The sequence below is a fragment of the Anastrepha obliqua genome, chromosome 3 (genome assembly GCF_027943255.1).
Source record: "Anastrepha obliqua isolate idAnaObli1 chromosome 3, idAnaObli1_1.0, whole genome shotgun sequence".
Classification (NCBI taxonomy): Eukaryota; Metazoa; Arthropoda; class Insecta; order Diptera; family Tephritidae; genus Anastrepha; species Anastrepha obliqua.
Genome location: NC_072894.1, coordinates 87,026,667 through 87,259,749, shown reverse-complemented (window position 1 = coordinate 87,259,749; position 233,083 = coordinate 87,026,667). Strand labels below are relative to the sequence as shown.

Here is a 233,083-nt window from a genome sequence, read left to right as displayed (position 1 = left end):
AGAGATATTCAAATACCAATTATAAATGATGGATAGCAGAGAAATTATTTAAAAAATTAGACCCGCCCGAACCCTCACGCATACAATCGGCATATCCCGTCTACAACAAAAAGAACGCGTCTTGGATATACGTACACAAACACGATTACAAATAGGAAATCGCCCATCAACTTGGCAGAACACTCACTCAACTAAGACAACTAGAGCTTATTATATTCCATTTACGAAAAACTTGTGCTGGAGGATTACAGGGAGGAAGACATTGATATCTGGCTGTTCCAAGAACCCTGATCTCGATAGCCTAAGATTAGGGATCGAGAGCAGACACTGCGATCTTTTTTATGCCCAGTCAGAAGGTGGGCCTAGGGCTTGTATCCTCGTTAGGAATACTATTAAAGTCCTTTTTGATTTCTCAATTCAGCTCACCAGACGTGGTAGTGGTCCAAGTACAATCGTTTAGTGGCCGTTATTACTATTTGGTTTCTGCATACATGCCCTACGAAAATACAACACCTCCTAAGGAAGTGGGTTGTTTATTGGACTCATTTATATCTAAGGAAGACAACATTTTCATCGGATAGATTTCAGTAGAAAGAATAGAGACAGGAAAGATAAAATGTGGGTAGTAACACGGATAAATTAGTTTGAGGTCACTCTTCTACAAATCTCTTGGAATCGTTGATGAATCTTAAGAGATCCGGAAGAGGAAGAGTATGAACTTTATCCAGACTCAGTATATTGCAACCCAATATCCTAAGTCTGATTCTATAAAACGCCGGACAGCTACAGAGAAAATGCTCTGCAGTGTCGCAATCCTCAAGACAGGATGGGCATATCTGGCTGTCGACGACCCCCATGGCAGTCATATGTTGACCACAGGCGGTGTGGCCTGTGATTACACCCACCAGTACTCTGTGTCAGACATACCATTTGGGAAAGCAGCGAGATAAATGATAGGGGTCAATCTCACTTTGATTTTATTAGTCGTAATCTTCTTATTTGGAGCAAGGGCAACACCCTCACGTATGGGGTATTCCCAGCATCGGAAACGTCAAACATTTGGGAGGAGGTTCTTGATATCACTCTTGGTTGGACTCCCTGCCATTAAATTTCCAAACTTGTAGCTGCGGTTACTGGTCATTGGACGATCGGCACTCACGCAGAAAAGCTGGGTTTACCATTTAATCCCTACTGCAGAAGCTGTGGGAAACTTTCTGAGAAGAAGACTATTGAGTACTTTTTCTGTAAATGTCGGGGTTTGGCAACCAGACGATTAAGGTCACTGCGTGCTCCTTTATTCGACAGCCTGTGACGCAGTTCCAACCTAAATCCTGTCAACCTTATTCATTACATCAACAACTCTGGTTGGTTATACATAGGTATTTCCCTGTTGGAGGTCTCATGAAGGTTTCAAAACGGTTACTTCAACCCATTCACTTACCTACCACAGCCGTGGGATCTTACCTGAGCAATTTTCAGCAAAAAGTTCACAATCGATGGAGCTGTCAAAATTCTCGAATCGTGAAAGAACTTGCTATTTCGTCATTAGCGTTACATGTAACGTGGAAATTAAACGATGTAATTTTATATAAGTATATGTGTGCGATCCAATTTTTCAACTACATTTGGAAACTTGCACGTTCTTTGCCACACAATTTTCGGCAAATTCCTTTCCCGTTTGGTTTGCGGAAACTTTATCCAATTGGTTGATTTGCTTAGTATTAAGCGATAAAATTGGTTGATTTGCTTAGTATTAAGCGATAAATTAACCAATTCGTATTAACTAACGAAGTGCATTATTGGTCCATATTTCGCAAAACAGGTTTGCATTTTTTGCACATTTGGTAAGGCACCGGTTATTGTTTTATCATTTTCTGCGAGCCGATGTTGGATCCAAATTGTCTATTTTTGAAAGCCTTTTTCCTATTTTCAAGATTCATGAACATCACCATGGTATGTTATAAAATAGATTTAAAATTTGAATAACAAACACTTAGGTTTTTTAAGTTATTATGCATTTCAATTCCAAGCATATACTATTTCGAAGTTGAAGACCCCTAAGAGTCCGCAAATGTTTTAACACATTGTGTGCGGGACACGTAAAAATACGTTTTTCGCAAACTGTGGGTAGAGCGCGGGTCACGTAGTTATACGTTTTTATAGATGGGTGGTAGAATAAGGGAAATAAAGATATACGGGTTATTAATGTTTGTTGTTACCCTTTCTCATACCTAGTATTACGATGTACAAACATATACAAATCAAAATAATAACGGTAAATTGAGTTTAACAGTAAACATCATACGAGCAAATTTAAAATTCGCGCACATTTTTCAATAAATTACCCGCTCCAGCCGTAATGCACTGGCACAAGACGCCCGACCACAATGTGTTAACTACGTCACCAGAGGTACTACAGGTAATATACATGACAACAAAAGAAATAAGGATTTAGTGCTGCAAAACCATATAAAAAAATATCCGAAGACGAGTTTAAAATTCCGATTCATTTACTCCTTAGCATAATCCTTGTAGGTTCAGCGGAGAAACTTTTTCCGAACTTAGCGGCATTGTTTTCTATATTCTTCTATATTTATCCTGTTTCTCAAGCCGATCGAACAACTCTTCTCTATAACTATAATAAATTATTATTCGAAATGGGTACTATTTGCTGTTACACAAGTATTTAAACGATTAGGCTATTCAGCTATTGCAGTACGAATGATTTCCAGGGACATTGACGTCGCTGCTTAAAGATTGCTTGAGTCTCCAAATTTATGTGGGGCCTTCGATAGGCTATGGTCTCAAATTTTGTGTAGTCGAATGGATTCACATCTGGACTTCCAGATGGCCATTCTTCTGCGGCTATGAGCCTAGGAATATTTTTTTAAACACTGTTGGGTGGTTTTTGCCTTATGAGCTGGAGCAGAATCTTGCTGGAAGATTCAACGCTCTCCATTGCAGAAAGTACTGCTGAACTGGTTCACCATGCCTTCTAAGACATCCTTCTGGTACACTTTTGCCCCGGTCTTAACCTCTTTTTCTCAAAAATGAAAAGGTGTAATGCCTTTACAAGACACTCCTCAATGCATTATATTATATTAAATATATAATTTGTGGAAATGTTGAATTTTTATTGTCCTATTTTCATATGAAATACGAAATATTTTCACATAGTGTATGACAATATTTTCGTAAAAGAGGCCGAAGAAATCGCTATTAACTATCCAAACAAACAAAAATTTACCCAATTTTTCTGTTGACGACTTTGTTTTTCGGTGCGGCCTTCGTTTTTTTAAAAGGCCATTTCTTTAATAGTCATTTTACGCTTTAGCATGTTACGTTGTAAAAGTTTTTCGTTTTTAATTATAAAATCACTTAACTTTTAAACATCTGAAAATTATGTATGGTATTATAATATGCGAATTTTTGAACTCGTCAGAGTAGGTTACATCTCGATAGCCAAGTTTCTGTTTTTCGATTTTCGGCGAATTTTAATTGATGCCCTCCTTTTGGTGGATTATTGGCTTCCTGAAATTATAAATTAAATATTTAAATTCAAAATTATTTCTGCATTTATAAGATGGTTACCAATCGTTTTTCCATTTTTGCTTTAATATCGCTGGCCAATGTTAGAAAAGCTTCTTCCACATTGATACTGGCTTTAGCAGATGTCTCCATGAATTTTATCCCATATTCTACGGCTAATTGCTCTCCTCGCTCCCGAGAAACCTTTATTGAAGAGATATAGAACCGATTGGCTAATTTAATACAATTGTATATTTCAGATTGCTAGCAGGTCATAACCAAAGTCAGTGAAGTTTCTCAACGAATCACCGCCTTTTACTTTATTTATATAAATACGCCAATACTATAATATTTATATGTATAGTAAGCATCACGGTGGACAGAATACAGAAGTTTGCACCTTCTGAAAATAGCTCTTTATTTTTCCGACAACCGAAGACGTCAAAACAAACAGAAGGAGGAGAAGTTATTTATTTGTAAATATTTAGTGACTGGCTTGATAATATTGTGACTTTTATATTGAAGACACTAATACAAATAAAGGGCCGCATCTTAAACTGCGAAAGCACGTAATATAAGAATGCCCCCAAATGCAGTTTTTGTGTTTCTTGCTGATTAGTGATTATTCAGTGAATGGCCTAGTAATATTCTGATTTTTATATTATAAACGAAACTAACAAAAAATGAAGCGCATTATAACCATACCTCCAAATACAGTTTTTTGCCGATAACGCAGTGGTAAGGAAGTGTGTGTGTGTATGGTTTTATGTATAGTCTCTAATTTAAAAATGAATACAAAGATGTCATCAAAACCAGTGGCAACGGACGGTGGCGTGAACATTGAAGCAGCGACGGCGGCAGTGACAGAGAAGTAGTAGAGAGGACAGCAGCAACTGTGATAGTGGACAGCCGGAATGACTCGGAGTTTTCCCGACTAAGGCCTGCCGCCCTACAGGGTCCGGCACTCGAAGTGTAACTAACTTCAGACCGCTCTTACCAGCTGTCTGTTAGTTGGCTAAATGACAGCGCAGAGTATTGTTTACAAGCGCGCGGAAGTATTTTTCCGAGAGTAAACGCGAAAAAAGAAAATCAGTATTTGATTTTAAACTTAATACTGTGATTGCATTATATTTGGCTGGGAAATCACAATGAGCGATTGCTCGTGAGCTCGAGCACCTTAAAGTCAATAAAGATTTTGTTTATCGCACCATTACTCATTACAATGATACTGGTAACATCGCAAAACATCATGGAGGCGGTCATCAAAAGACTGCAACGTCACGTGAAATGGTTCAAAAAGTGAAGAAACGATTTGAGCGAAATCCTCGACGAAGTGTTAATTAAATGTCAAAAGAACTGACAATATCTGACAGTATCATACGCCGCATACTGAAAAATTATCTCAAAGTCCGAAATGCACATAATCTCAAACCAAAGCAGCAACAAGTCAGACTTGAGAGAGCGAAGGAGTTGCTTCGCTTGGTCAATTTCTGAACATTATGTTTTCTGACGACGAGAAAATTTTTCAAATTGAGCAATTCGTAAACTACCAAAACGATAGGGGTTATTTGACTGACCGTTCATACGAGAATTTGAGTCATCGATTGGCCAACAGGAGGCAGAACCCGCCACAGGTAAAAGGTTGGGCCACTGTAACCGGAGAAGGGCGCTCCCCAATCGTTTTCATTGAGCTTGGCGTCAGGGTAAATGCGAAATATTATCGGGAAAGTATTCTGGAGGTTGCTTTAAACCTGATCCAAGAATGGCTAAAAAATAACGTTTCGAACTTCATATCGTTCACACAATGGCTCTCAAATTCACCAGACGCGAGTCCGTTAGATTATTCTTTTTGGGCCATTTTGGAAAGCAAGGTCCGAACTAAAAGATTCACCAGTTCGAGGCGCCATTGTCCGCGAGTGGGCCAAAATACCTGCAAGTCACATTCGGGCAGCTTGCGGTTCGCTTCTGGACCGTCTCAAGGCAAAAGGTGGTCATATCGAGCAACAGTAATTCTTATTTTCACACATTTTTTACTTTGAATTGAATAAACACTAAATTTATGGCCGTTTTAATTGGTTACACTTCGAGGGACGGACCCTGTAGTAAACTAGCCCTGTCTAGTGTACCGTACTTAATCCCTTATTTATCGTCTCAGAAGCAATCCTACGCAGCAAGTTTGCTCCAAATACTTCTTGTTGCTGTTGTAGCAGATTAAACATTCCCCATGCATATACAAGAAATGCTGCTGAAGTGACAGTCCTTGGCCGGATATAAATCCGGGTCGTTCCGGTTATGGATTGTCGTGGGAACGCTCCAAATACTTCTCTTAAGAGCTGGTATCGACCCTGGAACAAAGGTATTCTACTGCTGCATCTGCTACAAACGGTCCTGCAAACTGCCGCCACAAATCAAACCTTAACGGTTAGGAAGCTCATCGGTGCAACACCACTCTCAACTCGGACCCCACAACCCTCTTGCTTTAACCCAAGTGCGGGGACAAACCAGCAGCTCTTGGTCCCCCTCTATGTCTGCTCCGTATGTCAGACCAGGGTTCCTCGGAACCTGACAAGTGCAATTTAGCAATGGTTGGTGCCACTTTTGAAGGTGCTCTGGCTTGCGCACCACAAGTGAGTGGACACATGACTACGTTGCCCTCTGCTGCAGAGCCCTGCATCCGCAGCCTACCCACTACAATCAGGCCAATGCAACTACTGCGCAACGCACAGCAAGCCCAATGGAGATAACCTCACGCGTCCCTCACTCCCGGTGTTACGACAATACTCCCGAGGAGCTTCAAGCTCCTCCAACTGAACTGCAACGGACTCATGACCAAAATTCGTACCAAAACTGCTCAATTTTGACCAAAAGCAGCATCGCATGAACATTGCTAATGAGATGTTGGACTCTGTCCGCGACGACCCAAATTTGCTCCAGAGGGCCTTAACTGGTGACGAATCGTGGACGAAGCTGCCGCACGAACCAAGACCAAAAAAGCGCGCCAAGTTTGGTCGAATGTAAAAGTTTCATCATGAGTTCTTGCCACAGGGTAAAACGGCAAATAAGGAATATTACCTGCAAGTTATGCGCAATTCGCGCGAAGAAATCGGACAGAAACGCCCGACTTTGTGGAAGAACAAAAATTAGCTCTTGCAGCCGATAACGCCCCTGCTCTCACATCGTTGCTTGTGCACGACTTTTTGGCCAAATATTCGCTATTAAGAAAAACAACTTTTTCTTAATTTTGGTGTTTCACCGAGATTCGACCTATGTTCTTTCCTTTCACGGCCGGCTACGGAGGCCGCATTTAGAAACAACTTTTTTATTTCTATCATTTGATGTTTGATGCACGGAGATTCGAGCCTGTGCATTTCCGAGTGGCAGTCGCACACCCACCCATTCGGCTAACTCGAAGCCAGATCGATCAGGTTTTGAGGATGTTGTGAGAGATACGCTTCTAGTGCTTTAGATGTACGTACGATCCGAGGACCCAACATCGACTCCGATCATTATCTTGCTGCACCCAAACTACGCACACGCCTCTGTGCAGCAAAATCTAGTAGGTAGATATACGCAAAGAATGTTCGACAACAAAAAGTTGCAATCCCAACAGACATGCGAAGATTCGCGACTCGAATCTCATTCTTGCTCTCAGAGAGTGCTGTCCAACAATCCATCATGCACGAGCAATGAAGCAACATTTCTCGCTCTCTACGTACCGCCGCCGATGAAGAAATCGGATTCCGGCGAGCCAGTTGGTACGACGAGAAATGCCATGCTGCCGTAGAAAGAACAGATGCGATGGGGCGCAACGCGAGCGATATGAGATCGCTACCGGGAGCTAAAAAAGGAAGAGAGACGTATTATCAGACAGAAAAGACGAGAGGGCGAAATACGTGAGTGCGTGGAGCTTGAGATGCTGGTGAATAGGAAGAATGTCCGAAAATTGTACCAGAATGTTCGGCGGCTTACAGAAGATTTTAATACCGGGTCGTTTTCCTGTAAGAACAAAGACAGTGATCTGGTGACTGACTCCAGAGCGTACTTAAATTATGGAAGAGACACTTCTCGAACCTGTTAAAAAGTGACAATTGAGCATGTTACAGAGAATGTGAAGATCGCGATATCCCGATCGTTAACGACGGAACTGTCGTTCCGCTACCCGACCGTGATGAGGTGAGAATAGCGATAACGCGGCTAAAGAACAAAGAATTCCTGCCGATTGCTACTAGATGATATTTATCAGTCGAGACTCCCGTCAGGGCTGAAGAGGTGGTCTGCCAACTATCTGAGCGGTCGTCACTCATCAGTGATTTATAGTGACCATTCATCTAAATAGAGGAAAATCCTCACCGACCTTTCTAGCTTTTTCACTGCGAGGAATCATCAACTTTCCCCCACTAAGTACACGTCGAAAAGGAGGTCCAATTGCCCCTCAAGGTAAAAGTCGATGACACACCAATTCCGACTGTAAACAATCCCAACATTTTGGGTGTAACCTTCGACAGTTTGCTCTCCTTCTCTGCACACACAACCGCAATTGCCACTAAAATCCAAAATCGCAACAAGGTCCTCAAATCGCTTGCCGGCAGCACTTGGGGCAGAGACAAAGAATTGTTGCTATCGAGATTTAAGGTAATTGGCCGGCAGGTTCTAACCCATGCTGCGCCTGTCTGGTCGCCTGGAACCAGTGACACGCAGTGGATAAAGCTCCAGACATGAAAAAACACTGCCATTCGGACAGCGACGGGTTGCCTCCTGATGTCCCCAATACAACACCTTCACGACGAGGCCAATACGCTACCTGTTAAGGAGCATAACTAACTGCTCAGCAAGCAGTTCCTGTTAGGGTGCTACCGTACTGAACATTTATTGAGTGAAGTTCTACATGTTGAAAAAATAGTTGAGAGAAACCCAAGTTATGTCTATTTACTGTCTTGTTAACATTTGATTTAGGTGATTTAGAATATTTGCTTGTCTTTTTGCTGTACTTGAACTCGCCAATGATACCTTTTTAAGGTATTTATTACATCGATTTCGTTTTTGGGGTTACTCTCTCAGCGTTATGGAAGTTGGACTATGTTTGTTCTACAACTATACAGCTAACTCCTTTATTAAAATATGAATTTTCAATTAAAGATTTAAACATTTTTGTAGCAATCACAGCAAATATGAATTATGTACAGCATAAAGTCAAAATTATTGTTAGTTAAGAGATTTTTTTGTAATAAAGGGTGTTTCAAACGCGACGGTTAGATGTCAGTAGTGAATAATTCCTAGAAGGATTTTTTATGTCATCTGTGACAATAGAACAACAGAGTAAAATTATTGAAACTTATTATGAAAATGGAATTTGGAGGAGCATTTTGAAAGAAGCTTTGACGCACCCCGCGTTGTAACGCTATGAAAGAAGAAGAAGATTATGAAAATGGAAGGTTTTTAAGAACAAAATCTCGCAAAATTCGAGATTTGTTTGAAGGAAATAATCGTCCGAATGAGTCGACAATTCAAAGGTTGGTGAACAAATTTTGAGAAACTGGATCTATCGAGAATACTATGCCGTTTTCACGGCAGTCGGTTCTACGTTACCGAAACGACCCAGATTTATATCCGGCCAAGGATTGCCACTCCAGCAGCATTCCTCCTTATGTATGAATGGGGAATGTTTATGCTGATATAACAACAACAAGAATACAACAAGCACTGGTAGACCAAAAATTGGATGTTTTATTGAGAATGTTGTATCTGTAGCGTAAAGTATTGCTGAACAACCTTCAACATTGTTCTCAAATGTTAGGCCTTCATGAATAGACTGTTTGGTGGATTTTACCTAGAGACGTGCGCATGGTGGACATTTAAATGATGCCAATTTTCACATATTATTGTTAGGAGCCGTATTTTTAATAAATATAGTGAAATCTCAATTTAAATTTTTACATGCTTAAAAAAAACATATTTAGGCACGTCTTTTAAAAGATCCTTTATATAATATTGTATTTTCTCCTAACTTTAGCTGTTGGGCTGAAAATTTTTTTTTATGAATTCGTAAGGTTTAAGGATAAACGTTGGAGAATTTTAAAGTTTTTATAACAATTTAAAAAATGCAAAATTAATGTACATACATATATACATAAATGAGTAGGAGTAATACACACCTGACGCTTATCATTGAGTTCACATTTATTACCCAATAGCATCTTTTCTACGTCTGCGGATGCATTTTCTTCTATATTCCGTATCCAATTTTTAATATTTTCGAAAGATTTTTCTTGTGTAATATCGTAAACTAACATGATACCCATAGCTCCTCTGTAATAAGCAGTGGTTATTGTCCGAAAGCGTTCTTGGCCCGCAGTATCCCTAAAAAAAAGCTTTATAGTTGAAAGTTTCTATATACCGTATATATTACCATATTTGAAGCTTAATTTTTCTTCCGTCTAATTCAATTGTTCTAATTTTAAAGTCGATACCTATAACGGAAGAATAGTTATTAAAAATTAGTATATAAGGAACGTAAACTTGTAAATATAATGTAATCAAGAATTTAAAATTGAAATATTAACATATTGCATTTAAAGCAATGTCGTTGCTTATGTAAATATCTCGCTTCTAAGCATGAACGTCAAAATCGATGTTTTTCAACTTATGATCTGGAGGCTGATTTTACATATTTCAAGTCTCATTCTTGAATTATTAAAATAAGTTAGTCGTGTTGTCTAAAACTATAATCCTTTCATAATATTTCATAAAATAGTATCCAATAAAAATTGTTCATAAAAATTATTTAAAAATAAATAGAAAATAATTTCAAGTGCTAAATGTGTGTTTGACAATATTGAGTAATAGAAATTTGGGCAAAAGTATGCTCTTGGTAGGACAAGGCATTAAACTGATACACCTAAAAATAAAGGCGGCTCTAACTATTTTCCATTACCCTTATTAAAGTTGACTCTAACTCAAATCGATATTTTCGCCCCATAGAGTTTATGTTTCTATTTTTGTGTGTTTGGTTGGAATAAACACAATGTACATATGTACTTAGTCTTCACGACGTAGAGAATAATGAGATGACGCCTATAGTGGTTCCGTTAATTTACTCTCAGCGAGTTTTACAATTTCAGTGACGTCCTCCTAGCCCAATTGGATATCAATGTGACCAGGTTACCATTTTAGAATAACAAATAGAACGAGATAAAACTAAAATACAAGTTGACAAAACATATTGTATAGCGAATTAAACGATGAGAGAAGAAAATTGATTTTTAGTTATTGTAAAATCTAACGATATAGAATTCGAGATCTCCGGAATAAGAAATTTAATGCGTTACTAAACAAATTCACAATGATTGTCACCTTGAATTCAATTAAACACAAAAGAAACCGATAGAATCGTCCTTCTGCGCTCAAGCGACTTTAATCCATTTAATAACAAGCGTATAACAAGGCAGACAATTTTAGAGAGCTTAATAGTACGAGATCCGCCTGCGTGATTTATACGTTCATATGTTTGATTAATAAAATATAATTTTTATCGATATTTATAACTAAGCCAATGCAAATCCGCAAAGGTGGCCATCCAAATTTGGCCGCAATTAATTTTTATTAAAATGTAATTAATTATTTATTTTTGAACAATTACGTCGACTTGTAATTGTTAAAAAATATATTTCATCAGAAAGAAATATACCTGAGTTACCGAAAAAGTTCAATCCATCCCTCACTTGGCCGTAACCTAATGTCAGCCAGGTATAAACAGGTACATATTATCATATTATACATACCAAATTGAAGATGAATGTTTTCTCTACGTGATGAGATATATGTAGGTATATATACATATATATATATATAATTGGCGCGTACACTCTTTTTGGGTGTTTGGCCGAGCTCCTCCTCCTATTTGTGGTGTGCCACTTGATGTTGTTCGACAAATGGAGGGACCTACAGTTTCAAGCCGACTCCGAACGGCAGATATTTTTATGAGGAGCTTTTTCATGGCAGAAATCGGAGGTTTTCCATTGCCTGCCGAGGGGCGACCGCTATTGGAAAAATATTTTTCTTAATTTTGGTATTTCGCCGAGATTCCAACCGACGTTCTCTCTGTGAATTCCGAATGGTAGTCACGGACCAACCCATTCGGCTACGGCGGCCGCCGATGAGATATAGGTGCCTACGCAAAAATGTCCGCAAATAGTGGTTGCCAACGATTAAAGATAAATAAAGGGTGCTCAACTAGTAGCTCTGTTATTTGCTTGGAGTGGTGGCCTTTCCAATTTCTTATGGCCCATATTGAACCATATGGACCTAGACGACATATGGTTCCAGCAGGACAGCGCTACGTGCCACATAGCAAACGTCATTTTATTCCATTTCAACATCTACCCGCCCTTATTGAAAAACCCTTTATTTGTGGTGTGCGTTTTGATGTTGTTTCAAACGGCAAATATTATATTTTTATGAGGAGCTTTTTCATGGCAGAAATACATTCGGAGGTTTGTCATTGCCTGCCGAGGAATGACTCGGATTTTCTCGACTGTTGCCCCAAATAAACTAGCCCTGTTAGACGGAACAGTTCAAACTTCTCTGACCCGTACACAATGAAATTACTGTTTTCCGCGTCTGTTTGATCAACGTTGGAATATGCTTCATTTATTTTGAGACCTTATCACCAATTTGCTATCACAAGAATAGAAAGGGTACAAAAGATCTTTCTTAAATATGCCCTTAGATCTCTATAATTGTCTGTTTCATATTCCCCTTGTTGTTGTTGTAGCAGTAGTACAAGCCCCGTCAGTGTAGGGTATATCACCGGTCGTCTTCGACTAGCTCATCTAAAGGGAGGTCCAGGAAACAAGCGGTTTCGACAGGTTGGATCCAGAGGGAGAGCGGTGTGAGATGAGTAGGTTTTCAGGGGTATGTGAAAAAGTGATTAGCGTCGTGTGGGGTGCCTTCACATGTCGGGCATATGTTTAGTATGGCGAGGTCAATTTTGGATAAGTAGGAGTTTAACCTGCTTCAACATCCAGAACGTAATTGTGCCAGTGTCACGCGGGTCTCACGGGGAAGCTGAAGCTCTTCATCTGTTGTAGGTGGTGGTTGGACTCCGATTACGGCATTCGGTGGCTGGTGGTCGGAAGCTTAAGAAGATGGTAACGGTATCCCGATGAATGTTGTTTAATGTCTGTTTGGCCCAGTAAATGTCAATTGCTTTATTGAAGCGAGCCGCAGCAGCTGTGAGCACCTTTCGTTCGCCTGCGCGTACATCAGTGGGGATGGGAAGAGCGACGAAGGTGTCCTCAGTGTATTCCAAGAAACCGGCCCTATTAGCTTTGTTAAAGTTAATATGGGATCGGTGGTTCGCGAAACAAAGTCGGCAGATCTCTCAATCGAAACGATAATGGGCAAGTGGTCTGATGCAAGCGAATCTAAGTTAAGCTGTTTATCAGACCAGCGCTAGCAATTGTTATATCAGGCGAGCTGCTGCAATTGCCCACTACCCAGGAGGGGGGCGTCGTCGATCACAATGCTGAATTTCGAAACGTCCATCTACTGTGCATTGAAGTCACCTACAACCAATCGGTTTTCACCTCTGATGAGCGCACCTATATCAGGGTAATATCCTGACGGGCAGCGGGTGACAGGGGGTATGTATATATTAAAGATTTCGAGCTCGGCATCGCCTGACCGGACAGCAATAACTTGACATTCTAAGGTGCTGTCCCTGCGGTCAATGCCTTCATCAATGAGACGATACTGCACCGTGTGGTGGACTATGAACGTTAGGCCACCACCGTTGTCTCGCTCGCGATCATGTCTGTGCACGTTATAGCCATCCCTAGTTATCAGAGAAAAGCTAGCGTGTAGCTTGGTTTCTTGGACTCAGCTATTGAGATTCCGTGTCGGAATCGGGTGGCCCAAGGACCCTCGTCTGACACACGGGACAGACTGTGCGGGTGACCAAGAACTGCTTGATTGTCCCCACACTGGGGTTGGAGCAGAAGGAAAGGGCTGTGTTGGGGGAATTGTGTTGCGCCGATAGGCTCCTTACCGTGGTGGTATCGGTTGTGGTGGCGGTTGGAAGAGCCGGCTTATCAGGGCGTAGTAACCGTTGAGGCATCGGACGCCTGCTGGCGGGAGCAACACGTGACCACATACCGTGTGGACCACTCCCTGTGTGACTTAAGGCCTGAACAGGCCTTAAGGTGGCTCCACCCGATGCCCTTATTGCACCTAACCAAGGTGGTGTTCCGGTGGAGCCGTTTATGGCATGAACAGCAATAGAATGGCTCAGGGTTGGATTCGATACCAGCCCTGAGAAGAAGTATTTGGAAAAAGATTGCTGCAAGCAGTTGCTCCTGTGACGTAAGAAGTGGGGTGATAAAGGGTTCACTAGACAGGGCTAGTTTACTGGGGCAGCCCTTGGTCGGGAAAAACCCGAGTCATTCTGGTAACGTAAATCGTCTGCCATGGGAATGCCCACGACGGACAATTCTATCGCTTTCTTTTGTGTCGAATTGAATTCAAGGTGACATTGATTGTGCGTTTCTTTTGCAACGCACTAACTTTCTTATTCCGTCGAGAACTTTACGATACTCTTACTCTTTTTATCTCAAGATATTCAAAACGAATTTTGAGTCCAATGCAGGTATTGTTCGCACTCTGTGCGAATTTAACTAGAGCGCGAATTCCATATCTTTGCTTTTACAATAACTAAAAATCAATTCTCTTCTTTATTACATTATTTAATTCGCTAATATCATCGTATTCTTGTTAATTAAGTTTATTTTAGTTTTATATTATCTTACTTGTCATTCTATTAATATTGCTTATATATATTAGCACTAAGGCAATAGTCAGCGTATATGGTAGCACAAATAAGTAAAAAAAAAAAGGTTTCTGAGCGGGCACAAATTAAAACTTTTGTTTTCCGAAATAGAGACCAATTTGGTAAGTTGAAAAGTTCTGATAAACTCATCAGGGCAGGGTCTGCAGCAGATTTTCACGGTCCAGAACTATATTGTGGTGTCAAATGGGCAGAAGCTAAATGCTGGGTAAATAGTTGTGAAAATACTCAAGGAATTCCCCAATGGGAGTTCATAAAATAAGTCCTTCAAGCTAAAAGTCTTATTCGATCTTTTGCATACATTAGGGATCTGCATAACAAGCATAAAGTAGGCATAAGGTATTTGGTTTTCTGTTAGGCCACTATTACATAAATTATCATCTCTTATGAATAAATTTTGGAAATGAGACAGACTGTAGACTGTCTCGAGGATGATGATGTCTATTGCCTACTGCTTTGGTAAAAACAACATGTACATCTTTCATCAAGATCAAATGGATCCGAATGTAATCAAAAATGTTCTTGTTGCTATTTGTTTACAAGGTGGAAAATGTAATGAAAGAATTGGCTTTCAACCAATTCCCAATCTGAGTCAGGGAACATCTTGGTTCAATAAAACCTGATATAATACATTTAAGGGAGTAGCGCCAGTCAATAGGTATAGTATTAACTACTTCTAAAACATGTAGTACGATACAAAATATCTTTTAGGTCGAAGTGTCGGCTAAGCGGCACACTACAGATACAAAATTATTATTTTTACATACATAAATTTTACTATAAAACCGTGTTCCATTCATATTATAAAGTATAAAATCTTAGTTAAATTCTAACTGGGTTAACAATTGTGTTATGCATTTCTCTTTAATGATATTTCAACGCACAAGTAAACAGAGTCGAAAAAATCGTAGTTTTTTACGTTTTCTCTGGATTCATTAGGGTCCTATTTGAATTCTATTAGACTTGCTTTTTCCAATCTGGTTGGTGGGTGGCGCCACGCCCTCTCCCGCTCTGTTCACAACCAAAAACATTGTAGTAGTAATGAAAAGTAGAGGCACACTTATTTTCGGATTTTCCCAAGAGAAAATGCTAATTCCAAACAGAGATTTATTAATAAATTGGTGTGCAGGTATTTCGAAAATTTGGTTTCAAATCAAATTTTTGATGCTTGAATATAAGCAAGTTTTCAATTTTTCTGAATGGGGTCATTTAATATTAATATACCATAATATGAATAATCCGAAATCATCGAGCCAATGATTAGCCCGTATGCGGGAAAATTTTTATTCTTTTAGTTATTATTACGGCTACGATCAACTATCAATTAACATTAAAAATGCAAACGTCTTTTAAAATGTTGCTACAAATTTTATATAAAAAGAAAGAAAACTTACCTATTGTTGAGATAAAGGTCGTGTTAAATGCATCTTCTGAAAAACGAAATAAAATGCAAGTTTTCCCTACGCCGGAATCACCAATTAGGAGCAGCTTAAACAGATAATCGTATGTTTTTGCCATAGCTTTGGTAGCTTTTAAATAATTTTATAAGTATGTCCAGCGAATTTGCATGTACCTCGGTATGGTATTCTGACACAACAGCTTAAACGCGCATTAATTGTACAAATATACATTAGGCAAAACTTGCATTAGATATTTTACTGATAGAGGTAGCAGGAATAAAATCACAACATTTGACAAATTTTAATTCTGCAAAGGCGGCGGAGGTTTGCTTTATACCGTACAAATAATACATATATATATTTGATTATTTAGTTAGATCCATATACATACAAAAATAACTTTGGCATGAGATTCACAATGATAATCGATGGTCGATAATCATCGATATTTAGCTACCATAAGCCATAGCATTAACCATAGGGATATTTATGCACCAGTTATTGGTGCAATAGCCATAAGCAGCTGATATTTACATATAATATCGCATATTTGTGCATTTCAAAGTGCAGAAACTGAAGAAAAGATAATAACAACACAATGCAAAAATTACAAAGCAACAAAATACTATACAACACAGTGCAACTGGGTATGGTTACAACGAAAACCAAAATATAAGCCCAGAGTAGAGGTGACATAATCATAACGCCATAAATTTGTTGATCGAACCAGTATATGGGCGACATTGTAATCGATTATAATTCCGTTGTCATAACCATAACCAAATTCATCGTTGATCTTATTACTCATTAGCTGGGTATGTTGCCTCACAAGTACATACATATATGTATATAGTTGCTCACAATAATTTATCTATGTCTGTTTCCCAATGACTTTGGGCATTGCAGGAGAGACACCCCTCCTGAATGCGAAACCACCCGAAAGCTTTAAATCGGTTCCAAAGATGGTCATTGAGGATGAATGAACCGTAATTTCTCGTATAACAGACTGATAAGCCAACAAGAACATCTGTTCTGTTTGCTTAAATACGTTGGCACTTTCCAATTACCTTTTAGAGGTGCTCCTCCAGAATGCGGTTGAATCTTTCAACTATTCCATGCGATTGCTGCTGCAAGGGTGTTGTACGTGTTTTCTTAATTCCCAACAAGCAACACAGCTCTCTTCTGACCACTTACTGAAATAATCCAAAACAACGAGCACATACATACATATATATTGCCGGAGTCACTAGTTAGTAACGGACCCGACGCATCCATGTCCAATCGCTCAAATGTTGAACCCACGTTCTATTGCAGTAATGTTCCACGACTTCCCTTCTTTGGATCTTTTGTTGTCAAACACAATACCCAATTTCGAATACATTCGGTAACTGATTCTCTGCAACTTACCCAGTAAGCCTCTGCTTTCTTCCCATTGTGGAATTTCTCTAATTCGGATATAATTATGGAACTATGATTAGATTATGGGAATGATTTCCGTCTTAGCTTTACCATACGCGATGTAGAACTCTATCAACTATTTTAAGGCTATTCCATTGCACCCAACATGCTTCTAGCCACATAACTTTCTATCCTAATTTCAGCTTGAGATTCATGATCTTTGCAGGTGAGCATTATTCTCTCGGATCTATAGACTTTTCTCAATGCTTACACTCTATAGCACAAGGTCGCCGAGGTAGTGCATCAGCATTTCCGTGTTCTCTTTTACGATGCTAAACCTCGAAGTCGTAGTTTCCGATCCATTGTGCAATTTGTCTTTCTGGATGCTTAAACTGTGTTCCCCTCCTGCTGCGGCAGGCACCGTGATCTTAAACTCGATCCAGGCAATGGGTATTGTCATTTGGGCGATGGCTCACCCTGAAGTATGGTACGGCGTGAGAACGATGACCAAGAGCTGCCATCTCCTAATCCAAGGTGTTACGCGTCACCGCCCATTGGGTGATTTGCAGCGAGGAAGTTAATTCGGCTGTTGTATAAAGGCGCTCCTAAAAATTTGGCAAAAATCATATCGCGGGGCTGTCAAAGGCGGAAGTGTCCCCGTTTGAAGAACATGTTCGCGAATCAGTCCTCAAAGCTGTAAAAAGCGAGAAGATCCTCGTAGAGCAGCAACAGCTGCTAGAGGACGCGTTAGGTATCGATCTAGCGGTTCTAATCAGCAATCACCACCGCCGTTCCTGCCAAGCACAAGATCTGATTCTGATCGGACTGGTAACCGATCGGAGGTACTCCAGCTGAGACAGCGGGTGCCATCTCCAGTAAAAAGGGGTTACAAACCTATTCGGACGCTGTCAAAGGCATTCGTTTGGCAGTGCTTCACAAGAACTATCCTGTGGAGACCCTAGGCCAAGAAGATCTTACTGTGCCCTAAGCGCCATAATGGATGAGATTTTCAAAGGGTGGCCTCACCCGCTAGCCTTTTGCGGGGTTTATTTTAAGACGGGTTTTCTACTTGTAGACTGCAAGGACGAGAATACCGCGGAGTGGTTTACAGGCGTGGTGCCCAAGTAGTGGCATCGGCAAACTTTGCATAAGGTAACAACAGCGTTCTTCACACGAGGTACAGAGCCTGGTTAACTACAGCAGCAAAAGAAGGCTACAACTCTTAATTAGATGTGCTGTCAATGCTTAAAACATGGGGAAATAGCAGCAAGACATGGGGAAATAGCAGCTCTAACAAGATAGGTGAGTTTTTATTGGAATTTATTATTAATGATGGTTTATATATGTATTATATACTGAATATTGGGTATACTCGTACACGGACAAGGGAATCCGAGGAAGAGCTTGAGGAAAACTGACTGGGACGCGTTTAGGTGTCTGCTAGGTATAAATCTATCTACCATAGGTACTGTTGCCTTTACGTGTAGTTGTTCCGAGACCAAACCAAAAGACAAAGCCAGTTCGTCGTGGTGGTCGAATAAATTCTCAGCGATTCGCCGAAGGCGGTGCGAAGGAAACTTAATGAAGACAAACGCACCGGATGCTAAGGAAATTAGAAAAGCAAAACGGGTAGCTGTAGAAAATTCCGTGAGGAAGTCACCTCAGCCCCAATTGCAGTTAGGCTCCGCAAAGCTATGTCTAAGGAGACCCAAACTCCGAAGTCGTGTACGGTGTTTTCAAGACCGACCCAATCGGACTAGAAAGTGGCTAAACTGTTGTTTACCCAGCAATGTATACGATGGGCGGTTAGCTCCTTTTATTCGTACAAGACCCTGAGACTAATGGAATCCGCGCGGCTGTACTCTAGTATGGCGCCGAGTTAGTTATACCACATCTCATTGGAATAATGCGAGACGGCTTTTCGCTGGTATACATACCAACAGTGTGAAGAAGAGTACTAGTGGTTTTCATAAAATAAATAAATAATTGGCGCGTACACTTCTGTTAGGTGTTTGGCCGAGCTCCTCCTCCTATTTGTGGTGTGCGTCTTGATGTTGTTCCACAAATGGAGGAACCTACAGTTTCAAGCCGACTCCGAACGGCAGATATTTTTATGAGGAGCTTTTTCATGGCAGAAATACACTCGGAGGTTTGCCATTGCCTGCCGAGGGGCGACCGCAATTAGAAAAATGTTGGTATTAATTTTGCTTTCACCGAGATTCGAACCAACGACCTCTCTGTGAATTCCGAATGGTTATCACGCACCAACCCATTCGGCTACGGCGGCCAAAAATAAAAAAAAGGACTACTCATTAGCTAAGTCCTTCAGACTGATTCAACTCACCTCATTTGTATTGAAAGCAATGGCGAATATTATTGATGATGAAGGTCTACAGACATTACGCTAAATCAGCTATATACAGAGATTCAGAGTGCTTTTTACTGGGAGGAATCAGTTCTCTGTGCCTCCCTTGATATCGAAGGAGCTTTTCACAACGCCTCTCACACGGGGGTATGCGCACTATGCGGACAGTAGTATCCAACTACAAACAAATAGAGAGTAGAGGCTAGCTTCATTTGCTGACAAACAACGGTATCCGCTGTCAAGGGTAGGCGGAAGACGTTGTAATTCTAGCAAGAGGCAAGTTCGAGAACACTCTTTGCGACATAGTGCACCAAACCTGACGAAGAGATGGTGTACTGTGCTGGTTCTGGATGTAAACTCGTCCAAAACGGAGGCGATGTGAACCTGGCTAGCTACAATGGAGGTGTCCAGCTATTCTTGGATGATATTACTAAAGTTATGAAATTTAAGAAAAAAGTTCAAAATTGAACTTGACGATAAGATAAACTGTGATACATCAGTATTGAAAGGAATATTATAGAGTGTAGCCGGTACTGGTACATATATGGCTCGAATACACCAAAAGGCATAGGCGTTGGAATATATGGCTCCAAAGTCAAGCGTTCTGCGCTGATGGATAGTTTTCCGAACGGAGGTTTGTGGCAGCTGTCTAATAACAGAAAACAATTTAGACAGGAATCTGAAAGACAGTCAGCAGGCACTCAAGGCATTATTATCATGTGAGGGTATTTAGAAACTGAATTTATTAGGAACGCACAATCGCTTCCGGCAAATTTGGGTCCCAGGACAGAGGGGTATAGGTTTGGTTAGCCATTTGCTTGTCTAAGACAAGGCTCTCGGTGACCCTAAGGCCCATTATGATACTAGCATTTCATTTTCATCCCCTAACTAAGCTGCTCAAACTACTTAGATCTTTTTAAGAAGGTGACTAGTCCTTCCAGTGAGACATTTTGCAAATTTTCCAGGTATTCAAAAAAATAATCGCCAAGCCGATGACATTTCTATTAAGAAGGAAATCAAGGAAAAAAGAAAATTGAGAAAGGGATGGCAAATAACCAGATCTTCTGCAGACAAACAGAGGTTAAACTTAGCTACAAAAAATTTGAAGGCTTGTTTATGTGACATAAAAAATAAGGAAATTGAAAAATATCTAAAAAATTTTACTCCTACACATCACACAAATTATTCCTTGTGGAAATGTACAAAAAAACTTAAAAACCAGATAAAGCATCAGCCCCCACTAAGAAAAGATGACAACACATGGGCTTTTACAAATGATGAAAAAGCAGCGACATTGGGAAATTATTTTGATAATGTCCTGTCGAACGATGAACATAAACAAATTGACACGATTAGTAATGTTAACACTGATACCATCACAAAAATAAGAAAAAGAAGCACACAAGAAGTGATATTATGCATCAAAACTGGAATTAAACATAAAAAAGCACCCGGATATGATATGCTGACAGGCAAAGCACTTACGGAGGTACATACTAATTGAGGCTTACCTATTCCTTAGAAACGTATTTAATGCAATGTTTCGCTTCCCAAAAGTATGGAAAGTCGCAGAAATCATTGCGCTACCAAAACCGGGTAAAAACCCAACAGCTTTAACTTCATATCGACCTATAAACCTACTTCCGACTATACACTCTCACAACTTGAAAGAAGAACTTTACGACGTCTGAAAAGAAACCGACAAATTGACCTACTAAATTAAATATTAATTCTCGTATGCTAAAATAACTGTTCTATATGAAATGAAATTGTTTTCCTAAAATGTAATCGCTGTATTGGTGTTGGCACTGGCCATAGTGAAATATAGTTAATAATTTTCCTAACTAATTATTAAAAAATGTACTAGATGTCACTATGACAGATGTATGATTAATGTGGGAAATGAAAACAAAAAAAAAAATAAATAAAAAATATGCTGAATCCAAGCAGACATTTTGTTCTTTTAAAATTCAATTTGGCCAGAGCACTTTGGAAAACATGCAGTTAGGGGTCAGAGATTATGCTGAAGCCGATTGCAGTGTACAGTTCGTATAGAGGAAGGCTTATGTCCTTTATCACTTGCTGAAGGTCAAGCTCAAAGCCTTTCCTTGCACACTCATGTAGTCTTCCATTTCCCTCCACTCCCGAGTGGTCATGGATCCAACAAAGTGTGGTGTTGTGTGGTTGGATGAGCGAAAGCGATCTGCTGCATTCTTGATCGCATCGAATGGATGCACGCTGAGGCTGTGCCTTGATCACTGCTTTACTATCAACAAAAATGGTAAGGTATGCTGAAGGTAAGTTTATTAGTTCCATCCTTTTTCCTGTTTTGTCTATAGCATAGATCTTAGCTTGGAAGACGCTATACCGGTCTGGGAGTCGAAATAAGTAATTTAAGGATAATTGATTCGAGTACACTCTTGATCTAACGCCTTTGTTCATCTTTGAGCCGTTAGAATAAATATGGTGACCACCATCATCTTATATGACTCTGGTGTGACAATCCCTTCTGTCGGTTATTCGTACTTTATAGTCTTTGTTCAAATGTGAACCAGATAGCCTGTTTTCGATGCGTCTTGCAAGTGTTCCATAGATAGTAACTGATACATCACCGTGCGTGTTTTCTTTTAGGATACCTGCTGCTTTAACCTTAGAAGTAGATTTGGCCACTATTCCTTTAACATATTGTTAAGAATTTGTTACGTTAAAATTAAAATAAATCTCTCATTAGATCGATCAGTACATTGTCAAATAAAAGTCACAAATTTGCTTGCTTTAGTGAATGACTATATTACTTTTTGTTTACTAGCTTACATGTTTAACTAACGACTGAGTCGCCTATGCACATGCACCTGTGCTTATATAAAGTATATGTGTTTATTAACAATTGTAATTTCGAGATCTGGCAGCTCGTATCTTCTGATGAGGTCTGTCCCGCCATCTGCTGTCGCCATTAAGACGAATTTGTTGTTTTGTTTTAGCATCTCATTAGCTCGCTATTGTTCCCAGTCGGTTCGTAATGTTTTCCGTTCACAACACTGCCCGCCGCTCAAGTCTTATCGTCTCGATTATACATCAAATCCTTCGATCGAAATGGGGCCGATCTCTCCAGGTGATCTACTTTGATTTTCTCCTGTCTAGTTTTGATGACAAACTACCGTAATGACAAACTACATCGTTAAATATATTAAGCTCCCTATATGAACCTTTCCACGACGCAGTTTTGGAGAAATCCCTTTCATCCTTTGTGGATTGTAAAGAACTACTTAATGACTACCTTTTAGATTTAGATTTGCTTGCCACAATATCGTTGAGACTCTCCAATTACTTTTCTTAATTCCTAACAAGCAACACATCTCTTTAAACACTGCGGAGTCGAAATTGCTTCCTTGATATGAATGCAACTCAATTTGGTACTCAAACCTAGTCACCCAATCCTGTACAAAAACCTTTGGTCTCTTGCTGTGGTAGAGCGCACACTTCTGGCCAATTACTGCAGTAGTTTATAACAACCAACAAACAAATTATGTCGCATCGCCTGTAATTCCCGCAGCTACGCTGCCTTGGACCCCTCAGTGTACTACTCCATTCACTCCAATTGCATCTTTCTTACCACCAAAAACAAAAAATTATAATTGTGTTCCAACTTTGATGAGACATCCACTAAAAAGACTACAACGACAATAACAACACGAAGACAATATATAATTACCGCAATATCAACAGCCACAACAAAAACCGTGTATACTACCACAACAGCGATCACCTCCAAGATTGTATCACTGGCAACAAACACGCAAGTACTACATGCAGATAATTTAAAAAGCAGCTTACACAAAAGAGAAAACGTGAATCTCAATCGACAAACAAACAAACAGAAAAGCTTAAGAGCAGTAAAAAACATATGTAGTTGAAAGATATTTGCCGCATGTGATAAAAACTATGCCATCTGCGTAAGCAATTACTTAAAAGCCCCGACCATCGAGTATCAAAAGCAGATCGTTAACGGCCAGGTACTACACAAGGGTAGAAATAACACCTCCTTGGAGAGTTCTTTTGAACACTGTACGAGCTGTGCAAGAAGTTCGTAATTTGGAAATTATTTTCCGCTAATTATTGTAGTAGGTTACGTAATAATAGTCTAATTGACACATGAACTCCCACCGCACAAATTATATTATTAAAAGATATTATTAAACGCACCTTCAATGTTTAGGAAGGTTGCTAAAAAATATTTTTTAACCGAGAAAGATTTCTCAATAATACCCACAAGTGAGTAACAGTTGAAATAACGATGATAAATTGATTGGTCTAAAGTCTTTCAGAAGGAATTGCGAAATATCCCCTGCTTTGAGAATAAAAACCACATTGATTTCTCTCCACTTATCAGGAATATATGACAGCCTGAGGATACGACGAAGAGGTCTGAAATTATTAATCGCCCATCGAATCTTAGCTTTAGAAACAATGTCGTTAAAGGGTCTATTATAATGTTCATTGTTGTACTCTTCGTTATGATACAACACTGGGGTAACAGATTCAGCTGGGATGTCTGAACCACCAGGAGAGTAAGTATCTAATAAAAGATCCACAGATTCCTTACTAGATATAGTGCACGAACCGTCTCGATTTGACATTGATTAACTGTTAAGTAGGTGTTTTGTAGGGATCTCATCACGATAGCGATATTGTTGGTCCTCTTCTTTTTGCCATGGTTCCTCTTGTTTCTAAATGTAAACTCTCAAAGTGGAGCACGGATTTGTTTTCGTTGTTCGTGCAGTAGTTAGCGTTGTAGTTCTCTCGCGCGGTGGAGTGCGCTCCGCTGGCATATTAATTTTGCTTGTTTTAATTTTGTCTATTTCGTTTTTTATTGACGTGATAACGTCTTATAATTCGATGCAGCCAGCTGCACGCACCAAAAAATGAAGCGTTATCTTGCTCATGCGTCGTTTTCTTGCTCATGCGTCGTTTTCTTGCTCATGCGTCGTTATCTTGCTCATGCGGCGTTACCTTGCTTGATCTGCAAGCAGAACGCGGAACGAACGACAAAGAGCGCAATCAGCCCCCGCGTTCGGCAACGTTCGACATCTGGCTCTTTCCTACTTGAGTGAGCATATATATGTATGTATGTAAGTTAAACTCTTTACTCTGGGAAAGAGTAAAAAAATATAATTTTTTGGGGAGCTATGCTCCTTTATTGAGTTGCTATTAACAAACTGAACTTTTTAATTATTTCTACCCTGCTTATATCTAAATGTAGCCGCTGCCGCTCGATACTCTGATGCCTTTGCCGTTCCCACAGGTGGAGTTGTTTACTTTAACGTGACCGAATATTTCAGAATGTGGCAATTGCACTTTTAGCTGCAATACGTTAGCTTTGCGTAAGGGTGTCTTATGTCCAGACGTATCGTCAGCAGTTTTTGCGAATGCGCGATCAATATGGTAGTATTTGATACTTAGGTCTGCACGCGCTGCGATTTTGTTTGTTTGTTTGGTTAGCGTGTAGATTTGTATAGTATGTTATGCTAACAAGTATGTATATGCGCATATGTATTATATATAAATTCACATATTTGTATTTGCATATGCCTTCTTCCTGTGTGCATGGTAATGAACCATTTCTCTGTTGAGAATAGGACGATGATGAAATCGATGATGATGCCTCTTAGTGTTGTTGACTTATTAACGTCTGACGCAAAATCGGAAGTGAACATATCTTTCATGAATTTGATAAATGTTTCGTCATTTTTCACGTTTGTGTAAATGTAACTTGATCAATTCCATTGCGATTCCATTTACCTCCTTCTCTATATCCATACAAAATATCTATCAAACAAATAAAATTAAAATTTTCTTTTGAAAAATGCAACTATTCCATCAGTATTTTCTTATGACGTTGTCACGTTAAACTATCGTCAGTAAACCGACTTTAAAGACAACCTCTTTTTTTTATATATTGTTTATTTACTTTTTTTTAACAATAATACTGAGTGATGTTCAGCACGTTAAAATGTCTTTTTCGCTAAGTAAATTTTAAGATATTTTATAAATAATGTTTATCACTTTGAAGAGGTTGTACTCGAAGCGGGATGTTAGCACGTGCGAACAAGAAGGTTAACCTTTAATGATTGAATCATGACACAATACTATAATTTCCGTCCGATTTAAAAGGCATCACCAAAACTTTTAATGAATATGAACATTCTTTTTTATTTACGAATATTTTTGAACTAGTGTTTTGAAGCATATTTTTGAACTAACGGCGCCTTAATGCGTAAGGGTTTCTCAAATCGCTAACCAATCTTAATATACAGCCGTTAAAAAATACTTAAGAATGTTGCGTATTACTTTAGTTGCACCCTAGCTCTTCGAAAAGCAATCAGAGAGTTGCAAAAGAACGGATTATCTTACAGTACTATTCCAACACAATTAAACTTTAAAAAACGGTATTTTTTAGTGCTTTGAAAAATTTTCATAAGTATAAAACAGTAAAAAACCTTCCCAGACAAAATAAAGCGCGAAAGACTACTAGTCAGATTGAAAGGATTATCTTTGGATTGTCAAAATAGGATCCCAGGATAGGATCCATCGAAACATTTTTGTCCACCTAGAAAAGCCAATAACGAAAAGAGCAGTTGCGTTTCGATTGGCAGAAGCACGGCTTCACGGTCCACTGGCACAGAAGAAACTATTGGTAGCAGCATCGCAATGACAACGCCGAATCGAGACTACATTTCCTCATTTTTACTCTCGTTTCCTATTCATATTCATAACAAATGTGATCCAATGTCAAACGAAACAGTTGGAAATTAACGGTTATCTACAACTGAGAAAATATTTGTCGTTGTAAGTGTCAAGAAATGTTAAATACACGAGTATATATATAAAATGCTTCGGGATCGCTGTTGGGAGTGAGACATTAATATTTATTCCGATAGTCAAGCTGCGATCAAGGGCCTGTCGTCGCCGTATTGCAGCTCTCTCCTGATGAACTCCGGTAAGGAGGAACTCAAACGTCTCGAACGTGCAGGAAACATTTCCCTTATATGGGTTCCTAGGCACAGGAATATAGAGGGAAATGAGATTGCCAATCAGCTTGCCAGGAAGGGGTCGGCAGAACCGGTTCCAGCTGTCCCCTTCTCAGATATCGGTGCCCCCTTGGCCGTCGTTAAAGGAAAACTACACAATTTCTTTCTAAAAAAAGGCAAGACAGATGGAGATCTGCCTCACCGCGTGCTATTTCGAAAACACTATGGCCGCAATACGATAGAAACAGAACGCTTAAGGTAATGGGAATCCCCTGCCATTCAATTTCCAAACTCATTTCGGTGTTCACTGGTCACTGCGCGATCGGTACTCATGCGGAGAAGCTTGGAATTCCGTACAATCCCTATTGCAGAAGCTGTAGGGATCCTGCAGAAAAAGAGACTGTGGAACACTTTCTCTGCAAATGTCCGGCTCTGGCGGCTAGGCGTTTGAGATTCCTAAGCGTGCCCTTTGGGGATGACTTGAAGAAATTCTCCAGCCTAGATCTCTCCTCCACTACATCAACAGCACTGGATGGCTGTAGACGGTTTTTCTCTTAATCTTTTCACAGGTAGTGGTCCACATTATGGTATCAAAACGGCACGTAAGTGCTACTTGAAGTGTACCTGGGGTACTCTTGCCATCTTACCTACCTACCTAGGTTTTGGGGCACAAATAAAGGAAAACTTCAGACAAGTCTAAATTTTTAAAATTTAAACTGCACCGGAAATTCCATTCGCTAAACAAAAAAAGGCGACATTTTACCTATCAGATCCTAAACTAGGTGCGACTTAACGAACACTAAAATGATAATTTCTCAGACTTTACAGACAAAGCAAACCAAGCAAGAATTAAGTTGGTACATACATACTTGTGTGTGTCTATATGCACGTTTTTGATTTTCGTAATTCTTTATCTCTCCATCTTCCCGCTTGGATACTGTTTTCACGTTCTGCTTGCGCAATGCTGCGGTCAATATGAAAATTAAATCTTCCCACACAAATATTTCACTATTGACTAATTTCATTTGACATACATACATAAATATATTACTCTACTATATAAATATTGCGTATTAGGCAAGCTAAGACCCGTTTTTCAGAATATTAGTATGTACATATATAACCCAATGGTTACAAATTTGGCGCTTTTTTATATCCTTGTTCACTCCGCTCGGGAGCATAGGACCTTGGCAAGACTCTTCCTTCGTACACGGTTCTGGGTGTTTGTTTTCTAAGAGTGTGACCTATTCATTGCCCCTTTCTGCGTTTGATTTGCCATATTTGATTGATCTCCACAACACGGCGTTACAGATGGTGTTAGGCCAGAAAGGTTTTAGCCTCTGTGTAATGGTGTTGGAGGCCAGCTGTGTTTCACTTCCGTACAACAATAAAGACTTTCGGCAGGAGTTGAATAATCGCAGTTTAGTCCGCCTGGATATTTGCTAACTCCCACATACTGTATGCATTCGCCCGAACACCGCCCTTGCTTTGTTGAAAAATGTATCTGCTCCGCCGTTTGCCGTGATGGCGCAGCCGAGATAGCAGAAGCTTTCGACAAATTCCACCGGACACCCGTCAACCATTATAGGCCTTGCTTTATTGTGGTTGACTCTCATAGCCGTGGTCTTGGCGATGTTGACTTTCAGTCCGACAGTGTGTGCCAGCGTGACTAATCTGTCCGCCTTCCCTTACATTTTAGTGAGTTTGGAAGAGAGGAGGCAGATGTCAACGGCGAATTCGAGGTCCTCAAGATGTTTGGTGAAACTCCCTACGATGGCGAAGAGAAAGGGCGACAGGGACATCCTTGCCTTACGCCTGCCTTGGTGGTGAATGGGTCGCTGATGTTGCCGTTGTGGAGAGCTGCCAGTTCGGAGTTCTCGTAAAGTGCTCTGATGTGCGGTTATATAAAGCAATTATACGTAAAACTGGTATAATTCAATATTTTACAAACAAATGTAATTTTAAGAAAATCGAAAAGCGAATAAAAAATCTCATTAAGACGGAAAGAAATGACATCAAATACATTTATAACATTTATGTATATATGGGCCAAGTTCCTATTCAAAAATGTCGGCCTCTCAAAAAACTGAAAACAAAAATTAGACTAAGTTCAGGCTACAATATTATTGTATGTACCCAAAATATGCTTCCAATCTCTAGAATACATATCAAAGCACCTACTTCATATGTACATATGTATGCTGGAATGTTTATGGTGGGATACAATTTACCGGAAGTATAAAACAAAATGTCTATCAAATATTTTATAGTAGTAAGTACAAATTTTAAACTCAAAGTAGATAGTCCTCCTAAGCTTTTCTTACTTTTGGTCTCGGTTTAAAACATTCTGGATCAAAGCTTCTGTACTAAAATATGATGATATAATGACTAAAGGATTTAGTTTGTTTATTATTTAATGAATATTATTCATAAAAGTCTTCGTCGTTTTAATTAAATAAATTAATTAAACATATACTTGTTAGCTCGGTGGTTGAAACTATGTTTATAACTAGCCCAATATGCATTCATTCAAACATACTACACAAATGAAACTACAAGCTTTATTCCACGTTATCGTAAAATTAAGCAAAAAATATGCATTCACATGACCATTCTTTATCAAAACGTACTAAATTGTATGTTCCTCATGAAATACACTGCGTATCGCACACACATACGAGGTGTGTTCAAAAAATAAGGTGACGGTTTCAAATTTCGTGGGCTACGTACATTCGACTTTCGATGTTCACGGTTTCAGCAATATAGCAAGTTTAGTTTGTTTGTGGCATAAATAAAGACAAGTGTTTTGCGTGTTCGGCGATTTACTGCTATCAAAAAAAATGGATCAAAGAAGTTGCATCACATTTTGTGTAAAAAATGGAATTAAGAGCTCAAAAACACTTGAAATGTTGATAGTGGCATATGGTGAGAGAACTCTGAGTTAAAAAAATTTTTACAAGTGGTAATAGCTTTTCACAGAAGGTCGAGAAGATGTGAATACCGACGCTCGCTTTCGGAAATTTTGTGCATGAAACATGTGGCAGCGAACTTCGTTTCAAAATTGCTGAATTGTGACCAAAACAACATCACATAGGCATCGCTCAGAATTCGCTGAATGGCGTCAACGGTGATCCACATTTGTTTAAAATAGTCATAACTGGTACGAATCAAGGGTATGTGGTTATGACATCGAAACCAAAGCTCAATCGTCCCAATGGAAGAGTCCAGGAGAGCTAAGAGTCGGTAGCAGAAAATCGCCGAACACGCAAAACTTGCTTTATTTATGCCTCTCAGAAATAAACTAAACATGCTATATTGCTGAAACTGTGAATATATCTGCTAGACGAGTGTAGCAATAAAAAAATAATAATAATCGGAAGCCGAAGGTATGTACTCCGTGATATTTGAAACCACCACTTTATTTTTTGAACACACCTCGTATATACATAACTAATAATGCACATATAGCTATACTTGTGGGTATAAATATGTTTCAAATGTGTCAACTTTTTACATATAAAAAACATTAATGCACGTTTTACTTACACAGTTTAATCAAGAACGTCTTAAGTGTCGGACGCGTTCGCTTGAAGAACTAATCGGATTTGAATTGCTTCATAATTATAACTTTCTTTCATGTGCTGCTAGCAGTTTTCAAAATGCGTCAGACGTATTTATTAATTATTCCATTGATCTGCATCTATGGCACAATTTCTACTAACACGATAGACACGAACAGTTGCCCCATAGATTGTAGCTGTTTCGCCCGTACTGTTCGCTGTGTACACGCAAATTTGGATTACATCCCACGAAACCTAAGCAACGATACCCAGTTAATGTAAGTAAACATATTTTTTTTTCAATACAAAAATATTTATTATTAAGAACTCAAAGAATTACTGTATTTTTTGACAGAATACTTGTTTTCATAGTTATAATATATGTAACAAAATACCATACGAATTGCAGATTATTCAAATCTTTTGTCGGTTATCGAAGTTTGAAGGATGCATATGCTAAGTAAATAATAACGAATTATAGGTAACAAGCACTGTGCCCAAGTTTCTTTTATAAAATACGATTTACAAAAGGTCTCACCGAATTTTTGTTGTATGCCCTACAGTACATTGATTAAAGAAATATAGGCTAGTTCTGCATTCCGACTGGATTTGAAAAGCACAACTTTACACAATCCGACCAGTGATGATTGTACCTACAACGGTACTTTTTTCAGTATAATTAATTTTAAAATAATACAGAAATAAAATTTGACAACTTTCGGTAAAATTTAGACATTAAAAAATTTTTCTCAAAAAGACAGCGAAAAATTGTAGAAGAAAAAATTGAGAACTTGTCAATAACTTATTTTCGGCACGAAACACGAGTGTGTTTCTGCAATGAAAAAGCTGCTCATAAATTTTTTTTTCTTTAAATGCTCATAACTTAGTCAAAACTGAACCGATTTGAATAATTTTGGGTTCAAAATGATCGCCATTACTTACACGAGCGATTTCATGTAGAAACAGTTGCAAACAAGAGGTTGAATTTTTTTTTTATTTTGCAAAAAACAAAAAGTGCGAAACAGGTTTTTTACTCAAAAATTCATTACTCAAAAACAACTCATTTTAGCTACTAGGCATTCAGCTCAATTAAAGTTTGAGATGTCCTTTTGATTTGGAAAAAGTTATAAAAAAAAAATACACTTTTTGAAATATTGAATTTCGAAAAAATTTCAATTTTTTTCTTTTTTGCTAAATAAAAAGTGTTCAACTACTTTTATGCAATTGTTTCTACATGAAGTTGCTCGTGTAAGTAATTACGAGCATTTTGAACCCAGAATTATTAAAATCAGTTCATTTTTGACTAAGTTCTGGGCATTTCAAAAAAATTTTTCTTATATAATTAAAAAAAAAACGAGTTTGAACCGACAAAAAAAATGGCCGATAACTCTTGAAAAAAAATTTTTTCAGGCGAAAAAAAAATACGTGCCTCATTATTTTGACCAGAGAGCAATATATTTCAGTTACATCGAAATCGAAGAACATGACCCGAATAGCCCGGTTGAATTGAAATGGAAAGCATCTGCTGTCATTTCCTGTCACCATTCTGACCATTGACGACGCTTGAAATGGTCAAGAGGCTTTAGTTCTTGAGTCAATTGCACCTTGCAAGCGTGTAAATACAAGTCTTAATGCATAAAGTTCATTAAAGACGAGCGTGAGAGATGCAATTGTTGGGCACGACGAGGAGTTGATGTGGACGGCTCTTCAACCACACTATCGCGAACAGCAGCAATATTTTCTGCAGTACGAGTTGTACGAGCATGCACTGGTGCTTTCACATCTCCTACAGGCCCAGGTTGCTCAAACTTTTTGCACAATTTTTCCGATTGTACGCACATTTGGACGATTAAATTGACCGAATAAATCACGAAGTGCGTAATAAGCTTCAATAACTTTAACGCGTTGCTCGATTGTGTATCTTTTCATCGTTCAAATTAAGTTGGTCTGACATTCAAAAATGTCAAATGAAATGCAGAAAGAAACTTGACGTTTAGGTGTGGTTCACATTCAACATCGGCCCTTAAAATTGAACCATCCTTTATATAGCATCCTTTGTTGGGTGTTTGACCAAGTTTCTTCTCCAATTCGGATCTTAATGTTGTTCTACAGGTTCAAATCACTTTCTCAATGTGAATAGGTTTAAAAATTTTACAGTTGGTTATATAAATTCAATATAATTTTATAAAATTAGAATGCTTTTTTTTTCGAAAAATTTCTAGTACATCAGCTATCATATTCTCAGTTGAAACGTATTTTAATTCTATATCCCCATTATTAACAACCGAAGTGTTGTCTGATGTCAATGTGCTTTGATCTAGCATGCTATACTAGATTTTTAGCTAGGCTCTGGTTGCTGAGATTGTCATCATTAGGACAATTGGACAATTACACAACCAATCTCAATCTCAAATGCAATGGTTCCTTCGCAGTTGATGACACTGCCATATACTCAGCCTCCGTGGTACTCAAGGCCACGGATCCCTGTTTCTCGAACTTCCACGAAATTGGTCCACCGACCAAGAAAAACATATATCCGGTGTATGGTCTGCGATTACTTATATAACTGCCAAAGTTCGCATCTACCTTCCTTCAAGCGCCTGGGCGCATGCACCATAATTCTGCTTCAGATCTATTGTAGCTGCTAGCTGCTGAAGCATTACATGCTTCACACCTGCAACATGTTCACTATGTGGGTTCTTGCTCCTCAGTGCCACCTTCACCAATGATAAATATCTGGTCTTGAAGTTAAAGTTTGCCACATTAACTGGCCGATCGCTGATTGATATGCCGTTAGATCTTCTACGACGCATCTTTCGCTGACACATGTTACTTGATACTCTGTGTCTAATGGCGTTGCTGTGACCCTACATTGTTGCATGCTGTGACGCTGTAGCATATTTTTGATATAAAGTGACTTGCTCAGTGATATGTCGCTTACTTTGCCATCGCGCTAGAGTATCACACACAATTTTATTGCATGAACTCGAATAGATCGGTTTCCAATCTGTTTTTTGACTTGGCTAAAATCTTATCGTTCGAACAGATTGCTATTTGTTGAAATAGAAAATTTCAAGCCGTTATATTTTATTGCGTCTATATAAAGTTCATTCAAAACTCGAGTATGACTCTATTATGTGGAATCCGATTTACAATTTCCATGCTACTAGAATATAAAGAGTAGCCTACGAGGGTGCAACATAAGTTCAATCGCTTTGCACTCTAACTAATAAAATTTGAGGGTGAGAGATGTTAATTAGTTTGAAGACAGCAAAATAATAATCCAGTCTCTTGTGTTTGTTTACCACGTAATCAGTGGTTCTACTGACAGTTCTGATTAGTTTTAATACACCCATCAAAGGTCTTCGTGTTCAAAATCCATATCCATGTGTTAACACCTAATAGTTTTGTGCGCCAATAACCAGAGCACTTTTGGAGTATAATGAAAGCTCAAAAAATAAAAAAAATATTGATTTTTCATCTCGGAGGTCTGCTTTTAAATCCTCCATTGGCGCTCTGTACTGTTAGTTTATATTACTCTTCTATGGAAGATGTTATTAGCTTTTAAATTAGTTGCAAGTAAAATTCTATACCTCTAGTATGTAAGATATACCGGTCATGTCTTACTCTAAACCAATCGAATTGGAAATTAAACGTAGTCTTATCTGTAAGTATTACCTTCATTTAGTGCTCCTGGTCGGTATGATTCTGAAACGGGTTGGTGTCGAAATTCTGTATGTACAAAATTCTAAAAACAAAATTCTGCTTTTTAAAAGTCTGCTTTTTAAAATTCTGCTTTTTTAAAATTCTGCTTTCTAAAATTCTGTATTACAAAATTCTGTATTAAAATAGAATGTTAACAATGGTAAAGAGGTAATGTAATTATTTAATTTATTATTATTATTATTTTTTATTATTATTCGAGATATTAAATAAAAAATAATAATACAATAATAATTTTTTTCTTCAGTTTCGATACAATCCACAGTATTTTTGCGTAGAACTTCTTTTCGCGTGGGCGGCCTTCGGCCGCGCTTCACAAAAATAACCCTCTTCAGTCCAACTCCGGCTACGCAATCCACCGTATTTTTGCGTAGAACTCCTTTTCGAGTGGGCGCCCTTCGACCGCGCTTCAAAAAAATAACCCTCATCAGTCCAACTCCGGCTACGCAATCCACAGTATTTTTGCGTGGAACCCCTTTCCGTGTTAAAATCATTGAGGCCTTCCAGCCTTTTTTTTTATTCAATATCTCGAAAACTAAGCGAGATATCAAAAAATTTTACTCGTTCATTTCGTTTTCTTTTGTCGATTTCTATAAGAATCCGCCATAAGATTGCGGCGCCACGGAAACAGCAGAATCCCCTCGTACATATGTATGTACATACCTACATTAATTATAGTTGATAACAGTTATATATTGGTATGTACATATGTTTGCAATCAAATATTACCTGGATATGAGAACTTTGACTCTCTTCTTGTATGACGAAAATCACAAAACTTGAATAAAGCAGAATTTTTCGCATTAAACATGCAGAATTTTAGAAAGCAGAATTTTAAAAAGCAGAATTTTAAAAAAGCAGAATTTTAAAAAGCAGAATTTTTTTGCAATTTACAGAATTTTGCACCCAGAATTTTGTAATACAGAATAATGACACGCTCCCTTCTGAAACCATAAGCTTAATAAAAAATTAAATGAAATGAATCAACCGAGAGAATTTCAATGCAATTGCCAGACAGTTTCAATCAATTGTAATGAATGAAATCATTTGTCATCATTTATTATAATTTTTATTAATTCACTGCAAAATATAGCGAGGTTAGAAGTAAGTTAATAGAGTTTGAAAAGACCTCTACTGAAATTTGCCGGGAAACTTTCTTTGGAACATTTTAGCTCTCCATCGACCCTACAAATTTCATATTTTTTAGACTTAAAAAAATAAGAGTTAAAAGGAATCACACGGGTAAAAAGTAGAGAGCAATTTTTTATTATGAACGATATAAGTGGCTAATTCCAAATATTTTGGAATAACTGCAGATCTGAGTCCGGGCCTTAGCTCTTTTGTTGAGAAACTGTTTATGCCTAGCTGAACCGCTTACTTTAACATTTTTATTAATTTTTTGCCTACGGTACCTTTGTGGAAGGTTACATACTCTAGTAGCTCCTATTTTTAAAAGTGTAAATATACTTGATTTCCATTAATCAACATGGCTTTGTCGTCTTTCTACCAAATTCCTAAAAAAATAAAAATAATAAAAATTACCACATACAATTCTGTTAGGATTTTGGCCAAGAGCCTCCTTTCTCCTATTTGTGTGTGTCTTGATGTTGTTCCACAAAGGGAGGGACCTTCAGTTTTAAGTCGATTCCGGACGGAATATGGTTTTTATGAGGAGCTTTTTCATGGCAGAAATACATTCGGAGGTTCGCCATTGCCTGCCGAGGGGCGACCGCTATTAAAAAAAAATTCGAAAAGATTCGAACTTACGCATTTCCGAAAGGTAGTCACGCATCCACTCATTCGGTTACGGCGGCCGTCTCAAATTGCTAAAAGGCTCTATAATTTTTGATAACTGACACTCCTTAATTTAAAATTGAGATTTGTACGTATTAAGAAAGAGGAAGAATGTGATATCCCAGGAATGCGTATTATTAATTCCTTCCGTTGCCTATTACAATGGAGCTCAGGCATGTTCTTCTCTAGTGCAGCTTATATTTTTGCTGTTTTCTCCGCTCAGATTTTGAAGAGGATACGGACTTTATTTATGTTTGTCACTTCAATATAAATTCCTCAGTCAATCTTGGTTCGTTAACCTTCATACTTTCTGTTGCTGAAGGTGGAATTCATTCAACAAAAGCTTATGTAGACGAAGATAGCCCTCGTATCATTTTCAAAATTGCTCTGCAATTCTTTATCCAGTATTCAAAAGTTGCAATAAGAACAGTATTACTCTTATTATGAATTAATATTTATTAGTATTTTATACTCTATTTTACACTTATTCTTAATTCTATTATTTTAGCTTAAATAAATTTACCTTATACAGATTTGACACTGTGATTTAAAAGTTTTTAATATAGTCTATGCAATTTCTTCTGAATACGAGTATATTCATATTATATTATTTCTTTATATTCTCTGGGAGGGTGTTAAATAGCTGAAGTCCCTTATAAAAGAGCGAGTTTTGTGTCGCTGTGGTAGTCTTGAATTTTATTCTGAAATTATTCGGGTATAGGAAGGTATTTTTGAATATATTTGTATATAATATATAATATATTTATGTGTTATATTATATTTTACCATTTCAGCATTTCAAGCATTATTTTGACGGTGTTTCATTTTAATATGCATTTCAGGATGTATAGGTATATAGGATGGTTGAACAGTATTCAAAATGTGGCTTAATATTATAAATATTTTTGAAGTTATTGTGCCGACTTTACTTCGTATCCTTTTAAGCCAACTACTCTTGTTTCCAACTTGTTTGCACATATATACGAGGTGCGTTCAAAAAGTATAGCGAATTTTGTGTTTTTTCAAAAATTATCTATTTATTCATTCATATCTATTTTGTCCCCTTCGAGGTAATCCCCATGAGATATTATGCACTTGTGCCAACGTTTTCTCCAATCTTCGAAGCACTTCAAAAAATAATTTTTTTATCTTGTTCAGCTCCTCCTTCGATGCCGTCTTTATCTCGCCAATCGTAGCGTAGCGTCATCCTTTCATGAGCCTCTTCAGTTTCGGCAACAAGAAAAAGTCACAGGGGGCCAGATCTGGGGAATACGGTGACTGTGGCATCATTAGTGTGTTGTTTTTGGCCAAAAAGTCGCGTGCAAGCAACGGTGTGTGAGCAGGAGCGTTATCGTGATGCAAGAGCCACTTTTTGTTCTTCTACAAAGTCGGGCGTTTCTGGCGGATTGCTTTGCGCAAATTGCGCATAACTTGCAGGTAATATTCCTTATTGACCGTTTTACCCTGTGGCAAGAACTCTTGATGCACAACGTACCTGCAATCGAAGAAAATGATAAGCAAAACTTTTACATTCGACCGAACTTGGCGCGATTTTTTCGGTCTTGGTTCTGGCGGCAGATTCCATTGAGATGATTGAGCTTTGGTTTCCACGTCATAACCATAAATCCACGATTCGTCACCAGTTATGACCCTCTGGAGCAAATTTGGGTCATCGCGGACAGAGTCCAACATCTCATTAGCAATGTTCATGCGATGCTGCTTTTGGTCGAAATTGAGCAGTTTTGGTACGAATTTTGCGGCGACCCGTCTCATGGCCAAATCATTGAAAAAAATTGAATAGCACGAGCCAATTGATATGTCTAGGGCCTCAGCAACTTCTCTAACGGTGATTCGACGATTGGCCAATACCATTTTATTCACTTCATCAATTTTCCGGGCGTCCGGCACGCTTTTCGTCGTTCATATCTTCTCGGCCTACTGAGAAGATTTTGTACCACCGATAAACGTTGCTTTGGTCCAAAGTAGCTTCTCCGTATGACACAGTTAACATTCGGAATGCATCCGTGCACTTAATTTCGTTTTTCTCACAAAATTTGATACAGGTTCTTTGATTCATATTTTTAAATAGGTAAAAATCGAAGACGAGCCGAAAGACGTGCAAGCAAAACAGGTGTCAACAATTAACTGAACATTCAAAATGGCCAATTTTTTCTTTACATGAATTTATTTCCATAAATTTTGTTTTCTGTTCGTTTATTATTATTAACTATATTTATTAGTATTATTAATTTTAGTTTATCACCTTTTTATTGTGATAATAAAACCCATTGGATCCTGTTTTAATTTCCTGTTTTATGCTGATGATATTAAAATTTTCACATTCGTTAAAAACTTAGCAGAATCTGCTTTCACGTAACTTTCGCGAAACATATAAACTATTTGCATATATTGTACCGTATTCCTGGAAATGTAGAACATGCGCTAAATGGAAAATATTATATCAAGGTGAAACTTCCACTTTATTGTACTAGAAGTCAATGAGCTTTAAAAGTAGCCAGAATTTTATCTGAAGGTTCTGAGTTAGGTTAGGTTAGGTTGTAATGGTTGCCTAGAGAGTGGGCCCACTTGGGGGGAAGAAGTTTGGTTCATTCTTTGTGATACCATTGCAGGAGGAAAAAGAGGAGGAAAAAGAGGTGAAGGGAAAAATGACGGGAAAAGGAGCGGGGTGGGGAGTGTTGAGTATTTGTGGACTATGAACGGTGACTAATTTGCGGTTGTGTTAGCCGTTTTATGCTGTTGATGAAGTTCATCAGATTTTTGATATCAAGACCTGTTATATCAGCAGGCACAGAAAAGTGAGAACCAAGATGCTTAAATTTTAGTCTCACGAGAGCGGGGCAGCTAAGGAGCAGGTGCTGAGATGATTCCACCTCATCCTCCATACAGCTGACGCAAAAAGGACTCGAAGTAATTCCGAGTCTCACGGCATGTATACCCCACGGATAGTGCCCTGTGAGGATGACCAAAAATTTTGAGAGTTGAGATTTTGTCGTCCTTAGTATATCTCTCGAACGCCTTCTATCCGAACGTGGTCAGAAGGACTTCGCAACCTTACACGTTCGTGTACTTGCCCAGCGCTCGCTGAGTTGGTGCAAAGCCCATTCTTCAAGATAATTCGGATCCTCTCCTTTGGCCAGGCATTCCCTGACCAGTTTCGAGTACATCATAATAGAACCTAGGACCCTAATTGCCGCTTGGGTATCGGAGTAAATATTTACCTTCTTAACAGTTAGTACGCAAGTAAAAAACCAGTCAGCTGCTTCTTTGATTGCCGCCACCTCTGCTTGGAACACACTGCAGTGATCCGGTAACCTGAATTTGAGTTTGATGCGGAGCTCTTTGCAGAATACTTCTCCTTCAACCCTACCGTGCAACTTCTAGCCATCCGTGAACAGGTTAACCAGGTCCCCAGGTGTTGCCCCCGGTCCACTCCTCCCTTGATGGAATGTGGGTGGAGAAAGTTTCGCTTGGAATAAGCGAGGGTACACACTGATCCGTCGACGTGGAGATGAACTCAAAGATTCTGAGGGCGCTTGAGTGCCCATATGTGAGATTGAGCCTATAGTCCAAACCCCTCAGTCTGATTGCGGTACGTCCAGCAGTAATTCTGCCTGCCATGTCTATAGGTACCACATTTAACGTTACATTAAGCGTTAGAGTAGGAGTAGTTCGAAGCGCCCCACTCATTCCAATGAGTGCAGACCTTTGAACTCTCTCTAGCCTTTTAACTGAAGTCAGTCATCCTCTCCAATGAGTTCCACCAGACAACGACTCCATATAACAAGATTGGCTTTATTATGGTATTATAGAGCCAAAATACAACTCTAGGCGAGAGGACCCATCTTTTGCCAATTGCGGCGTTGCATCCATACAAGGCGATTGTTACCTTCCTTACACCTCAATGTTAGGCTTCCACGTTAGTTTACTGTCAAGGATTAGACCTAGGTACTTCACCTTGTCAGAAAGCTCCAACGGAGCACTCCCCATTGAAGGGAGTTGAGCTCTGGGTATTTTATATTTCCTCGTGAAAAGGATGAGCTACACCGTAAGAGGATTCACCGAGAAGCCGCGGTCCGCTGCCTGTCGAACAACTGAGTTAAAAGTTGGAAATTTTGATGAAAATTTGCCAAATTTTTATATATTTTTGAAACTTATCTTTATATGGTGTTTGTTGTAGTATGAACTTTAATTTTTAAAAAATACCTACTTGAAATTAATAAATGACGCTGACAGTACATATCATTATCGGTGCCTGCTATTTAAATGAATACCATTGAAAAAAGAAGATCTCTTTTAACGTGCTCATTTGTTGTTAAACTTATAAATGGGTCGATTTATTATCCTTTCCTTTTAAATGAAATTGCACTTCATGTCACTTATAAAACCCTTTGGCTTTTTAAATTCTTTAACTTAGATTTCTTCAGAACCATTTATGGTGCTCCTATCTTTCCTACTAGTGCAGAATTAAATCTGGTTCTCCATGCCGCCTTCAGGCCTACATTAAAGTTTTAGAATTATGTGTAATATGTATATATGCAAGTATACGTATTTAAGTATATAATAGCTGACCTTTGAGAAAAAGATTCTGCGCAAGATTTTTGACCCTTGCACGTTAACAACGGAGAGTATCGCTGGCGATGGAACGATGAGCTGTATAGCTTCGGCGTTCCATAGTATCAGGACAGCGAATAAAGATCTAGCGGCTACGGGTCATGTTGTCCGAATGGATACAAACGCTCCGGCTCTGAAAGTATTCGATGCGGTACCAGCTGGTGGTAGCAGGGGAAGAGGAAGGACCTGATCTTTCCTACACAAAAGAAGTCCTTCGCTTGATGTGTCCAACTGGCGCCGGTTAGCACGAGAAGGAAACGACTGGCGCGCTATGTTAAACTCGGCCAAAATCGCATAAGCGGTTATCGCGCCAATTAAGAACAAGAAGAATAGTTGACCTTCCCCCATTTCCAACTGAAAACATTGAAGAATACTTAAGACATTGCAACACATTCCGCTTTAACACAGCTTTTATAAAAGGAAACTCCTTTTCGAGCTCTTTGTCGAAATGTCGCTTTCCTTTTGGAATCATTTTTTTTTTATTAAAATAGTAATTAAAAATTAGGAGGTAAACATGTCAGTTTTATTTACTTATACGGGTAGTACTTTCCAAGCAACGTTTTTCTTATATCATATTTAATATTTATTCCTAATATTGCTTTTGTTTTCATTCCTTCGTGAAACTGTTCATATATCATATTATTTTACAGAGATTTGCGCTATAACCACATCGAAGAAATACTGGCGGGCGAACTTTTTGGATTAACTCACATTTCAACGCTATTTCTTAACTACAATAACATAAGAGTAATAGATGAAAATGCATTTTCTGGACTCATTAATCTAAAACTAATGTATTTGGGCAATAATCAAATTGAAGACTTCCCAGTGAATTTAATTCAACCACTTAAAAACCTCAAAGCAATGTAAGTATCAAACCATACTACAAACCTTTCCTTCCACAAAATTGTAATTTTCAGAAATGTAAAAAGCGCGACATTTTACTAATTAATGTGAAGTAATTAATATAAAGAATAAATGCGATTACCTAAAAGTAACCATATACTACTTGCCGGTTTGCGTCAACCTTTAAAAATTTCACCAACAGCCCTTTATCATAGCAACTAAGCTTGGTACCCGTACGATATATAATATATGAAAATTATGGGTCAACCACAAACAAAATAGTGAAGGTAAAAATTAAATAAGTCTAATTAATTAATTAAAACACAAAATGCGAATTGCACCTTCACATACAGTCACTCGCACCTTATTTGATACATATACGATTTTTTGTAAAGTGTCCTATATTTCATAACGTGAAAATGGAAAAAGAGAGTATACAGATATTTTATTTATTTTGCTTTATTTAATTTCTCAACATAAATTATAAAAAAGTGTTCACTCATTCCATTGTAATGCAAAGATTAAACAAAAACATGCAAAGCATTCACGGCGCGGTTTAAATTAAACAGTTGCCTAAGCACGAAGCAACGAAGCGCCGGCTTGCCAGTTTGCCAATTTGATCGGTACCAAAAAATGAAAAAAGAGCATTGCTAAACTAACAGAAATAAGCCGAAAAGCAAACTAAATAAACTATTCTACTGAACTTCTACTACTAACTTAATAATAAAACCCTGGTCAATTTTTATTTCAATATAGTTTTTTTTTAACTTATTTTCCGTAATACAAAGTACAGGTATATATATGTATGTACAATTTATAATATATTTCGATATTTGATAATAATTTCGATATTTATAAGCGATATTTAATAATGAACGACCCAGAACTGAAACTATAACTTGACGAGCAGTCGTTGCTACAACTTAACAAAAGGGACGTGACGACGACAGAGGACAGTTTTTATAAGTTTTTTATAATAGCGATCGCCCCTCGGCAAGCACTGGTAACGCTCCGAGTGTATTTCTGCCATGAAAAAAACTCCTCATAAAATATATGAAACTGTTGCCCCTTCCATTTGTGGAACAACTTTTAAACGCACTCCACAAATAGGAGGAGGATCTCATCCAAACACCCAAAAAGAGTGTTCCCGCCAATTATATATATAAATGGTGATCAGATTGGAGGTAGTTTTTCCGATAGGGATTTTTTTTACAGATCGCGCATGGCTGCTGTCAAACTAAATTTATAATTTTTTCAGTATTTATTGACATTTCATCATGAAAAGACTAACGCCTCAACCACGCTTCCAAATCGTACAATTGTATTAAGAAAATCGACACTCTGTGAAAAGTGTACTCGTACATCGCGCGCTCAGGTCAACTTATGGTGTACATAACTATCTTACCGAACGTATTACTCGGCAAATCATCGGCAAAATTGAGAATAATTTTACATTACTGTACGAGTATGATAATCGACTGATTAGACTACGTACAGCCCGAAGTGAATAGATTAATACGGCTGTAAATGAGAGTTTTGATCTCAAAATCTTGGCCTATCTTATGGAACTACTTGGACGATTCCCCGAAGATCCGAATGATTTCGGGCTAAAGAACAACTATTACATCCATTGAAATCAACTGTTTGGTGCGACCTATGAGCTGGAGGAATCATCGGCCCATATTTCTGCAAAGAACAAGCTGGCCCCAGTGTAGCAGTGAATGGCGAACGTTATTGCGCCATGATAAACATCTTTTTGATGACAGAAATTGAATCCCGTGATTTAGTTTCGACAACACGGCGCTTCTTGCCAACAGCCCGTGAAACAATAGATTAATTGCGTCCTCGTTTCGGTGAGCAATCTACCTCTCGTCCCGGAATCGTGGATTGGTCACCAAGATTGTCTGATATCATACCTTTGGACTTTTATTTTTGGAGATATGTTACATTACTAAAGGAGTTATTCAAAATTGTTGTTTACAGATGGCGAATTATGAGTTGCTGCCAATATTTGAAAGGGCTCATCTTTGAATTTTTGTTGTTTAGTTTCAATTTAAAATCCGATAACTGTAAATTGATCACCCTTTATATATATCATGTTTTAAGGGTAGAATGAATTCGGATCAGCTGAAATTGCTATAAATCACAATATCAAAGTACCTAAAGTCATTCACTATCTCAATGCTAAAACAATTTGTACTGCATTTGTTTCTGGAATTGTAAGTAACTTTATATATATATATATATATATATATATATATATAATTGACGCGTACACCCTTTGCGGGAGTTTGGCCGAGCTCCTCCTCCTATTTGTGGTGCTCGTCTTGATCTACAGTTTTAAGCCGACTCCGAACGGCAGATATTTTTATGAGGAGCTTTTTCATGGCAAAAATACACTCGGAGGTTTGCCATTGCCTGCCGATTTTCTATATATATATACCATGGCACCCATTTGTTTATAAACGTCTTCAATTTCTTCAAGTATTTTGCTTCAGATACTCTTAACAGTTTGGACCTATAGGGTATGTACACAGTAACCCTGCTTCAAATTGTTTTTTATGTGTGGAACTCATTTTCTAAAAACAACATTCGTTATCTAAATTTCCAACAAAACAAACCAAACAACGTGTACTGCAAAAGGACTTTTTTCAGCGGAATCACAAGTTTGAATTTGAAGTTCAAGCTTTTGTTTGTATGTACCTGAAGTATATGGCTGTTCATCAGATTATTTCAATATTACTGGTATCTGATGCATCACGAATATTACTATTTCAGTCATTTAATTGTTATTTAGGCGCAATACTCTGAAAAGTAATGAAATACATAACAGCGACATTGAGCGACAAGGAGCAGCAGGACGCTTGTATTTTGATTGTAGTACAAAGGATCAAACCATTTTGCATACTTTCAAGAAAAGTTAATCATTTCGAAATTATAATTAGCGCGTACACCCCTTTTGGGTGTTACGCCGAGCTCCTCCTCCTATTTGTGGTGTGCGTCTTGATGCTGTTCCACCAAGGCAGTGACCTACAGTTTCAAACCGACTCCGAACGACAAATATTTTTTATGAGAAGCTTTTTCATGGCAGAAATACGCTCAGAGGTTTGCCATTGCCTGCCGAGGCAAAAACTTTTTTCGAATGGTAGTCACGTACGAACTCATCCGGCTGCCGTAGCCACTATTCTACAAGAGATTAATTAGGTTCAGCAAGAGTGGCAGCGTAATCGTGGCCTATGTTAATGTGCGAGGGGCAAAGCAACGAGAGCGGCAACTGCTAGCAGGCGTTGTTAAAAGTCAAAAACCTAAGGGAAACTGTTTGGTACAATGCCACATACCACGCGTCGTATATTCGCTGCATTAAGTCAAAGTATCGACAAGATGCGCTTAGAGCATGCAGCGCATTTAAAACAGTCTAAGACGATGCAGCATCACTTCTGGCCGGAATGTATCCAATCGATATATTAGCAGAAGAGGCAGCAAGCCTTTTCGGGAGTAAAATCGTATGCGCTGCGGCAAGAGAAGCCAGCATGCAAATCTGACAAAAAAGAAACAATTCGACAAACGACCGTTGGACATACATATCTTTGCATTCCGGACTTAAAGTACAGGCGGAAGAGAACGCATAGTGATGTGAATTTCTACTTAGCCCAGTTCTTAGCTGGGTGCGGATGCTTTAAGTCCTATCTGCAACGTCATTGAAGATGTGCACCAAGTGCTCTTCGAATGTACTCGATTTGATAGCACAAGACAAAGACTTCGCTGCATATTCGGAGAAAACTACATACTAGAATCACTCGTTTGAAGCATGCTGGAATGTATGTAGTGTAAACAATGCAGTTTAGAGATCGCCTTTGCTGGATATTTTCCGCTCATTATATACCCTCTGTTCAACTAGTGGTTGAGAAATATTCATCACTGTACTGGTCTTAAAACAAACGGTGACCTTGTGCACAAAAGTCGAAACCACGAACAATTTTCTGAAATAGTTCGCAATATTACATAATTTTGTAACGTAGATATGTAAAAGCGTATGTATTATTGCAATGAATTGTATTGAATTTAATTTAATGTATTTGCGTATAATCAATAACCCCATGTGGATATTCAATAAAGACGGTGTTCGTAGCCAAAATGGTCTACAAATTTACTTCTATTATGTTTTTAACGGGGAAAATGTGCCCGTTGTAGCATAACACGTGAACAGTTCCATATCAGTCATGTCTGCATAATACCTGCACTACGCTTCGGATCCATATCTTGATAGAATCTAAAGTCCTCCCAAATGTCCAGTTTTTCAGTACTTTCAATCAAATAAGGATTCAGAATTATGAGGTACTGAAATTTGTCCATAGTATGGCTGAATAAATTGCAAGTTCCTAACCCCCTCTGCGGAAGTACAGAGCCGTGTACCGCCGTGTTCGGCTGTGGTTATCAAAGTTTTATTTATTGACCCATAACGGTCATACAACGCGAGCCATGTGGGATCGCTACCGGAGCTCAGAAAGGAAAAGAGACGTATTATCAGAAAGATAAAACAAGAGGCCGAAACAGGTGCAAGGAGCTTGAGATGCTGGCCAATAAGAACAACGCCCAAAAATTCTACCAGAAGGTTTTGAGACCGGACGTGTTCCTGTAAGAATAAAGACGTCGATCTGGTGACTGGCATTCAGAGTGTACTTAAATTATGAAGGGGGCACTTTTCGAACCTGTTAAATAGTGACAGTTGCGCATGTCACAGAGAATGTGAAGAAGTACTGGCTGAGCTATTCAAACATGGCGGCGAGGAGCTGATAAGGTGCATGCATCAGCTTTTATGCAAAATATGGTGGGATAAAAGAATGACTGGAATTCAAGTGTGCTCTGTCCAATCCAAAAGAAGGGTGATGCTGCAATCTGTCAATTATAGCGGGATTAGTCTTCTAAATATCGCGTATAGGGTTCTAGTCATCAACAAACTGATTGGACCTTATCAGTGTGGCTTTAGACCTGGAAAGTTCACCATAGACCAGATATTCACAATACGACAAGCCTTGGAAAAGGTCCATGAAAGGAAAATTGACACACATCATCTTTTCGTCAACTTTAAAGCTGCATTTGACAGTACGAAAAGGAGTTACCTATATGTCACGATATTTGAATTTGGTATCCCCGCAAAACTAATACGGTTATGCAAGACGACGTTGCTCAATACCAGCTGCGTCGTCAGAATTGGGTAGGACCTCTCCAAGCCATTTGATACCAAAAGAAGTTTCAGACAGGATGACTCGGTAGGGTGTGACTTCTTTAACCTGAAGATCGTGCGAGCCGCAGAACTTAATTGCTCAGGCACTATTTTTTATAAAAGCGTACAATTGTTGGCGTATGCCGATGATATTGACATCATCGGTCTTAACAACCGCGCTGTTAGTTCTGCCTTTTAGAAACTGGATAAATAAGCAAAGCGAATGGGGACAAAATGAATACCTCTTGTAATCAAACTACCAGTCGGCACGCTCGCGTATCGCCACTAACTTCACTATTGAGAGTTATGATTTCGAGGTTGTAGAAGACTTCGTTTATTTAGGAACCAGAATTAACACCGATAACAATATCAGCCATGAAATTAAACGTAGAATCTCCCTTATCATTAAGTTTTACTTTGGACTAAGTAGGCAGTTGAGTAGTCAAATCCTCTCTCTGCGAGGCTCTCGTCATGCCCGTCCTAACGTATGGCACAGAAGGATGACAATATCAGATGAGGCACCGCTTGGAGTCTTTGAGAGAAAGATTCTGCGGAACATTTGCAGGCTTTTGCATGTTGACGATGGCGAATATCGACATAGACATAGCGCAGCGAATAAAGATCCAGCGGCTACGTTCGCTGGGACATGTCGTCCGAATGGAAACAAATGCTCCTACTCTGGAAGTATTCAATGCGGTAGCAGCTGGTGGTAGCAGCGGAAGAGGAAGACCTTCTCTGCGTTGGAAAGATCTGGTGGGGAAGGACTTGGTGTGTCCAACTGGCGCCCTGATATTAAGATTTATTTTTAAAATGACTGATAATAAGTTTTCGCTGATGAACTGTCGTAGTCCAACTGTGGTCCAATTTCGAAAAAATAATTTTTCTGCACTCTATTCCAATGCATAACGAATATAATGGCTAAAGCACAAAAACGGAAACAATATGAGATAGGCTGATACATTATTTTTGGTTGCGTTTTACTTTTTAACGATACATGATTATTTGAAACTATAAGTATTCAAATGTGTTTGAAAAATTTTTATTTCTTTCCGAATTCCGTTTTTATAGATGGTTAAAACTTTTGATAGATCCTGGTCGAAATATGCTATTTTTAAACTAATTTTGTAATTAGTTTACTATATAACGGAGGGCATTTATTGATTGCCCTGAATTATTTTCCTTCCCTTTACTGAGCAAACATTAATTTTAAAAGCACTGTGGACTACTTTTCGCTGTTTAAATAGTTATAAATCATTGAATACTAAGAATAAGAGCTAAATAATCGACGGAAATTACTGTGAAATTACTTAAATTTATTGTCAAGAAGAAATTACGCCTAAAGAGCAAACCTTATGTATGCATGCATCAGATTATCAAAGCGTATTATTATAAGAAATACATCAACTTTATATTAAAATATACCCCTATTTTTATATTTACAGATACTTGGAAAACAATGGTATTAAGGAAATTCGCAAGGGTACATTCGAAAATTTATTGCATCTTAGCTATATGTAAGTTGAAGTCCAAATCTATATTTATTTACAAACCTACATTTATATATATTTATATAAAGAACATATACCTATACAAATAAAATTGGCACTTAAATCCTTTGTTGGGTATTTAGCCGAGCTCCTCCTCTTACTTGTGGTGTACGTGTACGAGGAACCTACAGTTTTAAGCCAACTCCGAATGGCAGATATTTTTATGAGGAGCTTTTTCATGGCAGAAATACACTCGGAGGTTTGCCATTGCCTGCCGAGGGGCGACCGCTATTAGAAACATGTTTTTCTTAATTTTGGTGTTTCACCGAGATTTGAACCTACGTTCTCTCTGTGAATTCCGAATGGTAGTTACGCACCAACCCATTCGGCTACGGCGGCCGCCTTAGATTATTAGAATATTCTTCGTAAATTTAAGGAAAAATTTATAACTTATTATTATTTCTTTTTTTTAGATCTTTGTATAACAATAAACTTACCACTATTCCATCGGATGAGTTTTCTTTCTTACCAAGTTTAAAAAACTTACGGCTTGATAACAATCCTTTAAGTTGTGATTGTGCAGTTCATTCACTTTGGTGGCATCACAAAGAAGGAATCGGAATTTCAAACAACATTCGACACAATCATACCCAAGTCACGCTCACTTGTGAGTCTTCAAAATCTGTACACCACGAGTTTACAAAACTTCAAGTAGAGGATTTTAAATGCAGTAAGTGTGAGAAAAATGTTAACTTAAAACATATAAATATATGTACGTATGTAATATATATGTATGTAATCTATTATCATTATTATTATTATTATTATTATCCCACGCCACTCTCCCTCCTGCATACCGCGTGAGGCGGCGGCAATTTTTACCGAGCACAATGGCAGTTTCGGCCTGCAAGTCGTGTCGGTACTTTTATAAAGGGTTTTTCAATTGGCGCGGGTCGATTTTGGCGCCCTGTGGCAGCCATTTTGTTTTGGTGACATCTGTCAAATCTTTTGTTTATTATTCAGTTGTTTATGCCAAATCATTATGGCAAGTTACACGATTGAACAGCACGTTCAAATGATAAAGCTTTATTATCAAAATGAGTGTTCATTAAAGCAAACGTTGCGCGCATTGCGCCCATTTTTCGGTAGACGTGGTGGCCCTTCCAATTTCTTATGGCCCATATTGAACCATATGGACCTAGACGACATGTGGTTCCAGCAGGACGGCGCTACGTGCCACACAGCAAACTCCATTTTATTCCATTTCAACATCTACCCGCCCTTATTGAAAAACCCTATATAAATATTTTGTTAGTTTTGGTTTAAAAATTTTCGAGTTATCCGTGTCATTTGCATGATTATCGCTCTTTGAATTGTATGGTGGATTTTTTTTTGTTCTATTGTTTTTATGTGGCGGTTAAGCCAGTTGCAGATATTATTATTGGTACTTTTTTTATTTCAATTGCGATTGGAGCATATTTAGAAATTTTTTCTTGCTCTTTTTGGATTAAATTATTACCATTAGGGACTGCAACATCAATCAGATACATTTCTTTTTATTTTTTTTTTGATAAGTGTCCCAGTGTTCGCTCTGTCTCAGTAAAGCTTTACTTCTTCGTTTTCCACTACGGTTTGAGGTACATATTTGTAATAAGGTTCATTGGTGTTGTTTGTTAACGTATATTTAAAAGCCAGTTGTTTTTGGACAATTTTGGCTGCTATTTTGTGTCTCTCAGTGTAATCGGTTCCTGCAAGTATTGAGCATCCACTTATGATATGTTCTATTGTCTCTTTTTGCTGATAACATTTTCTGCGAAGATCGGAATCTAAACTCTCTTTGAGGATATATTTTCAGCAGTTATTCGTTGCAATTATCCAGTCTCGAATTGCTAGCAGAAACCCTTCAGTTTCCGGAAACAGACGGCGTTGCGTTAACCATTTGTAAAATAGTTCTGTGTTTATTCTATTGTTAAGCATTATGTTGATATGTTTTCCATGTATTGGTTTTTGTTTCCACGTTTGTTTCTTTGACTCAGTTGTTATTATTTGTGTGGTGATGTTTTCCTGTTTTAAGTTTAGTGGGGTGAAATCATCATCTGCCTTGGCTATTGATTTGTGTAGTTGTGTTTGTTGGTTGCCAAAGTATTCCCTTGGATTTTTTATTTGTGTACTGTTTTATTATTGTTGTTGTTATTATTATTATTATTATTTGCATGAGAACTAATTTTAAATAATTAATCCACTAAAGATAAGCGCTTTCTACTAGAGCCTTCGGCTCATGTTACTGTTGTACAAATTTAAAGATAAATATGTAAGGTGTTACTACAAACTATCTTACATCTACATAGTTTATTTTTGTATGCTGATAAATGTATTTACATATACCTATGTCTAAGATATTACACAGTTTTAAGAATTTGATAATTACACTGATGTTAGCATGTTCGGTGTCTTACTTTAAGGTCTTGACTAGAGCCAACTGGTGTGTAATTTGGCTTCATACCGGTGGAATTCTGCTCTTTATAGTGATAGTGGTAGTTTGTCCACTCTTTTTCATTAAGTTGCGTATGTCTGTTTTAGTGAAGTGCGGATATAATATTTTTAGTTCCCTTCCTGCTTCTTTAGCGCGTGCATCTGCAAGTTGCCTTTTATCTATAAAATATCAGAATCATATAAAGTAATATTATATTCCGAAGTTTCAAGTTATTATATAAAGTGTGATTTTTTAAGAGCTATAGGAAAGTTTTTCAAAAAAGCACTCGTAAAATTCAGAAAAATGCATGCAATTTTTATTTAAATCGATAGTACAGTCGATATAATTTAATGTTTGAAGATTATTTCATGCAAATGTTGACCGCGACTGCGCTTCAAATGGTCCATCCGCATAGTCCAATTTTGGCATACTCTTTCCAATGTTTCGGCCGGTATCTCACATATAAACGCTTTAATGTTGCACGTGGTAGCGGCAGGCTAATCACCTACTCTATCAGAAATCATATAGATTAACGAAACCAACGCAAGACGAATCTTGTCGAGCCCTATGCTCACGAGAAGAGTGAACAAGTAAAAAAAAAGCAACGGTAAATGATAGTCATCTTTGATTCTCTTCAGCAAATATTTTTATCTTCCTCAAGAAAAATTCGCTTATGGACAGCTCAGGCGCGTTAGGAAAGATGTCGCGGGCTCGATGTATAAATGAACGAGTCTTGCTTTGAAAAATATTTGTTTGAGTTTATGATCGAATTGTACATCTCTATTGCCCAAAATATAATAATTTAATCATTCTAGCTGAATGTAGAGTGGGCGTTGAATATGCATGGGGAAACAAAGGTAAATTTATAATTTGCTCATGTTAAAATTTGTTCGCAAAACTGATATCCACAAAGCCATTCAGAAAGAGAGACAGACATAAGCTTGATTTAGTACACGCAAGACTTCACTACTACAGATCACATCCAAAAATATTGGCAGCTTTGAAATATTCTTCACTCAATTTAAGAAAGGATGGAGTATTTTTGATTAACAATTAGCTGTATAATCTTAATAACTATATTGTAATGTATTATTGTATAAAAATGGTTTCAAATAAAATAAATAAATATATATCCATCAAATATTATACCTGAGACTAATTACAGAGAATTCTGCCGATAAGAGTCAGTTGATAGAATTCGAAAAAAAGTTTTAACTTAGTCCTTACAATTGCATAATTCATAATTTTTTTTCATTCTGATTATAGATCTCCCTATGATTATACTGGCGCCCCAGGACCAATTGATAATTCCTGGAACATCTTTCACTTTAGAATGTGATGCAGATGGAGACCCTGCACCTGATATTTTATGGTACTTTAACGAACACCCATTAGAACAAGACGGCCGTATAACATTAGATAATGAAAACACCGAGCTAAATATAAATAATGCTAAAGAAGAAGACACAGGTAAGTTGATCTGTTATTTCACAGAGAAATTCCCATACTAGCATACTTATATATTAATTCATAAATTTAACCCCTTTTCTTGAAAAAGTTTGCCAAGTAATCCATTGTGTAATACGTTGTGGATGGAATATTAAAGCGACAGTTAACCAAAAGAAGATGCTATTTATTGGAAAAACAAATCGCATTCGTTTATATATTTAAATATCCTTTAAATAATAAATTATCTAATTATTTTGAAGACAAAATTAGAGCGAAAATTGTTTCTAATAAGTAGCCGTTGCTCCTTCAAAGTCAGTAGCAAAAACTCTGCTATGAAAAAGCTTTTCATAAAACTATCTTCAACATACAAGTATAACTGTAAGAACAACTTCAAGACGCACACAACCAATAGCGATTTAAATTCTGTCAAAGACCTAATAGAAAATGTACAACACTCTACAAATGATAACACATCAATAACATAAGTTCACGCGTTTTCACATTTTTTCTTTTTTTTGCACATTCTCAAGTTATTTTATAAAAACATAATTCATTTGAAACTTTATTCAAAATACTAGAAAAATGTTCCTTTCAAGAGACTGACGGTGTAAAAAATATAAAGAAAGTATCGCATAAATTGTTTTTACATCCATATTAATATAAACGTTCGCCTTATTCGACACGATATGTCATTTATTATTCGTGATAAAAGGTGCATATACCTCGATGCCTTCTTCACGGCATTTTAAAATTTAAACGACTGTCAATCACCACTTATCAGTTTTTGACTTTACAGTTTCAGTCACTAAATTTGTCTACATAAATTTAATGCCTCTCTGTCTCAGTTTTGTGCTCAGCTAATTCAAGGTCCATCGACGTTAACCATGCCTTGATTCTGCTACTGATTCGTTAGCAACCATCTAATTTTCTTGGAAGTGTTTTGCTTGCACCGCGATATCACCTGCAACTAATCTTTGGGAAACCACTGGGGACACGTTGTACTCCTCATTGCTTAGCCCCTTCTAATCATGGGCTTACGGTATATTTTATATACCCAATTATATTCCCAATTCTAATAATGTAGATTTTTAGTATAAGCTGGCAGATACTTGTGTTAAAAGTGTTTTTAATGCCCAGAGTTACCATGCCTTCCTAGTCATTGAAGCTGTAATAATATCTCTCCCGATAAAATACTCTTGGCTTTTAGTGAGGTTGGATTTGATATGCCAATTAAACAACTAGTAAATACGTAACCTGCTGGTTAGTCGGAAAATAACTTCCAATTTAGGTCTATCTTGCACCGCTCGCACAGTCTGTAGATGAACTCCTGAAGGAGGTGATCTTTTTCCTCTTCTGTGGAGCCTGGCCGTCAACGATATGCTTTTGATGCTCGATTGTCGGGGCTATAAAGTAATTACTTATGCAGATGACATAGTTGTTGCCAGTTTGAATGTGAATCCTCAGAAAGCAGATGGTGCTTTCTTCGATGAAATACACAATTCCACAATTTGTGAAGCCAATATTAAATGGGTAAAGGCTAGATATTTAGGTGTAATTTTCAACAAGAAACTAAATTGGAGCATAAATATAGTAAAGAAAGTCCCTGTATTCCTATTCTCATGCAAAAAGGCAATAGGACACAAGTGGGGTCTTTCTCCGAAGACCACTCACTGTATATGATTGTTATCAGACCCATCGTCCTCTACAGAATTATAATCTGATGCACAGATCTCGACAAGGCAACGATTAGAAACATGTTTCAGAGGGTCCAACGTATGGCGCTTATACGTATCAGCGGTGCTCTAGAACTCCATCCTCTGAAGCTCTGAAAACTCTTTTCTTCTTACCTCCCCTAGATTTAGTTGGTAAGCAGAGTACATGAGTGGGTTGACAATATACCTGGTCGGAAAAACTGACAATAAAGTAGGCTTTGGTGTCTACTGTAAGAAGCCAAAAGTAAGCGTTTCGGCTCGTGTTCCTAGTCACTGGAGCGTATTTCAGGTTGAAATTTTAGCCATTAATCAGGTAGCTATCTGGTTAGGCAAAAATGAGACTACCTTCAGAGCAATCTATATTTACTCCGATAGCCTAGCGGTGATTAAATCCCTTGGTGGGGTTGTCACTAATCACATTATTGTTCGCAAATGCCAGGAGTCTCTTAACGAGATGATGAAATATATGGATGCCAGGGCATAGGAACATACCAGATAATTGTGAGGCAGACAAATTATCGAGAGAGGGCACTACCGCTCGCTTCTCTCGTGATAGAGGTATAGCGCTCTATGCTACTGCGTGGTACAAGTAGCATTGTCTCCTCACCCAACACGAGATGGGTTGATAGTCTGGCATGTAATGCTATAAAAAGAATTTAACCAAAATGGGACGCTAGTCACTCAAAGGCGCTACTTATTCGGTCAAGGAAAAACATTTCTATGTTAGTAGCACTAATCACAGGCCACTGTCTCATAGGTCGACATGCTCAAAGGTTAAACTATTGCAGAAGTTAAAAGAATTAGGAGGGGGAAGAGTACATTAAACACTTTCTCTGTTACTGTCCCGCGTGGCATTCGACTAGGTTGAGATAGTTTGGCTCATAGTGGTTATAAGTGCCTTCAGGGTTATAGTGCCTTAGGGTTATAGTGTCTTAGGGTTATAAGTGCCAGACAGAGCAATGGGCTTGCACTTAAAACAAAATGGTTTAACGAAGGGTAGCAGATAAACTGCAACTGTGGTTTCACAAGAGATCGGCAACCGTCTAAGCGAGTTGGTTTAGAGACCGACTGCCACTTCGACCTAACTTTCCTACTCCCAAGTGAATGGCAATCAGTGACTATGTCCACTTGCGTGGACTTCTACACACGAAACCATCCTTTTGTTGCCCTTGGTAAAAACGCAAGGGTTTGCAACTTCCACATCTTTGGAAAAGTGTGTTCGTTAAGAGAGATTTGGTATGTCGCTAAAAATATGTCTGGACGTTTGGTAATCACGGCTTTCCGGGCCTTATTTGGTATATCGTCTGAGCCTGGAATTTTTTAGGACTGAATTTTACTTCACGCCGCATCATCTACAACTCTGAAATTACTTATTTTTCTTTTAGCTTCAGAAAAGCAGCATTATTATCTCAAGAAGATAGATACATCTTCCTTTAGAAAACTGTCATCGATCTGCAGTTGGGATAGAAATTGCTTGCTCTTCTCCAATACGATATCATCCAGTGTTTTGTCTACAAAAAAAGTTAAATAAAAAAATAAAAAACAAAATCAACAAAAGATTTAAAAGTATTAGGAAAAGTTAATTTAACTTACCAAACAGCTTTTGAGTCAGTTCGGTAGTCATCTCTTACAAAACCTTTGTCTAATTCTGCCTTATAAAATATTAACAAAGCTTGAAGGTCTGTCTCGGTGACACGTTTTTTTATGAAATGAAGAGATGATTTTTGAACATCGAAATATCTGGGCTACTAGTAATTTGCTTAATCTTGGTTTCAAAGACAGTTTTTAGGACCATGATGACGATAAGTGAAAAGCCGCAATTCTCTTCCTAAAATTTGCACCAAAATAGCACAAGCTCCACTGAAACGGCCAGTATAAGTAGCTGGTGTGTCGCAGCACATTATTTGCATTTTATCATGAAGGTTCCAGTCAAAGAGAGCTGTTGAGACGGCCTTAGCTTGATGTCTAGTTTTGGCACTGCAAGAAGCTGTTCTCCATCACCAAACGAATCAACAAGTGGCAAGCATTCTTCTTTTGAACTTCGTACATCCAACCCGGATAATAGTTTTCCATCCCAATGGACTGTGACTACTCCAGGTACATTATTTAGAAAATCAGATTTTATTGCTTCTGCCCTTGATTTTCTAGTTTCAGTACGAATCCGCTGAATCGCGCATTTGTTTATAGGGAAATCATCGGTACTTAGTCCAAGCGCTTCTACCACCGCATTAGGAATGTAAACATAGTCTCTAATGCTTAACTGGCATCGATCTTTCTACCTCTTTTTGAACTTTGTTAATGCCAGGTAACATCCTGCAGGCTGACTTCAGAATTCAAGATCTGTCCTTCGTCTGAATCTTCTACACTTTCTAAGTTATTTGTGGTGGAAGTAGATGAAACAGCCAGAGATTTTCTTTGTCTTATAACCCTTTCCTCTTCTTCCAGTCGTCGTCGTCTAGATCTTTCTTTTTTTTCCGCCAATTTTTCGTCTACACCACCTAAGCATCCCGGGCGGCCTGGCACCCTCTGTTTCAGTAAAAAGAATTTGTTCTTCTCTATTTTCATTCTCTCAAAAGCATCAGCATGTGCAACGTCAAACAAATTATCAAGACCAATTTTGAAATCGTTCCAACAACTCTTGAACGTAATCCGAGTTTTCATACAATTTTTTTGTAACTCCCTCCAAGCATGATATAAATCAACAAATTTCTCTACGAAGTTAGGAAATGCTTGCTTTTCTCCAATAATAATGCACTCCCTAATCACAATATTTGCACTTTCACTAACAGTCAGTTTAACCTGACAAGAATTGTAAAATAGGACTGAGAGAACTCGTTGATTAGATGGTAATTTTGCACAATTTCTATTGCTTGATAGCTGTCAATCCGATAAGGAAATTATTTTGTTTGTCACTCCGTAATTCTACCAAATTGTTTACGCACTAAACAATGGAGCACTAATATCTAAAAAATCACGCATGAAATGACAAATAAAACATGCAGATGCTTTCCATTTCAATTAAACCGGCTATTCGGGTCATGTTCTTCGATTTCGATGTAACTCAAATATGTTGCTCTTTGGTCAAAATAATGAGACACGTATTTTTTTGTTCGCCCGAAAAAAATTTTTTTCAAGAGTTATCGGGAATTTTGTTTTTCGGCCCAAAATCGATTTTTTTTAATTATATAAGAAATTTTTTTTTGAAATGCCCATAACTTGGTCAAAAATGAACCGATTTTAATAATTCTGGATTCAAAATGATCGTCATTACTTACACAAGCGGCTTCATGTAGGAACAATTGCAAAAAAGTAGTTGAAAATTTTTTATTTAGCAAAAAAGAAAAAAAATTGAAATTTTTTCGAAATTCAATATTTCAAAAAGTGTATTTTTTTTTTTTATAACTTTTTCCAAATCAAGAGGACACCTCAAACTTCAATTGAGCTGAATGCCCAGTAGCTAAAATGAGTTGGTTTTGAGTAATGAATTTTTGAGTAAAAAACCTGTTTTGCACTTTTTGTTTTTTGCAAAATAAAAAATCTTGAACTACTTTTTGCAATTATTTCTACATGAAGTCGCTCGTGCAAGTAATGACGATCATTTTGAACCAGGAATCATTCAAATCGGTTTATTTTTGACAAAATTGCCGATAAATCTTGAAAAAAAATTTTTTCGGGCGAACAAAAAAATACGTGTCTCATTATTTTGACCAGAGAGCAACATAATTGAGTTACATCGAAATCGAAGAACCTGACCCGAATAGCCCGGTTGAATTGAAATGGAAAGCACCTGCAGTTATAAGTCACAGCGCATTACTCATACAACTTGTATCGCAAGTCGGCACGGGTTATCGTTTATAAATTGAGCTAATATTTTTTTCTAGACAATATAGGGTTATTACGAAGCTTTTAAGAAGGTAAGCGTAAAAAAGTATTGAACTTAAAATTTAAGGTTCACCCCAATATGTATGTTTTAAAACCGATATGTTATTGAATCGCCAAACGGTTCCACTTCTTTCTGATTTTTTTAATAAATTTTTTTACAAAACTTTAAACTATAATGTAGACATACAGTTGGTAATAACATTGGTGTCATTACTACAGTATGATATGAGGTAAAGCGAATGAGTTTAATCTGTTTAGAGTTTGTTCCACATTTTCTCCAGAATTTTGATGTAAGCTACCGTGAAGCCAAACGTAGCCAACACAGAAGTTCGGTCGATCTTTAAACATTAAAATGTCTATATTTGCAAAACAAATTACAACTTTACTGATTTATAGTTTAAAGTTCAAAATTTGTAAATTAGTCTACATTTTAATATACTTGGCGAACTTATATTAAATCACGTTAAATATCGCGCCACAACTTACAAATTGGAGTATATGTATTTGTAGAAACGATGTTCCAAACACTTAATTGGAAAACTAAATGAAAAGGTGTAGAATTTTTATAAAATATAAGAATTTTTATAAATTTCTGATTGGAACTTACATGTATGAAAGTTCACAAATGGATGGTTCTCTGCAGAGGAAGACAGCTTTTAATTATAGAATTAATATACATACAATCGACCTTAATAATGAAAAGCGTTACTACGTTAATATAATATTTACTCGAATATTTGCAAACAAATCTTTGATATTCAACAAGTAATAACAATAGTGTTTAAATAATAGTGTTGCCGACCATATAATTAGCATCAAAAGTTTGGTTTTTACTCAAATTTTTTATAAGATATGTACTTATATTTGTAAAGAAGCAACTTAGAGAGTCGATTTGTCAAGAGGGAGTGAGAAAGTGGCTTACTTAACTAATCTTACTGCTGAATTTTACCTTTAAATTATGCTACCGTCTATATGTATTTTTATCATGGACAGCACTGCCAATTTTACCACATAGAAAATAATTTTTGTTCGAGATGGCGACTCTATGTTATTACTTACTCAATTAATTTAAGTATTACAAGAATTCTTTTTTTTCAACAAGTAATTTTAATTAGTTAACCCTATTTAAAAAAAAATCCGCTTTATACCAAGTACTGGAAGTTTTAATTATGCCCGATTATGCCTGAAATGAGTGATATTATACAAAAAAAATTCATAACTTTTTATTCACAACATATAATATATTGAACTGTATTTGCATACTTAAAAGTTATAGTTTTTAACCTTTGGTTCATTGTAAATTGTAGGTATATATACATGTACAGCTCAAAATATAAATGGTAAGGCGTCAGTACGAGCCAACGTTACAGTAGCAGATGACGAACCAGTGCCGCGATTAAGTATCGAACCTTATGACTTAGACGTAATCATTGGAACTATATTTGAAATACCTTGCAAAGCAGAGGATAATACCAACATACAGGTAAATTGTAATAATTAATACTGCAACTATGATTATTTCCAATATGAATAAATATACTAAAAAATAAATATTTTTCATTGTTGCACACCTTCGCAACATACGAATGTGCTTCGTTAACTCGCCTTTAGTCACCTTGGCAAAACAATCTTTACTAATTTTACAGCCCTATCTCTGTAATCCGGTCAACCAGAATCCTGAGGCCATGTGGATTACTGGATACCTTGATTAAAGGTGATGAATAACTGTACGAAAATTAACAACATAACTTAAGAATTCAATTTGATAGGAAAAATTTAGCATTCATAAAATAAAATAAAAATTAAAAGCCAAGTTAATTCATTTAGGTACAGCTTTTTTTTAAGATGCATGTGTAATACACATTGTGTATACATAGGTACAAAGATTTAATATTTCTCCTATTAAACCACTCTGTAATGCGATGCGAATAGTAATTGGGATACGAAAGAAAATTGTATTACAACACAATTTGTTGTTTGTATTCGAGCAGAAACGTTGACAATGTAATTAAATTTCCTTTAAACTATATTTCTATAAAAGATATACGTAAACTATTGGGTTTGGGAATAAGTTCATAGCGTTTTGACCGAAGACTTTTATTTAAAGAAAAGACAATAATTGTACCAATAAGATAATCAATTTTATATTCGCCGATCGATTTGTTGATGCCGTTCCGCCAAAAATCGCATGGTCTGATGTCAAAGAAGTTGTTGTGCCACTTTTTAAGGACGTCTTTGTTATCGAAGGTAACGCCCTCCATTTGGTTTGACAGGGGGTGAAAAAGATGGTAATCGGTCGGTGCATGGTCCGGAAAATACGGCGGATGCTGAAAGGCCTTCGATTCGAGTTCTTGAAGTGTGGCTTTGATGACTTGCGCAAAATGGGGCCTGGCGTTGTCGTGAAAGATGATGGTTTGATCATGACGATCAGGTATTTTCAGTGGAATAGCCTCATTCACGCCGGGTAGCTGAGCAATGTAGAGCTCCTTGTTGACCATGGCATTCTTTTTGAGTATTTCCCAGTGCACCACGCCTTCCCAGTTCCAACAAACGCATACATATATATATATATATATATATATATATATATAATTGGCGCGTACACACTTTTTGCGCGTTTGGCCGAGCTCCTCGCTTTATTTGTGGTGTGCGTCTTGATGTTGTTCCACAAATGGAGGGGAGCTTTTCCATGGCAGAAATACACTCGGAGGTTTGCCATTGCCTGCCGATGGGCGACCGCTATTAGAAAAATGTTTTTCTTAATTTTTGGTGTTTCACTGAGATTCGAACCAACGTTCTCTCTGTGAATTCCGAACGGTAATCACGCACCTACCCATTCGGCTACGGCGGCCGCCTACATATCACGATCTTATTTGGACGAATATCCGGCTAGACTCTTGGCTTTGGCATATCTCCTGGAGGCACTTACTCCTCTCTTTGCTTCATATTGATGTATAGGGACCATTTCTCATCCCCCGTGACGATTCGGGACAAAAAGCGCTGTTTATGACAGCGCGTGTTGCTCGATGGCGGGCGAGATGTTGAGAAGCAATTTGAAGATGACTTTCTTTGCTTTTTCGTTGAGCTTCATTAAATGAAGGTGATTGAGAATTGTTTTATGATCGCAGTTCATTCCGCATTTTTTCCGCCAACTCACGACTGGTTTGGCTATCGTTCTCCTTGAAAAGTGATTTGTGACGTTCTTCATCGAATTCAGAAGGCCTTCTGCTGCGGGATGTATCATTGACGTCAAAACCACCATTTTTGAAATTTGTAAACCACTTTAGTGCTGTTGACTCGCCTATTACACGTTCTCCGAACACGTCGCAAATGTCCCGGGCTGCTTCGGCAACTTTTTTACCTCGATGAAAAGCAAAGAAGAGCAGGTGTCGAAAATGTTGATTTTTGCATTCTGAGTATTTCATTTATAAGCGACAAAACTAATAAAAAATTAAATAACTCAAAAATTCAATTCATTATAATTTTGTAAAGCAGAAAAAATTCTATCGAATAAATACTTACATTTTGCTAAACAACAAACAAATAGTTGTAAAATAAAAGAAAATATAAAAACGATATGAACTTACTCCCAAACCCAATATAAAGGGTGTTTTTTTTAGAGGTTAGGTTTTCAAGATGAAATAAAATGTATATAATTTAATGTTATGGCCAAGAATTTAGCTTTATTATGGTATAAAGATAAGGATTTGCCATTATGTTTTAAAAATGATTTCGGGCAAGTGGCCGCCGCGGCTGGCTCGAATAAATTCCAGCCGAGAGGCCCAATTTTCGACCACTTTTTGCACCAATTGGGGCCGTATGTCAGCAATAACGCGCCGAATATTCACTTCCAAGACGTCAATCGTCTCGGGCTTATCTGCGTAGACAAGCGACTTCACATAGCCCCACAAGAAATAGTCCAGCGGTGTTATATCGCACGATCTTGGAGGCCACGCCACAGGTCCACGGCGCGAGATAATGCGCTCACCAAAAGTTTCCTTCAATAAATCGATTGTTGCGTTGGCTGTATGGCATGTAGCGCCGTCTTGTTGGAACCAAAGGTCGTCCACATCAACATCGTCCAATTCAGGCACGAAAAAGTCATTAATCATGGCTCTATAGCGCTCTCCATTGACTGTAACATTATGGCCGGCTTCATTTTTAAAGAAATATGGACCAATGATTCCCTCTGCCCATAGAGCACAGCAAACAGTGACTTTTTGAGGATGTAACGGCGTCTCAGCAATGGCTTGTGGATTATGTTCACTCCAAATGCGACAATTTTGCTTATTGACATACCCATTCAACCAAAAGTGAGCTTCATCGCTGAACAAAATTTTCTTCGATGCGTCGCGCGAACCGAACCATTATTTTCGTAATAAATTTGCACGATTTGCAAACGTTGTTCAGGGGTAAGTCTATTCATTATGAAATGACAAACCAAACTGAGCATAAATCAAGTGACAGCTGTCAAAAAGACCATCTACGAAAAAAGTAGTGTCAACTTGAAAACCTAACCTCTAAAAAAAACACCCTTTATAATATACAAAGTACAAAATATACTTCTTTACTTTTACTGTGTAGACTCGCTGGCTGTGTAGAGTATTGCACTGCTTCACCCCGCCTTCTAAGCGGTCTTAATCGCTTTTTCGCAGAAATGAAGAGCTGTAACGCCTTTACAAGACACTCCCCACCAAACCATTACGGAGGCTGGATGGCGGCCACGCTGAACCCTTGGGACAAAATTTTTTGTGTCTTTGAAATTTTAGCAATCTATGCTATGTTATCTTTTATGGTTGATGGCTTTTATGGTTGCACTGTTTCGCACCACGAACCATATTAAAAATTCCGCTTGAAAAAGCCATTTATTTATGACACACACACTTTCTTGCCTGACGCAAGATACAAATGGAAAAGCTTCAATCCGGTCATGTGGTCGTCAACCTACATACGTAGAATGCGTGGTTCAAAAATCTATCTATATATATATATATATTCAAATTCATATAATATATATATATATATATATATAATTCAAATATATATCTATATACAGCTGCTTCATACCGCAAGTGCACCTTGATCCTTGACCATCATTTGAGGTGATCATTCGATTTCCACGCCTGGGCCATAGAATGGCACTTACAGCAAACTAGTCCAAAGGGTAGATTGATCCAGGAAAATTTCTCATGTATAGAAGTAGCTTTGCTTAATATCGGAGAATAATACACCTCCAATGCTAAACCCAAAGCAATTACACGGTAATCGTTTGTGACATACACTTAAAGAATACTTCGTAAAAAACAATCAAGCCAGAAGCACCGTGGATGGCGAACTGACACTTTGAACGTTGACGTGTGCAATGAAATGTTGCGACCAGCCTTTTCCAAAGGATCTGCGTATGCAATGGCCTCTAAGCTAATGTTTAACTTTCCAGCATCTTATGTACGACAGTGTCGTCTGCTTCCAGATACCCAAGGGAACCAAAATAATCGCCACATCTGACGCATACAAAAATACAAAAGAAAACCAACATTGGATAAATTTCGCAAAGAATGCCGTCTCGGTTTTGCAAGGGACCACATGGCTTGGAGTTCTGTTACAAATAACGATACCGGTGAATGGAAAAAACAGTATTGAGTGACGAAAAGAAGTTCAATCTGGATAGGCCGTTTACTCAATAAAAGAGGAAAGGCATTTGAATTGGATCTTCAACAGGTGCATTACCTGTACAAACTTGAAGTGTGGTCAAAGCTTGGATTGCGTCCCAAACCGTTGAAACTTTAGTATGGCCCCCAGATCTTAACGTTTTTGAAATTCAATGGGGATGGCTTGCTCGTAAGGTTTACGAGAAAGGGCAACAATTTCAAGACACAAATATTTTAATTCGAATTAATAAAACGATCTGGTCTGAAATTTCATTAGGCTGTCTGGAGAATTTATACAAATCCATTCAACAGCGTATTTTCTAAGTAATTTATAAACAAAGTGGCAGCACAAAATATTAACCTTTAAGTAATAAATATTCAAAACACAAAATTTCCTATATATTATAATTATAATTTTTTCTTATTTGGTTAGTGCCTCTATTCAAGTGAACCAATAAATATCAAGCTCAGTATTACAGCTGCCAAAGTTTTACTGCTGCGAAATACCGTTTGATGGAATGATATTTTAATTTATGTTTATTTTCGAGCGAAGTACATGTTTCACTTGAGTAATCAGAAATACGGTTGCTTTCATAACCACTTTATTCAATAAAAATTATTGTCTCTAATCAAGTGAACCGGACTGTATTTACATACTATATACACATGATTAATTACAAGTAGAAACCGAAGAGAAGAAGTTTTGTGAATTTTTTTAAAATAAATGACCTTAATTCACTTCATTTTACTTAATTTTATTATACAATTTGTTTATTTGTCCAACGTGTTTATAAGGAGAGTTTAACGGAAATGTGATCGCAATATTACTGTCTCAACAAATAAGTCTCCTTTAATATTTTGTACTATTTTCCTTAGTTCGAGATAATTTCAAAATATTTCTGAGTTTCTTGTAAACTGGTCATTATTATTACATAAACAAAAGATTTGGAAATGTATGCCTGTTTACCTGTTTTGACTATTAAAGAGGTAATTCCCCAATTAAGCCACATTAATTAACAAATTTTAAGCACATCATTGTCTGAGAGTGAAAAGTTACTAACTCCAGCTTTTGAAATGTTACTGAAAATAATAAAAATCTCTCAAAGTCATTTTCTTCAAGTATTTATTTTACAACAACAAAACACAATTTTATGGTTTGAAAGACACTTCATTGTTCAGTATGATTCCATCAGTCAAGTAAGAATCTGGAAGGGCTGCTTCATGCCCTTGCTTAGCTGTTATGACCTCATCAATTAATGAAAAATGCTTTCCACGCATACATTTTTTAGGTATGGAAACAGAGGAAAGTCGCTAGAGGCCAAATATGGCGAAAACGGTGGATGCTTCAATAATTTGATCTTTAATTCATGGCTTTTAGCCTTTGCCAAAATGGTCTTTTGACACGGTGCATTGTTCTGATGAAAAATAATTTATTTCTTTTTTACGAATTTTTTCTCTCAGCTAGTTTAAAAAATTATAACAATATTCAGAATTTATTGATTTATCAGTTTGCAAGTAATCCACGCACAAAATTCCTTTTGCATCCCAAAAAACTGATGCTAACAGCTTCTTGGCCGATTTCTAGACAAGAAATCGTTTCGGAGCCGAAGAACCAGGTTCACACCACTCTTTAGCCTCTTGATTTGATGTAGAACCACAGTTATGAATCGACGCACAAATCGAACCACTTTATCCTTTCGCTCTGTTTTTGTTCCATTGTTAGCGAATGCGGCACCCATTGGGCAGACAGCTGTCTGAAACTCAATACTTCAGTCAAATTATTGATTACACTGCCCATTGAGATGTCTAGGGCTACTACTACATTTCTTTCAGTCACTCTACGATTTTCCAATACGATATCTTGTATTTTACCTACGATTTTTGGTGTTGTTGCTATTTTTGGACGTCCTTGACGTGGCTCGTCTTCAAGTCTTGTTTGACCAAATTTAAATTCAGCAACCCATCTTTTTACTGTACTAATTAATGGAGAAAATTCCCTATAGACTTTCAACATTCGTTCATAAATTTCCTTTGCTTTTAAACCTTCCAAAAACGAAAATTTCATCACTGCCCAATACTTGATTTTTTTTATTGTAGAAAATGCTATGACATGTCGATACGAAATGGCTTGTAAACAAAGAATGAATTGACAGATTGAAATGAAGTGTACCAACATAACAAAAAAAAAAAAAAAAAAAAAAAAAAACACTTTAAGCTAGTAGCAACGCCCTCTTATCGTTCCACAAAACTTATCAGGTCAGTCCATAAGTTCGTGCGTATTTTAGCCATAGTTTCACTTTTGTACGATTTTTGCATACAAAAAATTATTCGCATGATATAACGGAACTATTAATATTTTCTTTGATATATTGTGTATTCAACAAGTGATTTTAATCACGGATAGAAGCACGTGTTGTTAAAAAATAAAATGGAATCTTCGAACGCATATAAAAGGCATATTTTGTATTTTTTTATAAAAGTGGTAAAAATGCAACAATTGCTGCTGCAGAAATAAAAACTGTTCACGGAGAGGAGACCGTGAGTGTAAGGACTGCGCAAAAGTGGTTTTAAAAATTCAGAAGTGGTAACTGCGACGTGGAGGATGCCGCGCGCGCTGGTCGTCCTGAAGTCTTTAACTCCGACGCCTTGCTCGAACTCGTGGATGCTGAGCCATATTTGACAGTTGATATGATAGCTCAGAGGTTAAATTCATCGCATGGAATAGTTCACAGGCACCTGGTTCAGTTGGGAAAGGCTTCCAAGCTGGGAAAATGGGTTCCGCATAGACTTTCCGTCGCCAACCTTCAGAGAGAGAACGGCTTGAAAATGAAAGTTTTTTTAACCGTATCGTTACTGGTGATGAAAAATGGGTCCTTTACAATAATCCTGTTCGCAAACGTCAATGGTTAGATAAAGATCAAACACCAGAACCGGCCCCTAGAGATGGCCTTCACCCCAAGAAGATTCTCCTGACTATTTGGTGGGATATGACCGGTATTGTTTATTATGAACTTCTGCAACCAAACCAGACTATAACTGCTGATTATTATTTCCATCAGCTATCAAACCTGAATGAGGCACTTAAAAAAAAATCGACCGTCTTAGTGAATAGACGCAAAGTTTTGTTTCACCACGACAACGCAAAACCTCATACCGCAAGGCAAACATTAGCAAGCTGAACGAGCTCGGATGGGACCTAATGCCGCATCCACCATACTCACCGGATATTGCACCTTGTGAAAAAAAGAAGAAGAACGAACAATTTTTTGAGCAGGGAATTAAAAATTTGCCTAAGGTTGGGAAGACATTGTAAATAATGAGGGAAAATATATTATTGATTAATAAATTCTTTAAACATCTTTACATCTTTTTTATTAATTTTAAAACTACCTTTAAACACGCACGAACTTATGGACTGACCTGATAGATGTTCTTGGAAATGTGAACTTAGCAACTTTTCACTCTAAGCTAACGATATAAAAATATATTTTTGCTCAAATTTGATATGAGGTAGCCAATTATGTGGATTTCGCTTATACTAAATAACTTATATTAAAAAATAAAAACTAACAATAAAAATGGACTTTAAAGATTTTACAGCCTATGTTTTTACAACGCTATTAAAAATATTGTGAAATTCTAAGTGCAACTTAAAAAATGTAATTTACACAAAGAGAAGCAATTACGAACGCAGATAACAAGACCTTTGCATGTGAAGACCATTCAGGTCCTGGCCTTTTAGATATACAATCCGATTACAAGTTCAAAACACTCAAATGGCTTAATTAAAAACTCTTATTAAATGGTAAAATTAGTTAAAATCTTATGAAGCGACGCAATTTAATACATGAAATTCGTATGAAGAAAGTCGATAACGTTTTAACCACAAACGCACGACGTGACCATATTGTCCATAATGTTTAAATACCTATATGAATTTAAATTTGTCAGTATATGAGCTATATTAAGACTAATCGCTTATACTTACAGTTTTTCAAGCGACTTTATACGGAAATAGGTCCTGAACTTGAAAAATAACTTTTTTGCATTTATTGGAAGGTCTACTTCTTGCCTGTGGCATAATAATTTCTCGGGGAAGTTGATAGAGCCAGGAATTATTTCACCATTAAGCACTTGAAATATGATGGGGTAGCTTTTTCTGCAAATTGCACAGCCCAACTAAGATACTTTTGATTCTCAAATAAATTGTATTTTACAGATTTCCTTTATTTTTTACAAAAACTTTAACGGAAAATTGGAAAAAAATGTGGCAAGCAAATAAGATTTTAAAGATAATAGCATCATAAATGTATGGAAAAACCTACAAGCAGCATATGTCCAACGAATAAAGGAAATATTGTAAAATGTAAGGCAGCCGAAATGTCAGAAAAAACACAGAAAGTTGCTTTATTACTTCACCTTTTATTATTCCGCCATGGGTTTATCATTTGACACCTATTAAGTTTTCTTGGCGCCACGAGATCTACTCAGATTTCTTTGGAGGTCGAGTAGATTTAAAGAAAATTAAAAAAGACTTGCTACCCTGTCCCGACAAAAAGAAGAAGAAGAAAAGAAGTTTTCTATTCTTAGAAAGCGTTTTTCACAAACTATAATAAATTTGAGTTCAACTTGACTGACTAACCGACTGTTTATTCCAAAGATTACGTCTTCCAATTGTTTATTTAAAACTAGTTTCATAACGACGCGTTGATATTTAATCAAGAAACAGATTGATGAAATATCAATGTGTCGGAAAAAATACGTCAATTACAAAATCTCAATTAAATTGATTGTTTACATTTTGCGAAAGACACATATTGATTTCAAAGTTCTAGTAAACATGCCTCTATTTGTATGTCTACTAGTGTGGCGTCGCTTATTAATGTTACAATTTGCAATTACAATTTTAACACTGGGTGAATGCATATTTGCGCATGCGCATACGTATCACAACCAACAGCGGGACATACCTATGTCCTTCTTCTTTCTTATTTATTTGTTGTACCATACACAATTTTTAAATAGTAGAACCAATTGCTATGTAGACGAAATGAAATGTCCTTGACCTTAATTATTATGTATTATTGTTGTATCATTTTTCTTCAAAGCTTATATGGAGACACGATGGGAGGATTATAGCTCCAAACGATAAATATCACGTCAGTAAGTCTGGTAGTCTTTTTGTGAAAAATGTTACTACTTCTGATGCAGGTCGTTATGAGTGTACTGTGAAAAATCAATACGGACGGGTCACCGCTTCAGCTCTTGTAAAAATCAAGTAAGTTTCTCAATTAAACAATTACATATATTTATATGTAATCATTATTTAGAAGCACATGCTTCGAATTATATCTGTACAGCTTCGTATCCAATATTAAACTACCAACAGGTCCCAACATTTACCTTTATAAATTCGATTGCCTTCCTGCTGTTTATTAGAACCACATCAGTTTTGTGCTCAGTTAATTCCTGATTCATGGATGTCAACCGAGCCTTGCTCCTACTTGCAGATTCGCTGTCGATCTTCTCAATATAATAATAACTAGGCGTCCCTACTGTTATGAGGGCTTCTACTATACACTGCCAGCTAATTGTGTTAAAAGAGTTTTTAACAAACAGAGTTACCACCGCTCAGTATTATTTTTTTCTCGCCACACCATCTCTTGCTCTCAATGGTTTTTCCCATTGCATCTAGTAGGCATATCGGTAGGCTTTTTGTCACCCTTCGGTGAAAGCGCAAGGGTGTGCATCTTTCACTTCTTTGGGAAAGTACCTTCGCTAAGATAGGTTTGGAATGTGTCCAAAAATATGTCTGCACGCTTGGTAAGCGCAGCTTTCAGGGCTTTAGTGGGTATGCCATCCGGGCCAAAAGCTTTCTAAAATTTTTATTACGCGCCGCTGGGAGTTCTCGTTCGGTAAAACAAGGGATTTTACCTATTTCGTGTTAAATGCAGTGTGTCGCACCAATTTTCGTAAGTAATTTGGGTAAGTAATTTGAAGAGTTTGGCGCTTTTTGTTTTGGATAATACCGGTGGGCAGTGCCCCAGGAGGTTGATATCAGCTTCTTCCCAACGTTTCTTGGAACTTTCTTGTCTGGGGTCTCCCTCTTCTGCGCTTCACCTTGCGCCTAGCGCGGAGGCAGTTTCATGTCAATATTTTGATGTTTTCGTTCCACCAGTAGCACTGAGATATATATAGTAGTATGCTTACGCATTACTTGCCTGGTTATGGAAGCGTCGCAAGTTTCTTGTAGTCCTTTTACCTAGAGTTTCGTTATATTCTCGGTGAAATCAACTTTGGGTTGAAATTGCTCAATTATGTATTAAAGGATTTCGCTATCAAGCTTCTTGTCGTTCCAATTTGGAACTGTTAGTTTGGGCGCAACTGTGTACCTCCTTTCGGTAACGACCATTACGTTGACCTACTAATTACAATAGTATTGTGGAGGTGAACTAATGCTTCAACAAGTATATCTCTTCCCGCTATAATTAAACGTAATTTTCCAGTACAATATCTTGAACAAGCCGTTTTTACTATTCAATAGCTAAACTGGATCTTGCGTATCAACTGACAGAGTTTATTCCATTTACTTAGGATTGCAACAACCCTTCCCCAATGTTGTAAAGTCCAATTCGTTTTATTCAAAGAGTTAAAGCGGTTACTCGGAGTAAATCATCTCAAAACCACGCGTTACAATGCAAAAGCTAATTGGCATCATTTGCTGAAGGCTGCTTTAAAAGTAAAATTACAAGACTGCGATTGGGCGTCGAAGTTGTCAAAAGCGATCTCAATGAATCTATAGCCGAACTTGTTTTTGGAAAAACGCGTACACTATCAAGGCAGTTTTTCAACGATCCTATCATAAAAATGAGCGAGAACGACTTTATAACTTCATTAAAACAAACGTAAAATAAAGCGAAGCTTCGTGAGATATCTTTTCAGGATTCGCCGTCAGTTTTATATGTCCAGAACTGCCGAAAGCAAGGCTTTTTTCGAATGAATTGGCGGTCTCAAAACACCATTACAAGCACCATATAACAACAGCCCATTTAAAGTTTTAGAACAAGAAACTTTAAGCTAAATATCAACTACGAACTTAACATTATATCGATTGATCGCCTTAAGCCTGCATTAGTTGAGAACTTAATCAATGACTCAGATAATCGATTAGTAAATTCTAACCCTATTGCAATCGAATCACAGTCAATTAAAACTACAAGGTCGGGTCGTCGGATCAACTCCCAGTAAGCATTCATTAGAACAAACTTCAATTGGCAACTCCCAACAAGTGGTTAACGTGACAATTGCTTCATCTGTTTTTTACGAACGTCAACGATTATCTTTCTTGCTTACGTTTTTCTTGGTACGCCAGGTTTTTCGCATTGAAATTAAATCGAAGCTCATCTATTACATAAATTATATACATTACATAAAATACCTTGTTATAATTTTCTGACCAAACCTCTAACACGGATGTACTAGATGTGTTCTAAAAGTATCGCGAATTTTACATATTTACGTATTTACGTATTTATATTCGAATTTCGATTTTTTTGTGGCGATTTTTTTGTGTCTCTCACTCATGCCAACGAGTTCGGCCATTTTGAATGTTCAGTTAATTGTTGACAGCTGCTTTGCTTGCACGTGTTTCGGCTCGTCTTCGATTTTTACCTATTCAAAAATATGGATCAAGAACCTGTATAAAATTTTGTGTGAATAACGAAATTAAGTGCGCGGATGCATTCCGAATGTTGACTTTGTTATACGGAGAAGCTGTTTTGGACCAAAGCAACGTTTATATCGGTGGTACAAAATGTTCTCAGAAGGCCGGGAAGATGTGAACGACGAAAAACGTACCGGACGCCCGAACACTTCAATAACAGATGGCAAAATTGATGAAGTGAAAAAAATGGTATTGGCTAATCATCGAATCACCGTTAGAGAAGTTGCTGAGGACTTAGACATATCGATTTTTTTTAATGATTTGGGCTTGAGACAGGCCGCCAAATTTGCTCCAGAGGGTCATAACTGGTGACGAATCGTGGTTTTATGGTTATGACGTGGAAACCAAAGCTCAATCATCTCAATGGAATCTGCCGCCAGAACCAAGACCGAACAAATCTCGCCAAGTTCGATCGAATGTAAAAGTTGTTGCTTGCGCACGACTTTTTGGCCAAAAACAACACACTAATGATGCCACAATCACCGTATTCCCCAGATCTGGCCCCCTGTGACTTTTTCTTGCTGTCGAAAGTGAAGAGGCTCATGAAAGGACGACGCTACGCTATGATTGGCGAAATAAAGACGGCATCGAAGGAGGAGCTGAACAAGATAAAAAAATATTTTTTGAAGTGCTTCGAAGATTGGCAAAAACGTTGGCACAAGTGCATAATATCTCATGGGGATTACTTTGAAGGGGACAAAATAGATATGAATGAACAAATAAATAATTTTTGAAAAAACACAAAATTCACTATACTTTTTGAACACACCTCATATATCAGAACTCCTTCAATAATTTAAGGTTATTCCACTGCATCCAATATGCCTTAGCCTCGGACTTTTTTCCATTTTTTGCCATTTCAGATTTAGAAGATCTCTCCCCAGCGTCTTTAGCTTTCATGACATTTTCCAGGTCAGCATAATTCAATTGATTTATTCTTGACATTAATCTGATGTTAACTACCGCCTCGGAGCTCTCAACTTTGAAACAATGCTTACATTCTATAGCACAAGATCGCCGAGATAGTGGTTCAGCATTTCCATGTTGTTCTTTTTTACTAGGTTGATCTCGAAGTTGTAATATTGGAGCATTTCGATCCACCTTACAATTTGCCCTTCTAGATGCTTTAACTAGAAATACCATCTCAGTCGTTTGGTCTTAAATGGAATCATTGTTCATACTGATAACATATTTGTAGATATGTTTTACACACTTTGTTATTATTGTTTAGCTGCTTAGAAAATTATTTCGCATATTTCATAAAGGAAATTTTCTTATTAAATTTATACCTAAGATATATTGCGATATTGACTATTTTGAAGGGGTCGTCAGTGGTTTCTTGAATTTTAGATTTGATGTTTTTGTCATCGTCGAGAAAAATTGGGATATGGACATATCAGGTGCGTGAGGGCATATGTAATGTGCTCGTTTTATGAATTAAAGTACTCCTAGAAATATGAAGGAAATTGTTGTTATAATATATAATATAATATTTCAGACTTTTCGGCGTCTTAGATTGTACACCTATATATTATATATATATTTTTTGTTGTTTTTAGTTGTGGGCAACATAGGCATGCAGACGCATAGTAATTACGTATGTTGGCCCTAAGTAGGTAACCCAAACATGCCACATAAATTTATTACCTCTGTTTCATTTGCTTTAAATATGTACATATTTTTTATAATAATGCACTATTTAATTAAAAATTTCGTTTCATATTCCAGGAACAGTGCAAATACAGCGCCAGGTGATGATTTCGTGCGAATAGCATTTAATGAGGCTGCGAACGAAATTGATTTGGCTATTAATAATACCATTGATGCTCTTTTTATGAAAAGAAATCCCAGTTCAGACGGGAAACTCAACTATGCTGACCTTTTGCGAGCATTCCGATTTCCTAATGGTGAAGCGCGTCAACTTGCTCGAGCTGCTGAGATCTATGAGCGAACTCTTGTAAATATAAGGAAGCACATTGCAAAAGGGGACAACCTTACTTTATCAAGCCGAAAATATGAGTTTCGAGAACTTCTTTCACGAGAACATCTGAATTTGGTGGCTAAACTTTCCGGTTGTGTCGAGCACCGTGAGATGCCCAATTGCACAGAAATGTGCTATCACTCAAAATATCGCAGTATAGATGGTACATGTAACAATTTAAGAAAGCCTTGGTGGGGTGCATCACTTACAGCGTTTAGACGTATTGTAAAACCTATTTATGAAAATGGTTTCAGCACACCTATTGGCTGGACAAAAAATCTCTTGTACCGGGGATTTTTAAAGCCAAGTTCACGTTTGATTTCGACAACTATTATTTCAACCAAACAAATTACTCCAGATGAAAGAATCACTCATATGGTAATGCAATGGGGCCAATTTTTAGATCATGATTTGGATCATGCACTGCCATCAGTTAGTTCGGAGAGTTGGGACGGCATAGATTGTAAAAAAACTTGTGATTTTGCCCCACCTTGCTTTCCAATCGAAGTACCGCCAGAAGATCCGCGTATAAGAAATCGTCGTTGTATTGATGTGGTTCGTACGAGCTCTGTTTGTGGTTCCGGCATGACATCAGTATTTTTTGAAGATATACAACACAGGGAACAAATAAATCAACTAACTTCCTACATTGATGCCTCTCAGGTTTATGGTTATAGCTATGAATTCTCTGTAGAACTTCGAAATCTCTCAACAGATGATGGACTTTTAAGAACAGGTGTCCAGTTTCCTGGCCAAAAAGATATGTTACCGTTTGCTGCGCCTCAAGATGGTATGGATTGTCGGCGAAATCTCGACGAAAACACAATGAACTGCTTTGTTGCTGGTGATATACGTGTAAACGAACAAATAGGTTTATTGGCCATGCACACCGTATGGATGCGCGCGCATAATCGCATTGCCACAAAGCTTCGTGATATAAACCCACATTGGGATGGGGACACTATATATCAAGAAACACGAAAAATAGTAGGCGCTCAAATGCAACATATTACTTTTAAGCACTGGCTACCAATAATTATAGGAGAAAGTGGTATGCAATTATTGGGAGAATATCGTGGTTATGATCCCAATATAAATCCATCAATTGCTAATGTATTTGCCACAGCTGCATTACGTTTTGGTCATACCATAATAAATCCAGTACTTCACCGACTTAATTCTACTTTCCAGCCCATAGCACAGGGTCATTTGCCTTTGCACAAGGCATTCTTTGCTCCTTGGCGGATGGCATATGAAGGTGGAGTAGATCCTCTTATTCGTGGAATGTTTTCGATTCCAGCAAAGTTAAAGACTCCTCACGAAAACCTCAATATTGAACTTACGGAAAAACTATTTCAAACCTCACATGCAGTAGCTTTAGATTTAGCAGCTATTAATATTCAGCGTGGCAGAGATCATGGACTACCAGGATACAATACTTACCGACAATTTTGTAATCTCAGCACAGCAGTAACCTTCGAAGATTTACAACACGATATCAAGAACGCAGAGGTTCGTAAAAAACTTCAAGAGCTCTATGGGCATCCGGATAACATTGATGTATGGGTAGGTGGTATTTTGGAAGATCAAGTTGAGGGTGGTAAAGTAGGTCCATTATTCCAATGCCTTCTGGTAGAACAATTTCGTAGACTTCGTGATGGAGATAGATTTTATTACGAAAACGAAGGAGTATTCATCCCACAACAGCTGAATCAAATAAAGCAAACAAGTCTAGGACGTATACTCTGTGAAAATGGTGATGACTTGAAAGAAGTAACGTCCAATGTGTTTTTACTACCTAAAGTACAAGGCGGTTATAAAAAATGTGATGACGTACCGGAAATAAACTTGTATTTTTGGCAGGATTGCGGCTCATGCCAGTCTTTACCACAACTTTTGCAAACACAAGCATCGGAATTATTATTTGATGGTCATAATGTAAAGAAAAGATCGTCTCATCATCCTGAAAATGAACATTCCCATTTATACAATTCTAAAGAAGCTAATGAGCTGCGAATAAGAAGTTTGGAGGAAAACATCTATAGAGTCCAGAAAGAGTTCGAAGAATACAAAGCAAGAGTTCGTAGTCTTGAAGATGAAGTTTTGTAATTACGAAAAACGTTGTTTAAAATAATATGAATTAATAAAGCACAGTTTTAAAGAAAAAAAGTTTGTAAAATTTCGATTAATTGTAGGCCTTGTTACGACCGTATTTGTTTTTTTTTTTTTTTTGGTTCCTTGATATTTTCCATTGTAGTATATAGGTATACTTGCGAATTTTGGAAGAATTACATGATACTTCACGAAGGTTAGGTTCTAGCGGTTATGACACACTCAAGCTCAAAGCTCATAGGCCATTGCGATGCCAGTGGCACAGAAAGTGCAAAATCGTTCTTTCTATTCTTCATCTAGACAACCTCCGCAGAAATCATATATTTGAGAGCCTAGCCTTTGGACGTATCTGTCTATTAGACAGGGCGTTGTTATATTAGAAGGCAGTGTGCTAATACTTGCTTGTTTTGGCTCAGCACGAATTTGGTACGTTTAGTATTGATAGTCGGCTGCAATTGTCAGGCGATTACATAGATTTATTTGCGGGATCACTTAGAAGTAAAATTTAACCAAAAGCAAGTTTCTATTCTTTCTGTTTTTAATTACGTCACCATCGGTACGTGAAGATCTCTATGTATTTTTGTGCTTCTGATATACCATGACGCTTCTGGTATCGCTTTTAGTATCTGGGATTGTACCCATTGTATGATATCGACGTTAGTAGAACAAGCGTTATAAAGGAATTGTTTAATAACACTGCAGCCTAGTTTTAATGTAAATTTCCGGTTCATTAACCAATGTAAGTTTGAAGCTTTCAATTTTATTTAAGTATTTCAATATTATTACTGGGGAATTTTCATTGTGAACTATACGACGAGTTATGCTGTCTCCTTTGCAAAGACAACGGAAAACGCGTCTGCATTAATAATTCTAGAGCTTATTCAACATTAATTGTCCCATTGTCACCCTATTTTATGAGTTGAGGATTGTTTGGATAAATTGATACGAGTAACACTTGACGGAGTCTGCTGGTTTCTCGGAGACGTTCTTATGCCAAACCTAAATCATCGCTGGCGGTTTTAGTGCATTCTTCAGACATGGTTCCATATACTCTCCTGGGATTTGATTTATCAGTATACCACAATAGAGGTTTTGGTTTCCCCTTTCTTGCCCTTGGAGGGTAAGCTTCTTTTGCTGCTAACGGAAACATTGAGGTCAGCTCCTCAAAGGTTTAATCGAGCCGTCCTTCTGCATAAAGAATATCAGTTGCCACTTACATACATAAGTTCATACTATAGTATAAGTAATAAGTAATTTATACAAAATAATTATAATTCTTTATTATGTTTGCAATATAATGTATTTTTTTGATTTTATTTAACACCATGCCAAATTGTTAACAATTCAGTTGTGGTCAAGTGATAACGTAAATAATAAAAATTATTCCAATTTATTACAAATTGTAGCAAATGCACAAAGGAGTCGTTATTTTAAGCTTATATTGATTGATCAATATTGTACTTATTCACTTGAATTAGCAGGGCTTCCTCCAATTTTAGAGCCTTGCAATCATTGATGCGTATGTATTTGGGGAATTTTGTGGTTATTAACAAGTCCTAATGGTGCTGTTATAGATCGAGTTTATCAATCTCTTGGGGCTTGCGTTTCTTCCTTACCTGAACGAGATGAGCATATTTCTTTATAGTTGCTCGTTGGTTTAATGTCACTTTCCAACAATTGAATGATGATCGATATCCTCGCGGTCAAAACTCGTGCCAATAAAACCTCAGAATTCGGCATAGGTGAGGGAAAAATAAATGGCTAAAATAATATAACGTCTTTTGTCACCACGAACATCCAGCAAAGATACGTAAACCAAGAAGAAGATGATTAAGAAGTCTTTTAGCAAATTCTGTTTTTTTTTGCTACTCATCGTAAGTGTTTGTGGGACCATGACCAACTGCTTAAATGTGGATTTTAGGGTACTCTTTATCCCCTTATTTGCCGCTTTAGCCGAATGGGTTGGTGCGTGACTACCATTTAGAAGCTCGTATGTTCGAATCTCCGTGCATGAAACACCAAAATGATAGAAAAACGTTATGTTTCCTAATAGCGGTCGCCTCTCGGCAAGCAATGGCAACGCTCCGAATGTATTTCTGCCATGAAAAAGCTCCTCATAAAAAATATATTCTGAATCGACTTAAAACTGTAGGTCTCTCCATTTGTGAAACAACATCAAGACGCACACCACAAATAGGAGGAGGAGCTCGGCCAAACTCTAATAAGGGTATAAGCCCCAACAATATATATCCGCGTATATCATCTGCTTTGCTTTCTTAATTTTTAAACGCCTATTAAGATTTCGCACTCGGAAATTAATTCGGCATTTAAAAAATAATTTTTGTACACTTTCCGAAAATTTGACGTTCGCGCTTCTGTCCACCAATCGCTAATGTATATGTTTGGAACGCGCTATTTCTAATCCATTCAGGTTGTGGAAAATGGTTTCTAATATTTTTACGCTAGCCAAAAAATGTGGTGACAGCTTGTTGAGGAATCACATTGATACCTGGTCTACCCATGTGATCGAGTTTTCCGTACTTATTTCATCCACAAGATTGAGCTGTTTAATCATATAGCCCGAAATATGCTCTAAGGCGTTCTGATGCAGACCATTGCTTTCGTCTAGGTGGGAAGTACTTGTATCCAAGTATTTAATATTGTGTGAACAATGGATCGTGAATAAGATTATCGCATAATTTGACAATTGACCAAAAATGTACTCGTGTCGATTGGTATAAAGAAATATTCAAGAAATTGAGTTCAAAACAAGTCTTTGACTTCATAACAAGTGACGAGTCTTGGATCTATGCATATGAGCAGAAACAAAACAGCAGTCGGCAATATGGCTGTTCCAAGACGAGTTTAATCCAACAAAAGTTGTTCGCGGAAGAAGCAACTCAAAGCAAATGGTCACCTGTTTTTTCGGAAAATCTGGTCATGTCACAACTATACCACTAGAGGAACTAAAAACAGTCAATTCTGGGTGGTGCAAAACCATTCTTTTGCCTGAAGTTTTCGGCCCTGATTTGTCACCCCATAATGATTTCTTTTCGTTCATGGACATCAAAAATAAAATACGAGGTTAACGTTTTTCAACATCTGAAGAAGCTGTTAAGGTCTTTAAGTAGCTCGTTTTGGAGGTATCCACTTTTGAGGGCCAAAAGTGCTTTGAAAATTGGATCGAACCAATGCAGAAGTATATTGGCTTCCAAGAAAAATATTTTGAAAAACAATAAAGCAATTTGCTATGTTTTCATTACTGGGAAGAGGTAATCCTCGTAATAATGTTCCGATGCTGAATCAAACAATTTTTCAACACGCAAAGACTACTAAATATGGCTTGAAATGTATAAGAGGGAAATGCTTTCTCAAAGTCTTTTTGATGCTGTTAAGAAAACTAGGTAAATATTTGACTTTATTGACAGTTCAACTGATGAATCTTTTGACATATGAATAGCTAGATATTCATTACTTTAAATTTATTTTTCGCTCTATATCAGATACTTCTCAACGGAAAGTTACTCTCTTTCCTGCCTGTATCAGATATCATAATTTTTATAAATTACTTCTGTGCGTCCTTCTTTTTTTTAATATATATTAATAATTCTAAATCAAAGACATTTCTTACAGATTTGATGGAAGGCGTATAAAATTGTGTAAAATAAAAACAAAAAAATTTTAATATTGCATTCGCTCGAAATTAAGAATGTAAACACATGGATTTTATGTAGTTACGGTATTTACATCACATCTCCACATCACCGAATTGCTTTTACAATGTCTGCTATATCATTTAAAAGTATTGAATTTTTTTTATTTTGTAGCACCGAATTATTATATATGTATAGGAATATAACCAAAACCAGCATGGATGCTATTTATGCAAATCGATGCAGAAGAATGTTAATGCTATTAAATGTTTAAGCAACGTAAAACGGGAAAGCAATAAAAATTTTCTAATAAATAATATGAATCCTACAATCCTAACGGTTCCCTATATATGGTCATACATCGGCGCAATACATCACACAAAGAATCCCCAGCGAAATGCCTAATAAATATCGATAAAAGTCTAAATATTCTGCTAAAAAATAATGCTAGATGCTTCGGTCGAAACCCGCCTTGGATGGGAACACAGGAAAGTGGCACTTCAATGGATTTATCAAAATTTAACTAAGAGGAAACTTCACCAGCAATATTTCAGCAGCACTTTCATACTTACGGAATAAATGTTACAGTTGGAATACCTTTTGGGCTGATGGTTCCAGATGCGAAAATATAACAGCCATTAGCATTGTTGATAATACTTCACATACTTTAATAACTAAAACACTATTCACCATCATTTGCCCCAGTCTTCTGTGTGGAACACAGATCAATTGCTCGCTTGGAAAATAGCATAAATAAGTAAATATTTGATATTCAGTGAATTCTTATCAACTTGTATAAAGTGTAATAAATATAATGTATAATAATAAAAATAATATATACGCCATAATTAACATTTTAAGAAATATAGTTAGTTCGATACTGGGAAAACAAAAATCACCATTATTGGCGCTTTAACCCGCGCCATTACGTTCCAATTTTGCGCATCAGAAGATCTCACAATTAAACACATTTTAAATTTATGTCCAACGTTACAATCAATCAGATAAGCAAAACTTCAATGTTTCAATAAAGGACCTTCTTATCGAAGCTAATGGCCCCAAAATTAAAATATTATATCTCTTGGAATCAAAAATATCCCCTGCTCACCAAATTCTTCCAAAAACTTTGCAAATATTTTGTTCCACCTTGATTTGACTATTTGAAGCATATCTTCGTCTTCTTCAATATAAAAATGAATGTTTGTTTGTATATCCGCGAGTAGTAGCAACTTCTGCCCCGTTCAACCGATTTTTTCGAAATAAACAAATCAGTAATGAATTGAATATTTGTGTACTGATTTTTCTTTAAAGTTATTTTACTTAAATTTATTTTAGTTGTAGGCGTAGCAACGCGCGCCGGGTACAGCTAGTTTATCATAACATGCAGCATCTTTAACGTATTCATGCTTATTTATCGACGATGCATCATAACGTTAAAATAAATATTTCGAAAAACCAATAAAGATTTCGGTCAATTCAAATCACAATACATTACTTTTGAGCAGTATATATTTCAGAATAAATTGTAACGAATTTTTAAATCAATAATAATAGAGTGATCTAATTATTTTGGATATTATCGCCAAGTCTTCTAAAATTGGTTTACTTGTAGGTTTGAGTATAAATGGTAAACTGATTAAATTTGGAAATTTATGCAATGTTTAAAAATTAGTACTGTGTTTTAAAGTGAAAAAACACATATTTTTTAGTTGCAAATGTTTGAAAAAACCCCTTTCAGATTTGTTTCTTTTTTTTATTATATTTATGAGACTATGTTCAGTAATCCGTGGAAATGTATTAATGGGATCCCCATACTTTTCAAGTTATATTCAAATACATACATATCTACGAGTATGTACATCAAAGCAGTGCGACGCTTCGATATACGAAAATATATGGGGTATGACAATCCTCAAAACACCATTGAAGGGTTAAGGGTGCGCCATCTTTTATGTCGGTATGTAAACGCTGAATAACTTTGTCATTTACCAACCGATCGACTTCAACATACATGTTTTCGATACGTCAATTCAGCACAATTTCAACCATGGATCGCTTATACATCGAAAATAGTTCTATTGTTGTAACTCAACGCGCATATCGCAAAAAGTATCGCGACAAACAGACACCGTCTGACAATACTATTCGTCGTTTGGTGTCGAATTTTTGAAGTGAAAACTTCTTTAGAATCGTTGGGAGTGATTTGAGAAAAAGTGAAACGAAAAAAGCGACACTCTTGGCTACGAAGCGTTATATTATATGTTGATATATTATAAACGTAGCGACGAACTAAATAACTTTTAGGCCAGCGCCGACAGCATGGCGCGGTAGCCGAGCGACTAGCAATGTGAGCTTCCGATCCAAAATCCTTGGTTCGAATCACAAGAAAAAAAATTTTTGTATACAGTTATTTTATTTTATTTTATGATATGTTTATGAGGAGCTTTTTTTCATGGCAGAAATACACTCGGTGTTTTGCCATTGCCTGCTGAGGGGTGAGCGCTATTAGAAAAATAGTTTTCCTTAATTTTGGTGTTTTCACCGAAATTCGAACTGACGTTCTCTCTGTGAATTCTGAATAGTAGTCACGCACCAACCCATTCGGCTACGGCGTTTGTTTAATTTTACTGATGCAAAAATGAGGGAAAATATTTGAATAAAGTTTGCTTACTGTTTACACATTTTCCAAAGGTGACGGAGAACCAAAAAAAAAAAGTCGATTTTCAAACAAATACGAGTGCATATGTGTAATTGTGTTAGAGTTTCGGTCACGCCCCAGCAAAACCTGCGTGCATATGTGTTTGTAACATTCAAAAAAATGTAATTCTGTTAGAGTTTCGGTCACGCAGGTTTTGCTGGGGACGCTCATAATAGCAACCGCGTGTATATTTTTATATTCGTAAATATTTTCATTTTTAAATATTTACCGCAAATATGCCGAAAAATAATGCAGAAAAGTGTCGTGAATATCGACAGAAAAAAAATCAATAAATAGCATCACGGAATTCATTCACGAAAATTTAATAAAGTATCGCGGATACTTAGAAAAGATTACGATAAAGTTCCAATGATTTTAAGTGGCGATTTTAACGTAAATTTTGCATTGGACACAGCGGTTCCTTCAATTGACTTTCTCAATACAACATTCACTTTAAAAATGTGTAACAATCGCACTGAATCGACAACACGATCAAAAACAACAATTGACGCGGTATTTCAAAGATATGTTGACAACATCGGAACCAAAGCATTTGTATCATATTTTAGCTATCATAAGCCACTCGTATCATTTGTTGAAATTGAAAACATTGAGGATGAATAATAATAAAATGAAGAAAATAAAATATGAACTTTATAGCAATATTATAATGAACCTATAATTATCCCGCCCCTAATGCTGCTTTCGTCTCATTCTCTCTCAGTTTGTTTTACGGAAGGTTTCACTTCTATCGCGTCTAACCGTTAGACTGGTATTTTTTTTGAGCACGGGACAGTTGGAGATCGTCAACATGCCGTTCATCAACGACCAAGATGTTAAAATGAACTTTTTGAAGCAGTGAGGCAGAGCGTTGCCCAGGAGATAACAGAGTCGTATCGTCGTCGCACTCAGCATTTTGGCGTCAGTGATTTCAGCATTTTAAAGGATGATTTAAATTTGTTTCTGTATAAAGTGCAATTGACACAAAGAATATTGCTGTCAGACCATTCACGTCGCTTGGAATACGACCAAACAGTCGTTCGAATGGTTGACACTGAACCCAATTTTTGGAAGCAAATTATAATGACTGACACGACACATTTTAACCTCTCTGGGAGCGTGAATAAACAAAATTGCCGCATTTGGGGAACTGAGAATCCACACGAGATCCATGAAACGCCATTGCATGACCGGAAAGTAACTGTTTAGGCCGGCATTTGCGCCAAAACCATCATTGGGCCATATTTTTACCGAGAAAACGAAACGGTCGATGGAAACCGATATTGATGGATGTTGGCTCATAATGTCTGCCCGCAAATGCGTGCGAAAGGTTTAGACGGTTACTGGTTTCAACAGGATGCGCTATGCCACACTGCGAATGCAACAATTGAATTTCTGCAACGAAAATTCTCGGGATATTTAGTGTCAAAAGATCATCATCCCAGATCACATGACTTAACCCCCGCACTTCTTTTTGTGGGGTTATCTAAAAAGTAAGGTTTACGCCAACAAGCCGCAGACTATTGACTAGCTTAGGGCAAACATTCGTGTCGAAATGGACGCTATAAAACCCGAAATGCTTGACAAGGTGATGGCAAACGCAGAAGAAAGATCGCAGTTTGTGATTGCTAATAAAGGTGGCCACTTGATTAATATTGTATTCAAAAAATAGTTTTAATAAATTGTAAATACCCAAACCAAATAAAAATACCTCACTTATACAGATCAGTTTTTTTTTTTTTCAAAGTTATTCAATGTTTTCATACCGACATAAAAGATGGCTCACCCTGTATATGTATATGTTCTTCACTAATGCGCACCAAAAATCTAAAAATTGGTATGATGGTGAAAATTATATTGAAATGTACAGTTCTTCGTTATTGGCTTTGTAATATAAATATAATTAATTTGAAAAGGTGTTGCATGATCATTCAATCCACTTCCAGCTTTCTAAAACTTCCTACAACTCCCACATCAACATCACTTATTCCATTATTTGATGATATATTTGGGTATTTGGTAATTTCAATGCACATGTCGTCAAGGGATAGGATCGCTTCTCGCTTTTGTAGCAATTTTAATTTAAATTGCTTAATAATATCAGCCATAGGAATCGTTCCACCATACTCTTGGGGAAGTATTGCAGGGTTTATTTTTTCTTTCAAAGCATCAAGTGACTTGTGAACCTGCATTAAACAAATAAATATAATTTCAAGAAGTACGCTTTTAAGTTCATTCAATAAGCTTACAGTTATACGATTTTTTAATTTTTCACTAAGTAATGACACCCCCAATTCGATAATACGGTTTGCGAAATGCGGTATATTCATGAAATGTGTTTCTTTGTGCCTCATTGGAGTGGAATTCTACAAAGAGATGTTAATTATCTTTCAAAATAGCCAAACATTTCTACTTACTTGTATACATTTAATCATGTTTCTTAAATCGGAAAGAGACCAAAGGCTTGCAAACCCCATATTTATTCCACTCTCATCATTGATATACACATAACCAGCCACTTGTGACTGCTCGTCATCTAGCAAGCCTTCGCAAATCAATGAGTGCACGCGTGCCATCTGGACAGAAGTATATTTATAAGGATCAAAGTTCCTCGCTACCGAAAGTATTATTTGTCTGCCATTTTCATCCCTTTGAGGAAGTGGTACTATGTATCCATTGTCAAAAATCTCACTGATTACTGGTTCTGTAATATCCAATTTCGAGAACCATTGCGGAAATAATTGACGTATCGTTAAATAGCGTTCAAGCATTTCACATGCTTCGGGAACGGAAAACTTCTTTGTGCGTAAAAAACGCAGCAGGAACACAGAATCGGTGCGGCACTTCTTGATAGATGGGTGTTTAGATATCCATTCACGGAACTGATTTAATGCTTGCTGGCGTACATTATCGTCTTCGTGTAACTCTTCTTTGGCAAGAATTTTCATTTCAGAACTTAGTGAACAAACATAAGAGTCAAAGTCTTTGGTTGTTTCATATTCAGATGTGCTTCGCTGATGCATTGCTTCGGTCTCCAACACTTAAATAAAACAAAAAGAAAACAAATCAGTTTACTGCAAAATGGATTCGTTAATTTTTATATGTATATACGGTGGTAGTTTAAATATTATAACCGTTACTTTGGTGAGTGCTTAATCTTCCAAAGAATAATAGGGGTATTTGGAATCCGATGTATATGGTCGGATAAAATTATGGAGTGGAATATATAATATATGCTATGGATTATGAGTGACTTTTATTAAGTAGCCGTTACAAAACTAGCAACAACATTTTTTGCTCAGTTTTTTTCTTTTTATTTGCCATTTTATTATTTTTGTTTTTGATCTTGACACATTTCCTGCTATGAAATGTGTAATGCGTATTACAAATATAATGATAATGGAATAACAACAAAACGAACACCACAAATAGGAGGAGGATCTCGGCCAAACTTCCAAAAGGGGGGTAAGCGCCAATTATATATGTATGTATATGTATATATATACTTATATTATATGTTGCAATGATAATGTGCTATGTAAACTTGCAATATCAGATTGCGAGTATCCCTAATGTAAAGGATTTTCCAAGAGGAGTTGTTATTTTGTTATTCAAAGAAAAATGCCCTTTTTTAATATAAATGATTAAATATTTATTTCATTATAAAGAGGAAGGTATGCCGTTAATAGTGAAAAATATAATAACATCAGGCAAATGACCACCACGACCACGCTTACAGGACAATATCCTTTTTATGAAATTTTCCATAACCGAATTGCAAAGTGGCAGCCCTATGTGCTCGATAGCCTCACGAACTCCATCTTTGAGGTCTTGAATCGACCATGGGCTATTGGCATAGACCCTCTCTTCCACGTGCCCCCCCAAAAAAAAGACTCAGGGTGTTAAGTCACAAGATCTCGGTGGCCAATTATGATCACCTTTTCGAGAGATATCACGGTTCGGAAACTTTTCCCGTAAAAAATCAATGGTTTTGTTACTTGTATGGCACGTAGCGCCGTCTTATTGAAAATAAACGTTGTCCAAATCAATACCATCCAATACCGGCCATAAAAAATCCTTAATCATCTCTCGATAACGCAATCCATTCACCTGTAACACCTGTTTTTGGAAAACCCTTTATTTTAGTAAATACCTGCAATGAGCCAGAAGAAAAGGTCACAGTTTGGTGCGGTTTATGGGCTGGAGGTATCATTGGACCGTACTTCTTCAAAGATGCTGCGAATCGTAACGTAACTGGGAATGGTGAGCGCTACCGTGAAATGATATCCAATTTTTTTTTGCCCAAAATGCAAGAGCTTGACTTGCATGACATGTGGTTTCAGAAAGACGGTGCCACATGCCACACAGCACGCGTAACAACGGACTTGTTCAGAGACGAGTTCGGTGACCATTTTATTTCACGTTCGGGGCCTGTAAATTGACCACCCACATCGTGCGATATAACGCCTTTAGATTATTTTTTGTGGGGCTATGTTACAGCTCATGTCTATTCAGACATTGGACTAAGCGGATGGACCATTTGAAGCGCAGTCGCGGTCAACATTTGCATGAAATAATCTTCAAAAATTAAATTCTATGGACTCTACTATCGATTAAAATAAAAATTTCATGCATTTTTCTGAATTTTAGGTGTGTTTTTTGAAAAACTTTCCTATAGCTCTTAAAAAATCACCCTTTATTATTTAATTTCTTTAAAATAATAATTTCAAGAACTTGCCTTAAAAATATAATTATTTACAGGAATCACTAGGTATACAATTATTTTGGAAAATTTGTTCAATATTAATTAGAAACTAAGTGAAACTAAAGTTTTGTTTTGTTTGCTAATCAACCCCATGTAATAATTATATTTGAATTATATAAACGTATTAACTTATAATAATATTAAACAAAGAACACAAAGTGGTCTTATTCGTTTTCACGAACAACAAAGTCATTTCATTAATTTTGAAAGTGGTTTAAGCCCATTTTAGGTTCTGAAACACAGCTTATTTTTCTAGTAAAGTTTGCAAAATGTATTACGTAATATATTCTAACATGTTTAAGGTCACAAAGCCATAAAAACAACTTAATACCAGTTAACAATATTTTTGAAACAATTCAAACGCAAACCTTTAAATATCTCAATTTAAGAAAAAATTTACTTAAACCACTTTCAAAATAAACGGCTCATATATTGAACATATGTATATATCTTATTAATGATGTGGTGGTAAATTCATTTTACTATTGCGCCAAGGTATTGTGAAATATTGTGCGTCAGGGAGTGTTATTTCTAACGTGAATTGTTTAGCAACGACTACGCAAAAGTCAACGAATTACAACTGTATGCAACTAAGTTAAAAGGAAACCAAAATGTTTAATTTAAAGCGTCAGTTCCACTTTCGATGCATTTTTTTTATTCATTTTCCGAAAATATTTTCCAATTTTTATATTCGCGAGACTTGTTCAAAAAGATATTACATTAAGTTCCCATAATCGTTGTATTAAGGCGCACTCATTAAAGGTGGTGGCACTAGACAACTAAACAACAATGTTTTGTACGTTTGATTGAAAAAGCGAAGTACTGGCAAAGTGGAAAAAAGAGATTGTATTCGCTTTGTTTCGTTCTGGGCTGACAGCCACAAGGACACGGGGAAAGAAAAAAGGAAACAAATCAGATGATTTACCGATACCACATTTAATAGATTCGTCTTGGGTTGTATAAAGCCACATAAAGGCGGATTGAGTATCATACGCGGCGCCTTGCCAAAACAGTTACTTTATTTTTCGCGGTTTTGACAAGTCTGACGTTAGCTCCCTTTCTAATACAAAACAAACTGAAGTTACATGCTTGTGAAAATGCAGCGAATGACTTGGTAATATTGGGAATTATGAGAATTAAACTAAGCCAACCAATGAAAACGAAGTGCCCCGTGTTAAGTTGAAAGTATGTGTGTGCGCGTAGAATTTCTTGTGTTTGGTTGTTTGCATTGCTTTTGTCTACTCTTCCTTTTCACAAACAAGTTGTTGTTGTAGCAGCATAAACATTCCCCATATTTACATACGGGGAATGCTGCTGGAGTTACAGGCCTTGGCCGGATATAAATCCGGGTCGTTTCGATAACGTAGAACCGACTGCCGTGAAAACATTCACAAACAAGTAGTTCTCCTTCCTTTTGTTTGTTTATTCATGGGCTCTTACGACGCAACGACTTCGGAAGACGCAGTCTCTTATTCAATCATTCTTGTAGCCATATATGTAAAATAAACCAAATAGGTATAAGCATATAGTTTGGGAAAAACTAAATCCATTATTTTTGCGTAAAATTTTTGCACAAATGGTTTAAAACTGTTGGATCTTTAGTTCCTGGTGATGCTACGACTACTAACATGCCAGTCAACTTCGATTATTTCTGTGATTTTATCGACATTTTTCTTTAACATCAAAAATGCCTGAATGGAATCGACAACTCCAAAATTGGACGTAATTAGCTGTTCCAGTATTGGCGCCCTATACACCATTCACAATTTCAGTGCCCTGACTTGCATTTTTGACTTCATCAAAAGAAAACTGTAAAATGTACCGAATTTCGAAGGGAATGAACAGCAAAAGAATTTTGTAATGTGAAATGTCACCTTGACAACGAGCATAAACTTTATACTGTTTGATGGATACTTTACGAGATATCTGTCACTACAGCCATCTGCCGAGAAAATAGTGCATTTATTTTTCTTTAAACTAATATATAAGTGATATATGATATGCACTAATTTGTTGTTTTAATTGTATGCTCTGTTTCCACTATATTTTCTCTCTTAAGAGTTAGGAGTTCGACTCGGTGCTTCAAGCAAAGCTTAACTCGGTCTGCATTTTAAAAAAATTAAATATTATTATGTACATAATATTGTAAGAATTTAATTAATAAATAACCCCGTGTATAAAAAGTTATTTATATACCAAAGTTTCAGAATGATGATGCCCGTGCGTATGATAACTCGAGCAAAAATTAATATATAATATTTCCCTTAAACACATACTATTCATTGCACAAGGTAGATGGTATTGAAAATGGGCGAATTCGGTGAATAACCAAGACCCCCGCCCATATAACGATACTTTTCTAAAAGAAAAAAACGTAACGTCAGATTTGGTACAAATGATGAATCCAAAAAATATATGCTTTTCAAGCAAAATTTTAAAAATCGTCTCCATAACGAATTTCTCTTCACCTCATTTATAAATATATGCGATATAAATATTATCGAGATCGAATAAAAGCCTACGTCCACTTAATGTGTGTTGAGACTAAATTTCCGTTCATTTATGAGTTTGTTTGATTTACAAAATTAACAGCCACGCCAAATAAAATTGTATTAAGAAGTGCGCGGGTATATAAATTTTGGCACGGCCCGAATTGAGCATTTTCCTACTTGCTTTGTTTGAATACGATCACTTTCACTGCAGGCTAAAAAGTGTGTCATTCATTATTCTACATGAAATTGTGGTTTCTTACTGCATAAATAAACGAAATTGTGCGTACATGCTTACAAATAAATTTATAAATGGATTTATTTTTACCCAGTTTAAATTCAAGTAAGATCTCCTCAAACGATGAATAAAAGAGTACTCTCTTTGGCATGATTTTGGAGCGATAGAAGAGATTTTTTCGTTATTTTGTCTTTTCAATTGAGCAACAGAAAAACAACTTCGTTTATTATAAAAAAGATTATTGACAATTTTTGTCTGAATTAAATGAAACCTCAAAAAGCATTCTAGTCTTATTTCACCCAAATAGATCATTTTGCTGCTTTGCTAAAGTAATTCTTATTGCTTATGAGTAATCTATAGTTGCTCGCTTGAGAGGAATATGAAATTGGTAACAAAAACTCCCTCATGGTTTTTTGGGAGTTGAAAGGGAGTTTTCCCGTTACTCGCCCTCATAGGACAAACAATCTAAGAAGCGAATATACAAAATAGCATGCTTATGCAAAGAAGTATAGGGAGTAAAGGAGAGTACTGCCGTACTCTCAAGGGGTTACTCATGCGGTGATCCTTAATTCTACTGGGTAATTGATACCTACTATGTAGCTATGCAATCGTATGTTAATAATTGCAATGATCTGATATACATGATATATATGTATACTCGTACAAGCAACAAAAAATCTGTAGCCTTGAGGGCTAATTCTCAATTCGATATCCCGCAACGTCTTCCAATGTATGTCAAACCTTTAACAAATTAATTTGGTACATTTTATTCCTTCAGAATTTTATAATCAGTTCTTTCACAACCGGATAAACCTAGTTAGGCAAATGAAATACCTATTATGTTGATAAGACATCCAGGCACTGTATTACATATACATAATTTGAATTGGAAATATCAAAATCATTTCTCATTATATTTGTCAGAGATATTTCAATTTAAGTAGCTAATTGTTTCTGAACGTGGTATAGTATACCAACTATTGGTTTAAAACATACTGCGGACATAAATCATCGAAACATCCTAAAAAGTTGTTCCAATAATGGTTGCCCTTGGACGACAAAGAAAAGCCTTCTTATGTTCGGAAGGTAAGCAACTCCATTGCTGTTATTATATGTAGATATATTGAAATCCAAGTATGTATCCATGTTTACTACTCTGTAGGTATATGTGTATAAGTATACGAGCAGTTAATTACTTGCAAATGTCAAATCGAAGGAGCTGTTTGTGAAATACTTAGATATTTATCCTTATTTTGTGCAACAAAACTCACTTATTAAGTTTAGGTACTATTAGTACTTCTGATCAGTAATTGTAATTAAAATGCACTTTATCTATTTGTTCACTCGAAAAAAACACTGTTGTTTTAATAGCAAACCGAAGAAAACTAAGTTACCTCTTAAGTTTAATATGTTGAAATTTAATTTATACACATATACATACATTTATAAAGTTTTTTTTATTGATAAGCATGTATTCAATCACACACACGCGTTTACATGTGCATATGCGCGAATATGGGTGTAAGTACATATACGTTACATTTACAATATTTTATATATGTACGAGTGCATATGGGCATACATACATGAAATGTATGTATAAAAAAATTATGTAACCCTATGCCTTTGAGACTTCCAAAGCATATGCTTTCACTTACACTAATAACGAATATGGAGTAGTATTGCAGGGTAATAAATAGCGCGTAAACAAGTATTTCTCACTTTAGTTACAGAAACCCGAACATAACGCTTAAGTCGTTACGTCTCCGTGTGAAAGCCATCAAAGTGTTTTATATAAATCAAAATTATTGGCAATTATGTACAAGTATAGGTATAGTGGTGATATCAGAGAAATTATTATCTGTCGTTATTGCCCATTAGGATTTCTTGCCTTTGAAGGAGTTGATCCCAGTCTACCATATTTCATCAGGCATGCCAGCATTCCATTTCCGGAGCTAATTATTTAAGGTCCTTCTAGGTCAGGCAGATGCGAGAGTACCTTTTCAGTTAGTGGTTGAATCAGTTTGAGGTTATCAAAGCCTTCTAATTTTATAAAAATAATTCCATCGATATCCAATGATAATCCAGTCTGGTTTGAGGAGATCAAATATTTGCACGGCTGCGCAATGACTGATGATGTGAGGATTAAATTAAACTTGATTGACTCAATGTTATGTACTATCCCCATATAATAATAACAATATATTTTGCGTATTAAACCTACATCATTATGGAATAAGTTGAATCAATTTGATTCTTGTAATTATAGTAAAAAAGTACATCAAAATATTGTTATGTTAAATTATTATAATTGAAAATGAAGCTTTATTGTGATGAGTGTCATTTGAAGTCAGTAAACGTGTGCTTAAATAGGTTTGGATTGCATTTCGCAAGTTACTTTTGTTCTGGCTATGGGGGGAAAATAACCTGCTTATCTGCCTTGCGTGTTACTTGTGAAGCCCGCGCTGGTTTCCATCAACCGGCATATGTTTTTGTTACCTCGACCGACTACATCGATTACTCTGCTCATCTCAACCAGTTCCCTTCTTTTCTTTAAATCCTTCATAAATAAAAGCAAAATTTCCATTCCACAAATGTAGATAATAAAAATTATAACATAAATACAACCAAACATAGTATAAATCTTAAGAACAAACCGTTTTACATAAAAATTACATAAAAATTACTAGTGCACAAATAGGGTCTGATTTTTTTCTATTAATTAAATTAACATCGTTATTCTCTTGTCCCGTTGTTGTTGTTGTTAGTGTAGCAGCATAAACACGGCTGGGTCTTACCTGGCTGTTGCACTTTCTCTCTACTGCTTCGCCGTAATTGATCGGTTCACTCGATAGCCAGATTAGCTAGCCTTTGGTAATCCAATTGACATAATTTCAGATCTTGTACGCCAATTCGAAAACTCCTGCCTTCAACAACTTTTACAATGAGTTGGCGTTATGCATCTGCACACAACTACTTACTACCTACAAAACAACGGCATGGTCAAGCGATGGCATTGGGCTCTAAGGTCAACAATATTATGCCACAACTTCGAACAATGGACAAACTTTTTACCACTTATTTTTTTTTTTTTAAGATTTCGGTGTTTCTTTAAGATTGACAATGGCGCATCCCCGGCTGAAATCGTTTTTGGAACAACTTTATGTTTACTATCGAAGTTCTTTATAGATTGCTGTCGACCGGCCAGTGAAACGGACATGTAATGAGAAATATTCGCCCAGTTGATACTGCTTGACACACAAAACAAAAATCCTTTATGTACACTGATCTTACGATATGCGATCAAGTTTTTATTCGAGATCTTTCTGTTCGACCATCATTATCGCCATCTTACAAAGGACCGCACAAGGTGTTAGAAAGGCATCCTAAATTATAAATATAATAAATATTTTACTGTCAGCCGACAACAAGGTGAACGTCTCCATTGACCGGTTGAAGCCAGCGTTCATTGCCCCGCTCTGTATCTAGGAGGGGAGTAATGTAGAGGCACCACAACCAGATTAACTTATTATATTCTTAATATCGTATTTTAAAATGCAACCATGTGTGACTTTTCTTTTGCTTTTAACTCCTCATTCGTTTTTACTTTGTATTTTTGAGCTAATACAAAAAAAAACTTCAGTCTCGTTCTTTTTTTTCACTACGGCACATACATATTCATCTATCTATCTATATATATAAAATTCAAATTATGTATGTATCTATAGATCGACTTGCGTCCTAAACGCATAAACTGATCGTAACCAAATTTGAAACACGAACTGGATACCTTACCGGGATGGTCATAGGCTAAAAAATATTTTGATATATATAGGGGGCGTGGCACCTCCCATACAAATGGAGTTTTTAACAGTCCGTATTTCTGAAAGTATTTACGTTAGGCCACTGAAATTTGGTAAGGGGTTATATGACATTAATCCTTACCACATCCACAAAAACTGTGTATAACGAAAAAGGGGGTGTGGCACCTCCCATACAACTGGAATTTTTAACAGTCCGTATTTCTGGAAGTATTTACGTTAGACTACTGAAATTTGGTAAGGGGTTATATGACATTAATCCTTACCACATCCAGAAAAACTGCGTACAACGAAAAAGGGGGCGTGGCAACTCCCATACAACTGGAATTTTTTATATAGATCGACTTGCGTCCATCATTTACATATGTACTCAATATATGTTTTTAGTTTTGCCTTATCTTCTTTTCATTAGAAAAAGAAAAGGAACGTATGGCACACTAAATACAAAAGAGTCAGAACTAGAAACCGGAAAATTTCAGCAAAGGCTGAAATCAAAATAATGTAAAAGTATATTTAGTCGAATTAAGATCATTAATAAAGAAAGTCCGCCTTGCATGAAACATTAATCTTAAAACAAATTAGTATTATAACTATAATAGGTATATTAGATATAAACTATGAATTCATACACAAAAAACCAAGGTTGAAAATCCTGAGTTGTGACTCTTTGTAACTGTTACGTACAAAATCGACCAAAATTCTCTCTCCCAATAAGAATCCAACAGCGAATTTGTGCTCCTTTTCATGGTAGCTGTAGTAGACGTCGCAAGGTCCAATGCTCTTCTTTAATTTTTACGTGGCGGGTCCCAAGCACCGTACACAACCAGACATCCTGGGTTGCTTCGCCTTCTCACATTAGCTCCTCTCCAACGGATGTACGGAAGGTACCAAGAGGATACTTGGGTGAAACCCGGAAGTTGTGTTATTTTTAAGAAACAGATTTTGATAAAAATAGTAAAACCTGCAAGAATCTAAATTTTTCATATTTTATTTTAAAACAATATTTAGGCGCGTCTTTAGAAAAACCTTTTTTAAATCCATATGTCGAAAACCAGTGCAAGGTTCTTATAAAATGTTAATAATTGCTTTTTAATTATTATTTTATTTAATTTTTTATATTAATTAATTTACTTTCCCTTATTTTATGGTAGTTTAATTATCTTTTAAGTATTTTTTTTCATAGTTATTCATTAAGATTTTCTTACCTCATCTTAAAATTAAAAAAAAAAAAAAAACCACCGACAAATACTATAGCGACAACGGAAAATGTGTTAACAAACGCCGTTGTCAATTATACATAATATATATATATATAATTGGCGCGTACACCCTTTTTGGGTGTTTGGCCGAGCTCCCCCTCCTATTTGGGGTGTGCGTCTTGATCTTGTTCCACAAATGGAGGGACCTACAGCTTTAAGAAATACACTCGGAGGTTTGCCATTGCCTGCCGAGGGGCGACCGCTATTAGAAAAATGTTTTTCTTAATTTTGGTGTTTTCACCGACATTCGAACCGACGTTCTCTGTGTGTATTCCGAATGGTAGTCACGCACCAACCCATTCGGCTACGGCGGCCGCCGTTGTCAATTAAAAGTATTAAATTAATCATACTTTCCTACCGTGCAAGTTATCAGCATAATAACAACTACAAATACAAGGTGGCACAAAATTAGTCATCAAACTTTGGTTTTAAATAACTTTTTTACTTGGTAGGTAGGTGGGGTGGCTGTCGCAATGATACACTTAGACTTTTCATAGGTCCATTATGATACCACTGGAACTTATTCTTACCCGGGTCGTTTCGGTAACGTAGAACCGACTGTCGTGGAAACGGGTTCCTTTTCAAACCATCCGGTAGCTTTAACAAACGAGCAAAGCTTCGTTAGTTTTAGATGCGCTGTGTCCGCTACATCAATTAAAAATGCCATGTCAAGAGTGCGGAGCCTCCTTGTCGCTAAGCTTTCACACTCACATGAAAGGTGCCATACTGTTTCCTTTTCTTCTGTATTTAGACAGCTTCTACAGAAATCGAAGTACCGGAGTCTCGGATGTTGAGAGGTTTTGCCAACTTGTATTTACCGTATTAATGGTTTCCCTATCTATCAGTAGCTTACAAAATGGATAAGGGCATGGGTATCAGCGTCTTATCCGCTTGGAGGTCGAGCATTGTACCAATTCGAGCAAGTTCATCTGCCTTGCAGTTCCCTGCTATATTTCTGTGGCCTGGCACCCAAATAAGGTGTATTTTGTAGTATTTTGATACGTCCTTTAGAAGTTTAAACCATTCTATGATTGTTTTTGACGAGTGTGTTTTAGATTCTAGCGCTTTTATTGCTGCTTGACTGGCTGAGTATATGAAAGCTTCGTTTATGGATAATACTCTCGTTTTCATTATAGTAAGTCCCTCTTTTATGGCAGTGACTTCCGCCTGAAATACACTGCAATGATCAGGTAGGCGAAATGAATGGCTAACTCCGAGTTTATCGGAGTAAACCCCTCCGCCTACTCTTTTATCTAGTTTTGAAACATCTGTAGAGACGTATATATCATTTTCCTTAACAATAATCCAATTATCCCATTCCTCTTTGAAATCTTCCAATAGGGTAATTAATTTTGCACTGCCTTGTACAACAACGAATACGCATTTGCATTTATCAGGCCAGTGGTAAACTGGTTTGTCCATTTTGTTGATACATATTCTTATTGCAATATGTTAATATTTTATTATTATATGTTTTGTAATATTTTTGATTACACGCTTTAGAAAGATGAATATCCTTAATCCAAAAGCTTGTAGTTTGGCAAACAATTGTGAATACCAAAACCATACTGATATAAAATACAACTTAGTGTTCCAACTGTGTAATCGCCCCTCAGACAGTATTTGACTGACATTGGATTTCAATTTATCCAGTTTCACAAGATGAAACACCCGACAAGCAGTACATGAAGTAAATAGAAATTCTTTTAAATATAACTACACTTTTTGAACAAAAACGCGTAGAAGCGTCAACCCCAGGATGGGCCGTCTCGAGCTTATTCCAGCAATGCAAAATTTTGGCAGGCATCGGAAGATCATCACTAGACAACTTCACCTTCTTCCAATATGTCTCGATTCTTAAATACGTTGCCAAATTTTTCGCCTGGTTTCAATGAAGTGCCGCGCCATGAACAAATTTAACGACTTCTTTTGCCCACGTTCTGTGAGAGAACAAAACCAGTATCATCTACTAACTTGTTTGGCAAAAGCTTTCATTTCTATGCTTTTGAGTACTTTTTCTTTAGAATTGACTCTGAAATAAAAAGTAGCTCTTCCAAGAGGGCATCACGGATTTATTAAATAACTCAAGATGGCCGAGACAGGGTGAAAATTACACATCTTGCACCACCTTTGCTTCATGGTGTTATTCCGTTTGTTAAAATGAAAAAAAATTTACTGACGTTAATCACGAGATTTCAGGATACATATGACAATTTAGATTGGGGCACATAATATAAACTGGGGCAGATTCGTCACCTTTTCTTCAACGTTCTACGATTCAGAAACTTGATTTTAAACTTTTCAAACATTTACTATTGGTGTATGAAATGTAATTTTTTAAATGTTTTCCTGCTGATTGTGCCCTATTACTCTATACTCTATAAAATAGATGTTCAAAAACAATAATATTCTTTTGTTTATAATATTTTCAGACAAAAATATATTAGAAAAATTGAAAATTATAAAAGAACATACTAATAGCTCTTCAATAAATAAGGATGACTAAAATAAAGCAGGCACGGAAGCATTGTTTCGGCTGCTCGAAAATATAGTATGAAAAGGCGGACATTGCAATCTCACTTAAAGAAATTAAATCATAAAGATAATAGCGCCTCCTCTGAAGATCAAAGTCAAAATATTCTTATCAAATATCAGGAAGACCAGCTGATGGAATACGTGCAAACATGTGCTTATACCAGTTCGCTTTATCATACCATACTTTTAGAAGGTTTGTATACGAATCCGCAACTATGAATAAAGTTCTTTTTCCGGACAAATGGAGCACTTGCAAAGAAGCCAGCGAAGATTGGCTATATGGTTTCATGCAAATATATCCCACAATTTCTCTTCGCAAGTGTGAAAAGCAAAGTATGGCCAGGCTGACAGGATTTCCTAAATCTGCTGTTGAAGCTTTAAATTTAAATATGTATAATAATTGAAAAACTCTTCCAGCTTAATAACTTTTATATTTTGAATGAAAGTGGCATAACTATAGTTTTAGAACCATCAGATATTCTCATTTGCAATTATTATTTTCACTCTGATGTATATTTAATGTTGACCACCTCATTCATTTTAATCACCTTGTATGGATCTTCCCAGGACGCTTGCACTTGTGGAGAAATTCCTTTCTTTCTTTCGGATTATAAAGAAGTTCTAAGTTACCTTCGCTAAATCCTTCGGAATTCGCGACACGCTCAAATCCATCCTTCCCCTTGTTACTCATTAGCTGGTTATGTTGCCTCACATGATAGTGCAATTCATCCATGTCACCCAGCAGGGTTTTCTAATGGCTTCCAACGTCTATTGCAGCAGCTGTAATCTTCCAAGTGCTGTCTCGAAGTTTCTTCCTTGGTCTGAATACAACCCAATAGGTATTCCAAATCTAGTCACCTAATTCTGCACAAAAACCTCAGCAATGGTTTTGGGTTCTTAGTTTGGTGGAGCATACATTTCTGGCCACTTACTGAAGTACCCCTTGAAAATTGTGGTTGTTTTTTATTTTTTCATTAACGATTCTTATTCTTGCTTTGGAAGCGTTGTACGAGTTTAATTTGTTTTAAGAACCATTTTACAATATAATCGCCATTCGCTCTCCAAAAGATCTGCTACCGCTGTGCGTTTTAAACGTCTTCAAGAAGAATTCAGCCCAAGTATGCTAGATGCTGCATCGCTGACATGTTTTTTAGTCACTGTTTGTGAGCTGTGGTTCTATATGTAGAAGTCCACTCAATTGGGAAATTTACTGATCGCCATTCACTTGGGGGTGGTCAGGACAATTCTTCTACATATGGTTGAAGCAGCTCACAACTTCGGGGATTAGCCCAAGTATTCTCTGGGTAGCTTCCGAACACCCGTTCGTGACCGACCCAACGTGAGAAGCCGAAGTATCCCAGAATAGCTGGTTGTGCGCTGGGTTTGCGACCCGCCACGTAAAAATCCCCCCCAATGAAACCAGCAACAAAACCTCCGATGAGAACTTCCTTTACTGATGACGACCCCTGCAAATGAACTAAGGACTACGATTTGAGAGCATGCACCTAGAATGTTCGGTCCCTGAATGGGGAAGGTGCCACTGCCTGGCTGGTTGATGTCCTCGTGAGAGTAAAGGCTGACATCACTGCCATTCAAGAGATGCGATGGACGGGACAAGGCAAGAAAAGCCTAGGACCTTGTGACGTCCACTACAGCTGCTAAAGGAGCTCAAATTCGATGTTGAATTTGTTGTAGGAGAGAGACTTCGTCGCCAAGTACTGTCGTTCACTCCGGTGGACGAGCGTCTCGCAATAATCCGCATCAAAGCGCAATTCTTCAACATCTCGCTCGTTTGCGCCCACGCCCCGATGAAGAGAAAGACGATGCGACCAAAGATTCTTTCCATGAACGCTTGGAACGTTCCTATGAGCGCTGCCCCGTCACGATAAAAAAAAATCGATTTTAACGCCAGGGTGGGCAAGGAGGGAATTTTTGGTCACACAGTCGGAAAATTCAGCCTGCACAACGAAACATCCGGTAACGGACAGAGGCTGAGCGACTTCGCCGGTACTCGAAACATGGTAGTCTGCCGTACCAGATTCCAGCATAAGAAAATACAACAAGCTAGGTGGCTATCTCCTGATCGAAAAACGCGAAACCAAATTGATCATGTTGTGATACATGGAAGACACGTTTAGTCCGAGCTTCTGGAGCGTAAATTGAGGAAAACGCTCTCATATTACTCTCCTTCATCGAGGTAGGTTCTTCACAATTAACCCGGTTTATGGAGCAGCCTGCAGTACTTCGGCGGCGGAACCCTTAAATTAGACAACAAATGCAGCAAATTTATTTCCAGTATTCCAGCGATTCGTTGTTGGTATTGTTTCGAACTGGAGCTTAAAAATTGGGAATGGTATGCCATCGAGGGACGGAACTTTTACTTTGAGCTCACTGCTTAGCGTATTCCGAAGATTCAATTGTAGTTCACAGAGGCGAGTTTTCACTACCCCTAGCTCCGCCTCAGTCGTTTACAGTTGCGACATTTTATGTGTCTTCTCTGCATTTAATTTGGAAATATGTGTATCCTGTTTTTCCAGCTGGCGCATTTATCTGCGAAGACAACTCGTCTGACATTTGTTATGACATATGCAATATCTGCGATGACATTTCCGATATTGCAGCCATAATTACATTCATGTCTATACCTACTAATGGTCCCCGATGTTTTGAACTCTCTTCCACTTTAGTCGACAATTCCTCCGCTTCCAGCTGGAACACATATCCTCCTACCTTGACGTCTCTTACCTCTCTCCGTGCTTGCAACTCTGCTTTGTTTCTAGAAGTTGACAAGCCACGCTGTTCCAACTCCTTCTTAAGTTGCGGAATTTTAAGTTTACTAAACTTTGCCTTTTTCGTTTTTAGGAACCTGTTCTGTGGGACTTCATTTAACAATCCCACTACTGACAGAAATTATAACGTTTGTCTCCAATAAAACGTATCTGAATAATTCCTTTTAGTTTGATCACTGGATTGCTAAATAAAAGCCTTAAACTAATGGCAACACAACTAGTTATATTTAATTTCAAACACTTGTTCGCTTTACTTTACGTTCACACGTTCATACGCTTAACTAGCGATTGATTACTTTGTGCGCATGCTCTTCTGCTTATATACATGTGCTTAACAACTATGGTAATTTCTGAATGTGACAACTGGTACTTCTGGCAACTTTTATCCCATCTTGTTCTGCCTGTCATCTAGTATTACGGCGAATTCATGTTTTTGTTAAGTATTCTTTATTGAGCAAATATTCGAGATTCGTTACATTATCTCAAATATTCATTCAAATATTTGGTATCACATTTTCACGGGTTTCAGCAAGGCAAATCTATTAAAGGTGGTGTCACTTGATCAACAACAACGTTTTGTACATTAGAATTTCACGCCAAAAAAAAGTATAGAAATTTATCGAAATGAGCAGTCAAAATAATAAATGCAAACAAGAAAAAAGTAAATAAATTCATAAAAAATTTTAAATATCAAACGAAATACCAACAGAAGCGACGTAGGTTAATGATGTGTAACCAACTTTCAGGATTCTGAAAATAATAAAGATATACCATATTTCTATGAAATAAAACTCTGCGTATTCTTGTAAAAACACTTATATTATTACTGAAGAATCTTTATAGATACAGTATATCTCAGGAACGGAATCACACCTACTAGGAGCGAGGCTGCCAAATTTCTTTCAGGCGAGCATATTTTCCGAAATTGTCGTAAGTATCATTGTATCCAAAAATGAATACGAAAAAGCGTGAATCTTACTATTAGGGAAAAGTGTTAATTTAAAGAACTAGAATTACGAATAGGACGTTCGTACAGTGTTTTAAGCAGTAGTAATTGGGTGAGTGAACCCCGTATTTGGGGGAGTGCGTGGGAACACATTATAACGCGAAAATAGATTTTTATTTTCTGACTGGTTAATGCTTATCCTGATTATCGATATACCGATAAAAATCCAATTTCATTAAAGTTTCTTTTTCATATTTATATTACCCGTGGGTATTATTTCGGTGTCGTACAGAACAGATTAAATAAAAAGACTTGATTTAATAATGTCAATAGAAGAGGAAAAGTTTGATGGATTGTTATTAGCTATAGCAGAGAAACATAAGGACGGCGTACCCCAGGTAGGTCAATCAAATCGAAGCTAAATTCGTATAATAAAATCCAATGTTTTTCTTTAGTTTCTAAATACGATTGCTAGCTTCCTTCGTCGGAAAACTGATTTCTTTACTGGGGCTTCTCAGTCACAATGGGAAAGCTTGCTTCTAAACGTTTTTCATAAGCAATCAGATTTAGCAGTGAAAATGTGCTCTGCGCAGAAAGAAGGACATATTGATAAGGATACAGACGTCGTCAAGAACTCTAATAACATTCCTAAAAAGCAGAACAGGTACTTTAAAGGACTCCATTAACGCATTGTGGTTAAATATTAGATAAAACTTAATGAGAGAATTGTATATCAATACCCCGCGCTTTGGAAAAAAAAGTTGTAAAAGGGATTAGAGAAGGTCACGTTTTGGAAGTGGAAACCCCTCCCTCAGGAAATATTGGTCTTCAGGGTAATTATCTAGTTTACAGCCCGGGTGCCAAATTTGCTTTGAAATAGCCTATACGGCAACGACGTGTTTTGGTCCCAGTATTAATATTCGAAATACGGAGCGTAGTTCTTTCGAACCGTTTAAAAGTTATTTACAAAAAATTATATAAAATTGTTGTTTCTGTTGTTGTAGTATAAACATTAATTTATGCTAGAATGACAATCTTTAACCGGATATAGAAGAAGGTCGTATCGGTAACGTGAAACCGACTGTCGTGGGAATCCTAAAAAGAGTGTTTTGTATCACTAGTTACTGATTCAGTACCTTACGTGAAGACGTATTTTTAGATAGCTCTTGCATTGTGGAAAATGTGTCAAATTGTTTTTCAAGAAACGGTACTTTATTAGTGCCATTGGAAGTGCTGTCAACTGAAGTCAGCGCCATGAAAAGCGCCAAGATTATTCATTGCCATAAAAGAGTTACAAGAGGATGATTACAAATTTCAGACATTTTCCAGAATGTCTAAAAATGATTTTAAGGAGCTTGTAAAAAAAATCAAAAGCAAACTACTAGCTTACAGGATATTTGACGTCTCTGCTGTACGATAAGCGTTATGCTGCATGCTTGCTGTGACGATTACGAATAGCTAATTACGCGTGTGTGGTTTGTCATTTGAACACAAGTGTGCGTTACGACCCGTGTGCAAAGGTACATTGCTGCTAATTTCGTTGGTAAAACAGTGGAAGGAAAAGTAAACAAACATCGTCGTACCCGATCTTGTATCGTTAGGACTAATGATTGTGGTGAACTTGATGTAGCAACTCGTTTTAGGTGGTTACATCTGTCTTCTTTTGGCGCAACAATCACTGCTGATAACATAATTGATTCTGTTGTTAGAAATTAGTAGCATGCTACACACTTATAAAAACACTAAGACTAAGTATATTCCATTTAAATAAGTAATTAGTCACTTAGCACTGCGAATGAGACTTATTACTCTAGCATATAAGATTTGGAAACTTATTGTTAGTTTCTTATATAAGAAAGATTCAATAAATAAAGAAAATGATTTTCTTGTAAATTGTCCATGCTTTGATTACCAGTTTGATTTCTGGTTAAGATTCTACCCACCTTCCTCTCTCCACGTGTTGTTGTAGTAATTTACATTTACTAATTCTGAATTATATTCTTATATCTGTTGAAAATTGTTCTGTGATCTTAAGGAGGTTCTTTAACTGGGCTTGTGTTGCCGGATATAGTTTAATGTCATCCATATATAATAAATGGTTTAATTCTATAGTCTGTAGCTTTTTCGTACTAAATCCATATGTTGTGTTGTTAAGTGTGTTAGACAAGGGATTTAGGCTAAGACAATACCATAGGGCGCTTAAAGAGTCCCGCTGAAATATTCCTGTTATTATTATATTTAATGGTGTTGTTAAGTCTATGCTCGTTTTCCTTTTAAACATGGTAGTTGTTAAAACTGTGTGTAAGTTATGGGTGTGTTTTATTATTTGTAACACCGTTAGAAGCCACTGGGGCATTGAATCGATAGCTTTTTGATAGTCTATGAGCAGGTGTGTAGATTGCGCATTTGGGTAGTGGTTTGTTTTATTACTACTGTATCTATTATTAATTGCTCTTTACCTCCTCTACTGTAGCAGCCCTTCATTCGTTAAAATGTTATAGCATGAAAGATGTGTATATATTTTGTTACTAATTGTAGGGGGTAGGAAGGCATTTGTGTAGGGTAGGAAGGCATATTATGGGTCTGTAGTTCGACGGGATGGTTGTTTCTGTGTTTTTTGGTTTTATTCATGTTTTGCCAATAGTAAGCAAAGGAGATAGTTTTACGATTGATTTATTATGTCGTTTATTACTCCGGCTATGTGTTGATGTGCAGTGGGTAACTTTTGAATATTGTGTACTACGTGATATTTCCAGGTGTGTGTTTTATTGATTATTTCAGTTAGATCTTCTATTGATATTTCTATGGCATTTTGTTGTGTAGATCTTTCTGCCTCTTTTCTTCCTCATGTATCTAATGTGCTGTATTGTCATGCTGTGTTGGTGTTGGAAATATTTCCTTCCAATAAAGAGCGAATGGTATTGAAAATTTCTTCTATTGGTTTCTTGTGTTCTTGTTTGAAGATTTTTAAATTTTTAATGATATTTGATCCTTATATTGTGTCAACCTTCCCAAATATTTTCTCAATCCGGATTAGCCATTTTGGTTTGCGCATAAAGTGTAGCTGTTTGTTTTGTGGTAGAGGTTGCTATTTATTAATAATTATTGCCTTCTATTGTTGAATTATTATGTAAATAAGTTGGTAATTTAATTTTTTATAATTTCAATTAAATTTGTAGTGTAAGTTTTGGAATTCGATAACGTAAAGGTGGATCTATGCCTTCCTATTTTAATTTGTTTGTTTGTATTGTATCGTTTCCAGCGTTGGGATTTGTGATAAGCTGGTTTCTATTCGAGCTAAGTACAGCGTTATTGTTTTCATCGGAATGATTGTCTGTTTGTGGATCTATATTTTGAGTGTTATTGCGTTCTTCCATACGCTTCTGCTTTCAATATTACAATATTTCCCAGTTCTTTTGCAACTTGTTTTATATTTTCAATTTCTATGCTAGTTAAAAGATTATTTGTTACTATTGCTTTTCTTTTGATAGGCTAATCTTTGCGTTGTTTTTTTTTCCAAATTGTGGGGATATTTGCTTGAAAATTCTAGAAAAGTCTGTGCGGATATAAATCCGGGTCGTTTCGGTAACGTAGAACCGACTGTCGTGGAAACCTTCGTTGTTGCTGGTTGTCCAGTCAAAACATCTTTTGCTTATTATGTTTTCGGTCTAGGTCTAGGGTTCTTGATTCCCGCGCCGATCCCGACTGTTTCGACGTTCGTCCGAGGCGCGGGTATTTCTAGGAACCGTTTTATACACTGGTGGCGATTAGTATTCACGCGGTTGTCAGACCGTATCCTCATAGGGTATCCTTGTGATTGGTTGGCAGTTTTCCTTCTAGGTTCACTGCTTTCCCTCAGACACATAGTTTACTAGCCAGTACCTATGTGAGGTATTTGGCATTGTTTTCGTGTCTTTGCCTGTAACTAGGGTCTCCCAAGTCTGTTAAGCCCGTCATCTCCCTAAAGAGTATGCCCTTGTCTATTATTGTTATATCTGTGTCTATTGCAAATTATTGTCTTATCAGTGTATATGGTTCTGTCCCAGTATAGTTTGAGATTTTCGTTCTCCCCCGAAACTATACTGGGTGTATATTGGTAATACGGTTTTGTGTTATTTGTTAGGTTGAAAATAATTATGGCTACTGTTTCTTTGCGTGCATTTTGTCCCCGCGGTCATTGGGCAGCCTGATGTTATGTGATATACCAATGATGAATCCCTCTGTTTCCCCGTGTAGATCTCCTTTTCTTAGCCACGTATATGTGTTTTGCTGATCGATATTAACATTGTTAACTATTTGTATGTGATGTTTTCCGTGTATTTGTTTTTGTTTCCATGCTGCTAGGGTGAATGTCGTTTAATGTCTGTTTAAACACTGTCTGGCTCAGTAGATTTCTCTCAGTTTTGTCCTGGGTATCATCGACGTGTAGTAGGTGTCTACTGACGTGCCTAGGAGGCAGCTCTGGCTCTGAATCCTACGGTAGCACCCTAACAGGAACTGCTTACTGAGCAGTTTGTTACGTTCCATTACAGGGAATATCTGTGCCTCATTGTGAAGGGGTTGAAGGGGGACATCAGGAGGCAACCGGTCGCTGTCCGAATGGCAGTATTTTGGCATGTCTGTAGATTTATCCACTGCGTGTCACTGGTTCCAGGCGACCAGACAGGCGCAGCATAGTTTAGAACCGGCCGGCCTATCGCCTTAAATGTAGATAGCAACAGTTCTTTGTCTTTCCCCAAGGGCTGACGGCAAGCGATTTGAGGACCTTGTTGCAATTTTGGACTTTAGTGGCAATAGCTGTTGTGTGCGCTGAGAAGGAGAGCAAACTGTCGAAGGTCACACCCAAAACTTTGGGGTTGCTTACTGTCGGGATTGGTGTGTCATCGACTTTTGCATTGAGAGGCAGTTCGACTTCCTTTGTAAGGTGGTAAAGAGGGTCGCCGTGGACTTAGTGGGGGAAAGTTGTAGATTCCTCGCAGTGAAAAAGCGAGGAGGGTCGGTCAGGTAGTTGTTCACTTTGGAGCACAGGTCATCGATGTCATTGCCCGACGCCATTATCGTGCAGTCGTCGGCGTAGGAGACTAGGGAGACTCCACCTGGTGGTTTGGGGAGTTTCGAGATGTAGATGTTGAACAGCAAGGGTGAAAGGACACCGCCCTGTGGTACACCTTGCTTAATCTTCCTCTGCTTTGATGTTTGGTCTAGAAAAATCACTGACGAGTGACGACTGCTCAGGTAGTTGGCGGACCACCTCTTCAGTCCTGGCGGGAGTGTCGACTGATAAATATCATCTAGTAGCGTGGAATGGCTGACAGTGTCGAAAGCCTTGTTCAGGTCCAACACTACTAGGACAATCCTCTCGCAGGGGTGGTTTTGGTTAAGCCCGCGGTTTATCTGGGCATTTATGGCAGTGAGTGCAGTGGTGGTGCTTTGCACTCGTCGGAAACCATACTGATGTGGGGCTGGGGCCAAATGTTTCGTGAAGAGTGGGAGTAGGAGAGCTTCAACTGTCTTCACTACTGGTTGGCAGGTTTCCCAGGTTTCAGTAGTGGGACCACTTTCCCTGCTTTCCACTTGTCAGGGATGATGAGAGTGGCCAAGGACAGATTGAAGACCCTTGTGAGAAATCCTACCCCAATGGTCTCAGGGGCTTCATCATCAGCTCGTTCAGTCCGTCAGGGTCATTGGCTTTTGAAGATTTTGATTTGTTGATAGCACCCTGAACCTCATCACTGGAGAAAGTAAGTGGCGCACTGTCGTTCGTCAGTTTGTGCAGCCGTCTGGCGGCACGACGCTTGGTTCTGTCGGCCGGAGGATGCAGTGTAAAAAGTCGGTTAAAATAGCTCTCGCATCTCTTCGGGTCTGACGAAGCGCAACCGTTGAAGGGGATAGCCACCTTGTCGTTGTGCTTCGTCGGGTTCGACAGGTACCTAACGGTGGACCAGAGCTTACTCACACCAGTGGTGAAATTGCAGGTCTTCAGATGCTCAATCCATTTGGGCCGCTTATGTTGATCTACCAGTTGCCGGATCTCCAAATTGAGACCCCTTATGCGGGCGAAGGTGGTCACGCTCGTTTGCTAAGTTGGCTGCTTCGGCTGGGAAATGAGGACGAATGTCCTTGAGCCTTCCAGCAGGAATGAAACGAGCCGCAGCAGCTGTGAGCACCTTGCGGAAGGCGCGTTCGCCTGCGCATGGGAAGAGCGGCGAAGGTGTTGTCAATGAATTCCGCGAAGCCGGCTCATCAATGAGACGACACTGCACTCTGTGGTGGACTACGAACGCTAGGCCACCACCATTGTCTCGCTTGCGATCATGTCTGTGCACGTTATAGCCATCCCTGGTGATCAGAGATGATGCAGCGTGCAGCTTGGTTTCTTGGACCGCAGCTATTGGGATACTGTGTCACTCATAAAGTCAATTATCTCGTCGACTTTACTCGTGAGTCCGTTGCAGTTGAAGAAGCTTAAAGCTTCTAGGTAAGGTTGTGGTAACACGGGGGGTGCATTCCGCTGTAGCTGTTGCGGCCTGATGGTGGTGGGTGGCTACGCCACGGGGGGCGGTTGCGGGTGCAGAGCTCTGCAGCAGGGGGCAACAGTTGTCCACTCACGGGTGGTGCGCAGGCCGGAAGATCTCCGAAAGTCACACCAGCCATTGCAAAAATTGCATTTGACTGATGCCAGGTTCCGAGGTATTGTGGTCTGACACATGAAACAGACTGTGCGGGGGACCAAGAGCAGCTGGTTTGTCCTCGCACTGAGGTTGGAGCATGAGGGAAGGGGATGGGCTAAGTGGGGGAAGTTGTGTTGCTCCGATAGGCTCCTTACCGTGGAGGTATGGGTTGTGGTGGCGGTTGGAGGTGCCGGGCTCTCAGGGGGGGTAGTAGCCGTTGAGCCATTAGACGCCTGCTGGCGGAAGCAACACGTGGCCACATACCGTGTGGACCACGCCCTATGTGTCTTAAGGCCGGAACAGGTTTTAAGGTGGCTCCACCCGTTGCACTTATTGTACCTAACCGAGGTGGAGTTCGGGTGGAGCCGTTTATGGCATACGCAGCAATAGAATACCTCTAGCCCAAGGTTGGATTCAATACCAGCCCTGAGGAGAAGTATTTGGAGCAAGATTGCTGCGAAGAGTTGCTATTGTGACGCAAGGGGTGGGGTGATACACTGTTCAATAGACAGCACTAGTGGAGCGGCAGCCCTTGATCGGGAAAAACCTGAGTCATTCCGGTAACGTAGAACTGGCTGCCATGGGAATGCAGTATTATTGCTTTATGAAGTGCTGTGTTTTGGTTGCATAAGTATAAGTTCTTGAGTTATTTATTTAGTTGTTGTGTAGATGGCGGATATCAATAAGTCCCTTTTCTCCATTTTTCTTGGGGATTGTTATACACTCTTTACATAAATGTGGATTATTATTATTATTATGCTTATTTGATTATTGTTAATGAAAACGTTTTATCGTAAATCATATAAAATAATATTTCTTCTTTTTAAAACTAGTGATGAAGAAAGTATCCATGAAGCTGAACCGTCTAAACCTATTAATGATATAGAGGACGATTCTGAAAAAGATGAAATCGGAAAGCTTAAACCAAACGCTGGCAATGGTTGCACTCTGGATAAGTACTCATGGACACAAACTTTACAAGATGTTGAGGTATATATTACACAATCATACTCAAACATGTATAGATTATTACGTTAAAAACATTTTTTTTGTGGTGGTTGATTCAACAGAAGTCACTAAAAAAGCGTTGCATTGTATGTAAAAAAACTTTTGTCTCGAAGAAAGTGCTTGTGACATATTTCGAGTAGTTTAGATGCTGTAACATTTTAAAAGAAAAAACCATAAATTACTTTTTGTATCTAATTAAACTGCAATGTCGTTTTTTGCCGCCCTTATCTGATTATCTAACGACTTTAAGAAAAACTAAGTTCAAATCACTATAGAACACAGAAACATTAAGTCGCATGGAAAAAATAATAATTCCATGATTTCGAACAGTATCTTGTTTTCAGAAAAATTGTATCTATAGATATATACCATAGATAAATGTGCCTTAATAGAGCCTTATTCAACCGCTTTTGTAACGTCGTACTTTTTAAATACTTGATAAAGGCCAAATATATTCCAATAATTTTTGTGTTTTTGTATTCTAAGAAAAGTTAATGTGAAAAATATCCTCTTCTTTCGATGGTACTTGCAAGTAAATCGCACTTGTTTAGGCATGTTCGTGTAATAATTTTCGGTTCACGTTTTGGTTGTAAACAGATATTTATTTTATTTAATAATGCATAAGGCCACCATTTAAAAATGCAGTTTAGTATAGAGTCATTTAAGGAAATTTAAAGAAAGTCTACTTTAATCTCATGAATTAATAAAATTTTATCTTTAGATTGTTTTTCATTCCATGAGAAGAGTTGCTAAAATAGTTCAATGTCATTGAAAACTGTTCTGTGATATTTGATAATGAGCTTCCAAGCTTAAGGTTTCAGAAATCGTAAGCCGGGCTCTTTTAAATTATTTATTTATTAATCAAACATACAACCATAAGTTATTTGACAGTGTTTGAGCTTATTTCTAAAATATTAAAAATAGAAGTGTTTTAGTTTGCTACTACCTCATGTAGTAATAAATTAAAAATTTCGTGAATAGTGAGTCGCCTTGTTTTACACCTGATGAAACGCTGAACTCGTTGGTAACATCTCCATTTATCATAACCCTCGCATTGATGTTTGATAGCGTCATCTGGCTTAGTTTTATAATTTTTAGCGGTATACCTTGCTTAAACATTATGTCGTTCAGACGGTTCCTATTAATACTGTCGAAAGGTTGCTTAAAATCAATGAACAGACAATTCAAATTCAGTTTGAACTCTATGTGTTTCTCTAGTATTTGGACTAGTGTGAAATATTGGCCACTGAGGTATGATTTTATTAAATGTAATGCTGTCGATAAGAAGTTAAACACGCTGTTAAGTTTCAAAGCTAGAAGCTCGTGATTGACAGTGTCGAAGGCTTTAGAATGCTCCAGAAGTGTTCATAATGTTACGCGATCATTGTCAATATTTAGTCTGATATAATCTGATGCTCTAATTAGCGCCGTTATACAGCTTCGGTTGGATCTAAATCCAGAATTTATCTGAGCATGCATTATGCGCTCAAGTACCTTGGACAAAAAAGGTGGTATTGCGATGGGTCTGTTTAAGACATAAGTTGCATAAGGTAAAATTTTAGACGCATACCACAAAAACGGTCAAAACGTTCTCAGAACAACTGCCAGGGAACGGTCTACGACAACAGATTTGAGTTTTATCACTTCGCATTGCTTGACATTTGTAAAAGGTATGCCGTCTTGAGTTATTCTACCTCTGCATGTGTTTTCGATTGACATTTTTGCAGTTATCGAATTTCCAACAACGAGTTTGTATTAAATTTTGAGTTCAAAATGGACTCAATAGTGCGAAAACCTTAGAAATGTTGGAAATAGATTCGGAAATGATACTCTAAAGAAATCAGCGCTGCTGGCACTCTGTATTTTGCTTTGTTTTTTTAATGCAGTTCACTTTAGCTCAAATTCTAACCCACTTTTTCACAGACACTGTTTTATTGATTTGCTGTTTTTAATTTTGTGTGTTTCATTATAGAATAATAAAAATATTCAAATGCCACCATAGCGCGTCTTCCACAAAAATTGTAAATTGTATCAGTTAAGAAAATTGGAATAATTGAGACCTTTCTATCGTCCTGAACCTCCAATTTCCGGACTAATATATAATTAAAATTAATAATATAGTAATAAAAATTTCCACACTTCAGTCATTCGTTTTTCTTCTTACAGGTTAAAGTTCCACTCAAGGCCTCATTTACTGTAAAAGCTAGAGATATTTCCGTCACGATAGGAAAATCTTCAATTTTCGTCGCCTTAAAAAACCAGGAGCCTATAATCAATGGAACACTCTGTGCAGAAGTTAAGCAAGAAGATTCACTGTGGCAGCTGGTAGACAACAAAACTGTGGTCATTACGCTTGAAAAGGTAAATAATAACATTAAATTTTATAGGTTGTCCAAAATGTTGCCAATCTTTAAAATAAGGGAATAAAGCTCTTCAAAGCCAAACCTAGCTTTTTTTCAAAACCAAAGCTACTTCTCTGAAAACTGCGTACATATACATATGTATGTACATGCATGTATAGGGTGGACCATGTAAAATTTGCTTTTTGAATCGGCTATAAAAAAAAACGAATCAATATTCTTTAACTTTTTTTTATTTTGAAGATTGAACATTGTCATTTTTGAATGAAAAATAATATCGCTCTTAAGTAGGCCATTCGATCAATTCAATTTGTAAGCACATTTTCGATTGTTTGGGCTCCGATTTCATGAATAGCACTTCGATTTCGTGTTTTAAAGCATCAATCGTCTCTGGATGGTTCGCATAGCATTTATCCTTAATGGCTCCCCACAAAAAATGATTATTCGGTTTTCAAAAACGGTAGCCAAAAGTTCGAGTGTAACTTTGGCAGTGTGACAAGTTGCACCGTCCTGTTGAAACCAAATGTCGTCCATGTCATGCTCTTCAATTTTTGGAAACAAAAACTCGTTGAGCATGTAACGGTAACCCTCGCCATTTACTGTAACCGCGGCTCCTCGCTCATTTTCGAAAAAAAATGGCCGATGATGCCGCCAGACCAAAAAACGCACCAAACAGTGACTCGTTGTGGATGCATTTGCTTCTCTACAGTAACGTGTGGATTTTCTGAGCCCCAAATCCGACAATTTTGCTTATTGACGTAGCCACCGATGTGAAAATGACCTTCATCAGAAAAGATGATTTTTCGTTAAAAATGCTCACCTTCGGTCAAACGATAGGTTTTCAATATTTCCCAATTTTGTTCAAGCGTATAGCGCCCCATTTTGTAAATGTCAAAGCTTTAAGTAAATTATGAACACATTTGACATGTCATTTGTGTTACCATTCTCAAAAAATAGGTGGTTCAAAAAGCAAACGCTATATGGCCCACACTGTATATACTTACTCGGAAAATATGTGCTTTTCTTTTTATGGCCTTTGGTTTAGTGACATTTGTAATTTTATTATGATGAAAATGTATGTTATGGTGCCTAAGTGAATTAGTTCTGCAAATCGAATAAACTTTTTCGGCAGTAAATTAAAAAAGACACACGATAGATAGAGATAGGCCCTCTTCCAAACAGGGCAAAGATTAGTTCAAAACAAGAACATTACTATTATATATTATCATCTATATGACGTTTGCTGAAAAGTATAGGTTTGAGAATCAAAACTTAAACGATGAAAAACAATTGAATTTAAATGATAGGGATAGCAGACTCACATAAGCAGAATTAATGGTGGCAGCTCGTTACTGACTTGGGGCTGTAAATGCTATAAAATTTTCACTTTTTTATGCCTCGCAAAACAAAGTCCTTGGATTGCTAGATAAACGCACAGCATGTCCTCACATCAATCCATATATGTAATAAATTTAATCGTGGTTTCCGTAGTTAAATCTCAAAAATTTCCGTAGCTCAGCCATATATTGATCTTCTTCGAATGTAAACTCTAAACTATTATTACCACGCGCACCACGTAGTTTATAACTTAGTATTTAGTTGAATCAAAGGCAGTATATGTGCCCATAATTATGCAAGTGGTCTTAGTCATATATTTCTTCTTTTAAAATATTTAATGAATTGCATTTGAATAAATTAAAAAATATTTTTACATTATACGACCATTTTATTTAGAATTTTATTAGTCTTGAAATTTATTACGCATATGAAATTTTGTGTGAATTTCATACGAAAATGTTGTTTTTAAAGTTGGAATTGACTTAGCCCATTTTCGAAATTAACTGAAAGCCCTATAAATGACTTGAAAAGGCGAGAGTTTTCAACATCTCGCTCATTTGCGCCCACGCCCCGCATGAAGAGAAGGACGATGCGACCAAAGACTCCTTCTATGAGTGCCTGGAATGTTTCCATGCGACATAAAAATCGTGCTTGGCGTCTTCAATGCCAGAATGGGCAAAGAGGGTATTTTTAGTGCCACAGCCGGGGGAATTCAGCCTGCACAACGACACATCCGGTAATGGACAGATGCTGATCGACTTCGCCGGGGCGCGAAACATAGTAGCCTGTAGCACTAGATTCTGTCATAAAAAAATACACCAAGCTACGTGGCTGTCTCCTGATCGAAAAACGCAAAACCAGATCGATCATGTTGTGATAGATGGGAGACACGCTTCTAGTGTTTTAGATGTATCCGAGGACGCAACATCAACTCGGATCATTACCTTTTTGCAGCCAAACTACGCACACGCCTCTGTGCAACAAAAACGCACAACTAAGTACACAAAGAATGTTCGAAATCGGAAAGCTGCAATTACAACCGACAACCAGAAGATTCGCCACTCGGCTCTCACTCGTGACCGCTGTTAGAAAAAAATGTTTCCATCATTTGGCGTTTCATAGTGTGCACCCATAAAGTGCAACGCTATTGCGTTTGCTTGCTTTTCGCCTTATTAAAACTCGCTGAGCTTGCGCCAAGTGGAGTTCTCGTCCGGTATTGCTTCGAACAATACCTTGCTTCAGATTTTAAGTGATATATTTGACTGGAAAAATTAAAGACCGCAGAAATAAAAATCGAATTTTAACTTTATTATTGACCCAAAAAAATAACAGTAAGATTCGAACTGTTTTTTTTACTGAAACTATATTAATTGAAAAAAAAAAAATATTATTTATTGACCCGTTTAAAAAAAAGCATAGTGTAAGCAAAGTGCAAACAAAAGAAAGTTAACAAACAAATGTCAAATTAAACTCTTAACTTTGTAAAGATCGCAATGAGAACACTTGACAGTTCTTCAATAATACAAAACCTTAAATTCGTGTTCAAGGCACAGCGCGAGTGCATTTCAAGAAAGACAAAACGAAGAAAATTTTAACTTATTGTTGTTGTATCAGTTATCAAACCCTGTACAGTGAAGTCATACGTCATCCTCAGCTGAAACTCTCCGTCCACGATTGGTGGTTGAACTCGGATAGCGACATTTCGGTGAGCGAGAGTTCATGCAGATATTGTGAATGGCGTTAATACTCTGTCTGTATAGTACATAGTTGTTGTTTTTACGGCAGTAGCATTTTTGGAGAATGTTGACTACTTGACAGTCTTTGACTGAATTTAAACCTAGGTTGTTCCGGTAACGTAGAACCAATGTTGAGTGAACAGTCGGTCTTCTGAGGTAGTTCCGGCGGTCCTGAGTGTAGTATATAAATATTTTTGAGTTAAAAACCTTGTTGCGGTTTCAAATCTTAGTGGGGATCACGGTTGTATGGCTGAGAAGGAGATCAAACTATCGATAGTTACAACCAGTAACTTCAGGTTTTTTACCTTCGGGATTGGTGTGTCATCGGCTTATTGATTCTATGTAGTAATAGTTTGATCTCCTTCGTCCAGGTTGTAAATAAGGTCGCCGTGGATTAAGTAGTGGAGAGTTGTAAGTTGCTTACAGTGAAGGAGCGAGAAATATTGAGTAGATAACCATTAATTTGTGAGCACAGCTCATTTGCTGATACGTGTTTGGTTAAGACCGTGGATACGTGTTTGAGAGTCCTTTGAGTCAGAGGAAGAGTTGAGTTCGGATTGTGTCTTATGTGGCAAACGCAGCAGAAATCTACTTCGGGTTCAGGGTTAGGTTCGATACCAGCCTGGATCAAAAATATTTGGAGCAATTTAGCTGCTAATAGGAAAGTAAAACGGTTCTTTTGGCTCCAAACTGTACACCTTGCTTGCTTTATTTAACATATGTGATTGTAAATTACCAGTTAGATTAACGTCAGATTTTTTGGGTGTAAACTAAAAAAATGTGAGTTTGTTTTTTGCTTAATGTACGCATAATAATGTGCGTTGATGAGCATATACAGTGGCTCAATAAAGAACTCGGACAAACCTTAGTTAAAACTTTGTATAAAAAACACTGCTAAAATAAAGGCAATTTGAAACAATATTTTTCGATTTCTAAAGGCTTTATATATATAATTTAAGAAATAACAAAAACATAAGATAAGTCGTGTGCACTTCTTTTACAATAAGAAAAAACTTTCAAAATGAGGAGAATTCACGCCAAAAAAGAACTCGGACATCTGGCATCACTTCGTAATTTCTGACAGTTTAAATGGGGGAATCCCATTTTTTAAATTATATATAGTTAATTGAGGAACGATCGACAGTTTTGGAAATAAATTGTGTCAAGAAAATTGTGTCAAGTACGCAGTTTGTTTTTTTTTTTTTTTTGTAAAATGAGTCGACAACGTGGCCAAACTTCGATGAAAGTGCGAAAAATATTATTGAGCAACATAAAAATGGAAAAACCATGCGTGAAATCGGCAAACTTGTAAATTGACCGCGATCAACTGTATGTGACACCATAAAACGCTTTAAAGAAACAAAATCTGTAGAAAACAAAGTGAAAACAGGACGGCCAAAGCTTTTTACGGACGCTAACGAGCGGTGGATAGTAAACCAAGTCAGAGCAAATCCTCATTTAAGTACTCCAAAACTTACAACACAAGTTAAAGAACATCTTGAAATTGACTGCAATCTAGAAACTTTGCGATTAGTTCTAAGAAAAAACAACCTCAATGGCAGAGTCGCAAGAAAAAACCCTACATTAGTAAGGAAAATAAAAACAAACGAATTAATTTTGCAAAAACCTATAAAAATAAGGACATTGAATTCTGGAAAGATGAGATATTTTGCGACGAAAGCAAATACAACATATTCAGATCAGATGGGCAGTCGTATGTATGGAGGAAGCCAAATGAGGAGCTGAAAGAGAAAAACCTGCGTGCCACTGTTAAACACGGTGGCGGTTCAGTGATGGTTTGGGGATGTATGTCCGCCTCCGGACCCGGAAATCTTTGTTTTGTTGATGGCATAATGGATCACAAGCAATATCTTTCAATTTTAAAAAGAAATTTAATTCAAAGTGCTGAAAAATGGGGTATAAAGGAACAATTTTATTTTTACCATGACAATGACCCCAAGCATAGGCGCTTGATGTTCGCTTGTGGTTGATGTATAACTGCCCGAAAGTGCTCGAAACTCCACCACAGTCCCCTGATAAAAACATCATTGAGCATTTATGGGCGCATTTAGAGAATAAACTCAAAAATCACAAAATTTCAAGCAAAAAGGACCTCGAAGCTACTCTTAAGGACGAATGAGCTAAAATTGATCCTTCCGTTTGCAGAAATTTGGTGGAGTCAATGCCGAAACGACTAAATGCTGTTATTAAATCCAAAGGGTTTCCCAAAAAATATTAATTTTTATTTTTATTGGCTTTTAAAGTAAAATTAATTTCCATGTCCGAGTTCTTTTTTGGCGTAAATTCTCCTCATTTTGAAAGTTTTTTGTTATTGTAAAAGAAGTGCACACGACTTATCTTATGTTTTTGTTATTTCTTAAATTATATAAATAAAGCATTTAGAAATCGAAAAATATTGTTTCAAATTGCCTTTATTTTAGCAGTGTTTTTTATACAAAGTTTTAACTAAGGTTTGTCCGAGTTATTTATTGAGCCACTGTATACCGGGTGTTTTTTAGTTGTATGGGAACTATCGATATCGATAACTGTGGTTTGGCAGCTGAGAATGGCACACTGTGTTTACACTTCTGTTCAGTAAGGTTTGGCAAGTCATCATGAATCTTTTAACGCCAGAACAACGCTTCCAAATTGTGAAAATTTACTTTGAAAAAAAAAAAGAAAAACAATCTGTTCGATTGGAAAAATTGGACTGATTGAAGGGACCATGTAACTCGTATCCGCGGCAAACATATGCCGAATATCATATTTAAAAAAATGCCATGAAATAATAATCTGGTAGTATAGTAAAAAAATTAATTCCAACAATATTTCTGTTTTGTATTATCATTTCAAGTTCAAGTTCTCGTGGTTTAACTCAGTTTTTCTTTCCTCGTTTTACTCACCACTATATGCTTGGCACGTAAAGTTATGCTATCCAAAAAAATAATAATAATTAAAGATTAGAAAAACTTCACAACAAAATTTTTTATTTTATATACATCTAATTATAAAATCATAAATAATTTTGAACAATTGTTATTAACGCTTTCCTGCGCCTTCTTTCCCATTATATTTCTTTTAGGTCAATAAAATGAATTGGTGGGACCGTTTGATAACCACGGATCTGCCAATTTCTACACGCAAAATTAACCCTGAGCCGTCGAAGCTTTCTGATTTGGATGGGGAAACTCGAAGCTTGGTTGAAAAAATGATGTATGATCAACGTCAGAAAGAACTCGGTCTACCAACAAGTGAAGATAAAAAGAAGATGGACATATTAGAGAAGTACGAGTAAATGTGATTAACAATAATTTCTATAACTAAATAATATGGTATATTTTAGGTTTAAAACGCAACACCCTGAAATGGACTTCTCAAATTGCAAATTCAATTAAAATCATTTATTTTCATAATATTTATACTTTAATAAAATGAGTTTATGCCTTATAACACAACTTATGGTTTTTGTATTGGTTTAAAGGCTATTGGCCTTTGCGGTTAGGTGCGATTTTGCAATTTCGAGGAGAATGAAATGTCCGATCCAAGTGTCGTTCCCATATCCATATATTATTCAGCCATAATGAGTGTAACCGCATCACCACCTCATTATAAGATCCACAGCCTTGGCCGCAAATCGTGAGCGTTGGCATTATCTTCTGGCCTGATTGCACTACACTTGCATGCTTTGCACTTGCGTTATGGTGTGCATATATAATTGGCGCTTAAACCCTTTTTAAATGTTTGGCCGATCGATCTCACTGGCTCCTCTGGTTGTAGAGCAAGTATATGGAGGTCGGTGATGAACTTCAACTAAATTGTGAGCAAGACAAACTACTATCATCATCATCATCATCATCATCATCATCTAGCAGGATTATTAATTAATAGTTGTAATTTGTTTATTGAAAGCGTTATCCGGGCAACCAGCTCTTGTTATGATATACGCATATTATGATATTAGGCATATGATGAAGATGTATTTAGCTTAAAGCCAAGTGCTTTAACAATTTCTTCGTACTTAATATTGTACCTTTCAGTAGAACACGAGAAACATCGTCCATGCTGTATAAATAGTAAGATAAGACTATTTCTGCAATGGCATCAATGATAATTGGTGTCGCATGCTCGCCATGTCACGCAGACTACGGGTATATTCAGAAACGCATTTTAATGCGCAACATACGTTTGCAGAATGAACATAGCGTTCATAAACGCAAATATGGCAGCACTGCAAATGCAACACGTTCTTAAAAAGTAGCGCAATATTTGCAGGAAAAATTTTAAGACTGCCATTTAACGATGTCTGATGAAAAGTAAGTATAATAGTAATTTTTTTGGCTATTTATGAAAAAATATATTGAAAACACGATAGTTAAGCTATATTTCATTATATTTTTCTTTGTTTTAGCGATTATTTTAGTACTTCCGAATTGAAATTTCTGCTCAGACTAATACCGAGCATGGAAAGCGACCTCTTCTCGCGAAGGAGGAATAAGGTTGTGGAACAAAATAAAAAAAGTTAATAAAGACATGGAGATCGACAGGAACATCGCCAAGCGAAAGTTTTCAAGTTTTTCTTAAATTTAATAAAAAATTATCAGTTTTTGACTGACTTAAATGCAGTAAATTTATTTGCAAAACGTCAGCAAATCTATCAGTTGCATGAATTATCACATTGGCAGTGCTGCCAACACTGCAATTACTGCGCATTATAATGCGATCTGAATATACCCTACATACATAATTTCAACGTTGATCAGTTCATTAAGGTCATGCCACGGAGGGTCAAAGAGTCACAGAATACTTACGTTAGTGATCTACTTAGTTATAAGTTTCGAAAGCGTAAACGAATTCAATGATGTCGCCTTTATAGCAGCAAGATACAAGGTTTTTCATTAAGTTTTCCGGCTCAATATGAGGGCGTTGCTACTCCTTTATTCTTTGTTATGTTATTACACTCTTCATATGAACGTATGTGAAGCTTCATTTCAATCTGTAAATTCATTCATTATTTACAAGCCATTTAGTATCGACTTGTCATAGCATTTTCTGCAATGGAAAAAATTAAGGTTTAAAAGCAAAAGTACTTTGTGAGCGAATGTTGAAAGTGTATAAGGACTTTTCGCCACAAATTGGTATAATAGAAAGATGGGTTGCTGAATTTAAACAGGGAGACGATCCACGTCAAGGACGTCCAAAAACAGAAACAACACCAAAAATCGTAGAAAAACTACAGGATATCGGATTGGATAATCGTCGAGTAACTGAAAGAGATTTAGTATTAGCCTTAGATTTAATAGAAAACGTGCTATATTGCTAAAACCGTTAACATATTTTCGAACGAGCGCTTCCGCAAAATTTTGTTGCCACATCCTCCTAAAAAAAACTAATAATCGAAAGTCGTAGACAGCGAAATTTGTAAATTCGCCTTATTTTTTTAACACACCTCGTACATGTGTTTAACAAGTTTTACCGATGCAATCGATTTATAAATAATATTTTAAATGATTGTTAATTTGTATTGAATGTGCTAACTACCGCCTTATATGCGTGACAATTTTTACAAAGGCTACACTCAATTTTTAAACTGAAAAATATTTACATTAGAAAATAACTCTGAACTACATATTTTGAATATTTTTATTAATTTAATGCACCTAGTTGATTCTTTTTTACAATTTTTTTTCAACCTCGTCACTCGCTGGAGAAGTGATGTCGGGATGCCGTTAACCTCGCGAAAGATATTTGGTTTTCTTGCTGAGATGGTCACTTGGTTTGTTTTATATACCTACTTTATTTTTGAGGTACCCCCACAGAAAAAAGTCCGTAAGGGTAAGATCGAGTAACCTGGGTGGCTTGTATATGCCACCGAAATGGCTTATCAGTTTGTAAGGGAGGAAATCACGCAGTATCGCCATGGTCTCTTTGGCGTGTGCGGCATGGCGTTACCTGATTCAAACTATGTGTGTGCACCGAAGGAAGGAAATAAATTGTTAGTGCAACGATAAAAAATACTATCCACAGAAATTGCTTGCGTTTGACGATTTTCAAAACAATATGGTCCAATAATTCCACTGCTTGACAATGTACACCGAACCATCACTCTGGGACTGTGAAGTGGCTGATGTGGTTTTAATAGAGGGTTCTGCCCTTTAGGTGGCCAATAACGGCAATTTACTTATTTACACTTCCATTGAAATGAAAATATGTTTCATCTTTCCAAAATATAGTATTTACCATACGAAATCGCTCCAACACTGCCTCACGGAAATATTTACACAAATTATAATAGTTAGGCCTAAGTGCTTACGCCATTTGAGTTTTGAAGGAGTAAAGTCTAAGATCCTTCCTCAATATTTCATGCACAATAATTTTTGAAAATCCTAAAAAAATTCGCCGGCTTTTATGTATGTACTTAGCGTTCTTGAATAAGGAAGTCGGAACTTTGCTAGGTCTCACCTTCATGTTGCGATTTCTGCTGAAAGAATTTACCAACCAGGAGGCGGAAAGGATTTTTTTCATTAATGACCCAATCAATATTTTCCAGCTTTGCTACCTATGTATTAAATATTTACTCTGCTCTAAATGGATAAAAATCGGCATGACGGAAGAGGAAATATTATATTAGAGGCTGAATGGGTTTCCCGGTGTAATTTTTTTGTGGATACGTGTAAAAATAGTTGGATTACATTTTTGTATATACATTTTTTAACATAAATTTTAAAGATTTCGACTACTGAAACCTTATACAATAGACTAATTTAATGATTACGTATGAAGTATGTCGAATAGAAGCGTCATATCCATAACTTGTAAACTGTTTCCAAACAACTAGTTTCTAACAAATTGTATTGTATGGGATTATAATATTGATTATACGCAATATATTCAATAAAATCTATAGTCACCATCATTAGCTATAATGGCTTTACATATTGGAGTCATACTTTGAGTTAATTTCTGCGCAAGTTGTGGAGGTAGTTGGCTACACAACGGTAAACACAAATGAACGGAGAAGCAGCCCCAAACGTGAACCTTAACTATATGCTGCGTTGAAGTTGTCGATTATCATCAGTGCACCAGGACAATGTATGCAACTACGCCCAAAAAGAAGATTCATTCATGAATATGATGTTTGGCCAATTCCGTTCTGAATTTTCCGTACTTACGAGAAAGTTTTTTAATGAGTGATAAAGTGGTCCGGAAATTCAGGTCTTCTGCTCGAAACTTCCTCGAATAATGTATTTGGATACATTATTAACACCACTTTAAAACTGATTCAGCGTCACTCAACTAAATTCGGCTATGTCACAAACAAATCAGTGAGCTTCTGTTTTTGCTTTGGAGATGTATTTTGTTTGGACCTCGTCCGGTGAAGTCATCAACGTTTTTAACTTTACAGAACTCAATTTGTAAGAACAACGTACGCTTTCTAAATTCCTCACAAAATTAATAATTTGCACAACACGTATTCTGAAGTATATTCTTCTTCTTTTTATCAGCATTTAAATCTAAGTTTAAATTTTGCCGGACATGCTTCCATTAGACAGACTGTATATTATTAAAGAGCTCATCAACAATAAATTACAAGTTTCATACAAGTATATTTTACATAAAAACGAATTTATAATGACAATTCGCATATAGGTACATATATGTATGCACATACGATGACATATGCATATGCATTCTGTTTTTGTGTTGCTCTAATTTCTAATTATAATAATAGTATGCCTCAAAGTAGTATATTAAAACTCCTTATTGCTTGTTTGTTGTTCCATGTGTAGTCTACGAGGGTTTCTAAATTTTTAGAAAACGTTTCGGCAAATGGGGCATGTCGATTTACTGCTCGTAGTAAACCACTTGTACTGAAAAGAGAGAAAAAAATAGAAATTATGTTAACTACAACTACATATTAATGTATTTATACATAAATAATTCAACGACTACAACTACATATTAATATATTTATACATAAATAATTCAACGACTACAACTACATATTAATATATTTATACATAAATAATTCAACGACATATCTAAATGAATGCGGCAAGTAGCTTGTTTCGTCGGGTCAGTTGTGGAACTGATGGGTGCGTACTTTATTTTTTAATAATAAGAGGGTTAGGAAGTTGGATATAATTCTTTTAGGGAGACCCTCATTAAACACAAATCTAACTTACGAAAAAATAATTATTATTAAGGAAGTAAATAAATAAAAACCTCCCCGCATATCTTATATATACATGGGCTAAATTATATTTCCAAGATGTAAAGATATTTTGCACTCGAAAAAAGATTTCTTGATGCTAGGAAGAAAATTAATCAAATTTGAAACTTGTTGAATGCAGCGAAAAATGGAACTAATCCAAGTTTTAGTGGGGTCACTCCGACGCACTCGGTTTAAGGGTATACTAGAGTACTCAGGCCACACTCCTGCTAGGAGTTGCGACGAGTTATATACCTTGATCAAAAAGTTTCCAGAATATATTCAGAAAATTCAAGTTGGTTTCTCGAAATTAATATTTTCGTCTTCAAAGTAGAATACAAACAAATACAACAAACAAAAAGAAGAGAAAAAGTAAGCGAAAGTGACTGTAAATCCAAAAATATGGAATAAATCATGCGCACACACATCCGTACATGTATACATTTGCACGCAAAGGTTTATTTATTTTCTGTACTGGCGACACACAATTGTCAAATTCCACATAAATAAAGTAACGGTTTCGGAAGGCATCACGTTCACATTAATAATTTCTGATATTGCACTTACTAAACAAGATCCATGAAATTTCTTTTTGCACGTCTTACAGGTGAGTTTTGGCAGCTGACAAGTGTCCTGGTGAATTACAGTGTAGCATACATAGCATTCTTCAACTCCTTCAAATTTCTTATCCAGGCTGTTTTTCCATAGCGCTAGCCCATCAAGTATTGTTCCATTCTAAAAGCAAATGATGTAATTATCGATTAGCTGTTTGAATGCCTCTAAAATATTTATATATGCTTCAAAAAATTTTAAGATTAAGAACGATATGCTTCTCCGTTTTGGCATATTTATTTGAAATGTGCATGTATAAGTGTATAAGTATAAGGGCGTGTACTTATCTGCATTTACACATAAATATTAAAAACAATATATTTTACATCTTACTTAGAAAACTAATCATCAAATGCAGTCCGTCTATTCTTTGCGTTTTAAAAACAACAAGGAAACGAGGGAAAATAACAGAGTTAGCTTAAATAAGGTGTATGCGTATGCCTCTCTGTTTACATACTTAATTGTTAAAATGGTTTCCAATATGTACTATATGTTCAGCATTGAAAGCTGAAGTTGAAGAAAATCCCACTCGAGCTTCGTTTCTCATTTTCCGTGGTAATTGCTAGTATTACTAAAATTGTTAGAAATATGTTACACCCGTATAGAACTTTATTATGAAATCTTAAATAAGAAATTCTTTTAAAGTTTTTTTTTAATCTATTTCATCCAATGCGATCTTATCTCTCCAGTTTTTAAAATTCATGTTCATCACATTTTTTTCGATTGTTTAAAATAAATTGGAAAAGTAACAATCATTGACTCTTATTGAACATTTATTGAATTGGATAACTCGATTTCCACTAGATTTTTGGTTACAAATGTTGTTAACTAACAAATTATTTGCATTTTTAACAATATCTGATTTTTCATATCAATAATTAACTTTTAATTCTTTCTTTGTTATAAGTTTACAGCTCTTTGTTATTATACAATGGAAGCAGAGTTTTAATTGTTTGAAATGTTTATTTTCTTCAGATCGCATTATTGCATCTTCATACGCAAAATGTTCTTTTATTTTTGATATATTTTATTTTTATTTGGTATTAGTACACTTTTTCAAGTATCAAATAATTATTCTTAAAGGTTGCTGTACTACTTGCAAATATTTTAATGTGTTAAAATCAATATTATATTTCGCAATTTCGTGATTTGTTGGAATATTAGGGTTAACAACACCATATTTTGCTGAAACAAAGTTATCCTATCCTGCATTTGTTCTATCATATTTTACTTTTTAACAATTTAATTTTTATCATTTGCTCTAAATACATACAGTCTGTCTAATGTAAACTATTTAAGCACTTCAATTCTAACAAACTGTATTGTATATATATGGGGCATTCTTCGCCAACCGGACACCCCCATCTGCCCAGAACAGTTTTTATAAAAAAAATGTTTCCCTATGCCGAAATAAAAGCTTATGTCATGTACTTTAATTTGTCATGTGGCACTTTTTAAATATTCAAGATGGACCTACTTTTCTAAAGGGATTAATGGATCGATCTCTTCTCGATTTTCCCGACATTTTTTAGGCGATAATAGTTCTAGTTTAGTTTTAGTTTAATAGTTTATTCGTTTAGAATTTTCTATAATTTGTTCAAATTATTTCTGTACCGTTTGACATGTGAAATACATCAAGAACTACTGCTGTTAATGAAACAGTCGAACGTTGCACCAGAATCTCTCTTTCTCTACTTTTCTTAACAAACTACTTCATTTTTTTTGGTGTTTTCCAACATATTTGTCAATATTCGTCGTCCATCTTGAATATTTAAAAAGTGCCACATGACAAATTAAAGTACATGACATAAGCTTTTATTTCGGCATAGGGAAAAATTTTTTTATAAAAACTGTTCTGGGCAGATGGGGGTGTCCGGTTGGCGAAGAATGCCCCATATATATATATAATTGGCGCTTACACCCTTTTTAGGTATTTGGCCGAGCTCCTACTCCTATTTGTGGTGTGCGTCTTGATGGAGGGAGCTACAGATTCAAGCCGACTCCGAATGGCAGATATTTTTATGCGGAGCTTTTTAACGGCAGAAATACACTCGGGGCCTGCCATTGCCTGCTGAGAGGCGACCGCTATTAGAAAAAACTGTTTCTTCATTTTGGTCTTTCAACGAGATTCGAACCTACGTTCTCTCTGTGAACTCCGAATGGTAGTCACGCTCCAACCCATTCGGCTACGGCGGCCGTATTGTATGGGATTATAATATTGATTATACGCAATATAATCAAATAAATTTTTTGCCACCATCATTAGCTATAATGACTTTACATATTGGAGTCATAGTTTGAGTTAATTTCAGCGTAAGTTGTGGAGGTAGTCGACTCCAAATCAGGCGAAATTTGCTTCAATAACTGTTTGGCCGTCCATATTTGTTTCCCTTTGTGCTTTTGTTGAACTATTTATTGCCCAAACATTTTCAATATGATTGGAATCAGGTGATAGCGAAGGCTAATCCAACATACACAATCCCATTTTTCTGTTTCCACTCTACACAACTCTACACCACATCGATGCTTGGGATCGTTGCCTTCTTGTAAAACTCAAAGTTGGCTAGTTCTTCTAAACATCTTCGCAGCTGACGGTAATAATACTTTTTGGTAAATTTTATTCATCAAAAATACATTTAAATTGGCAGTAAACACAAATAAATGGAGAAGCAGCCCCAAACATAAACTTAACTGCATGTTTAGTAATGCGTTGTAGTTGTCGATTATCAGCAGTACACCAGTACCGACGTATGCAAATATTCGCCCAAATGAAAGATTCATCCGTAAATATTATGCTTGCCCAATTCCGTTCGGAATTTACCTTATCCATGTCCATGCTAATTTTTTCCAATGGGTGATAATAAGAGCAACGTGCTCCGGAATTTGAGGTCTTCTGCCCGTAAACATTCTCGAATGGTATATTTAGATTCGTTAACATCACTTTTCGTTAAAACTGCTGCAGTGTCACTCAATGATTTTGGAGAGAAATTTTTTTGGGCCTCGTTCTGCGAAGCGTCAACGGTTTTAACTTCACTACACTATTGCATTCATCTATGGAACAGCATCAAGACGCACGCCACAAGTAGGATAGGAGCTAGCCAAACATCCGAAAAGGATTTAACCGCCATTGCGCCCAGTTATTTATGAACTTGTTCGGCTTCTTTAAATATTTTACTGCAGATGCACGTGACATTTTTAGGCCTGTGTGTTAGAGTATGTACAGGGTTGGCCATATTAAACTGACCCATGTGATTATTAAGAAAATATGGAAAAAGAAACATTTTTTTGTGTTTCATTGTGAAAAACATTTAATTTAGTTCAAGGAGATTCGTTTACATCACTTTTTGAATATGATATCGCGCAAGTGGTCGCCCTTAGCTCGTATAGCGTAATGTGCCCGTTTTTCGGCGTTTTCCATAGTTTTGGCCAGCGTCTCGGCCGATATGGCGGCTATTTCCCGTCGGATATTGGCCTTAAGTGCGCCTAGTGTCTTTGGCTTGTTGACGTAAACCTTAGATTTCAAATTACAGTAAAAAGTTATAGGGTTACTCAATGGGTCAGTTTAATATGGCCAACCCTGTACATAGGAAGACTGCTTGAAATCGTTTTTCATATGCGGAATTCATTTTGTAAAAACAACGTACGCTTTCTAAAAGGATACGCCTATTTAGCAGAATTAAAATTTAAACGGAAAGTTTTAATTTCGCCGGTCACACTTCTCATAAACAGACTAAAAGAAGCAGAGAAGCAGGTTGCTGATGGGTTTCTCATAACCTGATCTCTCAAAAGCTCAATACAAAAATACAAATCAAAATGGTTTCATTGGCCACTGGATCTATGGCAGTGCTCATTGCGGAACCTTGTTACCGACATTACATTATAAGAAAGGCAAACGCATATAGTCTTGTGCTTCAACAGTCTTCGTATAGAACACACATTAAACAAATGCAAATCAGGGAATTGTCCGCAATGTAAATCCATGCTTCACATGCATGAAGGTAAATAATCTACATCGCTTCGTTTTGTCAGGTTGGAATACCCTCAACGCTTTCGTTAAAAGTGAATAAGTAACTGCTACTGAATCTGCAGAAAACTTCGGTTTACTGTCAATAGCAATCATATTTATCAAAAATCGTACAAGCTGTTGCGTTCCTTGTCGCGCACTACTCAACTTCACCTCTCTAGTGAACTTCCTTACATGGCACCTGTTAAATAAATTAAAAATGGAAACGAGAAAGATAAGCACGTTAAAATCTAATATTGGTGAATCTAAATTTCTTCACTGAAAGAGATTTTGACATCACTGCAAGGCACATATTGTTACTATACTTTCTCGTTCGAAGCTATCACCGACCACCCGCCGAACCTCGACCTTAACATCGACGCGTGAACATTCCGGCGAATACCAAACTCGCAAAACCACGTTTTTATGAATCGACACGCAACACTTTGATGCCCCTGTAAACCCCAGCTCCCATTGCTTTTGAATTACATGCACTTCTGTATGTACATAAGTGTCATACATCATTGCCGCAACAGTAAAGAAGTAAAAACTTTTTTTAGCAATTGGTATTTCATGAACGGTGATTCGACCTGTGCACTAGAGTTCAACCGAAGCTGAGTATGTGGCGATGTGTATGGGCGCTAAGGAGATAGTTTTCTATCATCAACTGTTACAAGAGCTTGGTTTAGTACCTACTGTAAAATAGTAACAGTCATTAACTGTGATAACCAAGGAGCCGAATTCCTAAAGCGTATGTAAACAAATTGATATTAAATATCGTTATTTAAGAGAAAAATAGAAATGGAATGATATAAATGTTAAGTATGTGACTTTGGTCAATAATGTCTCGACGATATGTATGCTAAAATAAAACATATGAATTATTCTAAATTACTAAACCTGAATTCGTTACTTGAAATATAATTATTTTTGTTTATTATGCTACATTTGAGATACGCAGAAAGTTAATAGAACATAGTTACCATCACAGTCTATTAAAATGCAACTTCATAACTGTTCTTATCCAAACATATATTCTCTACTAGTATTGCTATTGTCAATTAATACATTTCATTTGCTTAAAACTGTATTACATTTGCTGAAACCAGGCGGGCGTGTGCTTTATTCTCCCTTTTTGGGAGAATATAAATAAGTTTTAAAATTAGGCCAAAGACATTCCAAATAATAATGATAAAGAAAAATAAGTTTTAAACTCCTAGATAAATACAAATGTATGTTAGGATAATGCTAAATAATCTAATTTTATCATAACTTTGTAAACTCCTATGTTAAAATGATTTTGGGCAATAAATGAAATGAATGAATGAAATTCTTTAAACACTCTATTTCTCTTGTTCTTGTGGTCATAAGTTTGATCAATGTGAACCAAAAGTTCAGCACCCGAAGCGCGACGAACTGTTTCATATGTTTAAAGTTAAAACTATTAAAAGCTGATAAGTTTTTATTGCAAAGTTTGCGCGACTGTGCACCGAAACTCTATCCGTACGTGCAGACCAGGTAGGTAAAAGCACCTTTTATAATGTCATACTCTTTTAAAGAAAGATTCCACGGACAATATCTTAAAACTAGATAATTAGTTGAAATTTAAACGACAAATGTATCCGTGCGCTCTTTCCGTTTTTTTTTCAATGGAAGGAAAGTCTATGTCTGTGAAAATGAAATCAAAGTGCCATACGTATCAGTATCTATTTTCAAAAAGTTTCTGGTGTGAGAAATAAATCAAACATTGAGTTTTTAATGCGGGAACTAGAGCTACCAATCTAAAATAAATGTTTATCCCAATCGATATATGTATATAAGTATAGTACGATGATTTGACGGTACAAATCGCCTGGTAGTCCCTTACAAATCGAGTGATTCGAACGCCCAAACTCAAATGTTATTTGCGTTTCTTGATATGGTACATGAGTCGTACACAAAATATCGTACACGAAAATGTATTGGATCGTTCGTAGAAAATAAGTAATTACCTGATGAGTCAAAAATAAAGCCAACTGCATGCTGATATTGCGAGATGATAAGCGCCCACCCACAATTTTTCTGCAATCAACTTTAACGGGGCCCAAAGGATAATTTAATGGAAGTGTGATTGTAAGTTCCATTTGAACTTCATCCATAAAATATACTGCTAAAACTTCTCTGGTCGATAAATGTACGGTCACCTATAATTCTTAATCTTAGTAACGAATATTTAAGATTAGTTTTATTATTTGCATCTTACTTGCATATTTTCATGCTTCTCTTTATTTGCCCCTATGGATTTTAGTTCTTCATCGCAGATTAAAGATGATACAAAATTGGTTGTAAGTTTGTCCACAAACGCTTTTTGACGCGATGAAGAAATATTCCACCACTTACGAACTACAGCTGGTAGTTTTTTCAACACTTCGGTGTATAAATGGCAAGCATACCTTTCAAGACTTAAATTTTCATCTAAAAAATCGATCAAATGTCAGTAAAATAAAAATATTTCTTTCATTCTTAAAACTAGTTATCTTCATCGTAAATTAAAAATGTATTCGGCATTTGAAAAAATTCCAAGTACAATAGAAATTAAAATTGAACCCCCCAACAAACTAACAGTATCGAAAAAATTAGAGGCTGCAAAAAGTTTGCTTCACCAGCGGAAAACACAATGTTCTTCAATCAAACAACAACACAAAAAGACCAAGCGAGCACCACTTTTATACGGATACAAATTTTTTTGCATTTGCCCGAAATATAATCCACAATATGCATGTAAGCATACAGGCAACGTAATAATTGATCGCGATGTGCTTACTAAAGAAGAACATCTGTGTTTCTTATCAACTCCACGGGAAAATCTAGCCGCTTCAAGAAAAAGGTCTAGATATTATCAGAAAAAAATTAGTAGGCCAAATTGCACAACACGCATAGATCAGTTAGCATTACCTGATTTGAAACGAGTTCGTGGGACACTAGAAGAATATAAGAATGCATTAAGAAAACGACAAATAAACTCGTTAAAACAACAATTGGACAAGAGGTCTAACGTTGTATCTTACAATATAAAAACTGCCCTTTCATATATCGAAGAAGAAAGACGTTTAAAAAAAGTCGCTACACTTTTAAGGAAGCAAGAATGTCGCAAACTAAAAAAGTATATTCTTCGAAAGCAACAACGGCAAATAAGAAGAATTATTTGTGCTCTATTCGAGGAAATGAGGGACTTTTTACTTAATGACCAGTTTTTAATAGATCAGCAGTCAACTCTTTGTGCAATTATTTTGGAGCAAATTCGAAACTTTACCGGTATGTTTACTGATACTTTATTTTAAACATTTCTAACTAATGTTACTTAAAACAAATTTGTTAACATTTTGGATTCTTATTTCCAGATAGCGAGTTTTATACCACATCCAACTTACGAGAATATCAACAAGTTCTTGCAAATAATCTAACAGTATGGATTAATAAGTTTATTTCCAATCTTAATATACATATATCACCACCTCCGGTTCCAACAGAACACATAGAACCAGAAACTTTCCTGCCGGTATCAGATTATATATCATGTTCCGAATCGATTGATAACGAAGAATGCCAAATAGAACAAAGTAACTTTTATTTTGATGAAATGAATGAAGAAGAAAATGACTACTTTCTCTACACTGAAGACACAATAACAAATACAAACCATTAATTTGTACCCCTGAAAGACTGTTGAAAATTTCACTTGTTGGAAGTTTGATGTCATGATTTTTCAAAATTTCAGTCGGCATCGCGCGTATTAGAAAATGCAAAAATTTCTGAAAAAAAAAACAACGATAAAATATAATGTATGTAAATTTCTGTAAAATCACATTTAAAATTTAATGTTTTTAGAGGAATAATATATACATATACTTTATAAATATATTATGGTATAATAGATATATACGTCTCCTTATCTAAATAAAATTCCGATTTAACTATTGAATTTGTATTTTATTGTTTTTATTCGCTTATGCGCAGTTTATTAGGTTTACCCCTTTTTTGTATTCCCTTGTCATTACCACACCCAACTTCCACCATGGGGTGTTATACCATGCACAGAATTTAAAAAATCCGATAGTGCAGTGCTTAGCAGAGGTAGGTACGGCTCAGTTCGTGCAGGCTCAGGCTTACATGGGCCTCCCCTACAATTCCACATAAAACACTCACAAGAAATAACGAAAGAGCCCTATAATTTCGAAAAAATTATTTGGACTTAAAATGAAATATACATTTATTGTTTCATTTCGTTAAGAGCGTAAAATTATACGGGAATATTTATTTGTCCTTAGCATTAACAATGGAATATTCCACGATTAACAACCCGTTCAAACTTTTAAAATATATAAACAAATTGTGTGCTCTGTTCCCCAAATGTATAACAAACGATAACCAATTTCAACAATTTCTATTTGAATGTACTTGGGTTATTCCATATAATAAAAAAATATTAAATCATTTAATTTTACCAAATATGTACCCAAGCTTATTTCGCATAGTCTGACTCGTTTAGGGAAACATTAGCGAATTTCAAAATATTTTTAATCGTAAAATAAAAAACAAAAAGTTTAACGCAACAGCTAAAATTAAGTTTCCGAGGTACTATCAAGAACAAATCATCTTCACAAGAATAGTGCAGAAAATTGTTACCCCTGTCTTTGGCGTGTATATACTAGGGTTAAGAATTATTTTGGATGCCAAGTGGTACTGATAGCAAGGTGACGGAATTTTCCAAATTCTGAAGATTCTAAAGTTATTTGGAGCTATTGGAGTTACTCGCAAAAGATTAACTAAAGTTTTCATAAAGTAAGTTATGTTTGTACTGTATGTAGACTTTTGCCAAAGCTAATTTTGCGGCTTTTCCCCATAACTTTTTTATTTTATTTTAAAGAATGGATTTGTATTAGTTTACAATGATTAGGAAAAGATTTCAAACAAAACTGAAAAATATTTCAAAAACAACATAATTTTCAATAAACATTTTGCATTTCAAATCAACGAAAATATATGTATGTATGTAGATTTTTATTTATAACTTATATTGTTGTTCAATGATAAATTTTTGCGCAGGAGGACGTTTGGGAATTGCCATAACATTTAATGACTGAGGAGTTTGGGTTTGAAGCCCCAGCTAAACCCACCATCTGAAATGTAAATCTAAGCACATAAAACAACAACATTACATTGTGAAAAGCTTTTTAGACCACTTACGCATAAACTTTGTTGAACATAATTTCTAGCACGGACAATAATGTACAACAAAAAGATGTATGTTTAGCGTGCCACTTTCATTCATTTGTTTTAATTATACTGCATAACCGGCGTAATCTTGGAGCTTGTAATTTGTAACGGTGCAATAAGTTTTAATATCTAAAGTAAGTTTTAATGTCTAAAGTAATCCGTACATATCCTCCTTTCTTGTGCTGTAAATTCGATACAACTTTCTCTGCTCCACACTAACCGTGCTTCTACCAATTTGGATACTTGAAAAGCGTGCTCTTTTTGCCCTCCATTCTTTTCGCCCACAAAACACATTGAGCATTTTTGTTTTACTTTGAATAATACTTCACTCCTTTCCTGTTCATTGTTTGTTTGAATTTAATTTAAATGGCTGGATCTATTCTACTGATTACTGCAGATTCGCTTTGTTTGATATTAAATAGTTTTTTTATTCTGCTTTAATTCTACCTCAGTTTTCACAAAATATTTAAAAAAATTAAAATAAAGACACACTGGCTGGCTGGCAGTTTGATCCTTTGCATCCTGATAAAGTTTAAAGCACCTCCGACACAGTATGCTCCGCGTGCTACAAAAACTTCTAATTCAATGATAAGTTTGACTGTTCTCGACAAAGTTTATTTATTTTTTATTAGATAATTCAACCAAAAATAAAATAAATTTATAATTTGCTTGTTTCATTGTAATGAGTGGAAGAAAATGTAACATTTCTTATAATTTACAGAGCAGAATATTAGAGCATACTTAGAATTTAGTTAAACAATTCATTTAGTAACAATTTGAAGTGGGACTTTGTTGAAGAAAAATCTAGGCCAATATGATTTGAAAGCGAATTAAATTCTCTCGAAGTTCTAGAAATCGGAGCATTGGAAGCATAATTAACTCTAACTATCCCTAATCGTTATGATTTCCCTAACATATTATAATTTCCCTAAAATATTATGATTTCATAACTCTAACTGAGGAGTATTGAAATTAATTTTCTCGAGTAGCGATGGGGAGTCAATCGCCCCAATTATCAAATCGAAAAATATAATATCTAGTATTTTTAGATTAATTAGCAAGCACCGACTTGTATAGGATGGAATAGGATCAAGAAATTCAAAGAACACAAAGCATAACATATAAAAGCTTTCTGGGCACGTTCAAGCCTACTAATATGTACGAGTAATTTCTGCATAAAAAAGGGCATTTAAAAAAGGGTTATAGCGTAAAAATAAATTATTAAATAAGATAATTGCAAATGACGCCACAAAACCGGACTGCACAGTGGAAGAATTAAAGGCTTACTCACATTATCAGCTACGCGTATGCAGCACTACGCAATATACTCAGAATCCTTTAAATACTACATACGAGTTAGGAAAACCAAGAAAACCCTAGTGCTGATGCTTTATGCCGGTTGTCTACTTTAGACACGTGTGCAGCAAATGCGGAAGCTGACATGTAGTTTATCCAAAATTTACCAATTAAAATCGGAAGCCATGAAACACAGAAGCTACCTCGAACCAAATGACAAATTCTGCATAACACAATCTGAATATACTTTACAAAAAGGAGGCATTCGCGTATAAGTATCTAAAAGGATACGTGACAGGATTTTGAAATAGCTTCGTACCAGTATGGCAAAAATTCAAATTTTAGCACGCACCTATTGCTGTTGGCAAGGTATAGACGATGGGATCGAAAACCTAATTTCTAACTGTGCAGTTTTCTAAAGTATGAGACCAATTTCTAGGATAGTTCCAGCCATATGTCATAACCCGTATTATGGTTAGCGATCAGGGAAAATAGTTCACTGCTGAAATATTTCAACATTTCTTGAAGTCGAATGGAATTGTACACAGAGAAGGGACTCCTTACCATCCTGTTACTAACAGGCACGCAGAAAGATTCGTTCAAGCAATAAAAAGCAAGGTAAAGAAAAGTTCTGCTATGATGATGTTCGGGCAACAAATTTCATGTTGCAGGGATCTCTTGTTATCAGAAAAAAAATGTTGATGTAAACACACGAAATAGTATTTCGGCCAATCAATTTAAGGTGGGTGAGAGAATAGAGAGAAAATCTATATAAGAACAACAACAAGCCTGAGTGCTGGTAAAATAAAAAAACAGAGATGGAAGACGTTCAAGTCGTACACAAATATTACCGTGTATCAACATGTTATCACTAAAATCAGCTTACTATATATCATGATTCATTGAATCATGAGCTCATTATTATACATACAACACACTTTCATAATAAATTAAAAAAAAAACATATATGACAATATCGAAAAGCAATTAAAAAATGTATTTCTAAATAATCAAATTATTAATACGTCCACTTTCTGATTTTTTTTTGCATGTGAGCGAATTGAACTTAGTCTAGGAAAAGAAGTTATTACCATTCGAATAAAAAGTTGCTTGAGGAAAAATGAAGCATACCTACTAAAGTGGTGCATAAGTCGACATATATGTGCTTTCAAGTCATTTGCTAAATTCACACAACAATGCAGTGTTTTGTTCTCAACTAACAGTAACAGGCAATAGCAGCTAGAGAGAAAACCAAATCATGCTTTTGTATGACTTGTTTCTCTCTCAGCATTATCACAACACACATATTTCGGCAAGATAGCAAGAAAAGCAATGACACTGAAAGGCAATGAAAAACAATTCAATTCAAACAAGTGAATTGTGTCAAATGTGGATTATTTATATTACTTACATGAATTCCTGATATTTTAAAATCAAATAGGCAGTTAATGTTTGGTATGATGGTTTTGTCGAATAAAAATTAAATTCTGATTAATATTTGAATGTAACTTACACTTTGCCTGCAAATATTCTTCTGCGCACTTTATTGGATTTTAAGTTTACTAAAAGCTGTCTTATTTCATAACTTCAATAGCTTTAAAAATTATTCATCGAAAGTTTACCGTTATTTATTAATATTCTCCCCTTAATACGCAAAAGTGCGCGGGGAACGAAGAAATGTGTATGTTTGCAATTTTCATACATCTCGAAGGTGTGCTAATAGACACTACGTATATTACATACATACATATGACACCAATTCACACATTGTACTTGATGTCTTTCGGCAAAGCTTGTATGAGAATGTTTTTCTACCATTGCCATGCAAGCATATAAGCAGCGTCGTGCAATTCGTGCACTGTCGATAGAGCCGAAGTAGTATTGCTTGTTGAAGACAGTTTTTCTTCGTTGCTGTTCAAGTTGTGTGCCTACATTGCTTTTTGTCTTCACAAACAGTGTCACATGCAATGTGTGACTTGTTGCTTTGTAATAAGCAAGTCATTTGTGCACCACTTTAATACCTACACATGAAAAGAAAATTGATTTGGCCCATATGAATTCCTATTCAAAATATGTTTTAATTTAAATTAAAAAAACTGGAACTTAAAGACTCTGTATATTAAACTATTTCTTCCCACAAACCTTTGGATGAAACATGTTTTTTGCATGACTTGTTATGGTCTTTTTGCACTCAGCTTAATAATGGAATTGGATGGTATTGATCTGGACAACGTTTATTTTCAACAAGACGGCGCTACGTGCCACACAAGTAACGAAACCATTGAGCTTTTACGGGAAAAGTTTCCGGACCGTGAGAGAGAAATCTCGAAGAAGTGATCACAATTGGCCACCGAGATCTTGTGATTTAACACCTTGTGACTTTTTTTTTTTGGGCCATGTGGAATTGAAGGTTTACGCCAACAGCCGAGGGTGATTCAAGACCTCAAAGATGGAATTCGTGAGGCTATCGAAGACATAGGGCAGCCACTTTGCAATTCGGTGGTCATTTGCCTGATGATATTTTCCACTATTAACGGCATACCTTCCTCTTTATAATGAAATAAACATCCGATCATTTATATTAAAAAAGCGTATTTTTTTTTGAATATCAAAATAACACCTCTTAATAAACAACCCTTTACATTTAGCTTAAAATTAAAAAAATTATAAAAGCAATTATTGTGAAAAATTTCCTCCTCGCCTGAAAATAGAAGCAGATTCCGCGTTTGTTTATCATTTCATGTACATCACTCAAAGAGCTTTTGAAATGGAAACTGAAAGCAAACACTGTTGTATACAGTCATGCAATACACAAACGCATTGTATCAAGAAGCTCTTCCCAATTAGAGTGACTCGTTTCAAGAGTCACCGAACCGAAATACCCAGTAGAGTTATCAAAAGGTGATAAAAAACACACCACATTGGTGTGCGCTAACAAACCTCATGGACTAATAAGCTCAAAAACCTCAATCAAGAGCTGAGTAGACACTTTCACTAACCTCATTCCCTCCAAGCTATTCAAAGATGATGCAACTTTAAATTTATTTAGGGGTCAAACCAAAGAAAAGAAAAAAGTTGTGGGATAAAAATATGTTATTTGAAGGCATATTTTAAGCATTTCTTCTAAGATAGGTATTTATTACCCGACCTAAAACAAGGTTATAATTAAACTAGAGTTGTCTCCGATTTATGGTCAACAATGATATAAAATTGGCAAATGTTGTTTAGATTTTGCACAGCGACTCTAGTCATTATACCATATTTGCTGATAATTTAGCTACTTAATTCATAATAAGGTTTTTAATTTTTAACTTGTAGTAATATTGTTGAATATTGGAGGCGAAAAATAATATATTTATGTATACATATAATTATATATAGATTAAAAAGGATACAAAATACTTTACAGATATAGAAAAAAGTTGCGTGATTAAGATTATTTCAAGGCGAAAGATTTAAATATTATTAATTGATGTAATGTTAATTTAATTACCTCTAGATATCTATTTTCATACAACCAGGAAGTATATATTGTGCGTACAAAAAGTGGCGATTTGACACACGCATGCAATATGCAGTCCCACATTAGCAGGTAACTGAACCCTCTTTCGTTTTCAATTGCATCGAACTCATCTATTTCGGAAGCCTTAAAACTATACAAATATTTATTCAAAACAGGAATTAATATTATATGTCAAGATGTATATGTGTGCATTTGTACCTGAATTGCGTTATATACTTTTCAATAAAAGAATCTTTAGATGTTATGAGAGCTTCGAATTGCTTTAAATAATGATGCTGTTTATGCAAGTTCCTGTCAAGGGTTTGATAACATTTGATATCGTCCACAACATAGAATTGAGTTAGTTCTCGCAAAATGAAATAGCACGTTCGCTGAACCAAGAGGTTAGAGTTAGAGAAGTTTCCCAATAAAAGGTTGAAAACGTCTTTGAAGTTTATATCAGGTGAATTTTTACAAAACTATAGATAGAGAGTAAATTATGTAAAAATGTGAATAAAATGTTATAAAGAAACTCACAATATAAATTACATCAAAATCTGCATGTGTTAATGCTAGTCTTATTTTGTTGAACACAAGGGAAAAGTATTCAGCTGTAGCCAATTCTGAAAAAATATTAAAAAAATATATATAAATATATATATTATATCAATATTAATTACTAAATATTACTATTCTAGGGGGTCTTCACACCGAGCTCGTTGCTTCGTTACTTCACAGTTTTACGTATATTTTTTTTGCAAATCTAACAAAAGCACCTAAGCGTCGAGTAAGCACCTAAGCATTAACAAGCTTGATAAATTGATTGGTAATTGGCAAAATAACAATCAGTTCTTTGAAAATTGGCATTTAATGGAGAAACGCGAAGTTTAAGTTTAAAATATCAAAAATTAAAGGAAAGAAAAGTAAGTAAGTGTTTTTTGCAGTCAGTGTATATGAGTTTTATACAATTAATTGATATTTACAAATTTATTTACCTTCAATCAAAGTAACTTGCTCCGTAGAGTTTACATATTCTTGCTATATTTGGGCATTTTTAGTTCTTTGTCCATACTTGCATATAATGAAATTACAATAAATCAACTAGAGCATTACCAAACTAACAGAAATACATCATAAGTCACACACAGCAACAACCAAACCGAACTACCAACTAACAAACCGCCAAAGTAAAGAAATAGGTGTGAGTACCCCTACTATGTATATGCATGATTGTAAGTTCCCATTTACGACTTTCCTTGACGGCCGAAATCATTTGAAATATACTTGGGTGTACGTTTACGTTACGAGTTTGAAATGTTTCAAAATTTGAAACAGCGCAAATCTCTATTTGACGCTTTCTCGGCAATTAATAATTAAATTTCTATTTAAGAAAACACCACATGAAATATGTTAAATACATTTGAAAAACTTTTAATGAATACAGCAGCAGTAGGCTCCCGCACAAATTAACACAGTGCATATTACGAAAAAACGTGCTTTGACACAAACCTCTCAACGGCTTACATACGTATAGAGCTCGGCTTTCAGCTTTAAGAAAATATAACTGCTATGGACTGGCAAGTTCATTGTATCCATATTATTTAAATGAAATTGCAAAATTTAAGCATGGCAAAACAAAAAGTACAATTAAGCACGACGCGAATTTATAAACACTTAGATTACTCAAAAGAAGAATCATACTTTATATAAGATACGCGGCTAGCTGACATTTCAACAATATTAAAGCAATATGTGGATTGCTAATGCAATAGCCTATGGAAATGCGGTGAAAATTTGCACCCTATGAGAAGCTAAACGACGCTGAACGTTAACTGGTTTCATATACTCAGCCTTCTACTATAGAGAATTTCTTATAGCAGAGTTCAATTATTAATTTATTTAAGGGTTGAGACAGACAACATTCTTATTTATTTCATTATTAATTTTTTTATATTACATGAATTAATGTATGACTTAAATCAATTGGAAACCCTGACTTTTATAAATTAAATAAAGAATTACTACTACTACACACCTGCATGATCTTAGCCGGATACTTGAAAACGTGTACCTGGCCAACATTAGGGTATCTTTAGAGAAAACTAAATTCTTAAAAAGTAAACTTTATGTTCTTGGATTCTTCGTCTCGAAAAATTTTATTCAAACATCGAAAGTTAAAGAAAACACATAATCAACTAAGAATATCCGCAAATACTGCGTGCCGTGCGCACATTACTAGCGTTCTCTGGCTATTACAGACGCTTTATTAAGGAATATGCCTTAACTGCGAGATCTCTCACAAAATATTCAAGTGGCGAAGATGGAACAATTAGCCCAAATATTTCCAAAAATTAATATATTACCCTTGATGATGAAGCTTATAAAACTTTCTGGAACAATAAAAATATTTTGTCCTCAGGAGATATACTCCTTTTCTATCCATACTATGATAATCCTGTTGATGTAACGACGAATATACATCGTTTCATGACTTAGGCGTTCTTCTTCCACACTGAGGTAGGCTCATCACTATAATATGGGGAACCTTATCCCAAATAGAAGAAAACTGAGGAATTACCTCTTGGCGTAAACAATGCATGCATTTTTACTGATCACCAACAAACACCCGAAACCAAGTTAAAACTTTGGAAAGCCTTGTTGAAAGAATTTTCTTCTGAGTTTCACGATAAGCTAGCAAGGAAAAATTTGAGGCAAACGCATTATCGAAACCCAGACTCTAAAGTTGTGTCTCCACTCAGACTATGAAACTCTTCAAAGGTATTCAACAGGATTTATTACTACAGCTCGAACCCCATCAATTATTTTATAAACCAGATAATCCTTAAGGGGTTAGGGGTAGTCAGAGGCCCGAAAAAATGATGATTTTCACGAATTTGTTTTTGCTACTTAATTAATTAATTTAACAAAAATAAAAACATAGCATAAAAACATCATGTTTTAACTTGACTTCACCAAAATTTCAAAAAAAAAAATTAATAATTGCAAAAGTTATCGCTGTTTGTGTGAAGCCCGTTTCTCCAGAAGTCCCTTGCGGTGAACATCACAAGTCCTTGCAGATTCATCTAAAACCAATCGGACAAGAAAAATTAGTTTTATTAATAGATAATCTTGTGCCTGATCGAAGCTTTTTTTTTCAAAATGAACAAAATGGCGGCCTCAGAAAATTTTTTCCAGATTTTAGAGCAAAAAACCAACAGTTAATTGTTAGAAAAAAATCGAAATTTTTGAAAAAAAAAAAAAAATCCTTCGATCAGGCACAAGTTTTTTATGTTTTTCAAAAGCTGTATAAATTTTATTGAAATCTACGAAGCGGTTTTTAAGTTACAGTGTTCACCAGTTTGAAAAACATAGTTTTGAGAAAAACGCATTTAAAGTTTTGCTATCGGCTCCGGAGCGGCCGAGCGCCCTTTGTTAATTGTTGAATAACTTGAAAAGTATTTGTCGGATTCACTTCAAATTTTTACACAATATTTTTAAAACATTATACTTTAAGAAAATGCAAAAAACAAAAATCAATTTTTTGAAAATTCTGACTACCCCTAACCCCTTAAAAAAAAACTATAATATTTAGCTTGAGTCAAAAATTAGGAACCATATAATTTTTCAGAGCATAGATACTATTTTTAAAACCAATATCACTAACTTCTATGTAGTTTGTCAGTTATGAAAAATCAAAAACAAAATCAAAAGTATTTTTCCGACCGTGCAGTTCGTTCACACAGATGATTTAGTCACGTATAGCTTAATAATTAATATTATAATTGAACTTGCTTAATACTTGCTAATCAAAAGTTTATTCATTTTATAAATAGAGATAAATTTAGATTACAGTTCTTTTTATACTTCTTCCTACGCTAAAAACTCTTATTCTAAACGCTTATTTGTATGTAAGTATGTAAAGTGATGAACAAAAGTATTGGCACAGCAAGATACTTCCACTTTAAAATAATTTTTTGCCTCCTAAAGAAATGATTTTTAATCACAAAATTATCAATTATATCAGCAAAATTATCAATTATCTGCGTACATTAGACAATGTGGTGTTACGAAAACGTTCGGAATACCATTGTCAAATATCAAGAAGAGTAACGGTCTCAGGCGGCTGTCATGAGGTATAGGTACAGAAGTGACTTTAATCGCATCAATTCCAATATTATTTATGCGATTTATTTTATCAGCAAGATAAAACGCAAACAATCAAAATGAGTGAAACTTTTTAAAGTATTTTATGACTAACCTTATCAAAAAATTTCGAAATGCCACTGGACATGGCATCACATTGTTGACAGATTTCAAATTGTTTTAAAATACAATTTAACTATTCCAGTTTTTCGAAAAAGTTTGGATATACTTAAGATTTTGGAGATTGGGCGATAAATTTGGATGTCTGATTTACTCCAATACTTATGAATGGATATAATGAGCGAGTTTTTCCAAATTTTCTGAATTTTCTTTATTATATGCATCGAAATTCGGTGAAACAGTCAGAGAGATGCTTTTGGAGTTGGTAGCCTTACGTGGGGGTGATGACAGCGACATCAAAATCAGAGAGTTGCGAACAGCTTGTTCTTCTATTTGCAGATCATCAACTTTTCTAATCAATAATTTATTTTCTGTTAGCAAAGAGCTAATTATTGAGATCGTTTTTTCGTGAGCAGATTTTAGTTATCGAGTTCAATGGGAATAGTTTGCAGAGTTATCTCTTTATTACCGCAATCATTTTTAATATCGGCTTCCGCGGCGACCAGCAGCATACAGTGGAGAGTTATTTGCGGTTGCTTAACTTGTAGAGCTGTTTGTAGATGAGACATATTCTTTCGACTCTAGTGTGCAGTTTTAAAATAATATTGCCTGTTAGATTTCTGTATGTGATCAATGTCAGCGGATACGAAATTTTCGGGGGAATATTCAGTATAATGCCGTACACTTTGAAAGGATGTGAAGGGGAGGTATAGGATATAGATATCCCGATCCTAAAATTGAAAACCTAATTTATTGTTAAAATTGTGTGTTTTTACCGAAAGGTTAGTTTTGTCAGGCACCTCATAAACTAAGGAAGCTCATATGCAGGTAGAATTTTACAGAGTCTTCTTTAGCAGACGCAGCTTACAGGGCCCGGCACTCGAAGTGTAACCAACTTCAGTCCGCTCGCGAAGCTGATTACGGGCATCAGCTGTCTGTTATTTGGCTAAATGACAGTTCGGAGTATTGCTTACAAGCGCGCGGAAGCACTTTGCCGAGAGTAAACGCGAAATTAAGTAAATTAGTAATGGATTTCAAACGTAATAGTGTGATTGTATTATATTTGGCTGAAAAATCATAACCAGCGATTATTCGTGAGCTCGAGCACCTTAAAGTAAATAAAGTTTTTGTTTATCGCACCATTACTCGTTACAATGACACTGGTAGCATCGCGAAACGTCAGCAAAAGACTGTAACGTCACGTGAAATGTCTGACCGTAGCATTCACCGAATACTGAAAAATGATCTCAAAGTCTAGCCTTATAAGATCCAGAAGGCGCATGATCTAACACCAAAGAGCAAACAAATCAGACTTGAGAGAGCGAAGGAGTTGTTTCTCTTGGCCGAAAGCGATCAATTTCCGAAAATTGTGTTTTCTGACAAGAAAATTTTTCAAATTGAGCAATTCGTAAACTCCCAAAACGATAGGGTGGATTTATTTGACCGACCGTTCATACGAGAATTCGAGTCATCGATTGGCCACCAGGAGGCAGCATCCGCCACAGGTAATTGTTTGGACCGCAGTAACGAAAAACAACCGATGGGCAAATTTCTGTGGGTCTCAAGCCACTGAAAACAGCCATTGTCCGGGAGTGGGCCAAAATACCTGCAAGTCACATTCGGGCAGCTTGCGATTCGTTTCTGGACCGTGTCAAGGTCAAGGCAAAAGGAGGTCATATCGAGCAAAAAGAAATGGATTTTTAATTTTCTACTATTTTCACACATTTTTTACTTTGAATTTAATAAAAGTAAATTTCCAAACTAAATTTATGGCCTTTTTAATTGGTTACAGTCGAGTGCCGGACCCTGTAAATTCGATGTCAGGCCTGATCTAAGTATTTGGGGTAATCTAGCTGCACAGGGATACTTCCGTGACGAGAGACAAGGGGTGAAATACTATACATTACACTAAATAGAGTTAATTTATTTGGGCGAAAGACCTTTGACGGCTGTCTTGAGAATGAGTATTCGAAGCAGGCTTAATTTTTTTGTATGCGTTTAAGACAATTTTCGGAGCACTTTTTCATCTCTGATTGAGGCAATTCCAAAACATATGAATGCTTAAAAATTTAAGTATTTGTTGGAGCTTCTATTATCGTGGTGGAGATTCGCCTTCTGCTGGAATGGCATGGCATGTGGCCCCATGTCCAATTCTAATTACCATATCCAGTTCTAACTTCCGAACGTCGTCCTGTATCGAAGTGCGAACACAATAAAATTCCTACAACCAACGAAGCACAGCAGTCGTATGACAAACTTCACTAAATATGACTGTCATTAAATATGTTTATCAGAATTGAAGATGATGATTGTCCTTGGAATGGTGTTCAGAAACTTGAATTTTTTAAGAATTATATTTCTTTATATTAATATTTTGAAGAACAGTAACTTTTAGAAAATCTGTTTCTAAAGTTGAAACAAACACGCATATGTGGAATTTAGCAAATAAAGTCTTCATAATTATGGCGAGGTGGCAGCTCCCGCTATCCACGCTCAGAATTTCAACCCATAAAATCTGTCTATTTTTACTACATAATTTCTGTAATATTAAATTTTATTTTAAGATTTGTGATGCAAAAATTTTGAATTAGTGAAACTTTTGTAAACCAAATTATTTTCGCAAGATTTTATAAACTTACTGTATATTACATTTTGTATTACCTTGATATTGCAGTAGTCCGTAAAATGATTTAAATATTGTGCAATTTACTTCTTTTGCAAATAAAGACTCCCATTCATCAATGGTTTTTTTTACCAATGCAGTTGAACTAGTATTATTTTCCGCTGTTATAAATTCTTCGAAAACAACAAATAGGCTGCAAACATTTATAATGAATAATGATACCTAAAAGCAGAAAATTATGATAAGTGGTTATTTTTATATGTATGTTTAAAACTAACCTTTGGATCTGTGTACTTTTCGATTGATTTTAGAACGCTTGGTACCCAGGAACTTAGCCCAATGATAATGCTATCCCAGTCTTTGGAACTTAAAGACCAAGGCATATTTTTTAGTATTTCGGTTAGAAGTCGAATGTATTCCACTAGTTCGACTACGACAGCAAGTTCATGGTCATCTATTTTGCTACACATGTTTTTTCAAATAATAATTTTGTTTTAAGTCTCAATAAATAATATATGACTTACACATTAAATAACGCTCGTTTCTCTGTGTACAATTTTTCACTGATTTCTCGAACTATTCCTAATATTTGAACAAGTATAGTTTTATCTCCAGCTTCCATTACATTAGATTTAAAAAAATTGATTACGAAACAGCGCAATATTGCGCATTTTATCCACACGCTGGTTGACTTTGCACAAAGGGAAATATTTTGTACGCATATACTCCTGTGACCAAGACGTGGTAATTGATACTAAAAAGAATGTAAAACTTTTGATTAGCTTTATATTAGGTTGAATGATATGCTTTAAAATATGCTTTTATTTCATTCATCTCTTTTTCAGTTTGTACTAACCGTAAAAATACTAATGTTAAAATTTCATGATATTATATTCATTAGTGCGTGAGTTCTTCTGCTAAGAGTGACGCTACTTTTGTTATTTTCAAAACAATGGATAAAATAGAATTTCGAGTTTTAATTTTACACTGTTTCTTGATTGGAAGAAATACCTTCAAGCGAAGAAATGGCTTTAAAAGTATTATGGGGGCTCCGCCCCATCAGAAAAAACAATAAAACGATGGTTTACTGACTTCAAACATGGTCGTAGAGACACCGATGATGCACAACGCAGTGGGCGTCCAAATGACGCGGTTACGCCAGAAAATAAAAAAAAAATCCACAAAATCGTTTTGAATGATCGAAAAGTGAAGTTGCGTGAGTTACCTGACATCGTAAAGATATCAAAGAACGTATTGGTTTTATGTTGCGTGAGCATTTGATTATGAGAAGCTCTGTTCAAAAAGGGTGCCGCATTTTAACGTCCCAAATCAATCAAAACAATGGCAAAACTATATGAATTGAACTTCGAATTGCTCCCACATCCACCGCATTCGCCAGATTCGGCTCCCAGTGACTACTGGCTGTTCGCAGATCTAAAAACATGCTCGCCATCAAGAAATTTCGCTCGAATGAAGAGGATATCGCTGAAACTGAGACTTATTTAGAGGCAATAGATAAACCGTTCAATAAATGTGGTATTGAGATGTTGAAGCGGTGCTGAAATGATTGCGTTGCTCTTGATGGAAATCACGTGATGAATATAGCTAATTTTGAACAAAAAAAAGAACCTGATTATTTTGTTAGGCCCGGAACTTTTCCACCCATGTGTTGATGTTTCATTCGCTCGGTATTGCCACAATTATAAGTCGGTTCGCCAACATAGGCATTTTGTGACAATACTTATTGAGATTCTGTAAGTTCGTAGCAACAAGTTGAAAAATGTTATTACTACTTGAAAACTTTGGCTGGCAATACCATAAGTGCGTACAAACAAATATGAAAATGTCGCTGCTATTTCAAATTTCAAATACAAATTGATAGATGAAATTGAAAAAAGACAGTCATTATACCAAAAAAATCTATCCAGAATGAAGCGTGTTGAATTTTCCGGTTACTAATCGATCATTGTAGTGCCACGCTCCTCATAAAAAACTATTTGCCATTCGGAGTCGGCTTGAAACTGTAGGTCCCTCCATTTGTGGAACAATATCAAGACGCACGGCACAAATAGGAGGAGAAGTTCGGCCAAACACCTAACAGAAGTGTACGCGCCAATTATTTATTTTTTATTTTAATCAATCGCCATAGACGGGATGGACCCAATAATTTTTCCCATTTTTTTTCTTTTTCTTCCAATAAGCAATAATGACACGTTTGGGCAACATTTTGTCGATCAACTGGCAAAATATTAGATGCGGTTTTGGGTGCGCCTTATGTGAATGCAGAAATTAATCATATAACTTGTACGAATAAAACCCTGCGAACGCAATTGCCCAGTTATTTAGTTGGCAGAGGTTGTTCATTTATTTAATTTGGTCGATTATTTAGTGTGCGCCTCTACAGACCAACCCAATCAAATAGTTGGCCAACTAAAGAGTCTCTAGTGTACGGTGTCTCAATGTGGGGTCTCATCACACATACTCAACATACTACAATATTTATTTCCTTATGTACAGTCCAATTGAAGATGGAACAACATAACTCAGAAACTATTTGACCAATTAGATTCTAACAGAGTGCATTGTATGGATTTATAATATTTATTATACGCAATATATTCAATAAAAGGAATAGTCACCATTATTAGTTATAATGATTTCATAATTTCGAGTCATACTTTGTGTTAATTTCTGCTCAAGTTGTGGTAATCGGCTCCAAATCAGCCGAATTTGCTTTGATAACTGTTTGACCATCCATATTTGTTTTTCTTTGAGTTTTTGCTTAACTATTGCCCAAACATAGTTGGCATCAGCCAATTTTGAAGTCCAATCCAATATTACAAACACACTTTACTGTTTCCTCTCTACACACCTTCGACTTCGTTGCTTGGGATCATTGTTTTCTTGTAAAATCTAGTAAATACAAATTAGCGGTCACTCCTTTTTCGGAGAAGCCGTAGCCCATACAAAACTTTTTTAATGAGTGATAATGAGAACAGGGGATTTTTCCAAAAGGTCTTCTCCACGTAAACGTACAATTCTCCTTAAAACTATTTCAGCTTTACGCAACAATAAGTTCGGATTTGTCACAAACAAATTAATGATCTTCTGATCTTGCTTTGAAGACGTATTTTTTATTGCCTCATCCGGGGAAGTCGTCAACGTTTTAACTTCGGTATGCCGTAGCACCAATCTATTTATGAACGGTTCGACCTTTTCAAATACATATATTGCTGCAGGTGCTCGTACTTTTTTGGATCTTTAGAGTGTGCACGTAGGAACACTGCATCAAATCGTTTTTCAAATGCGGAACTCATTTTGCTTTCTAAATTTCTATCAAAACTAACAAATTGTACAACGCGTATTGCGAAAAGGATACGCCCATTAAGCAGTATTTAATTTTTGTATAACAAACTCAACTTCCGACATAGTACATGCATAATTATTATTTGATTTAATGAACCTCTTGTGGATGCATAAGTATGTAATAAGAAAGATAAATACCTGCAAAAAGTTGATATAAGGAGTTAAGGCATCTTGATCCAAAAAGTATTTCGCAATTTCTTCGTTAAAGACGATTGGAGCATTTTCTTCAAATTGCACATATCGGTGACTGAAAACCAAAAGTGATAATGATCGACAATACGAAATGTCGCTTGACATTGTTGCGTAGTGGAGCAGCTTTTCTTGTATTACTTCTGTCAGAATGGCCTCATTATATATCAGAGATTTAATTTGCTCTTGAAGTTCTGTAATACAAATCTTAAGAGAGGCGTCTTCCTGAAAATACAGTAGCAACAATTAAAAAAAATAACAATTTTCAGATGTACATATTTAAAGAATGTGAAAAACCTAGCTTTAAGCAATATTTTTTGGCGCAAGAAAACGGCCAAATAATTCATGACTAATAAAGTTTCGACTCAATTAACATTATTCCATTTACCACACATACCTACCTGTTCACTATTGTTTGATTGGTAAGTTATCCAGTTGGTTTGGTTACAAAATGCAAAATTCACAAATAGGATGAGGGAATTCATCTCTTCTATTGTACAAACTACAATGTTCAGTTCAGGGACATAAAAACAAGAAATTAACTATTTTATTCTACTTAATATTTATGTATATTCAGCGTTATCACCATCAAGCATCTGCTTTCAATTTAAGGAAATAATTGGTAGACTAGACATGAGTGTAAGTAGAAGAATTTAAATTTTAGTGAACTCTGTCATATTGTTTCTAAAAGTATCGTTTATGTTATCAATATGCAACAAAAAGTATTGTAATTAAGGATTACTAACGAAAGCTGATGTAATATATGTATATTGCATCTAACAGAAGCTTGGCCACCACAACTTAGAAAGTGTTTGACCAATTCGATTCCAAATAACTGCATTGTATGGGCTTATAATATTTATTATACGCAATATATTCGGCCGCCGTAGCCGAATGGTTTGGTGCGTGACTACCATTTGGAGTACGTAGGTTTGCGCCTCCGGGCATCAAACACCAAAATGAAGAAAAAGTTTTTTCCAACAGCGGTCGCTCCTCGGCAGACAATGGCTAGCCTCCGTAATCTACCGTTCAAAGTCGGCTTTAAACTGTATGCCCCTCCATTTGTGGAAGAACAACAATACGCACACCACACATTGGAGGAGTTCCAATAAACACCCAAAAAGAGTGTAAGCACCAATTATATAAATATATACCCTATGATCAGAAAGTACCAGGAATGTTTAATTTAAATAAAACAAAACAGAGTTAAATTTCAGGCAAATTTATTTTATCTCATTCAAAATATGACCCGTCTGAAGCAACACACATGTGCCAAAGTTTAACCCAGTCCTCCATACACCCTTGGTAGGCCGACGAAGGGATGGCCCTCAGCTACTTCGTCGCATTCTTTTTGATCTCCTCTATCGAAATATAGAATATCTGAAATCTCCATCCACGAAGTGGTAACTTCAACTTGGGAAACAAAAAGATGTCGCACGGGGCCATATCAGGTGAATACGGTCCAGCACAATTTGGGCTCGATGCGTTGGCGCCTGCTGTACAGCGACATCACAGTCGTGAAGGTAGTGTTATGGTATGAGGAGCAATATCGTACTATGGCGCGTTCGAATTAAAAATTGTAGACTACAAAATGTCGGGAATCAGCTATAAAGCTCTGTTCCAAAAATCTTTTCTCGAGATTCGTGAAGCATTTGGACCTATTAATTGGATCTTTCAAAAGGTACAAACTTCAAGTGAGGTAATATAAAAACTTGGATTGCTTTGAAACTTTAGCGTGGCCACCGTATTCCCCAGATCTGAACATTAATGAAAATCTATGGGTATGGCTTGTTCATAAGGTTTATGAGAATAGCCAACAATTTAAAGGCACAAATGCTCTAATTAGAATCATTAAAACGGCTGGTCTAAAATTGTATTAGGCTATTTGGAGAATTTGTACAAATCCACTCACCAACGTATTTACGAAGTAATTTATAAACTAGGTAGTTTGCAAACAGCTTTAAATATTAAATGTGAAAAAACTAAATTTCCTATATATGTTATTATTTTTTCTCATTTGGTTTGTGCCTCTTTTCAATCAGTAGTATTACAACTGCTTATGTTTTACTGCTAAGAAATACCGTTAAACGGAATAGTATTTTTACACATGTTTATTTTCGAGTAAAGTAAAGTCATCACTTGGAGGATGGTTCCATGTGTAGAAGGGAGGATGGTTCCATGTGTAGAAGTCCACGCAAGTGGGGAAAGTTACTGATCGCCATTCACTTGGGAATGGCCAGGACGATTCTTCTGCATATGGTTCAAGCAGCTCACAACGGCCGGGATTAGCCCACGTATCCTCTGGGTAGCTTCCGAACATCCGTTCGGGAGTGAGCTAACGTGAGAAGGCGAAACATTCCAGGATAGCTGGTTGTGCGTTGGGTTTGGGACCCGCCACTTAAAAATCGCCCCCAATGAAAAGTTTTAAAAAGCCTCGGATGAGACCTCCCTATACTGATGACGACCCCTGCAAACGAACTAAGGATTATGATTTGAGGGCATGCACCTGGAATGTCCGGTCCCTTAATGGGGAAGGTGCCTCTGCCCGGCTGGTTGATGTCCTCGTGAGAGTAAAGGCTGACATCACTGCCATCCAAGAGATGCGATGGACGGGGCAAGGAAAGAAAACCATGGGACCTTGCGACGTCTACTACAGCTGCCATGTAAAGGAGCGCAAATTCGGTGTCGGATTTGTTGTGGGAGAGAGACTTCGTCGCCAAGTACTGTCGTTCACTCCGGTGGACGAGCGTCTCGCAACAATCCGCATCAAAGCCCGTTTCTTCAACATATCGCTAATTTGCGCCCACGCCCCGACGGAAGAGAAGGACGATGCGACCAAAGATTCCTTCTATGAGCGCCTGGAACGTTCCTATGAGCGCTGCCCCCGCCACGACATAAAAATCGTGCTTGGCGACTTCAACGCCAGGGTGGGCAAGGAGGGAATTTTTGGTCCCACAGTCGGAAAATTCAGCCTGCACAACGAAACATCCGGTAACGGACAGAGGCTGATCGACTTCGCCGGGGCCCGAAACATGGTAGTCTGCAGCACCAGATTCCAGCATAAGAAGATTCACCAAGCCACCTGGCTGTCTCCTGATCGAAAAACGCGAAACCAGATCGATCATGTTGTGATAGATGGAAGACACGCTTCTAGTGTATTAGATGTACGTACGATCCGAGGACCCAACATCGACTCGGATCATTACCTTGTTGCAGCCAAACTGCGCACCCGCCTCTGTGCAGCAAAAAACGTACATCTACCTACGCAAAGAATGTTCGACATCGAAAAGCTGCAATCACAACAGACAGCCAGAAGATTCGCCACTCGACTCTCACTCCTGCTCTCGGAGAGCACTGCCCAACAACCCGGCATGCGCGAGCAATGGAGCAACATTTCTCGTTCCCTACGTACCGCCGCCGAAGAAGAAATCGGATTCCGGCGAGCCCGAAAAAACAATTGGTACGACGAGGAATGTCATGCTGCCGCAGAAAGAAAGGATGCCGCCTATAGAGCCACGCTGCGATCGGGCGCAACGCGAGCCATGTGGGATCGCTACAGAGAGCTGAAAAAGGAAGAGAGACGTATTATCCGAAAGAAGAAACGAGAGGCCGAAATACGTGAGTGCGAAGAGCTTGAGATGCTGGCCAACAGGAACAACGCCCGAAAATTCTACCAGAAAGTTCGGCGGCTTACAGAAGGTTTCAAGACCGGGGCGTTTTCCTGTAAGAACAAAGACGGCGAACTGGTGACTGACGTACAGAGCAATCTTAGATTATGGAGGGAACACTTCTCGAACCTATTAAACAGTGACAGCTGCGCATGTCACCGAGAAAGTGAAGATCCCGATACCCCAATCGTTGACGACGGAATTGTCGTTCCGCTACCCGATCATGACGAGGTGAGAATAGCGATAACGCGGCTAAAGAACAACAAAGCCGCGGGCGCCGACGGACTGCCGGCTGAGCTATTCAAACATGGCGGCGAGGAGCTGGTAAGGTGCATGCATCAGCTCCTATGCAAAATATGGTCGGATGAAAGCATGCCTGCCGATTGGAATTTAAGTGTGCTCTGCCCAATCCATAAGAAGGGCGATCCTGCAATTTGTGCCAATTACCGCGGGATTAGTCTTCTAAATATCGCCTATAAGGTTCTAGCGAGCGTATTGTGTGAAAGGCTGAAGCCCACCGTCAACCAACTGATTGGACCTTATCAGTGTGGCTTCAGACCTGGAAAGTCTACCATCGACCAAATATTCACAATACGCCAAATCTTGGAAAAGACCCATGAAAGAAGAATCGACACGCACCATCTTTTCGTCGACTTCAAAGCTGCATTCGACAGTACGGAAAGGAGTTACCTGTATGCCGCGATGTCTGAATTTGGTATCCCCGCAAAACTAATACGGCTATGTAGGATGACGTTGCTCAACACCAGCAGCGCCGTCAGAATTGGGAAGGACCTCTCCGAGCCGTTTGATACCAAACGAGGTTTCAGACAGGGTGACTCGCTGTCGTGTGACTTCTTTAACCTGATGTTGGAGAGCATCGTACGAGCCGCAGAACTTAATCGCTCAGGCACAATTTTTTATAAGAGCGTACAATTGTTGGCGTATGCCGATGATATTGACATCATCGGCCTTAACAACCGCGCTGTTAGTTCTGCCTTCTCCAAACTGGATAAAGAGGCAAAGCGAATGGGTTTGGTGGTGAACGAGGACAAAACGAAGTACCTCCTGTCTTCAAACAAACAGTCGGCGCACTCGCGTATCGGCACCCACGTCACTGTAGACAGTTATAATTTCGAGGTTGTAAAAGACTTCGTCTATTTAGGAACCAGCATTAACACCGATAACAATGTCAGCCTTGAAATCCAACGTAGAATCTCTCTTGCCAACAAGTGCTACTTTGGACTAAGTAGGCAACTGAGCAGTAAAGTCCTCTCTCGTCGAACAAAACTAACACTCTACAAGACTCTCATCATGCCCGTCCTTACGTATGGCGCAGAAGCTTGGACGATGACAACATCCGATGAAGCGACGCTTGGAGTGTTTGAGAGAAAGATTCTGCGCAAGATTTTTGGACCTTTGCACGTTGGCAACGGCGAATATCGCAGACGATGGAACGATGAGCTGTATGAGCTTTACGACGACATAGACATAGCACAGCGAATAAAGATCCAGCGGCTACGTTGGCTGGGTCATGTCGTCCGAATGGATACAAACGCTCCGGCACTGAAAGTATTCGATGCGGTACCAGCTGGTGGTAGTAGAGGAAGAGGAAGGCCTCCTCTGCGTTGGAAAGATCAGGTGGAGAAGGACTTGGCTTCACTTGGTGTGTCCAATTGGCGCCGGTTAGCACGAGAAAGAAACGACTGGCGCGCTTTGTTAAACTCGGCCAAAATCGCGTAAGCGGTTATAGCGCCAATTAAGAAGAGAAGAAAGTCATCACTTGAATTATAAGAAACTTTTGACCATTTTCTTCCATAAAAATTATTGCTTCTAATCAAGTGAACCGAATTTTACAAAATTGTATCAATTTATTAATAATATATTAAGAAAATCTGTCTTACCTTTGCTTTAATTCCAAGTACGCTTTCTCCAGCATAAGTCAGAGTTATGCAATTCAGCAACTCAGGGCACAAATTACTGTACAAAGTCCTCAGATTTTTGGAAGACAAGTTGTTTTTCAATGGCTCCAACTCTTTACATATTTGTTTAATTACATATAAATTTAGAAGTGATCGTTGTATAATGATGTTTATATCTTGATAATCTAAACTTTTATAACGTATTTTCTCATTTGTGGAAACAAAACCATTCAGAGCTTCTAAAAATACACAGTAATCTTTCAACTGTCTTTGCAATTCAGCACTGTCCGTTGAGGTTAGAAACCTAGCAATTAACTTATTTAATTCTGGTATGCCCTCTTCATTCTGCATATTTCTTCTGACAGTACCCATGATAAAACGGCTTATTAAATCAGCACATTTCATTGCACTTTTTATTATAGATTTGTTCACAAAACGCATATTTCTAACAATTTGTGTGCAATGTAATATAATCTCTTCAGTAACTATATTTTGATTGGATAGTACATTTTCCCAACAAGAAGTAAGTTTAAAGAGGGTTTTCTCCGTTAAAACATTGTCTGTTGAGTTTATCATTAAACATTTAAACAGTTTTAAGAACATTTTGGATTTCGTTTCATGGAATGCGTTCTCTTTAGTAAATACTATTGGCATAAATTGTGAAACAATATTCCCACATAAATCGACAATCTCATCACTATTTCCAGTTTCAAGTGGCTCGAATATTTTGTGTAGCAATGCATCAACTGTGGCTGCACCAACCAAGAAATCACCATGGTCATTTCGTAGGAATAATATTTGCGCCCAATTAATTGTATCTATTTGTTTTTCAATCAAAGCAATTCGTGTAATATCTATTATTAAGGCTTTAACCACGGGCCCAGACAGCAATATTTCTCTACGTTTTCCCATTTTCAAATGATCCAACAATAAACGCTCCAGTATCAAAATTTGCATTTCTCTCGAACGTATCTGAAAATTTTATTTGTATTGATTTAAATAGTAACAAGAAGTTTATCAATCTTACAGAAAGAAGGCGAGTTTCGACGAAAATAAACTGTTGATCAGCATTAAGGAACCTCAGCATCTTGAAAATAATCTGTGCAATATCCAAGTAAACCTCCTTCCCCACTACAGATATTAAGTCAACAAAAATGTTGATTGATTCATTAACATCACCTTTGTTTGCAATGTTTTTATAGAACTCAATGTCAGGAAACATGTCAATTAATGATTGCACATGTTTAAGACACCTTTGACACTCGTTACCATCAATTCTCTTTAGGCAATATTGAATCAACTGCAAGGCAATGCCTCTTAGCCGGTCTTCATTTGTCTGGTTCGTAAAATAAGCAGGGTCTCCAGATATAAAGCAACTACTCAGCTTGGTATTTACATTTTCTTCATTTAGGCGTAACAGATTTGGGATTAATTCAATAATTAGTTCCGGATAGTGTTCATTTTCGTAAATTAATGTTGTAATTAATTGAAATATAGATGTCCAAAACTCTCTCAATATATATATATACAAGAAATCATTATCTTTAATTTGGTTTTCTTTCTGGCAATCTAAGAACATTTTAACAGTTATCGAAAAGAAACTGTTAGCTCCTAAATTTTTTTTAGCCGTCAGGAACCATTCAGTGGGTTGTATTATGTTTGTATGCAACAGTTTTAACATATATATATTTTTTTGTTCTTCTTCTTTTTCTGTATTGTTCAATTTATTTAAAATAAACTTCCAACAGTCATAATAAGCATCAAAAATAGCGTTAAAATCTGCTGCGTTGGCTCTGAGCGTTTCCGAACAAAACACACTTTTTAAATCCATCAGAAGTTTTTCCAAAAATATATGCCAGTCAAATTCATGGGAATAAGAGTTTACTACCGCCGAATAAAATGGAAGCATATTCGGACATATAATTTCGAAGTTATTAAAGAATTTATTATGAAGCAGACAAGACAGCTTAGGTTGAATGACCTTTATAAAGGACACATGTTTATACCTGCAAGTATACAGTAATATTTTATATTAAACTTAGCAAGGCAATGACTACTTTATCAATTATTAAAGGAGATAAAATTGAATAATAATAATAGGTGATTCGCAAGGTGTCGTAAGTGTCGTATTATTTAAAAAAAACGCGTGCGAGGTAAGGCCTCACTTGCCTTTGTATTAAGTTTTATAAATATAATAGTATTTTTGGCAACGCATCACATCACACACTTTAAAATAAATGTTAAATGCATGTTAAATGTGTATCTCCTATTTTCGTTGGTTTGAAAGTGCAAAAACCCTATTGAAAAATGAGTTGATACAGTTTTATTTCTTATCCTTTACAATAAACAAAACACATTCATGGGCACAGCATTGGTATCAGCATTGCTATCCAAAAAATGGCATACAAATTTGTGTAAAAAATGGAATTAAATGCTCAAAAACACTTGAAATTTTGACAGAGGCATATGTTGAGAGTACTCTGAGTTAAAAAAATGTTTACAAGTGGTGCAAGCTTTTCACAGAAGAAGTGAATGACGAGAAGATGTGAATGACGACGCTCGCTCTGGACGCCCCAGCACATCAACAACCGAAGAAGAAAATTGTTATGGAGAATCGTCGAATCGATATGGTTATATGCCATCTTTTCGAAAATTTTGGGCATGAAGCGTATGGAGCGAAGTTCGTTCCAAAATTGCTGAATTCTGACCAAAAACAATATCGCGAGAGCATCGCCCAGGAATTGTTGCTTAAAAGAGTCATAACTCGTGACGAATGATGGGTATATGGTTATGACATCGAAACCAAAGCCCAATCTAATTTATACTAATAGTTAAGGAATAGTTTCTTAAGTTCTAAAGGTCAATAAATGTAGTACTTATTGCAAAACGACAACTTACTCTTATTATTTCATATTTATATTATACTTATATAATATATTAGAACAGGAATTGAATCTGATCAGACAAACGAACTTGAGTTTTTGGGGATATTACAAGAGATTTAATATGGACACAGTTCACAATTATGATCAATAAACTATAATAACTACATAATATAATAAAAGAAAGCTTTCAGATTCACATAGGGTTTTTATAACAGGATTAATTTCTTGCTTGAATATTTTAATGGATCTAGCTCCCAACACACTAACTTAAGCCCAAGAAAGGCTAGAAGCCAAGTGTATAAAAATAGAAATTCTAATAATTCGAAACAAAATAAGTATAATTGGCATTCGAATAATTTACGTTTTATTCAACGTCCCTTTCAACAAAGCAATAGTTATAGAAATTTTGAATTCCAAAAAAACAGAACCGATTTTAGACAGCAAACTAATCCACAACCCGGGCAGAATACCTATAAACCATTCTTCCAACCTAATAATTAGGCATTGCAAGTGCGAATGCTAAGAAGAAGTCAGCCCTAAGTGAAACAACAAAGGATTAACAATGTATACGTTTTTTTACCTTACCTTACCTATTCAGGCAAATGCGAGACACATGAAAAAATTAAAAGTGGTAATACCATAGATAGGAGCGACGAATTGCTACTGTAAACAAAAAATTTGACTCAATGGACAACAATTAGAAATTGAAAAACGTATGATAATGATAAATGAGTATACAACTACTCATTGTTATAATGCGCATATTACGCGTCTTACGCGATTTTATGAAATTAACAATTTCAAAGCGTCATGAATTTGATAAGCAAATCAAAAATACCGTTGAATTTTGAAAACAATATACTCGTAACTAGTAATTATAAAGACAAATTTTATACACTTGAAGAAATGGAGTTAAGACATTTACGGTAAGGTACAAAAAATTATTTAAAATGAACATGGGGATATATGTCTACTAGTATATATAGTTGGCAAAACTAACTATGAAAAGGTTGGATTGCAAATACCATTTCTCCCAAATTCGTAACGGGAGTTCATTCGGAATTAACCTATTTCTTCAAACCTTTCGAGTTTTCATACTATGTCACACCCGACACCTTTTAAATAGTTTTTTTTTCCTTTTTTTTTTGCATCAAAAATTCTTATAATTCGCCGCCGCAGCGAATATTTAATTTTTTTTTCTTAGATATTGATTATAATCTTTATCATCCCAAATTACAACCCAAGAATTCAATGTACAATATATATTCTACTTACCAATCTTCATATCTCGATTGTAAAAGTAATATGCATTTCCATATATGAGAAGATAATGTGCGATCACACTCATCTATTCCGTTAAATGACACTGCAACTATATCCGATTTCCATTCCAAAAGTATATCACTGACGGATGAGCTTTGAATAAGGTTGTAGATGACTTTGAACCAAGCTGTCCTGTATAAATTAAATTTTTTATCAAACAATCTTGAACAGTAAGGTGCAGAATAAATTGAAATAATCCATAATTTTGCAGAAAATCGCCGATTGCGCAAAACACTTGCCTTATTTATGCTTCCAACAAACAAACTAAACTTGCTATATTGCCAAAACCGTGAACATTTCTTTGAAACGAGTGTACCAACATAAAAAAAATGATAATCGAGAGTCGAATATACAGGGTTGGCCATCTTAAACTGACCCATGTGATTATTAAAAAAATATGGAAAAAGAAACATTTTTTTGTGTTTCATTGTGAAAAACATTTAATTTAGTTCAAGGAGATTCGTTTACATCACTTTTTAATATGATATCGCGCAAGTGGTCGCCCTTAGCACGTATTTGGATATGTACAGGGTTGGCCATATTAAACTGACCCATGTGATTATTAAAAAAATATGGAAAAAGAAACATTTTTTTGTGTTTCATTGTGAAAAACATTTAATTTAGTTCAAAGAGATTCGTTTACATCACTTTTTGAATATGATATCGCGCAAGTGGTCGCCCTTAGCTCGTATAGCGTAATGTGCCCGTTTTTCGGCGTTTTCCATAGTTTTGGCCAGCGTCTCGGCCGATATGGCGGCTATTTCCCGTCGGATATTGGCCTTAAGTGCGCCTAGTGTCTTTGGCTTGTTGACGTAAACCTTAGATTTCAAATTACAGTAAAAAGTTATAGGGTTACTCAATGGGTCAGTTTAATATGGCCAACCCTGTACATATCCTGCGAAATTTGAAACCTTCACCTTATTTTTTGAGCACTCCTCGTACAAGTTTAAAAAATATCTTACAGAAACGCATTCACAAAGTCTACGTAAGAGATTAGATCAAGTGCTGTCTGTTTCAGAACTTGCAGTCCCTCCGAGTTATATCGTTCTCTTTTGCTTTCAGCACGTTCAAATTTAAAAGCAGATCTCAGTTGGGCGCAGTGCACTAAGCATTTCACTATCAATATTAATTTAATGGTAGTGGAATCAAGACGAACAAGCTCACACCGCGGAAAAGTAGTGGAACATTTATTAAAAATGACTTCTATCATGCCTATTCTCATTGTTACGTGTAAAGTAAGTTTTGTTATTTATTTTTAACACTCGAAACTGATTTCGGTATTCTAGGAAAATAGGACAATTGGACATTTTTTTTTATTATTTAACATTTCAAAAAGCAAAACAAAAAAAGCAATAGTTAAGGCAGCAAAAAATAAGTAAGTTTTGTTTATTTTTTTATAAATTTGAACTTACTTAACTTTCTTTTCGGAAAATTCACGAAATACAACGGGTACGTGCAAAGGATAAAGTGGAAAAAGGTAAATATTGTATTGGGTTATACTCGTATTTACTTTTTAAATAGATAGAGAATAAAGATTTTTTAAATTTTCTCTCTCTTTGAGCAACTGGAAGAAGCTGCACGTAGGTAAAATACGAGCAAAAACAGCTGGTTACTTTTTACCATTTCGTATGTAATAAAATTTGCCAAATAACAACGATCGTAGAATACAAAAATAGAAGGCCAAGGATTTTTGTTACTAGTGTAAATTTTATTACTACTCTAGAATAGACCTGTGTGAAAGTTTTGCAAAGTTGTGCATGGAAGTTGGTTCTATGAAACAGACTATGGAAAATAGATCGGTAAAAGTGTCTAGATTAATTAGTAGGAATCGTTCGCGCACTAGATCAAATTTTCGAGGTTTGCCATTGACTGCCAAGGGGCGACCACTTAAAACAAAAAACTTTTTTTATCAATTGGTGTTTCATGCCCGGAGTTTCGAAACCGGATACTACCGAATGATAGACACTCACAAACCCATTCGGCTCCGACGGCCGGGATAATAATTGGAGCAGATTCGTTGGCACAACATGGTGTTTTGTTGAATTTGTAAAATAAATTTTTGTAGAAAAATATTTCTGTAAGTGCAATATCAGGTTTTTTGAAAATATGCTTGCGAAAATTATTCCTTGTAAAAGGTAAATATACAAGTAGCAAAAACTGAGTTCGAGTTTTTAGTGAAATTTTGCATTTGTCGCCCTTCTAATTCACATTTGCTTATCCGTTACATTTAATCCCCAAAAAGGAGCCAAATGATTGATGTCCATATACTGATTACGGAAGATTGAATTTTATTATAATACCTGAATGGTATCCACTACCTCACATACACTATTTAAATATAAACTTGCTTTCGAAACATATTTTTTCAAAAATAGATTTATTACATTCCTACCACCAAATACTAATGGCAGTAGAAGACATACTTATTACATTGGGTCTTTTTGAATTTGTAATAATAACTTTCGGTCCTAGGCTTTGTTTTTGTATACTTTTATGACATTCTTATAGCAAGCAACAGTGAAGATGAGCATTTGCAATACCTACAGACAGTATTTAAATCTTTAGATGATTTTGAGCCACAAAAATGAATTTTTGGTGCATCCCAAATAGATTTGTTAGGTTAATATATATCTAACGAAAGCTTTAAGTTAATGAAATGTAAACAAATGCAAAAGTTCATAGGTATGGTAAATTACTTCCATAGATATGTACCAAGGCGAGCGGAACGAAAGAGCCATAATTTTATTCCCATGGCAGCCGGTTCTATGTCACCGGAATGGCTCAGGGTTTTCCCGACCCCAGTAAACTAGCCCTGTCTAGTGAACCGCATATCATATCTTTCTGGGTATCTTATAATTAAAATTCGATTCGTTTTTGTACGTGTCGACAGCAGTAAAGTGGGATTAAAAACCTACATATGAAGGACCATATAAAGTCATTGAAAAACACCCAAAATATTTCACATACAGATACACAACACATTTAAGAATATATCAGTTGACAGAATTAACTAAGTATTTATAAGGAATGATTTCAAGAACATTCCGAAAAAGCGAGTTACTTTCTGTTTAGTTTAAATATTATATATAAATTTTTTTGTTATTGAACTAAACTATTAGGTTGGGGAATAAGTTCGTAGCGTTTTTATATTTTCTTTTATTTTACAACGATTTTTTGCTGTTTGGCAAAGGGTAAATATTCATTCTATAGAACTCTTTCTAGACTACAAAACTATAATTGTAATATATTTTTGATTTATTTAGTTTTTTATTAGTTTTGAGGCTTAGAAATGGAATACCCAGGAAGGCAAAATCAACATTTTCGACACCTGCTTACTGCTTACCGATTACCGCTCCCGGTCAAACCATATGAACGGTATTAATTTTGATAACAAAGAGGTCCTTAAAAACTAGCTCAATATCTTCTTTGACACCAGACCAGGCGATTTTTGGCGGAACGCCATCAAGAAATTGGTCGAGAGGTGGGGCGAGGCTGTAAACAGCAACGGCGATATAATTATTGTTGTTTGTTTAAATAAGTCTTTGGTAAAAACACTACGAACTTATTCCCCGACCCAATAATTATTGTTGAATTTATTCGTATAATCAAAACGTAAATGAAGGAATTATGTAATAATGATGGAAATTTTTGCTGGATGACCTAGTAAAACAGTTATTTTTGCTCAAATCTATTCTTTTATTTCTGTATTATCACAAAAAAAACCATAACAAATAACAATTCAATATCTACTTATACAGTTATAAGGAATTCGAAAAATGGGAATTTATCACATTTTGAACTGGGCACTAATCGATCTGGAAGAAAAACAGAAATTAGTTATTTCAAATTGATTAAATGGAATGGAATTAGAGGAATATGGCTCCATCATATTTTTGAGAATATTAAGATAACCAAACTTATCCATATTGCCATTTATTTACCAACTCCGTTCCAAGAGAATGGTCCCACAACTTTGAAATTTCCCTTTACGGCTTTTGTTGCATATCGGGGATTGAACTCTTGGTTTTGTCATGATGAACTAAAGACTTTCTATCCGAATCAATCATATTAATTGTAGTTTTCTAGAATTTCACGTTTTTACTTCCATGGGCAGTTGCGAAAAACCAACATGCCTTAATATTTGTTCATACAGTAAGGTTTTTTTCTGCTGACACGCCCATACATTAATAATTGTCCAACGCAATAATATGCATTTCGTGTGAAACATGGCAAAAGAAACTTTAAAAAAGTTAACAGGACTTATTGTCCGACATTAGATAAGTGATTCACAGCATAACAGTAGCAGAAAATATAAGTATATACGAATATCAGTTAATCTTTTAAAAAATAACAAGTCGTATAGAAGAGACTAGTGCATTTTTTCTAAATATATTTCTCCAGAGCTGCATATATGGGATGTTTTTTTAATAGCTTGAAAACTTAAAATGATAATACAAAACAGAAATATTGTTTGAAATTAGATTTTTTTTATTACAATCAATACTTCAAGAGTTGTTGGTTTGTCGGCATAAACCAATGACTTAACATAGCCCCATAAACAATAATCCAGAAACATTAGATCGCACGAACGAGAGAGCCAGTGAACATTACCACTTCTGGAAAGAAAGTTGTCACCAACTTAATTTTGCAATAAATCGATTGTCTGGCGAATGTTTAGCTCATTAATTTTTGGAAACAAAAATTCAGTCAAAAAGGCTTGATAGCGTTCGCCATTCGCCGTAACGGCAGCGCCTTTCTGATTTCGAAGGAAATAAGAACCGATGTTGCCGTTGTTGGGTGTAATGGTGACTAGTTAACGGCTTGAGGATTGTCTTTGCTCCATATACGCCAATTTTGCTTATCGACCAATTTTGCTTATAGCCATTTAGCCAGAAATGAGCTTCATCACTAAACGCAATTCTTCGATAAAAATGGTCATCTTTGGTCAGTTTCAAATGAGCCAATCAGCAAAAATGCAAGGCAAACGGTGGTCAATTGGCTTCAGTTCTTGCACGAGCAGTATTTCATACGCACGTAAGTCAAGATCCTTACGTAAAATTTTCCACTTAGTCGAAGCACAAAGGCCACCAAGTTAAGAACGACGACGAATCCACATTTCGACGTCTTCTTCAACACTATATGCTGCAGCAGCAATATTCTCTTCGGTACGCACATTTCTTTGCCTTGTTGATGGAATTGTAACCCACTAGGCCTATTATGTTGGTCGTAAAATGGACGAAATGCTCAATGAACTTCGCGAACAGATTTGGAAGCGTTGTTTTGGCGATAGTTCTCATGCAGCTAAAAAACACCCGATATATATTCTACACTTCACGGGATTCGAACTTGGGAGCTACATAATGGTAGTCACGCATAATATATTCACACAAACTATCACTGAAGGTTTAAGTCGATGACACGATGACTGTTAGTAACCTCAATTTGAGGTGATTTTCGAAATGAATGCAATATGCTCCTCCTTCAATTTGGAGCTTTAGACAAAAGAACAATATTTTCAGCCTGGGTTTTAGACCTAAACACATTTATTTATTTAACATGTTTTTAAATTTGTTGTTAAGTAAAGGTCGTCCTTAAAAATGTAAAAAATATAAAAAAATTATATAAGTTTCTTACCTACCTTATTATTTTAGGGCCACGCTTTCCACAGCTCCAAAAATTTGAATGCCCGAGAATAGAACGAATTATAATATACGATTGTGAAGATAACTTTACAGTCTTGGTGTGTTCAGTAAAAAAGGAAAGCATCTCAAGGTTCCCGAAAATTTTGGCAATACTGCTATCTTCCGTTTTTTCGCCTTCCGATATCTTTGACGATTTCGAAAGATTATTATATACATGTTCCAAAATCTCTAACTGACAATGCACGCACACTTCTTGAATGCGATTTAATTTCACATTGAAAATATCATTGAAGCTTGATCGAGCAATAATAGCAGCAGGAGCATGATTGTCAAATTGAGAAAATAGCCAAACTGGCACCAACTGTTTCAGATAAGGAGCCATTGTGCGTTTACATTTCGATGCCAGAATTTTCTGTACCTCCTGTGTTAACTCACGCACATTATGTGTAGGATCGTTGGCAAGACTCGGGTAAATTTTAGACCAAGATGGTAAAATTTGTACCACATCTTCGAGACTTGCACAATTTATATCTTTTATCAATTCTTCTAATCCCTTTTTTTTGGTAATAGGGTCCTTTTTATTAAGTTTACGAATCACAATGAGGAGATTTACTCTGTTTCCGCCCTCATTCGGAGAGGTATCGCTGAATTCCGTTATTTTAAAAGACCCGAGTTTTTTTTGAATTTGTGTTGGAAAGCAAAACGACTCTTGACTACTCAGCAACTCCGCACTACGGCTACTGCTTGATGGCTGAAATAATATAAACTATTTATTTATTTATATGTAAGAGTAATAATTATATTTAGATTTAACTTTAGATGCCAAAGTAATGATGAGGAAGAAAAACCATTCCCATGGCAGCCGGTTCTACGTTACCGGAACAACTCGGGTTTTTCCCGACCAACGGCTGCCGCCCCAGTAAACTAGCCCTGTCTAGAGTACCCTACCTTAAGAAGAAAAACCAACCCTCTTCACTGCAGATTTATTCGAGAAGGTCTTCAACTTCGCAGAAAGTCGTTTTGTTATTAATGACCCCAATTCTTAACGAGTCTTTAAATTACAACGTGAGCTGCAGAACTGCAAGAATGGATATTGAGTTATATAAAAACTTAATAGAATTATCATCGCAAAGTTTAATTATTGATTACATTGTCAGAAAAGAAAGAGCTACACAGAACGAGAATGAAGTTTGTGAAAATCCATAGTCTTTACCGCAAATATTTCTTGCAGAGAGAGACTCTTTTGATAACGAAGGTGATTTATATGAATTTATTTCAAACATTCGAAGTAAATTATTAAGCAGCCTATTTTTTTATTTCTGCAAACTTTTTTATGCGGTTTTAAGTTAATTTTAATTCGGTGTTTCGGTTTTATGCGATTTTTTTTCTACAAGGCAGTAAAATATTTTTTTTAGTATTTTTTAATGCACATTTTCTATTTGCGCTTTTCTGTGAAACGTATCCCCGCATGAAACGAGACCTTACAGTATTTAGTTAACACTTGAAATTTTAGGAAAACGTTAATATTATCTGAGTTAGCTAATTTCAGATGATCACAGGGGTTGCTGTTGCCAAGAACAGTACGGATTTGGCTTAGTCCAAGGCATCCGTCCAGGAGATGTTGCACTGATAAATCTGGTCTATATTATTTAATTTGTAGTAGTGCTAATAGAGGGCCGAAATCATGCGTGAATTTGCCGGCTAAGTAATTTGACGCATACATCAGTGCTTTATTCTCACGCTCATCAGCGACTTGGTTGCCTTTGGATCCAGCATGACCAGGAACCTCCATAATTTTTATTGCATCTTTTTTTTTGTAAATAATATTGTTACAATCGCGAACCAACTGGCAAAAATAGTGAACGAGAGGCAAAAACAAAAACATGAATTAGCCTTGATGGCGACAGCAGATAGCGAGACAGTGCACGCTTACGAAATAAAGTAAAGTAAGTGTGTTGCAATCAAATTTTTGTGTTTTATTCAACAATCCAGTGATCGAACTGGTGTAAGCAGTATTCAACAATTGGTGTCAGAAGTGGGATTGAATTAAGTCCAAAGATCAGGATCATGAAAATGTCAAAGATGAGCGAACTAAAAATTCGCAGGAGTCACAGATGTCAGCCGAGTTATCGTTGAAGTTGATGCGCAATTGGAAAAACAGGATACACGTATATCCAAGTTAAGAGCTGAGAAGGCACAGGGTTGATGCGCTAAAACTCACAATGGCGCTCCCGATACACAGCAGGCGTTAAACTAAAACGAACCAGTTATAAGGGGCAAAAACTGGTTCCCACAACTAAATGACCCGTAATCTCTATCTCGCAAATTGGACGGAAAAGCAACAACTTGATGATAAGGGGAACTGTAAATGGTCGATTCCTGGTGCTTACTCTAGACACAGGTGCAACGAACTCGATCATCCGGTCAAATTTGGTAAAGGGTAATGTGGAACCACTGATTGGCTACAAGCTCCAGACAGCTACAGGAGAACTAACTACGATTTCCAGAAAGGTAGTTTGCGAAGTGGAGCTGTGTCAGAAGTTCACATATTTTTATTTGCTGAAATCACGGATGAAGTAATAATTGACGTAGCTTTCATGCAGTTGCACGGTTTTACGTTGGACTTGGGTAAAAGTGTTCTATAGTGTCAACGGATTCCACCAAAATCTGAAGGAATTCCACAATGGGTCAAATAGTGGTCATCCGGCTTTCACTAAAACGCTGGAGAAGCGGTTTTACTGAGTAAATTGCAGAGAATCAGTAGCCGAATGGATTCGAGTGTATGGCAGCGAAAGCTCCAAAAGAGAGAATTCGTGGAAGATTACAGCAACACAACGCAGGATCACCATTTGAATTAGTGGGCATGTAACAAATATGTGCTCCTTGCTATGGAATACTTTAGTAAGTAGCCAGAAATGTACGCTCCATCAAACCAAGAGGCCAAGCCCATTACTGAGGTTTTGGTGAAGAATGGAGGCACTAGGTTTGGAGTACCTATTGAGTTGCATTCAGACCAAGGAAGAAACTTCGAGTCACCATTTAAGAAAACAAAGCAGTATTTAAGGAGATGTGTTGCTGGTTTGGAATTGAGAAAATACATACAATATCCTTGCACCCGAAATGGGATGGAATGGTCGAAAAATCAACCCGACTCAGAATAAGCACTTGTACAAAAAAGGTAGTTGGAAAGTGGTAACGAAATTAGGAAAAACAAGTCAGATAAAGGACCTATTTGATCGTGTTGTGAGCTCCGAAGTATTTGGTAGTTCTTTATAATCCGCAAAGAAAGAAAGGGGCTTCTGCAAAACTGCAAGCATTCTGAGATGGTCCGTATAAAGTGATTAAAAGGTTAATATAAAATAATATAGCTCATCTAACGTTAGACCCAGAAAACTTGCTGTTTCGACAGGTTTGTTCCAGAGGTAAGTAGATTTGTCGGGTTATGTGAAAATGTGGTTAATATTGTGCGGTGTACCTTCACATGCTGGACATATATTGGGTTTGTCGGGTTCGATTCTGGATAAGTAGGAGTTTAGCCTGCTACAGTACCGCGGAACTCGCGGGCAGCTAAAGCTCTTCGTTTGCAATAGGTGGTGGTTAGATTCCAATGACGGCATTCAGAGGTCCGGAGCTTAGGAAGGTTGTAAGTGTCTCCCGAAGAATGTCGTTTAGTGTTTGTCTGTATACTGTCCGGTCCAGTAGTAGTAAATGTTGTGTTTGTAGCAGCAATACTAAATCCTGTCATTGTAGTGTAAATCACCGGTCATCTTCATCTAACTCATCTAAAGGTAGGCCCAAGAAACTTGCTGTTTCGACAGCTTGCGTCCAGAGGGAGTGAGGTGTTAGATGAGTGGGTTTGGTGGCGCATGTGAAAAGGTGATTAGTGTCGTGCGGGGTGCCTTTACAAGCAGGGCATATGTTTGGTATGTCGGGGTCAATTCTGGATAAGTAGGAGTTTAACCTGCTACAATATTCAGAACGTAATTGTGCCAAGGTAACGCGGGTCTCTCGGGGGGAAACTGGAGCTCTTCATCTGCTGCAGTGATCGGAAGCTTAAGAAGGTGGTAAGGGCATCCCGATGAATGTTGTTTATTGTGTGCCTAAACTCTGCCTGGTCCAGTAGTTGTCTGTTCGTTTTGTCCGGAATCTCGTCGGGCGTAATTGAGGAGGTGCATCCTGACGTGCCTGGGAGGCGGCTCTGAGTCAAGCAGGTGTCTACATGGGTGAAACCTGCCGTAACACCCTAGCAGAAACTTTTTGCAGAGTAGTTTGTTGTGCTCCTTTACAGGTAGCATCTGTGCCTCGAAGGTGTTAAAGAGGGGGCATCAGGAGATTACTCGTCGCTGTCCGAATCGCAGTGTATTGGCAAGTCTGGAGCTTTCCACTGCGTGTCACTACTTCTAGACGACCAGACAGGCGCCGCGTAGTTTAGAACCAGCCGGTCAAATGCCTTAAATGTCAATAGCAACATTTCTTTGCCTTTGCCCCAAGTGCTGTCGGCTAGCGATTTGAGGACCTTGTTGCGATTCTTGATTTTAGTGGCAATTGCGGTTGTGTGCGCTGAGAAGGAAAGCAAACTGTCGAAGGTTACACCCAAAATTTTGGGGTTCTTTGCCGTTGGAATTGGTGTGTCGTCGACTTTTACCTTAAAGGACAGTTTGACCTCCTTTGTCCAGGTGATAAAGAGGTTCACCGTGGACTTTGTGGGGGAAAGTTGTAGATTCGTCGCAGTGAAAGGGCGGAAAAGATTGGTGAGGTAATCGTTCACTTTGGCGCACAAGCCATCGATGCCACTGCCCGACGCCATTTTCGTACAATCGTCAGCGTAGAAAACCAGGGAGACGCCCTCTGGTGGTTGGGGGAGCTTCGATATATAGAAGTTGAACAGCAAGGGTGAAGGGATCACAAAGGCAACCACTTTCTGGACAACCATTATAGCCTAATCTAACCTAACCTATTCCTCCATTTGTGGAACAACATCAAGACGCACACCACAAATAGGAGGAGGAGATCGGCCAAACACCCAGAAAGAGTGTATGCGCCAATTATATATATACATATAGTATACATATAACTTAAGGGTGCAAGGACACCACCCTGTGGAACACCTTGCTTAATCTTCTCTGTTTGGATGTTTGGTCTCTAAAAATCATTGACGAGTGGCGAGCGCGCAGATAGTTACCGGACCAGCTCTTCAGCCCTGCGGGACTGTGAAATGTCATCTAGTAGCGTGGATTGCTTGACAGTATCCAAAGCCTTCTTCAAGTCCAACCCTACTAGGACAGACCTCTCACAGGGGCGGTTTTGGTTAAGCCCGCGATACTGTGAACTCGTTGGAAGCCATGCTGATGTGGGGCTGGGGCCAGGTGTTTCATGTAGAGTGGGAGTAGAAGGGCTTCAAGTGTCTTCACTACTGGGGAAGAGTTATCGGCCGATAAGATTCCCCTTGGTTGGCGGGATCCCCAGGTTTCAGAAGTGGGACCACTCGTTTGCAGAACGGCTGCCTCAGATGGGAAAATTGGAATGTATGCCCCGGGTCCCTCCAGCAGGGATGAAACGAGTCGCAGTAGCTGTGAGCACCTTACGGAATGCGCGTTCGCCTACGCGCACATCAGTGGGGATGGGAAGGGCGACGAAGATGTCCTCGGTAAATTCCGCGAAGTCGGCCCAATTAGCTTTGTTGAAGTTAACATTTCACCGGTGGGTAGGTCTTTCAATCGAGACAATAATTGGCAAGTAGTCTAATACAAGCGATAGCATAGGTCTCCAGGTTATGCTATTTATCAGACCAGCGCTAGCTATTTTTATGCCAGGCAAGCTGCTGCAATTGTCCACTTCCTTGGAGGGGGCGTCGTTGTTGTTGTAACAGCATAAACATTGGAGGGGGCGTCGTCGTTCACAGTGCTGAATGTCGGATAGTCTATCTGCTCTGCCAAGTTATGTCCGCTACGATCGTTTGGCAAGCTTGAATGCCAAAGATCGTGATGAGCATTAAAGACACTTACTACCAATCAGTTTTCATATATATACGTATATATATTATATATTAAAAATTTCGAGCTCGGCATCGCCTGACCTATACCTTGGTATTCTAAGGTGCTACCCGTGCGGTCGGTGCCTTCGTCGATCAGATCACACTACACTGTGTGGTGGACTATAAATTCTAGGCCATCACCATTATCTCACCTGGTTATCAGGGAAGAGCTAGCGTGCAGCTTGGTTTCTTGGACCGCATCTATTGGGATTCCGTGCCGGCTCATGAAGTCGACGATTTCATAGTAGTAAATGTATTTTGTCCTGGATCTCGTCAGAGTAGTTGAATTGATGCCTTCTGACGTGCCTGGGAAGTGGCTCGTTGTTCTAGCAAGAGTGATACCTCGGGTAGTTTTTCCCGACCAAAGTCCGCCGCAATAAACTAGCCCTGTCTGTTGAACCGTTACTACAAAGTATAATGTTGCGATGTATTGTATACAGCAATGCAAAACTCTAATCGGGACAATCAGACTTAGGCGGAAGGCAGTGTAATAAACCACAAATTTCGCAAAGAAGACACGAGTCGCCACGTCCACAAATTACGATAATTATTAAGCACATGTACACGTATATGAGCTGAGGTGCATGTGCACAAAGTAATCACAAAAACTTAGAAATGCTCGGAACCTTTTTCGGTAAAGTGGCATGAACGCTACAGAAAAGATTGTGATTTCGTAGAGAATGACGAACGTAGTAGCAGACCATCGATAACGAAAACTTATGAAAACATCAATAAAGTGAAACGTTGATCAATAACCACAAATTAACCATCAGATAGCCGGCACATTGTATTTAAAGACTTGGGTTTGCGTCGTGTTGCTGCAAAATTGGTCCCAAAGGACCTGAATTGCATGCAAAAAAAAAGGAATCCCAATATTCACCAAACGCTCTCTTTCTGGAGGAGAGAGGTACGTTTATGAGTACGACACGCAATCCAGACATCGGGCGAGTGTACGGAGAGCTCCAAATGAACCAAGACCAAAAAACCACGACGTTTTCAGTCAAAAGAGTCGCATGGATTAGAACGGTATTTAACACCACGAATTTTTTCCAGGTCAGACAGTTAATAAGTATGATACCATTACGTTGTTTACGTGAAGTAATTCACCAAAAAAGAATTTGTGGGAAAACAACTTATTGGCTTTAATTAACACAACGTACGTCCCACCATTGTCCGTACATTTTTTACAAAGAACGGAACGAATACCATCCAAGAGGCATTGAATGTACCTGATACGTCTACCTGCCATTACTTACTCTTGGAACGAGCCAAAAAACTACTACGGGGAACGCGTTATAATAGCCGAAAGTAATGGAAAAAACGATGACATTCTTATGGCCATACTGAAAATAGAGTTACAGAAATGTTTCAATAGCTGTTGTTTGGCCAAGCTAATACTCCTTTTTTTGTTGAGCTTCTTGTTGTTTTCCACTAATGGAACAACCAAGAGTTTTATGCCGAGTCCAAAAGCCAGAGTTTTTTATAAGCTTTTTTATATGAGAAACGCTCTGGAACGTTTGCTGCCATGGGGACAAACGCTATTAGAAAACGTTGCCCATTATTTATTGTTTCGAACTCGGGTCTACCAAATGATAGTCACGCACCAACGATTCGGATACAGCGGCTGCTCCATAGATAATTAAAAAGTTAGCGCAAATGTGGTTTTAAATTAAAGTTTGTGCTCTGGAACAGGTCAACCATTTTAGCCTGAACTCATTGGATTATTTACTGAACCGCACACCTAAGATAACATGAGAATATAATCAAAACAAACAACTTAATAATACAAGTTAATACTCCTAATATCACTAGTCCTTATTAATGTTCATAGATGGGCACTATTATCACTTACTTTTGCATTATTTTTAATGCGAAAGCCGTTCTTCGCTTTGCTATCCATTATCGAATTACACTTAATCCCTTTTGCGAAATATAAACTATTAACCGATAATTTTAAACTCGATATCAAGCAACGAGAATCGATTGAAGATTGTTTAAGCTATTCGCACACGTAGCTCAATATCTCGACACTCAATTGTTCATTTTATAACAACTGTCAAATTTGATTGAAATTAACCATTGAAATTAATCAAAAATTCAGTATCGAGATACCTAGTAAGGTAATACCAGCGAAATGATGGGTAGAAGGCTAGCGTCAGCCACAAAATAATATAAGATGATAATACATCTTCCAAAAATCGTTGATTATAATGCCTGGAATGTTAAAACGAACTAAATTGGCAGCAGACGGGAATCACCACGAGCACATTTTTGACCATCAATTAACAGAAGAAACTCAACCGTTTAAACTTAACAGAAGTTGACTGTTCTTCCCTTCTTGCTCGGAGCGATAATCGTTTCTGCGATTTTAGCCGTGTTTAACAAAGCGCGCCAAACGTTTCTTTCTCATGCTAATCGGTGCCAGTTGAAAACATCAAGTGAGGCCAAGTCCTTCTCCACCTGATCTTTCCAACGCAGAAGAGACCTTCTCTTCCTCTGCTACCACCGGCTTCTACCGCGTCTAGTACTTTGAAAGTCGGCGCGTTTGCTTCCATTCGGACGACATTTCAACGAAGCCGCTTGATCTTTATTCGTAAAGCTCATACAGCCCGTTGTAAAGCCCACAAAAGCTTGAGTGTCATTAAAGAGTAATTAGAAAAAAATAGAAAATGATAACGCTGTACTCCAGCTAAAGGTACGTTACAGTTGCTTTTTCACGATTAATAGTGCGACGAATCACGAATGCTCGCGAAACAACTGACAATACCGAGCGATGCCAAAAGAAAAAGATTAATGCCAAGACGGAAGCTACCAGAAGAGACGAACTGAAATTAGCATAGTTTTAAGCACATGTACATACATATATGAGCAGAAGTGTATGCACAAAAAGTGTCAGTAATAAGTTGAGCGTGCGAACGTGTAAATATGAAGTTAAGTGATTAGAATAGAATTTCAATAAAGAAGGGAAGCTGTGTTGTTATTAGTTTTTGAATTTTATTTAGCAATACAGTAATCGAACTGAGCAGAATTGTTGGAAAACCTTTTATTGAATAAAAACCTAAGAACAGTATATTTAATTTTTTTGTATGTATTTTTCACATCATTTACCAATTTCCCTTAATTTAGCATTTCGTCACTTATTCAATAAAATTTAAAAAATATCATGAAGAACTAATTCAATAGGCTCAATAAACATCCCTGCTAACAGGACAGATGTGCTAAACTGGCTATCTTGTCTTGGTTTCGATCAAGAATGATAAGGCCTCTTTTTTTCGCTAAGACTTAGCAAGTGGCGAATAGATGAAGCAAAGGAACATACATATGTATGTCGGCAACGCGGGAAGAGAACTGCATTAAGTTGCATGTGCTGGTAAGGCAGTGCGGCTACAGCCATACTCGCTAGCGGCGAGTCTTACTCAATAACTTTGTTGTTGCTTTCGCCTTCAAATTTTTCGTCAAGTTAATCGAGCATAGAGATAGCGAGCGGGGAAATGGCGAATAGAAGAGGCCTATGAATACTCGGTTGCGCCTTTCGAGTTCACCATGTCGTAAGAGCCCATGAATAAACAAGTAAAAGGAAATAGAATTACTTGTTGGTGAAGAAGAAGAGTAGACGAAAGGAATGGAAACAAACAAACACAAGAAATTATACACATACACACACATACTTTCTTGCCACGGCGTCTTTCGCATAAAAACGCAAAAAAACTGTAACAACTTAACACACGCCCTTCGTTTTCATTAAACTTCACAAATCACCACATTACCCAGCCATTCCCTGAATTTTCATGTTTTTTCTCCTACTTTTTTTCGTTTGTTTTGTATTGCGAATTGAGCTGACGTCAAACTTGTTAAAATCGCGTAAAATAAAGTAACTGTTTTTTAATGGCGCCACCTTAGATACTCAAATCGGCTTGGGTTTCGATGGAGTTCCACGGTCAGAAAAAAATAACTTACCGGTTTTTGTTTTTTTGTGAGCTGCATGAGAACTATCAATATTTTACAGGTATGAGTTTAAAACTATGTTGTCCTTCGACTACGTGGAAAATTTTACGATTTTTTTCTTATAAGGATGTTGGCTTATGTAACTTGTAGCTACGGTGCACATATCTCAGATATCTTATTCAAAAAAATAAATACCATGCTCCTCGGGGCAAATTGAACTTCTAAAATACTAAGGCTAAAAAGTCCATTGTATTCAAAGCTCTGGAAGATAAAACAATTGATAGAGAAAATGCGCAGTTCTATCCGAGTCCTCTAAGCAAGGCAGGCAAATCGGGACTTCAATAATCCCAATAGTGGTCATACGCTGTTCCCATGGGTTGTGTTCTGTAGTAATATCGACCATCAGTCGATCGTCTTTTTTACCAGGTTTTAGAAGAAAGTTCGACAGTTTTCTTTTCGGGCTTGTCATAAAACATTTTGCAGTTCTGCAGCGTTCTAAACTGAAACATTCAACGACATGCGATAAACTCAGTCCACCTTGGTTCCAAGAATTTGAAGTCTTTTTTTATTAATTCCCTTGAAATTTAAATATGAATCCGTATAGAAAAGAAGTCAAAGATAAATAAAGGGTGCTAGTTTTTGCTACTGAAGCCGAAAATATTGTTTTATTGTATTATATATATCAAAAGTCATCTCTGACAAACTGGATATATGTTTGCATATGATATTTTAAGTATCTAATTAAATTATAATTGTATTGATATTAAGTGTATTATCAAAAATATTTGAAAACAGTTAAAGTAATTTGTCCAAACATGTTGATTAAAAATAAAAAGTAAACTGTGTAAACCATTTATTTACTTTAAGGATTAGTATTGAACCATTGAGTGAGTAACTAATAACATAGAGTCAAAATCTCGAACAAAAATTATTTTGTATGTGGGCTGTCCTCCTGGTATTTATTCAAATACATTGTTTGTATGAAAAGAAGAGGATACGCATATCACAGAGTCGATTTATGAAGGCGGCCAATGATGGCTTTGCTCGCATACACAAAAATAAACGACGCAGAGTGCTGGGGCTCTCGTTTGTAAAAATGGGTCAATTGATGAATTTTGCTAAAAATTGTTTCTAGGTTGGCGGGACTACGCTAACTCCCTGCTATCCGTTTATTCATTATTATTATTTTGTTTTTTTTTTTGTTTTTCAAAACTTTTATATTTTCCATGAAATTAAGGCTAAAATGATGACACAATTTTTCTTTTTGTGCGACGCAGCCAAGGAAATGCCGTGTCGGCCGTGCAGAAATGATTTCATTCGTTGGTATAAGCAAAACGTATATGTAAATATAGATGCACTACAGCACCAAAAAAGCAGCAGTCTTATTTCAAAGTGAATTTCTAGTTTCACGGCTATAATACTTATACCTTTGCTTCGGAGTTCACAGCGCGGTTAAATGAATCCTTCATCTTGTTACTCATTATCTGGGTACGTTGCTGCTTATATGCAGGTATAATTCATACATCCTGCAGTGTTTCCCAAAGACTACCTTCGTCTATGGCAGGACCAGCACCTCTTCCAAACGCCAAGTTCCCTGAAAGGATTAAATCGCTTCCAAAGGTGGTCCTTCCGGGTGATTGGCCAGTAGCTTCATGTACAGCTAAGTGATAGGTCAACAGGAACATTTGGGTGTGTTTCTCCCAATTTCGTTCGCACTTTCCAAATACCTTTCGGAGGTGCTCTTTCAGAGCACGGTTGATCTTTCGACCATTTCATCTGATTGCTGGTGTAAGGGTATTGTACGTATTTTCTTAATTCTTATCAAGCAACACATCTCTTTGAATGCAACTCATTAAGTACTCCAAACCGAGTGATCAAATTCTGCACAAAAGCCTTAGTAATGGCTTTGGCCTCTTGATTTGGTATATAACATACCAAACATAACAACGAGTACATATTTGTTGTCCGACTTGTTGGAAACGGATGTTCAACCTAGAACCTTCTATTGCCATTTCAGTTTTAGATGGTCTCTTTCCAGAGTCCTTCGCTGCCATGATCTTTCCTAGGTCAACATCAAGGCGAATCTATTAAAGGTGGTATCGGTAAATCAGCTGATTTTTTTTTCTTTCGCAGTGTTCATGTGGCTGTCAGCGCAGAATTAAAAAAGCCAAGTTCTTTTTTTTGTTATCTACTTTGCTTTGACAATCTTACGTACAAAATATTGTTGTTGGTCTAGTGCCACCATCGTTAATGAATCAAGGCGCATTGAGTATCATTTAACTGATTTTTTCTTATTGCACTCGGTTCCCATTCATCATCGTGTGGCAAATGCATTAGTCTGATATCAACTATCCCTTCAGATCTCTCAACTTTGGAACAATGCTTATACTCTATGGCACAAGGTCGCCGAGATAGTCCATCATCATGTTGTTCCCCTTTTCGATGCTGGATCTCAAAGTCATCGATTTACGCCCTTTCAATCCACCGTGCAATTTGTCCTTCTGGATGCTTGAATTCTGAATGCTACGTGGTCTGTTCTTAATTTGAATCATTGACCGTACAAGTATTTGTGGAAATGTTTTATGCACTCAACCACAGCTAACGGTTCTCGCCTGGCCACGCTGTTATTTATCTCCGGCTATCCGAGCACTCTGCTATAGTATGCGGTCATTCTTTCTTGCCCATTGATGATCTGTGACAGTACTCCATCTATTTCGTATGTGCTAGTGTACGTATCCACAGCGAACTTTTCTCCCGCGATCGCAGTAGAAAGAAATTCCAATAGCTGGAACGCTTTCTCCTATTTCTTGTGCAACACAAATGATATAGAGATTGTGCCTGTGAGATCGGGCAACATTTGCGAATCCTGGAACAAGACGACGGTAATACGTCCACAGTCCTAGGCAACTTCGCATTTCGTGCACATTTCTTGGTCGTGGCCAATCTTTTACTAATCTTTTACTACTAAACTAAGAGACGTAACTTCTGTTTTAAACAAGGCACACTTCTTCGGATTCAATCGTATTCCCACGGAAGCAATGCACTGAAGGACTTCTTCCAAATATTTCAGATGTTAGCTAAAATTTTTACCCATGAATGTGATGCCATCCTGGTAGACTAAACACGTTTTCCAGTGGAGCCCCTTCAGCACATCTCCATCAGGCGCTCAAAGAAACGCATCACAGAAACTACCACAACCCATCTTCTATACTGAAGACTGTCTTCTTACGATCGCAATCTTAAATTTCCACCTGCCAATTTTTCAATCAAGCGCCGGATAAAGTGGTAATGGGAAGCTGTCCTTTTTCGGGACTTTATTCGCCTCCCTAGCAGCTTCTATGACCCACACTTCGCCTGTCCCTTAGCCTTCTTCTACATTAACCCATATGACTGCTTCAGATTTTGGCGGAATCCGTTGAATGAATCGAACCATTTTTTACATGTCCTTATATGTCCTTTTTAGGAATTTTGATTAGGTTAGGTTAGGATAGGTTTTTTTTTTTAAGTAAAGCTGATAAGTGTTGCCCTTTGTACTTATCAAACATACGTGTCAACTAATCTAAAAATGAGTACAGAATCTTGGAAGTACTGATAATTTTTGAATCAAACTGTTGGAATATTTTTTTTAGCGAAAGTAGGCAGTTAATGTTAATATGCTGAGATTAATCGACGCTATTCTCCGCCAACCTCTATTTTGACTTGAAATGGCACTGATTTTCACCTATTCACTGTGACGAATAGCAGGTGTCGTTTAGCTGAACTCAAACCCTCTTATCCAAGAGCAATCTGTATATAGCAAAGGGATAGCGTTTGGTCTCATCTATACTTGAATGAATATAGTTTGAAATTTAATAAAATCCGGCATAAGTCAATCCAACTCTCATTCGAATTGGGTTCGATATAGCAACTTTTTTTCAGTTAAGCAGTCATCTCGGTCAAAGTTATTACTTTTGTGTCAGACAAGAGCACTGGAGTTCGTTTTTGCTTCCCCTACCTCTTGTTAAATAGTATTTATCTCATAAAAATAATAAACAACTAAGCTAAAATGCGACTATCAGACTTGAGAAAAAATAAATAAATAATACTGTGCGTTTGCCAAGTGGCACAATCGTTCAAGTCACATGCATATATCATACTTCTATCTGTGGACAAGTAACAAAGCAAGTGTAAATTACAGATTTACAGTTAGTAACTGAACTATCACCAAAATGAAGAAAACATTTTTTTCTTAATAACTGAACTATCATAATAAGAGGAGCTCCGCAAAACACCCCAAAGGGTGTAAGCGCCAATTATATAAGTATATATATAACAAAACGAAGAGAAATTCCTTATTGGTAAATAACAGTAACTGGCTTCTAATATTGCGATTTTTGACTTTTAAATTAAACAAGCTAGAGAAAAAATGGTGCGTGTTTCATTTTGAATGTATGAGTTATAAAAATCCCTCCAAATGCATTTCTTTTCGTTTTTATGTCAACGACCCTGACAGAAATTATGTGTATAATTTCTAATGTTTGACACTTTATATTGCTTTTGCTTACTCTACCTCTTAATAAACAAATAATTTTGTTGTAATCTTAATTCTATCATCTTTGCAATAAATGTAAACACAGCTTGTGTAATGTATTTTGTTCTTGCCTTAGCTCCCTAGAATCCAAGAACTGTGCAAGATTGCGCCTTCCGAATTTGCTGTAGCGTCATGCTCTGAGAATATGCAAACAAAAACAGAGGAAATATTTGTATGTTAAGAGGCGAAAGCAAGAGAAACTACTAAACGCAAGCGGGATCGGGACCGGAACGTCCCGTATTGATATCCTTCTATGGGGAGTATATATGCCAAAGCAACTACAGCGATAACAACCAAACACAAGAAATTTAACGCACACAGCACTATTTCTTTCCACAGCGTCCTCCGCATAAAAACGTAAAGAAACTGGTTTAGGAATCTTCTTATTTGCTTTCACAATTTAACACGCGGCACTCTCTTCGCATTAGTTTGTTTAGTAAAATCACAATATTACGAAGCTATTCATTGAATTCTTACAAGCGTGTAATTTCTCTTTCGTTTGTTGGTTTTGTATTTGGAAGGGAGCTGACGTCCGACTTGTCAAAATCGCGAAAAGTAAAGTAACAGTTTTTTAATGGCGCCACCTAAGGTACTCAATTCGCTTTGGTTGTAACCCAAGAATGATAGAATACAAGATTGTGCTTTCTGAATTCGCCGTGTCGTAAGAGTCTTAGAATAAACAAACAAATGGAAGGAGAGTTACTTATTTGCGAAGAGCAAGGGTACACACATACCGTTTTGCCTAGGTGTTATCCGTATAAAAGACTTTTTCGGTATGTTTATAGTTCGTGTTTTCACAATTTAACACGCGGGACTTAGTTTCCATAAGTTTGTTTAGTTTAAACCTTTAAATCACAATAATAGCAAGCTATTTATTGAATTTTCACAAACATGTGATTTCTCCGCCTTTTGTTTATTTTATATAATTAGGGTGCCTGATTTGTCAAAATCGTGAAAATAAAGCACGGCTTTTAGAAGACGCCACCTTCTGGATTCAATTCGTCTTGCCAAGTTCTTTCGTTTTTCGAAAGAAATGTGTGTACCTTAGTAGAACATGTACCTTTGAGTTCCGGTATTCGATAGGAGTTTATTTATATCGACTTTTGATGTATGCGGTTTATTTATGGGATCCAATAGCGATGGAACTGTATTAAATATGTTGGGCTATTAATGTGCAATTGATTGTTTCCCCGTTTTGTTCATTCGATTGTGTGAAATCAGGGATTCTAGTCGTGATAAGTATGTATCTTAGCAAGAGTAGATAAACGATTTCCTTCTGTTATATGGAATTAGCGTTAAAATGTTTCTTTCGCTTATTGCTTTCTTTAACTTCATGGGCATGCGTGTCAACTGCGTGGTACACATTTATTTTATGCAATTATTATTTGCGATAAGTTATTGATCGCGCATTTGTAAAAAGCTATGCTATCTGTTCCAGGTGCTCCTAAATCGAGTTGAAAAGTAATAAGTGATTGGTAAATATACACCAAAGAAATGAGTATCACCAATGATTACGGATTGGTTACCACCGAAGTGAATTCTGTCTTGGGAGCTAAAAATGATTTCAAAATTAGTGAGAAAGAATGTGATGGAGTGAACAAAACCGGGCTGAATTCTAAAGAAATGTCATGGCAAGCTCCTAGTGCGCAAGGATTGTACGACCCTCGTAATGAACATGAAGCATGCGGGGTCGGCTTTATCGTTTCTATTGACGGGACACAGTCACACAAGGTAAAAACTTAAGATTTTTTTTTTTAATTTTTCTTTCGTGTACTAGGATTTATGGGATTTATTCCTCATAAATATTTAGGTACGCTGATGGAGTGGTAGTCTTTAGCTTTAACGTAGAACCGACTGTCGTGGGAGTGGGGTAGAGAATACTGGTGTTATGCACATTCTAAAGACAATTGGTTGAGATTAAACTAAAGAACTGCCAAATATGCAAAATATATAAAGTGTAAAAAATGTATAAAAAAAGTTCTATCAAATATGTGTCTGTCAGTAAAATGAAGAATAAAGCCCAAAATAGAGGTGCCATACCCATAACGCCACGAATTTGCTGATCTAATCAACATATGGGCAACACTGTAATCGCTTAGAGGTGACATGCCATAATTACGTAGTCATAACCATAACCGTAGAGACCAATTCAATTTTGGTTTTTCACCATAAGCATCACTAATTGGATAGCGCTGCATTGTGATTTGCTGAATTGTGGTATACATGTTATTCTCTTTTCTTTAGTTTCTGCACTACGAAATGCACAAATATGATAGTGAATATCTGCTGGTTATGGCTAGGACACCAATAAGGTTAAGGTTATGACTTTATCGTATGATACCTCTACTTTGAGCTTAAGGAAGGAGAAGGGGGGAATATTCGGTATAATGCCGCAATATTTGAAAAAAAGGATGTAAAGGGGGATAGAGGGATTTATCCCCATCCTAAATCTGGAAACTGGGTTCTACAAAGCCTTATAGTTTGTAAGTACTTTAGTGTCAAAATTGTATAATTCAGCGAAAAGTGAGTGCTGCCAGATATCTCAAAACAATAATGCAGATATAGAATCTTAGAATTTTACAGAGACGTTAACTAGAGAGTGTTTTTAAATTTGTAGAATTTTTGCGTTCCCACGACGGGACTGAAACGACTCGGATTTATAGCCGGTCAAGTACTGTCACTTCAACAGCATTCCCCGTACATGTATGGAGAATGTGTATGCTGCTACAGCAAGAGGTTGTTTGTAAATTTTTATAATTTTTTCTTAGAATCCTTTCCACGGAGGCGGCCTTTAGCTGCCTTTCATGGAAGCAATGCTCATCAGTCCAATTCCAGCTACATTATCCATAGTATTTTTGCGTCAAATTCCTTTTTGGGTAGGCGGCCGGCCTAAACAAAAAACTCTCAAATTAAAACGTCATATACAAGTGTATAATACGGAGGCACGATAGCCACCATTCCCATCTTCTATACTAAACTCAAATACTTTATTCTTGTTCTTAATTTTATTTTAATGTGTGCATCCGGCAACACAATATTTTTTTCAATTACAATGAATTGTAACTCTTTAAGATTGGAAAGTGATGATGTTACAACAACAACAACATCCCCTCCAAGTTTAATTAAATAAATCAATACATATATATAAATATATGTCTATTTTTGCATGTTTGGCCGAGCACCTCCTCCTATTTGTGGCGTGCGTCTTGATGTTGTTCCACAAATGGAGGGACCTACAGTTTCAAGACGGCTCCGAACGTCGGATATTTTTTATGAGGAGCTTTTTCAAGGCAGAAATACACTCGGAAATCGTTATATTATATACTTATACTTATAAACCCAGAACAAGACTCCAATACCGCCCATTATTCAAACAGATGGTAATTATATAGCCTCGGTACCAAAATCAATATAGATAACAATATTACGTTTTGATCCTAATATTAATATTCCAGAAACAAAGTTTAATTCTTTTAAGGGGTTAGGGGTAGTCAGAGGCCCAAAAAAATGATGATTTTCAATAATTTGTTTTTTGCTAGTCAATTTCTATATTTTACAAAAATAAAAACGTAGCATTAATACATAGCAACTTCGGCTGTCACGCCACCGGTACCCGACGATAACACAATTGCCATTCCTCCCATTGCGTAATGATACTTATTACTATCGTTTAAGTAGCATCCGGCTTCAGAACCTATTTCATTCTTGAAACCATCAGTAAAGAAAATATCCGTCAAACCTCTTTGAATGCACTATGGGTTATTCCATTGCTCACGCTTCCAAATGAAACTATTTACTATAAGGTCGTCCGTAGGTGTCAAATACAGAGGTTACTGCTCAGATACCATCTTTCTCTGTGTCCCGAAGTTCCCTCTTCGTGCCAGAAATCGTGCTTTTATTGCTTCCTGTTGTATCTTCGTGCTTTTATTGCTTCCTGTTGTATCTTAAGATCCATGGGAATAAATGAATCACCCGTAATGCCTAAACATACACTTATTTGCAGCCTGTATAGTTCATGAAGTGTGGACTTAACCATAGTCCGTCGCCACCAAACCACAGAGGCATAAATGATGATTGGTCTGATAAGTACTGTGTATATCCACCAGACCACAGCAGGTTTCAGATTACTTCTAAATATTTAACTTTCTCAGAGAAACTGAGTGCCATATCTTTCAGTGCTGGAAGACTAAGACCATCCAATTTCCGTTTTCTTGTGAACAAGACTAAGGTAGTTCTTTTTGGATTGACGGAAAGACCTTGCCTCGTGCACTAGTCGTCGATTTTATCTAGAATTCTCTGCACTTTCATGCAAAGCCTTCTTAGGGATTTATCCGATGTTAGCGCGCAGGCATCGTTCGCATATGCTTGGTCATGAAATTCGAGTTATTGCATCACCGTTAGGAAAGAGTCTACGACGACGCACCACAACAGCGGAGAATGAACACCGTTTTAGGCATATTCTTGCCTGGCCCTGACGGTAATAGTTCGTCACTGTTCTCATCAGTGGTTAGCAGCCACTCAGAGAGCATGGAATGTATCCATTTTACAATGGTTTGATTAATTCCATGTCGTTCGGCAAAGGAACATTGAGTTAAAAGTGGAATTATCAAAAGCCCCCTCTATGATCACGAACTAGCCCATTTTGTACTCGTTAGCTTCCAGCCCGGATTCAATCTTGACAAGCATGTTGATTTCTACTTAGTGGACTTCTCGGCAATACCCCCACTCGAATGTGTTTCTCTACCACTCGTTCTAGACTAGAAAAGAACGATGGCAAACTGATTGGTCTAAAACTTTTAGCTAGGGAATAGTCATCTTTTCCTGGTTTTGGAATAAATACTTTTGCGCGTCGCCATTGGGATGGTACGTGACCAAGTGCAAGATAGGCTATGAAGATCCTTTTCAGTGCCTCAGTTAGCCTGTTTCCTCCTTTCTTTAGTATTGCTGGATATATTCCATCAGGCCCAGACTTAAAGTTTTCAAATGAAGATAAGGAAAAGCTTATTGATTCCTCTGTGACTGGCAATATACCAACTATGCGTAATGTCAAGAGATAGAGAAAATAGATTTCAGGTAGAGCATTAAAGGTTTCTGATTTGGAAATCAGGCTTACGAATGGAATCCAGCCTTCCAGCGGTCTAGCTGTTTCCTTCCTTTCTTCGGCTGTACTACAGAAATTTCTTAAGATTCAAGTTCGGCTTACATCACTTTTTTATATTTTCTCTGAGTAAGTCGATGATTGGTGCAGTCTACTTCTGTTTGGGCTTGGAAGGCCGAAAATTCAGCGTTCCACCAAAGGACCGCTTTCCCCTGTCTGCTTTGCCTAAGTGAGCACAGTTCCTCAAAGCAATTGTTTAATGTTCCTTCTAATTTCTCAGTAGTATCTTTCTATTGATTTATGTTTTTTCAGGTTTGGTATCCTCTCTTTTACAAGCTTACCATACCTGTCCCAGTCCACATTTCGAGGATTCCCACCAGAAAGTATTTATATATGTAGTATCAAGTCCAGGTGGAATTCGATAAGACGATGATCTGAAAGAGTGTGTTACCAATTAACCTATTGGTAAATATTAAATCAATCACCCCTTGTCTTCTTTGGGGAACAAAAGTTGGTTTAATTGGTTGGTTGGTCGGTAGAATAAACTCCAGTAACTTGAGACTCCTGGGGTTAAATTTACTGCTTCCCCATACTATGTTTTGAGAGTTTGCATCATAGTCCACTATAAGCCCCAGATTACTGGATTCTGCATACTGGACTACTTCCAGGTAGGTAAGCCGAAACTGCGATAGCTTCGACACTATTCCCACTATTCTAGTACTTGATTTTTGCAACAACAATATCTCTGGAACATAGCCCTTTTAGCATCGTGTGTTCGATCAACCTTGACAATGGTCTCACATTCCCTCCGAGGATGCAGGCATTTCCTACTTCAGTCTCGCGACTTTCCTCTTTACCTTTCCCCTCTTCTCGGTCGTTGGCACATATCCCGTTTCGTCTCTAGAAGATTACAACATTACAGAGGAATCATCTATTCTGTCGCGCTTTCCCGTTTACATTACAAGTGTCGAGTAACTTCAGCTTTTTCACCGGTACTCTTCAGGTTCGCACCAGGTTTAACCGCTGTGAGAGACTTACTCGGTACTAGAGATGCGTCTGAGTCTATTGACAGATTTTCCGCCATCTCCACATCCTCCAAAGATTGTTTAGTTGCCTCAGTTGGTTTAGACATCGGTATACCGCTCTCACTCAATCTGCTCATCGTTCACATAGTTAATGTGCCATTTTTCACCGCGAATGGCGTGTTTCCTCCGAAAACCTGATTTTCAGTTCCGGACATAAGGGGATGTGGGGTTCGGCCCTTAACATCCGATGCTCGAGCAACCGATTGCTCGACGGGAGGATATCACAAAGGAGGATTACCTCGTGCAGATAAATCCTTGTTTATCCTCCACATTTGACTAAGAGAAATTAAAAAAGTGTCAAGTAAAGTAATAGTGGGGACAAGGAAAGGACATGATAAGATGCCGGTGTAGGGAATAACAGGGGAATGTTGATACGGTCATCTTAACATGGTGATAGAATGGTTACCAATTCCGCCGTTCCGCGGTTAGGTGGTTAGCCAATCCCCATATGGAGCTTCACTCTTAGATCGTGGTGAGTTAGCCCCCATGAGATTTGGATTAAACCACCACTTAAACCTCATCCCCGCGGCAAGGAGACCAACCTGGTGAGGCTTTTGTGTTTAAGTAACTAAGTTTAACTATGGCCTCAGCAAGCTTTTCACAAATGAAACAATTCTGGACATAGATGTGTTTAGTATGATCATGATAATTAGCGTTGTTAGAGTTTTTTTGATACTGTAAATGGTCGGCGTATTTGGGATGTTGATGGTATTTATTTTGAAAAATAATTATGTTGAGGCAACTGAATGTAATATGGAAAAGCAATGGATGCTTGCGGGTTCGTTTTCGTTAACTCCGAATGTTTATATATAGTCCTACGAAGAAGTTGTCCCCATTGTCAACTTAAATATTATTCACCAATCGCTTTCAAACATACTTGATTTACGTTGAGTGTTATATTGTTTTCAAAGAGTTGGTAGCAATTGGCTAATGATATTAGATAACATCTCATCCCACTGCAACCATAGAACTTCATTGCCAAGAGCCACACTTCGGCTTAGCCATCTGTCAAGGGTGAATTATTACTTTTAGCCTCTTGTAAATTGTTAGTTGTTCGTTGGACTCTACATATGTATATCTTAAAATTTTAAAGGAAATTACATTTTAAAATACAACGAAAACTATAAATAAAGAATGCTATTTTCTAATAGCCCAAAAATACACAAGAAAATTGACGAGCCTCTAATTATGTACCGCATCTGTGAAACATTTCCATTTTTTGTGAATGACTGATACTATTATATAATTATTAATTTTGGTCTCTTATTTATAAAGTTATGAAAAAAATGTTAGAAATAATACATTTTATTAAAAAAAAAATTATTTTAATAGATTTTGCGAGATGCACAGATTTTATCTGAACGGATGAATCATCGTGGTGCATGTGCATGCGATAATGATACTGGTGATGGAGCAGGAGTGAAGACGTCAATACCGCATAATTTGTATGCCAAGGAACTGTAAGTTCATTTTGAATAAATTTTTGAAAAGTAGATTTAGATCATTTAAACAAAAGCTTTTTCATGCCTATAATTTACAAATGCCATTATACCAGATCATTCGTACTTATAGTAAACTGCGCTAATATCGAGAACGAAGGTTAGTTTTTATTGAAAATCCATACAATTCATTTATTCAAATATCACTATTCATTCATTACGAGCCACTAATTTCATTAGTCTTTCCGTCAATTCTCAGTGTTCTCTCCGCAAAAAACCGTTTTTTGATGTAATCTATGAATTGATAAATTTTGAATATTTCCGAAAGAACGGAAAGGATAGGATGTCCAGCAAAATTCCTTCCGCATGGTTAAGAACAACAAGTAAGCGTGTGGCGTTGTGTCCGCTGAATATTTTTTCCAATTTATTACATCTTTCGACACTTAGTAATTTTTATTTCGAATTATGTCCAATTATGGAAATTTAAGCGAAACATTAAATCATTATTTAAAGTACATTTCTTTTTACCGCATAAATAATGCATAATGCATATAAGAATTATATGACATAGGACGGATAAATACACATATGAGTTATATGACATAAAACGAAGAAGAGGTTGAAATTTATTTTAGTGAGAAGTATCTGCTAGGGCTGTCGGGGTTATTCGTTTAAGTCTTCGTTTTTGCAGTTCTGAAGTGAAAAATTTACCATTTCTTCGTTTGTGTGTGTCTGTGAGTATGATTTGTGCTGCATTCTCGAATGACGTCTTCCATAAATTTAATTTTCAGGTCCCTGTGTATATCGTAATTGGTTATGTACCAGCCTGCGTTTATGATAGTCCTTAGGATTTTGAATTGTAGTCGTTGCATTATTTTATTTGCTTGCTTTCCCCCATAGTTCGATGCCATATTTCCAGATTGGAGTTATAAGAGTTTTGTAGATTAAATAAAGGGTTTTCCAATAAGAGTTGTTATTTTGATAAAAGATCAATGGTTTCGTTGTTTGTGTGGCACGTAGCGCCGTCTTTTTGAAAATAAACGTTGTCCAGATCAATACCGTCCAATTCCGGCCATTAAAAATCGTTAATCATCTCTCAATAGCGCAATCCATTCACCGTAACTGTTGCTCCAGCCTCATTTTCGAAAAAGTAAGGTCCAATGACTCCGCCGGACCATAAACCGCACCAAACAGTCACACGTTGAGGATAGAGAGGCTTTTTAACAATAACTCTTGGATTTTCTGATCCCACATCCGACAATTTTGCTTGTTGACGAAGCTACCGAGGGAGAAATGGGTCTGATCACTCAAGATGATTTTTCGAAAAGAAAATATAATATTATATATCGCAAATAATTATTTTGCTTGATTTGGAGCAGAGAGTTCGTGATGAGAAAACGTAAGATAACGATTTTTAGTAAACTTTATCCTATTTTGAATTTGTTAATAGTGCTGAGACGCGCTCTTCGCGATGCCCAAAATCCACGAACGATGAGGTTTCTTTAGAGGTTTTTGAGGAACCTGAAGTACATGTTAGTTCCCTTACAAATATTTCAAGTCGTGATATTTTGAACATTCCAAAAAGACAACTTTTGCAAATAGTGGACGATGCTTTTACCAATAACAATAAATTATAAAATTTATTCATATTCATTTATTTTTTTCCATTCTTTTTTAACAAAAACGTTTGTTGATAAGCTACATTTGTTTAAAACTATTGTTTAAAGGTGATTCAATTATACCAAAATATTTAAGTTTGAAATAAAAATACTTCAAATAAGCTTTTTTTCTTTGGTAAGAAATATAATTCATAAATATTATTTATACATAAATGGCTCCCAGACAAAGTGGTCCAGTATTCTCTTACAATTTTTTTGCAAAATTGTTTTTCGCTAATTGTTTAAGTTATTATATTCGTTGACACCCCCTTAATAAACTACCAATAACCCCACAAGACAGCTAACTACCATATAAGCACTCATATTACATCATCGCTCTGCTCATTAAACAACACATTTTCGTTCAATCCATAGGAAAGTTCTAATAGTTTCCCCTTGTCGGTATGATATTCTAACTCTCTTTTACCAATAGCAGTTTATTATAACCTAGAAATATATCTACTATGCTCTAAAAGGCAAGACAACTAATCATTTTTATTCTTACAATGTAATAACTGCTGACAACTAAACTCTTCATAGTCGTCATCACAAACTTCTCAGCACTAATAATCAAAACTCTCATTTTTGTTATCAAAAAGAATTCAGGACTGATGGGCCAAACTACTCATTTTCGTTTGTTTTATTTAGAAATATACAAAATTAATATTTTTTGTATTCATTAGAAAACTCTTACATATCAACTCGGTGATTCATCCACGGAGATTCGAACTCACGAATTTTCAAATGCTAGCCGAGTATCTACTCATTCGGCTATGGCGACCATACAACAAACATAACAAAATTTCCCACTAGTACTTTTTTCAGAGCAGCCAATTTATAAGCATACAAATGTAGATATATTTTTCACTTATATGAAATTGCTGTTAGTAAGAGAGATAGAATTAACACCGACAAGGGGAATGAATTATTTGATTTCCCCATTAGAAAATCTTGTATATGCCATTCTGATAATGCGCATGTATTAGAGACTAATAAAATACTTGTAAATGTGTTGGAATTTTTGTCGAAAGTACTCAGCACTGTCTTGTAGGGTTTCGACAAAAATTCCAACACATTTACAAGCATTTTATTAGTCTCTAATACATGCGCATTATCAGAGTGGCTTATATAACATTTTTTGATGGGAAAATGAAATATTTAATTTGATATTTCTTTCCCCTTGCCGATGTGAATTCTCTTTCACCAATAGCAATTTCATATAAGTGATATGATAACGAAAATGAAGAGTTTTGTCATCAGTGCTGATTACTTTTTAACGAATTAAACGAAAATGAGTAGTTTTTGTCATCAGTGCTGATTACTTTTTGATGACGAAAATGAGTATTTTGGCCCATCAGTGCTGATTACTTTTTGATAACAAAAATGAGAGATTTGATTATTAGTACTGAGAAGTTTATGATGACGACAATGAAGAGTTTAGTTGTCAGCAGTTATTACATTCTAAAAATGATTAGTTGTCTTGCCTTTTTGAGCATAGTAGATATATTTCTAGGTTATAAGATTATTGCTATTGGTAAAAGAGAAACTATCAGAACTTTCCCATGGCTAGAACGAAAATTTGTAGTTTAATGAGGATAGTGATGATAATAATATGAGTGCTTATATGATAATCAGCTGTCTTGTAGGGAACATGCGCACACACCCATAAACAACTTTCTTCACGTTAAATCTAATTCGTAACTATAAAAATCTGGAAAACTGTTTTTGAAAATATCACAAAAGCTATGACAGTTTTTCAAATAAATACAGAAAAATAATTTTAATTTAATTTACGTAATAAAAGAAAGTTAGAATAAAATGTGAATTAAAAAATTAAAAAACAGACAGTTTAATTTAACAACTTAAAAATCAAGTCGCAAACACAAAGAGACTTGACATTGACTTGTATAAAAGTAGAGTTCATTTACAACAATATACATATCAATCCTAGTTTAAAACTTTGTGTAAGTTAAAAAACATCTCATATTTTCATAAAATTCTTCAATTTTTTAAACATAATTTTTATAAATCTTTCGGTTATATAGAATTTTATAGCCACGCAACTATACACGCACTTGCACGCATGCAACGGACCTCTTTCTCCATTTTTTCACACACAAATTGGGAGTGAAAAGAAAATTTTCATATAAAAACATTTTGACGTTCGACGAGAATCGACCCCCAGGTTTCGTTAATACCGAGGAAGTGAAATTTTAGTCTGTTAAATTCATTTATTGTGTTTACTAATTCACCTCACTCGTACAAACTTCGTACATTTTATGTCACTATATTTAAGTTCCTTGAGTGCTACATAATATTTTTAGTACTGTGATTTGTGTGCTGTTTGTATGTAATTGTCATCGGACAGTAATTCAGTGGTTTCCTGTTGCTTTCAATATTTAGAAAAGTGTAGTTTAGTTGTGCAGTGTAGTTTACGCGATGTTCGTGATCCATTTGAAAAATTTTTATACGCATTTCGATCACCCACCGTTTCCTTACCCTTTAATTTTTTGTCATATTTAACCCACTGAACGAAACTTCTGATTTTTAATGCGCACATCGCGGTATGTATTAAAAAACAACTCCGAAGGAGTTATAGTAAAAACATTATGGTACTACATAAAAATACATAGTTCGAAAGTAGCTTGAAATGAATTGACTTTTAAATGTGTCAGAAAATCTAATTTTTTTCATACTTATTTATATTTATAAATTTTATTTTAATATGATTAAAAGAAACTATTTTTGTGAGAAAACCCGTGCACTGTTTCTCCCTATTGCGGATGTCGTAGGAAAAATGTAAAGTCCAAAAATGGATTCCTCATATCAAAAGATCCTTTGTCACGTTTTTATAAAAAATTTAAACACTTATGTTCGATTTTTTTACAAAACTATATGAAATAGGGCGCCACTAGGGAAAAATAAATATTTTAGCAAGCACGAAATTCATTTTAGACCCGTATTTTCTCCAGAAAATAATCTTAGAATTTTGGGTGAAACACTATTTGTACTACTAACACACTGAAGAATCAAAACAATAGAAAAAAAAAATGTTTTTTGCAGATATAATTTTTGTTCAATTGTACATAGGTATGTTTAAAATATTTAAATTATCATACAATTTTTTATTTTTTTAGGGCTTCCGAAGGTATAATATTGCCCGATTTTGGGGAATATGCAACAGGAATAATTTACTGTGATCAAAGAACTCATTCTGATGTTGAAGAGGAATTTGCTCAATTAGCACAAGAGCTGAACTTAAAAGTGCTGGCGTGGCGCACTGTTCCAACAAATGAAGAAGCTATTGGAGGTGTCGCGCGAAAATCCGAACCACTTTCCCGCCAAGTTTTTGTTGGGCGTTCATCACATCTTGACCCACAGGCATTTAACCGTCAAATATATGTATTGCGAAAACGTGCCAGCCATGAATTAACTAAAGAAGGGCGGCGTTTTTATATTTGTTCGCTATGCTCGAAAACTGTTGTTTATAAAGGATTGTTCACATCTGAGCAGCTATGGGAGTATTATACTGATCTCAAAAATGCAGATTTCGAAACATATTTGGCTTTGGTACATACACGATTTTCAACTAATACATTCCCGTCTTGGGAACGTGCTCATCCATTACGTGTAATAGCACACAACGGCGAAATCAACACTTTACGCGGAAATGTCAATTTGATGAAAGCTCGTGAAGGAGTTATGCAAAGTGAACTTTTTGGAGAAGACTTAACAAAACTATATCCGGTCGTAGAACCCAATTTATCTGATTCAGGATCATTTGATTGTGTTCTTGAATTTCTTACGATGGCTAGTGAACGATCGTTACCAGAAGCTGTGATGACTATGGTTCCCGAGGCGTGGCAAAATGATAAAACTATGCCCCAAGAAAAACGTGACTTTTATCAGTGGGCATCATGCGTAATGGAGCCTTGGGATGGGCCAGCTTTAATTTCATTTACAGACGGACGATATATTGGCGCTGTCCTTGACCGTAATGGATTGCGGCCATCCCGTTTTTATGTAACAAGTGAAAATGTCCTTATCATGGCCTCAGAAGTAGGAGTTTATGACATTGATCCATCGAAAATAGTTTTAAAAAGCCGTTTAAAACCTGGTCGAATGCTATTAGTTGACACCAAAGAGAGGAAACTCATCCAGGATGTTGAAATAAAAACTCATATTACTAGATTGCGCCCTCATTCGGATTGGCTCCAACAAAAGGTAATTTTTTTAATACATATCTTGCCCCAGATGTATTTCACTTATTTCCTTATTATCAAGTACAGAAGCGCTTAATTGTAATTTCTTACTAATTTTTTACAAGTAATTTCTTATAAATAGAAATATCCAATCATAGACACAAACTGAGATCTCGCCATAGTAAATCGAGGGAACTATATATTTCATCAAACTCAATAAATGTTCTAGCAATGTGGCTAAACTAAAAGTAATTAGATTTAAGTACGACAGTATGAAAATGATATAGAAACGTAACATCCTATTTGGTACATTGAAGCTTATCTGGTCAAGAACAGTAATAACAACGTACCTATATGAGCACTAAAGATCGGGTCCGCCTGAGGGAGTCACAAATAAGTAGGATTTAGTGCTCTCAATTTCTACAAATGAAGGTCTATTGGAGAGATACTTAATAATGAGTGGAAACACAAATACATATTTAAGCTTTAATAATGAAATATTGTGTGTATCTACCAGTAACCGCTCTTAAATGATGAGATTCAGATTGCCAAATTGGAAACGTTGAAAAACAAAAGTATGTTGATGTTTTGAAAAAAATACTTAGTCCGTCAAGGTCACTTTTTCAGGGAATATTCTGGGGAAGACATGCCATTAATGGCATCTAATTGCGTCACTTACATCACTCCGAAGTCTATGAATTGTGTTCTGGAAGCAAAAGTTGGCATGCCACCGCTTACACAATCAGAATACAGAATCAAATTCATTAAACTTCTCCATAAGCTTGATATACTTTACTTTAAAAGTGATGCTACAGGGTCCGGCACTCGAAGGTTTTACGTTGTTTTTTTCGTCTGCTCAGTTTCAGTATAACAGGGTAGCTTATGCAATCGCACAGGGGGTAAAAAAAGATTACTGTCTAAAACTTTAAAAATATTAAGTAAAAAAGCTCCGTAGAATCCGCAGACATTTTTTAATGAAAATACCCATTTCAATCTATTCTTGATATGATTGAATTTAAAACGTCAAAATTTGCATATCGAAAATTAAAAAGACGGGAACTATTATTACAGGTGGAAATCACTTAAAATGCAGAAATAACCATATCCATTCTTGTCATACAAATAAAACAAGTTATCGAATTGAGCTGCGAATAAGGACTAGGTTTCGAAGATACTAATACAGAGTTTTTTAAGTAGAAAGGCTTTCTCCATAAGCTGAAAAACTGAAGAATAAAGGGACAGCTGGAAATGGAAGTGTAAATAAGTAAAATTGCCGTTTTGGTTACCTAAAGGACAGAACCCACTATAAACACCAATTCATAGTCCCAACGTGACGGTTTGGAGTGCATTGTCAAGCAGTGGAATAATTCAAACTTATTTTTTTTGTAAATCGTCTTCAAGCAACGGTGGCTTTTATTAGAGCACGCTGCCAATAAATAGAGAACATCCGTCCTTTAGTACACACATAGTTTTAGCAAGGGGGTGCCACGTCCTAGAGAGACCATGACGATACTGAGCGATTTCTTCTCTCACCAACTGATAAGGCATTTCGGTGGCCAAGATATGTACCATCCAGGATTAATGGCATCCTGACATCACTACTCATGCGATCGGCATGGTGTACATGGGCCAAATTCCAAGAATGTATCCGACGTAACGGTAAATATTTAGAGGAAATAATAAAAAAAATTGATCCGCGATTGCCTTCTTGCCTTCTTTGTAATAGTTATTGAAATAAACTTTTATCATTAGCAATTGTTTTTTAATCGAGCTTCCTAATTTTGCCACCGGAAACCATGTATACAAAATATTTTTAAAACCTATGATAGTATCATATAAATGTCTTAAAGGAAGAATTTTAAGATTTCCAAAAAAATCAATGGAATTCTCGAGAAGTTAAAGACAATATTTAATATATTACCTCTTTAATACTTTCCTCGTGACACTCTTCTGCAATGTTAAAAGCGGTGGTAATTTGTATACGCACCTCCTCAGCAGCTAATACCATGTGGTAGTCTGAAATGACAAGAAGCGTAACATGGAGAACACTTCTGAAGTCAAAAAGTGGTGAATTTGGCGATTCCTTATTCGTCAAACTAAAAAACATAATCTTTTATTTGCCACTAATTAACAGTTTATGTTCTTTAAACCAAGTCCTCAATAGGTGGACATGATTCATCCCAACTACCAGCTGTAACTTTTTCCACGCAGGATGAGAAGAAAATGGAATTTATATATATTAAAAATAGTATAGAACCAGGGACTGAGCCTCGTCGGACACCTAGTTGAATTGCCAGAGATTTTGACTTTTTGAGTTTTATTATATAAATAAGATTTGAACTAACTGTAAATAAATTCCCGAAATCCCAAGGAGATATGGCAGCTTATCTGCAAGAATGTATCTATCAATCTTATCAATTGCCTTTTCGATATCAACAAATACGCCCCACATTTTTTCTTACTATCCAAACCCTTATAAATAAAGGAATTAAAGTATGAAAGAGCATGCTCAGTTGAGCGACAAGATGAGATCGAAATCCAAACTGCAAAGGACTAAAGGAATTTAATTTCTCCAAATATGATAAAATTCTGCCTTTCCATATTAGCTTCTGCCCTTCATTCTTTCTACTCGCGGTAATAAAAGTGAGATTCTTAAACCTCTTACATTAATGTCCGTCCGTGCTACCCCAACAAGTGTGGTGGGAATTCGTGTCGGTACCAATGATGATACCACTTTTCCTTCATTCGGAATCAGTTAATCGGCTTTCCTTAACAACATTAGAGGTAGCTCCAACTCTGGCATTTTCCGGTGGGGTCCACTGAGCATCGCTGAAATTTATCAAATGAATGTTTTTAGTTCTTTTCTGATGAGTATGTACGATTCTAGGTTTACCTGCACGGCTGTATATCATTAGTATCAGGTCAGTCCATAAGTTCGTGCGTATTTTACCCATAATTTCACTTTTGTACGATTTTTGCATACACAAAATTATTCGCGGAATAAAACGGAACTATTTATATTTTCTTTGATATATTGTGCACTCAACAAGTGATTTTAATCGCGGATAGAAGCACGTGTTGTTAAAAAATAAAATGGAATCTGCGAACGCATATAAAAGGCATATTTTGTATTTTTTTTTATAAAATTGGTAAAAATGCAACAACTGCTGTTGCAGAAATAACCACTGTTCACGGAGAGGATACCATGAGTGTAAGGACTGCGCAAAAGTGGTTTTCAAAATTCCGAAGTGGTAACTGCGACGTGGAGGATGCCCCGCGTGCTGGTCGTCCTGAAGTCTTTAACTCGACGCCTTGCTCGAACACGTGGAAGCTCAGCCAAATTTGACAGTTGATAGATCGCTCAGAGGTTAAATTCATAGCATGGAACAGTTCACAGGCACCTGGTTTAGTTGGGAAAGGTTTCAAAGCTGGTAAAATGGATTCCCCACAGACTTTTCGTCGCCAACCTTCAGCAGAGAGTGAATGTGTGTTCTCAGCTGCTGCAACGGCTTGAAAATGAAAGTTTATTGAACCATATCGTTACTGGTGATGAAAAATGGGTCCTTTACAATAATCTTGTTCGCAAACGCCAATGGTTAGATAAAGATGAAACATCAGAACCGACCCCTAGAGATGGCCTTCACCCCAAGAAGATTCTCCTGTCTGTTTGGTGGGAGATGGCCGGTATTGTTTATTATGAACTCCTGGAACCAAACCAGACGATAACTGCTGATTACACTGGTTTACAGCCAAAATGCACCAGAGACGCCGTTATGAAATTCCTATGTAAAATCACCGTCTGATTCCGAAAATCAAGGTTATTTTTTATTCTATGGTAACGTTTTTGAGATATTTACGAATTACCGTTATTTCAATAAAACAAAAAATTGGGCCCACTTAATCATATATATCTCGAAAACGAATTGAGCGATTTCAAAACCGTTTAAAGCTTTTAAAAGGTAATAAAATTTCTTATAAACTGTGTGTAAAACACTTTTTGCTAGGTCCTGCAGATTCAAAGATAACGAACTATCATAACGGATTTTTTAAATTTTTTTTGTAAAAATATAAAAAAATGTGTACTTTGAGAGAAAGGATCTCGAAAACTGTTTACTTTTTCGTGTATTTTTTGTTTTCACTCTAAGCTCTGTTTTATTACAAAAAAAATAAACTTTGGTTAAACAAAATCGATGAACTAATACAAAAGTTACAAGCATTCAAGTAAATATATCCATATAGTAAAACTTAAGTACCCTACAAATAATAGCATATGTACATATGATTCTTAAACTATCTATTTAGGCGACATTTACACCAATGAAGTGGAGGGAACCAACTTGCCATTCAACGGACTGCTATATTTATATTTGAGGTTGGAAAGTCTAGAAAAGTAACCTATGCGAGCATATCTACAGTGTCATTACCAGAACTAAATTCAACGGAAGCTACATTGCCAGAATCAAATTTAACTTTAGTTTCGGCTCCAGTTTCATTGTCAACAGCAGTATCTGATTACGCAGCATCATGTTGTACTGAATTGCAAACGGAAAACGAAAGAAACCCTTTGTCACAAGCACAACTCACTGATTGGATAAGGGATTTGGAATTGTCAAAAGAAAATGCCGAACTACACGCCCCCCGTATGCAACAATTTAAATTTGTTTCATCCGATGTTAAGGTAACATATTATAGGACTCGTCACGAACAATTCTCCCAGCACTATACGAAGAAGGACAGTGTTTGTTATTGCAAAAACATTGCTGGTCTATTTAAACAGTTTGGTGAATCATATGATTCAAAAGAGTGGCGATTGTTCATAGACGGCAATTAAGGCCGTATTATTGCATATTGGCAACCAAAAGCCATCTATCCCGATCGCGCATGCAGTAAATACGAAGGAAACATATGAGACAATGCAAAAATTGCTTAAATTCATTAAATACGAAGAACATGATTGGAAAATATGTGACGATCTAGAAGTCGTTGGAAAGCTATGTGGTCTACAATCTGGATATACAAAATACTGTTGCTTTCTATGCAAATGGGATAGCCGAGCACGTCAAGAACACTACATCATAAAGGATTGGCCAGAACGAATCGAGTTTCAAGTTGGGGTGGATAACATAAAATACTCACCACTTATAAAAAAGGAAAAAATAATTCTACCTCCGCTCCACATCAATCTCAGCCTTATCAAAAACTTTGTCAAGGCTTTGGGCAAAGAAGGCGAAGCTTTTCATTATTTGAAAACAATCTTTCCACAGATTTCAGAAGCAAAAATATAGGAAGGGATTTTTGTGGGGCCGCAAATAAGGAAAATAATGGCCAATACCCATTTCAAAGAACTATTGTCACCAGTGGAGGCAGCGGCGTGGGACTCTTTTGAAAAGGTCGTTACTTCTTTTTTAGGCAAATACAAAAGTCCTAACTTCGAGATGATAGTGAACGATTTAATCAAAAACTATGCAGAAATGAGTAAATAAAAAACACATATAAGACCGTTTTCTCAGTTAACTTTAAAACTAAACAAAAAATTTGGAAGCAAATTTTTAAATTTACATGAGAATATATAGCCCTTAATCTGAATTTATTGCCCTGCTCCGAACAAACAAGAACGACCAAAATTTGTTCTGAATTGGAAGATTAATGTGTCACTTATGTATTTATCTAATTCCCTTTTTAATTTTCTTTCAGGAGTAAATATGTCTTTAAAAATTCATTTCCTCCACTCCCATTTAAATTTTTTCCCGCAAAATCTTAGCGACGAGCACGGCGAAAGGTTTCACCAGTAAATGAAAATGATTGAAAGTCGGTATCAAGGATTCTGGGATGTCGCTATGATGGGTGACTACTGTTGGTTTCTCATAAGAGAAACCGATCCTTATATAAATTTGCGTCAAAACAAGACACATAACTTTTTCAATTATAAAATAAGATCATAGAGTTAAGACAGAGTCATATGTACATATGCTATTATTTGTAGGGTACTTAAGTTTTACTATATGGATATATTTACTTGAATGCTTGTAACTTTTGTATTAGTTCATCGATTTTGTTTAACCAAAGTTTATTTTTTTTGTAATAAAACAGAGCTTAGAGTGAAAACAAAAAATACACGAAAAAGTAAACAGTTTTCGAGATCCTTTCTCTCAAAGTACACATTTTTTTATATTTTTACAAAAAAAATTTAAAAAATCCGTTATGATAGTTCGTTATCTTTGAATCTGCAGGACCTAGCAAAAAGTGTTTTACACACAGTTTATAAGAAATTTTATTACCTTTTAAAAGCTTTAAACGGTTTTGAAATCGCTCAATTCGTTTTCGAGATATATATGATTAAGTGGGCCCAATTTTTTGTTTTATTGAAATAACGGTAATTCGTAAATATCTCAAAAACGTTACCATAGAATAAAAAATAACCTTGATTTTCGGAATCAGACGGTGATTTTACATAGGAATTTCATATCGGCGTCTCTGGTGCAGAAAAAAAGTTGAAATTTGTGATCCAGTGTTATTATTCCCCTCAGCTATCAAACCTGAATGAGGCACTTAAAAAAAATCGACCGTCTTTAGTGAATAGACGCAAAGTTTTGTTTCACCACGACAACGCAAGACCTCATACCGCAAGGCAAACATGAGGCAAGCTGAACGAGCTCGGATGAGAGCTAATGCCACATCCACCATACTCTCCGGATATTGCACCTTGTGATTATCACCCTTTAGGTGGACTTCAATCCCATATGAGTAACAAGAAATACTCCTCAAAAGAATCTATAAAAAGGGATATCGCGCAGGAACTTATGAACGGACCTGATACATAGTTTTGGTCGTGATTTTAGAAATACGTTTACTGTTCAGCCACGGCTCCTGTATCAGGACTATGTCGGCTCCACTATACTCAAGGTGGGGTAGTAAATTGACGGACGCTATCTTAGAATGCTGAAGATTTATCTGAATAATATTATCATCGATAATCCTCTCCAACACTTCCAGGTAATCGCCTTCACTATCCGAGGGCAGAAGCGTCTCCTCATTCGCCCTGTCGAACAGGTACCCGATACTGAAGACAGACTTCATATTGTCTTGACTTATTCAACGTTCGTTCCTACGGGAGTTTCCTCTACCATGAGCCTAATTTTCCTGCTAAAGGAAAGATCTTAGCTAAATAACGAAATGGTTTTCACTTCTGTTTAAGAACATTTGGTACCAAAAGACTAATTGTCTTGGGTTACATTGTTTTTATTTATTTAGCAGCAGAATATGGTCACAATAAGCTCTTGATCTCATGTTAAGTTTGCATTTTTGAGTTGCATTTTTTTCAAAAAACCACTTGGTCTTAAAAAAATTCAAAGCTGACAACAGTCGAATTCAAATAACTATAAGATTTACAGAAGACTTTCAGAAGAAATACTTGACCGATATTTTTCAGGAATCGGAACTTATTTTGTCATCGAAATGTCATTGTGTCGAAATTGTGTAGTAAAAGTCCCTTACTCCATACCTCCCGAGATGGGAAGAGAGTCGCAAAATTCCTGTTGAATGTCACTGTTGGGGTGATGTAATCAGTCCTCTCCGGAGTGAACTGAGTTCGTCGCAATAATAGACTGGCATAACCATAAGTTTTTCCCTCCAGCGACCCGCTTCAGTTAACCTAAATGCACTCATGGTAGCCATCTTCTTGATATGTAGATCTACCGGAATAACATATGTATGTCAATGCGCACTAAGGGCTTCTCTAGGACATGATCTAAATGCACCGACCGCAATTGCACAGGTTGATCGTTGTATTCTGCTAAGTACAATAGTTTGATATTTTAATCTCTTCCAAGATCTTTTCACAAAACTACCGATCCGTATGATAAAATTGGTCGTAATAACCGCCTTATACAGCCAATCATACGTTTGCAGGCATGCAGAGCAATTTCTGATTTCCCATTTTTCAGTGTTCATTTTCTATCTAAGTTTGGAGACCAAGATTATTTCTAACTACTTTGCATTGGATGAAATGGGGAGAGTTTATCCATTAATTAGTGGTAGGGCAAAATTGGGTACCTTGTATTTAAGGTAAAAATCATAAATTCTGTTTTACATGTGTTCAAACTTAAGCCTCAGCCCGTAGCTGAAAAGTTGAGCTCATCTAGCGTCCTTTGAATGATTCCACTGATCGCTTTAGGACACAGTCCTGGTGCCATTACCACCAGATCATCAGCATACCACAGATAAAGCCGTATTTCAGAAGTGTTTAATTTGGGAACTCACCTTGTATGAATATTGGGTAGAAAATAAAAGTTAAGCTGTTCTGCGATCTATAAATGTAGGTTATGATCAGGGAAGGGGGACATTTGTCCACAATGCATTGTTTTATATTGCAGCACTTTGCGAATTAAACACTTTTTCCCCTCATGTTTATTCTAAATTGGTTGATCTATTAATATTTATTAACTTCTTTGAAATTTTTTTATTTACTGCCATGCCAAAACATAATGGAACAAAAGTTGGTAAGTTTGCAATATTACAGATGTCTGCGGAAAATATGTTGTCGTAAATAAAGCAAATTAGGTGGCAAATTAAATTAAATTAAAAAAAATGCATAACATTCATAAACATTCATATTTAATCTTGTCTAAGTTCCAAATGAATAGAAATTTTGTGTGTTTTTTTATTTAATTGCTACGCTATAAAAGCTATGAGGTTTATTACCTGCTTGACGTAAAAAGCATCTGTGGCCATCTTGTAACAAAAAATCACTTACGACAGCAGCTATTACATGAAATACGAAGGGAATAGCCACAGCAAAATTCTGGCTTTTTCTTAGGAACTGTCGCTATGATGTCGAATGATGCGAATCGTGCGCTAAAAGCCGTATTGGTCTAATCAGAATGTAACTCGAATAGAAATGACATTTTTGTAAAGCTAACGAAGACGTGACGGTCCTTAACATCAACACTAGTGATGGGGAAGGGCACAGTAAAATTATAGAGTTCTACTTAGTGCATAGCGCAGACTTTATACATGAAAATTCATCTTTATTTTAGGCTTGAGTCGTGGAATCAAAACTTCTCGTAGATTTTTTGCATGACACAGTGTTCTTCATGTAGCATTTATATAAAGGGTCTTTCAGAAGACGCGCCTCTATTTTGTTTTAAAGTAAAACGTGTAAAAATTCTTTCAGGTTTTACTATTTATATTCAAAGTACGGCTCTTAACAATTATATATAACAAATTACATAATTTGAATGGCCACCATGGGCTCGTCAACAGATAAAATCCGCCGAACAGTCAGTCGATTCTTAACTGTCCAGATATTGATGTTGAAGGTTGTTCAGCAACACATTGGGCCCAGTTTTAGGTCTTCCAGTCCTTTTTCGATCCTCGGGAGAACAAGTGTCTTGAACATTTTTCATCAACCTTTGAATTGTGGGGTCATTCGGACGACTATTTCCACCAAAAAAATTTCGAACTTTGCGATGTATTGATCGTATAATCGACCTTTTCATAAGTTTCGAGAATTTTAACGCGTGTAAATTGATTACGTAAAAAAAGGTACTGTCTAGGCACTTTTGAAAGAGCCTTTATAAATGCCTGGGTATAGTGAGACCAATAGAGATGTCCTTAAAACCCAAACTAAAGTTGTAATTTCTTTTTACCTTATTTTTAAGACGTTGGATGAATCGTTCCCAGATGTCGATATCATCTTAAAACGCATGAAAGTTTTCAGATTGTCGATTATCCAGGGATATTATATTGCGTACAGGGGTATGTGGTCCGAATTCAGAGGAGAGACCCTTTTCTATAATTTTTAATTTTTCAGTATGGTTGGCACTTTTTAGTGGGCAGCCAGTTAGCTTCATCGGCGGTCGAACTACCTGCGAAAGTGCATGGGATAAGTTGTGGCTTCCGGATAGGTTTGTGTCAAAATTGTGTCTGCCAGATGTGGATCGACTTCTGTATCTTTTGCCAATTAATTTAGTGTACGAATAGCTAGAAAAAGGACGAAATTAACGCCAATCGCGACTGTTTTTAATGTACTCGTATATTCGCATATTTAACTACCAGCCGATCTGTCCGGAAAAAAATGCTTTGTCTTTATATACGATATTTCGTACATATTTTTAATGAGGATCATGAGAATAAAATGTTAACTCTGTATATAGAACGACGTTTAAAGGGTTGTCTGAGGTTGAAGTCTAATAATAATATTAAAACTATTTTATAGCTTGCTAGCACGTTTATTAATTGCAGAAGAATAAGTTTGTGCTTTTATTCTTTGTCAAATATGAGGAATTTAAGGTTAGTGAACAATATTTGTTTGAGTTTTGGAATAATCTTCGGCTTATTCCCGTAATTTTAAAGTTGAATATTTGATTGAATCGGTTTTTTGTCTTAGATGAAATGAATGATCGTTGAACCTCTGAGTTAGAAAAGATCTCTTTGATATCCGATAGGGACGACTGTTGTGGGCAATAAAATTTTGTTTTCATTTTCTGAATGAAGAGCTTGCATTTCTGTTACTTCTTTTACTTTACGGTTGTTGTTGGTCTGTGAGCATTTGAATTGTTTTGGATAATTTTTTGTAAATTTGTCATATGAAGCATGGAATGATGCCTTTTATTACAGTAAACTCAATTGAATTTGCACTTAAAACTTTATTCATGTAAGAAGTTGACAAATAGTTTATGGACAACTTATTTTGTCTAAGTTTAGTGGCAAGATTTTAATTTATGACGTCCGCTCACGGTCACGTGACAAATACCATATTTGTTTCATTCCGGAATGAGCGATCGAGCTCTATTCAAGCTTGTGTTATGTAAATTACTAAGTTGTGTTTTGCTTTTGTGTTTGCATTTTTCTCGGCTTCGATGCAATTTTGACTCGGTAGTGAGAAAATCTTGCATCTATTATCACGTCGGACATGATTTTGCGGCTCATATATTTACATCAATGAGGTTGAGGGTTGTTATTTATATTTCTGAGCTAATAATGGAAAAATTAGCATTGGTGGTTGAAAATAGTGTCATTGGATTTCAAAATATTCTCCATGACGAACAATACAAATTTGCATTCATTTGAACCAATTTCCGAAGCACTTCGTCTATTGGCATTTCCAAGGCGTTTTTCAAATTACATATGATCCAACGCGAACACACCTTTTTTACCTTAAGGTGATCATGTTCGTCTTACTAATGGCCAAGAATGTCTTCATCTCACGGTATGTGGCATGACGATCTTCCTTAATCGTTTCGCGCACAACATCCGAAATTTGCAGCACAACAACTGATTTTGGACGACCTTTCGGGAATTCGTCGGTGAGCGAACAGTTCCACCAAGAAAATGCATTGTACAAATTTTTTAAGCTACGGCTAAAATTGTAAAAAATAATCGCACGAAAATGTTCACGGTTTAATTCAATTCTTGTCCCGAGCAGCTGTAAGCTGATAGAAACATGAAAACGTTCTGAGTGCGTTTATAGTAAATTAGGTATATCAAACATTCCAATGAAAACATTAGATGTCGCCTCACAACACTAGAAGTTCCTAAGGCCAGAAATAGAAATAACAACCATCGTATTTGCTTTGATAAAACTGCTAGACATTTTGTTATAGTGGACTGTAATCTAAAAAAGTTTATTAAAATTAATTTCATTGTTGGCCAATATTATTTCGTTTTCTTATTTAGTGCCTCCCAAGCCAGATTGAAATTATAGTCAAGTACAAACTGCTGAACGATAGTAATTGCTTGGCTGTTTTTTGGTGCATATGGTAAAACAGTTCTTGTGCTTGGAGTAGTTTCGAATGGTGTATGCACTTATAGTATATGTCCTGGAAGAACAGCCTTTGTTCATATCCCCCTGGAAGTATTTTTATATCACACGCTGAGGTCTGCATATATGTATGTATGTATATGCTTAGCTTTCTTCTTACGTTTGTGTTATCTATCCCTTCTGGAGTACAGTATGCGTACTCATTGGTTTAAATAGCTTAAGTTCATGGGAAATCAGAAGCTTTGAGATTATCAGGTAAATCGGAATTATCAGTGTCACGTATATCATCGTTTGCCGCTACGGCTAACGTGACCAAAATTTTAAATTGTCGCCGACAAAAGCGTTGTGTCCTTTATTGCAGCTTTCCTTGCGCGAGTAGCTTCTGCAGGTGTTCGTGACATTTATGCTCATCAACCTCTGGTGTCTAAACTAACCATGTTTTCATGTTTTTCCAAATATTCTTTTAAATCGTTTTTTTAATATTCCTATTATTTATTTCTTATTTATTTATTAATTTTCTGGAACACTTCATGGACAGTCGCTAGCATCAGGTGTCGTTATCGTCCAATTCTGCGCCATACAGTAGGACGGGGATAATCAGAGACTTATAAAATGTGATATTTGTTCACCAAGAGAGGACTTTACTACTCAATTCTCTACTTAGTCCAAAATAGCAGTTGTTGGCAAGAAAGATTCTCCATCGCGTTTCAAGGCTGAGGTTTTTATTGTTGTTGATGTTGGTTCCCAAGTAGACGAAGTCCTCTACTTTCCAAATTTATAACTGCCAACGGTGATTAACTATCAAATGCGTGGTAGCTTAGCAACGAAAGTCATTGACTGCAAGATATGGTGTGGCAGTAAAAAATAATATTGCTCTGTTGTAACTTTGGGCATTAAAAACGCGTTTAAACCAGCTAGCTGGCCCCCTCAAGGATCAATTTTAGGCCCACTACTATGGAACCTAATGTGTAGTACATCGGTTCAGCTGTTCTAAGACTGGATGCTTCCTAAAACCAAAGTCATTATAGTCGATGATATCGCCATGGTAATGGTGATAAAACACATCCAGGGAATCGGAAGCGAATTAGTAAGTAAGATCGAGGTTTGGTTGAACCGTCCATGAACCTGGAATTAGCTGAACACAAAACTGATGTTGTCCTAATAAGCAGCAAGAAGGCAGTAGAATTTATGAATGTTAATGTATACTCGTAGACTGTAACTATCAATTCAAAATCCGATATTAAATTCCTAGAGGTGATGATTGATAGAATTTTAAATTTTAAAATTCACCTAAACTATGCCGTGATCTGGCACGAATAATGCCAAACAAGCGTGGCCCTAGCTAGCAAAAGAATCCTTTATAGTAGGGTGGTCAGCTCCGTCCTTTTGTACACCACACTAATACGCAAGGAAACGTGCTTCCTGTAAAGGAGCACAACAAACTGTCCAGCAAACAGTTTCTACTAGGGTGCTACTACAGATTTCACCCATGTAGACACCTGCTTGAACTAGAGCCGCCTCCGAGGCACGTCAGGAGGCACCATATCAACTCCTTCGATGAGATCCAGGACAAAACAAATCGACAACTACTGGACCGGGCAGTGTTTAGACAGACAACGACATTCATCGGGAGACACTTGCCACCTTCTTAAGCTCCCGACCCCCGAATGCCGTGATCGGAATCCGACTACCACCCACAGCAGATGAGAGAGACCCGCGTAACCTTGGCACAATTACGTGCTGGATACTGTAGCAGGTTAAACTATTTCTATTCTCCTATTTATCCAGAATTGACCCCGACATACCAAACATATGAGGCACCCCGCACGATACTAACCACCTTTTCACATGCCCCATCAAACTCACTCATCTAACATCCCTCTCCCTCTGGAGCCAACTTGTCGAAATAACAAGTTTCAAGGGCCTACCGTTAGATGAGGTATACGAAGACGACATGTAATCTACAACGTACTGATTTGGTTTAGAAAAACTAATCAGGCTAATTATGATGACCCTACGAAACACTGAATTCAAAATTATGATACAGGATAATAAATGTGAAGCCTTTCACATACAGAGTGGTGTAAGACAGGGCGACACACTTTCATCAACAATTTTTAACCTAATGCTGTGCTGTGTAATAGATGAGGTAAACGATGCCAAAAGAACTGGACATATAATGAATAGAACAACTCAATTAATTATATGCATACGCTGATGATATAGCCATAGTCAGTAAAAGCAAGAGTGCACTAGTATCAACCTTCTCCGAAATTGAAGCAGCGACGTCAAAAATTGGACCAAAGATAAATAACTAAACAAGAATTTGAAGTAGTAAGCACGTTCACATATCTAGGCTGCAAACTGACTGACAGATAATTTAATGAGTCTTACCATAGAAGAACGAATTCAAGCACCTAAGTATGCATTCCTTACAAAACTTTTTAAATCAAAACTCCTTAATAGACTCTGCAAGCTGACACTACATATATTAAATCGTAATTCGACCGGTGCTGTACTATGGAGCTGAAACATGGACGTTGAGTGAAAAATAGATACAAAAAAAACTGCAAACATTTGAAAGGAAAGTTCTCAGAAATATATTTGGTACAGTCAGAATTGCACAAGACGAATGGCGCATATAACGGAATGACGAACTGGATGAACTTACTAATGGCGAAAATGTAGTACGTTGGATCAAAGCGCACGAATACGATGGCTAGGCCACGTTATGAGAATGGACAGTTCAAGAGCCCAAAGGGAAATTCTTGAAGCGAACGCATACAGAAATAAATCAAAAGGAAGACAGATCGAGGTGAATAGATGAAGTAAAAGAAGACTTGGAAAAGCTTAATCTAAAGAATTGGAAGGAAACGGAACGGGTAGATCAGCATGGAGGTTACTGTTCAGAAGACCAAATCTCACAAGAAGCTGTACCGTCGAACGATGATGATGACTGATAGGGTTTAGTATGCTGACAACCAGAAAATATGTATCCGATACTCTTTGGTGTTAATAAATGCTGAATGTCTTCGGTTCAAACGGCGCTCTAACTCACGTCGATATTACGTATTATTTGAAGTGCTATTTAGGAGAAAGTAAAAATAAAAAAATTAATATCTTATGTTTGATTAATAGCTGTATTTAGAGAATATGCCGCTTTCAATAATTTATTAGGTAATGTTGTTTTTTTATTATAATGTATTGCAGATAACCATTGATGAAATACGCAATGCGAATATGCATGATGAAAAAGCTGTCGATGGATCCAAGCTGACCATAGATCCTTTAAGGAACCACACTTTCGACCCTAGGCTCCTACTATTCGGGTACACAACCGAAACTATTAACATGCTTCTTGTGCCAATGTTCAAAGACAAGTAAGTACAGTTCATTAGCTGACCATATTTTAATTAATATTATTCATATTATATTGTATATAAAGCCGATATTATTTTTAAAAAATATCAAGATATAACCGAAATCGGGCGCGTAGAGTAATATTATATAATATAGATAATATAATATTAAATCGTATTCTTATGTGAAATAATATAGCAAAGACCAGGAATAGAGATATCCGAAGATCTGCTCTGGCTTTAAGACACGGGAGTGTACAGGTGAACGATTCGGCGGATTTCTTTCCATCTAATTTCGCATCTGATGATGATATGCCCGATGATGATATTGGTGATATTAAACTGAACTTTTCTTCTATCATATCTTCTGCCATTGATTTCAGCTCTTTTGTTCTCGTAGATGATAACATAATTGAAGGGATAAATAAGATTAAAATCTTATAGCATACTGATGCTGGGCCTCTTGGCAACTTTGTTTAAGAATTGTGTTTCATTTGTCCTAGCTCTAGAGCTAAATGGTCAACTTTCGGTAACACTACCGTTAATGATAAGCTCAAACACCAAACATTTGTTCTAATCAACATGATTTTGTCGCAGAAAAATATACGCTAATTGAGTTGTCCATCACCGAAGATTGTTATGGAGCATTTTGTTAATTATTATTATTATGAGGTCTTGAGGTAGAATTGGTTTTCCTTGTCTACTTGAGGGGTTGCAGTTTTATACTCCGAGTAGAAGCTTCCGTATGTTTGAGGTATTTCGAATTGGCTTTCACAATAGCGCTAATACTCTTATTAATAGAGCTCTACGGGAGTTTAACTTTCTCGCGAATTCTTTGGACCTAGATTTATATAACCTAGATCTGTACTTAAAGCAAAACTCAACGTCTATTTTATTTGCAATTATTTGGCATAATATTTAGTATGTTACTTGACATATTTAGTTCTCCAATTGATAAAGAGTGCACAAAAACATTTGTATATACCATAGCCGCTTCTGTGAACTGTACAGCGCTGTTCATAACAACAGGGACCAAAGTCGCAAATCGTTAAACTAAAATTTTTCAGTCAATATGTACTTTTTATTTCTAAAATTTATTACATATTTTTCTTTATGAACATTAAAATTTACATACCGAATAATAATGCACTACTTCTATAGTAAAAACCTAAAAAGTTGTTTAAATAAATTATGAAACAATTTTGTTTACGCTTCATAATTGATCATTTTTGGCACAATGCTGTGCGCTAGATTTCCTAAAAAAATTTAGCGAATCGTAATGTTTTTACTATGGCAAGTGCACGCAGCCGCATATGTTTATAATTTCACATATTTGGATTTGCTTAAGCCATCTTCTTGTGTGCCTGGTAATGAAGCAATTCTCTATGAAGAAATTGGATTTGGTTGAAGAAATTTCAACCACGACGCTGTACTTCGATCTGAGTCATGCTATATACATTATATAGTCTTTATAAAAATAAGTATCTAAGAGCGCAAAGTTCAAGATTTAAAAAAAAAATTGTTTATACAGTTCAAGAGTACGCCTGGAGTTAAGCAAATGCTTAGAAAGACTGGAAAATATACTCTCGTGTGCCAGAATTTGAGGTAAATCGGAGAAAAATTGAGAGAGTAATATCGCCTTAGACCAGATGAATTAATCGGGACCGTCGATATCACTTGTTTTGATCGGATAACATATTCTTCATGGTTTTAAAAATTATTTGAATCTACATTTTTTAATTTAATCCAAAACTGATGTTTGGCAATATCTCAAAAACTGCAAAAAAAAAAAAAATTGTGGTTTCTCGGGTTCAGCGATTAAAAAATTTACTAATAATTTATAAACCGTATAATCAGATCAGTCAGGGGATTTCGTAAACCTTTCAAGGTGCTAGTATCCAGTGCTTAGGAAAGATTTCGGTGGTTTACCAGATGTTTTTCTCACTCGCTCTAGTGAGTGGACCATTTGTTCCTTCTTTATTATGCTGGCAAAATATCTGGGATGTTTGTTTTTGTTTTTTCTACCTTCAAGTCAATGCGTCTGAAATTTGTTTTTTTTTATTTTTTTGATTTCGTTCTCATTTTTGTAAATCGATTTTTATTTATACATAAGTATGCCATCATGTTGAACTACAATCTAGTCAATCTAACTATCAACTTACATATTTCCGTTTTTGTCGACTTGTCATCACAGTCTTTAGCGTAGAAATATTTGTTTTCTGCAACAATTGGCGGAGTAGCTTTGTACTTGCTTTCGAAAAGGCGTAGGCCTCTACAAACGAATATATCTATTTTCATTTCATCATAAGAATTTATTTTAGCGTATTTACTTTTGATTGCAATTTTTCTCTGTCCACGATTTGTTGAGTCTTGAAATTACCTGTTCCACCGAAACCCAAGTCCCTGGCAAACACAAATTATATTCAGTTAAACTGACTTATTTGTAATCGATTTTGAGTTGTAGCGGTAATTCCTAATGTACCCACACTGCGCGTAAAATTTCGGAACACCGTCTCCTTGTCATTGTTTGTTCAAAAATTTGCGTTAAGAATTTTATAAAAGTAAAAAAGTTTTATGCAAGAAATAAGTTTTTATGTATCAAGAAAGAACACGATTTATATAATTTGGTTATTTACAACAATTATTATTAATGTTTCGTGGTTTTAATAAGTAATTTTCTAACTCGAAACTTTTCTCTTTACAGAAAAGAAGCTCTTGGCTCAATGGGAAATGACGCACCGCTTGCATGTTTGTCTTCTTTCCAACCACTACCATATGAATACTTTAAACAGTTGTTTGCACAAGTAACTAATCCCCCCATTGATCCATTTCGTGAAAAGGTTGTAATGTCTATGCAATGTCCATTGGGACCAGAAGCTAATTTACTTCAACCTTCAAATAAACAAGTACATCGTATTTGGTTAACGAATCCAATTTTAAGTATTCCTGATATAAATTTATTGAAAAGGAACACCCACAGAGGATGGAAAACTAAAGTGCTAGACATAACCTTTGAATTTGAAAAAGGGGTTAAGGGTTACCTTGATTGTATTGACGATATTTGCCGCCAAGGTTTTAATGCTGCCAGCTCTGGTTATCAGCTATTGGTTATTTCTGATCGAAATGCTGGGTGTGGGAAAGTACCTGTATCGGCTTTGCTTGCACTGGGTGCATTACATCATCATTTAATAGAAACCCTGCAGCGGATGAAGGTTGGAATTATAGTAGAAACAGCTGAGGCTCGTGAAGTTCATCAGATATGTGTACTGCTTGGCTATGGCGCCGATGCCATTTGTCCCTACTTGGCTTTCGAGTTAGCACAGGCACTTCGAGATGATTGTGTCATTAGCGCAAATGTCAGTGATAAGCAAATTTATATGGCTTATGCCAAGGCTATAGAAACGGGTGTAGCAAAAGTAATGGCTAAAATGGGCATAAGCACACTCCAATCTTACAAGAGTGCTCAAATTTTTGAAGCTGTAGGAATAGGAGAAAAATTAATTAATAAATGCTTTCGTGGGACAGCGAGTCGGATTGGAGGTATTACTTTAGAAACTGTTGCAAAAGAAGCTCTTGAGAGATATAATATGGCATTTGGTGATGGATTATATGACACCCGTATTTTGAGAAATCCTGGTAACTATCATTGGCGTAATGGAGGAGAAGCTCATATAAATGAGCCTGCTGCTATCGCAAATCTGCAAGAAGCTTCGATAAATAAAAACTGGAACTCGTTCGAAGCCTATAAAGCAGCAACCTTAGAAAGCGTACGAAAGTGTGCACTCAGAGGACAACTTGAGCTCGTAAATGATCGAACTAAAATAAATATATCCGAAGTGGAACCAGCGTCAGAAATTGTAAAAAGGTTTGTTACCGGCGCCATGAGTTTTGGGAGCATTTCTCTGGAAGCACATCAGACATTGGCTATTACCATGAATCGTATTGGAGGAAAAAGTAATACCGGCGAAGGAGGTGAAAATTCGGAGCGATACTTAGGTGAGTATATTTTTTAACTAACCTCTATCTATAATTTCGGAATATCAGTTTTTGAATTTGCAAATATATGTCTAAATATACAATATATATATATATTATCTTTATATATATATTTCTTATGTTCGTGTGTTTGTCACTGAACTCCTCCTAAACGACTGAACCGATTTTGATGAAATTTTTTGTGTGTGTTCAATGGGATTCGAGAATGGTTTAGATTCACAATTTGGTCTCCTGGAAAATGTCTAGGGTCTCGAGATAGAGACCAAAACGTGGAGCCTAGAATGTGTATGTACAATATGGGTATCAAATGGAAGCTGTTGGTGAATGCTTTAGTTCAGAGTATTTTTCACGCCGCTCCGTGACTAGGGTCTCGAGATAGAGACCAAAACGTGGAGCCTAGAATGTGTATGTACAATATGGGTATCAAATGGAAGCTGTTGATGAATGCTTTAGTTCAGAGTAGTTTTCATGCCGCTCCGTGACTAGGGTCTCGAGATAGAGACCAAAACGTGGAGCCTAGAATGTGTTTGTACAATATGGATATCAGATGGAAGCTGTTGGTGAATGCTTTAGTTCAGAGTATTTTTCATGCCGCTCCGTGACTAGGGTGTCGAGATAGAGACCAAAACGTGGAGCCTAGAATGTGTATGTACAATATGGGTATCAAATGGAAGATGTTGATGAATGCTTTAGTTCAGAGTATTTTTCATGCCGCTCCGTGACTAGGGTCTCGAGATAGAGACCAAAACGTGGAGCCTAGAATGTGTATGTACAATATGGATATCAGATGGAAGCTGTTGGTGAATGCTTTAGTTCAGAGTATTTTTCATGCCGCTCCGTGACTAGGGTCTCGAGATAGAGACCAAAACGTGGAGCCTAGAATGTGTATGTACAATATGGGTATCAAATGGAAGCTGTTGGTGAATGCTTTAGTTCTGAGTATTTTTCATGCCGCTCCGTGACTGGGATCTCGAGATATAGGTCAAAATGTGGACCCGGGTAACCTTTGGTTGTGTATGTACAATATGGGCATCAAATGAAGACGTTCTAATACCGAGAATTCCAATGATTCCACCTGAATTGCCATTTGAATTCAAGCGTTTGCAACTACCCATTCGCTTAACATTTGCAATAACTATCAATAAATCACAAGGGCGAACTTTAGAAATATGCGGGATGAATTTAGAAGAACCAGTATTCACCCATGGTCAACTATACGTTGGCTGTTCACGTGTTGGGAAGCCAACAGCATTATATATTTACTCAAAAACAAATAGAAAAACAAAAAATATTGTGTATGCCAAAGCGCTGGAATAAAGAATAAAGAAATAAATAATATGAAAACCATATCTTTTCTGTTCTAAACCATATCTATTCTATTTTAGTGTGCCCAGCGAAGCGGGCGGGGTTTGCTAGTATTTATATATATTTCGGCGGCTGCCTTAGCCGAATGGGTTGGTGCGTGACTACGATTTGGGAGAGCTTAAGTTCGAATCTCCGTGCGTGGCCATAAAAAATAGAAAGTTTTTTCTAATACCGGTCGCCCCTCGACAGTTAATGGCAAACTTCTGAGTGTATTTCTGCCATGAAAAAGCTCCTCATTAAAAATATATGCCGTTCGGAGTCGGCATAAAAATCTCTTTGTGTGTCTCGTTGAATGGAACTCGTAAAGGTTCTTAAAGCTTCGGAATAACCTTTACACCGCGACTCCGTTTTCTTGGCTTATTGTATGTATTAGTAATATGTTTCAATAACAGATTACCAAACAAAAAATAATAATAATAATAAAATTAAAAACAAACGGTTTTCACACCTTGTCAAGTTCTAACTACGCCTTAAAAACTTAAAGAGCTACTGTGTCCTGCCATCATATACAATTTATCGAAGCCTTTAGTCTAAGTTTTTGTTTGGCTTATAGCCCATGGCTAGTTATTGAGATATAGCCATATATGGCCAAAAATGCACATATTTGACTTTTTACGCTAATCTTAAAGTCTAAGTGACTAAATCAGGTATTTCACTAATCCAAATAAAATTGATCCAGAACCGTTTTCTTCCCAAACTTATGACTATAATGCAATGAACTAAAATTGTCAATTTGCCAAAAATGTCACAATCGATCCGAAATCCAGGTTGTCTCTTAAACTAAGATCCCACTACCGGCGCAAATAGCACAATCTGAGCCGATTCTTGTCGTGTTAGATAGGCGAACAATTCGTAGTTTCTCACAATAATTTTAAAAGCGATCCCATTGTCGCCGCATATTGTAACGACTCTTTTGGTGGGTGTTGGCTTTTGGGACGATATTCGGATGCGACGATAATCGGAGCTTACAGTCACAGTATAGTGCTTGATTGAAAGAGTTAAATCATATGTTGTCGTTGCTTTGGAAATTATTTTAAGGTTTTTGTTCAGAAAATGAAAAACGTACGTAAAAGAGAAAATTGCAAGGTCTTTTATACATTTAATGTTACCATCGCAGCTTGCTTTGGGTTTGTTGCCGCTGATTTTTCCCTTTTGTTATTGATATCGATTGATATATATTTGAGAGAATTGTCAACTATTTCCACCGCATGTTTGATGTAAAAATCGATAGTTTAGGGATATATAGTATATATATATATATATAGGGATATATAGTATATATATATAGTATATATATATATATATACTATCGAAGTTTAAACACAATTTACATCAAATATGCGGTGGAAATAATTGACAATTCTCTCAAACCCAAAACCTGCAAACCTAGGGTTTGGCTTTGATGGAAACGTATTATTACATTAAACTAACGCAATAGCAATGAATGAATGGATATAACCGCACCATACATTAAAAACAAAACAGATTGACCTAAGGATACGAATGAACTAAATTGGTAAAACCATGTCCTTTGCCAGGTTATGAAGTTAACCCACCATTTGTTTTGTTTTTTTGGAAATCTGTTTGTTGGAGCCCACAAGGGGCAGATAAAATTGGCGCATTGGACTTTTCAAACATTTCGAAGTACTAAATTTTCCTTACCGAGATCAGTTGTGTCCTCAATTACCTTTTCAAGGTTCAGATATCTTGCTATTTCATTCGTGGAACTATAACGTTGGCATTGCCCATTTGACGTATTGTGCGTTTATTTATTTCAATGCTAAAGTGATGTTTTAGACAGAATCTGATTGATTCATTATTATTAATACATCTCCCAACTAGATCCCTATTTATGGCTTCATGTGAGGTGTTATCAAAGGCACTTTCAATATCCAGGAAGGCACATATTGCAGCATCTTTCTTTTCTATACTGTCTCGAAGCGCATTGGTTGGTTGATACATATGTAGCTGTCTCTGTTGATAGCCACGCCTAAATGCAGTAGTTCATCTGCTAGGATCATGATCCTGATGTAGTTGTCTACTATCTTTTCTATAATTTTTAATGCAAATGACGTAAGACAAATTGGCCTGATGGGATTATCAGTTTGTTAGAAGTTAGTTGACAAAATTGATATGCATATGTACGAGGTGTGTTCGAAAAATAAGGCGAATTTTCAAATTTCGCAGGCTACGTACATTCGACTTTCATTTTAAGACCGTGATATACTCCAACCAATATTTTACATTCCTTCTTTGGGAGTGGTAAAATAAAGTTGGTTGTTTTCATGTTGCAAGTTCGCAGCATTATTTTGGCAATCGTGTGCAAGGTTGACACTTCCCATATAGACTGTGCTTCCAGAGTTAGATCCTCGTCTAGTTCAGTCTTCAAAGCTGAGAGTGACGACGTACTCTTCCTAGGCAAGCGAGTGCTTGCTTTAGCAAGCTCATCCACTTTTTCATTTCCCTCTCGCACGTAGCGCGCGAAATTTAAAAAATTCGCCTTATCTTTTGAGCACACCTCGTATTAGGACACCTAAATACATACTATGCATTTTTAGTCCTGCCGTAAGTTCTGTTGCAAGTTAAGTCCGTTATAGATATGAAATTATAATACTTTTTACAATGAAGTTAATTTTATTTAATCGTGTAAAAACGAGTATAAAACAAATGTTTAATTTTCATTCGAAACGGTCACCATTTGCTTTTACACAAGCCTTTAAACGATTAGGCGGCCATTCCGCTATTGCAGCACGTACGGTTTGAATGGCTATGAACCCAGGAATATTGTTTGTTAGGCACTGCTGGGTGGTTTTTGCCTTATAGGCCGGAGCTGAATTTTGCAGGGAGCTCCAACGATATGGATTGGAGAGAGAACTGCTCAACTGCTTCACCACGCCTTCTAAGACATCTTCCTGGTACACTTTTGCCCCGGTCTTAACCTCTACCAAACCTTTACGGAAACTGGATCGTGTCCACGCTGAGCCCTTGGAACAACATTTTTTGCGTCTTTAGAAGTTTTAGCATATATTTTGTCGTTTTACGTATTAAAAACTTCATCAACAGTGAAAATTTTCTCATCTGTGGGAATATTATTTTCATGGCCGTTGATCATGTGCCACCGAAGAAGCTGCTTGCATCTGTCGAGTAATTTTCTTCAAGCGCGTTGTCAAAAGATGACCAATTGAGCGATGAAAGGCTTTTATATGGAGATCATCTCTAATCAGTGTTGACATGGATCTGGTCGATACATTAATTTCCCTGGACATCATTTTCTGGTTTTTAAGGAGATTTCTGCGATTTCTTTTTCGAACGGCTTTTATGGCTGCACTGATTTGAACAACACGAAGACGACAACTTCTTTCTCTGTTTGTTACTTCAGAGAGTAGAAAATGCATACGAATAAAAGATAAAATAATGAAACTTTTTTCTGCGATTTTGTTCTCGCCGTATGCATTGTAAAATTTGTCACAGAATTTATGGCAAAACTAAGTATAAACAGCTGTGGTAAAAATGCAGAACAATGTATAAGTATATAGATTTCCACATATAAAGACTATGGAAAATACTAGTATGCTCAAAGTGTTGCAGTTCATCCAAATGAATTAAAAATTTCATCAATAACTTTAAAATCAGCTTGAGTGATTATTAACTATTTATATCTTGTGTTAATATCGGGGTGGCTGGGGAAAGTAGCATATTTTTGTAATACATGATTAAAGGTACATTTTGCATTTTACTTCAATATAATGCCTATTGTAACTAACTTGTAGATAGAATAAAATTAACATATCTCTATTTATGCTACTATTTCAGAAAAAGATTCATATAATAGTAGGAGATCCGCTATAAAACAAATTGCATCAGGACGTTTTGGGGTAACAGCTGCCTATCTTGCCAATGCTGATGACCTTCAAATCAAAATGGCTCAGGGGGCTAAACCTGGAGAAGGAGGAGAACTTCCTGGTTATAAAGTTACCAAAGAAATTGCGAAAACTCGACACTCTGTACCAGGTGTTGGTCTTATTTCACCTCCACCACATCACGATATTTATTCCATTGAGGATTTGGCGGAGCTTATCTATGACTTAAAATGTTCAAATCCCAATGCAAGGATCAGTGTCAAGTTGGTTTCTGAAGTTGGTGTTGGAGTTGTTGCATCTGGCGTTGCTAAGGTTCTTTTTATTTTTAAATCAAGTACTTATTTTATAACTTTTTCAATATTTTCTAAAGGGGAAAGCCGAGCACATTGTTATTTCTGGTCACGATGGAGGTACTGGAGCGAGCTCGTGGACTGGTATTAAGCATGCTGGCCTTCCATGGGAATTAGGTGTAGCTGAAACACATCAAGTTCTTGTTTTAAACAATCTACGTTCAAGGTAAACTTAAAGCACTTATGATTTGACCGATTTGTTTATATAATGGGAAAATTTTAGACATTTTCTGAAAGCAATTTTGATATATCCGATTGTCGAACAAATTAAAAATAACGCACATACCTTTCTTCTCTCGTTGGATATATAACTCGCTGTTCAACTTTCGCGGCTCTAATCTTAGTGAGTAGCTATCCCTATGAAGTTTATCCAATTTTTTTGCAATTCTGCTCTGGTTTCTAAAATGATTTGATTTGAAATGCAAGACTACTACATCTGTTTCCCCAACCCAGATTTGAAACTGCCATGGAATGGGATCACTAAATTTTCAAATTTGTTTTAGGTTTTAAAGCTTTTAATAAAGGTCAATCGAAAACGATTATTCTTATTTCTTGCTTTTCTCATACGATCAACTTAATCGTAACTGAATCCATTGATGAAGCAAACAATTGTAAAATTTCATTAAATTAGTGTACGGCGGATACTAAGTTATTATGGCTGATACTAAGTTATTATGGCTGATACTAAGAAAATGTTTTTTGTAGATAGTTACATATCTATATATAGCGCTAAGCAAATTTATTCCAAGCATTAGTTGCGCTCGATATGTAGCTGAAAATATAAACCCAAAATGTAGTGGAAGGCAACAAAGAATATTAGGCATATCAAGTTTGTATATATGTATATATAATAGGCGTGTTCACCCCTTTTGGGTGCGTGCGTCCTGATGTTGTTCTACAAGAGGAGGGATCTACTGGTTTAAGCCGACTCCGAACAGCAGATATTTTTTATGAGGAGCTTTTTTATGGCAGAAATATATTCCGAAGTTTGCCATTGCCTGCCCAGGGGCGACCGCTATTATAAAAAAAACTCTTTCTTCATTTTGGTGCAGGCGGGAATCCGTTAATCCTTTTCTTTTTAGCATGTTTGAAACAGGCAATCTGATTTTGATCCATGTTGGAATTTTTTGCAGTATTGGAGATATTATTGTCTTCGGTGATTGAAGTTTTGAATGAAGAGAGGTGTATACATTTTTTCGCAGCAACTAATTCCAGTTCATTAACTACTGTTCATGCCAATCGCAACAGTTTGACATTTTTGTTTTGCTTTTTGGGTTTTGTATTAACCACAGCAGCCCACTGTGCGTTAGTTTGCGATTGAGTCGCAGCGGCGGAAAACATAACAGCGGAACTTAGTTCGGAGACTAGTTCGAATGACAGGAACAACGCAAATTCCGCAGTCGGGAAATTATTTTTTTATTGGGTTTCATCTGAGATTCTGTGTCTTTGAGTCATCCATTGAACAACTCATTCTAAAAGTTATTCGACAAATTACCACCAACTGCAAAAGTCATAAATGACAGCAACACTGACGTTAAACCAATCGACTACGTAATAAAAGAACGAAGTGAAGGCGATTATATTTTCTACAAATCATCTGGTAACGTCATGAAGGCAGACGAAGATATAAATTATCCTATCGAGCTTTTAAATTCGTTGGATCTTCTTGGATTGCCACCCCATAAATGATCACTCAAGGTCGACGTGCAAATTATTACCTAGCTGAACATTATTCAAATGACCCCGATTGTAATACGAGGCAGCCATTCTTAATGGAAAATAGGAAAGGAGAAAATATGCTGATATTCCTGTTATTCTCATCGATAAGCCATTTGATTTCAAACGACTGCCGTTCGGACAACCAAATAATGTATTTGTTTTTGCTGGAGACGGAAAAACAAGAAATATTGCCCTTCATGAAGCACTTGAATAATAAAGTACCTAATAACATATTTATTATATATTAATTCTAATAAATAAATAAACCCAGTTCGATTTGGCAGCTAGAGATCATATATATGTTTTCCACATGATTTTTCACGTAGGAACTAGTTCTAAAATCTGAAGAATTGATTTCTTTTGCGCTATCGTCCGCACTTCCTTACTAACTCCATTATCAAAATTCGTTTTAAATATTTCCACAATTACTTTTCTATGACAGCAACGCGCCAGGCACCCGCTAATATACTTACAAGTATATACATACATATACATACTTACATATATATAATACTATGTATTGCCATTTGTAGAAGATATTGAAATTTCCAGTGTAGGCAATAAATTTTAAACTCAATGTCGAAAGGAAATTATTCATAGATACTTTAAGCAAATAGTTTTTAAATTCGGAATCTAGCGATTAATATAATTTTTAAATTCTCTATTCTATTTCAGGGTAATACTTCAAGCTGATGGGCAATTACGTACCGGTTTCGATGTTGTTGTGGCCGCATTACTTGGTGCTGATGAATTTGGTTTCAGTACAGCTCCTTTAATTGTCATGGGTAAGTACGGCTTGATATGTAAATATCTATAAGTATATCAAAAATGTTTAGAGGCATGTGGTATTAAAAAGCTATGAAATGCAACTGTTCTCAGTAGCTCCATTGTTTTTAGTTCTTTTTGTTTCCAGCATTTTGGTGTTTAGCTGGGATTTCCTAAGTATTTTCTAGTACAGAATATTATTTTCTGGTCAGTAAGGTTATTTTTCATTGTTGCTTTCCACGTAACTCGCTAAATGGCCTAGTATTCTTTTGTTGGTCGGATGCAAAAGAATACAACCTTAAAGAATTACAAATTACATATATCAGTATATTTGGATCGATTGGAATGGGCGGCAGCTTGGCAAATAAATTTAGTTCTTAACATCCTTGATTCACCTGATCATTTCCACTAATCTTGTAGTCGTGACAAAGGAATTAATTTATTCATGCTACCGCATTATGCTAGCAAAATTATATTGTGATGCATTAGTAAGAGCGTATGAACATATTCGTTATATATACTTGTATATACATACATATATAAGAAGGAAGTTTTTCTCAAAAGTAGGTATTTTTACTTTGGCGAGTCCTGGTTTTGACCAAAAATCTGGTCCTATTGGATGATACGAAGTTCTTCAGTTTGCTATTTCGTCGAACAGTTTTTACCCTGAAACACCAGCAATATTTGTATATATAAAACTTCGAGACTTTTGCTCAATACTCGTCACTCGTAAATTTGTTGTTGGTTGGTTTATGTGGTGATTCATCCAGAATCCAACTAGGGTTTCCGCACCATTTTGTTGCCACATCCTCGTTACCAACTTGTTTACGGTTATTTACAGCATGACTTTATTCAGTCTGTGCGGTTCCGGAACTTTATTAGGTTGTTGACATCTAAGGCAGACAATTGTTCGAGATTCACGAATAGCGGTTTGCCCAGCGTTGACATTCTATGCTACCATAGGGCAGGGCATTCACATTCCGGTTGTTTACAACTGTGACATTGTGTGTTGTGAGGGATGCCCATTTTGGCTGCTTGTTCTCCGAAAGACTAAAAGCAGTTATGACTACCGTCAGTCTCCACGTTTCCACGACAGTCGGTTCTACATTACAGAAACGACCCGGATTTATATCCGGCTAAGGACTGTCACTCCAGCAGCATTCCCCGTATGTAAGTATGGGGAATGTTTATACTGCTACAACAACAACAACAACCGCGAGTCTCCATGCATCCCGTCGTTTCACGCTTATCAACGACCACGTTTGTTTGAGGTTGTAGATGGGCCATAGCGTTCTGCTAATTTTGCATGTCGTCTAGTCTCTATTTCTACAATCCGCGCTTCGGAGGTAGTTTGTTCCACCAGTTTAGAGGTTGTTGTAGCTGAATTCAGTGCCTGGATTACAGCTTGGCTATCTAAATTGCCAGTACTTCCGCCTGGAAGATACTGCAGGCATTAGGAAGACGTACATATTTTTTCTATGAGAATATATACCTGCTCCAACACCACATTCCATTTTAGATCGATCTGTATAGACTTTAGAGTCGAAGTTGTTTAGTCAGAATCCCTTACTCCATTCCTCTTGAGATGGAAGAGGGTGACATAATTCCTGTTGAATGTTACCGTCGGGATGATATAATCAGTCCTCTTCGAAGTATACTGAGTTTGTCGCAATTATTGACTGGCATGACCATAAGGTTTTTCCCTTCAACAACCCACTTAATTTAACCTAAATGCTCCCATGTTTGTCAACTTCTTGATATGTAGATCTACCGGAATAACGTGTGTCAGTGCTTTAAGAGCCTCCCTAGGACATGATCTGATTGCACTAACCGTTATTGCACAGGCTGATCTTTGTATTCTGCCAAGTAATCTCTCTAGAGCTTTCCACCAAACCACCGAGCCATACGATAAAATTGGTTGTATAACCGCCTTATAAAACCATAATGTATACTTCAGTTGAAGACCCCATTTTCTTCCTAGCATACGTTTATAGGCATATAAAGCGATATCTGTTTTCTTTACCCGTTCTTCAATGCTTCATTTCCAGCTAAATTTGGAGACCAGAATTGCCCCTAAGTACTTTGCAGTGATTGAAAGTGAGAGAGTTTGTCCGTTAATATTTGGTAGGGTAAACATTTGTTACCTTACATCTGCTGATAAATAGCATAAGTTCTGTTTTACGCGCATATAAACTTAGGCCACAGCTTGTGGCCCAAGAGTTTAGCCCTTTGAATGATCCCACTGATCGTATTGGGTCACAGTCCTGATATTATTAGGACCACATCATTAGCGTGCTCAACCACTGGAAGTACTCCTATGGACCCTCTTAGTTATGTTGATATTACTCATATTAGCTCTAATGATCGTGGTTTCTACCATAGAGATGATCCAATTGCTTATACAATTTTCCACCCCTAAGTCTATTAACGCCCGTTGGATAGCATGAGTGCTAACGTTATTAAATGCGCCTTCTATATCTATAAAAGCTGCCATGGCACTGTTCATTTACTAGAGACCCCTCTATTCGGATTACCTCGTAAAACGCTGTCTCCGTATATTTGCCTTTGAGGTAAGCGTGTTGTGCAATGGATATACCAGAGTTCCCCAGCGAGCTTCTAATCTGTATGTCTAAGACTATTTGGCCTAAAGTCCTTCGCTGATTCATGTCCCCTTCTACCTATCATGGTGCGAAGACGACTCTAACAAGTTTCCAGCTATTTGGAATATAACCTAGATTTAGATACGCTTTGATAATTTCCATTAGCCATGGTGGAATACTATCAAGAGTCTCTTGTAACATCTTAGGAAAGATCCCGTCAGGGCCTGGATATTTGAAAGGTAAAAATGATTTGTGACTATTACATCGGTAAGATGCTGTGGGTCATAGCGGCCGCCGGATTCTTCCAACATCGCTATCGTAAGCGCTACACCCCGAAAACTGAGTGTTTTAAAGAAGTTCTAGAGCTTCTTCCGCCGTAGAAGTCCAAGTGCCATTTGGTATCTTTACCCAAGAAGCCATTGAATGATCTTTGTGCAAAATACGGCTGAGCCTCGCAAAATCTCTGGTAGATTCGATAGAAGAACAAAAATCTCTCCAGCTCTTTTTCTTGGCGGCCTAGTTGCCTTCTTGTACTGTCTCCGACTCTCTCTGTACAATTGCCTGTTACCTGTTGAGTAGCTGAGTTTAAAATTTGGTCTGGCTTCCCTTAATTTTAAAGCTCATTGCTCCACCAAGGAGGATAGGATTTTTTGCTATATTTTCTATATTCTATATTTTATTTTCCAGCTTAACACAAAAAAAAGTATAACCTCTGCCAAACATCCCTCAGAAGATATACGCCCGAATTATGTACAAGATGGCACAAAGTTAGTCATTAAATTTTGTTTTTGAATAACTTTTTTGTTAAATAAAAATAACAATTATGTGGAAATCTTTATTTTGACCTTTACGTGCTCCATTGCATGTCTGTTTGTATACTGCAGCTGACTAGTTCATAAGTGTGAAATATGATTGACGTGTGACAGCATTTGCAAAAATCATAAATCTTCCGATAAGGTGATTAATTTTACAAAAAATCTGCGTTCACACTTTGTACTAAAACATTAAATTATAAAAGTATATGAATCTAAAAATTAGCAGCAATTTCCTTTTACTAATAAAAGGCGATTATTCGAAGAGTCGATGCGCAAAATTTCGCACAATTTCAGTTGCGGTTTTGTGAGATAACAAGATTAAAGTAACGATACTCAAATAAATTTGGCAGAAAAAGTGTGCGTTTTCTTTAAGAATAATGAAAGGAAAGTAATATAGAAATTCGGGAATTCAATAGCTAGTCAGATAGCCATGTCTTCTTATGACCTCTAATAAGGTAATTTTTCATTGACCCAACTAATTTTGCATGTAGTTGTTCTTGTTTTTCGAAGTAGTCCCTTCCCCTATCGCTTTCCTACGTCCAGTGGGGTCCAGTTCGTATAATAATAACATAATCAATTTTATGTGGTTTTTATTTTATATATTTATATAACAAAATTGAAATAATAATTCAAGGATCTTTTAAAACTTAAACTAGTGATAAAAGGAACAAATATTTATGTGTAATACCAATTTGTAATACTCATTTTTGCATTAACTATAGTTAAGTAAAATTTAACAAGTGGCCAACACTCTTTTGCTTTATTCCTATATTATAGTAATAAAAATATGCTTATAATTTTTTAATTTCAGGATGTACCATGATGAGGAAATGCCATTTAAATACTTGTCCAGTGGGAGTCGCAACACAAGATCCTGTACTACGTCGGAAATTTACCGGCAAACCCGAACATGTGATCAATTTCTTTTTCATGCTGGCAGAAGACGTAAGTTTATTTAATCTAATAAAATTTGGTACAAAATTTCAAACGGCCACACGGCTTCTTTCCAACGCGCTTAGACCCTTTCTGGACTAACTCGTCCTGCATCCATTGTTAAATTTCACAGCTAGCAATATAAGCTCAAAAATGGGCTTCATCGCTGTACAAAATTCGCGTGCCCAAAATGCGGATTTTTCGTGAGTTTTTCAAAAGCCCGCCCCTACGACTTAAATTATGACGCTTCGAAGATCGACCGACTTAAAATCTTGGACTAGCTGTATTTTATACGCTTTCAAACAATCTTTGCGTAAAATTGCCGCAGTAGTACCATAAGGTAGGCCAAGGTGTTGAGATTCGCGCCGGATCGATTCTTCCGGGTCCTCGGCAAAACTCTCTTTTACTCTTTTAATTGGTCGAGTATCATCCAATAATGTAAAATTATTTTAAATTTTGCCGATGATTTGCCGAATTGTGCGTTCGGTAAGACAGTTCTGTACACTATAAGTTGGCCTCAGCGCACGATGAACACTTTACAGACCGTCGATTTTCGTAATATGTACTTGTCCAATCGTACTATTTGTAAACGTTGTAGAGGTGTAAGTCTTCCCATAATAAAATGCCCATGAATACAAATTATGTATTTAGTTTGACAGTAGTCACGCCTGATCTGTCAAAAAAACCCCTATTGGAAAACGTACCTCCAATCTGGTCACCCGTTAGATATGAGCGAGTTTTATTTTTCTAGTTAAGTATCCATAATGCTTAGATTTTTATGAAATCTAATAAAAGATGTGTGTAATTTAAAACTAAAATTATCTAGTCTATTAAATAGTATTTTAATTTCAGATTCGTAATATCATGGCAAATTTGGGGATTCGTCGATTTCAAGATCTAATTGGGCGTACTGATTTACTGCAAATATCAAGAAATAGGAGCAACAAATCAAATTCTTTGGACTTATCCCTCCTGTTGACAAATGCTTTAGAACTACGTCCGGGTACAAATATTGTGGGAGGTTCAGTGTCTCAGGACTTCCAGCTGGAGAAACGTTCTGACAATAAACTTATTGAAATGGCGCAAAACGTTTTAAACGGCGTTGAGTGTAATACAACAATTAGAATGCGTATAAAAAATGAAGAGCGCGCTTTCGGATCAACATTAAGTTATCATATAGCGTGGTAAGTTTACCTATTTCTTCTGACGTCATCTAATCATACCTATAGGGGAATATAGACGGTAAATGCAATTCAGGTTTCAGAAATATGGTTAAGAAAATAAGATATCAACGCCTTCGATTAGGTTAGGTTGAAACGATTGTCCTGCGGGGCACACACAGGCTCATAGCCCATTTTGATGCCGCACCTGGCATCTATCTCTCCTAAAACTTTTCTAAATCTATTTTCTACTTCTATCTCTCCTAAAACTTCAAAAAATCTTAGAAGATCCCTGATTTCCGCAGAAACAAGAGTTTCCAATTCATTTGTCAAATTGTCTACCTAAAATAGTAAATCTACATCTGGATAGAGCAGGTAAATGACACAGAAAATGCGAGATCCTCTCTTTCTATTCATTATTTAACAGCTTCTCCAAAACGGCAAGCGTTCTGAGAAGGTCCATAGAAGCTGATTAAATGATTGGTATATCGTATACAGCAGTGGAAAACTAGACAGGGGAAAATCAAAGTAGTTAATCTGGAGAGATTGGCGCCATTTGACCAGACTTAAACGGAGAGCAATGTAGCAAATCACGAAAATGCCAGAACCGACTGGAAACAAAGACATGAACTCGACTTGACACTAGATGACAGGACAGGACAAGGCGAGACAAAAGTTGCAGAAATACGAGTTGCCAAATCTAGAAATTACCATAGTTATTACGCACATTTATATAAGAAGAGGTGCACGTGCATAGGGTGGTAAGTTAAAAGTGTGAACATGTAAACGTGAAGTTAAGCTATGGAGTGTTGCAATTAAATAAAGCAAGTTGTGTTGTCATTAATTGTGACTGTTATTTAGCAATCCAATACAGTGGCTGAACTCAAAGGAATTGTTGTGAGACGGTTTATTTGAATAAAATGTAACAATTTTATAACAATAAGTATATTTGCTTGCACACTGTTTGGGAAGAACAAAAAAAACGAGAGCCACTGGTGCGTCCACCCAATTTAATTTTTGTAACAAAAAACTATCTAAGTGCCGTAATTAATTAGAAAAATCCTGAAATCCTCAGTGAATGTCCATTCTTGCATTTCTTGCCGAAAGGGATTGAAAAATTGTATGGAAAATCTCAGAACTTTTTGTTATAAAGAGTGAAAACGAAAAAAACTAGTCGATTGTGATTATTCGTCACTTGCGTATAACTAATTGTCAATAAAAAATTAGTACACATACTATATTTATAGTGTTTGTTGTCGTTATTAATTGGCGCTTTCACTTTTCGTAACTTCTACGTATTCTTCAAAATGTGTTCGGTTAAATGTGAGCTTGCGGAGAAAATTGTGAGAAAAAAACAAGAAAATGATCATTTGTCGCATAACGGTACAGCAAAAGGCATCGATTGTCCAAAAAGTGCGGTAACCTATTAGTTAAAAAAGTTGAATAAAACTATGTGGAACGAAGGCCTGGAAGTGGAAGGAAGAAAGGATTTGTGTAGCAGTCAAAAGCTAAAGAAGTGGTGCCATTATTTTGAAAAAAACATTGTCATTCACTTCGAGGAAAGTGCGCAAAAGTGAAGGTTTACGATCATATAGTGGTAAACCAAATAAGAGTGCTAAAGCACGTGCGAAAAGTTATACAGTCAAGACATCCATAAATGTGGCTGTGTGGTGAAGGACAATGAAACATACGTCAAGGCCGACTTTAAGCAGATCCTGGGCGCTGAGTTTTATACTGTAACGAAGAGAGGAGTTCTACGTGCCTTTAAGCTAAAAATGTTCGACAAGTTCTCTAAAAACTATTTGGTTTGGCAAGCCATCTGTCGGTGTGGTATGCAAAGCAAAACGTTTATTACAACGGGCACTATAAATCGAGAAATTTATATGAAGGAGTATTTACAAAAACGTTTTTTGTCATTCATAAAACAACATACGGACGCAATTCTGTTCTGGACCAATTTTACATCGTGTCATTATAGCCGTTTTACCATGGATTTGTATGAAAACCACGGGGTAAGTGTTGTGCAAAAGGACCAAAACTCACCAAACTGTCCACAATTGCGACCCATTGAAAAATATTGGGCAAAGAAAATTGCTAAAAACAAAAAAAAAATTTAATATGAGCAGCAGCTTAAAATGAATTGACGGAGAGTGCAGATACCGCTCCATTTTGTTTATAACAAAGAGAATTGATATGATTTTTTTGTTTAACGCTTAATAAAGGAGAAAATATAATAAAAATTTTATTGATATCTTAAACAAATTTTATGTTATAATTATTTTAGCCGGACCAATTTTTCGTGCTCGTCATTCTTTATTTGTCACAGGTTTGGTTGAGGAAAAAAGGAAATCTTCTATACGCCCATATATGTTCGTGTGTCAGGCAGGCTTTGAAATTGTGTGGCATTTGGGTACTCTAGGGGGATGCTAGAGGAATGAGAGGTGCTCTTTTGGATATGTTACGTTGTTATGTCTACAATCTTACAGAAAAATAATGTTTGTTTTTGGTTCAACATTTGTATAATTCTAATCAATTGTTTCTATTTTTGTTTTATATAATTACAGCAAATATGGCGAGGAAGGTCTACCACTTGGCAAAAGCATAGACATATTTTTAGAAGGATCAGCTGGTCAAAGCTTTTGTGCATATTTGTCGAGTGGCGTGAATGTCACTTTAAAAGGAGATGCTAATGATTATGTTGGCAAAGGTCTCTGTGGTGGCAGTATTGTAATTATGCCCCCAGATAATTCAGTATTTGAATCTCATTTAAATGTAATAGTGGGAAACGTTTGTTTATACGGTGCAACCAAGGGCACTGCTTACTTTAAAGGTATAGCAGCTGAACGGTTTTGCGTAAGGAATTCTGGCGCCACAGCAGTGGTAGAGGTATTGCTTTTGTTTTTTTGTGCACCTGAACCATGTATAAACTTTTAAAAATTTAAGGGCGTTGGAGATCATGGATGTGAGTATATGACTGGAGGTGTTGTTGTTATCTTGGGCTTGACTGGTCGTAATTTTGCTGCCGGCATGTCTGGTGGAATTGCTTATGTATATGATATCGATGGCTCTTTTAAGGCAAAAGTAAACCCTGAAACTGTTGAATTGCTTCCACTGGAACTTGATTCAGATGTAACTTTAGTAAAGAGTTTACTGGATGATTTTATAAAGAAGACTAATTCTCGAATTGCAAAAGATATGAGCTTGAATTGGACTGAAAGTCAGGCCAAATTTGTAAAAGTGTTCCCATATGAATACCAAAAGGCTTTACAAGATCTAGAAAATACATCTCTTTCCGAAGTAAATGAAAATCTTAGTGAAATTAAAAGACTAAAGGCACCTGCAAATGAACCAGATATTAGAGATATTGAAGAAGCCCTTCAAAATAAAGAGAATTTGCAAAACAAGGTTTTAGAGCAGCAACCATTAGATAAGGTACGTGGTTTCATCAAATATAAGCGAGAGGTGAATATATATCGAAAGGCTAGTGAACGACAAGGAGATTGGGAAGAGGTCTATAATTTTCCATATATTCACAAGCATTTGAAAACACAAGCTGCTCGTTGTATGGAATGTGGAGTACCTTTTTGTCAGTCAAATACTCATGGTTGTCCATTGGGAAATATCATTCCTAAGTGGAATGACCTTGTTTTTAATAATAATTGGCAAGAAGCTTTACATCAACTTTTACAAACGAATAACTTTCCAGAGTTTACTGGTAGGGTCTGTCCAGCACCTTGTGAAGGAGCATGCGTTTTAGGTATATCGGAACCATCTGTAACTATCAAGAATATTGAATGTGCTATTATTGATCACGCATTTGCGCAAGGGTGGATGAAGCCGGATATACCAAAGCTACGCACTGGTAAACGGGTAGCTATTGTTGGATCTGGACCCTCTGGTCTAGCAGCTGCAAGTCAATTAAATCGAGCGGGCCATTTCGTTACCGTTTTTGAACGAAATGATAGGCCTGGTGGTTTACTACAATATGGCATCCCAACTATGAAGTTATCCAAAGCTGTCGTCAAACGTCGTATTGATCTAATGACTGACGAAGGAATAGAGTTTCGAACAAATGCATATGTCGGCAAAGATATAAAGGCATCGATGTTACTAGAGGAGTAAGCGTTTTCAGATATTTTTTTTATGCAATTTTACATTTAATTTAATTTCTAAGGTACGATGCGTTGCTACTTACCACTGGTTCAACCTCCCCACGAGATTTAAATTTAAACAACAGAGATTTAAACGGGGTACACTTTGCTATGGAGTTTCTTGAAGGCCAGCAAAAAAAACAACTTGGTAGCAAAAATGACATTATATCTGCTAAAGACAAACATGTAATTATAATTGGTGGCGGAGATACCGGCTGTGATTGTATGGCAACAGCTTTACGACAAGGTGCTAAAAGTATTACCACCTTTGAAATTTTACCCGAACCACCGAAACATCGTGCCATTGACAACCCGTGGCCACAATGGCCTAAAGTATTCAGGTATGCAAATAATTATTATTTTGAAACACTCGTTTATAGATTTCATTAAATACACAGAGTTGACTATGGACACGAGGAAGTTCGCGTGAAGTTTGGGAATGATCCTCGCCAGTACTGCACAACAACAAAAGAATTGATAGGAGAAGAGGGCAGTATAAAAGCTTTGAAGACAGTTCAAGTAAAATGGGATAAAACATCTAGTGGGCAATGGTCAATGTCTGAAGTACCAGGTAGCGAGAAAAATTACCCTGCGGATTTAGTTTTGCTGGCAATGGGATTTTTGGGTCCTGAAAAATCTTTACCGTGTGAAATTGGCCTTGACCTTGATGCTCGGGGAAACATAAAATCCAGCAATGGTCTTTTCGGGACATCAAACTCCAAAGTATTTGCCGCTGGAGGTAAGTTTTATTTGCACAAACGAGTATGTACATATGTTTTATTGGGTGTATAACTTATAAAAGATGGCATTAGTATGTATTTTCGAATATGGGATACCGCCATATTCACTAGACCTGAACCTCTGATTTATATGTTTTCGCGAGAAATGGCAAAAAGTTATAGATTCCGATGAACACTATTTCAAACAATGTACTCATTTATTTATGTGTAGTTGAGGTTTTTCGGCTGCCGTAGCCGAATAGGTTGGTGCATTATTATCATTCGGAAGCGCGTAGCGTGTAGGTCCCTTAATTTGTGGAACAAAATCAAGATGCACGCCAGAAATAGGAGGAGGAGCTCGGCCAACCACCTAAAACGGGTGTATGGGCCAATTATATATACTTTATATATATATATGTGCGTATTAATGGGGATTTTTACAAATATTCAAGACTTTTTATATTGGCTTCTCCCCGTCTTTTTTTGCCACTATTAAAGAAATGCTTTTCTCTTGAATTAAAAGCATATTTCGTTAAAACCGAAAAATGATTTGTAACTCGGAATGTACAAGTAAGGATACGTCTGCCTTCAAGATTCTTTTCCCTGCACCCATATTTATAGGTGCTTTTCTCTTATGATACTATACTAGTGTCACAGATGAGTTTATTTTATAACAAAAGGAATTTAAGTGTTTTAATTACAATGAGTATGAAAGGATGTGGTAGATATCCGTCAATATCCGCATTTGCATCGTCATCGGCATCCAACCTTGGTGCTAGCGTGTATCAGGGATTCATGTGAATCTTATACGATCCAACGGTCGTAGTCCAGTAATTTTGTAACCAGATATGGACCTTTGGAAGCTCGATATACTTAGTGCAAGTCCCCGGTTGCTGTAGGCACATGATCGATGACGAACAGACGCTTTTGCTACTCTTTCAAAATACAATATATTTAGGGGCTTATTCTTGTTTACTCTCGGAATATGCATTAACGTGATGTACCGATAAAGCCCGCATTCGAGCGTTTGACTATGTTGTTGGCAATGCTGCTGTCTCATAGAAGAGTGATCGCCATAACTTAGAAACATAGCATGCAAATAAATGTTGACCGTTTTATTATTTACTCTCTGTTTGCGAACAAAAGCACACACACTCGCTCTCGCTCTGAGCAAGAGACTTCGTTTCTTTTTGTTTTTGTTTTCTCTTGAGCGCATTGAGTTCAGACATTCGTGTGACGCTCTTTTAAGAACATTGCAGAAGGAGAGATACGATTAACGTTCGCAAAATGAGACTCAGTAAGTGAGCAAACGACTGAAAAAGTCCATGCAAACGGTCTTCACATTAATTTGCCTTGTAGATAAGAAGAAATGCATTTTTTTAAAAGAACAATTTAAATTTATTTCCAATTATTTTGCTGTTTTTTTTATGTATATACATACATATACCTATATTTGTTATTTATTACGAGTTGAGCTTAATAACTAACAAAGCGTTAAGCGTTATTAGGTTCATGCCAAGTGATTCATAAATTGGATCCATTATTTAAATCCTTCACTGTCCAGGAACAGAAATAGTTTTCCATCGGTGGTGACAATTTTTAATATTGAAGAAACAATTAAATTTTCACTTGAGTGATACGTCACTTTTATTTTTTTTCACATTGCTGCACTTCGGTGTCCTCGTTATTGTTCCATTCTTAATAATATAATTAATAAATTTCCGCATGTTTTGTAGTCAAATGTCGCATATATTACAAATTGATTTATTTTCTTGCGGATTAAATTTAAAGAATTGATGCACTTTTTTATTCAAATCTCTTCCCTCTCATCTGAGAGCTGGTTAACAGTGTGAACTTGGGCACACTTCTAAAAATATTTTCACCATGTCATCATTAGCTATAATGGTTTCACATCTTCGCGTTATACTTTGTGTTAATTTCTGCACGTGTTGTGGAAGTAATCGCCTTTTGGTAAATTTAATTCATCAAATCTGTATTCCAATTGACGGTAAACACAAATAAAACGGCCGAATCTTTTACGGAGAAGCAGCCCTAAACATGAACCTTAACTGGATGCTAAATGTTGTCGATTATCAGCAGTATACCAGGAACGACGTAGGCAACTATTCGCTCAAAAAGAAAATTCATCCGTGAATATTACGTTTGCCCAATTCCGTTCCGAATTTGTTTTAGTCCAAGCAAATCATGTTTCAATTTTCTCCAGAATTTGAGGTCTTTTGTTTGTAAATGTAAACTTTTCCTTAAAACTGCTTCACGCCACGGTAAATTTGACTTTGTCACTAACAAATCAATGATCTTCTGATCCTGCTTTGGAGAGGTATTTTGGAGCCTCGTCCAAGAAAGTCGGAAATTTTTTTAACTTCGGTATAACACTTCTTCCATTTATTTATGAACGTATTTGACTTCTTCAAACACTATGTTGCAGACGTACGTGACATTTTTAAACCTTCACAGGTGTACATAGGAACACTGCTTCAAATCGGTTTTCATACCTGGAACACATTTTGTAAAAAAAAACGCACGCTTTCTAAATTTATCGCAAAATTGACAAATTGCACAATGCGTATTGCGAAAAGATACGCCTATTTAGCAGTATTTAAATCTTTTTATAACGGAACTGTAAGTTTGATTTTTGCCGTTCAGGCTTCCAGACAGACTGTATTATCCGTGCACAACTGTATTATCAGTTGTGTGCAAGATACTTATCACATATGCTACTGAACTTCATCATCGCCTTAGACATATTCTTCTTTTTCTTATTAATTGGTGCGATAACCGTTTAAGCGATTTTGGTTGCGTTTAACAAAGCGCGCCAGTCGTTCCTTCCTCGTGTTAACCGGCGCAAGTTCGACACACCAAGTGAAGCCATGCACTTCTCCATCTGATCTTTTCAACACAAAGGAGGCCTTCCTCTTCCACTGCTACTACCAGCTAGTACTGAATTGATTACTTTGAGAACCGGAGCGTTTGTATTCATTAGGACGACATGACCCATCCAATGAAGCCGTTGGATCTTTATCCCCCTTTCATTGGGGAAGGATTTTTACGTGCAGGAAAAAATTCTCCTTGTTTTTGTAACTACTAACTTTTTTACTGCCTTTTTCAAAAAAGTGGAACATACATATTTCCCCCACTTGCTTTTGTTAAAAATTTTTTTGAAACGCTGAAATGATAGGCTGATATGTGTTAGAAATGTTTAAACAGGTTTACTTATTATATTCATATTTTATTTTTTCTTATTAATACTAGTAATTAATTAAAAATAAATTTATAAAGCATCAATTCATTTCAAAAATTATGTTTTCCCTTTGTTAAACTACTTTATTGGCAAATCGTATGTTACCAGCGACACATGTACTATACATATGTATTGAGTATATGTGCATATGTATCTATAGTATATTGTACATATTACAATGGAGAATCTTGAAAATGTTCAACCCCATTTTAACATATTTATTTCACTATGTCATTAATTTAAAAAGTATCTACATGAGAAAGATATTTTAAATTCAAATAAATCTAAACAAGTAAAACTTTGTTTTTATTTTAGATTGCCGCAGAGGTCAATCATTGGTTGTTTGGGCCATTACCGAAGGACGACAGGCAGCACGACAAATAGATAGTTATTTAATGGGAGTTCCTAGCAGCTTACCCGGACCTGGAGGTGTTATAGACATGACAAGAAATATTTAAGGGAATATCTTAATGTCAACCACTTAAGGGGAAGAACCAAAATGTTTAATTTATGTTCTAGTTACAGCCAGTGTTTTCAACAGCATAAATATTCGTAAGCCAAATTTAAAGAATCAAACCAATAAGAAGAAATGCTTGTATTTAAAACATAAATTATGAATATGTCAAATGAATGCGTCTATTTGCCAAGTTAATCATAATTTGATAATAAACTTAAACGTTACAGCTTTACACTTAATTTTGTTTTATATTAGATTCTGGAAAAAAAGAATGAAGAGAAAAAATTTTAATATATTGTAGTATAGTGTTCGATGAATTTATTTTATTGCTTTGCTGACTTTATGGAATAATGGATAATATTCCTAAGGAAAAAAAAATTATTACACAACGCTTTTTTAATTCACTTTTTTATGAGGAATTGGCTTCCAAGATATTTTTGCCTGCTGATTCTGGCATCCAAAAGTACCCATCATATTATGGTTTTGAGAAAATTTCGGGTAAAGCCCAATTTTGGGTTTGCATTATGTTTTTATGGGGCGTGCCTCATATGGAAAAATAATGTTTAATTGTGGGAAGTACATTAACCGTAAATACGCATAAATGCATCACTGTACTTTCTATTATATTCTCATGCCACATTAGCCTTGAATAAAACACTTACTCGCTTATAAACATTTCAATTATTCAGATTATGAGTCCAGCCCTTTTCTATGGAAAAATAGTGATTTTAATCTATTGAAAGCTATAATATTCGATAAATTTGTGAAAGATGGTGAGCTCGATGTACAACATTGATAAATTGGAAGGAAACAAATACGACACGTGGTGTGGGTTGATTCGAAGTGCCTTAAGGGGTAACACCACTGTAGAAATTTCAAAAAATTGATTTTTTTTTTATAAGCTTAAAAAATTCTTTGAACCTTTTAAAATACAGAACAAAAAGTTTTATGCGTTACCGAAGTTTATTTCATAAATATTTTAAGCTTTTAACCAAGCGTTAGTGACTGCTACCTAACGACTTCTCCAAATTTCCAAACTTTAAACGCGTTTTTCTCAAAACACGTTTTCTGAAATTGGCACGCAACATAACTCAAACAATTGTAAATATTTTTAATCAGGTTTTTCACTACGTCTGTATAATAACCTTCTTAAGAGAAGAGATTCGATAGATTAATTTAAACGATTGTTATAATTATTTAAGTGCCGTTTTTTTAGTCCAAAATAGAGTTTTTTCCTTCAAATGCTTGCTAGTTCCACAAAAATAAATATTTTTTAAATCCCCTACGTTTTTCTCTAGTTATTCTTATCTAGATTAAGAAAAAAAATGTTTCTTTGTTCCAGATTAAAATTTGCACCCTCTGTGCTGCGTGCCGCGGAGCTCCTTCAAGAGAAACCATATTACAAAAATGTCTCCAATGCCGCCATTTTGTAAAATTTTTCGATCAAATTTTGTAGTTTTGTATTTTAGTATATAAGTAATAACTTCCCAAATCAGAGTGATTGTTTTCCCTTTCCTTCTATAAATTCTTTAAAAATCGTGTTTATTTTACGCGTGTACAGTGGTGTTAGTGTTAATTTTGTCAATAAGCGCCACCCAAATCAACAATGTGAAGAAATATTCTAATGTTCAACAACACATACAGATTTTCAGGGACCTAGTTCATAAGTTGTCCGCAAATGATATCACTTTTCAGGAAGAACTTTATTCAATAATGTTGTTGGACATCCCACCCAGCTCTTACGAAAATTTTGCAGTGCCAGCTTCCAAGGTTAAATATTTTAAAAATCAAACTCGTTGAGGAAGGTGGCAGTTGTGAAAATAATGAACACAACTTCGCGATTGTGACAACAAGCGTCTGTGGCGCGCAGCGCAACCAACTACAATGAGAGCAAATGCAATAACGGTTAACATGGT

At 36.7% G+C, this 233,083-nt stretch overlaps 7 protein-coding genes across 11 annotated transcripts; 4 read left to right on the top strand and 3 right to left on the bottom strand.

The window, feature by feature from the left end:
- Positions 1 to 3,338: 3,338 nt before the first annotated feature.
- Positions 3,339 to 16,198, bottom strand: LOC129243118 (ras-related protein Rab-8A). Of its 2 annotated transcripts, none has more exons than XM_054880263.1 (5): positions 15,942 to 16,198; positions 9,935 to 9,995; positions 9,681 to 9,885; positions 3,592 to 3,732; positions 3,339 to 3,531 (listed from the first exon to the last, which is right to left on the bottom strand). In XM_054880263.1, exons 1-5 carry the CDS (start codon positions 15,997 to 15,999, stop codon positions 3,439 to 3,441), a joined length of 558 nt encoding a protein of 185 aa, XP_054736238.1. In that variant the 5' UTR covers positions 16,000 to 16,198; the 3' UTR covers positions 3,339 to 3,438. The 2 variants fall into 2 exon arrangements, with proteins under 2 accessions (XP_054736238.1, XP_054736237.1); XM_054880262.1 differs by having other exon boundaries at positions 15,763 to 16,184.
- A 13,924-nt stretch (positions 16,199 to 30,122) lies between these two features.
- Positions 30,123 to 74,856, top strand: LOC129243117 (peroxidasin). Its single transcript, XM_054880260.1, has 8 exons — positions 30,123 to 30,397; positions 40,919 to 41,134; positions 47,781 to 47,852; positions 48,299 to 48,555; positions 51,565 to 51,768; positions 58,649 to 58,824; positions 68,098 to 68,267; positions 72,441 to 74,856. Exons 1-8 carry the CDS (start codon positions 30,219 to 30,221, stop codon positions 74,800 to 74,802), a joined length of 3,636 nt encoding a protein of 1,211 aa, XP_054736235.1. The 5' UTR covers positions 30,123 to 30,218; the 3' UTR covers positions 74,803 to 74,856.
- A 7,057-nt stretch (positions 74,857 to 81,913) lies between these two features.
- Positions 81,914 to 90,334, bottom strand: LOC129243116 (clavesin-2). Of its 2 annotated transcripts, none has more exons than XM_054880259.1 (4): positions 90,307 to 90,334; positions 83,574 to 84,196; positions 83,406 to 83,522; positions 81,914 to 83,342 (listed from the first exon to the last, which is right to left on the bottom strand). In XM_054880259.1, the coding sequence occupies exons 2-4, from the start codon at positions 84,177 to 84,179 to the stop codon at positions 83,088 to 83,090; spliced, it is 978 nt and encodes a 325-aa protein (XP_054736234.1). In that variant the 5' UTR covers positions 84,180 to 84,196; positions 90,307 to 90,334; the 3' UTR covers positions 81,914 to 83,087. The 2 variants fall into 2 exon arrangements, with proteins under 2 accessions (XP_054736234.1, XP_054736233.1); XM_054880258.1 differs by lacking the exon at positions 90,307 to 90,334 and adding an exon at positions 89,920 to 90,032.
- Positions 90,335 to 100,214: 9,880 nt separating this feature from the next.
- On the top strand, positions 100,215 to 116,566 carry LOC129243115 (nuclear migration protein nudC). Its single transcript, XM_054880257.1, has 6 exons — positions 100,215 to 100,396; positions 100,454 to 100,662; positions 107,503 to 107,659; positions 109,844 to 110,038; positions 116,194 to 116,396; positions 116,455 to 116,566. The coding sequence occupies exons 1-6, from the start codon at positions 100,322 to 100,324 to the stop codon at positions 116,504 to 116,506; spliced, it is 891 nt and encodes a 296-aa protein (XP_054736232.1). The 5' UTR covers positions 100,215 to 100,321; the 3' UTR covers positions 116,507 to 116,566.
- A 4,129-nt stretch (positions 116,567 to 120,695) lies between these two features.
- Positions 120,696 to 169,885, bottom strand: LOC129240254 (E3 ubiquitin-protein ligase listerin). Its single transcript, XM_054875936.1, has 17 exons — positions 169,754 to 169,885; positions 161,864 to 162,618; positions 156,178 to 156,357; positions 153,045 to 154,023; positions 152,000 to 152,989; positions 146,380 to 146,655; positions 143,400 to 143,629; positions 143,154 to 143,337; positions 142,914 to 143,097; positions 136,527 to 136,612; positions 136,209 to 136,468; positions 135,981 to 136,140; positions 129,615 to 129,726; positions 128,178 to 128,389; positions 127,927 to 128,118; positions 121,888 to 122,055; positions 120,696 to 120,979 (listed from the first exon to the last, which is right to left on the bottom strand). The coding sequence occupies exons 1-17, from the start codon at positions 169,799 to 169,801 to the stop codon at positions 120,920 to 120,922; spliced, it is 5,076 nt and encodes a 1,691-aa protein (XP_054731911.1). The 5' UTR covers positions 169,802 to 169,885; the 3' UTR covers positions 120,696 to 120,919.
- LOC129240255 (uncharacterized) lies at positions 128,402 to 129,799 on the top strand. Of its 2 annotated transcripts, XM_054875939.1 has the most exons (3): positions 128,402 to 129,229; positions 129,316 to 129,380; positions 129,445 to 129,539. In XM_054875939.1, exons 1-3 carry the CDS (start codon positions 128,470 to 128,472, stop codon positions 129,451 to 129,453), a joined length of 834 nt encoding a protein of 277 aa, XP_054731914.1. In that variant the 5' UTR covers positions 128,402 to 128,469; the 3' UTR covers positions 129,454 to 129,539. The 2 variants fall into 2 exon arrangements, with proteins under 2 accessions (XP_054731914.1, XP_054731913.1); XM_054875938.1 differs by having other exon boundaries at positions 128,403 to 129,229; positions 129,316 to 129,799.
- A 7,647-nt stretch (positions 169,886 to 177,532) lies between the features above and the next one.
- LOC129242928 (uncharacterized) lies at positions 177,533 to 231,401 on the top strand. 2 transcript variants are annotated; one of them, XM_054879863.1, is made up of 16 exons: positions 177,533 to 177,655; positions 177,855 to 178,147; positions 183,932 to 184,059; positions 188,834 to 189,920; positions 204,870 to 205,039; positions 207,723 to 209,014; positions 214,193 to 214,551; positions 214,610 to 214,755; positions 216,984 to 217,093; positions 221,300 to 221,433; positions 222,274 to 222,605; positions 225,146 to 225,467; positions 225,525 to 226,699; positions 226,756 to 227,073; positions 227,131 to 227,471; positions 231,026 to 231,401. In XM_054879863.1, the coding sequence occupies exons 2-16, from the start codon at positions 177,911 to 177,913 to the stop codon at positions 231,166 to 231,168; spliced, it is 6,294 nt and encodes a 2,097-aa protein (XP_054735838.1). In that variant the 5' UTR covers positions 177,533 to 177,655; positions 177,855 to 177,910; the 3' UTR covers positions 231,169 to 231,401. The 2 variants fall into 2 exon arrangements, with proteins under 2 accessions (XP_054735838.1, XP_054735839.1); XM_054879864.1 differs by lacking the exon at positions 177,533 to 177,655 and adding an exon at positions 177,665 to 177,773.
- Positions 231,402 to 233,083: the final 1,682 nt, after the last annotated feature.

Excerpts from the sequence above, each read along its gene's own strand:
- LOC129240255 (XM_054875938.1), top strand. The coding sequence starts at position 128,470 with ATGTATTCGGCATTTGAAAAAATTCCAAGTACAATAGAAATTAAAATT. Across the intron at positions 129,230-129,315 it reads GCAAATTCGAAACTTTACCG|ATAGCGAGTTTTATACCACA; the intron begins GTATGTTTACTG and ends TCTTATTTCCAG.
- LOC129243116 (XM_054880258.1), bottom strand. Across the intron at positions 83,523-83,573 it reads ACATGATTAAATGTATACAA|AATTCCACTCCAATGAGGCA; the intron begins GTAAGTAGAAAT and ends ATCTCTTTGTAG. Across the intron at positions 83,343-83,405 it reads AATTAAAAAATCGTATAACT|GTTCACAAGTCACTTGATGC; the intron begins GTAAGCTTATTG and ends TGTTTAATGCAG.
- LOC129243117 (XM_054880260.1), top strand. The coding sequence starts at position 30,219 with ATGCGTCAGACGTATTTATTAATTATTCCATTGATCTGCATCTATGGC. Across the intron at positions 30,398-40,918 it reads AGCAACGATACCCAGTTAAT|AGATTTGCGCTATAACCACA; the intron begins GTAAGTAAACAT and ends ATTATTTTACAG. Across the intron at positions 68,268-72,440 it reads TCAGCTCTTGTAAAAATCAA|GAACAGTGCAAATACAGCGC; the intron begins GTAAGTTTCTCA and ends TTCATATTCCAG.
- LOC129243115 (XM_054880257.1), top strand. The coding sequence starts at position 100,322 with ATGTCAATAGAAGAGGAAAAGTTTGATGGATTGTTATTAGCTATAGCA. Across the intron at positions 100,397-100,453 it reads ATAAGGACGGCGTACCCCAG|TTTCTAAATACGATTGCTAG; the intron begins GTAGGTCAATCA and ends GTTTTTCTTTAG. Across the intron at positions 116,397-116,454 it reads AAGATGGACATATTAGAGAA|GTTTAAAACGCAACACCCTG; the intron begins GTACGAGTAAAT and ends GGTATATTTTAG.
- LOC129240254 (XM_054875936.1), bottom strand. The coding sequence starts at position 169,801 with ATGGATAGCAAAGCGAAGAACGGCTTTCGCATTAAAAATAATGCAAAA. Across the intron at positions 156,358-161,863 it reads CGTGGCCCTAAAATAATAAG|GACAGCTTGGTTCAAAGTCA; the intron begins GTAGGTAAGAAA and ends TAATTTATACAG. Across the intron at positions 129,727-135,980 it reads ATGAAAATAGATATCTAGAG|AAATTTTTGCATTTTCTAAT; the intron begins GTAATTAAATTA and ends TTTTTTTTTCAG.
- LOC129242928 (XM_054879863.1), top strand. The coding sequence starts at position 177,911 with ATGAGTATCACCAATGATTACGGATTGGTTACCACCGAAGTGAATTCT. Across the intron at positions 214,552-214,609 it reads TTGCATCTGGCGTTGCTAAG|GGGAAAGCCGAGCACATTGT; the intron begins GTTCTTTTTATT and ends TATTTTCTAAAG. Across the intron at positions 222,606-225,145 it reads TTAAGTTATCATATAGCGTG|CAAATATGGCGAGGAAGGTC; the intron begins GTAAGTTTACCT and ends ATATAATTACAG.
- LOC129243118 (XM_054880262.1), bottom strand. The coding sequence starts at position 15,886 with ATGGCAAAAACATACGATTATCTGTTTAAGCTGCTCCTAATTGGTGAT. Across the intron at positions 9,886-9,934 it reads AAAATTAAGCTTCAAATATG|GGATACTGCGGGCCAAGAAC; the intron begins GTAATATATACG and ends GCTTTTTTTTAG. Across the intron at positions 3,532-3,591 it reads CAAAAATGGAAAAACGATTG|GAAGCCAATAATCCACCAAA; the intron begins GTAACCATCTTA and ends TTATAATTTCAG.